The sequence below is a fragment of the Lacerta agilis genome, chromosome 2 (genome assembly GCF_009819535.1).
Source record: "Lacerta agilis isolate rLacAgi1 chromosome 2, rLacAgi1.pri, whole genome shotgun sequence".
NCBI lineage: Eukaryota > Metazoa > Chordata > Lepidosauria > Squamata > Lacertidae > Lacerta > Lacerta agilis.
Window position 1 is genome coordinate 30,003,744 of NC_046313.1, and position 279,103 is coordinate 30,282,846.

The 279,103-nt window shown below is 46.4% G+C and overlaps 12 protein-coding genes, 1 long non-coding RNA gene and 1 pseudogene across 26 annotated transcripts; 5 read left to right on the plus strand and 9 right to left on the minus strand.

Moving 5' to 3' along the window:
• Positions 1-3,168: 3,168 nt before the first annotated feature.
• On the minus strand, positions 3,169-44,809 carry SPATA20 (spermatogenesis associated 20). 3 transcript variants are annotated; one of them, XM_033139212.1, is made up of 16 exons: positions 44,634-44,808; positions 40,934-41,071; positions 39,144-39,208; positions 36,966-37,120; positions 36,730-36,873; positions 35,168-35,369; positions 34,786-34,916; positions 33,715-33,819; positions 29,619-29,693; positions 28,657-28,869; positions 27,025-27,217; positions 25,574-25,742; positions 21,988-22,190; positions 20,371-20,570; positions 19,341-19,421; positions 3,169-3,449 (listed from the first exon to the last, which is right to left on the minus strand). In XM_033139212.1, exons 1-16 carry the CDS (start codon positions 44,723-44,725, stop codon positions 3,279-3,281), a joined length of 2,337 nt encoding a protein of 778 aa, XP_032995103.1. In that variant the 5' UTR covers positions 44,726-44,808; the 3' UTR covers positions 3,169-3,278. The 3 variants fall into 3 exon arrangements, with proteins under 3 accessions (XP_032995103.1, XP_032995105.1, XP_032995104.1); XM_033139214.1 differs by lacking the exon at positions 44,634-44,808 and adding an exon at positions 44,495-44,576; XM_033139213.1 differs by lacking the exon at positions 33,715-33,819 and having other exon boundaries at positions 44,634-44,809.
• Positions 44,810-47,630: 2,821 nt separating this feature from the next.
• LOC117042901 (ubiquitin-60S ribosomal protein L40-like) lies at positions 47,631-48,045 on the plus strand. Its single transcript, XM_033142538.1, is given in 2 exon segments — positions 47,631-47,897; positions 47,899-48,045. Coding segments are annotated over 2 exon segments (384 nt in total). The 5' UTR covers positions 47,631-47,652; the 3' UTR covers positions 48,038-48,045.
• Positions 48,046-51,370: 3,325 nt separating this feature from the next.
• EPN3 (epsin 3) lies at positions 51,371-83,612 on the minus strand. 7 transcript variants are annotated; one of them, XM_033139218.1, is made up of 10 exons: positions 83,590-83,612; positions 72,532-73,228; positions 69,205-69,323; positions 60,374-60,454; positions 59,456-59,557; positions 58,189-58,366; positions 57,118-57,432; positions 56,424-56,513; positions 54,378-54,608; positions 51,371-53,621 (listed from the first exon to the last, which is right to left on the minus strand). In XM_033139218.1, the coding sequence occupies exons 2-10, from the start codon at positions 73,109-73,111 to the stop codon at positions 53,296-53,298; spliced, it is 2,022 nt and encodes a 673-aa protein (XP_032995109.1). In that variant the 5' UTR covers positions 73,112-73,228; positions 83,590-83,612; the 3' UTR covers positions 51,371-53,295. The 7 variants fall into 7 exon arrangements, with proteins under 7 accessions (XP_032995109.1, XP_032995113.1, XP_032995110.1 ...); XM_033139222.1 differs by having other exon boundaries at positions 58,282-58,366; positions 60,374-60,457; XM_033139219.1 differs by having other exon boundaries at positions 54,378-54,530; positions 60,374-60,457.
• Positions 83,613-86,586: 2,974 nt separating this feature from the next.
• Positions 86,587-108,032, minus strand: MYCBPAP (MYCBP associated protein). The gene is made up of 19 exons (XM_033139223.1): positions 107,913-108,032; positions 106,001-106,128; positions 105,157-105,319; positions 104,902-105,008; positions 103,034-103,214; positions 102,424-102,539; positions 101,354-101,504; positions 100,883-100,998; positions 100,573-100,694; positions 99,945-100,050; positions 98,516-98,705; positions 97,241-97,428; positions 95,446-95,592; positions 94,030-94,350; positions 92,553-92,674; positions 91,254-91,369; positions 89,403-89,515; positions 88,975-89,157; positions 86,587-86,746 (listed from the first exon to the last, which is right to left on the minus strand). The coding sequence occupies exons 1-19, from the start codon at positions 107,959-107,961 to the stop codon at positions 86,645-86,647; spliced, it is 2,721 nt and encodes a 906-aa protein (XP_032995114.1). The 5' UTR covers positions 107,962-108,032; the 3' UTR covers positions 86,587-86,644.
• LOC117043038 lies at positions 90,231-90,434 on the minus strand (annotated as a pseudogene).
• A 4,065-nt stretch (positions 108,033-112,097) lies between the features above and the next one.
• Positions 112,098-122,334, minus strand: RSAD1 (radical S-adenosyl methionine domain containing 1). The gene is made up of 9 exons (XM_033139224.1): positions 122,171-122,334; positions 120,258-120,391; positions 119,635-119,839; positions 118,598-118,963; positions 117,179-117,242; positions 116,808-116,955; positions 115,712-115,766; positions 113,100-113,203; positions 112,098-112,988 (listed from the first exon to the last, which is right to left on the minus strand). The coding sequence occupies exons 1-9, from the start codon at positions 122,321-122,323 to the stop codon at positions 112,874-112,876; spliced, it is 1,344 nt and encodes a 447-aa protein (XP_032995115.1). The 5' UTR covers positions 122,324-122,334; the 3' UTR covers positions 112,098-112,873.
• Positions 122,335-125,791: 3,457 nt separating this feature from the next.
• On the plus strand, positions 125,792-129,280 carry LOC117042902. The gene is made up of 3 exons (XR_004426105.1): positions 125,792-125,926; positions 127,775-127,845; positions 128,554-129,280. It is a non-coding gene; the product is annotated as an uncharacterized LOC117042902 (long non-coding RNA).
• Positions 129,281-130,590: 1,310 nt separating this feature from the next.
• Positions 130,591-183,163, minus strand: ACSF2 (acyl-CoA synthetase family member 2). Of its 2 annotated transcripts, none has more exons than XM_033139225.1 (16): positions 182,969-183,163; positions 175,345-175,540; positions 172,302-172,430; positions 170,799-170,852; positions 169,097-169,215; positions 165,396-165,558; positions 162,799-162,894; positions 162,082-162,230; positions 160,704-160,795; positions 159,447-159,523; positions 135,364-135,471; positions 134,405-134,556; positions 132,923-133,064; positions 132,539-132,649; positions 131,615-131,683; positions 130,591-130,855 (listed from the first exon to the last, which is right to left on the minus strand). In XM_033139225.1, exons 1-16 carry the CDS (start codon positions 183,061-183,063, stop codon positions 130,805-130,807), a joined length of 1,803 nt encoding a protein of 600 aa, XP_032995116.1. In that variant the 5' UTR covers positions 183,064-183,163; the 3' UTR covers positions 130,591-130,804. The 2 variants fall into 2 exon arrangements, with proteins under 2 accessions (XP_032995116.1, XP_032995118.1); XM_033139227.1 differs by lacking the exon at positions 182,969-183,163 and adding an exon at positions 173,758-173,836 and having other exon boundaries at positions 175,345-175,481.
• CHAD (chondroadherin) lies at positions 145,839-157,925 on the plus strand. Of its 2 annotated transcripts, none has more exons than XM_033139228.1 (4): positions 145,839-146,860; positions 153,798-153,961; positions 154,345-154,499; positions 155,634-157,925. In XM_033139228.1, the coding sequence occupies exons 1-3, from the start codon at positions 146,081-146,083 to the stop codon at positions 154,484-154,486; spliced, it is 1,086 nt and encodes a 361-aa protein (XP_032995119.1). In that variant the 5' UTR covers positions 145,839-146,080; the 3' UTR covers positions 154,487-154,499; positions 155,634-157,925. The 2 variants fall into 2 exon arrangements, with proteins under 2 accessions (XP_032995119.1, XP_032995120.1); XM_033139229.1 differs by having other exon boundaries at positions 154,345-154,490.
• Positions 183,164-189,149: 5,986 nt separating the features above from the next.
• LRRC59 (leucine rich repeat containing 59) lies at positions 189,150-199,365 on the plus strand. The gene is made up of 8 exons (XM_033139230.1): positions 189,150-189,258; positions 191,285-191,440; positions 192,203-192,262; positions 192,975-193,133; positions 193,758-193,862; positions 194,897-194,969; positions 196,969-197,142; positions 198,383-199,365. The coding sequence occupies exons 2-8, from the start codon at positions 191,336-191,338 to the stop codon at positions 198,625-198,627; spliced, it is 921 nt and encodes a 306-aa protein (XP_032995121.1). The 5' UTR covers positions 189,150-189,258; positions 191,285-191,335; the 3' UTR covers positions 198,628-199,365.
• A 2,015-nt stretch (positions 199,366-201,380) lies between these two features.
• EME1 (essential meiotic structure-specific endonuclease 1) lies at positions 201,381-207,803 on the minus strand. Of its 2 annotated transcripts, none has more exons than XM_033139232.1 (8): positions 206,947-207,803; positions 206,589-206,716; positions 205,904-205,993; positions 204,656-204,768; positions 203,772-203,910; positions 203,422-203,537; positions 202,027-202,178; positions 201,381-201,653 (listed from the first exon to the last, which is right to left on the minus strand). In XM_033139232.1, exons 1-8 carry the CDS (start codon positions 207,755-207,757, stop codon positions 201,508-201,510), a joined length of 1,695 nt encoding a protein of 564 aa, XP_032995123.1. In that variant the 5' UTR covers positions 207,758-207,803; the 3' UTR covers positions 201,381-201,507. The 2 variants fall into 2 exon arrangements, with proteins under 2 accessions (XP_032995123.1, XP_032995122.1); XM_033139231.1 differs by having other exon boundaries at positions 202,027-202,216.
• Positions 207,804-209,275: 1,472 nt separating this feature from the next.
• On the plus strand, positions 209,276-214,633 carry MRPL27 (mitochondrial ribosomal protein L27). The gene is made up of 4 exons (XM_033139233.1): positions 209,276-209,367; positions 211,498-211,620; positions 212,503-212,570; positions 214,209-214,633. The coding sequence occupies exons 1-4, from the start codon at positions 209,313-209,315 to the stop codon at positions 214,413-214,415; spliced, it is 453 nt and encodes a 150-aa protein (XP_032995124.1). The 5' UTR covers positions 209,276-209,312; the 3' UTR covers positions 214,416-214,633.
• Positions 214,634-217,728: 3,095 nt separating this feature from the next.
• Positions 217,729-233,921, minus strand: LOC117039020 (the record flags this gene model as incomplete). Its single annotated transcript, XM_033136056.1, has 5 exons — positions 217,729-217,935; positions 223,027-223,191; positions 223,797-223,895; positions 228,094-228,215; positions 233,558-233,921. Coding segments are annotated over 5 exons (897 nt in total), but the record flags the coding sequence as incomplete, so codon positions are not given.
• Positions 233,922-239,489: 5,568 nt separating this feature from the next.
• Positions 239,490-273,990, minus strand: XYLT2 (xylosyltransferase 2). 3 transcript variants are annotated; one of them, XM_033139237.1, is made up of 11 exons: positions 273,770-273,990; positions 257,203-257,677; positions 256,282-256,457; positions 255,100-255,302; positions 253,446-253,526; positions 251,220-251,436; positions 250,914-251,090; positions 248,059-248,321; positions 246,669-246,864; positions 245,446-245,677; positions 239,490-242,184 (listed from the first exon to the last, which is right to left on the minus strand). In XM_033139237.1, the coding sequence occupies exons 1-11, from the start codon at positions 273,908-273,910 to the stop codon at positions 241,862-241,864; spliced, it is 2,484 nt and encodes an 827-aa protein (XP_032995128.1). In that variant the 5' UTR covers positions 273,911-273,990; the 3' UTR covers positions 239,490-241,861. The 3 variants fall into 3 exon arrangements, with proteins under 3 accessions (XP_032995128.1, XP_032995126.1, XP_032995127.1); XM_033139235.1 differs by having other exon boundaries at positions 245,344-245,677; positions 273,770-273,989; XM_033139236.1 differs by having other exon boundaries at positions 241,862-242,184; positions 245,344-245,677; positions 257,203-257,674; positions 273,770-273,910.
• Between the last annotated feature and the right edge of the window lie 5,113 nt (positions 273,991-279,103).

The window sequence follows — 279,103 nt, forward strand, 5'->3', positions numbered from 1 at the left end:
TTCTAGAAAAATAGCACTTGGGGGGACCATACATTTTCTCTTCCTGCCACTCATCACTCTTCCTGCTACCCTTTCCCCGCTACTTCCCCCTCATTGCCACCTACACGAAATTAAATCAAGGGTTATGAGGAATTAGGACCTAGGGCTGCAGGTGGCATACCCCTGCTGCAGCTGCTGTCAACTATCTCTAAGACAAAGAATCCTGAATTAGGTGCTCAGTCCCAGAGGGGATTTAACCATTCTGCCCTTGCTTCAAGACTAATTACTGTACCTGAGAGGACGTAACCACCTAGAACCAACCAATTACACTGGGGCCACTAAGTCCGGACATTACCATGATTTCAAAGGTGGAATTGATGTCTTGGGGAATTTCCAAAAGGTGGCGCTTTGTCCTGGATCTTAGGCTCAACCTAAGATTTTTTCCTTTAAAAAGCTCAACAATTAAAGAATGAAGTGGCAACATCAGGAAGCAATTGGACATACGTTTGTAACAGGAGCAGGAAACCTAATTATTTAAAAAAAACAAAAAAAAACAACCTGTATTAAATTTACCGTAGATAATTTGGATCAATTTGTTAAAATTTGGAAAACTAATAAACATTAATAATAATAAAAAAGCTCAACAATTTTCGAGGCGTCCTTGTTTTTACTTTTTGAAATATGGCAACCCTAAATTATACAGGAGGGTGGTAGAGCCAGGCCAAATATCATAACCAAATAGGGGTCCTTCCATATGTAAATTGGTCTAATTTAGCTAATGCTCTGCTGAATTAGGGGGCTTATGTGTCTTGGGAAGTCCCTTCCCTCAAATGTGGGACGATGTGGAGGTAGCCCTACTACAGGGAAAAGGGAATCTTTGGCCCTTCAGATTTATTTTACTCCAACTCCCATCAGCCCTAGCCAGCATCGCAATGGCTAAGGATGATGGGAGCTGTATTCCAACAACATGTGGACGGCCACAAGGTCCCTACTCCTGCAGGACTGCTCTCTAACTGAGCAGCTATTGCACATTTAACAGAGATGAAAATGTTCAGACTGTCAGAAATCAACTCAGATGAACTCCACGTTTCCAACAAGGTCTTTAACATGGAGCAGTTCTGCATTGGGCTGAAAGCATCCCAAAATAGCCTGTTTCACTCCATAAAGTGACGCTCAGTGCCCCCCCCCCACAGCACACCTCATTCATGTGACACAGGCAGACTGACTCTTGGTGACTCCTGCATACCCGATATAAGATTCAAGGGTGGGGGGGGGGAGAGAGCACTGTGGTTTGAAGGGCACATCCAGCTTCACAACAGAAGGAGAGCATGTTGAATAATTCAGCCTGTGCTGCCCTGGTGCGGCCATAGGGAGCAGCCAGAGCAGCAGCAAATGCCACTCTGCCCAAGAGCAGAGCTTCTTGGCTTCAGGTGTCAGTCTGTTCTGGCTCTATTTCTAGGGTTTCTGGTTGAAATGTCTCCTTCGTCACCAGTGGGGAGCTGGCAACTTGCGAGGGCCTCCGAGGCACTTGGGAGAATTGCCCGTCCAAAGGCATAGCAATGTGGCTTTTCATTAGGAGCCAATTATCTTGTTACACTGAAAAACACTATCAGCAGCGCTCCCCACCTTCCCTGACAGCACAATTCGCTGGTGTTGAGAGGTGCCTTCTTGAATCATATGCGTGACCCCATGTTGAGCCACTGGAGACCAGAAGGTTCGCGGCTTAAGCACAGGAAAGGAAGTGCAGGAAGCAGAAGGTTTAAGAGAGGCTTGTCAGCGATGCCATTTGTAGGCAGCCTCTTCCTTGCATGTCCCAATCACGGGTGCCAATGCTCGCCAGCTATGTGAGATTGTTCTCTTCATGCTATACTCCACAGAGTACAGGGAAGCAAACCCACAAGTCCTTAATTTCAGAGTGTGCAAACGAAGAGAGAGAGGCATGGTTGATAAACTTAACAGCCCCGAATTCTGCAAATGAAGCTAACCAATATACATGTGTTTTCTCCCAACTGATTAGAGCTGTGAAGCGTATTTACAATGAATTTCGGAAATCTGCTGGCAGCTCATGGACTGGTGTAGGGTGAAGTAAGTATAGGCAAGCTGGGAAAGGAATGCCGTACATGCAAGTGCATGGGGAAGGGAACAGCGCCCTTGTTGCCCAATGGAACATTTGAGTATATAAACAAGAAAACACTGTCCATTTTTGTTTTCCCCTTCAAATATATGAGAGCTAGAAACTTGCTTTATTAAAAATGAAGGCCAAGCTCTGGATTCTATCTTATGGGACTAAACTTGGGGCTATGCAGCCATGTAAAGGTAAAGGTAAAGGGACCCCTGACCATTAGGTCCAGTCGCGGACGACTCTGGGTTGCGGCACTCATCTCGCTTTATTGGCTGAGGGAGCCGGTGTACAGCTTCCGGGTCATGTGGCCAGCATGACTAAGCTGCTTCTGACAAACCAGAGCAGCGCACGGAAACACTGTTTACCTTCCCGCCAGAGAGGTACCTATTTATCTACTTGCACTTTGACGTGCTTTCGAACTGCTAGGTTGGCAGGAGCTGGGACCAAGCAACGGGAGCTCACCCTGTCGCGGGGATTCGAACCGCTGACCTTCTGATCGGCAAGCCCTAGGCTCAGTGGTTTAGACCACAGCGCCACCTGCGTCCCTGATGCAGCCATGTAGTCTCCTCTAATTATGTACCATGTACACAATTTGGAATCTTGGTCCATGTGCTTTACTTCACCCATTCACACTAACATGTTGCAAGGTCAGGCCTCCATCTTCAAAGTAGCTTAACAAAATATACAGTGAGTGTCACTCCACAACAGTGCCGAAAACAGCCTTGGGGTATCTCACTGGCAAGATGGCCCTTTAACCTTGAAACCTTAATAACCTGAGCTGTGAGGAAAGTTAGGGCCTTGATGAACTTCCTCTGCAAGGCTAAAAGTAAACCCTGCAGATGAGAAGGAGAGGCTGTGGGCCTCTAGATGCTGCTGGATCCAGGTCCCATCATCCCTAACCCACTGGCCATGCTGGCTGGGGCTGATGCGAGTTGGAATCCAACAACTGCTGGACGACCTACAAGGTTCCCCAGCCCTGCAGACTGGTTGCCCCTAACGGCAAACAAACTTGACCAATACTGAACATGGGGGCGGGGGGAGATGCTATTCAAATGGAAACAGGTGGGTTGAAGTGGGCCCAACCTGGCTTTATTCAAAGGAGACTTTATTGCGAGGTCCAAGCAGGGCTCTCTCTCCTCATGTCCATTGAAGCACAAAAGCTACCAGGGGAGGCAGCTCAGGGCAGCAGCAGGCGGCGTAGCTCCTGGCTGGAGGTGACGGGCAAGGAGCAGGCAAAGTTCTCACAAAGGTAAGCTGTGGCTTTTCCATCTTTCTTCTCCAGAGAGGAAAGGAAGCCAAGGTGACGGTACAGGAACCCCTTGGTGTCCCCATCTGCGAGAATCAGCACCTGAAATGGGAGAGACAATGAGGAAGACCCACAGGCTAAGGTGAGTGTTAAAGACGACGCAATCTGCTCCCTTTCCTAGGCACCGGGGCCTTGCTCAAATATCCAGCAAAGTTTCGGAGACCCAGGGTTAAACTGGTGGCTTATTCCATCTGTCCTCCCGTTCCCCCTGCCCTGCCTGCAGTTTTCTGACATGTGCAGCACATGTGGCTTCTGGGAGCCATCTGGGTCAGCTGAGTTAAATATTATTGGATGTCTGGGTTTGTTTTCGACATTGCAAATCTGTTTTATTCTAAGTTTTAGCAATATTGGTTGTTTTTTTTAAAAAAAAATACTTGTAGTTTTAATTGCTTGTAAGTTGCTTTGCTTGGGCTTTGCCAAGAAAAGCACCATATAGATATATTTTTTTTAATATATGTTTAGAAATTAACTCTCCAGGGCTTTTTTTTTCTTTGCTCCATTTGTATCTCTGGAATGGCGCACCTTGGCCTCTCCTGCTTGTGACACATTATAATCTTGATTATATGGATTAGTCTGGGTTGCTGGCAAACTAGGGCTCAAAATCAGCTGGAAGCACAATTAAGGTGGCCATTCCACAAGACGCTTAATGTAGCGCTGTATTACCCAAAATGCCCATTTCCATTGCTAAGCTCTGTCTATAAAGTTTACTCAGAAGTTGTCCCCATTCAGCAAAAGTCCCCTTCAATTCCAAGCTCCCTGCTTGCAACATCAGTCAGTCTATTTTTTGGGGTGGGGTGGGGGGTGTTTTAGACTTCAATGACAGGTTTCCTTTCATTATTTTCCTTTATTTTTCGGAATTGCAAAATTACGCCCTTTTACGGTTAAAAAAGTGACCGAAAAAAATAAAAGGTCATTAATTAAAGCCTGCTTCCTCCCCACCCCTGAAGGGAACAAGAAATGATTATGGGGCAAAGGACATGCTGAACAGAAAGCAATTGGAAGCAGAAGCCACTAGGAGGAAACTTCTACTTAAATACTGAGCAGCCCTAAAAGGTCTCAGTTCTGATTTGGCTACACACATCCAACAGGCTGGTGCTGCAAGTGAAAACGGTAGCCTCAAATCATATATGCAGAGAGCAGGAACACAGAAAACACTGGAATGCATATGGATTCTGCATAAAATCTAAGTGAACCAAGGGTGGTAACTCCAGACTGAACAGCTTGTGTGTAAGCAACTCCGATAAGAATATTTGGGGTGGTGGGTCCTGCCTCCGTGCAGGCATTTCGATCAGATTCCTTCTAGATCCTTTCCAGTCATTCTGGGGAAATTCTGACATTGCATGAAAAGAAAACATGGAAGAATCAGCAGCTTCTCCCTCTTTCCTGTTGACAACTCCGGGGAATACGCAGCGTAAGCAATACCACAGTCTCTCCACCAAGCCTGCTGCGAAGAAATGTGGAGGAGCAGAATATCCTTTTTGTAATACAGACTATCCAAGGTGTGTCACACCTGTCTCTTGCCTAAGGTACCAAGGACAGGAACCCACCCTGAGTTTGTCACACCCAGATCCGTGGTGACAAACCGAGATTCGTGAAATGAAGCCAGAGGAGAAACTGTTACCCTGAATAGCAAACCAGAAATGACACCTTCCGTTAACAACCCAGCAGCCCGGCTGCGTAAACAAACACAAGGCATCCCGACTGGCTCGTGTGTGTTCTGGACATGAGGAGCTGTGCAGGTGTGACTTATTTAAGTGAGTCTCTCCTTGTCCAACTCCTTGTCGCTCGGGACTTGGGGCTGTGCACTGCGCTGTGAAGCCGTTTGCAGGGAAGAGAGCCTGTGTTTCCCCCCTCCCCTCCTCTCCTCCTGCCACCCTCTGCCCGTTCAGCCCCATCTGTGCCACAACTAAGCTGTGATCAACAGAATCATGCTGCTGCCACCCCCGCTTGCCCAGCAGGCTTCAAACACGCCGCTCTAATTGAACTCAAACTGCATTAATCACTTTTGCAGCATGCCAGCTTCCTGCACGTTGGATCTGGAGCTCAAGCCCAGGCCTATCCCAAATTCTAGCCAGCTCTCTGCTCCCCTGGTGCCAGATTGCAGCAAGATCATGCGAGGAGCTGAATGTCACGCTGGCACAAGCAGCTAAATTGCAGGCCCTTCTCTCTCTCTCTCTCTCTCTCTCTCTCTCTCTCTCTCTCTCTCTCTTTCTCTCTCTCTCTACACCCAAAGAATGAGTCTGACACAAACTAGTTTCACGGGATAATGTCCGGATGAACCCTGCTGTGCATTCAATGCCATGTGATGAGCTACAAGTGTGGCCAGTGGGTCTCTCCCACACCAATGCAAGTGTGGGTCATGCTCCCCGCACAGCTGCACATTTAGCATTAGGGAAAGGGGCTGTGTGCACCAAGCAGGGTTCCCGATTGGGTAGAGGAGCTAAGCATACATGTAGGGGACCTTTCCTCATGCATGCTGAATGTGTAGCTCCCAGAGGGTCAGAATTCATGTGAATGGAGAACAGGGAGATACCACGATGAAATGGAGGCTGGCACCAGCCAAAGGACACACGAGAGCCAAACTGGAATAAAAAGCTCCTACGAACTTGGTCCACCCGAAGCATCCTCTGGGGGAACAGGGAGGGAATGACGAGGCCTTGTACAGTCATACCTCTGGTTGCGTTCGCTGTGGGTTGCGTTCGCCATGGGATACGAACACACCAAACCGGAAATACCGGAACAGGTTACTTCCTGGTTCGGCGCTTCACACATGCGCAGAAGCACCAAATTGCGCCGTGCACATGCGCAGATTCAGCACTTCAGGTTGCGCTCTTTTCATGTTACAAACGGGCCTCCGGAACGGATCCCGTTCGCAACCAGGGGTACCACTGCATTGGCTTTTTCTCATCCATGCCTTGAATGTGTCGGCTTTGAATCACTAGGCTTTTTCTCATTCGCTCAAAATGCCCGTGCCACATCTCATGCTGCCTTTAGCACAGAAGCCCATCACAGCAGGCCAAAAGTATCGATGAAGTTGGTCAGGAGTGAAACAGACTCTCGCTTGCAGAGGCATTATGACTGTTGAACCCTGGAAGTGATTGACAGGGACTTTTGAGCAACTCTGGGCCTGCCTCCCCCCCCCACCTCCCCCCCCATCACCACCACTTAAAAGCACCCAGAACAGATTGAGGAGAAATGGCTGACACTTTAGAAGAGGGGACATCAACCTTTTGGGGCCAGTGGGCACTCGTGGCAATTTGAGGAATGTCTGCCATGGGGGTGTGGCATAACACGACATCACTGTTATAGGGGAATGGCATAACACACAACGTCTGCCACATCGAAAAGAGCCAAAAAAAACCGACCACAAAATAGCTCAGGCATCCCCTCCTCACACATCAACCGTGGGTGGGGTGGGGTGGAAAGGCACCAGTCAATGCCGTGCTCACTCACAGAGAGAATAGAAGATCAGAATGGAAGGAAGCACGGTTGCCCGTTCCTGGCATCAAATGAAATGTGGGCATGTTTAAGGTGTTGTCTTGCATGTAAATATAAAAAATGGAAAATAAAATATATATTTTTTTAAAAAGGAAAAGCCAAACCTGTCCAAACAGAAACTGAGCAGGAAGGAACAGTGAACAGGGGATTGCAGGGTTCCCTCCCCCCAAGGGGGTGTTTGTGCAGACCTTTCATGGGTGGCACAGAAAGTACTAGTGGGCCCATTGGTGCTTGTGGGCATCACACTGGTGGCTCCAGAATAGGAAGCACCCTGCTGGATCAGACTGAGGATGCATCAAGAGCATCCGGCCAGAAGCCTCCGGGAAACCCACAAGCAAGAATCCCCTCCTCCCATCTGTATACCCCCAGCAACTTACTCTGAACATGGAGGTTCTATTAAACTATTATAGCTTGACAGATTAGGTTTTCCTTGGAATGTGTTCAAAACAGATTGTCTCGCTTCTCCCAACCTCTTAAAAATTGCTCTTGGTACAGGGATGCTCAGGGTGACCAGGAGCAGAAGGAAAAACCTTTCATTTTGATACCCAGGGCCTTATTGCCCATAGTCAGGTGGGGAGACAGGAGAAGTGCTAGTTGCTTCCTAGTTGGGCCTGCTGTAACATAAGCCCATAGTGGTCCAAAGGGAAGATGCTCCTTCTCAGTCTGCATCAGCAGAGGGTGTCAAGCATGCCAGTGCAGAGTGGGAAGTGGGCAGACAAGCTGCCCCACCAGGTGGGGTAGCCCCTTCCCTCTTTCTCACCACACAAAGAGGTCCCCCCCCCTTACCTTTTAAATGCCTAGGCATTTTCCTCCCCCATCTTTCCCCTTGTAATTATACGTGCACTGTAACTTGGCTACACCTGACTGCCTACCTAAATGCCCTTTCCTTAGTGCAAGGCTCTCCTCTGCTTGCCAGTCTTCATTCTGCTTAGGGCCTCCTTTTCATTATATTCGTTTCGCTCCTGGAAAATGCCCCAGCGTCCTTCTCCCTGTTCTGATTTTTCTCTCCACAAACATTTCAAAGTGGGCTCTTGGGGTGTTTTCTAGGCCAGATCAAAGCTGCAGCAGCCTCCTGTCGCATTGGGTCACCCCTGTTAGGAACGCTCTAATCGTGCCTGAGAAATGAATGGCTGCAGCACTAATTAATTTTTACAATACAGAAATTATTATTAGCTCCCCTGGGTCCTGGGCGTTAATGGAAAGTGCATGGGGGATGAAGCTTGTCAAGAGCAAGGATCATCTACCTTTGTTCAAGGTGTAAAACAGGGCAGGGTGTGCTGGAATGAAACAAGGTAGAAGATACACTAAATACTTCTGTCATTACAGGACAATGGACCCTTCTCTCTCTCTCTCTCTCTCTCTCTCTCTCTCTCTCTCTCTCTCTCTCTCACACACACACACACACACACACACAGAGTGATTGATTTATAAGGGAAGAAGGAAATGAACAGGAAAGGGTGAAATCATCAGTGTGGTGAAATTACTGTATCACACTATCGGTGACATAGAAAGAGAAAAAAGGGTTCTCTGGACTGTGTGAAAGCCAGACAATTTGCACACACTCTCATACACATGGAGGGTATTAAATAGAGGGTGACTGACCAAGCCTCCTAGAAACAGTATTCCCCACATCAACACCCTGGGGGAAAGGCAAATATGCCATTTCTGTGACGCACTGCTGAGCTCAAACTGGGATCTTATGGAAGAGACACCAACTTCCTGAGCCACTGGGAATGCTAGTCAGAGGTGATTATGGACTGTTTCAGCTGGCACGTTCACACCAGGGCCCATAATCCTCCTAGCCTGGGAAATCAGTTGCCATCAGAGGGGCCAATCCAGTGCACCCGGTATCTGACATGGAGCTGTTCACTTTCCCCTGTCTGGGAAAGCCATTCAGGGAAGCCACCAAACAGGTCTCGTTCAAAGATGGCCACGCTTGCATGTGCCAAGGCACGCTTAACACCAATTCATTTCACACGTGGTTACAGCAAGTGCCTTAAAACATCCAACATATGTTTACAGGTAAGACTGCAACCCTTTGCTACCCAGGTCGGCAATTGCATATGTTGCCTCAACATATATCTATATCTATGTCAAAATGCCTTTCATTTTCAGACAGTGTCTACCATGCATAAAACCTGATGCAGCTTCTGAGTAAGGCAGCATTCCTAACCAAAACTGTCTGGTCAACTGCATGCCAGAAAATGTTACTTCATACACATAAACATTCCCCAGCATCCCAAAGATTCCCTGGATAAGCACCAATGCCTTCAGTGGCTCCCCCTGCCACTCACTCTTTGCTTTCCCACTATATCCCCCCCCCCTCCATATGTTGGCAAATTCCTGGCTCAGTTACATCTACTCCTTGGGAAGTGGCAGAGTCCCCTTCATCCCACCCCCAAAAGATTCTCCTACTTACAACACAAACCATCTATTTTATTGTACTTGGATCCACCTAAACCAGGAAGAGGAACCTTCGTAAAGATTCCTCCTGTTTCGCCCACATGACCTCCCTGGTGCATTCAGAGCATCTTCAAGAGTGACAACAGACACACACCCTGCACAAACTGGCCATATTTGTCTTTCTTTTCTTTTTTTATAAACTGTCACTCTCCCTCATTTGCTTTATCTTGAATTCCAGGGGTGATTAATTACCAATTCATGTCCAATCAGAAATTCATTAATTCATTTTTTAAAATATTTTTTTTTTGCAGTCTCCCTGAGGTCCTCTTGTTCAGGCAGGATAAAGGAAAGCCAGAGCATTAGCACTTGGTGGACAAAGGAGATAATGAAATCCTCCATAATTACCCATAGGCCATTAGCAGGGCAGGGAATAATAAACCAGAAAGCAAACTCCAGCCTAAAGCTGCCCACTGCCTGCCTTTTTCATTTTTGTGTCGGAATGGGGTGTGACACTGCCTTCCCTTTCCAACAGTGGGACCCCCCTAAAATCTGTCATTTGGAGGGACACATCACATCTGGAATAGAGAGGCACTGAACTCCCCCTGGTTTCAATACGCACTTCTGAAGTAGCAAAGCCATGCAGCAAAGCAAATTATTGTGTGCAGAGGGGAAAGAAATCCTCTGACAGATTATTCATGTTGTTTCAATGTTGTTCAGCACTTTTTTTATTCCCTTGGAGGGCTGCTTCTCCTCGGCGCCATTTTCGTTCTTCTTCGCCCTCGCTGACCTCAGCTTCGTTTGCTGTCACGCCGACCTTTAATCTGATTGGTTGTGGTGATGGGTGACCCAAGTGGTTTTGTTCACCGGTGTCCATGAGATCATCATGGGCTTGGGTCACCGTGACCATTAGGATGATGGCAAGCGAGGCCGTGGGGCTGTGGGGGAAAAGGAGGGAGGGGAGAATGGCACCGAGGAGAGCAGCACTGCCAGGCAACACGCATCTGTCTTACAAATGATGTCAAAAATCACCCCAAACATGAGGCACTTTTCAAGGAAAACAAAACATGCCGTTTTCTGCCAAGGCTCAGGAGTAGGCAGCTGTCAGAGATGAGCCAGGCATCAAGGGCTGAGCCCAGAAATCAGAGCAGAGGGGCCCAAGCCAGGAGAAAGAGATAGGAATGGAACTGCCTAAAAATCTCGGTTAAGCTTATCTGCATGGATTCCCCCCCCCCAAATTCCCATCTAACTCCTGAATCTAAATGGGAAGCAAGTACCCACCACTGGGAAGCAAGCATTCCACTAAAAATACAAATCATTCTCATATGCAGTATGCATTATGATTCAGATAATATACACGTGTACGCTACAGGTTTCCTAAAGTAACCTGCCACATAAACAAATACATGCAACAGTGCATATGAGTGTGTAAAAATATGTTTATCTTAAATATATTTTAAAAGCCATACTGCAAAAATATAGTACAGTATGGGGCTTGACTCCTCTATATGTATAATACTTCTTTCTTTTGACATGTCAGGCTTCTTTTTATTTTGTCAGCAACTGGGCTACTGAGTTCTGCACCAGCTGAGGTTTCAGCCCCATGTACAATGCACTGCAGTAATCCAACCTACAGACTACCAGGGAATAGACAACAGAAGTTAGGCTATCTCTGGCCAGACAGGGGCATAGCTGGGCCACCAGCTGAAGCCAATGGAAGGCACTTCATGCTGCTGAGGCCACTTGAGCCTCCATTTTAATTGTTTTCATTGCTTTTGTATTTTTCTCAAGCTGGAGAAGTCGTGAAGTCCCCTACCATCAACACTTCTGTCCCAAATATTTTTTGGCATGACATCTAGAAACCCTGGGCTTGACCATCCGCACCCAGCACGTCAAAAGGATAGAGAGCTGCACCCCTGGCTAGGAAGACCTCTGGCAGTCCCAACTTGGGAGTGGAATTACATACTGTGTGTTTCACTTCAAAGCCCGGGCATGCCTCCCCATCTGCCAATTGGGGCCTGATGAGTGCAATTTTAATGAAGAATGCAGGTGGGGGGAGAAAAGCACCATCCCAGGTGACAAAAAGGCTCAGTGCTCCCTTTGCATCTGCCACTTCACTGGCGGACGCCATCCCTTCTTGTTCCCAATCTGCAGAGGAGATGCAGCAGCTGGGCTTTGAGGACACAAGGCTGAGGTGTGACACGCAGTTCCACCCTCCCATGCTGTCCCAGCGTTGGGGGAAAAAACCCCAGTCATCTTTCCAACACAGGCTGTCTGAAGCAAAGTTGACTTCTCCTTTGCACCTTAGAATTGACTGTTTTCTTTCCACTCCAAGCAAGATGCTGCTACATTGTTTTGTTAGGCATTAATTACTATAATGACCAAATCAGTTACATTCACCCAGGCAGGCTTAGCCACCAGCACCTTGCTCCTACAGTGCAAGTAAGGATGTCAAGTAACATGCTGATATATATATATATATATATGTTTGATTTGCCTACACAAGCAAGCCCATCTCTGGGGGGGGGGGAAGATCAATGGAGTTGCAAAAAGAAAACGAAGACATCTTCCTTAAATTTGCACCGCAGCCTTTGCACAAAAGGAGGATCGGTTCTTCCTAGACTGGGCAACAACAGCTGCTACTGCTCTCCTTTTCATGCCGTTCCCTTGCCTCAGGTTACACTTTCACCCACTTTCGTTCACAGGCTTTGCTGGAAAGTGCTCAGTCACCTATCCCAGAGAGGGTAACGCCTAATGACACTGGAATAGCGGGACAGCTCAGTTTGTTTATTTATATATTTAAAGGCATTTCTCAGCCGCTTGACCTTTAAAATCTCTAAGTTAGTGTAACCATAAATGCAACCATAAAAACAGTATCATAAGAAGAGAGATTTTAAAAACATCAGAGATCTAGTAATAAGAGGGTCCAATTCTATGGGTCAGGGAAAGCCTGGGCAATAAGACAAGTCTTTACAAGATGTCTGAAGCAACTTCTGGATGGTGTTTCGCATAAGGCAAGAGGGAAGGGCATTCCAGAGTGCAGGGGGCAATGGCAGAAAGTGCCTGTTTTGGGGTCACCGCCCTGTGATATTCTGTAATGCTAAGCTGGCCAAAGTTCTCAGCATGCCTCGAATACTTTCAAACTGCCCCACTCTGCAGTTCCAGTTGCTCACTTCGATTGCTCATGTGCCCTAGCATCACTCCTGGATGCCATCACATCCACAGTATTTTTCTTTACACTCTTCCTACTTGAACATTAAAATTCAGGCCAACGTGGCTACCTGGTGGCATGTGGGCAGTTAGCAACATAGACTGTGACATGGTACCCAACTGTTGTTGTTGTGTCCTTTTGGCTGCTGAATTCCCACAAAATGAAATCAGCAGTGAAGAGACCAGACACGGAGCTGAGTTTGTGATGTTCGTGAAAATCCTGGGGGATTCCATTCTGAGCCAAGCCTTTACCCAGATCAGTTAGAACTAGTTTGCTCTTCGCCTGAAGGAATCTGTGCCCTGGTTCTATCTTTTCTTATGCTATTACTGAGGATGGTACCAATGCTGGTATTCTTGGCCGCTACACCAAATTACTACAAAAACTGGGAAACGAAGAGTTCATGGCATCTGTATTTTTTCTCTGTTGGCAATGATTGAACTATGCACTTCTGAGGAATTGATGAGGGGGTTGTGGGAGGGGAGAGAAGAATGTGGAGATGACTTGTCTGCGTTTTGCTCTGCTTGCAGGCTTCTTGGGCTCATCTGGTTGGCCACATCAGGAGACAACATACAGTCCTGGATTAGAGGGACCATTGGTCTGATCCAACTGTATTCATATGATACATAGCATTCATGCTATGTTGATTGGACAATATGGTGAAAACATTGACCATGCAAATGGAGAGCCAGATGATGCCCTCTGAGAATCTCCCAGTTGCTGAAGTCAAATTCGGTAGCGGGGGTGGGTGGGAGCCTATGATGTGGAGGTACTCAGAAGGATGGAGAGCACGTTATCAAGAAAAAAAGCCAGGCATCGTCACAGAAAAGATGGCTGCCACACTCCTTCCACCCGTAGTCTCCCCCAAAAGTAGGACTATAGTGGAGGGAATCTCAGAAGCCCCACAGAGGAGGCAGATATGCCAAGAGAAGCTGTTGGAGAAAGAGAGGGTCTTATTTAAACCAGACAGTGGTGGAAGAAAGAGGGGTGATCTGCAGAGAGAGAGAGCCATTGGCTGATTCCAAGGTCAGTCTTGAATGACAAAGGCAAGCCCAGTGGTGATCGCATGTAGCACCACTGGAGATCCCAATTTGTCCATTTAGTGGCACAAAAACTTAGGAAGCGCTTCATCTCTGCACATGCAGTTGTTTAGAGTGACGTGCCTTGGCCCAAGTCTCACTGTGATCACACCCCATCCTTAATCTTCTGATTCATTGCAGGCATGTTTGAATCCTGCACGCGATTCAGCCGCATGCTGTGGAGTCCGCTGCCAGTGCAACCCACCATCTGAAGCTTCCACGTTATGTTTCGTGGGTGGGTGGGCTGACTGCACCTTGTTTATGACTTTTGAGTAAGCAATTTGGCCTGGTCTTCCTTTCACAGCAAAGTCACTGCTGCTCCTCCGGACGGCCAGCAGGTGGTGGCAGCATGTCACTGAAGCAGTCAGGGGAGGAAATGAGAGTCAGTGACCACAGAGTGAAGAGGGGGTCCGCGACCCCCCTAAGGTCCAGCCATCCAGGGAAAATACTCAAGGGGGGAGAGCAACATCCCTTTCCCTCCCCCTATTCATTTCATGGAAGACAAATAGAGAAAGAGCTGCTGACAATCACAGCTTTTCCTTCCAAAGCTCTTTGCTGCAGTTAAGAGTAAATTGAATTAAACGGTGAGAATGGAATTTAATTTCCATGCTGTTTGATTCGATCATGCTCCCCTTCCACAGGCCTCCTCCGCTGGTTCATCATCTATCTTGGGGCCCCTCCCAGAACACGTATAGGTTGCAGGGAACAAAAAGCTGATACAGCTGTTGGGAAAGGGAGTAATTTATTAGCACTGGCAACGGCGGGCTCGGCTCCCTGCTGCCGACACGGCGCTTTCAAAGCTCCAAAGTGGGTCAGTGCTTTTAATCCTTCTCCGCGAAGGCGAAGGAGAGGTGGAGCAGCAGCAGCAGAGGCGGGAACAGGGCAGCAGCAAACAGCTCCAGGTACAGGGCAGGGCAGGATTTGCTCCTCAACCCCAGTGGTGCCCGAGAGAGCCCAGCGTTCAGCGCAAGAGCAGCTACTTCAGACCACATTTCCCTTACAGTCAGTTGTGCTGGACAGCTCCTGGAAGCCTATCTTAGAATATAGCACACTGTTCTTTCTCTTTATCTCCCTTGCAGAGGATAAGGTCTTTTGATGGCTGCTAGTCACGATGGCCATGTTCTACCTCCAATGCTGGGGACAGTATGCCTCTGGGTGCCAGTTTCAGGGAATCACGAGCGGGGAGAACGCTCCTGTGTTCGAATCCTGCTCTCTCGGGCCTCCTATGGGCATCGGCTTGGCCACTGTGAGAACAGGATGCCAGACTAGGTGGGCCTTGGGCCTGACTCAGCAGGGCTCTTCTTGCGGCCTCACACACATTTGTATTCTGTTCTTTTTGTATAGTACTGTGGTACCTTGGTTCTCAAACGCCTTGGTACTCAAACAACTTGGAACCCAAACACTGCAAACCCGGAAGTATGTGTTCCAGTTTGTGAACTTTTTTCGGAAGCCAAACGTGCTCTATTTTGAGTGTTGCGCTTCCAATTTGAGTGCCACACTTCCGTTTTGAGGTCTGTCTGTTTTTGCTATTTACTTTGCGTTTTTGTTTCTTCGGCTCTTTTTTTGTTTTTGTTTTTGTGACTGTGTGGAACCCAGTTCAGCTACTGATTGATTGATTGATTGTGTGACTGCACTGCAGAATATTGTTTATTGCTTCCTTTTATGGTCTCGTTAGATAGTAAAATTCATGTTAAATTGCTGTTTTAGGGGTTGTTTTTAAAAGCCTGGAACGGATTAATCCAGTTTGCATTACTTTCTATGGGAAGGCATGCTTTGGTTTTGGAACGGACTTCAGGAACAGATTAAGTTTGAGAACCAGGCCAAAGGTCCATCTAATGCAGCATCCTGTTCTCACGGTCGTCAACCTGATGCCTAAGGCAAGACAAAAGGCAGGACCTGAGCACAACAGCATCCTGGGAAGCCCATAAGCAGGGACCCGAGATGCCTCCTTATAGGCCACACACTAAAATACAGGAGGCATCGAGATACTAAAGCTCTGCTGATACATCTCCCCACTGCCACCCTCATGGTTTACTCAGGCAAAAATAAATCACCCAGGAAGAAGAGGGGACTTCTGGGGGTTTATCACTCATGTTAAGGCTTCATAGCGTTAAAAGCTGGCCAAGGAATGTGCCTATGCGTTCACATAAAAATAATCCTTGTGCTGCATTCCTAAAAGCTCTGGGGAGGACCTCAAAGTAAGAGCAGTGCTGGAGGCTGCCTGTGGAGATTCTCGGAGCCACATTACAGATACAGGAAGCCCCGTCTCAGGCGCTTACCAGCTTTACCAGGCTGCCCACGTTTTGAGGTCCTCCCAAGGGCTTTTGGGAAGTGTGGGCAGCCCAGGAGGCTATAGGATGGATGGGTTGGTTTTAGCAAAACACACAAACACCTCGGCACCCTATCGCATCAAGAAGACTTAAGGCAGAGGTGGGAAACCCCTGGCCCACGGGCCTAATGTAGTCCACCAGGCCTGGCCATTTGGCCTGCGCCAACTATCAGCTGGGCTTTCATAGCCTCACCTTCCTGTCAAACGTGGCCTGTGGGAGGTGGTGGAGATAAGGATCTATCCCATTGGTCGGATCCAGTTCCCCACCATAGACTTGAATAAGTGACAAGCCTCTGCTGCGTGAAAGCTTCCCTGAAGTTCCTCCCTGCAACCGCGAAGGGGCAGAAAATTTGACTTTTTTCGGCGCAGAGTAAAGCATTTGGCAAAAGGAGAGAGCTGGGTTGTGCCTACAAATCTGGTGCAAAGCATGGCTTTCTGAGATGTCCGGCTGCTCAGTCCCCTTATCTCGTTTCAGGGATCCCGGTATCTCCCCTGCCCTCCATCTGTCCCCAGCAATTCCACTGCCCCAAACAGCTGACACCCTTGCCACCTCTTTCCCTCCCCCTGCTGAACATCACTGGCAGGCAAAATAAAATGGAATGGCGAGATGTTCCAAATAATGCATCCAAAGCAACTGACAGCAACATGCAGGATTTATCCCAAGCTGCTGGAGCAGAGCTTTCTTCAAGCAGAAACCGGCCCACAGAAGAAACCAAGACACTGGCAAACCTGAAGCATAAAGAAACAGACTGACATATCCTGGGACACCCTAACTGGTATTAGAACAAAGAGCCTCTGCCATCAAAGGCCCAAGCCTAATGCACTTAACCACCGCTCTCGTGCATCCTCTCACCAGAGGAGGGAAATAAACTCTGCAGTCAACAGTCTGCCGGTTGTCATCCAAACCGTCCAATTTGCTAAGGAAAAGAGGGCATTTTTCTGCATTGGAATCTGTGTCAGCTTTATGACTCCAGATGCGTGGGCAATCCAAGGATGACAGCTGGGCGAGACGCAGGCCACAGCAATGTGTGCTCAGCCCCCCAGAGAGGAAGTGCTGAGAACCCCGTGCTAAAGCATATGTGGCAGCCGTCGGAACAACCTGCTGCCCAGGAAGGGGCCAAAAGACAAAGCTGCTGATGTTGCCACTGTTAGATGAAAGCAGCGCCCACAGTATGAGACGCCGCAGGCTTTACCTTGGAGAAAGAAGGGGAAGCGAGCTGGAAGGGAGTGTCTGGGAAGTAGAATTTATCCAACAAAGGCGAGAGGGCAAGGAGAAGAAGAACAGAGAGAAACAGAGAGACATAAACAACCCAAGGCCTTCTTCATACTGCAAGGATTTTAGTCAAGGGAAGCAGCTTCGCTTGTAGCCTACAGATCAAGCAGGGTGCTACACCCCAATCCGAAGGCAGGCGAATTTTGACTTGTGTGTGTCTCCCCCTCGCTTGCCTAGCAAATAGCTTCATGGAGTGCACAAAATCAGCTTCAGAAATGTTCGCTGCATTTGCAGACATTTCAGCGTTTGCCAATTTTCACACAGTCCTAAAAGGATTCTGCCAGGAGGCACAGCTTGTCGAGCACAACAGGACACAGCAAAACAGCCATGTGGTGGAGACAGAGCTTCTGCAGTCCCCACTTCCAGAAACCCAATCCGGGGGGGGGGGGCATCTAAAATCTGTAACTAACAGTGCAACCCTTTGCCTTCATTTCTGCAACATCTACTGGTCACAGAATTTGGCCCTCCTTATTAAGCTGATGGCAGCTTCAATGTTCGAAACGCCCATTGTTCTAGGTGCATTTTGCGACGGGGAATTTCATTAGCGCGAACAGTTTCTGAGCTCTGGGCGCAGTACTGCATCTAAGATATCAGATTAAAACTGCAGAGTGGAAGGAAAGGAGGACCTTTTCCTGCCTCCCCACTTCTAGCTACTCTCCGAAGACTAGGGAAGAGACCCTCTTAAGAATATGAGTGGGGTGGGCAGGGGAAGGAGTAGACCATGTGAAAAATGAACGTAATATTTTAGCTGCAGTTCATTCATTTTCAGCTTTGTATTCTTGTTATTATAAAGCATGCCTAGACATTCCGTTGTTGTGCCCATAACCTAGGTTTGCGGTGCCATTTAGCTCCTAGCTTTCCTTTCTCAGTTTCTAACACTGGGCAGTTTCACAAGGGTTGTCTGGGGATGCGAGGAATTAAAGGCAGTTACTCCAAGCAGGCTGCTTTGGTAAGCAGGCCAAATAGCACTGAAGAGAGCCACTCTGGGGTGGGGATTTTCAACTCATACATGGGTCTGCAGGCTAGCACATTGGCTAAGAAATAAATCACATTGTCTTGAGTGCTCATTCTTCTTATAGTCTTCAATCTAGGGGGCTGGAGCTCTTGTGGGCAGGCCAGCGACAACATCCCCTGCCATTGTAACCCCACCATTTCTGTCAACCAAACACAGCACTTCCTTGGGTTGTCGGCACTGATATGCCCTGCCCTGCCATCTTGATCCCTATGGTCAGCCAGCCTGTATCCAGCCTATCCCCCCCCCCCCGAATCTTCTTTTTACAAACATTAATTTTTTTACAGGTAACAAAAGAATCCAACACAGACATACAAACACAGGTTGTAGGCTAGACAGCCATAATAGCTACGTTTGCCACACATTTGAAGAGATAATACTAGGGCACTGACTGATCTTGTACAAAGAAATGGACATCGCTGTACGGATTCCAAATACCACCCCTCAACATACTGTGTTCACCTTGATTGCATCAAGCCAAATAACCTCTCCAAAAAGACATTTGAAAACCAGAAAGCCTGGGCCCCTCTGGGTTTGAACTGATGTATGGAATAAAAGGTCTACATCAAACGTGTCTTGTGTGACTTCCACCAAGGCTAAGTACAAGTCCCTATCATGCCACCTACATATTGTACTTTTCTTGGTGCCCTTCCAATGATGTGAAATTTCCATGAGTGGCAATGTGGATGAGTTCTCTGCACCATAGTGTTATTCTGCCCCCCAGATCCCGGGTCTTCTAATATATTTATTCTACTTCAGGTGCAGGAAACCTCAGGCCCTCCGTATGTTGCTGTACAACAACTCCCATAATCTCTGGCCATTGGTCATGCTCGCTGGGGTTGATTGAGAGCTGCGGTCCAGCAACATATGTAGGGCCGCTGACCCTGCATTGCCTCTCTCTAACCATCCATCCGTTTGCCCATCAGACCTGACCTAGTGAAGAATCTTGTGGCTCTTTGTTGCTCTAAGGACCTGCTCCTTCGGGGACCTCACCTTAACTGACCTTGACTTTGTGAAGGTCGCCTTCACCCCGGTCACCGACATCCTGCATCCTGAAAGTGAAAACACCTGGGCCAGAAGACCCAGAAGAAGCACAAAAGAGGGAGGAGCCAGCTGTCCACTGGTGGGCCTTACCCTGTTTGGAGTGTATGTGGAATAATAGCACTGCAGCAGCTCCTTGGTGTCTTCTCCTGCTGGGTCACCACAGATAACCACCTGCCCAGAGAATAAAGCAGAATTAAGGATTTGCTCCAAATACTTCTCTAAAGAGCAAAAAGGGGAAAAAACCAGGTGGGAAAACACCTCTGCAGAAAACGATGAACAAAATACTATTATACTCTGCTCACAAGCAATGGTGAAACATGTTGCCATGGGTCCCCCTGGGTCCATCGCAGGGGACTCTCGCAGTGTGCATGCGCAAGGGGCCTGTTGTATTTCTGGGCCGGATGCCTTGAACCTTTCAACTGATAAAAGACTCAGGAGGGATCCAACCAACTCCCAGCAGGAGAAAAGCCAAAACAAAGGCCAAGGGACCCTCCCTCTCCATCCCTTCCCCTCGTACACGCTTTATTTCAAAGTTACGTTTATATTATTGGATCAGATTGTTCTAAGGTATGTGACCTTTGTTGTACATTTGGTAGTTCCTTCAGCTTGTAAACTGCCTTGTGTGCAGTGATATAGAAAGACGGCATACAAACTGGGCTGGCTGAATCCAGCCCAGAATATATATACTGAAGTTCTTCTGCTCTTGAAGGGCAAAAGCCCAGATAGCTCAGTTGGTTACAGCGTGGTACTGATAATGCTAAGGTTGCAGGTTCAATCTCTGTATGGATAGCTGCATATCCCTGCATTGCAGGGGGCTGGACTAGTTGGGTCCCTTCCAACTCTCTGATCCTATAAACTAAAAAAATATGAGAACATCCCTGCTGGCTCAGGCCAAAGGAGGGAGAAATGGGGTGGGGGTGGGGTTGAATGGTGGGAACCGGGGGGGGGGGGAGTAGGGGGAATGGTCTCCCCTTTCCACCCTGACTTCAGCCACTTTGGAAGGGGGAGCAGGGATGCTGGCTATCTCCTCTGGCTATCTTCCTGTAGAGTGGAGGCTGGAGAGTGCCAGAGGTTCCCACCCCCCCTTCTCTTAATATTAAGGAGGAGCCCAAAAGGTTACCTGCTTCAGGGTCCGGTGGAAGGCCGCAGCAGATCGGGCCATCTCTGGGAGGACCACGGGGATTTTCAGCAGCCTCTCCGAGAAGGCAGCCAGGATCTGCCCCGCTTTCTTCACCCATTCCTTGTGGCTGGTGTAGCTGGCTGCCCGCAGGAGGTTAGCGACAGCAATAGAGTTGGGGCAGGGCTCTGCACCGTCTTGATCTGAAAGTGTGGGGCGGGAGAAACAGTAGTCAAATCAAGTCGCCCAGAGCGCATGTGCTTTCTGCTTGCAAATTCACAGATCATAAGGAGCAGGGGTCACCAGCCTGTCTGTGGCCAAGGGCGTTTGAACTTGAGGCTCTGAAACCCCAGAGCTGATTTGCAACCCTGCTAAGTGGCATTCCAGAAGCCCTGGGACAACATGAAATCTGTGACCCTCTGCACAGGTAAAAGGTAAAGGTAAAGGGACCCCTGACTCTGGGGTTGCGGCGCTCATCTCGCTTTATTGGCCGAGGGAGCCGGCGTACAGCTTCCAGGTCATGTGGCCAGCATGACTAAGCCGCTTCTGGCAAACCAGAGCAACGCACAGAAACGCCGTTTACCTTCCTGCTAGAGTGGTACCTATTTATCTTCTTGCACTTTGACATGCTTTTGAACTGCTAGGTGGGCAGGAGCTGGGACAGATCAATGGGAGCTCACCCCGTCGCAGGGATTTGAACCGCCAACCTTCTGATCGGCAAGCCCTAAGCTCTGTGTTGTAATCCACAGCGCCACCCGCGTCCCTACTTAGAAGTAAATACCTCTGAATTCAGTGTGACTTATTGACAAGCAAACAGGCACAGGACAGGGCTATTACATCCTAGCCTAACTTTAAAGCTGTTGCTTTCCGACCTTAGCGGGCAAGTGGTCCTGTCTCCCATGTCCCTCTTAGCTGTTGGGCAATCGCTCCCAGACTGCCTACCCAATCTGTGACATCAGAGAAGCTAAGCCAACAGCCAGCCTCTGAACCTCACCCACTGTGTACATATATGCTGCAAATCAGGTCGCCCCACTCAGCGCTGAACACTGACAGCCTGTAGGTTGTGAGCATGCCAAGGTAACATAGAGAGGCCGCAGTGTGATAAATGCACCAGGCAAGCAGGCTGAACCACCAGGCCTGTGGTTCCTCCTCTGAGTGTGTGTCTACCGCAGGCAGAGAGATGCTCGGCTGATGCACATCTCTGCACCAACCCACGTACCAGGCTTGAAACTCCAGTGCTTGTATCTTTGAAAGCTGGAAAGTGGGGCAAGAGGTGGGGTTGTGGATTGAGGAGACATTTCCCTTAGGCAAGGCTTCACATTAGCCTCAGGAGATGGATGTGGGCTTATACCAAGCACAGAAACTTGTTTTATGGTTTGTTTGTTTGTTTGTTTGTTTGTGTTTTAAGCACAGGCACTGGAAACACCAGGAAAGGACCTGTCAGCATTTCCATATGACCCTACTCAACCGTTTTAAAGTTAGATGAAATGGTCTTTTCCACTGTATTGCTGTTGAACCTATTTCCATAAGGGAGAGCGTCAGCTGTTTTATGGTATGTTTGTAAATTGTCAGAAATAGAATCATAAATTTAAAAAGTAAAAAAAAAAAAAAACCATGTACCATCCTTCATGCGCAGGAGCAAGGAAGGGTCGCCAGCCTCCGTGGAGAAGTAGGCAAAACCCTTTGGATCCCAGAAGAGCTCGTCTTGCTTGTGCTGCAGCTGCACAGCCCACTCCAACCAGCTCGGGTTCAGCGAGGCCTCGTAAAGGTCAAAGAGCGCTTGGATGACAAAGACGTAGTCCTCCAGGAAGCCATGGATGGAGCTGCAGAGGGCCACAAGAATGCAATGGAGCCGTGTCATCTTAAAATAAGTTTGCTGTTTAACTAACATAATGGGCACGGCAGGTGGAGGGCATCGACTCTCATGCTATCCCAATGTATAGTCATACCTCGGGTTACGGCCGCTTCGGGTTGCGCGATTTTGGGTTGCGCACCGCGCCGAACCCGGAAGTACCGGAACAGGTTACTTCTAGGTTTGGCGCTTCGTGCATGCGCAGTAGCACCGAATCGTGACCCGCATGTGCGCAGAAGGTTGCAAACGCTGCGGGTTGCGAATGTGCCTCCCACACGGAGCACATTCGCAACCCAAGCGTCCACTGTATTATCTTAGCTAAGAGCTGCTAAGAGCTGCCATCCTCACCCCCCAGCCAGCATGGCTAATAATACTTTAAAAATACATGGTTGGTTGGTTTGTAATGCCTGCAATGTTTGGGAAAGACAGCATAGCCAGTTAAAGAACACTGGAGGGGAATCTATTGGACTGCCCTGGCCAGTAGTGAGGGGTTATGGGAGTCGTAGTCCAACAACCTACAGAGGGTCACGAGTTCCCCATCCTTTGCGTAGAGGCTTCTGCCTTCCAGGCAGAAGCAGTGGGATAGCAAAGCCCTTTCAGAGGCAGAGTCCTCCATAAAGCTGGTGCGTCAGCTGAGATTCCTGCCCTGCAGCGGGCTAGACTAGACGACCCTTGGGGTCCCTTCCAACTCTAAAGCTCTACGATTCTATGTTTCCTTTACTCAGGACATGTGAGCACCCAATATGTTACACAGAAACCTAGGAAGGAAGCCTTCTACCGAGTTAGACCAGGTTGGGTCCACCTACGTCAGTATTGCCTGCACGGGCTGGCAAACACCTTTCTGGGCTCTCAGGCTGGGAGTCTTTCCCAGCCCCTCCTGGGGATACGAGGTCTTGAACCTGGGAACCTTGCTGCTTTCAATGCAGCTTCTCTAGCACTGAGCTGCAGCCTGAGGGGCAAAGAGGAAGAACCGTACTTCAACCCCCGCCACCTCAATTTGCCAACCAGTTAAGCAAAGATCAGCTCGACATGCAGCGGAAAGGCAGTTGCCCGAGAGCCCGGCTATTAGCATTAAGTAGCCATGCAAATCACACACTCTCGCACATACTTTCCCCGACTGTCTTAATCTCTATTGACACGAGCTTCGTTTGTGTTTGCTCAAGAGGAGAGCGGGCTCCTGGAATAAGTCAGGGATGAGGGTTTTGCTTGGAAGCGGGAGGCGGGGGACCTTCCGAAGCTTCTGTTGCCACAGGCTTGACATCCGTTTGCCACCTGGCAGAAGGCACCGGCGCCAGGAATGCCAAGGGGGGTTGCAGGAACCGCCCCCTCCAGTGACTTGGCTTCGTTTCTCAGGGACGGCAGGGAAGGGGGTTCCCTTGGTGGCAGCTCAAGCTGTGACACATATGCCTGCGTTCTGGGCCCGCTAGTGTACATGTACCTGTCCCAAATCTTTCCTTTTTTTCATAATTTTTAAATTAGTTTTCAAACCATTTAACAAATTCAATTCAATTTAAACACGATATTCCCTTAATACTGCCCAGCCTTACTTCCATGCTGTTTCCGGTGCACTTCTGGCGCAGCGCGGCACCGGAAATAGCGTGTGTGCACGGGCCTCCACAGACCCGGAAGTGCACCGGAAATGACGCTTTGCGCATGCGCAGAAGCTATTTCCAGTGCTGCGCCGTGCCAGAAGTGCGCCGGAAATTACGCTTGCACATGCGCACAAGCTATTTCTGGTGCCACGCCAACCTGGAGATGGGCAGCCGCGCTGCGCTGGTAAGAGTGGGCAGTGGGGGTTATCAGGGGCTGGATAACTGGCTAGCGCGGGCCGTATCTGGCCCACGGGCCTTAGTTTGGGGACCCCTGGTTTAGCACATTGCCTAAACCCAAGCTCATGGTTTGCCTCTTCTAGACAAACTAGGAACTGTAAAACAAAAACAAACTTTGGATACAGCTCATAGTTTGGATGGAGCGAGGTAAACCACAAGCCCAGGTTCAGACGACAGCCCAAGGCCAAACCATGGCTTAGCTCAAACCATGGCTTAGCCATTTGAATAAAGCCATGGATTGCCTTAGTGTTATGTGCAAACAAGGTCACTGCATAAACATTGAGTTCTTTTATTTAGCATTAGCACTAAATGCCTATTTGTTAGTAAACATATGTAGACACTTTTTAACAGGCCACCCAGCGACTCGGAAAGGAGCCAAAGCACAGGCGGCTGTGAAGACAGAAGCTCTGCTTATTGCTATGAAGATCACGTCCTCCCCTGCTCATTCCGGTTGCAATCCGGAGCCATTAATTAATAGCGGTGGGAGTTTTGCCACTTTGCTCAACGGAACGAAGAGATTGCACCTGCAGCTTTAAGGTCAGAGCCAAAGGTCTGGATTCATGTGATAAAGGTCCTTCCAGAGTGAAAACTCCCAATTTCATGTTCAGCATTGCGAGAACTAACTAAATTTCTGCACGCAATATTTGCATTGCCAGCATACCTGATTTTGAACATTACTTATTTATTAAGGAGGTGGCATAATTTGGGGGGGGGGGGTTATTTTTATTTATTTTGCAGAAGCCTTTATTTTTTAAGAAATTACAGCCTGCTTTTCACCATGTAGGTCTCAAGCAGCTTACAACAATAAAATATACACAATTTAAAACATGAATGAAACCTCAAAAAAACTAAACTTCAAGAATTTAAAATCTAAAAATAAAAAAAGACCTGTAAAACATCTGAGAAGCCTTCCGGGTGCAAAGGGCTCCTGAAATAAAATGGTTTTGAGCAGGCGCCTGAAACTCAGTAGGGGCAGTGCCTGTCTAACTTCTTGTGGGAGGGAGTTCCACAGAACTGGGCCCATAACATGAAGGCACAACTCTGTATCTCCGGCCCATAGGCAACCAGGAACAGTGCTCCCCCTGATAATCTTGGTGACTGACTTGGGCTGTACAGGGTATGGCAGGCCTTAAGTAATCCTGAGCCTAAATTATTCAGTTTTCCCACACTAGTACAAGAACATTAAACCCAGTGCTTGGGCCAAGGTGGAGGAAAAAGCTGAGGAAATAGGCAAGGGCAGCAGCGAAGGGCCAGGGGAAATAAAGCAAAGAGCTGTGGGGAACACTGAAGTCTCTCTCCATTTTGACACGGAAACTCTGCCGGTTGCAGAACATGACATCATAATTTCACAGCTTTTCTCCCCTCAGGAGAAACAGAGGCTCAGCAATGGGGTTGTGGAGAGCCAGCAGTGGAACCAATCCCAGTGCCCTGCTTGTGGTGATGCTGGTTTCGGCATGGGGGTTGAGCTACGTGGGCTCCTCCTGCCCCCTCTTTAAAGGGTTGCCTGTCATCGCTTGACGCATACCTCTTCTCCACCGTGTTTCCTTGGCCCCGGTAGCAGCTTCTGAGCAGCTTCCCGGTGGCGGCGCTGAACATGTGGTGCTGCAGGAAGGAAGCCGCACGGACGGCCCTGTCAGTGTATTCCTGCTTGCCCAAGATGGCCCCGCTCTGAGCAAAGCCGGAAATCATCAGCCCTGGGAGAAGGAGGGAGGCAGAGTCAGTGTGTCGCAGCGGCACCAACGTGGCCTCAGGCTCGACTGACACCCCTCAATGTGTTTGGCGAGGAGAATGTGTTTCCCTGATATTCAGCAGATGCAGAAGGCTGCTGAGGTGTGACATGCTGCTAACAGGCCCAAGTCACTTTCTCACCAAAATGGCGGCTCCCAAGATTCACTGAAGGCAGGGCAATCCTTCTCCAGGGCCTGACTTACCACCGAGTGCACAGTCATGGTACCCCGGGGTGAAAAAATGCACCATCCTTCCACCCCATCCAAGATACTGTAGTAGTAGTAGTAATAATAATAATAATAATAATAATAATAATAATAATAATAATAATAATATTGGATTTGGAAGGAGAGGCCAAACATTTCCCTCATACTGCCTGCGTGGAAGATGTCAGCTGGCAAAATGTATGCCCTCAGCCGCAGATAATCAGCCAGCCAGTCTCCACAGCTCTGAAAGCAATTCCCCCCCCAATGTGTTTTTTTAAATAAAAAATAAATAAATAAGCACACTCTTCCGAGCCAAAAAGCACAAGACAATTTCTGAAATGAGAATTCCGTGAATTCTGGAACCACTTTCTGAGCACACACACATTATCTCCCAAGAGACTGGCATTTCTCTCTACTTCTTTTCACCGCTATATGTCTGTCTGTTTTTTATTTCATAGTGGACGGGGGCGCCCCCTTTTATAGAATGTGAAAAGACAAGAGTAATGCCGCAGCTGCACGGGTTAAAGGAAGATTATTTCAAAGCGCCTGTGAGGGGAAACAGGAGAAAGGTTCTGCCTCCCCCTGCTGGAAAATGGGGAGAAGGGTTTCAGAAAAATAGTGGTCCTTTCCTCAGTCTAGACCAGGCATAGGCAAACTTGGCCCTCCAGATGTTTTGGGACTACAACTCCCATCATCCCTAGCTAACAGGACCAGTGGTCAGGGATGACGGGAGTTGTAGTCCCAAAACATCTGGAGGGCCGAGTTTGCCTATGCCTGGTCTAGAGCTACCTTCTTGGGTGGAGAGTATACATCAAGGGCAGAAGAATAAGGAAGAAACAGAAGACAGTTTTGGTCCTATCAGCAACCGTCCCTCCAGCATCAGGGCATATGTGCTCAGCAGCTTGCATCATGGAAGAACTTATTTCAGCTAAAATACTGCCTGTGTGTTCCCACCCATTCACCCAACCTCTGTGCAGCCAATTGCATGTGAATGGGTGCACATGGATGCATGGCAGCAAGCTCAGCGCAAGAGCAACCTCACCGTTCCAGGACGCCAGCATCTTGGTGTCCAGGTGGGGACGTGGTCGCAGGCCACGAGCCTTGTAGAGCTTCTCCTTGCCTTTAGCAAGCAGTGTCTTCAGCTGCTCCAGCTGCAGTCCAAAGCGGGCTGCTGTGAGCTCCAGGGAATACTGCACAATCAGGACGTTTTTCCCTTTCAGCTCATTGTGAGGGTCCTGAAAGGGGGGGAAAAAAAAACCAACACTGAAGAACAGGAAGGGACGGCATACTCTCCAAGTGAGACTTTGGTTAGCATCCCTGGCAGCCCCTGCCATTGGGATTACTCTAACTCCCTGGCGAGTTGAGGCCAGTAACTGGGGCAATGTAGAATGAGTTGCACCTCTAATGCCCAACCGATTGAATTGTCCCTTTTTCCACCCTTGGTAACTTGGCAGGAAGGGGGGGGGGGAAGGAAGAAACTAGACACAAAAGGAAAGCAAAAAGAAGGGGCACATACAGGAGAAATTAAAAGAGAATCCCATGTTGAAAGTTTAGGTTAAAAAGATGGATAAATTTAACGATATTTGGAATTCGTTTTTATAAATACCGTAACAGATTAAGGTCTGGTTAACTACAATAACAATTTCCCCTTTTTTTTGTAGTGTACACGGTATCTTTTTTTGTCGTTTTACACGGGTACTATTTCTTTTTTCTTCTTTTTGTGTCTTATCTTACTCGGTATAAAAGAAAAGAAAATAGTTGAAGAATATTGATCTAACTCAGTGACAAGGAGGCAAGATGTGTCCCACCATGCCTTTGAATCAAGGCCACCGTGCCCCCTCCTCTTATGGCTTAGCAGGGAATGGGGAGCTTCCAATGGGACCACGGGGACTTTTTCAAGGATAATTGGGGGTGGGGGGGTGAGGATCAGGCAGAATTGCAAGGCAAAGAAGTCAAGCAAGCAAAAGAATGAAAACGCAGATTGTAGACCTAGCCAAAGAGCCCTAACCGGACCCTGTTGGCCAGGCTGCCTGCAGCCTCTTCCTACTTCCTTTTCTAAGGGGCAGCTGGGAGGCTGGAGCCAAAGGGAACAGAGCAGTCCAAGTGACCTGGAATGAGCTAGTGTTCCAGGGGAAGAAAAGCCAGGGGAGGATCAATTCCTGGCAGCCGTGAGTAGTTATTGATAACTGTAACTCACTTATCTGAAATGTAAGTAGTGTTTCATATGCAATGCCAGGATGCATAATCAAATGTTACTAGACAGATTACCATCTTTAGGGGTTAGCATGTGAAAGAGAAAAAGAGGGGAAGAAGGATGTGAACAGGACATGCAATATCAGATCTTCCAGGGAGCGAAATCCTCTGCGGTCCCACATCATTAATGAAGCCCCTGCATCATGCCAGCTCTTCAGGTTGTTGCCTGATGTAAGAGGGATTCGGGTCTAGAGACTGCTGGTAAGCATTTGTGAATTCCAAGATCTATAGGCTGCCTGAAGTTGGAAAGCCTCAATAGCTCCTCATCTATGAGTCAGGCAGAGTGCTCATCCTACCACCAGCAGAGAAAAATTGGAGTTTCCCAAGCATCACAGGCACGTATTGGGCAGTGCCTGTGACATTGGGACTGATGGGAAGCACAACAATTCCCACCCAGGTTGTGCCTTCTCTCCCACTGCACCTTCATTGGATTCACATTGCCGTCCTCTTTAACTCCATAGTGAAGCATGAAGACATCTGCCATGGTCTTTTTCTCTGGAATCCCTTCAATGGGGTCTGGCAGGTTCCAGTGGATCTCCTCAGCTGTCCACACACAGAATGCACCCTCTTGCTTCTCTGTTGACTGGACTGTGGGGTAGGAATCTGCATCCTCTGCACTGTAGAACCCCCCAGACTGAAAAACAAAGCACCACTATTAGCAGACACACATGTGGACTACACCAATGATGGCATCATCAACCTAGTGAAAGCCTATCTGGGAATGGTCCAATTAAGAAAGTCTAGTTACTTGCACTGTCATGATCCTGTCCCACAGCATGGAATTAAGGTGCTAGGGGACTCTGTGCTGCCTTTGCTACAGGAGATTAAAACAGCTGCTCTCCTGGAAATCCCCTTTGAGAATACTTTTTTTAGCAACGAACGACACCTTACACACACACCTGTATAGTAAAATTCCAGCAGCTGCTTTTTCTAGGCAAAGCAGCTTGGGGGAGGAGTAATTTGAATCAGAGAAGCGACAGAGGTGAGGAAACTTCACCCTTCTCCTGTCCATCACACCCTCACCCAAAGCAGCTGTCAGAATTTGCACGTGACATGTGGTTTGACCCTTGTTTTAAGAGTATTTGAAGTCTCCTTGTTTGAAGTCCTTTTATAATCCATCATGGACATTTTCAACAATGAAAGAAATTATCCTCTGTTTAAGCGTAGATCCCAAACAGGCCCAGCTTAGCCCCAGGAAAAAATGAACAGGAACAATGGGGAAAGGCTCTGGTTTGGCTTGGTTGGAGGATGTGCTAAAGCTACGATATTTACACTCAAGGACTGAACCTGCTGCTGTTGCAACAGTTCCACATGGGTGTCGGTGACTCAAAGTCCAACCCACATTTAACAGCAGCAAGACAAGACCCTGAGATGATATCTTACCCCGTCACTCAGATCCCGGGAAACGTAGAGCAGAATGTCTGCAACTATGTCTGCAAAGAATTCATCCCCAGAGATCTGTTTTAAGACACAAGGAAGACTGCATTCAAAGATAACGTAATTGTGCGGTGGGGAAAAGGGAAAGGGAGGTAGATTATTTTGGAGCTTATGATTTAAAGATCAAATGTGGTAGGTGGGGCGAGAAGGATGGCACAACATCTTAACCCACACAATGGGATTAGCTTGAGGCCCATCTCTGGACCAGAATACACATACACACATCACTGCTAGAATCAATAGATACAGTTTAGATTGGCATCGCAACACTACTCAATGCAGTCTCAACAATCTTTGTGCAGTAGAAATGTTGAATACTGAGGAGGATCACGCTCAGGTCATTCAGTCCCCAGTGCATTGGGGCAGCTGTTGCCTAGTAAATAAATGAAAGACACTAGTAGCAAGGGACACATGCCCTCTTCTTGGCTCTGCTAAGATGTACGTTGCATGCAACCACGTCCCTGCTACATAAGCTCAGAAACAAACGACAACAAAATAGGTGCAGCTGATGGACCTGCAACTGATACCTGTCCATATGGATTTCCAGTCCAATTTGTACACATCCTGGCCCCAAATGCCTCATTGATCCCTTTCCCCCACCTCCAACTCCAGCCTATGCCAAAAAAATAAATAAATACCCCAGCAACAACCCAATAATGATCTGCAAGAACTTGAATTTCACAGCAGGACTAACCTGGGAACTTTACACCTGCCTGTTCCTATTTGTTTGATCTGTACGATTTATTCTTATGGGATTTCGGCTTTCCGGTTGCAGAATTTGGGACAGATGGACACAACTCCCACCTTTATGTAAATTTCTCTCAAAGCTGCTTTCTTAAAAAGGTGAATAAGCTGAATGTTGCTATCCCGGTGCCAGAAGCAGATGATCAGATGTGAAATGGGGCTACCCAAGATTATCTCAGGATACAGGGAAGCCAATCATCGGAAGGGAGAAGCAGCAGATGGGTAGTTTGCTGGCTTCAAAGCCCTTGTGGATTCCACAGCTGCAAATCCTGTTCAAACTGCATCTCAGGAGCCCGGTAATGAGCAATTTAAATTAGTGTGGAGGGGGAGACTGGCTCAGCATGAAAGCTCTCACCTCCAGCCATGACCACATCAGTAGAGTGCCCAGCGTGCTCTCAGAGGTGTCTACATGAGAATTTACCCCCTGGAGGTGGCTCTGGACAGTATGCCTCAAGAGCCCTCCAAGTCTCTCGCAAATAAAATCAACAGTACACAGTATTGCATCTGTAGACTATAAATAGATTTAAACAACTTAGAAACTCACAAAACATGTTACGGCACAGCTAAAATATATGCGCCAGAATCAATGAGACATTCCTTCTCCCTACAAAAGTCTGGAAGAATGAACAATATTGTTATAAGATGGGGGGCTGGTTTTGACTATGCCTTTGTGCCCAACCAAGCCTGTGGCTTTGTATCTGTAAGATGGGAATTTGCAGTAGACGGGACTGACCAAACCAGTCTCTTTGTTAAGGTAATGGGCCTGGCAAAGTCTGTTAGGCATCCATTTACATGTCTTAAAAGTTGGTGAAGTACGGATATGTTGCCACAGAGACAACTGACTGGTGATGCTCTTTCGGGAGAGGTTAATCTCTCCCACCAACACCTGTCTGGGAGCCACATCCTTTAGCAGGTAGGAAAACAATAATCCAATAGTTTTTGTGCTCTGGAACTGGGAGCTGAAAAGACACAGAGGCTATCTGTGCTGAAAGCTAAGCTATGGCTTTGGAGTGGAGGGCAGAAATCTATTGAGGAAGCAATATCTGTTTGAAGAGTTAGTGCTGTGAGCCCTACCATCTTATGATCAGGTTGTATATCTGTGCATATAAAGCCATACATCCTAAAGACACCAGTGTCTCTAGCGACCTTCATTCCAAGGCAAGCAAACTCCCTGGAGTCTCTCATTGCTCAGAGATTAGGGTGCACACAACAATATTTTTACAACTCTCTACAGAGCTCCGACAGAACAAACCTGGCAGAACTCTCCCGGGAGGCTATTCTGCAGGGAAGGTGCCACCAGAGAGAAGGCCCCGCCTTCAACATAAATAGAGAGGAATTAGCTGTAGGCATGATGCAGGAGGGAAAACAGGGGTGGGGAGTTGCAGACAGTGCAGGAATGAAATGGCACCGCTACTTCCATTTAAAAGAGGGATGGCCAGCCTTCAATACTGGAGCACTGTATCTTTAACAGGTATGCAGAAGAGAACATTTCAGTTGGCCCAGCTTGTAACATCACAGTCCCACAGGAGCCCAAAACACTGCGCCTGCCAAAATTCAGCTTGGCTATTAAATGTCCAGGAACTCTAATGCTGCAAGACTAGACCTCCCCTCGAAATTGCTCCTTAAAATTTATTCACTACTATAAACCCAAAAAAAAGTCATAATGGAATTTAAAACCCCAAAACACGCATAGTTGTTTATGCTTCTGCTTAAATTATAAACACAAAGAGACCGAAAGTGTATTAAATGTGCCAAGTCAGACACAGTAAAACCAGAAGGCACATCATTAGGCTTATATGGTGAGACCCTTAACTTCTAATCCTCAGAAACCATACCAAGATTATTATTTTTAAGGATCCAACTACAGTAGTTCATTTCCTTATACACTCAACATTCCCAAAACTAGTGGGGGAAATCCTCTGCCTCAACTAAGCCACACATTCACTGAGAGATATAGGTTTTTGTTGACTGCCACTCTTGGCACAGTTTGAAACCTTAGTGACTCCCAACAGCTGACTCCCTCAAGACCATCCTAGGCAATGTATTACACACATGGTCGTATTGATTTGTTTCAGAAAGAAAGAAAGAAAGAAAGAAAGAAAGAAAGAAAGAAAGAAAGAAGCAGACATGGGCCCTCTCAGTCTGGATCAGGCCCAGAGAGCAAATTGATTTAATGCACCCCACTCCTGCAAACACATCATCACTCTGCTTTCCCAACAAATATCCTCCTTGTCCCCTTGCAAGCTGCTACTTGCTCCAGAAGAGAAACTGCTATTTGGGCCCACAGGCATTCTGCAGCCTGAGGCAAGGGGCAAGATGGCACCTCCCCACAATTTCACATACAGAAGCTGGCTGGACTGGCAACTGAAGCTTCTACACTGGCAACATGGCAAGGTCCTTCATTGCACTCGAGGGCAGGCTAGCTTAGGGTGTGCATGGCAAGTTGTGTGTGGCTTGCCATGCACCAAGGCTCAAATTGGATAAAACAAAATGAAACCTTCTCTCCATTGTCAAGTGCTCTCCGTCCCAATTTCTAAGGGAGAGGAGCACAGTGGTGGTTGGACTTGCTTGTGGAACTGTTATGTGAAAAGCAGCACTGAGAGAGGCAGGTGCCCGAGATTCCCTGGGAGTGGCAGCAAATCATTTTCATCTCAGAGCACCCTTGCCACAGTGCGAACATTAGCAGCCTTTGCCCATGTGAACCGTTTCTCGCTTCTCTCTTCCCCGCTCCCCCCCAAACAGCCCTCTGTAAGCTCCGCCTGTTCCACAAAGCCCAAGTGCCGCTCTCAGTTTTCGTTAACACTCCTGAGGTGCCATGTAACTGCCAAGAACAACTGCAGGAAGAAAGGAAGGGGTGGACCCTCACCCCCCGCCCGCCCTCGACCCAAGTGTCATCCTCTCCCTCTGTTCCCATAGATGGCCTACGAAGAAAAACAACAAACGTCTCCCTTTCCTCTCCTCTGCGTGCAGGCATGAGTCCCTGGATGTGGGAATCAGACTCAAGAAGCCAAATGTTTCTCATCTTCCCACCTAACCTCCTGCTTTTCGGCCGACAAATCACATTTACCTCCATGTCATCTCAACAAGAGGCCAAAAATGTGAGGAGGTTAAGGAGTGAGGGTCGTATTCAACTAAATCGCTGTGCTGGCAGAAGCGGCTTCTCCTCTGCCTTCTTGCCTTTGCCACTGGCTTCCACGCTCAGAGAGGGCAAGTGAATTACAGCAAAGAAGAGGGTCGGCCTTACTAAGGAGGGGAATGCGGGGTATCGTTGAGGCAAGAATCTGAGCTGGGGAAATACCTGAAATGCCTTGGCGTAGGCTGCTGCCAGCTGCCCCTGATCGTACAGCATCTTTTCAAAGTGAGGCACGTGCCAGCGCTGGTCAGTGGAGTAGCGATGGAACCCCTGAGGCAGAGAGAGGGGAAGAAACGTCTCGTCACTTCTGCCCAGTTGTAACTGCGGTCAGATATCCCATGCCTGGGAGAGGGGAAGGCGTGTGGCAGAGAACACTCAATTCAACAGACTGGGGCATCCAGCAAAGGGGTAAAAGGACCTGGTGGTGATTTGAAGCCACTGAGACCAACCAAGCCTGAAGTGGTGTGATGCTCATCCACAGGAGAAATGCCACAATGTCCATAATCCATGAGGGAGGAGGGGATCACGTGGAACCTTGTGCACCGCTGATTGCTAGATACAAGCGAAAGCTGGAGCACAACATGCTGCAGATACACCTCTGTCCCTTGGAGAGATTTCCAGAAGATTATCCTTTCTGTATCTTCCTAGAATCTGACCCAACATGATTTAGTTTGGGTGTTATCTGTGGAATTCGGCTTTAAAATAAACCACACACACACACACACACACACACAAAATGGGATCTAAAAAATGTTAGATAATGGTGTTTATAACCAAGTTGACCCTACACAAATGAATGGGATGAAATATATAAAATGACTTTGAATTGGACTAGTTTCTTCAGTAAAATATTGCCTGCTGCTAAACCCAAGAAAAGTCGGGGTCACGAAGAGTCGGACATGACTGAACGACTGAACAACAACAAACCCAATAATCTCTTAGGTACACCTCTGGAACTCGGAAAGATGCAACACTTTATATCCATTTCCAGCAGCACTTTCCAGCCATTTCCGGGCATTTTTAGTTTTCTACATTAACACTGCATCTATTATTACCTTTTCTCAGATCTTTTTTCTCTGAAAGTGGGTAGTTGAAAAAGAATATGGAGTAACGAGCAAAATCAGGCCAGTGGATGAACACAGAACTTGTATGTCAAGGAATGGAGAATGGCACACGGATGCCAGTCCCCTAGTGAAAATCATGAAACCACTCAACTCTGCCCCCACCCCTTCATACCTGGGCAATGTGATCATGAACCCCACCATAGGCCATCATCTTGAGGGTGTGCAGGGCCATCTGCAGTGCCCGAGCCCCTTCATTAGTTGACCGATGAAGAGCCCAGTAAGAGAAGAGGAAATTCAAGTTGACTAGAATACAAATAAGAAGGAAAGTAATGAGCCTTGGTCGGTTGTTTATGCAGCGCTGCCTGCTCTTATGGCTACGATGGAGAATCGCTTTGCAGGTGTTCCTGGACTCCAACTCCCATCCTTCCTGTTGCCATGGGCAATTGCTGGCTTGGGACTGATGGGAGTTGGAGTCCAGGAACATCTGGAGAGCCACACAGGTTCCCCCATCCCTGTGCTACTCAGATAGCTTGACAGGAAGATCTCAGACTAACCTGGAGTAGGGAATTTGGGAGACTCTGAGAATCCACCATATTCTTCATCATAGGACTCCGACAGTTGCTGGAAGCACCTGCTCATCACCTCCTTTGAAGATGGGGGTGCTTCCTCCCCTCGAGCACCGACGTCGGTCCTGGCTAACAGCGCAGACAGGATTTTCTGGCTGTTTTCCATAAGGCTAGTTTTGTTCCGCTTCCACTGGCAAAGAGACCGGGGGGGGGGGCAAGAGGAAGAAGTCTAGGTCATCATATTGCTAGTATTCACTCACACCTTTTGCCTCGGACAACCACCTATCTCCTCCCCCCCAAAAAAGTGCCAATCATTTCCCACCCACCATTTTAAAGGAGTTTTCACATATCAAAAGCAAAGTGTGGCCTGGTATAGCTCAGCACAGCAGCAGCAGAAGGGCCATTCCTCTTCTCTAGGAGTCTACCTTTTCCGACTCGCGTGAACTAGGCTCCTGAATGGTTCTGGGGTATTACAGATGCCACTGCCACACGACGGAAGCATCACAGAACAGGCCCCAAAATGTCTGCTCATACACTTTTAGCCGCAAAAATGTTTGCCAACGTATCTTTAATTAAAACTAGGTCCCCAGATGCTTCCATCGGGTACACACTAGACTGTAAAGCAGAAAAACATTGTTAATGCCCAGTTGACATCTTGCCCTGAACACTCGCCCCCAAATGACAAAATCAGTTCTCATCCCCTGCTCTGAAAAGCCTTTAGATGAAAAGTTCAGTCCCAGCCAGAAGCGACTGGTGTATTTGGGGCACAGACACTCTCCTGACACCACTGCAGCTAACCTGAGCAGGACTGGGGCAAGGCAGGGGCAAGGACAGGGTTGCACAGATGCACGGGGGGGGGGGCAGTTTGGGCTCTGCTGGTGTCACTCTGCACAGATGAAGCACCATGGTACAAGCATCAGGAGGACAGCCCTGGAGCTTTGCCCCAGCACACAAGCCACTATGTGTCAGGGACTGGACAAAGGAGGAGTGGTGGAGACCACCTCCCCAGCCTGAACCTTCCAAAGAAGAGGAAGACAGTATAAATTTACAACAGTGGTTTTTGGGAGGTCATAGCTCAGAGGCAGATGAAGAGCAAAGTTGGGAAATAATGGGAGAGGAGGAGGCAGAGCCGGAGCAGCAGGCTGACACGTTATCACTAGAAAGCATTCCAGACCCCACTTCTCCCAGAACCCAGTGGACACTGAAAGTAGGAGAGCAAAGGGCTTGGAGACAAATGACCCTAAGCGGCCATCGTAAGGTCGGTTGTGCTGTTGACGATTGAGGAAGTGGAGAGAAGGGGGAGGTGGAGATCTACTCAGAGTAACCCCCATTACTCCAAGAGGCTGCATTTCTAAGCCTCTCTCTGTGAATATTGAATAAAAGACATTGGTAAGAACTTTCCCTGTCTTATCTATTCTCGGCAGCCTACCACAGGGGGATCGGATTCCCTGACGCCTGACACTATGGGAACGAGTACAGTGTGGTGCCCGGTGTACTGCTTCAGTGAGGACTTCAACCTATCCCATGACCTTGGATGCCGGACTCCATACCTGCTCTAGGATGCGAAGCAGAACGGTCCGAAAGCCAACCTGGTAAATTCCATCCTCGGGAGGGAAATAAGTCCCGCCTACAAATGGTTTGAGATCAGGTGTTAGCCACACACTCATGGGCCAACCTCCGCCACTGCTGGTTGCCTGCAGGGGGGAAAGATATGGCTCCCTTCAACATCTGCCTCTAGGAGCAACAAATTCATCTTCCGTTTGCTATGCTCGTTCCTGCTCCCCACCTGCACAAAGGCCATGTAGACTTTATCAACATCTGGCCGCTCCTCCCGATCCACCTTGATGCACACAAAGTTGTCGTTCAGTATTTGGCCAATTTCTTCATTCTGGAAGGATTCCTGCTCCATCACGTGGCACCAATGGCAGGTCGAGTAGCCAACTGAAAACAAATGCTGGCGATTAAAGAAAGGCTCACTGAAGGAGAAGGCCCTGCTGTAGCCAGGGAGAGGTGGGGAGCAAGAAAAGTCAAAACAGAAAAGTATATAATTCAAGCAACTGAGCAGGCTAGGACAAGGAGTTGGCTTTAAGAAAGGGCTAGACAACCTTGGTGTACTACAACTCCCATCATCCCCGATCACTAGACTTGCTGGCTGGGGCAGAAGAGAGTTGTAGTATGACCTCGTCTGAAGGGCACCACACTGGTCGTGCCTGCTTTAGCCGAAAGCACACAGGTTTTCCCATCCAAACACAATGCATTCTCAGGAAATTGATAGTTAGGTGAGCATCCGTCTAACGAATGGACGATTTCCATTTATTCCTAAGGGGAAATTTCTAATGCATTGTGAGCCACAGAATTTTGACCCCAAAATGAGGAGAAAACCCTCTGAAACCTTGTAAAAGGCAAACATGGAAGGGGGAAATGCTCTCTTATTTTGTCTGATGTCTCCCCCTTCCTTCCCAACCATGGTTTCTGGCAAAACAGCTGTCATGCACCAGCAAAACACAAAAGGTAATGCTTTTTTAAGAGCGCTTAATTGTTTGCAGTACTACACGCAAGTCCAGCTGTTTGGATATCTGAATCTGCAGTGTGCGTAGCAAAGTTTGAGTACTAATTCCTCATGTTTGGATAAGTGAATTTTCCTATAACAAGCATTTTGCTAGTGGGACCTGCATGTACAAACGGAGAGCTGCCCTTTCATGGCTCAATGTTGGCTATAAACGATGCAAGGCTTCTAAACCCCAGCAAAGTGACCTTTTGGAAGAACGTAACTAGAACACTTCTAGCCTGGGAAATAGAAGAACAAGCAACTGAGAATGTCTAAGCAGATGTTTCTATAGGAGACGTAGCCAATGTGGTGACCACCAGATGTTGTTGGACTACAATTCCCATGATTCCCAGCCAGCAGAGCCAATGGCAAGGGATCATGGGAGTTATAGTCATATAATACTTGGAGGGTTATCCCCATACTATAGCAAACTTCTACAAGTTTAGTTGCTTATAATGTAAATTCAAAAAGCAGGAGGAGGTCAGGGGAGGGGAAGAAATATTTTTAGATTCCACTCCTCTGCACACTTATTTTTGAGTAAACATGCATAGCCCTGTGCTGTTAGAATTGCTAAAAAGAAGAAATCCAAGACTTCCAGTATTACTCTAACGCGTATCTTCACCCAAGCTCCAAATCCCCATCTGCTTGAAACAGCGAATTGGAGCAATTCCCAGATACCGGATCTGCTCCTCCACTAGTAAATTTATGAGCTTCGCAAGGTAGGTAGGCTGAGCAGCTTATCCTCACAAGTATTTCCTGTGCTCTTCTTTGCAGATGCAAACTACAAGCCCAGGAAAAATATTGCCCCGCCTTCTCCCAGAAAGCAGCTCACTGAAAGCAAGGGAGCGACCAGCAGATGAGGACCCCATTTGGACGACATTTATTCCTCCAAGCGCAAACATTTGTTTCATGTTTCAAGCAGTTTTCAAGTAAGTAAGCATTGTCACATCGCAGCAGCCGTTCCATCAGGCTGCAGCAGATGGAGGGATGGGAAGCAAGGCTATTTCATGGGCCCTGCTGAGAGACCAGCTGCCTTTGGCTGTTCCTCAACTGAAACCTAGCAATAGCCATTCTGCCAGGCTACCTTGCCAGCTGGTTGCTACAAGAACTGTAACTATCAGAGCTGGTGCCGGAGTCTGCTTGTTTTCCCCTTCTCCCTCCCCATCCCTTTTTCTTTTCATGTCATGTCTTTTAAGCTTGAAGGCAGGGGTTGTTTCCTCGCTGTTGCTTTTTCATTTATATGTAAGTCACTTGGGATAATTTTCAGCTGAAGAGTGGAGTAAAATTAAAATGAGGAGAAGGAGAAGGGGACATTCTTCTCCATGCTTTTAAGAACTCACAGATACGTGCATGTGCTTTGTAAAGTTGCAAATGTGCATGTAGGGGTAGCATAAAACGAAGAAGTTAATCTGTTACCAGATAGAAATATCAGCTTATCTTCTCTCTTTGCTTTATCAAAGGCTTCCTGACCCCAAGGATACCTGAGGGGAAGAGAATGAGGAGAAATATGCCAGGATTTATGTCTATAATCACTCAAAACAATATGCCTATATGTAATGCAAGCAGTTGATTTTAAGCAGTTCATTGGTTAAACCCTGATCCTTCCCATTACACACAAGGTCTTTTCAGTTGCCACTATGTCTGTAGATGATGTGTATGCTACACTGCTATAACCACAAACAAAAAGGGATGCGGGTAGTGCTGTGGTCTAAACCACTGAGCATCTTGGGCTTGCTGATCGGAAGGTTGGCGGTTCAAATCCCTGCGACGGAGTGAGCTCCCATTGCTCTGTCCTAGCTTCTGCCAACCTAGCAGTTCAAAAGCACACCAGTGCAAGTAGATAAATAGGTACCACTGCAGCGGAAGGGTATATGGTGTTTCCATGCACTCTGGTTTCCGTCACAGTGTCCCGCTGTGCCAGAAGCAGTTTAGTCATGCTGGCCACATGACCTGGAAAGCTTTCTGCAGACCAACGCCAGTTCCCTCGGCCAGTAACGCGAGATGAGCACCACAACCCCATAGTCACCTTTGACTGGACTTAACCGTCCAGGGGTCTTTTACCTTTACCTTTTACCTATAACCACACCCAGCTGTGGAGGCCGAAACACCTGGCTGATCTCCTAGCCTAAGCATGTTAGGGTTTTTGCATGTGTGTAGCTGTTGAGGATCATTTGGCACAAGACTAGCTGTACTTAATTAGGATTGTTGGTTTTAAATCACCATGGACCGCTAGTAATTAGATGTGGTAGCTCTCTGGGTGTTGAACAACTATAGGAAGCATCTCACTTCTATTCTGCGGGCACTTTGGGAGGATCATGTTGCACAACAGCAGATTTAGAGGCTCTACTTCCATAGTCAAAACTGCAGAAGTATTGCAGAACATGGGGCAGGGTGGATGCTCACATCTCAACTGAGTTGGAACAAGCCTTCTGCCCACAAGTCCCTTCTCACAAGGGCAGGAGCCATGAGGTTTTGTGAGCAGGCAAAAAGGCTTACTAAGCCATGATATAACAGTTTCAGTGCTTAAGCCTTGAAAAATAAAGCACAAACATGTTTCTGATCTTCAGTAGCATTGTAAGTTTGTGTACTCAGCTCAGGGTATGAAGTCAGCTTCCCGAAGCCAAACAAACGTCACATAACTCACTTATTAGTTGTGTGTTCATTAGTTTCAGTTATGCCCTACATTTCTATAAGAAGATGTACTCAATGTAGTGTACGGTAAGATAGATCATCATATACAGTACATTTTTTAAAAAAGGACAATGTTAACCGGAACTCAAAATAGCAGCAGCAAGGACTGAGTAGCATAAAAGATCATTCAAACAATGGGAAAATTACACCTTAAACATCTGTCTGAATAATAATAATAATAATAATAATAATAATAATGTTTTCAAAAAATCTGTTTAGTTATGCAAAAAAATATAGCTCTACATTCCTAAGTTTTGTTTCAGTAGAGGATGAGACTTCAGAAAGTGTTAAGGAAGAAGGGAGAAGAAGGGGGAGACTGAAAGAGGTCAGAGAGCACCATGTAGAAGCAAAGGCGAAATGAGGTGGAGAATAGGAGGCTTGGGAGCAGTTGAGAGTGGGAGAGGAAGGCTCTATTTCCTGCAGAAAAGTATCCATGAAATTCCGAGTTTGTTTCCACTAAAGCCCACCCAACATGCCTCCCTCCTCTCAGCCCATGAAAAGAAAGCATCTCTTACCAGTCAACAGGGTTATGGGCATGCTGAAGGAGGTAAGGAGACTTCTCATGGATCAGACGGTTTGTGGGACGAGCAATGCTAGACTGGCTGCCCTTCCCTCCTGTGGCCATGGCCAAGGCTGCTCTCAGTTGTATAGATCTGCAACACCAAACACAGACAGAAGGCTATTAGCTAGGCTAATCCCCATAGCGCTAAGATCTGGATTAGCTCCAGTGCCAGGCCTCTCTGTGAGGCCGACACACCTCTCGATGAGACCAGCATCTGCACAGACTCGGATCTGCATTATATTAGTAAACAATGTAGGCTTCTCTGTCTGAAGAAGCAAGCCTAGGACTGCGAGCAATGAAACTGAAGCCTGGGGCTATCCTCAGGGGCCTGCTGCCAACCCCGAGGTATACCATGCCTGTTGACTTCAGGCACAGAAATCTCCCTTTGGGGTGGAGCTCCCTCTTGGAGGAGACCTATGTCAGCAAGTGTTGTTGTGGTTGTGAGGGAGCTGTGCCACAGCTGAAAGAAAAGCGTCTCTCCTTGTCCAGTGATTCAGCTGCTGCATGACAGGGGATTTTTCATGTTATAGGTTCACAATACCAGCTTTGGTAAAAGGGACGCATGTGGTGCTGTGGTCTAAATCACTGAGCCTCTTGGGCTTGCCGATTGGAAGGTCGGCGGTTCAAATCCCTGCGATGGAGTGAGCTCCCGTTGCTCTGTCCCAGCTTCTGCCAACCTAGCAGTTCGAAAGCATGCCAGTGCAAGTAGATGAATAGGTGGCAGGAAGGTAAACGGTGTTTCCGTGCGCTCTGGTTTCCATCACAGTGTTCCGTTGGACCAGAAGCAGTTTAGTCATGCTGGCCACATGACCCGGAAAGCTATCTGTGGACAAACGCTGGCTCCCTCGGCCTGAAAGCGAGATGAGAGCCGCAACCTCATAGTCACCTTTGACTGGAGTTAACCGTCCAGGGGTCCTTTACCTTTTTTTTTTTTTACCAGCTTTGGTTGATTGCAGCAAACTTTGACTATAGCTCAAGACATGCAGGAGTCCCGGCACCTGCAGGTAGAGATGGGAGTATCTCTTTCCTGAAGCCCTACAGAGCCACTGCCATATGCCATATACCTCACCCTCCCACACCTCAATTTACAAGAGCATCCACAAACACATCTCCTCTTTATCGCTCCCGAGCTTTCCACCAATGCATACATTTTGCCCAAATAGTTATCTCTGTTGTATGTTACTATAATGCACTCGCAATAGGCCACATGCTCATAATTCCTCGGCCTAAGAATGTCTTGATTCTAAAGTATTCGTTATCAATTACACTGTGTTTAAAAGCGTAGTGCATAGATTAAAAGGTAAGGCCATTCCTGTCCACAGGCTCACAGTCTAATAGGCACAATACAAAAGGAAAATGGTATGGAGAGGGATGAAGAAAGCAAAGCAAATTCAGGTACCAGTTCCTGAAGTTACAGTTGAGATCTAAAGGAGAGTTCTAAGAGCAAACAGCCCCACAGGAAATTGAAGGTACGCAACCAAACTGGACTACGACATCAAGCTGTCTCCTCTTTAAAGCTGCCACACGTCCCTTATATTCAGATATCCGTTATAGTATTTCTAAAGCAGCACAGCTTCACTTAATGTAAACAGGCCTCACATTTCAGAACAATCATAGTTCTGTTAAACACGGCTAAATAGAAAACGCCTTGCAGACTCCCTGCCGATGCTTCTATTTAAAATTTGACAAGGAAGCCTGTCTCATCTCTTCCTTAAAGTCACTTGATTACCCTTGCCATCACAAGGAAACCACACCTGAGATGCGGATTTTCAAAATAGTGTTGACTCCACCCACATTCCGGAAACGTGATTTGTGTCTAACCAATCAGAATTCACTTTTCCTGCAGAGGGTGGAGTAAGCGCAGTCTTGGAAAAGCTTCAGTTCAGCTCCTTTGAAAGGAATGAAGCAAATATGGAGACCGTTTTAAAGTATTTTGGGAGACTCAACGCTATAGTATATATCTCATAGGATGTATCTTTAGGCTATATGTGTCATGTTTTAGGTCTAAACCTCAGGTGTTTTACATGTATACACCTTTTTTAAAAGGACCTTGTGCACTTAACAAACAGGTGTCTTCATCTGAATATATGATTAGGGATACACCTGCATCACTTAATATACTGTATTAAGTTACATATTATTTTGCAAAATGGGTCTGGAACATATTCATGCATACTGTTAATTCTTTATAGTATTACCGTCTTTAATGTAATCAGTAAAATTTGTACAAATGAGAGAAGAACGGGTGAATCTTGGGAAAGGTAGCTCTGCAAGATTGCCAAAGTCAGGAAAAGCAAGTTCCAGTGACTAATGGCTATAAAACAGGACTTTGTTTTAGGCAAAGCATCAGATTAAAATTGGGAGATGAAACTGCATCTTCCTGCACAGCTGTGTCCATTTGCATAGATTTTAAAGGCCCCATGGAGGGCAGAGACCATGATCTTTGAGTTACATAACCCAAAAATGCCTTGCAATTCTGAGGTCAAGATGCTTGGGGGGGGTGAAAGATGATACAAGGATCTTGGAATTCTGAAAACTTTCCAAGTCAGCTTTGCAGTCCAGAAAATATCTCCAATCAAGACTGTGCCACATAAAGAAAAGATTGAGCTGAAGGTAGTACTCCACTCTCTCTCCAAGCGATTAAGGGGGCCACTTAGGGAGAGCAACAGTCTCCAGTAACTATATTCCTTCAGAGCATGTGTGAATGTGTAATATGATGGAGTGCAGTGGATGTACAGAGCAAGATCCAAGTGTCATATTACAGGCACTCTGAGCAAGCGATAGGTAGGTAGGTGGGGCTAGAGATCTGGGAGCAGCAGTAACTGTAAACACAACACCAACAATATGAAGCGCGACGGCGGAAAGAGAAACTGAAATGTTCTCTGCGCTCTAATAGTTAGACCGGCGGATAAATCTGCAGTAGAGCACGGCAGAGCAAACGAAAACTGCAACATAAAGCAGAACCAGACAGGAAACCAGCCATGGAGCCCCTCAGAAAAAACATACTGAAGGGTCGGGCAGAAATTCAAAAGCGCCGTTTAGCTCAAACCTCCTCTATTTGCAGGACTGGGAACCTGGTGCCTTCCGGACGCTGCCTGACTCCAACTCCCATCAGCCCCATGGCACTGGTGTGAGAATGGGATGATGGGAGCTGTAGTCCAAACAACACTCATAGAGGGCCACTGGCTCCCGTCCCTTTCCTACTTATAGGGATCAGTACAAGGGGGCAAAGGGGGTCTGAGTGGGAGTGAGCAAAGCTCGCCGTCTGTGTCTGCACGGGGGCGGAACGAGGGCTCTGCACATGCCATGCTCTTCTATAGGGGTGGCGCCCCAAAGCGAAACCACGTCGCCACCGCTTCCCCCTAGGCAAGGACTTTATAAAGCGCAGGGCAAGCGACGCCAACGTGCAGTGTAATCCGCAGCAGCCAAGCCTGTTCAGTCCCCCCCCCCATGCAAAGGCTATTTGGGGGGCTATTTGGGGGACTGACAAGGCACGGAGGGAGCCAAAAGAGACCCGGAGACGCCAGCCAGCCAGCTGGGCTGCTGTTATCTGCATGTAAACAAACACCAGCACGTCGCCAATCCGGATCTAGAAGTCCCCCGGGGCCGAGAGGGTGGGAAAGCGGCGTCGTTCGCCTGCACTGCCCCGGTACCTGCGAGCCCAGGAGGTTCGGCTGAGCCCAGCCCGGCGGAGCAGCAGGCGACCCCCAGCGCGGCGCAAGAGCGCGACCGGGGCGGAGATCATAGCCCCGCTGCTGGGCAACGAAGGGCGGCGCTGAAAGGGATCCCCCGGAGCGGGTTTGGCGGCCAGAGACAGGCAGCGCCGCTTGCCCAGGGAGGAGGAGCCTGGCTCTCTCGGTAGCCGGGCTTGGGGGGGGGGGAGTTGGGAGGGACGGCCGAGTTTCTCCCGATCCTCGGGTAGCGGTGCAAGAAGCGCCAGTCAGAGCAAGGGTCAGGGAACGGGTGTGACTCTGGTTTGAACCGGGAGAGGAAGGAAGTTCACCCAAGGCCCGGGAAACGTATTAAGCATATTAACCTCCTCGGATGCCTTGTTGACTTTTGATCATTGACTTAATATTTTTGCATATGGTGACGCTGGCAGAGTTGCCAATGAGAGTAAAAAGTTCATTTTTTCAAGAACTTTTTAATAAGATGGTAGGAGACAAAGTACTTTGTCGCAGAGGCAGCTGCTGGAGGAGGGTTGCCAGGGGAGGATAGAGACGGGCTTGTTTTCCTTTTCCTTATATATAGATTTTTGGGGTTGGGAGTAGTAGTAGTCTGACATGAGGCTAGACTTAATTATGGCTCTCTGTCGTCTATAGAAGAGCAGCAACAAAAGCCTGATTTCTACCCTGCAAAAAGAATAAAATGCAAATTTAAATTAGCATATTTCAAGGAGAGGCATAAACCGGATTGCTGAGGCAACAGCTGGCCCAGATAGGAAATAGAAGTCACTGGAAGAATTTTAAAAACAGCAACAAACGGAAATAATCCGTGTCTGAGCAAACTTAGAACAATATGAAAGCCACAACCAATATAATATCACACAAATTAACTGCAATCTCATACTTGTCTATTCAGAAGTAAGCATTGAATTCTGTGGGACTTTGATTGTGTACACACTCTGGTTAATTCTGCATCCAGTACACACTCTGCTAGTTTGGGAAGTGGTTTACACATGATTTTAGCTACAATCCATATCTATCCTGCTGTTTCTTATGCAATAATGCATTTTGAGACATTCCCCCCCCCAAAAAAAAAACTAGTTTCAGCTTCAATTGAGCTGTTCAAATCTGTGATCAACCTCTACTACAAATTCAGATTTCAGGAGCTTAGGTAAACCATGGGCTTTCACTGCTTAGGGTGAGGATATTCTACTGACCTACCATACAAGGCTGTTTTAAAGATTATTGAGATGATAAACATTAAACACTTTGAAAACCTGAAGTTAGGCACACAATTCCCACCTATCAATGTCTACTTAGAAGTAAATCCTACTGCATTCCATATACTGTAGCTTATTTTGCAAATGGTAAAGAGTGCACAGGACTGCAGTCTTTTTTCAAGCTTCTGTCTGCTTCACTGTCCATGTTACCACGGATTGAGGCAATTGGCTTCTATATATGTTATTTTTATTTAGGTAAACCTTTGGTGGCTTTTTCACACTGTTTTCCTCTTGTTCTTTTTCTTCTTACAAATGTATTTTTGAATTCATTTGGGGGTGTATTTGTTTCCCTTTGTAAGCCACTTAGAATTTTTATAAATAGAACAGTTATAGCATGTTTAAATAAATACTTTTTTGTAATGTGATGTGTGGGAGAAGAAAGCAGATGGCTCTTAACACTTCCAGTAGGCAAAATTGTACCTGACAAACTTCCTTTGCCACCAAACTCTTAGCAGAACAAACGCCCCCCTGCTGGTTAGATGGTAGCAACTTTATTCTTATTGCCTTCAGCAGAGGCCACCCAACTTTTATTCGACCCGGTGGCATATTTGGAATGTTGAGAGAATGTCATGCGCACTGGTCACAAAATGGCTGCCACAAGGTGTGTGGCTTGACACAAAATGGCTGCCATGAGGGTGTTGCTCAAAACAAAATTGGGAGTACAGTACTGGTTTTCCTATAGAACAAAGCAATTTATGAGAGATGGGAAGTTATTAAAGTAAAATAGAATTGAAAGCAAAGGAGAGAAAACGGGGGAAGCCCCCCAAGAAGATTTGAAATAAGATTTTTTTTTAAAGTGAAGGGATGTTGGTATTCCAATTTAGTTGTATTTTTGTGTATGTTTGTTTTTATTGTTGTATTTGTGTTGTTGTATTGTTTTTTTGTTTGTGTGGAAAACCAATAAAATCTTTTTTAAAAAAACAACAACAAAGCAATTTATTGGTTGGATATGGTCGACTTTGGGCCACTCACCGTCTTTCAGCCTAACCTGGTTCAAAGTATTGTTGCCAGGATAATATACTGGAGAGGGGGAGAACCATATAGGCCACCTTGAGCTGCCTGGAGGCTATTATTATTATTATTATTATTATTATTATTATTAACCCGTTAGGACAAGAAGGCAAGGCAACCTACAAGGCAAGTGTTGCAGGCATCCCTTTTGCTGTTCCCTACCCTCTATTACCGTATGGACTGAATATAAGCTGCACTTGTTTTCCAAATTCCGACCGTGAAAAGTTAAAAGTGCGGCTTAAATTCGCAACCTTACAAAAATTGGCTTTTAAAGGACTTCCAGTGAGGCAAGATGGCAGGCGCCACAGCAGCACGTAGCTCCTAGGACCACCAGCATAAGACGCAATTTTAATGGCGCGGCTTATATTTGGGTATTGTCTTTTTTTCCCCTTGAGTTTTAAAGATGCAGCTTATTTGCGGGTGTGGTTTATATTTGGGCCAATAGGGTATAAATCAAAATGCAAGAAACAGCCTATGAAGCAAGTAGGGACCACATCCACATCACTGCTTCTAACCCCCTGCCTTAAAATGCCCTTGGAGGCCAGAAAAGGGAGGAAGACAGCACCCTCTCCACTTCTACCTGTCCAAATAAAAATGATGCTTGGTGCTAGAAAAAGCAGGGAGGCAACCCACTTCAGAAAAGCCTGCTGGAGCTCTTTCCGTTCAGTGAAGCAGAAGGTGCAGCAGGGCGTGGAGGGTGACGCTCAATTGCCAGGATGCAGATTTTTGTGAAGACCCTGCTGGGCAAGACCATCACCCTTGAGGTGGAGCCCAACGACACTATTGAGAATGTCAAGGCGAAAATCCAAGATAAGGAAGGTATCCCTCCCGATCAGCAGTATCTGATATTCACGGGAAAGCAGCTGGAAGACGGCTGCACAATCTCCGACTACAACATCCAGAAAGAGTCCACTCTTCACCTCGTCCTTCGTCTCCGGAGGGGGATCATTGAGCCCTCTCTGCCAGCTCGCCCAGAAATACAACTGCGACAAGATGATTTGCCGCAAGTGTTGCACCCGCCTATACCCCCGTGCCATCAACTGCCGCAAGAAAAAGTGCGGCCACACAAACAACCTGTGCCCAAAGAAGAAGGTAAAGTAGACAGAGAGAGAGAGAGCACACGTGACGGGAGCTCTCTTCTCCCCCCAGTCCCTCCCAAAATCTGGGTAACCTGCTACTTTGCTGAAACGTGCTACCACCTGTTCAGTCTGGGCATTTCTGTTTCTTGCTCATTAGAATAAAACTTCCATTGCACCAAAATAAAAAGAAAGAAAGAAAGAAAGAAAGAAAGAAAGAAAGAAAGAAAGAAAGAAAGAAAGAAAGAAAGAAAGAAAGAAAGAAAAGCCTGCTGGATCAGACCATCTAGCTGAGCTTCTTGTTTCCCACAGTGGCCAACCAGGACGATACACCTGGAAAGCCCAAAAAGAGGATATAGGGGGGCTTGTCCCACAACTGTTCCCCAGGGACTGGTATTCAGAGGCATGTTGACTCTGGTCTTGACTGGAGGTAGCATGTACCTATCTACATCATGGCTAGTGGCCATTGATAGCCTAAATGTTTATTAAATTGCCTATTTCCTTTCTAAATTGGTGGTCATCACTACTTCTTGGGGCAGCAAATTCCTTAACGCCCTATGCATTTTTCAGTTAGATACATTAATGAAAACAGCAGCTCTGATGGAGCCAATCTCTGCCTTTTCTGAAGTTTCAGGGTGGTGGCACAGGATATGAGCTTTATATACTGTCAGCATATAAAAGACATGGAGCATATTAGCTGGGGAACTGCCAAGTCAGTGATTATACTTACCCACAAACTTGTGTGTCAGCATATTAATGATCAGATTTAAATCCCACCCATGCCCATTTGAAACTGGGAATTTAGTCTGTTTTTTTCTGTGCCTGGGCAGAAACAAATCTAACTGAAATAGTCTAATCTCATCCACCTAAAGGTTTGTTTGTTTGTTTGTTTGAATTTTAAATGGCACTTTCCAAGCTACTATATTGATTCAAATTGTGGAGGGCCATGGTGCTTGTCAGATATCATCTATGATAAAAGCTCTCACAAAATCAGAATAGCAACCAGTCACAAAACGCCGTTGATAAGAGACAGCCTAAAACAGATCCTTCTCCGTCCCCCATCACTATTGTGGACCATCTGTGGCCCTCCAAATGTTGTTAAACTGCAACCCCTGTCATCCCTGACAACTGAGCATGCTGGCTGGAGATGAAGGCAGCTAGAGTCAAGAAGATAATAGGGAAACCTATATTCCCCATTCCTTTCTCAACCTTCATTTCTAAGCCTCTTGCAGCAGTGATTTGTGATATCCTTATGAACCTTCCAACAACTCTGCATTTTAACTAGGTTTATCTTGCCCTTAGAGCAGGGGGTGGGGGGAACCTGTGGCCCACGAGATGATGTTGGACTACAATGTCTATTGTCCCTGACCATTGGCCATGCTGGCTGGTGTTGATGGGAACTGTAGTCCAACAACATTTGAAGTGCCACAGGCTCCCCATCCCTGTTTTGTCCCTGGTTATCACTCTGTTTACTTTACAGCAAACATTTCCAATGCAAATCTAGACTACAGTACATTGCTATAATAATGCCCTTAGAAAAGATGAGATACCTTTCTACTAGCATAGCATACATACCTCGTGGCATACAGTGACACATGTAGACGTTTCAATGCTGTGTAATGGGTTCATCAAAACCTATTATTTAAACCAAGTTCCTTAGGAAACATTACAAAGTTCAATAGCTGGAGTCAAACAGAAAGGACTTCTCTTGTGACTGAGCTAAGAGATTATTTTATTTTAATCGCTGCATTTGTGCCCTTCCAAAATAAGTTAAGAGAAAGATCAGAGCAGCACTCCACACTTGTGAGTTGCAGCAACTGGTATCCAGAGGCATACTTGATCTGATTAAGGGTGATTGGGGTGAGGGGCATTTTGCATCAAAATGCCATTGTAGTGCAAACCTGTCCAGTGTGGACAGCCAAAGTTGTAGTGAAACTTTTTTGGGCTCCTGTGCTTGTAATTAAAAGCTTGCTTGAAACTTATGCCTGTGTTGTTGCATCTTGTTAAGCACAGCAGCAGGATTGCTGATACCCCTTAATTACCATTAATGCCAATCTGTGTTTTATTTTATTTTGCGTTTCATCACTAATGTTCTCCTACAACAATCTGAACAAACAATAAAATGACTAGAAGCTACAAGTAGGTAACTTTTAATTAACATTGCAGTGTTCTTTTGCTAACCAGGACATCCTAATGAAGCAATATAGAAGGCCATGCTAATGGGCCCTAGCATGGAAGCAACCTGTGTCTTCCTGACCCAATGTAAATGAAATAACTGTAGCAGGCATTAAAGAGAATCCTGTTTTTGAGATTGCTTTTAAACCAAAGAGTGTTAGAGCATGTTAATTGTTGCCCAGGGGAAGATCTAGGTGGTGCCCTCTCATTACCTGTGCTGGCAAGTAATAAACAAATGCCTTGGGAATGCAGCCATGCAAGACTGTAAATGGTTTTAATTTGCCAGCAAGAACATCGGTGAATTTTCCATTACATTCATCTCAAGGGGAACTACAGACCAGTGCTGAATATTACTCTTTTTAGCATGGGCTGCAGAAACCCAGGCCACTCAAAAGCAATTCAAAACAAATCAGCACACGTCTAGCTTGTTGCCTTAACATGGCAAACAAGAGGTATGCTGATTTGTTTTGAACTTGTGTTAGCAGCTTTCATTCATTTCAACTTGGAAAGGACTCAACTTCCTGCACTTAGCAAAAGACAAAGGCTCCACTTGACTACAAGCTTGTTTGTCAACACAGGTTGCTGAAGAAGACTGCTCAAGGAGCTCAAAAATCTTCCTGTTTTTGATAACATGGTGCATCATGGATTCAAGTTATTAATTAGCATAAGGACATTTGCACCATCAAGGCATTTCAAAACAGCTTGGAGGTCCAGCTACTGCATCATCATGCTCTCTCCAACAGTGAATAGTCAGCAAAGCTCACAAGGTGTTGCATGCAGGTGGGAAAATGTTTGCCTGTTGAGAGTGAGAGCAAGGAACATTGCTGACACTCTGAATTGTCTTTGTACTGTTGTCACATAACCATATTTGAATGGTGATGTCATGTCATGGCAATTGTCCATTTATACTGAGACCAAAGAGCTTTCGCTCTGAATTGAGTGGGCTGTATAGCTGGAAAGAAGAAACCCTAGTTTTAAAACAAAGATGTAACTGAAGCAGCTGCCAATAGAGGCAGTGTGCAGGCATAAAAGAAGTAAATAGTTGGGCTATTAAAAGACAGCAGGACACCTCCTCCCCACAAGCCACTCTTTTCCTTCAGAAGTGTGCAACCTTAGTTGAGACCCCTTTGATCAAACCCAAAGAGAAGGAAGGCGATTTAACACAGAAAAGAAATCCATTATGAAGTGTGAAACCTCAAGCATATTTGAACTTTTTATTGACTTCTTATTTCCCTCCTCCCTCTTTATGTTCCATTATAGCCAGAAAAGTTGTATTGGTATGGTGATTGCTGTGGCGGTACTTAAGCATAGGCAACAAAACTTCAATGATTGTACCACAATGCTCTCCATGCCTGGCCCCTATTCACATCCCACCTCAAGCTTATTCTAGCTGGATCAGTGCTCCACAAACATCTTGTCCTGCAGATGAATCTTGTATTGGCATGCTGAAATCCTAGATTAAGACACAGTTGGTAACTGGGATTTAACTTCATGCTTACATACACTCTGTCTCTGCCATTCCAGCTTGGAAGGAGAGGTTGGCTGAATTGAAGATAACGCACCTATTGATACATTTTCTCTCTCTCTCTCAAGTTTTTAAAGCAAGTTTAAGCCCCAAAATGAAATGTTCCAAGGCCATCAAGCACAATAATAAAGTTTTATCATCACGGAGTCAGGATTCCCGACATCATATTCAAACAATGACCTCCATCATTTGCCTCCATTAGAGCAGTCCAGAACTTCCTCGCGAGTTTCGCAAAGTTCATTCAAGCACCCTTTTCCACTGCGGAATCTGCACTTTGTGGAGTGCCCCTCAGCCACAGGTATGCCATGTTTTTGAGTTTGGGGCTTGAGAGGTAGGCGCTGGGGACAACAACAAAAGTCTGTGATCAAGCATGTAACTAAGGGGTTGTCCATGATGATAACAAAGGAGAAACTCGATTCCTCAAATGATTAGTGAGAGGTCAAAGGAAAAAGTCATTTGGACCAAAGGAGGCAGAAACGCAAGTGGCAGAGACATCAGATTCGGAATGGGGAAACATCTGGGCAGAAACAAGAGTGAGACTGAGAATTGTGCTCTTCTAGTGCAAAGTGTAATGCTGCTTCAGAATCCTGAGCATCCGAGTTCAGGGGCATTTTTTTTTTTACTAGGCAAGTTTCTAGCCTGGCTAGTTATTTGGGCAAATTTGCTACTCAAGAATTAGAAGCCAGAAGAGGTTGGCCAGACTTCCAGACTTCAAGGCTGTTGTTCTTGATGCTGTTATACCTCCTTCCCATAACCAGTCTCGAAACGTAGCAACTTTGCTCCAAAAATTGTAAGCAGAATGAAGAATGCGTATGCAGTTGGTCTTGCTGCTGCTGCTGCTGCTGTTTATTTTTACAGTCTGGAAGGTTTTCTAGTTGCAGACTTCTGAATATATGTATTTTTTTCGCCATTGTGTAACTGGAGGACAAGAGCAACTGAGAAAGAGACTGCCCTTCATTAAGGGACCCAGTGAAAGTGACTCTGGAAAAAGAAATTGGATTTCCTCCTCTAATGTATAACAGTGCTATACTTGCTGACCTATCCTGATTTCCAGAAGTGAGACTGTCATGCACGCAGTGCCACTGCAAGCCTTGGCAAAACATTTTTGTGTTTTCCATGCAGGTTACGAAACAATTTGATTCCCTTCCCTCTGAAGGGACAATCTTCCATGAGTTAATTTTTATTTTATCCTAGCCTCTGTGTGTACCAACATAAAAGCACTAGAGAATGAAGACCCTTGAAAACTCAAGCCCTTCTTAAAAGACCTCCCATCTCCTGGGTACCCATCAAAACAAGGCCAGCTAGTGGCAGGGATGTCCCAGTTCTCCATCAGAGGCAGCAGACTCCAGGCAATGTTCAACGTGATGGAGCGGTTGGTTCTTCTATAGGCCACCAGCAAGGAGATTCTTGCTTATGAATCTCTTTGGCTTAGGCAGAAACTAGAGAAGAGTTTCCAGGGAGACGTTTCCCCCCACACCCCATCAAAACTAATGTGCCCACAAAGCCATTTTGCATGGGAGGTTTTCCATAGCAGCTGGGGAAGGAGCAAGAGAACAGTTTGCATGACACCAACAAGAGTCTTCTCAGAGGAAAGGGTTCATACCGCCTTGAGAAGGTAGTGGCGGGGGACCTGAGCCAGACAGTGGTAGGAGAGGTTGAGGCAAGTTGCCAGGTAGCTCTGGGAAAGGCCCTGCTCCAGTCTGAGGGAAGGCACTCATGGAGGCCGGGAGGGCCATCGCTGGTGGGATGCTGCTGAGTGGGAGAGGGAGTGAAGCACTGTAGGTCATGGAGTTCATGGTCATCCCCATAGCTATGGTGGGCACTGGGGAGCTGGTCCGCATCTGGTTGAGAGTTGGTTTGGGCTGGTCCATGACGTTGAATGGGTTGGTGGGAGAAGGTGTGCTGAGACCTGGAAGAAGGAGAGGGAGGGAGAGAAGCCATCAGCACAACATTCCAAAGGTCAGAGGCCAAGGAAGTGAAGCTCCCCTCCCTGTTTAAAAAAAAAATGCACACAAATATGGCAGTATCTACAACCATGTAACCCAAACACACTAATGTTAAATAAGGAAAGTGTGGAAATGTGTTGTTGAGGGTTCCCATTTTGCCACATATTTTGAGTTCCAAGTTTTGGAGTCAAAAGCAGAGAAGGCCTGAGCACCAATCATGGCAACTGGCAAATATCAACATTCCTAGTTTAGAACAAGTCTGAAATTTCTGAGAAGGACTGGTTTCAGTGAAGAAATGGGCCCAGTAGAAAGAGAAAGTGAGGAAGAAAGTGAGCAGCTCTGTGTGGCAGGCGTTAGAGAGCAGAATGTACAATAGGGAACTAATGTGCTAGGCTGAGTGCAATCAAATGTGGGCACAAAATAGGACTGAGCCAAGCCCCCCCCCCCCGTTCCACATATAGACACTGACCAAACTGATTAAACTGGCAATAAGAAAGCATCTTCCACTGCACCTGAGGTCAGTGGGCTAGCTCCAGGAGTGTGGTGCAGCCCATGTGACACACACGGTTCTGTCCATCACATGAACACCACCTCCCATTTGCTGACTGAGGCAGCTGCCACCCCAGTTGGCCTAATGGTAGGGCCAGCCGCATTACAAAACTCTGGGCAAAACTGTGGGACAGAATTGCCGATGGATCTATTCTGCCTATAAGGCCTACCTGCCAGAAATGGATTACGAGACATCAGGTTCTGAGGGGCTGTGACCAAGGAGTCCAGATTAACCAGAGAAGAGGCATTTGGGCCAAGAAAGGCCTCTGGCGTTTTGCTGTCTTTCTTCTCCCTCTTTGATTCAGGAAGAGAGTCTCCTAAACCTGCAATATCAAAAACGTCCTTATTCTTGACTCCATTCTCTTTCGTGCTTGGAATAAGGTCACCAAACAGGTCCACATCTACCAACAATAACAGAGAGAGGGAGAATGTGTTATTTCTGTTCCTTATCACTGAGATACTCCATGGTTTGCTCCACATTTCCTGCTGGGTTCTCATTTAATTTATTAATTATTCAGTCCTTTCTTAGATGTACTGTATTGGCTCATCTTCAGATGAAGTTCTCAGAGTGGCTAATGATAAACAGATGAAATGAATGAAAACAACAGCTTGATAGATATAATAAAAAATCACTACAGTGGAAGCACAAAAACAGAAAGCAAATGGAGTAACTCAATGGTGTGCTTCTGATCATTCTGTCAATGCAAACATTTCTGTTTCCCAAACAGAATGACCCCTCTCCTCCTCCTGCACAGGTTCTCCTTAACCTCCTGAATGGATTTGGGGGAGTTGTGAGGAGAGGAGATGGGGAAGCCCTATTGCCCTAGTGGGAGCCCTTGCATTAGCTTCCGCTAGCATGCCTGCTTAGTTGAATCTGGGCCAGAGCAACAATAGAACTCCATCTCAGAAATTCATATGCATTCTAATAGAACTACAAGGACTGGGCAAATACAAAGGTGTTAACTTGACATCAAAAAGAGGAGGAGGATGGCACCAGGCAAATCTCTCGAGAAGGTATCCCAAAGGTGAGGCACCAGATGATGATGACAACATTTGGAGAAGGGCCTGAGAAGGGCCAAGCAGGCTCCTGCGGGAGGAGGAATCCCCTAAGTCAGCCTTCCCCAAGTCGGTGGTCTTGAGATCTTTTGGACTACCACTCTCATCAGCTCCAGCCAACCACCATAGCCAATGGTCAGGAATAACAGGAGTTGTAGCCCAACAACATCTGGGGGAGGCACCAGATTCATGAAACCATTTAGGGCTTGAAAAAGGCTAAAACTAGCACATTGGACATGGAATCTATTTCACGCTGCATTTCTGCCACAATCCTTTATACTTAGGATTCCACCATTTTCAAAGATGCACTCCTGTACATCTTTAGGAGAGGGGTGTGTGTGACTTACATCGGCAGGTGTACAACCTACTAGTTCAATCTCCAGTTAAAAGGAACTTAATTTCCAGAATAGGTAAAGATAGGTGCCTAAATGCCCCTGGAGAGCTGCTTCCCATAACAACAAGCATTGCTGCTGTGGATGTGTCATTGTTCAAAGTATAAAGCATTGCTTACATAATTGTCCTAATGCTCAGCGGTGCCTTCCTTTAACACACATTTGTTGCTGTCTCATCGTTCAAGTCCCACTTTAAAGCTTCTTCACTAAGGCGTTTCCCCCCCCCCAAACTTTATTGCAAATTGGGATTACTGCTAGAAACCTTTTGTGGGTAATGCATTCTAATATAACCTTTGCACATGGACATTTTTTTAAAAATCCATTTTAGGAGCTCCCGATGTTACATTGGCATCAGCCCCCATCAAAAGCGTAGAGCTGGAAGGCACCATCTGAAAGGCCATCTCTAGTCCTACTCACTGCCAATGAGCAGCTTTCCCCAACCTTGTGCCATCCAGATTTTCGGGCTACAATTCCAATCAATCCCAGGCCCTGTGGCCAATAATCAGGGATTATGGGAATGGTAGTCCAACACATCTGGAGGGCACCAGGTTGGGGGAAGCTGCTCTGGAGTTCTAAGGCTAGAACTAATCGTCAATACATGATAGGTGTAAGCAAGGGCAAAGCCATGGACTTATTTTCCAGCAAGATGCATACCATGAAAACAAAAGCAGTGGGAGAAGATGAGTAGTACGTGTGAAATTTACCTCCATGGCAGCCATCAAAATTATGCCTGAAAATGCATATGGAGGACCTGTCCCTTTCACTTACCTACAGGGCTGTTGGATTTCCCAGAACTGTCGTGTTCTGGCTGATCCATATGTTCAGGTAGTTTTGCAAACAAGTCAAAAGCAGCACTGCCTATGGAGGAGTTGAAAACAGAAAGAAAGCTTAGGGGAGGGGGAGCTAAATGAGTTGGGCCCACCCCCCCTTTTGAAGGAGTAGGACTGGCTCTGTCCACCCCATCTCAGCACCACTGCTGATTTAGGAGTTTGGGGAAAGCAGGGGTAACAATAAATCCCCAACGTTGTCCTTCCCAACGGAAACCAAGAACAGGGAAAAGAGTTCCCACAGGCATTCCCTTTGGGAGCTCTAGAAAAGTGGTGGCCGGGGATGTGCTTATCCTCTCCCTCCATCACCAGTTTGTTGCTTGGAATTGGGAGCCAAGCAGCAGCAGCAGCAGTGGGGAAGAGGTGGTCCTGCTGCTGATGCTACGTGAAGCTGCACATGGAACTCTCTCATGTCAATAGATGAAAGAGATACATGCACAACCTGGCATGTACTCGCCTGGAGAGAACTGCTTCTCACCCTAGCTGAGCAGATAAAACAGCACATGATATGGCTCACATAAAGCAAGGGAGTAGGTAAATTGCGGCTGGCAGTTTTGAAGGAAGGAATGGGAAACCAGACAATTCTACAGATTAGGTGGCATTGAGGACTACAAGTGAAAATGAGCTTCTCTTACCAGACGTGGAAGACTTCTCCACAGTGCCCCCCCAAGGGTCAGCAGCAGAAGTAGTGCCTGCAGAAACTAGTGCAGGGGGTGAGGACTTTCCCCAGGGGTCCGAAGAAGAGACACTCGAAGGCAGGGATTTGACCCCCCATGGATCAGAAGAGGAAGCAGAGGAGGAAGAGGCATGAGGAAGGTTCCAAGGCCCTGGAGAGCCTTGATTGGTAGAACATGCTGTCTTACTTAGAGGATCCCCTGAAGATAAGGGCACCCAAGGGTCTGTCGTGGGACCCCAGGATGTTCCTGTCGATTCCACGGTGGACTTGGTATCTGGAGGGGGGGGGGAGGAGTGTCACAAGGAAACAAAATGTAGTCAGGATGTGGACGGGGAAAATGAATAAGGAATAAATAAATTAAAGAGCTAGTATTGATGAAGCTAGAAGCAGATGAATGGGTGCAGCATTAGAGATGTTACTTGATTAAAGAAATCTTAGTTGATCAATTGCATGAGAATTAATGCATTAAGCTTGCACAAGTTTGCACATCAACGTGTTTTGAAGAGTGGGGAACATTTTTAGATGATGCACATATATGACCCAAAAGGAACTACTGTAGAAAAAACATCTCGAGCGTGAGAAACAAGGTGGAGGCAGGAGAGGAAGTCCCTTCTTCCAAGATGGCACCTGCTTGTAGGTACTTTTGTAATAATAAACATGTTTAAAGAGAAAAATCTGCTTCCCCCTCCAGTAACCAGGGCACCTTCTTCATCCATAATAATAATAATACACTGAAGCCAACAATGGGGAATCTGTTGCCCAACGAATGATGTTGTTGGACTCCAGCTCCCATTCGCCATGCTGGCTGGGGCTAATGGGAGTTAAGAGTCCAACAGCATCATTTGGAAGGCAACAGGTTCCCTATCCCTGATTTAAGCAAATGGATTAGTCAACTAAACGCTGCAGCCCAAAGCAGAACCATAGCAAACAATGGGTTAACATTTGCCCAAGCTGGCTGAAAGAATGGATGGAATGGGAGAGGTGTGTGAGTGGGATGGAGAAAGAAGAAAGAGCCTGCAAAGATCCTTACTGTTATGCTCCCAAGAAGTAGACAAGGACAGAGCTGGAGGAGAGAAGGCTGCATCATGATTCCAAACCTCAACAGATCGATTGTTGCCCCCACCTGGAATATCCCATGGGTCAGCTGAAGTGTGGGTAGAAGTGATCGGTGCCGGTCCAAAAATGTCTGCCAGCTCCAGCACGGAAGACTGGAAAGATACAAAGGGTTAAAATGTATTAGGACCTAGTGATCCCAAGAACGCGTGTGCTTCAAACTGCACCAAGACTGTACAGGTTTGGAAGCAATCAAAAACCAGAGGGCTTCCCTCCACTCTCCCGAGGCATGGTGTTGCAATTTCTCCCTTCCTTAAGAGCTTCAGAAAGTAAATTTCTACACAAGATCCCAGGCTATGCTATGAGTGTGTGAATGGTCCCTTAATTGCTTGATGCTGTTGGACTGTTAGAGCTAACACCAATGCATGGAAGCAGCATTGGTACCTCATGTAAGCTCTTCTGAGTGTAGCAGGATCTATGTGCAATTGTCAGGAGTGTGTGCAGGAGCCAGGCCCTGTGACCAGCAGGGCTTCGCAGAACTGGGGCCTCCCTAAGTTTGTTCTGTTCACATAGGTGAGGCTGCTTGGTAACTCACTGCACCTGGTGGCAAGAGCCGGGAAGGGATATAAGGTCAGCATTTCCCTTCGGCTTTTTGCCACAGCAACACGCTTCCTGCCTTGCTGCGTCTGGTGTCCTGATTCCTGATCCCCGGACCTTGGCTTCTGGACTCCTTGCTTCTCAACCCTCGGCTTTGTGACTCCTTGCTTCTCAACCCCCAGACCTTTGACGTCGTGCCTTCTGCTTCCTGACCCTCGGACCCCTGGTTTCTGGACTTGCATTCCTGCTCCCACCTCGCCATCTTGCCCCCGGTCCCGACGTCCTCTGCTGGGACTTTGTTCACCCGTAGACCGGACCATGACAGCAATAAATAGATGAATGAAAACCACCCAGTGGACTTGGCTCCAGAGCAAATGGGAGTATGAGCAACTGACCAGTTTTCTTCAGTTTCACTGTTAATCGTAAGGGCAACTCTCAGGATAAATTCTCACTCTGTAACCAGCAGTGAGTTGGAAGAACTTCAGCCCCAGGATTACCAATCTGCAATTCCATCTGAAGCAGAAGCCACCATAGATACTTCAGGGAGATCAGTGGGGCTAGCACAGGTGGAGTACAAATTGGCACACGCCAAAGCAAGTATTTATGTATGTCCACCACAATAGAACCAAGCAGCTGATGTCTCCTACCTGACTTTTCTTGGTCTTTTCTTCGTCTTCTTCCACATCCTGGTGACTCTCTTCCAATGCCCTCTGCAGTAGTGAGTTTTCTCCTTGCCATGCCCTCACTTCCTGTAATCAAAATGAACAGCCAACGGGGTATGAGCTGAATACAAGAAAAATGAAAGATTATTTCATACTGGTCATGGCCATCATTTAGTTAAGCCTGACAACTGCACTTTCCATTTCCATACTTCTATACCCCACGTTAAACTGTTCTCTGTTAGGAACAGTTAGTTTTTAGAAACTTTGTAAGTTACATTTAAAAAAAAAATACCAGCCAGAAAAGACCCAGAAGGCAGAAAGAAGCGGACATAGCTGGGGGTGAGGTAGGAATTGGAGGGGGGGTCTAGAATTCTCATCTCAAAAAGAAAAATGAGCAGGTTTTGTGTCCAAGGGCCAGTTGCAATTTTACATATACTTACTTGGAAACAAGTTCCATTGGGCTTATTTTCAAGTAGATATGCTTTGGATTCTGTTTGGTGTTTCATTATCAATGTGAAAAGAGGCAATTTCACCATCCTTGGACTGGTTTTCAAACGTTGGGTTTTGACAAATTTCCACAACTGATCAGAGTTATCCAGAGATACCCAGTCTTGAGTTCCCAAGTCTCTGAAACTATCTCCTATGCGAGTCAAGATTTCTTTCAGATCCATGAGGACCTGAAACCTCATTGTTTTACGCATGGACATTTTCTGGAAATACCAACTCTGAGGCCTGTGGCAAAAGGAACAAGATGTACAGAATTTCTAGACTCTTCTGGAGATAGCAGCATTGTCTCAGGAAGGAGCCACCAAGCTTAGGCCAAAAGCTTTCCCACTTAAAAGAGGCATGAATTCAAGAAGAGGAAAGTTAAAAGTGCCCTTTCACCACCTGGGTTTGGGATACCTTCTCATGCTCCTGTTTGCTCAGGGTAAGCGCTATCTGTAATTGCAAGTCTTCATCTGTGCTGGAGACTGGAGGAAGTGGCTGCTGACAATGAAGGAGAATGGGGTAAAAGTTTGTTCCTGAACCAGGGCTTTGTATTCAGTCATTCATTTCTGGGTCACAACCTTCTAAACCCGCCCCCCGTTCCCCTTTATAATCAAAGAGCAAGATGGCTTTGAATCCAGCCATGCAACTGTTCAACTAGTTTTGCCCATTTAGCTACTCATCCCACAAATCTTTAATGCCTATTCTTTCACAAAGTGTGCAGTCCCTCCCCTCCAACCCTTGCTTCTATTTCTTTCCACCCACACCCATATATTTTACACATGGCTTGCTTACAATACTGCTAGACCACCTCTCAGCAAAAAAAGCAGCTGCTGCCCAAACATTAAAAATGCAAGCATCCAAATAAATCCATAAAACAGTAACTAAATAAACGCAACCGTCACCAGGACATGAATGATAGTAGCTAGGTTTCTATATTTCAGTCATAGGAGGTGCAGCTGGTAAACTAACTAGAGCTGGCACTCTGATTCATGGCCACCACCTGAGAATCTGAGAGCATCCTCAAACTATGAACCTTATGAATGTGTGTGATCCTAATCAAGGACTGGCATTTCCTCAGCCAACAGGCATTTCAACCAAGTTCTCCAGATACCAATCTCTCAAATCCTTGCCCAGAAATGGCAGGAGTTCCTTTTAATTTGTAAAATATTTCTACACTACCCTTTGATTAAAATTGTCCAGAGTACTTTACAATAGGTAAAGGTTAAAGACTGGCCTACAGTTACCCAAGGTCAGCCAGGTCTATTGGGGGGTTTTCCCTCTGCTTCCCAGCAGAAGATGAATCATTTCCTCATTTGAGCCAGCAACCCTAAAAGCAGTATCCACTCTTCTGTCATTCAGACTGGCCGGCCTTCCATAGCTGGTCACCTTCTGCCAGGAAGGTCAATAACTGAAGAGACATAGGGTTGTATTCAGTGCTCAGCCTGCTGTGCCTTGCTCATGAAACAGAACTTCTTCCTCATCTCCTCCTCCTCTGTATGCCCCAGAATTCTGCTCCAGAGGGTCCCCTAACTCTCTGGAGCACATCTTGACTGTGCCTGGGTCAGGGATGCAGGGGGAAGAAAAGGAAAGGGAAATCCTGTTGTATGAGCAGAACAGCCGCGTTGGCTACAACCCATGTTCTGCTTCTGTCCCAGAAATGTCTCAGTACCTCATCTGCCTCTTCAAGTGAAATCAACTGAAGCTCATCCGATCAACCTTGAGTAGGAGTGGCAGAACTGGCAACCAATACAGACACTGAGCTCAATGTGACATCCAAGTCATGGCAGATGTGACTCAAGTTTATCTGCAAAATGTTTCGCAAAGAAGTCGCAGTGGGCTACTGATGGTTCTGTGGCCGGGATGCGGAACAAGTGGTCCTCTAGGTTTTGCTAGGCTACAACTCCCATCATCCCTGACCATAGGCAGTGCTGGCTGAGGTTGATGGAAGCTGGAGTCCAACAACAACATCTCTTAAGTCCACAGGTTCACCATTCCCACATTACATGTGTTCATCAATGGATGGTTGTTTCTGAAGGAGCACTGCCATGGCAGCAGCGAAGTTTCTGTGCATTTCCCACAAAGCCAGAAAGCTTTCCTTTGCCCTACTAGACCACTCAAGTGCAAACACCTACATATAAGAAAACCATCCCAGTATCCTTGCACAAACCTGTAACACCAAGATCTCAATCTCTAATTAACAATAATGCACCAACAGCTTGTCATGTTGCACCCAATGACTTTCTACAGATTTCTTCTTTTTTTAACCCTGGTGCCTGCCTACAGCTTTGGTTTTTGTTTGGACTTTTAGCAAGCTGGCTGGCTTCCGAAGGTAATGTAACCTGAGAGCTTGCCTTGCTGGCTGCTATGACCCTTCTGTCCTTTCTTTGGGCTGAAGCTTATCAAGTGTCGTTCCAAAACCCAGTTCCCTACAAGGAGGCTGATCAGCAAGCAAACAGACGGTGGCACCAGCAGGGAGGGCTGCTTTTTTACCCTAATAATGGGGGGAAAGCACAATCACACTTTTGTGGCAATACAAACAACAGTCATGACCATTGCTTGCAGAGACATAGCCCTTTCAGGCACCATCGTTAACGCTGCCTCAAGAAAGACTGTTACAAGCAGCAATCATTGATCTCATGCTTTTAATTTGCCAAATGCTTCACAGAACTTATTGCCTTTGGCTCCACTCTGGTTCTAGCTGAGTGTGGGAAAAGGTGGTTCCAGGTAAGGATACAGGTCTCCACAGAAAGGCATATCCCGCCAATTCAGCCAACCAGCATTATGGTGCAAGCAAGGATGTCTACTGAGCTGCATATGTCAGCCATTGTGTTCCAAACCTTGCTGAAGAAACTGTCTGATATCTGCCCCTGGCAACTCCTACGCAAACACAAATAGTAGCTAAAAAGGGAAAAAAACAAGATCCCAGCGCTAGCTGACCTAGATGTTCCTTCACCGAACAAAACCATCAGTCATTTCCTTTCTTTTGACTTGGGCTGTGACCATACCAGAATCACTGCCATTGGGGAAGAGACTGTCCTTGGTCATGTGTTCCTTAATGTATTGTTTCATTGTTGGCCCAGCACAGAATGTTTCAAGGAACTCGGTGAGCTTTTCACGTTGCAACCCTGCATACTGTACATAACTGGGGTTCCTCGTTCCTGATGAATGTTGCTCTTTTTCCTATTTAGCAAGGTGTTGCAGGGGAAGATTTGGTGACTTTTTAAAATGACTCCAGAGTTGCGCAGAGATTTAAACAGGCCTTCTTTAAACATTGCTAAATACATAGAGAACTCAGAATGTGGATATTTCTGCATTCCAAAATTACTACTTTTGCATATGTAATTGTTTCCCATTCTGATTTAAATAATGATAATTGTGATGGACAAAGCAAGAATAAGGGACCCGGGGAAAACTGAGGCACTGCATAATATGTCACTTGCTATATTCAAGTGATGTACTGCTAAGCCTGCTGTTTATTTTAAGATACTAATTCTCCTATTTAAAAAAAACACCCAGAAGTAGAATGCACAAATCAAGATGGGACATGAATATACTGTGGTATTGGATGCAAGTTTTGAATGGGAAGCGGAATTTTCCTGCCACTCTCCAAAACCTGAGCATTTGAGGGGGGGGGGGGCGGAGAGTTGAAAGGCCATCAAGTATGGGCTGGGTCTTTTTGACCCTGGTAAAGCTGTCAGAGAACATGGAGCATTTAATTGTAGATTAGGGAGACCCAAATTTGAATGAATGAAAGATCATACAAAAACTGCTCAGTACTTTTAGACATTTTCTGCATCTGCCAGATATTGAATTACCTCTTCTAGATCTTCAATGCACTGTTTCCCATAGTGGACCTAACACCCCTAAGCCAGGCAACAGCTGCTTCCTCCACGATACATATGGAAATGCCTTCACACAGGAATTTTACTCAGGAACATAGGAAGCTGTTTTATATTGTGTCAGAAAATCTGCCCATCTAGCTCATTAGTGTCTACACTGGCCGGCAGTGGCCCTCCAGGATTTCAGGTGGGGAATCTCTCTCGGCCCCATCTGGAGATGCCGGGGATTGAACCAGGGATTTTCTGCATGCAAAACAGAACTCTTGTCACTGAGCTATTGCCCTTCGCAGAAAACTCTTATATAGCCAAGCTGCTACGTAATCGGTCGTCGCAAGGTGAATGTTGCAAAGATAAGCAATGCTCTTATTTCAGAAATGTTTAAAATAAAGGATTTAGTTATGCTGGCATATTTACAAGAAACAATCCTCCAGATGAATATGCCAGGGAGTTCTTTTAGTAGCACCTTCAAATAAGGGGATGCTTATGTTGCAATAAAGAAACATGATCACAAAGCTAATAATGCAGTAAAGTACAGGAACTGGACAATGCAGGAGGTGAATGTGCTATCCCACCTTGCGGTTTTTCTTTACTGTCTAGAATCCTGCACTCCCAACCACCCCACCCTATTTTGTTTCCATGAAAACTCCTTCATCACACACAGCTGAGCTGTTTCAGCCTTTAACTACTGAGAAATGCCTACCCAATACAGGTGATACAAAAGCGACAAGTCCAAACTAGTTACTTGTGGAGAAGCACAATGCAGTCATGTGCTAACTTTAAGCTCTCTGAATGCCCGTGCCTAACATGATCGCCCCTAGGCAGTCATTCTAGCATACCGCCAACTGATAGACAGCTCGTAGCTAACTTGCCAGCTGGCAGCTAACTTGGGCTCATTATTGAATGGTAAGCACAGGTAGTGAAGGCAGGGATACTAAAAATGATGTGTTTGCTTGTCTGTTTTGTTGGGGTGGGGGTGGGGGTGGAACCCTTTAAATCCTTCACCAACTATGAAACAGTCTAGCTTTACAGGAGGGACATTAGCTGGCAGGAACAGAACCTTGGCTTAACTCCAGGTGAAGCACACAATAATAATGCAATTTAGTACAGGACTTCTCAAGGGTGTTCGCACACAGCGTTCAACAAGTGTACCACCTGTGTACACAAGCAGTTGAGCTTTGCACTTGTGCAATAACCTGCATGTAACATTCAACCTATGTGTGAGCTGTACAGATCAACAAGCGCACACACTTTCACACAAACACATGTGCATGTGTAGAGGCACCTTGTAGCTGTGTTCAGTGGGATGTGTGAACAAGCCTTCAGTCCACTCTTCATCAGTCCAGTGATCCAACCCACAATGCTACAGAGCCCTGACACTGATGCGAACACCATCGCAGGGTGCCTGGTAAGTTGTGGTGGGAACAGGTGATATGAAAAATTATGAGATCAGTATGAGGATGGCCTGAGCCCTAGCCCTGGCACAGGGGCTGCAGAATGCTGGGGAGCCACAACAGAGTCAGCACCTATTCAAAATGCAGCTCTGCCAGTATAATGTACAAAACAGGGAGTGAACCAATCCCTAGATACAAGGCATAAGAGGTTAGCTGAGCTTTTACGTAAAGAAAACACCTTACAGCGAACAGAATTCATCAGTATGTGTGTCGGCACAATTGTGTTTCCCAACAAATGTAAATCAGTCCCCAAACTAAGTATTGGGGAAACAAAAGGAGGGCTTCTGGATGTAAGAAAAGAGCAAAGGTGAGTCTACTCTAAGGAGGAAAAGGGAAAGGTGAGTTACTTTGGAGGGGGCAGGATAATAATAGAATGCATCGTGCTAAATGTGCATGTTTGAGTTTCATTTGTCATCCACAGTATGAAAACAGAAATTGCTGTGTAGGAGAGAACAAAGGGTTATAGCTGCCATTAGGTATCACTGGCCTGTTTTCCAACTCTGCACCTAACAATTAAAACAATTAGAAGGATATGACTGCATCCTCATGATTATACAGTGGGGCGGCCTAGTCATTTTGCTGCATCACTGAATGGAAGGGTTAGCCATCCTTTTCCAGGTTAAAGGGATTAAGCCCTGATAGTTACTACAGCTCTTCCGGTACTTTAGCCACACCCTCACACTGACCCACCACCCATTCTGTTTTTCCCTCCTCCTGGATCCCTACTGGGGCAGGGACTGACTGACTGGCCTGGAAGAAGGACAGCACTGTTACCCCAAGGTGGACTCTTGTTTTAGAGGAATTAATCTTTGAGATATTATTATTTGTATTTGTGTTGTTGTTGTGTCAGAATGGACTGGGATGTGGCCTATCAATTAAGTCCCCCTCTAGTAAGTTTAGAGTTGTTATCACAAAGACCAACACAAGTGTCTCCCCCACTGGAGGTTAATAAGAAGGGGAATTGCAAAAGACAATACATTGCTATCTTTGAATTTCATCTCCATAACTCATCAAGGAACACACAGTAGCAAGCCCCAAGGCCTCCTTAGTTAGAAAGGTAGGAGACTGTTTAGTTGGCACTTCTGTGAAATGCACAAATGGAATCTGGTGTATCCAAGCATAAAAGGAGATCCTTACTTTCAGGAGCAGAGGAAGAACATTACTCTGCATGACAGAGGATGGCTCAGGTAGGTGGGAATGCTGTCACTTCCACTTGGCTGTGCAAGTTTGTTAAGGACACAAATATAGCCTTCCTTTCCTCCCCTGCCTGGCTTCTTCGCAGTGGTGGAAATTCTGAGAGCTGAGATTCCGAGAGTTCTCTTGCTCCAGACCAGACACCCTTCGCCCTCGGAAATCTCACACCTTTAAGGGCTGCTTCCCATTTTGCATTCCCCCTCCAATTCTTTAATTTCTGAATCTCATCTCTGAGATGGTCTCCTGCTCAGCTAATGCCTTGATCTAAGGCTTGGGTTCCATTTTCCTCAATGAAGCTCATGGATAATTGGGCAAATCACTCACCAAATTAGATCAGTTCCGAAAGACCTGTGGAACTCTTCTATGGGAACAGAAGGACTATATTGGGGTGGGGGGGGGTTGCCTTTGAAAGTTATCTCTCAGAAATTCTAGGAATCCTGTTCCCAGAATGCCATGTTGACACAGGAGCTGTTCCCCAGCCTTTCAACTAGCTACACTGACAGAAGTGATGTTGACATTGACCGATTTCTCCTAGAGCTTCTCTTAGCTATCAAGCTATTCCTCTAAGTAAGCAAACAATGGCCATATATCCATCAAGCCCAGGGAGCAATATATTATTATTATTAAAATGAAATGCAGTAGATGGTGGTCTGTTCTCGATTACTCTGTGAGATGGCATCATTTAAAATAATGTAGACTCGGATTAAAGGCTTGAGCCAAGTTTCCCATGAAGATACTTCTCAGGGCCGACATCCAATATCCATGATGAGTTATTGTTACATCTTAGCATGGCTAAGATGAAGATTATTGTTACAAGAAGAATATCTAAAGCTGGCCATGGACATTTTTGCACATGAAGCAAAATAATCAAAGTGTGCCCAATGGAGAAGTGATAATTAGGCTCCCCAAGAGACTAGGATGTGAGCTGGATTTAGCAACGTGTGTGGTAAAGACAGGAGCGCTACTGTATATAGCTTATGTATTCGTTCAAGGAAACAGGTCTTCACAAGAATATGCTGGTGAGATACTTTCAGTCAAAGCTTGAGAGGAGCATGTAAGCTGTTAAAGTGGGGGATCTCAGCCCCTTCAGTCAACATTTCAAGACTAAGGCAGTCTTTCCCTTGCCACCTTCATGCTTCTCCAATGTCACTACTCGTGTCACTTGACATAAGAAAGGCTCTCAGAGCTAATCTTGTGTTTGGTGCATGTAAACAAATGCTTGGGCTACCTCGAAAGGGAGAAGCAGATCAGCTGATATGAAGGCTGTTCATGGAAAGCATACAAAGGGACTAGGTCGCTGGACTGCAATGGTGAAAGTCATTTTAAATTAAGCAAAACCAAAAGAGCGGATTCAGAGCTTAAGAAGCGCCACCAGTCAAAATGGCAGATCGCTTCTCTGTCAGAAGAAGAGTTTGGATTTGATATCCCGCTTTATCACTACCCGAAGGAGTCTCAAAGCAGCTAACATTCTCCTTTCCCTTCCTCCCCCACAACAAACACTCTGTGAGGTGAGTGGGGCTGAGAGACTTCAGAGAAGTGTGACTAGCCCAAGGTCACCCAGCAGCTGCATGTGGAGGAGCGGAGACGCGAACCCGGTTCCCCAGATTACGAGTCTACCGCTCTCAACCACTACACCACACTGGCTCTCTGTGCTTCTTTCTAACGTCCAAAGGAGAACTTGCACAGATGGATTGCAGAGGCAAGAGGAGTTGGCACCAGGAGAAGCTCTGGAAACCGAATGTGAAAGTGCAACATTTGATTTAGCTGCATGGTGGTGAGTGAAGTCCTTTGTTGAACCTCCATATTGCAGAGCACAAAACACAATGAAAAGGAAGTGTGCATTCCCTTCCCGTGTGAAGTATGCAGAAGTGCCACGTGGGAGGCACTCCTGCAGCAGCTAAATGATACATTGAGCCTCAACTAGCACCCAAAAGACCTACATAGTTCACACTGGGCTATGTTCTGTCTCTGCCACTTACAATGCCTAAGAGAAATAGCTGGCTGTTGATAGCTGCCATGAAAAAAACAGCAGGCACAGTTAAAAACATAAAAAGCCTAAGTGAGAGAATCCTACATATAAGATCACTGCTGCAATCCATGAAGCACTGACCCATTGTAATAGCCATTCCTTTCCGTGTCAGGTGCGTTGCTCCCAGACCACACAAACAAAGCTCCAAAATGCAGTGCAAGCTACACAAAACAACTCAAAAGGAAGTCCAGCTGAGATCAACGGGACTGACTCTCAAAACAAGTGCACATAGGATTGGAGTCCTAGTCCTTTTATTTTCATTAAATATGAACCTTAAAGGACCTTCATCATGAAGAAGGGAAGATGGAAGGTACAGGCTGCCGCTTCGTCTGTAATATCTTTATCTTCCTGATTTAATGCACACTCGAGTCTACCGTTGAAAGGTGAATATGTGTCCGCAGTATAAGAATGCTAAATCAACAAAGCAATAAATCCCCATCATGATGTCATGAGCTGATGAGGCTTACATGGAGCAGCCAATAAGAGATGAGATCCACACTTGCAGCAGTGGGAAGCATCCACAAATCTCTAACATGCCTTTCTTACTGATAGTTTTTCACTGATTTAGAGGCTGGGGGAATGTGGCCCTGGAGATGTTGCTGAGCTCTAACTGCCATCAGCCCCAGCCAACTGGTCAGTGATGATGCATGTTGGGAGTCCAGACCCAGCTACTTCACCCCTTAATTAAACCACTGGTTTAAAACAACACCTAGAAGGAAGCCAAAACATTACCTTCTCTGCTTCTTCTCGACTCATGGCCAGGGCAAGCTGGAGCTGGAGCTCCTCCTCTCCAGTCGTCTGTGGCCTTGCCTGCTCCAGGTCAGAATTGAACCGAGGTGATGAGGAAGAGGCTGAGGGACAAGAACGAGATGAATTAATGCTGCAAATGGGATGGAGCCCAGCTGGGGGCTGCTGAATATGGTCCATAGCTGTTCCAGAATCTGACATTTGCCTGGGTTTTGCAACAAATGACCTTTCCCATTCTACCACCCTCCCCTCCTTTTGCAGATTAAGTTCGTGATTTTAGACTGCAGGTCCAAGTTATTAGACTGCTGGTTCAGGGGAAAGGTTATACCTCAGTAATGGAGCATCTGTATTGCACACAGAAGGGTCCAGGTTCAGTCCCTGGCATATCCAGGTAGGGCTGGAAGACACATCCTGTCTGAAACCCTGGTGACTGGATAGCTCAGTGGGTTAGAGCATGGTGCCAATAATGCCAAGGTTGCAGGTTCAATCCCCGTATGGGACGACTGCATATTCTTGTATTACAAGGGGTTGGACAAGATGTTCCTGAGGGCCCCTTCCAACTCTACACTTCTACAATTCTATGAGTCGGTGCCAGTCAGTGTGGACCAATGGATTGACTGAGCACAAGGCAGCTTTTCATACTCATGTTCGTATGAGGGGCAATGGGAAGAGCCCGAGGAAGAGGAGCCCTTTTGTGCGCAATTGCATTCTGCTTTAGGAACTTGAAGGTACCTTTTGTGTTTCCACAGCATCATCCTTCTTGAGGATGACAAGAAGAGCAAAAGTATGTTGCTGGCTGCCCATACTAAGGATCCCTGATGTACCATGACAGCGACCAGGTTCCAGTAGGAGGAATTCAACATTGCAACTAAGGAGATACAAGAATTTCTGCTTGTCTGGTGGAACAATCTCCCCTCTTCTCCCTCTATGCACTTCCTGCAGGTTCTCTTGACCGCCCCCTGCCCCCCGGAGCTAATTTGTGGGGGAGAAGAAGAGAGAGGGCTTGTGGAAGTCCTTGTGCGGGCTCCACCAATGGGAATATGACACTACGTTCCTGAGTCAGGCTCACTGCCAGGCAGCAGCTCTCCAGAGTTTCAGGCAGGTGTCTCTCCCAGCCGTGTGTGTGTGTGTGTGTGTGTGTGTCACTTTCTCTCATGCACAGTGAAGTCAAAAGATTAATTTATATCAGGGCTGTCCAACTCCCAAGAGACTGCGATCTACTCACAGTATGAAAAAAACTGGCAGTGATTTACCCATTGTCATTGGAGCCAAAGTTGTTGAGCTTTTTTTAGGAAGCCAAAGTTGTTGAGCTATTATTATTATTATTATTATCATCATCATCATCTATATAGATAATAATATTATAGACATAGCAGAATCCTACCTTGTAAATCCCACTATGTTGAATGGGGCTTATTCCCAGATAAACAGGAATAAAATCACACCCTTAGATGGCAATCCAATGGCAATTGAACTGACAGGAAGCTCCACTGAACGAGGGGTTCTTGCTTTGCATCGTAGAAGTCAAAAATTAAAGAATCCAAGAACTCTAGCCAGGCGGGAGATCAATTTTAAAGTCTTCAAAGAATACAGAGAATTGGTACACCTTGACCTTGAAAATCTAGCTGAGGAAGAATTAGCGAAACAGGGCCTTGTCCTGGGATTTATTTCGACTGGAATTTGCTTCTATATTAATAAAACTGTTTGAAGACTTTAAAATTGATCTCCCGCCTGGCCAGAGTTCTTGGATTCTTTAATTTTTGACTTCTGCTTTGCAACGTAGACATATCCTTTGAAAACTAAAGTTTTGACTCTAAAGTTGAAGTTGTAACAGCAACGAGCTAGCAAAAATTCCAAGAACTGGAATCCTCCAAGATAAACATATCCTCCTGTATTTTTTTTAAAAAAAATCACATTAGCACCTGCTTTAATTCCAATTCACCTGTCTGAATAGCTTGTTTGCATATCAGTTAACTGTGCTGGGCTGAAAAATAATGTGGGCAGAAATGTGGAGGCCAAAAGGTTGGTGGCCTCCAAGGATTGGGTACCTGTTCCCCTTCAGGTGTGTTTGGACTCCAGTTCCCATCAACCTCAGCCAGCACAGCCAATGGTTGGGAGTGATGGGACTTGTAATCCATCAACATCTGGAGAGCTTCAGGTTCTACATACAGAACAGAGGACCCTAGAAACAGCTTCATATAGCTGGTTCTTCATGCCCAGGGCTTAATACACAGAGGCAACAATCACCCCAATCTTATTCTTATACTTTGCCCTACCTGCATCAAGAGACTGGTCACCCTGTTGCTGCAGTGATATGAATTTCAATCTCAGTCCACTGAGGCATAGGTAATGCCAAGGTGGAAATCTATTGTGTAGATTGGTCCCCAAAGACCCCTTCACAAAATTCTTAAATCAAAGGTACTTCTTTGTAGGAGTTAACACGAAACCCATTTGTAGATTGTAATGTGTGGTGATAGCATATGTGTAAGGTGCACGCTTTTAAAATCTGAGGCCAATTACCATTTAGCACTACCGTGCGACTTGATTATCTGCCTGTGCATTGCATGTCATTTCCATAGGAGAATTTCCTTTTTCAGAACCTTTGTGGGGAATCTGCCCTTTGGGTGTTGTTGGGCTCTGACTCCCATCAGCCCCAGACAACACAGCCGATAGTCAGGGATGAAGGGAGCTGTAATAGAACTAAAGCCACAGGTTGCCAATCCCTGTTGTAGTGTAAATGTCCCTGCACTGCCTACAGCAGGCATCGTAACACAGGACTTACAATCTTCCACCTAAACCTATTTCTCCCTGCAACTTCTCCCAAGTTCTATCTTCACAGCTAGAGGGGGAGAATCTGAAAAATATGCATAAAGGTTCTGCTTCGAACTTTGAAAGCGCCGGGGGGGGGGCGGAGCTTCCAGAGATTCTGAAGGCAGAAATGTTAAGAAGGATTTCTGCACTCTGCACAGCTCATGGTATCTCTCCATGGTCCCTTAGCCATTCCACCCAGCTGCCCTTTACTTCCCAACCGCAATACTAAGGAATGGCAGGAATGGTCCTGCCAACTTTCCTTATTTGATCATAGGGGGAAATGTAGAATACCTTCCCCAGAATGTGTAGCACACATTCTGCTCCACCCACGTAGCCAGGTGCCCCAACAACTCTACACCTGGGAAACCAAGATGATTCACAAAAGATAAAAGTCATTCATCCAGACTGCTCCACTGGCAAAGGTGGTGGTCAGAAATGCAGCAACAAATCTTGATGCACCAGAGACAAGGCAGCTCACCCATGTCACACTGTCCTACTCACAGTTAAAGGAGGACGGAGACTCTCTTGACCTGCCGTAGTCTTCTCCGTACTGTGATGCCCGCCGCCCATAGGCAAGCTGCTGGCTGTTGCTGCTGCTAATCCCCATGCCTTCGAGGGACATCCGCTCTTTGGTTTTCAGGGCATAGGCTCTCTCCTGTTTCAGTCTCTCCTCATCCTTCAGCAAGCCCATCACTTGCTTTACCTTTTCCCGGACATTGATGCCCTGGTCCTTGCCATCGCGGTCTATGTACTGGAACTCCTTTAAGGTCTGGATGGTGTACAGGTTCTCCCGGCACTGGTGAGCCACCTTCTCTGAGCCAGTTTTGATGAGGTAGTCCAGAAGAGTCAGCGCCTTGTAGACATGGCGCCAGTTCTTGCCACTGTCGTTCAGCCGCCTCCAGATCATGCCCATGACCTCGGCAAATGCCACGGTGTTGAAGGTCAGGTCTGCAATCTCGGACATCAAGGAGCTCGGGGGGCCCCAGGGGTCATTGGAGGTGGCCTCACGCACCTTGATCTCTGCCTCAGAGTAATTGTGCACAATGTTTTTCACCTGGCGGCGCAAGGCAGAAGTAGTCATGGTTGAGCCCTGGAGGAAGATCTCAGCTTGCAGAAAGGAATGGCTGGATTGGAACCCAGAAAGAGAATCAAAACCTTGGTGCAATCAGTTAAAAAGATGCTGATTCTTCAGGTTGATCTGGAAAAAAAGGCAATGAGATATGCATTAGGGCTGTTGACCAGTTCATTTTAGCCAATAGGTTTGTTGGCATCCGTCTGTCTCGGGAGATTATGGAAGAGTGCACCTTCAGGGGTAAAGTCAAACCTGCAAACGGGACAGACATGTTTTATTGCAGGTGGGGCAGATAAAGGCTTTGACCAGTAAATCAATACATGCAAATCAGAATATTCATTTACCTACAGAGACAGACTTTCTTCCTCTCATATAAATCCAATGTATGAAGGGGGGAAGGGCCACTGAGAAGTGTGGCCTAGAGGAGTTTTGAGAGGCAGACAGAAAAGTCTGGAGGCCTACATTTGGCCCCTGGGTCTGATGCCCTACAGGGAACAACTCCCAGCCAGTAATAAATTATAGTGGCTGAGCAACCAGAATACCAGTAGCTGGTTGCATCTTTTAAAGCTGCAGAGTTAGATAGCTGCAAACCAAGTGGCTGCCTCAACCTCTCCGAGTTGCAAACTACAACCAGGTTCAGTAAAATGGGCAGCCCTACCTTATCCTGCCATTCTGTAACAACTGACGCATCTGTTGACCTGGTGGGCCATTTGCAACAGAAGTTTTGTGTTGCAATTAAAGCCATCTCTTTGGAAAAAGAGATAGGGAGAGTGAGACCCATTTGGAATCATGAACTACAGTATTCCAAACTTTGGAGGTTCGGGATTGTTTGTGCTTCACAGTAAAAACAAATACAGCGACAGGGAAATAATCCTCCTGATCAAGCAAAATGTATCCATCTGTGTGTAAAATACAAAATACAAATGATGCAGGTGTGGGTGAACAAAACCATCTGCATTGCAATGTTCATCCAGGTCCCACAGAATTGACTGGATTCTACCTTTTGATACACATAGGGCTGCTAATTCACATGTGAAGCATCTTGCTGCAACCCCAGAGCTGGATCAGAACCAATATGATTTTCAGAAAGAGTTGGGTTGGGGTAGACATCCAAAATATCCATTAACCAAGCTGGACTCCATCCATTGCAACCAACAGTTCAGCATCTAATATGCCACTGAGCATAGGAGTGTGCATTATGGAGCATGCATCACATGACTTTTTGCTTTCCAAATCTATCTCAGATTATTCAGAGCAAAACGCCTTGTGGCTGAATTTCCCCAAGGAAATTCAGCTTCAAAATTAAATATAAAATCTGATTTATTTTTTTAAAGGCTAAAGAACTAGTATTTAGAGTGAGTTAATTACCAAGGTTTCTCTCTCGCGGGGGCTCATGATGGGTTACAAAATCTCTTTTTTTAAAACTACCACAAAAAATGCAAGAATGTTATGTAAAATCTTAAGAGAAAGCCCTGCAAAATACAGAACTGCAATGAAAAAAATTAATGTCATCACATTTTATTTATAAAAAGCCTAAAATGACTAGGTGCTGTACAATACTTTAAAAGGAGAAGGAGAAGGAGAAAATTCCTTGCCAGTAGGCTAATAATCTATAATAACAATAAGAAGAGTGAGGGAATGGATGGAGAAGAGAGGAGAGAGAGATGCACAAAACCCTTCATTTGCTTGGGATGCTCTCATCTGGGACTTGTCCTACTTGAGTCCACGAGAGATTCATTCAAATTTCACAAACAAATCTCCCCCTTTACCTCTAACTTCACTTGCCCTGCTTTTTCCTCTTTCTTTCTCTGTGTTACTGATTTATCAACAGGCCACAAAGAAGGCAGGGATGAACAGGGGAAATGTTTAGTTGCCTTTTCCAATCCCCCCCCCCCCCGGCCATGCCAACAAATACACCCACACCTATTTTCGCATACTTCCACACTTGAATTCCCATTGAAACCAGCTGGGGTGAGCATGGTCAGGAATCAACACTCTTGCAAGTGCCTGGCTGACCATAGCTCCCTGGTCATCCACCTGTTCGCCATTGCAACCTGCTTACTCACCTGCCTCTCACTCTGCCGACCCCCCCCCCCCCAAGTTAGGAGATATCACTGCCTGCATGCTCGTAAGCAGGTGGTGGCAGCAATGATGAGGAACAAATGGAGACCTGGGAGCAGCTTATGGGAACCTTGGGGAGGAGGGAGTGTGCCTTGCACAAGTGCCCTTCAAAACCTGGAAATCGGTACTGGGATTCTAACGAAATCAATAGAAAATCCATGCCATCGTTATCATGGACCAAGTGACAAGGAATTGCTGCCTGTGAGTCAGAATCACCAAGCAGCCTTGGCTGCTTCCAGATGGGTGGCTCCTAGTGATAGCCAATCGTCCTTTTCCATTTTAAGCTATGAGTGGGATTGCACATGATGCACCAAACTACCAGGAGCATTGTGCTCATGTTCCAACTCCACCAGCAGATGTGATGATGTAGCTGTTGTAGATGGGGCCATGTGTCGCTCAACACACATTTGTGATAACTATTGTGGTGGGTTCCATTTTAAGACTCTGCCTTCGTTTTATTTTTAATCATCGTTTTAATTGTTGCTAAAATTCTTCACCGGCTATTTGTTATGAAAGGGTGGTGTGGCAGGGGACAGTCATGGAGGTGGGGAGGACAGTTGCTGGCAGTTTTTAATGGCTAGGAGTGGACGGGAGCGAAGACTACTACTATGCCGGAGTCTGCTCCCAGGCCCCGCTACCCAGTGCCTGGCCATATTGGCCAGAATTCAAATTGCTGGCCAGCAGGAACTCCCAATGCGCCATGTGGCCAGTCTGGGGATTACCCAAATGCCGGCCACTTGGATGAACATTGCTCCCAGGGGTCTTGGAGCCTGACGCAATGGGCCACAACTGCAACCCACCCCCAACTGGGTAAGTGGCCATTATGTTGCATCAAGTATTTTCCAGTGCATTTTCCCATCACTAACTCTCATCCTTATTGCACCAAGCCCAATATTTGCAGGGGTGGGGGGAGTGGGTTTGTTTCCCCAATCAGCTTTTGTTGCCTGAAAGTATTGACAGTTGGGAAACGCAAGCACTTTTCATGGAGCCCAGCAGGGCAAGCCAGAGGTTTGTGTGAATGTGGTTGAGCACCCTAGAACGTGTCCCACACTCCTACAAAATGCAAGGATTCCTCAGCAGACACATGGATGTGGGACATAGGACATGGCCCCTTGAAAAGTCTGAAAAAATGCTAGAGTAGTTCACATTGAGCCACAGAGCAAGAGACAATCCCAAGTCACATTCACAACATCATCTATTTAAAACACATGGCTCTCCCCCAAGAATCCTGGGAGTTTTTTTATGGGTGGTGGGAATTGTAGCTCCCAGGTCCCAGGATTATTTGAGGGAAGCAATGGCTGTTAAGAGTGGTCATGAGAGTGTTTTAAATGGATGGTGTGGGTGTAGCCCTAATTTGGATGGCTCAGACAGGAAAAGCATGTGACATGCCACAACGAAGGAAGGCAGAATCTTCAATATGACATCAGGAAACTTTCCTCCCTGTTTATAGCTTGTCAATCAACCAGAACCTCAGTAACGAAGCAAAACCCATCGGCTGATTCATGGCTCCATCATCTCTCCCATGAACACACTTCAGGGTGAATCATTTTCACAACATGAAATCACGACATTTAAGAAATGCTGCAGCAGTTTTGCAAAACCCAAAACTCCAGCCACCAGAAACAGAGTGACATCATCTGCCCTTCAGTTTCAAATCTTTGCCCTTTGCCACATATCTTAAATTCTTGCCATCATCCTAAAATGAAATGCTGGGGAACACTCAAAAGAGTCTTAAGAAATCTGCATTTCTTTTTCTTTCTTTTTTTGGTTGTTGTTCCCAAATGTAGGAAACTGACCAGCCTAGCAACGTTTTTCTTCAGGGTTCCTGTAAATAGATCCAAAGCAAGCCACCAAGGGCTGGACTGGCTTGGGACAGATCATCCCAACCTTGTTTACTTCCTAAATTGAAGCCCCCTGGAGAGAAGTCTCTCTGAAATGCAGTTGCTTTATCATCTTGATTTCAGCTTTTGCCTTCTCTAACGAGTCAAAATTCAACCTTCCCTTACAAACTCCGTTTTCCCCTCTGACTGGAAATGCATGCCCATAAAACACACGCCCGGGAAGTTTGTGCATGGCTCCTCAAACCAACAGAATGACTCATATATCCTACTCCTCTCTAGGGGAACAGCTCCACCCTTTGCAATAGGCATGATCTGACTGTGTCCACTTTTCTAGGTGAGGAACAAGCCATCATCCTTCTCCACCCTGGTGACGGTAAGCATCCCTGACAAGTGAGTCAGGAAGAGAGAATCTAGAGACTGCCTGCGTACGGCTTGCAGAGTTTCTTTCAAGACATTTCCCTGTATTGATTGCTCTGCACAATCCAACCCACTTACTGTTTTTAGATCTTGAGTGGAGCTTGCGCGCCAGGAAAATGACTGCAGCCAAGCACAGCAACTCACAGAGGGGGTTAAAGGAACGCGCCATTGCATTGTAACTTAAAAGGGAGGCTATGGGAAAGGACACTGCAGCCACCCGGACCAAGCTGACCTGCACTGAAGCCAAATAGGTGGACCACTGCCTGGACTGGCATACCAGTGGCCAAGACCAGACAGAGCAACAGCTCACAGCAGATGATGGCTAATTGAGCAGTCAGCATGTTAGGTTGTAAAGTCTGGGTTTCTGAGGTGCTTTGTGACTATATACAGTGTGTGTGTGTGTGTGTGTGTGTGTGTATACTTAAAGAAGAACTATGTCTATATATATACAAAGAAGAGCATTCTTTAGACATCCATCGTTCAGCCCAGGCACTGAGGTCCAGCTCCAATGGCCTACTGGCGGTTCCTTCACAGCTAGAAGCGAAGTTACAGGGAACGAGGCAGAGGGCCTTCTTGGTAGTGGCGCCCACCCTGTGGAACGTCCTCCCTTCAGATGTCAAAGAGATCAAGAACTACACAACTTTTAGAAGAAACCTAGAGGCAGCCCTGTATAGGGAAGCTTTCTCAATATTTAATGTTTTATTGTATTTTTTATATACAATAAAATATACAAACCCAGTCAGATGGGAGAGGTTACAAATTAAATAATAAGAATTAGTAGTGGTAGTACTACCCTGAGGAGTGTAATACCACTCTTCTGTGTCTGGACTGAGAAACATAGAGCAAACCTGATTTTAAAGCTGAGGTGGTGTGGCAGTGGGTCATGTCGGTGGCGTCGTGTGGTGGCCAACCCCAAAAAAAATCAGGGAAAGGGGAATCCAGGGGCCCCATTGGTTGTGGCAGGGCATAGGTATGTGACTGAAGAAGGGAACTGGAGAAGGAGGTGTTGTAGGCAACAATATCATGAGGCCTCACAGCAGGTCAAACAATGTGTCCGTCTGGCCTAGCATTGTCTATGCTGACTGGCCTAGCAGGGTCCATTTCAGGGCAGATAAGGGTCTTGCACATTATCTGCTACCTGAGGGGTGGGGACCCTTATTCAGCCTGAGGGCTGCACTCCAGTCTGACAGCCAGCAGGGACACAGGGCTAGAGGTAGGGCAGAGCAACAACTCTTAAGTTTTACCTTTGTACAGTAGGCTGGTTTCTACACCCCCACACTCTGGCTCCTATTCAGACAAGGAAGAGATGTTTTCAGAGTTCAAGCCAGGCAAAACAACAACAACAACAACAACAACAACATCACAAGCAAGATGTGGCTTGGGAGAGTCTGGAGGGCCACATAGAGAGGCATGGAGGGCCAGCTTCCCTCTTCTGCCGTTTGATCCTTAAAAAAACAAAAACCTAGAGATGCCAGTGCTTGAACCTGGGACCATTTGTACAAAAAAATGTTTGCTCTACCCATGAGCTCCCTTCCCCATCTGCAAGGAGATGTTGCTGACATGGGGCAGAAGAACAAGTGACACTGAGAACTGGAGGCAGGGTGAGGTCTTCAGCAGAATTCAGAAGGCTGGGGTAGCCAGGAGTGTGTGTGTGTGTGTGTGTGAGAGAGAGAGAGAGAGAGAGAGAGAGAGAGAGAGAGAGTGGAGCACAGGGAGTCTCATGGAGGGATAAGGGTATTTTGCCTTGATAGCTTAGTTGGTTAGAGTGCAGTGCTGATAACGCCACGGTTGCAGGTTCGATCCCCATATTGGGGCAGCTGCTTATTCTTTCCTGCATTGCAGGCGGTTGGACTAGATGATCCTCAGGGTCGCTTCCAAGTCTGCAATTCTATGAGTCTATGATGAGCGGCTACAAGCCAAAATGGTCATGCTCTACTACCTCCACTGTCAAGAGACCTCTGAATACCAGTTGCTGGGAATCCCAAATGGGGAGAACAACTTAAATCCCACTTACGGCCTTCCTGCAGGCCACTGCATGAAGAAAGTGTTGGACTAGATGGGCCTTTGGTCTGACTCAGTGGGGATTTCTTAGGTTCTTATGGTTCTTATGATGTGGTGATGCCTGAGCCATAGTGGGCAGCCACAAAGGGAAAGCAAATAAGCTGGAGAGGCCCTTGAAAGCCGTAGGAGCCAACTTGGCTGCAAGCTGATTGCAGTTCAGGGATGTTTGTGGCCTACAAAGGCTGCATAGATTGAAGGGAACACGGTGGCATGTGGGGGCAGCGGCCTTGGGTGGGCCAATGCAGCAGATCATGTGCGAACTCCAGATACCAACATTCTCCTTCTGGCTTTGACAAGGTTACAGATAAGGTTCCGCCTTATGAAAACTCCTGCTGCTGCTGCTGCTGCTGTTGCTCCTTCTCTTCCTCCTCCTCCTCTAGCAAACACTAAGTTTGTGCTGATGAAAGCGTCCCTCCGAACATAAGTCTTGGGTCAGGAGGACATTCCTTTCTAGCAAACACCTGGCTCCAACCTCCAGAGGAGCTCACAGGGTCAGACTCAGGCAACTGAGTTAATTAAGGCTGTGAAAGACACCTATTAAAGAAACGTCCCGGGCATTTTTCAATCACAACGTGTAGAAAGCAAAATCTCTTGATAGCTCAGAGGCAGGGCCTAATTCAGCCCTGCTCACCTGGCCTAGTTGCACAGCCTGCTTTTGACTGCATAGGTCAGGGCATGGCCCCAGAACACGGGCAATTGTCCTCTCTTCCTGTGTCCTTGAGCATGTGCAAAGTGCCTCATCCTCAGCACATCTGAGGCTGGGGGGAGGAGAAGGGTGGGTGGGTGGGTGGGAAGTGTTTGTGTGGAAAAGCCCATGACCCTCAGGGTTCAGCATGAGCCCTCAGGCGTCTCTGTTTCAGCCCCGGTGGGAGGAGAGGGAAAAGAGAGGAGAGAGTGTTTGTGTTTGGAGAGCTGCCAAGGGTGTTAAGAGCAGTAAGTTTTATCGAACACAATATCCCCAGGAACACAAAGAGAGGGAAACAGAAACCATGCGATAGATAAGACAGCAGCACCAGGCAGCTACATATGAAATTACTGCAGTGACCTTGACTGAAAGAATGGTCAGGTGGGGAGGGCATGCGAAGGAGGGCTGGCACTCACTGCCCAGGGAATGCCCAAAGTCCTAACTTAGGTTAGGTGACACATTCCAGAAGAATAACCACCTGAGCCTACACCTGCAGCAAGACAACCCTGGCTGTATGGTGAGCCAAGGGTTCCCAGGTTGCTGCTGCTTGCAACAAACCAGACACGGCACAGCTCCCAGGCAACAGGGCTTGGTCAGGAGAACTTCCGGATAGACTGGGCCCATCATCATCCCTGCTGGGTTTCCACAACACCCTCTTAACTGCATACAAGTATTATTACTAGTAGCAGGATGCATTCTGTGTTTCATTTCCAGGGACAATAAGAAATACTCCAACTCCAGAAATAGCAAGGAAAAAAATCTGAATGGAGGAAAGTTGGTAAGATAGGGGGAAAGGTAACATTTGCACAGGTCCACCCCTTGTTTGCCTCTCCCTTTCCTACCTCCCCCTTAGTTGTCCTTCCCAATAAGCTGGAAAAGTATAAAACTGTAAGCTCACATCAGGGCAGAAACCAGCCCTCTTGTTCTGTTTTTGTTTTTCCTTTTGTTTGTGCCACTCTGTAAAGTGAGGCAAGCACTGATTCAACTATGCAATTACAATAGAGCAGGGGTCAGCAAACTTTTTCAGCAGGGGGCCGGTCCACTGTCCCTCAGACCTTGTGGGGGGGCTGGACTATATTTTTTTGGGGGGGATGAACTAATTCCTGTTGTTGTTGTTTAGTTGTTTAGTCGTGTGTGACTCTTCATGACCCCATGGTCCAGAGCATGCCAGGCACTCCTGTCTTCGACTAATTCCTATGCCCCACAAATAAACCCAGAGATGCATTTTAAATAAAAGCACATATTCTACTCATGTAAAAACACCAGGCAGGCCCTACAAATGACCCAGAGATGCATTTTAAATAAAATGACATATTGTGCTCATGTAAAAACACGCTGATTCCCGGAACGTACGCAGGCTGGATTTAGAAGGCGATTGGGCCGGATCCGGCCCCAGGGCCTTAGTTTGCCTAACCATGCAATAGAGGAAGGAAAGAAGCAAAACTCTGTTGGGGAAGGAAAGAGATGGGGCAACAAATGGCTATGCGAGGGGGTGGAGGAAGCAAGTTCTCCAAAATCAAGACCCTGAAGGATGGACTGCACTGTAGGAGGCTGCAGGGAAAGAGGGTCACAGGCCATCCATTCCAAACATCCTGCTCTACAGCTGACCCTCTTTTTCCTCTCTGATGCAGTTTATTTCATTTATTTATTTCACAAGATTTATATGCCGCTTGATTGCAAAAACAAAACAACAACAATAACAACAATGCACCCCTCTTAATTTTTCTAATATTTGGGAACTTAAGAAGCTGTCATCGAGCTTAGTGTTGTCTGCACTGACTGGCAATGGCTCTCCACTGAATTTGAGGGGTTCTGCATACAAAGCAGCGCACGGCTCTGACACTGAGCTCTGGCCCAATAACTGTGCCCAGGGAGTGAGTCTCCGTCTGGTGCGGAGTTGCCAGAGATGCTCCCACAGAAAAGTAACAGGGAGCCTTCTTAGTAGTCCACCCTTCACCGGCTTGGTGCCCTCTGGGTGGTTTGGACCACAGCTATGGAGCTGGGAAAAGTTGTGCTGCAGTCAGAATCATCTGGAGGATACCAGGTTGGCGAATAGTGAAGGCAGCAAGTAGCCAGTGAAACAGTCCCACTCCCCTCTTTAATATGTACAACAAAATCTGAACCTTAACCTTAACCTGACCTGGGAAAGAAAAGGACCAATCAGAGTGGGATAGAAGGGACTTGAGCTATAATAAAGTGGGGGGTCGGGTGGGCAAAAGATTGAAATGGGGCGCCGGGTTGGCGACAGGACCTGAGAGGAAACTTTCAGAGCCTGATTTGATTCATCAGCCGGCTGGGAGGCGGGCGAATCTCCCCAGTAGAAGACTCCTTGGTGCTCTGTCTGTCTCTGTATGTGTCCTGCCCTTCCACCCAAGTGCTTCGGGACCCCAAAGCCTGGCACTGACTTACCCCCTTTCTTGCTCGCGCGACCAGGCGGCAGGCAGCCCTTTTCAGCCCTGCTAGCTAGCCAAAGCAGCCGGCATTACATAATCCTGCTGAATCTTCCTACGATCCCGACCTAGTCCCTGTGCGAGCGAGCAAGCGCCAGAGAGGGGGAGGGGGGAAGGGGGGAAGAGAGAGAGAAGGAAAGGTGCGCGCGGGGGTGTCCGTGTGCGCGAACACACGCACGCGCGCCTACACACACCTGGAAGAGATCCTGGGGAGTTCGGAGGCGGCAGCTGCTCTCTGGCAGAGGACCGATCCCACCCATCCAAAGGCGCGCGACCTGCCGTGCTTTGGCAGGGCGCTGGAGCATGCAGGTGTCGCGAGAGGGGAGGTGGAGGGGGGAAGAGACAGAGCGAGGCGAAACGTGTGTGTGTGTGTGTGTGTGTGTGTGTGTGTGTGTGTGTGTGTGGAGCACAGACTGCCCACCTAGCTGGGTAACCAACTCCTCCTGCACCTGGGTAAGGAAAAGGGGATCTCTCCCTCGCGCACACAGGCACACACAAGCACCAAAGGCACCCCCATTTTAAGCCAGGTCTCCCTGCTCGCCACCCCACCCCTCTGCGGACCAGGAAACTTCAGCAGTCGGCGGCGGCGGCGCAGTGCGAGGAGCCCAGCGGGGGCAGCAGCAGCTCGGCTTTGCCAAACTCGCGATGACAATCAAAGCGGGCTTCACTGCAGTCAGGAAAGCGCGCTCGGCGTCCAGAACTTTCCTTCCCCCCCCCCCACACTTCCTCCTCCTCCGGGCTACCTTTTCGAGGCTGAGCCTCCTCTCTCTGCCGCCCCCCCACCCAGCGCCATCCTCCTCACTCCAGAGGGGTCCGCACAGCCGCCCGTCGAGGAAAAGCGCAGGGCGGCAGGGGGACCATTCACCCGGGTCGTCCTTTCCCGCTGGGTAGTCCTGAGGCGAGCGTCCTTACCTCAGGCGCCGCCGCCGCCGCTGTGTCCGTGTCCTTCTCCTCCTCCTCCTCCTCCTCCTCCTCCTCCTCCTGCCGCCGCCAAGCTCTCGCTCAGCAGCGGTGTCCGCAGTCGGCTGGTGCTGCGGCGGCTGCCATCCTCAACCCCCTTCAGGTGCCTTTCCCTTCAGACGACCGGATCAGGCAGGCGCACTGCTCGGTGTTGCCTTCCAGCCTCCTCTCCCCGCCACCCTGTCCCTAAATCCATCGAGCGGGAAAGCGAAGCCGTCCCTCCATCCTCCAGCTGTTCCTGCTCCACTTCTCCTCCTCTCACCTTTGCGAGTCCACCCAGCCCAGGAGGGGAACAGGAGCTCTGCCTCGCAGGGGCGCACGACGCGACGACGGCGCAACCAGCGTCGGTGTTTATGTGTGTTTGCGCCTAGTCTTCCCTCAGCTGCAGAGGGAGTCTCTCGTCGTCCTCGCAAGCCCGGCGTTTAAAAGAGATCAAGGCGGGGAGCCCGTGTGGGGTGGGGGGAGCAAAAAGTTGCTCGGCTTGCTGGGCAGGTCTACTTCAGTTTCCACAGGACAGCAGGCGCGCGCGGCGCGCAAAACAGGAGGGACTGAGCAAGGGAGCGAGGAGGCAGGCTCGCTGCTGCTGCTGCTGCCGCCCGCCACGGCTCTGGTTAACCGCTTCAGGCCCGCGACGTCCACCACAGGGACTCTCCGAAGTCTTCTCGGCGCCCCCGCTCCGGGGGAGACTCAGAAGGCAGCCCAGGAGAGAAAGAGAGGGAGAGAGGCAGGGATTATGAAAGCAGAAAGGCAGTGACTCACGGGCTTAACTCCTTCGGTTGGCGGGCACCGCCAGGCAGGCGTGCCAAGGCGGCGACGGGCGATGTGGGAGAGAAGGGCCGAGGGAGGCAGAAGCGTTAACATGCCCTGGACGAGGCTCGGTCGCTGCTGTCCCAGAGCTGGAGCGCTGCCACAGCCGGGGCCGCCGGGGCTTTGTTATATTTGCCTAGGCAGCAAAACGGCGGCGTGACCCAAGGGCTGCCACCACCAGGCCTGTCCTTTCGCCCGCTCCCCCCACCAAGACTTTGACAGCACCGACGACGTGTTTGTTCGTGGGGTGGGGGACCACTGACAAGTAGCGAGCAGGAGGCGGGGATGACGGCTGTCATCCTCTTCCTCCTCATCGAGCTGCCGCCTCCACTCCACGGGCCTCTCTTTGTACTATGTGTTTGAATCAGCAACAGATTTGTTTGCCTCTTCTCTGACTGTCCTGGTGTTCTCCTGAATAATAATAAATAAAACTGATAAATAATAAATAAACCCTGCATTGGAGGGGGTTGGGCTAGATGATCCTTGGGGTCCCTTCCAACTCTACAATTAAAATGATTCTATGATTCTCCTTCTGGGATGGAATAGGGAGTTGAGAACAAGCCACCCACCCACCTGCTGTGGAGAACCGGGAGGGAGGAGGGTCCTGGGTGCGCTGTGGGGGGTGGGGGTTCGTGTTAACCTTCTCATCAAAGCAAATAGGATTGATAATGATAATGATCACCTGCCCTTCACCAGCAGGTCCCAGAAGTGGCCCTGCAGCCCTTCAGGTGTTCCTTGGACTCCACCTCATATCACATCCACATAGAAAGGCCAACAAGGAGGGATGAAGGGGGACTGGAGTCCGACAAACTTCCAGAGGGCCACAAATTCCCCTTCACTGACTCAGCAGGAGGGAAGGACCATGCTTCCAACTTTTGCACCCGAGCCCAGGCTCAATCCCTGGCACCTCACATTAAAAGGACCAGGGGAAAGGATGTCAGACTCAGCAAGACCAATAATGTGAATTGGTGTGTGCAAGGAAGGTGAGGCAGTCATCTCAGGGAATGGATTTGGGACACTGGTAAAGGTGCCAGAGTTTCCTTAACAGCCTACAAAGGCAAAAGCTACATGGATATTGTCCTGCACAATCCAGGTTGGGACCTCCCAACTGCCTTGATCCAAGCAGAAGAACTGCTGGGAGTTTTAGTTTGGGCTTTCACCCAGATACTGCCTGAAGTGCTGCAAAGTCGGCAATTTAGCAGGTGGCTAGAGATATGGGATGCACGCTTGGCACAGCAGTTACAAGTGCAATAAGGTACCGGGCTCTCCCTTGCAGATAGTGCCAGTCCCAGGCTTTAGATGAAACAGGGAATGGGGGCCTTTGCTATAGGAGAGGTATTTCTTCTCTATAAATGGCCCATTCACCCATGAATGTTTTCAGTACAGCAAAATCCAATGCACAGCATCTCCTGCAAGTGTTCAAAAGGTGGCATTTATTCATTGCATTTATATTCCACATTTCTGCTGTGCATCATGTTGATGTAGTCCAAAGTTGGCAGTAACCAACTAAGTTTCTAGATTTCCCAGAGGCCTGCTCATCGCTAGTGGTCCCATGGGGACGACCAAAGACATGGCCTCAGCAGATCCTTGCACACCTATCACAGGAGGGCCGGCCATGCTGCTAGGTGGGTATGATTTTAGGGGTTGAAGAACTACAAAACCAGCTTGATTTAGCATTTCATCGGCGGGGTGGGGGGGAGCACCATAGCTGAACAATTCCACTTCTAAGCTTCTGAAAGCCCTTGTCTGTAAACAGGCTACTATAGCATTGATGGAGCTCTGCAGGCCCCAACAATCATAATCCAGGGCTCTGCAATGCATATAGAAGTAGCTGCCTGAAATCTGTTTTTATGAGGAAGAGGTATGACAACAACAACAACAGCAACAAGTATGATCTACCCCTGGGTTCAACCATGTCGTTGTTATTGTATGAAGCCAGTCATAGCATCGGTCTGAAAACCTTGCCATACTGTGGATTGCCCTTAATTACACCACCGAAATTTTCGACAGGGTTATACACAGCAGAGTACAGAGAAACGAGTAGTACCAGCCAACTGTGGCAGAGTTAATTGTGCAGATTAGCCCTCATGTCTAGTTAACGAATTGGCAGCTTTATAAACGAAAGGAAACTGCTCTGGCACAGCATATATAAACAGGGTTTATTATTATTATTATTATTTCATTACGAAATCAGTAGAATTTAGACAAAAGGTGGTTTGTTCTTCTTTTCTGAGGGATCCTTCTTCAGCACCTCAAAGAGGGAAAGCATTTTGCTTACCATTGAATCCAGCAGTCCATAAACCTAAGAACAGGAGTCAAAAAAGCTTTCAGGACAAAAATGTGGACAGCAGTGTCCCAGTAGAAAGGTACACGTGAGCAGTCAGTCAAATATGTTTTTTCTCATGTGTTTGTGTGTGTGTGTGTGTGTGTGCAGGCATCCCATAACAAACATTCTCTGTGTGTGAAAGAGGCATTTTTCAGCCTTTAACAGAGCAACCCTGTACGGTACATGTCTGTTCAGAAGTATGCCCCACTGAATGCTCTGTGGGGCTTGCTCTCAGATACATGGGTGTAGGATTGCAGCCTTAATGACCAACTGCAACCGAGGACAACCCTCTATATTACTGCTGCAGAATTCCATCATCAGTGACAAATTGGAGCAATCCCAACAGCTCCTAAAGCCTCTTTGTTCCATTAGTATAATAGCTGAGGAAGCTACAAACATATCCAGGGGTCAGTAAACTTTTTCAGCAGGGGGCTGGTCCACCGTCCCTCAGACCTTGAGGGGGGCCGAACTATATTTTTTTTGGGGGGTGAACGAATTCCTATGCCCCAGAGATGCATTTTAAATAAAAGCATACATTCTACTCATGTAAAAACACCAGGCAGGGCCCCAAAAATAACCCAGAGATGCACTTTAAATAAAAGAACACATTCTACTCATGTAAAAACACACGGATTCCTGGACCGTCTGCGGGCCGGATTTAGAAGGTGATTGGGTCGGATCCAGCCCCCGGGCTTTAGTTTGCCTATCCATGATATAAACATATACTATTTGGGGTGCATGTAAAGCTGTAGTCCTAGCCTCACCAAACTTGGAAATAAGGCCCACTGAATTCAACAGGACTTCGGAGTAGACATTAGGACTGTGCTGTAACCTGCTGCCCATCTTTCTTTTCAGTGGGCTGAGGAAAGGCTGAAACCTTGCCTCAAACAGATGCAAAAGAGGACTGTGCATTTAGAGGCAGGGTGGAATTGTCATTTCAAGAGGTTAAGTGCTTCATAAAATTTTGGGAAGCACTCTGCCTATCTAGCTCATGTTTGACCTGCTCAGCTGAAGAAGATGCAACCCCGTATATCCTTTTGGCTAGTGGAGGTTGAAGGCAGGTTATCGTGCCTGCTGGCTGTCCTGGGAGAGCCTGGAATAGCCCTCAGGTGCTGGTCTAGCCTGCCCTTCTAAGCTAAGATCAGGGGTGAGAAGTGGCAGGAATTAGATGGCCATGAAATGCACACTTGCCCACTGCATACTCAAGTGTGGTTCAGTAGACATGGATAGGATTTTAGGAATCATATCATATCATATCATATCACTAGCCTATCTAGCTCAGTTCTGTCTAAGCCAACCGGCGGCAGCTCTCCAGGATGTCAGGCAGGAGTCTCTTAAGCTCCTGCAGCCAATGAGAACCCGTGGATGTTCGGGTTCCAAAGAATGTTTGCAAACTGGAACACTCACTTCCGGGTTTGCAGCGTTCGGGAGCCAAAACAACCGAGTTCCAGAGTGTTCGGGATCCAAAGTATGACTGTATTTTTATTATTAAATTTCTATACCACCCTTCATTTAGAATATAAAAACAAACAAAAACAATTGCCCCCCCCCCCCCCGTTTAAAAGGCCATAGATTGTATTAAAATGTTATGGTTCTGGCTGAGTTTATTCCGGAATAGCAGCCCTACCCAAATTTCTTTGCTGCCTAGCCATATGCTGTTAGGAGACAAAAAGTGTAATTATTCCATTGGTCTATTAAGTCTCAAGTCTGCCTGAGTACCGAGAAGAAGTCAGTGAGGAGAACAGTTTCGTATTTCAGGACTGCGGGAGACTCTATTTCCCCCTAATTCCTGGCCTCTTGTGTTATCACAGAAGATAAGTCTGCTATTATCAGCTTGAGGAAGCAAACGAAAAAAGTCACTCTGAACTTGCGGAGAAGGCACCCGTTTCAAAAGCAATGCATGCATGAAGGACTCATTACAGAGAAGTTTTAACTTTCATCTCAGGAGCCCGGATTAAACAGTTGTCCGTCTCTCACAACTGCACAGCAAGTTCTAAGCCTGACATCAATTGTCGTATGTTGAAAAGATGGCACAAAACGAAAAAGACGATGACAAGCAGCCTCATCCTAGGCACATTTGCTCAAAAGCAAGGCCCACTACTGTAGTTTGAACAGTACATACCTACAAATAACAGGGTTCAGAACTTCAGATAAAGTGGTAAGGAAATGGAGAAAAGGTGACAGCACTGGGCACACCGACTTACTTCGACATAAAGTTTCTCGTGGTACTTTTCCTGCACGATTGGATCCACTTGTTCTTGGTGAGCATCTTGGCCCTCTGCCCCTGCAGCTTCCTGTAATGCAGCGACAGCCTCCTTTGTCTCCTTTGTGGAACCTCTTGCTTTTCTCTCTTCTTTCAATTTGGCTTTCGTGCTTTTTGGACGTTCCTGTTTAGAAAAAAACACAGGTATGATATAGACAGTAGAGAGAAACTTGGAGCAAGCCGAGGACGTACGTCACATGCACGTCTTCTCGTGTGTATTTCCCAGCAAGTTGCCCGTCCGAAGGAAACCGCCCTTTCACAGAAAAGAGGCAGCTCGGTTCAGAAGCTCCAAAATCCTTTTCAAACACTTCCTCTGAACCAAGTCCTTCGTTTCCAGCATCCGTATCTTAGAAGAGTCCAGCTATGTACCTCTTTGGCTGCTTTCGCTTTTTCTTTTTCTTTTTCCTTTGCAGCCTTCTTGTCTTCTTTCTGAAGTTTCCGGTCCTCTTTCCCCGTCTTCGCGGCAACTGGCTTCACCTCAACTGCGCAGAAAACAGAGCAGTTTTGCTAAACCGAACCCTCTTTAGATTAGAATTGACAACTTTCCATTATTTCACCGGTCTCCGTCATCTACTTTTTTGCCAGGTAACTAGTACCGAGCTCTGAAAAGTCAGGAACATTTGAGATCCTGTTCAACAAACATCATTCGCACATCACCCTAAACCAAACCATGGCTTAGCATGAACACACAAACATGCAGGCTTCCAGAGCGGAGACTGCAAAGGCTTTGCTCCTCCCTGGTCATTTCACTGCTGAGCTGAGCTGGCCTACTTGTGATTTGTTTGGAGAAAGCTACAGGTGAAACTCGAAAAATTGGAATATCGTGGAAAGGTTCATTTCTTTCAGTAATTCAACTTAAAAGGTGAAACTAATATATGAGATAGACTCATGACATGCAAAGCGAGATATATCAAGCCTTTATTTGTTATAATTGTGATGATTATGGTGTACAGCTGATGAGAACCCCAAATTAACAATTTCAACTTTGGGGTTTTCATCAGCTGTACGCCATAATCGTCACAATTATAACAAGCAAAGGCTTGACATATCTCGCTTTGAATGTCATGAGTCTATCTCATATATTAAACTCCAGTAGCTAATGAAAACAATTGCTTACATAAATGGACTTTTCCACGATATTCTATTTTTTCGAGTTTTACCTGTAAACCCAAGTTCAGATGATGCACTACAACAAACCATGGCTTAGTTTAGCTCAGCTCAGCAGCAAAACGACTGGGGAAGAACAAAGCAGCTGCAATCTCCTCTCCGAGAGCCCACTTGGTTGCTCATTCATGCTAAACTTTTAGTTTCCTGTTAATTATGTTGCTTTGAATATATACTTAATTAAACTGCAAAGAACAGATACTACACTTGATCTTAGTCAAAAGACTGGGAAATATTATTATTATTATTATTATTATTATTATTATTATTATTATTATAAGAAATATTATAGTATGATGAATTTGCAAGCAGGATTTGAAGCATGAGTAACAGGGGAAAAAATAGGACTTACTATAATATTGTTTTGATATAAGAGATAGAAGATAGGGTGCAGTAAAAGGGGAGAAAATAAAATCACCATGGAAAACGGGATGGAAAGTCGATAAAGCAAAACAATGTATTGAAGTGTATATGTGAAAATTCTTCCTTTTCTCTTGAAATTATATATATATATATGAGAGGGAGGGAGGGAGGGAGGGAGGGAGAGAGAGAGCGAGAGAGAGAGAGAGAAAATACTTTATATTTTACTTTCTTCAGCAATGTTTTATTCTTGTTTCATTTGATGTAGCTTATAAACCGCTCTGAGATGTTTTTGTTTAAAATATAAAGCGTCATAGAAATGAAATTAATGATAACAACAACACTGGCATGACAATCTAGCATGGTAAAAGGTAAAGGACCCCTGGATTGTTAAAGCCAGAGTGCATGGAAACACCATTTACCTTACCGTCGCAGTGTTTATCTACTTGCACTGCCATGCTTTTGAACTGCTAGGTTGACAGGAGCTGGGACAGAGCACCGGTTGTGGGGATTCAAACCACCAACCTTCTGATCAGCAAGTCCAAGAGACTCAGTGGTTTAGACCACAGTGCCACTCGCATTCCATCCTAGCATGACAAGGTACATACATAGCCGGATTGGCAGGCTGCAATCTTGGCCTCTCCAGATTCTGCCAAGCTCCACAGAAAGATCTCCTCCGTTGACACAATAGCTCACCTACTTCCTCTGGAACAACTTCTACGTAAGTATCCTTCTCAGGCATACCAAGCAGCGACCTGAGCACCAGTGAACGGCTCACCAGACCATCAATCACTTCACGCAACAACTGGAAACTGCAATGAAAAAGGAACTAATTTAAGTTGGAGGAGGAGGAGGGGCCTGAGAAAGCAAGATAACGTTGCTACCTGTTTTTCAGTGGTTTTTCTCCACCCTCAGAACCAAAAGCAGCCTGAAACTAGCAGGAGATGCCCCATGTTAAGGCGACAAGGCAGGATAGGGAAGCTCCAAGTGTTGTCACATTCCAACTACCATCAGCTTGGTCCAACTAACTACCCAGCTCAAGTCAATGACCTGGGGCCAGTCACCATCTGTCAGGCCAATCAAGAAGGTTGTTGCAAGGGGCGGGAAATGGAGGAAGGAGAAGAGTAATACATGCTTCCCTGAACTCCTTGGAAGAAGGGACTGTGGAATAAATAAACAAACCCAACTACATCTAAATTCGGCTTAAGAACAAAGACAACTGTGAGCCACCCAGCACCCCAAAATACCTTTCCTCCTCTTAACATGGATCAACCCACCTGTTGGGAGCCCCAGCCTCTTCCCTGCTCTACATAGCATTTGGGTTTGCTTCTGGGGGGGGGGGGATAACAAAATCATAAAATTGGGGGATCCCAAGGGTCATCTAGTCCAACCCCCTGCAATGCAGGAATCTCAGCTAAAGCGTCCATGGCAGATGGCCATACCACCTCTACTTAAAAACATCCAATGAAGGAGAGTCCACAGCCTCCCAACGGAGAACCTTCCATTGTAGAACAGCTCTTACTGTCAGAAAGTTCTTCTTATGTTTAGTTGGAATCTCCTTTCTTGGAACTTGAAGCCATTGCTTCATGTCTTACCCTCCCGAGCAGGAGAAAACAAGCTTGTTCCCTCTTCTGTGTGACAGTCCTTGAGATATCTGAAGATGGCTATTGTATTTCCTCTCAGTCTCCTCTTTTCCTGGCTAAACATACCCAGCTCCTTCAACCGTTCCTCATATGGCTTGGTTTCCAGACCCCTGATCATCTCTAATTTGGCTGACAATGTTACCAGTTAGCTAGCGTAAGGTGTATGGTGGACAAAATCAATCCTTTACAGCAGTTGTGGGGAGTCTTTGACCTTCCAGATGTTGCTGAACTCCAGCTCCCATTCTCCCTTGCCAATGGCCATGCTAGTTGGGGTTGATGGGAGTTGGATTTGAGCAACATCTCAAGGGCCACAGGGTCCCCCATCCCTGCTTTACAAGCATCCACAACATACCATATTTGGTAAAGGAGGTCTGTCTGAGGCATCACTGGTGGATAACAAAGTTCCAAGGCCGCTTTATTGAGCTGGGCCAGGGCAGCTTCTCGTTCCTCTTCCTCGGGGATTGTCAGCAAAGTCTAACGAGAGAGAAATCACAGCCAACATTTCTCAGTTTAGTAACAGCAAATGTTCCTGGCTATCCATGGCCAGACCAAGAGCACCATGCCTGGTAGAATGAAAAATTTGGGCAAAAGAGCTGTCAGCGAACCGTCAGAGCCCAGCGGGGTGGTGGAAGGGCTCTGCAAGGCTGAAGGTTCCCAACACCACTGGAGCAGCAGGAAGACATCCTGCGGGAGCGACAGGCAGGAAGAGAGCTCTGTGGGGAAGGGGCTGTGGGATGCTCCAGGTTCCCAACACCAACCAAGCGGCTCAGTGGAGGCGGGGGAAATGGCAGTTCCGTCGCCCCAATTGTGTAGAGGGGTGAAACGCAGGGATGAGAGGAGGAGACTTGGGGTGACTAAGACGGTCATGGACTTTTGAGCTCTGCAATGTATATAGTTATACAATAAATCCTGTAAATAAGAGAATCCGGAGTCAGGACTCTTTACTCGTGAGAAGCCACTACAGAAACCTTGCAAGAGCTGCCCCACATCTAGCAGCCTCTGTGAAAGTTAATAGCTGGTCTCAGCCTTGTAATGCTTCCACACCTCCAACACGCCCCTGTCTATGGGAAATAAAGGTAAAAGGTAAAGGACCCCTGGATGACTAAGTCCAGTTAAAAGTGACTATGGGGTTGCAGCGCTCATCTCGCTTTCAGACCAAGGGGGCTGGTGTTTGTCCACAGACAGCTTTCCAGGTCATGTGGCCAGCATGACAAATCCACTTCTGGCGCAGCAGAACGTGACGGAAATCAGAGCGCACAGAAAGGCCATTTACCTTCCCACGGCAGCGGTATCTATTTATCTACTAGCACTATCGTGCTTTCAAACTGCTGATTTGAACCGCCGACCTTCTGATCAGCAAGCCCAAGAGGCTCAGTGGTTTAGACCACAGTGCTACCTGCATTCCTTTACTGAATGCTTGAACCACAAGATCCGCATTTACTGGATACAGGGATTCTCCCCTTTGGCATCCACCTTAAAAAACGACATGGGACTAAACATATGAAAAGCCATATTTGCATTTGAGTTTCTAATGAAGGTAGCAGCATTGGGGGTGGGCTGGATCTCTGGAAGCTGGCTTGGAAAAGAAAGTCACTGGGAAATAGAACTAATGGTGTGTTGCTCTTCCGAGGTTACTCGTGCAAGCGTCTTAAGACGGCATGTTTGTACACACCACATTCCAGTGTCTCAGTCCTAGACACAACTCCCGATTCTTCTTTCAATCTAGCTGCCTTCAATAAATGAAAAGTTTAGATATGTTGATAAAGAGGACGAGGCTTTCTAGGAACAGGGCAGAGCCAGGAGAAGTAAGGAACACTCGAATCAAGCACCTGTTTAAAGTCAAAGATGGACAGATTCCACTCCACTCGGTTGATGTCCTCCATTCGGTTGATGTCCTCCACATCAGACCTACTCAGCTCGCCGGCCAGCTCCTCTGCCATGGACTTCCTCACCGACGGATCATCTGGGGACACGCTCTTACGGAGCAGTTCATCGGGGCTCTTCTGCCGAGACTCCCCACCGCTCTTGGGCAGAGAGGCTTCTTCTTGGGTAGCGGTGCTTTTCCTCATCTCCTCCTCGTCTGGAAGAGGATTCATGAGTTTATTCCACAGATCATACAGCTCCTTTACCACTTGGTGCTGGTAGTACAACTGAAAGCGATAGGGAGATAAAAGAAGGACATATGAAAAGCCCCTCTGGTTCATCGCTCTGTTCTCACCATAGCCAACCAGGTGCTCGTGGGAACCCCAACAAGCAGGACCCCAAAATAAGAGCACTCTCCCTACTTGCAAGGCCCAACAACTGGTATTCAGAAGATAAGGACAGCAAGGAAGGATTAGATACGCTATGATATTAACATACTTAAACAGATTCTGATGGATTCCGTGATGTAGAAATCCCCTTTTAGGATATAACTTGATATGCCAGCTATAAATAAATAAATAAATAGATAATGGCTCCCAGATCTGCCATGGGAGCTGTGATGTAAACGTTTGCTACTTCAACTATAGGTGGCTCTGTGTCCAGCTGTGGCAGTAAATCAAGCTGTTCTCTTACAATAAAGCTGTTCCTTTGTTAAACAACATCTTGGCCTAGCTTCTTCCCTGAAATCACCTGACAGGAGGAGTATAGAATCACAGAATTGTAGAGCTGGAAGGGACCACGGGGGTCATCAACCCCCTTGCGATGCAGGAATCTTTTGCCCAACGTGGGACTCGAACGCACAACCCCGAGATTTAAGAGTCTCATGCTTTACGGACTGAGCGTATGCCGGGTAAGTTCCGGAAACAGAGGCCGCAGCCCCTCTTGGGGGAGGGGGACTGTGTCACTAAAATCCACAATCCCTTCAAAGTTCAAAACTCTTCGTTCTAGCCGTTAGGCAACAGAAATACAAATGTTCCTCAATGAGGAATGTTGTTAAAAGTCTGTCCCTATCTTGCCAAAGAGTTATTCGTTTCCTGCTCCATTTACCTCTAGTAATGAAGAAAATGCTCACTTTCAAAGGTAACTTCCCATCGACCAGTCTTGGTTTTTAAAGTGACATTGAGCCCCGTCCTCCAGGCCTCGGTGACTAAGCCAACAGTCCTGTACGCACTTAGATAGGAGTACGTACCATGTAACTCTGTGACACGCACTTCTAAATAGAGACAGTTCAGGAGTGCAGTGCATGAACCCTGAAGCTGATTCCTGACATCCTGACCCATAAAAGACCAACAGCACCTTCTCACTCCAAAGCAGAAAGATACCTCTGGGTTCATTCTGTGGAACAGCTCTTCCTCTGTGACATATGCATCGTGAGGAGACCGTGCTCGCTCTGGTACGCGGATTTGATCAAGCAGGTCCTTCAGATTCTCCTCCACTATGACAGCAACTTCCCGGGCTTCTAGCTCTTCCTGCGATTTCCAAGAAAAGCACATGAAAGTTTGGGTATGCACATTCCTCTTGCTGCTTTCATCCGCTGAGGCACACGGAGAGAAAAATACATAAACATGCAATGTCGCCTCAGGGCGGCAGAAGCAAAGAGGAAGGAAAATCTGCCCTCTGCCACTGCCCAGGTGAACAAGGGCTATGGGGAGACTGTTTCTCTCCCTCCCTTCTATTTGAGTATCTCTGCCCAGCCAGCCTCACAAGGTCACTGTAAAAGTGTGAGTGGCCCAAGGTCACCTAATGGGCTTCATGAATGAGTGGAGAGTTAAACTCTGGTCTCCCTGGTCCTGGCTGGAAGTTCTGCTTTGGCCTGGAGAGGCAAGAAGGGAACGGTCCATTACAGTGGTACCTCTGGTTACATACTTAATTCGTTCCAGAGGTCCGTTCTTAACCTGAAACTGTTCTTAACCTGAAGCACCACTTTAGCTAATGGGACCTCCTGCTGCCACCGCGCCGCCAGAGCACGATTTCTGTTCTTATCCTGAAGCAAAGTTCTTAACCTGAAGCGTATGTAACCAGAGGTTACCACTGTATAGTCAGCCAGGGAACACCAGCAAGCTGAGTTGCAACTGCTCATGCTGAGCCCTTTGATCACTGTCTCCTTCACTGCAGGTCTTTGCCACCTTCTCTTATCACTTGTAAATGTAATCTTCTCCTGGGAGTGTTAAGCCAAGATAAGATCACCCAAAATGTCACTCCCTCCTTGCTGCTGCTACCTCCACACATTAACTAATCAAGAAGTTTCAGTGGTCTGGGGTTCCCTCCAGCAAAACCCCAAAGATAGCTTGATCTATTTCTCCCCGACCAAACTGGAGGGCAGGATGAAGATGTATTTTTAGAAACCATTTCTCAAACCTTTCCTGGCAGGATTGGAAGTCTTTGTTCTTGTTTTTCACTTTTAAGCCCAAGTTGGGCAAAAGTTGATGCTTTTCACCTCAGCAACCAGGAAGCTTTTGGATACTGAAGAGACAAGAGCTAAAGACCCCTTCCTGTCTGGCAAGCCCAACCCTTCACTCTCCCCCAATACAATAAAGTGCGCTTTTTGTTAACTCTGGGGGGTGCCAGAATCTGGAGCGCAATCAGGTCTTAATGTCAAAAGATCCAGGGTAACACGTGGGAACTGCAGGCTTGCATGCAAACTGTACACTACGTAAGAGAGGCATAGTCCTGAATCTTTCAGTGATAGTGATGGACTTGGTGGTGATGGACTCAACTTCCCTCAGGATCAGCCAATATGGCCAAGGGTCAGGAATGATGGGAGTCGTAGTTTCCAGCAACATCTGGAGGGTCACAGGCTAACCCAGGGGTCAGCAACCTTCGGCTCTCCAGATGTTTCGGACTACAATTCCCATCATCCCTGACCACTGGTCCTGTTAGCTAGGGATCATGGGAGTTGTAGGCCAAAACATCTGGAGAGCCGAAGGTTGCCTATGCCTGGGCTAACCAACCCTGCTCTACAAAAATCCCCGATGGCATTCTTTCATCTGTATGACCATGACAAGGACAAACCCCGTGGACAAACAGAATGTGTGCTCAAGCCTACTCATCTCACAAAATACATTTAATCTTAGAGCACCCGATAACCCACAATGTCCGCAGCACCTGTTTGATTACCTCTATCTCGTTCCTGAGATCAGCTGATATATCTTCATACACAGCAATTCCCCACAGGGTCACTTGCAACATAGCACCTCCTAACAACACAGGACGAGTGCCAAACTCCCAGGACTCTGTGAAGATGCCTGCATTTATCGCCTTGAAGATGAAAGAAAACTTCCTGGTTTCTCTAGGTAGGATAACGCCTAACAGGAACAGAAGGGAACAGGGGATGCATTGCAGTTTCCAATGGCAAGGCAACTCCTCTGACAGCCACTTCACATTGCTTTAGTTTTCATTCACATATTTTCAGACTCATATCCCTATCTATCAAGAAGCAAGAGTCCTCAAGGCTTTTGTAAGGATGCAACACGGGCTTGCAAAAAACATGTGTTTGCCGCAGTGTGGATTATACAAGCACACGTAGGATGGCCACAGCCCCCTATTTCATGTAGAGGCGCCACTAAGCATGCCTTTGTCGTTGTGTAGCGTGCAAAATGGCCCAAGGCGGAACAGAAGGAAGGCACTGATTTCAGTTTATTAGGTGGCCTTTTGCCAGGATACTCCATATAATCTTCACCCTCTGGTGTTAGCCTCCCTGTTGATTTTGTCTCTCCTTGAACTGGGAGATATTGGGGACAGTTCAGCAGACTCTCTTTAGTCACATGTGTAATGACCTGGCCTTGGACAAAACACATCCAACCAACTGCAAGCTTTTGACACTAGGCTCTAGGCACAAATGGTCAGTATCATAACCATCTGGTTGAAAGCCCACCCATGTGACTCTACAACCTCCAACAGCTTTTCTTCATTTGGCACCCAGGAGGATCCCCTTTGCCTCAACGCCTGGCCACAGAAGTACCACACGCAAATAGAAAGGGTGGAGGGCAGGAGTCACCTAACAAGCATGGTCAGAAGCCCCGTGCAAGGACTTCCATTTGCACAATGGGGCTTTCCCCTGCCCTTCTTGCACCCCCAGAAATTAGCTCTGGGTGGGTTGGGAGAAACCCTAGAATAGTGCCCAGGGGAGAGGGGGAGTAGGGGAGTCATGCTTGCACAGATGGAATGCCTATAAGATCACAACATTGAATTCTACCCTCTTCTTCTTTAAGCAGCTAAGATTACTACCTGCTAGCTACCACCAGGGCACAAAGATGATCATACTTATACTTGAGATGAGAACCGTTATGCTCAATTCAACCTCCTAAGGAGGTTGTCCTGCCTGCCGGCCTCATTTGGCATTTTTATCGATGCTGCAAACATCGACCGGGGATGGGAGGAGGAGTCACCCACCTGATCTGGTGTTGAAGTAAAAATTCTGCATGTCTTTCCTTTTTTTCTCTTGAAAGCTAAAGGGTTGAGGTAGCCTTCGCCAATCATACCAGATGGCAGCCGTGCCGTCATTGCTCACAGTGAGCAGAGATTCAGCTTTCTCACCTACTAGAATTTCAAAGGTGACCCGGGCAGCGATGCCAACTTCACCCTATTGGGCCAAAAGGAAACAAAACACAAGGATGCCAGAAATGGTCAAGTTTCGCCCGGGATGACCACACTGCCCCCCCCAAAAAAACCTTACCAGCTCAGGGCCAAAGCCAGTGCCGCTTCCTGATTCTGTTACATCTTTTTCGGCAAAGGAAGACCCAGAAAATGTGACACCCATGAACATTTTGAACATTTTTCAAAGCACATGGAAACGATTTGCCTTGGTAGTTGTTTTTCTTTTTGTGGTTATTGTTATTTTTTTTTTGATTTTTGTATTTATTTTTGTTAATTTTTGTTATAGTGTGTAGTGTTTGTTTTTATGTATGTGTTATATTGTTGAAAATTTAATAAAATTCTATTTTTTTAAAAAAGGAAACAATTTGCCTTGGAAGGCAGCTTTTGTTGCACCATTAGGTACCACTACATGATTACAAACTGAATGCAAGACACAAGGCTACAGCAGAAGCAGCTAACCAGGTGCCCTTTAAACATTGTGCACTACGGCTCCCATCATCCCTCACCCTTAGCCATGTGGGCTGTGATTGGTGGGAGTTGGAGTCCACTAATATCTGGAGGGCAGCATGGATTTGGGGACGATTTTAAAAACCTGGCCTACCTCTTTCCTGCCCTCGTACCTGCGGCTCCTAGAAGCTGTCAGCATGCAACAAGTGACCACACCCCAGAAAACAGCTTAAACTGGTCAGCTAAAGCAGGTGAGGGTAGCCGATGGGTCTTAAACCCTTGGTGAGTTAGGGACTTCTTGTATCTCCTGCGTGCGAAAACAGGTGGATTGAGCAAATGGGACCAACAGCAGGTCCAACGGTCAAGAAGGCAGTTTCTGCATGTCCTGTAGAGGGAAGTGAGGGGCAGGTGGGGTTCATCAACCTGGGAAGTAGAAAAGGCTAAGGAGTCCTTAAGGCAGCTGGGTGGCATCTTTCATGCCTCCTCTGGCAACTCCTGCAGCCAAGCCGGCATCAAATGTATTGCTTTTCTTTGCTTTGGACCACATCAGCGAGGCTGACGGAGGGGTCTTGCCGTCTGGGCAGCCCACAATCTCCCATCCACACTGCCCAGGGTTTGAGCCCCATAAAAGTCACTTTGTTACTGCAAACGCAGCAAGAACAACACAGGAGGCAGCAGTTGCAGCCCCAGCAGGTGCCGTAACCTTCCAACGGTTTGACTTCACCCCCCAAAGGCGCACTCCCGAGACAGGACGAATGCCAACCACAAGCCCCTGTACCTCTTCAGAAGTGGTGCTGATCCAGCGAGCTGGTTGTTCACAGAACTTCAGAGACGGGCCCAACACTGGTGCTGAAACCACATCTGGGTACTTTGCTAATGGGTCCCTAATAAAGACAGCAAAATAAATAAATAAATAAATAAATAATGAAAATCATTCAAGGTCAATTATGTAGCTCGGCAAGATTTAGTCAATATTTTTGTCTCTGATTGGTAATTTCTTCTCTTAGTAACCAAAGTGACCAAAAACTCGCTAACTTAAGAGTTTTCTCAAATGAAGAATTGTTGCATGCAGGCCACTGCTGGAGGGGTACACACTTTAAATCAAATATGGAGATATATATAAGGCACGTCATCAAAAGAGGAAGAAGAGAGCCAAGCCCCCAACTCACTTTGGGTTCCAGAGCCTGAATGGGTAAAGTAAAATAAAATGGGGAGGGTGTTGCATAGAAGAACTGGAGGGTGGGGAAAAGGTTAAGCGGTCACTTGCACTCACTAATTCCCCCGCCCTGCAAATACCTGCTGCCCAAGAATGAATGTTTTATGGGGAATAAGGGTTTGGAGAAACCATGCTGCCCTCACAAAGCCAGGCTTTGTTCCAGGCCTGTCATCAGCCAAAAGTTACTAACCAGTGTTTTTCTTCAGGAAATTCTCTACTTTCTTCTTCTTCTTCTGCTAAGGATGACAGACTCTCTGCCGTTACACTGGTGTATGGGTGATTTCTGCTTACAACTTCAAGGCCATCCAGGTCCTTAACTCGAGGGAAAGGGGGCGGGGGGAGAACGTACTGTGATTTGTGTTGGCTTTGTTTCTATTCTTCAAAAGGAAAACCAGAATATCCAAACACAATTTACATTATAGACAAAGGGAAAGCTACCGAGAAGTTATACTTTGGCCTCGTATGAATAGCCTTGTGCATTGAAATCATTGCCGCCATACCGGGTTGTAAAAATCCAACTTTTCTAAGATATCCTTTAACTCGTTTCGCCGCTGCTTCAGAAAGAGACTCTTCTCCCAGGTGCGATGGAAACTGAGGTATTTCGGAGGTCTGGTACCTGTGGGGAATGCCCAAATGTGACCCACAGATATATACACCAACAGGTCTAGTAACTGAGCTTTTATGTTTCTCAATAGAAAGTGTCCTCATGAATGCCAAGCTGCGAGCTTAGCTATAGCAGTTTCTGACTGATTCAAGCTGATCTGAATTATTATTTTTTTCGTATTTACCATCTCAGTAGCCCTTGTTAGGGCCCGACGGCAAACAGTGCCGCAGGGTGGATGCCGTGCGACTGCCCAAATGTACTGCAAGATCACATTTGCAGCGAAGCAACAGGAAATGACTCTATTCCTTCTAAGTCATCCTTGGCATACCGCCCCCCCCCCCCAGATAGCCTGATAGTGGTGCCTCACCCATCTCCTTCCAGATGATGCGAGGTTTCCCAATGTGAGTGACTTCTTCTGGGAAGCCAAGCTCACTTTGGCCCATTGACACCGCCAGTCCGTTGACCTCATCTCCAATGAGCACAGGCTGGTTCCAGAATTCAGTCCCTACATTGAAGCCCTAGGAAAGAAAGCAGAAGGTCGCATAGCTTTGGTTTGGTTTTGCGACACAGGATAAAATGTGGGGACAACGCGGGGGAAATAAGAACACAAGGTAAGGATATGACTCAGGATTTTGAAGAGCTGCTTGGTTTAAGGATGACCAAAGTGACCTGCTGATCTCTTCTTGTTATCTGTAATTACTCTCCATCCAACCCTGCTTTGATACTATCTCTGTATTTATGACCCTGCATTTCTATTTTACTTTTTTTTTAAAATCACACACAGAAACACTCCAAGCAACATAGCCAATGAAAGTTCAAAATCAGCAACATGAAAAGGCACCAAGGCATATTACAAATCTAATGAAGTAGATATTAAAAACAGCTAAATGGTGACTTAATGTTTGCATGTTGAAACAGAAATAAAATGTTGACTGAATGTCAATTGTTTTTGTTTATGTTGCATAAAATACTGCAGAGTTCTTGTGCCTTTACAACAAGGTTTTCATGCAATGCTGAGCCAAACCATGACTTTGCATGAATGTACAAGCATGCAAGTTCCTGGAGAGGAGGCTGTAACTGTATTGCTTCTCCTCCCTCCTTGCTGCACTGCCGTGAACTAAGTCACGGTTTGCCTTCGTCTGGCTATTTGACCCAAGGCTCATAGTTTGCCTTGCTCCAGACAAATCACACGTGCTGCTACAAAGGTTTGCTACAGCTAAACATTTGCCTTCAACATCCGAATTCAACACCTTAATGTTACCATTTGTGGGGATGCATTTGGAGCAATGGTTCAAGCCCAGCTGACTAACTTGCATTCCACCCCCCACCCCGAATGCTTCGAGGGTGTGAGTGCAAAACACGCTTAACTACGCAGACGTGGAATTTGTCACAAGTCTCCTCAAACGTCACCCAAAGCAAGCTATCAAGAACAGTCACCTTTCCGAGGTACAGAAAAGGGAGGCTGCGGTCAATTAGAGTACGCTCTTCCTGGATTTTTCTGTAACTCTCCGCAAAGTTCATCAGCAGCTTGCTTTCTGATTTGTGGAGACATTCTAAAAACAAAACAAACAGGCAGTCAGTTGTTCTCGTGCTGTAGGCCAGTCCCGAGGCCTAGGAAATCCACATGGCACATGTCATATGCTATGGGTTATAGCTCCTCACTTATTATTAATTACGGCATATACACCCCACCTTTTCTCCAAGGAGCTCAGAAGGTGGCGTGCACATCTCTTCTCCCCCTCCCCCCACAACTCTCAATTTTATCCTCACAATAAGTCCGTGAGGTAAAGTTAGGGTGACAGAAAGTGTCTGGCCCCAAAAGTCACACCAAGTGAGATTGATGGCCGAGTGGGAATTTGGTCCTAGCCCAATCCTCTACCCACTACACCACACAGTCTCCCTTACTTAAAACCTTCCCTCCAGTCAAAGATAGAAAAGGCACTAGTCGGCATTGGAGTGAGTGACATCAGCCACCATCACTAACATGGGTGCATCCAGGTTTATTTGGGAAAGCCTGAGAGTCGCTTGGCTGCAATGTTTTATTTACCACACAGCCTTTTCTGCTGCGCCCTCCTGAGCTTCATGTTGCGGTTCCAGTTCTGAAGGGCCATGTGCTGCCGCGAAGGCGGCGGGGCGCTTCTCTTTTCTTCCTTGCGCTTCTCTCTGAACCTCCCCAAAAATGGGACTGACACTCCATGAAGTAATTCACCAGGAACTAGTCTCGCTACCTGTGGGGAAAAAACAGAAAACAGTGGTGCAGGCTTTAATTCCTATATAGGGAACAACAGCCAAAAAACAACAACCCTCAAATAGGCAAGATACTGACCTCATGCAATGCACCCACTATTTATTTATCACATTAAAAGTTTGCGTGACTAACTTTTAATGTGATAAATAACTTTATCACTAATTAACACATAACTCCAGGCAATTCCAGACAGAAGCTTTATATTGCAAACAGGTTGGCCGCATCCAGATTTTCCTGGATGTTTATTGGGCATGTTACAGCCCAGATTTTTCAGTCACAATCATAGAATTGTAGTGTTGGCCTTCACCCAGGTACAGTTCCCCTTTATCATGTACATAGCCCAGGAAGACAACAACAAGAATCCACCGACAGCATACAAGTCAATATGGCTAACCTGACCTAAAAACCCACCCCCTCACACAAATAAACAAATCTCACTACAGCCAACCAAAGGCAACCAACCGCACCCTAGGCCGCTCCCAACCTCTCTCGCCACCAAGGAAATATAACAAGCGAATAGAAAGAGAACCCACACAAGTGACGCTGACACGAAACCCCACACATACACTGAGCAGAGGAATAGAAGCATTGCCACCCCACCCACCATTCCCCCTCCCCCTCTTTCCCCCTCTTTCCTTCCTCACCTAATACTGCATGCAGCACTAATGTCTCACAACAAATGTAACTGATCTGTAGAAAACACAACTTGAAAAAAGAGACAATGCCCTCCCATCAGATGTCAAAGAGATAAACAACTACCTGACATTTAGAAGACATCTGAAGGCAGCCCTCTTTAGGGAAGTTTTTAATGTGTGACATTTTAATGTATTTTTAATCTTTGTTGGAAGCCGCCCAGAATGGCTGGGGAAACCCAGCCAGATGGGCGGGGTACACATAATAGATTATTATTATTATTATTAATTATTATTATTATTATTATTATTATTATTATTATTGTAAACTAATAAATTTTTAATTATTTTTTAAAAAAAAGAATTGTAGAATTGGAAGGAACTGCAAGGAGGATCCAGTCTAACCCCCCAATGCAGGAATCTTTTGCCCACTGTGGGGCACAAACCCACGACCCTGAGATTAAGAGTCCCATTCTCCACCATCATTGCCATTCTGCCACGCATCATCTACACCAGTGAGCAGAGCCTGATAGAATGTATCTGGAGCAGCAATGGGTGCGTGATGTCCCTCACCTCAATGAGTCCTCCCCCTGCCTTTTTCTGTTCTGGGCATGCACAAAGGTATTCATGACTTGTATCCAGTCTAAAAGTGTCCCATCAGTGCTAGGTTTTAAGCTTGTGTAACAGGTCTCCCCACCCTCCTAAGCAACCTCTAAATCTGTTCCGGGGTGTTTTCACCCCCCAACCCTCCAGAGCAGATTTGAGGAAGGTGCGAGGCACATGGGACAGAATGAGAACATCCTGTTCCAAAAGCATAAATCTTTGCTCTGATGGGATGCTCACTTAGTGCTGCATTGGATAAAAGTGTCTATATTTTATTTTATTTGAATGCAGGGAGTCAGACAAAATCACCAGTAAATGACAGGCTTAGAAAGTTTAAACAGCTACATGGGCCTGCTGGCATAAAAAGGTCCTCGAGGGATGCCTTCTCAATTTACCCGCAAAATAATACTACATACAGCAGCTGAAACCAACCTGATCCTGCCCTCTTTTTGTAGCTTCTTGCTTGAATTCCTGGAGACTTCCTAATATGCTATGGGGGAGGATATATCCAAAGTTATCAAAAACCGGTTCTTCTAGACCTACAACAAAGACAGCAGAACAATAAATCACAGATCAGACCCATTGTATAGGTCAAACATCAGAGATTATTTTTTTTAAACTTCCAACAACTATTCAGGAATTTCCAATAACTAGCACAGCTCACTCTGGAATAAAAACTGACTATACCAGAATAATGCAGTGATTTCTTGGTTTCATCTGAAACAGTTGGATAAGCAACCAGGAAATATGCCTTCTTCCCAACTTCTTGGGGCTTAGATTTGCGAATGAGGTACTTCTTGGTCACAGGAATTTTCTCTTTCTCTTCTGGAGGCAGTTGTGCAGTACGGAGCTACCGAAACAAAACACAGCCCCAATGAAATGATCACTAGAGTGAAACATGAAACTAGGATCCATGGCAACGTTTTTACACGTTCAGGTGGTAAAATAAATTCTTAGGAGAGAAAAACAGAAAAAAACCAAAAAGGAATCGTAGAGTTGGAAAGGACCTTAGGATCACGTAGTCCAACACCGTGCAATGCAGGAATCTCAACACACATTTCTCCATCCAATTTGAAACCACACCAGACCCTGCTTGGCTTCACTAATATGCTAGCAGTTTGATTGCTGCACCACTAGGAAGCTACCCTAAAGGTAAAAGTCTAGTCGTGGACGACTCTGGGGTTGCGGCGCTCATCTCGCTTTACTGGCCAAGGGAGCTGACGTACAGCTTCTGGGTCATGTGTCCAGCATGACTAAGCCGCTTCTGGCGAACCAGAGCAGAGCACGGAAACGCCGTTTACCTTCCTGCCGGAGTGGTACCTATTTATATACTTGCACTTGACGTGCTTTCAAACTGCTATTTTGGCATGAGCAGGGACCAAGCAACGGGAGCTCACCACATCGTGGGGATTCGAACCACCGACCTTCTGATCGGCAAGCCCTAGGCTTTGTGGTTTAGACCACAGCGCCACCCGCGTCCCCAGGAAGCTACCCTAGCCTTCCACAAAGACTGCTGACATCCTATACCCACCTTTTCCAAGTCTTCCAACTTGATGGCTAGAGCCTGGATTTCATCTCCTTGCAATACACAGCTCACAGGTTCCGGCTCTTCTTGAACCGGCGAGGAAGGCTGCTCAAATGTTTTTACCCTCTTCTTTTCTGAAACACAATTTCTTCGTTTTCTACAGAAATTCCATTTCACTCATCAATTTAAATTTCGGAAGAATCGCAGGGCAAAGAAAAGCATTGCTCCATTCCCAGTGTATATCGGAGTTATACAACATTGTGGCTTCAATCCAGATACAGGTCACACTCCTACCCAACAAGCCAAGAATATGCATGAGCTGTATGTGGGATGCTGGAAGACTCTTCCTGGCCACTTCAATTCCCCCTTTGCATGAGCAGCTGAACCAGGCAAAGGCAAACTCCAGCCCTCCAGATGTTTGGGACTACAATTCCCATCATCCCTAGCTAACAGGGCCAGTGGTCAGGGATGATGGGAATTGTAGTCCCAAACATCTGGAGGGCCAGAATTTGCCTATGCTTGGAACAAACCAGGACCCAGCACTTAACCAGCAGCTTCCTGCTATGGACAAACCCAGAAACTATGGCTTATAGCTTCAAAACAAGGCAGGTTATTTAAGCCACCCTTAAGCCATGGATTCATACCCTGCCGCATTTCCTAGGGCAAAGCATTCCAACATCTCAGGACAATCACAGAAAAGGAGGGGTTCCTTGTGTCAACCCGCCATACGCCCCAGCTTTTCGCAGCTCTCCTGTACAAAAACATGGTGAAGTTGATCTCCATATGACACATTTAAGCGCTGCATTTCTGTGCTTCCTTACAGGAAGGTTTATGCCTTATTAAAGAAGTACATCTCTTTCTACACACGAGACCTGATGGAAGCCACACACTTCTGCCACAGACCTATCCTCTGTATGTTGGTTTACTCCCCTTCTAAAGCCAACCAAGCCAGTGATCATTGCCACTTCTCGTGGCGGCGAATTCTGTAAATTAATTCCACACAATGTGCAGAAGGACTTTCTTTCTACTGTCAGGAATTAACCGTCAACTGAAAGGCCACTGAAAGACGCTCCCCGCACTTACTATGCACACAGGCACACCCCGGTTAAGGTCTCTCACAGGAGAATGAGCACCCTGTTCTCTTACTGTGCTTGACTCGTCTCTACCACCCTTTTGTTGCCACTTTCTGCCTCTGTGAAGATGGTGATTCCGGGACTGAGATCTCTCAAGCTTTTGCCAGGATATGCCCCAGCTGCAAGGGGCTTAGTTTGAGCAAACACTTAACCCTGGAACCTGTAGAAAAGTGCAGCAATAATGAAGCTTATAGTGCATAAGGTCCCAGGTACAATCCCTGGCAACTCCAAGTTCAGCTGTTTGCACCCCTGCCAGTCATTACGGTTGTACAGCGGGAAGGCTTCTTATGTTCTTATGTTGCTTGAATATACAACTTCTAAGGTCAGAGACAGCAGTTCCTAAATGTTCAATACCAGTCTCTTATAAGCCCCCACGTCCCGTCCCCTCCGTCCCACAGAATCCCACTTCGAGGCCCCCAATAAAATATTTGAAGGCGCCGAGCCCCCCCCCCCCCTGCAAAGTTGATGGGCACTGCCATTCAAATGGTGTGTGTGCACCATGTTATGTGATCGATTATGCAGGGTGGGGCTTACCTGCCCCCCACCCCCCTATTCTATTCAAAGTTTCGCACTCCTGCCTCCATCCTTTGCTGTGGTATGAAAAATGGCGCTAGAGCACCTTGCAAGCTCCTCCTGTGGGCATCTTCTGTTTTGTTTTTTAAAAAAATTAAGTGCTCTCTCCATGCCGAGCTTAATCTAAGGAGGCTTCCTTCCCAAGGCGGCTGGGAAACGCAGCCAGATGGGCTGAGGATTATTATTATTATTATTATTATTCCATTTCCTACCGGGGGGCGTTTTACTGGTGCGCGAGTCCTTCTTTCCCGGCTTGTTCATTTTGCTCAGGCTCCCTCCAGCTCTCGCCACCCGCGGGAACTGCTACTTTCCCTCAAAAGCAAGCGCGCGTGCAGCCAGCAGCGTTCCCGTCTCCACAGCAACGACTTTTCTTCTAACAGCCGGCGGCGGTGGCGGCGGCTCCTCCCCCACGCGGGGCTCGCGGGGCCAATTAGGCAGCGGAGACTAGCCACGCCCACACACGCCGATGGAAGGGTGCAGGAGAGGGAGGAAAGCCCGGGTCCCCGGCCGGACGCACGCGCAAGGCTCGGCGCACAGGCGCCGTGTTCCGTGCGCGCCGCCGGCGCAGCCGTGCAAAACCCCAGGGCAATTGCTGGGGCGCGCGTGGCGAGAGCGAGCAGGTTTTGCAGATCAGCTGTGGAAGCGCGTGGGGCTGCTGTTAGCCGCGCTTTGCTGCATAAGCTCGGGTTGGCTCCAAGGAAGGAGTGCAGCCGGAAAAGCACCCGCTATGTTGCGCGGCAATTCCTGCTAGGTAGTGGCTCCCTGTTTGCCTTCCTGGTTCATTTGTGAATCATAGCGTTGGAAGGGACCCCAAGTCTCATCTAGTCTAACCCCTGTAGCGCAGGAATCCTGCCCACAGTCATCCCGGAGCGAGTTCAAACCTTGTGCAGCACAAGTTGTGCTTAACACCAGACGCCACCTTCTCTTCTGCTGCTGCTGATTTTGATGCCCAACCTTCGCCAGTGGCGAGTTCACACACCAAGGCTCCAGTTGCAAGAGGAGCGGTAGAATAGGATTCCCTTTCTGAACTCCAGAAGCACCCAACCGGCTGCCTCCAACTCTGAGCAAATCCCCCTTCTAAAAATGGGAAGTAAGCAGAGAGTGCGCCGCCCCCCGCACGGATGCAAATACGCGAGCAAGTGGTGTCGCCCCCGCAGTTCGGGGGTTTCGGTACTTGGTCCATTGTTTTCCCGGATGTGACGGTGACAGGAAAAGTCCCATTAGTTTACATGTTTATCAAGTGATGTAGAAACGTAAGTGTTGCAGGAGACGCCCAGTGAGCTCCTGACAGTTCCAAAATAAAATCCTAGCGTGGGAAATGCTACAAGGAAGAACGGGAGTGGGAGGGCACCCCCCCATCTGCTCCCCCCTCCCGTATTTGAGAATAAACATTTGCTTTAGGAGAAGAGTTCTGCTACCTTCTAGCAAATATCATATGCAAAAAAAATTAATGGCCAAAGCAGGTGATGATACTCCATTTAAACAATTAACAATGGTGTGGATGGCTTTAAAAATACAGGTGTGTATTGAACACTTTGCTGCCTACTGTCATTTGGATTTGGTAAATTATGCTGTTTTGGGGTGGGGGGGACCAAAGCATGTATGTCAAAATGCCTATACTGTATTTTTTTTAAGGGGGGGGCAGGGAGAGAGAAACTAAAATGGCAAAAGAAAAAATAGTCATAAACTGATAAACACTTTGTTAGGAGCAAATCATTGTATGTTGGCCATTTCCTTTTCTTCTTCTTATTCTTTTAAACCAGACCACACAGGTTCCCTGCATCAAATTCCATATGGGACAAATTATTTTGTATTTTATAACTAGAATATTCAAGCATTTAAATGATGGAATGCTCCTTTGGCTCATCCGGTTTTAACTATACACACATTTCCTTGCTCATATAATAGAAAGTTGTTTTCAGAGGATTATCTGAAAACATGTTCCCTTCTTTCCTTCCTTTCTTTCAGTTAAATCTTGACTATGTTTAGCCAGAAGCAAGTCTCGGTGATTTCAGTTTGAATCTCAGCCAAGCAAATATGTTCAGGATTCCAGCCTAAATTTCGAAATCATTTCGGCGGATCTAATTTACCAGTGAGGTCTCTAAATACACTTTGCGGCTCAAATAACAGAGGCACGAGATCATAAGGAACTCTGCTGTTGCAAAGGTATTGCTGCCTCAACAGGTTCCAAACTTGCTTTGGGAAGGATGTGAGTAATAGATGTGTTCCTAGGCTGCAACTGCAACTTCGTGCTGTATGTCTTTGTCACACAACCATGTTGCTGAATAGGAAACACCATATTTTCCATTTAGCCAGCTGAAGGAGTCTAGCACAAGCTAAAGGCAACCCTCAACTATCTGCTATGCAGATATATCCTATGGCTCTTGGGCTTGTTCTTTCTTCCCATGGTTTTGATCACATCGTTCCTTTTTTCCCATCTTCAGCTGGCTACCTTGTTCGTATAAACTTCTCTTATACAGCCATTTCTCCCTTTAATTTGTCAACCCTTTTACCTACTCTTTTCTTCTTCTTCCCACATTACTTCTGCTGGTTCTGTTCTCCTGTTCAATCTTGGCTTCTATGTGCTTTGCCATATCTGCCCGTTCTCTCCCCCCCCCCCAATTGTTATTAATTGAATTCCCTTCCCACCAAAATCCACACGATGCCATCTTCCAGCCCCTCTAAATGTACTTTTTTTCTATTAGAACTCCCTCCCTTCTCTTCTGCACCCCCCTCCAACTCAGCCCGTATCTCCTATATTTTATGTCCTTATCTCTCCTTTTTCCTCACATGTCTATTTTAAATTATAAGCTGGCAGGCAGGGAATGTGTCTGCTTGTCCTATTTACATTGCAGATTCTATAGCCTAGCTACTGCAAGGAGGAGAATGGCAAATATTAAAGACTATTAGTCATAGTAAATCTGTTAAAAAGTTATGCGCACTAGTGAAGAGTAGATGGAAATCCAGCGTAAAAAGAAGCTGCAATTAAAGGAGCTGTAATTATTCCACTTTAAATTTAATTCCTGCCCTAGCAGTTTACTCTTGCCTCCCAGAGTGATTGTAATAAGCTTTAATTGCTTTACTGATTTTAATCAGCCCTTAGATGTGAGTGTGTTTGTCTCTCTCCCTGCATTTGGAAAGAAGAGGCAGTTTTTCATGAGAGAGATTACACACACACACACACACACACACACACAAACCCCTGATGGGTAAGTTAGAAATGACATAGCAGCCCATTTACCTCCATGCAATTGTACCAAGGTGCAAAACTCACAAACTTTTTGCATGTTTAGTGAAGCTGTGTTTGGTGTAGTTATCGGTATCCCACTTACAAGTCTGTTTTATTTAGGCATCTAAACCTCACCCTGCAACAAATTTCCTGTGTGGCTTAGAAGAAATTATTTTTAAAGTCTATCCTGCGGCAAGAAAACCAACAGCACAGGAGATTGCTAGGCTTGTTCCCTAAAAAAGCAGCATAAAAGTAGTTTCACCTCAGAAATCTTATTCAATTTTGGCAAAAAAAACATACTAAGTAAGAACTTTTTACCAGGTTGGCGAGATGAACTTTAAGCTGCATGGTGTTGCTTTGAATCCAGGTCTTTCCATCTATAAGCTTCTGCCATACTATTTAAAAAGAGCCTGTTAGTCTCTGGAACTGAATTTTATTTTTGTTTCAAAAGTTATGTTGTTTGTGTGCTTTTAAGAATAAAATTAAACAGTCTAAGAGAGCTTGATTTGGTCTTCGGTTGTGGAGTGAGCCCAAAACAACTTACGTGCATATCAGCAAATCAGATACTGGCTCAGCAATTAGTCTTGTACTTCCAGCATGCTTCAGGCCAGCTGTCCTTTTTAATTTATTTTTCCAAACTATCCTGTTCATAATGTTCATCCTTTCCTTCATTGCCTTCAAAAAAACAGTGCAGCATTGCTCCAGGGAATGAGCACAAGGAAGTTTCCTGGTGACATCATAGGAGGCCTGACTTTGTAAATTATAAAGTAGCACTCTATGCGTTGGCAGCTAAGAAGATCAGGAGGAAAGAACTAGATAAAATAGCGGTCAACTGCAAAGGGGATTCGGATATTTAATTTGGCACATTTTAATAGAGAATCTTCTGCTATTCTATTTTAAGGAACAAACAATCTTGGTAGTTGTGACCGTGGTTTATATTGTATGTGTGGTGCCTGATGATTTTTGTGGTTATTGCTATTTTTCCTTTTGTTATTTTACTGAATGATGCCATGGCCTATGGCTAGCGCAATAAAAGTCTATGATGATGAAAGTATTATCATAGGAGGCCAGCCAATCAGCACAGTGTGCATCAAATTAGGTGACACACCTTTGCACACCCCACCCTCCCAGTGGATGAACCTGAGCAGAAAAGACATGTGACGTTTCTCTTTACTTTTTTATTATCATCACTGGTCTCTGTGTTACTGTGTTAGCCAGTAAATGCAAAATGGAGCACATTTCCTGCTGTCCAGAGTCCACGCATGGGAGCTTGTATATAATGTGTGTAAAACCTAACTGAACTCTTTATTTCATTTGTCAAATAAATTAGCTGGAGTCATTTGAATTCCACCACGGTTCTCAAAATGTGCGACTATAATCTCCGCACACAACCAAAATTATATCTAGTAGGAAACTTGAAGCTCATCTAGCGAAGCTCCTGCAGCAACATACTTCCTCAATTTAAATAACCCCTGAAATATAGTCATCCTACCTCTGAAGTATAAGTTTGCACTGTGCTTTTAGCCGTAGGTTTAATGGACAATGGCTGAAATTTCATCCTATGTAGAAAGTTACTCGCTCAGCCTGTTGGACCTGTGGTTAGTGACGCCATCAGGACATGCCACCTAAGGATGTGGGCCCTACCCTTGTACGGATCAATGCACTGCATTCCATTTTGTTGCCTTGTTTTACCCTCCTTGCTACTAACATCATGAGAATGCTGTGGTCCCATAACGTGTATCTCATCTGCAAGGCTCACGGTCATTATCCCAGCTTTAGTAGGTGGAGAAAAGGAGATCAAGATGGCTAAATTACTAGCCCCAGATGATAGTGTGAGTCAGTGCACAAGACTGGAACATTCCTAATCCCTAGTGTCCTGCCCTACCCAGTATAAGGCTGCTTTCCTGCGATCCTTTACTTCTTAAGGAACCTAAGTAGGGACCTTCAGGTTTGATTGAACGTTTTTTCTCTTTCCACCCAGGCTTTCTGGAACTGGTTAAGAAGTGTCAGCAGCAGAGAATCCAACACAGCCAGGCCTCTCCAAGAACACCTAAGTCCCCTGCAAAAAAAAACCCAAACCCCACCAACAAGGACATGGATTAGTCTTCCACAGCAGACAACAGCATCTTTCTTCACAGGGAAACATGATGAACCCATAGGGGCCCCTTACTTGTCGTCTAGAAGTAGCAAACCACACTCCTCCAGCTCTTTCACTTCCTCCGATTCTCCAAATGCATCCCACAGGCTGAGGTCAGGGGCATATTGCAGCCAGTGCTGTAGAAAAGAAATGATGCTAGGAAAAACTGGGTGTTGCTTGATAGTTTTGAGAATTAGCTTTGCAGCTGATGTCCTATCAGAACACTAATGAGTGGGGGCGGGGGGCGGAGATGTGACTTCCAAATGTCAATTGTAAAGCCCTCGCAATGAATTTATCAGCCTCTCATATACTTTTAAGACCAGATAATGGGGCCCTGCTCTGGCTGCTCCCCTCTACCAGGGTTTAAACTGATGTCCTCAAGAAGTCGGACCTATTCTCTTGCGGCACGTCCCCCAGGATGCTCATGAGCAAGGCTAGTTCCGTGGAAATTTTCAGGAAGGGCAGTAACTACCCCCACAGCCTCCCATTCTGCTATCAAGTCTGCATATAACACTATACCAAAACAAACCATGGCTTAGTGTGAGTGTTCCTGGAGAACGCTCCTCCCCCTGCTGCACTGCTAAGCCTTGCCTTGGCTAAGCATGTTGTTTTAACCTAGGCTTTGGGTTTGCCTGCTCCAGACAAGTTACAAGCTGTAAACCCAGAAAGCCCGTAGTTACAGCTCATGGTTTGACTGGAGCGACACAAACCTCAAGCCTGGGTTCAGATGACACCCTAAGCCAAGGCATGGCTTGGCTCACAGCAGTGCGACTGCAGCAGCAAGATGGAAGCAGCAGCAAAATGACTGCAATTTCTCCATTTGCACTAGGCCATAGTTAGTATTATGTGCAACCCAGCTCTACATATTGCTTGAAGTATATCATTTACTGATTTTATTAGTTGTTGATTTATGAGTTGTTGTGAATTGGTTTTTTATGGTCTTTATTTATTTTCTAGCTACCTTTGGATACTCCTAACACCAAAAGGCAAGAAGAAATGCACATACGTAAAAATAAATAAATTCATTTTTGCTTTTTTCCTTCTGTCCCAGACCTGGCAACCAGCATTCAAGCCAGCATATCTTTCTGAAATCCTAGGTTGATTGCATTTTTGTAATGAAGGTCAGTAACTGAGTGGCAATGCCAGTTGCTAAAATAGAATCTAGATGCTAGTTTGGTGGCAAACCCATATTTGAATGCCAACACCCCTTTTATATTGTTGTCAACCAACCATCGTTGTGAATAAGCCTGGCAAGTTAAGTTGCAGCAAGGGTGGGAGTATATCATTGTTTTTATCTCAGCCTGCACTGGGACCGTGCAAAATTGTCTAGCGGTTTCTAGATTTCTACCATAACCAAAATATGCTAAGCAATTTGGCAAGCTTGAATCGGTTTGATTTTCAAAGCTTGACTTCACCATTTTTGTCTTTGTTGGAGGGGTGAAGATTTTGGGCAGGAATGGGAAACATGACCCTCCCAATGTTGAACTTGGCTCCCATCATCTCAGACCACCAGCCTTGTTTGCTGAGATTGATGGGAGTTTGAGTCCCAAGAACATCTGGAGAGCCCCATGGTCCCAGTTCCTGGTGTAGCTTATGGTACTACTCGACAAGATGCTTGACGCAGCACTGCTGCCAAATTAAGAAGCTGGGTGTTTTTCCCCACCCTAGTAATGCTTTCGGTCAGATGTAACCATGTTATTTTCCTTTTCTTCCCTGCTCCCAGTGTGCATAACTGGATTCTGCTGATAGACGCAAGGAAACAAATGTAACTCTGAATAAAAGTTGGAGAGAGAGAAAGGTGCACGGGGTTGCTTTAAAGGTAAAGGTAAAGGACCCCTGACAGTTAAGTGCAGGCGTGAACGACTCTGGGGTTGCGGTGCTCATCTTGCTTTACAGGCCGAAGGAGCCGGCATTTGTCTACAGAGAGTTTTTCCGGGTCATGTGGCCAGCATGACTAAACCGTTTCTGGCGAAACCAGAGCAGCGCACGGAAACGCTGTTTACCTTCCCGCTGGAGCGGTACCTATTTATCTACTTACACTTTGACATGCTTTTGAACTGCTAGGTTGGCAGGAGCAGGGACCGAGCAGCAGGAGCTCACCCCATTGCAGGGATTTGAACCGCCAACCTTCCGATAGGCAAGCCCTAGGCTGTGGTTTAGACCACAGCACCACCCGTGTCCCTGGGGGTTGCTTTAGGCAACAGCTAATTCTCTCCTTGTTGGATCACTAAAAGCAACAATGTGTTTTAAGGAAAATAAATCGAGGGCGGGGAAAATCGGCAGTTCCTAAAATTGAGAGCCTCATGGCCAGTGGAAATCCCACAAAGGTTATTTCCAGCTTTCATTCATTTAGCAGCCACAACCAGCAGGTTTTTCAAAGCTTTCTCCAAAAGGGATAAAAATCCAATCTTTTAAAAGCAAATTCAAACCACTGGTGTTGGTCACGTATTTTGCTTCTTGGCCGCTCATTTCTCTTCAATTCTTTTGATTCTACCTGCTGAGTAGCTTGTGGAAAAGACAGGAAGAGTTCAGAAAAAGAGGAAGTAATAGGCCATTTCTGCCAAAAGCTCTGGAGTTAGGGCAATGAAAATTTCAGTCCCACCCAATTGGCTGCAAGTGCAGTTGCTGGCACAATCACACCTCACCTTGTGTGTAATTCCTATATCCATACGAAGCCCCAACATCAGAATCTCTTCCAGTCTATAAAGGAGACAGTCACAGGGTAACATAACACAAGGACATAGAACTCTCTAGCAACCTAGGAATAGTCACCAGAAACCTCTACTGCTTTTTCTGCACACACCATTCCTAGTGACTGTAGCAGATTAGCCTAGCCCTAGACCAAACATGGCCAAACTTGGCCCTCCAGGTGTTTTGGGACTACAATTCCCATAATCTCTGACCACTGGTCCTGTTAGCTAGGGATGATGGGAGTTGTAGTCCCAAAATAGCTGGATGGCCGAGTTTGGCCATGCCTGGCCTAGACACAGGACACATGCACTGAACCAACTTCACCTGTTATTTCAAGCATTATAAATATTTTTTAAACACATTTGGCGTTTATGTAGAGCTAAGGAACACAGATGGGGAAACTGGCCAGCCTTTGGGACTCCCCACAGGCCACACCCACTCCTGGGCTCTGTTCCTGAACTGTAAGAATGCCTCCTGTTTGCCTAGATCAGTTTCCCAAATTTAGGTCGCCAGCTGTTCTTGGACTACAACTTTCATAATCCCTAGCTAGCAGGACAAGTGGTCGGGGATGATGTGAACTGTGGTCCAAAAAGCAGCTGGAGACCCAAGTTTGGGAAACCCTGGCCCAATTGAAGGGTGGTGAGATGAGTATGCATAGAAGCCTTTGAATTCTCCATAGCTGAAATGTAGCCACCATATCAAAGATAAGAGTCACTGTGGCTCCATCCATCCCTTGCCTCTGGCCCCACCCACCCCTGCCACCCTAAAAAACTGACTTGAGGGAATGAGGCCCATGAGCTGAAAATCCCCCCTCCCACTTCTTAGAGTGTTCAAAGCATTTCACATGGATTTTCTCAGAAATCCTAACAGCAATGTAATGTAGGTCTTAGTATTCCCCTATTGCAGATGGGGGCCTAAGCAGTCGTGGCATGCCTCTGAGCAACTACTGAGTTTGTGGTCAAGTCAAAACCTGAACCCAAGGTGTTCCCAAAGGATTCTACTCAAAGTACAAGGGGATAAAACTGCCTCCTCGCCTCCCCTTCTGCTTACATATCCAGTTTGCTGAGTTCAGTCCGCTTCCGGGTCCCGTGCCCAATGGCCAACACCTCCTTCATCCATACATCTGGCTCCAAAGTCTGTATCCTGGCCTCCCGATGGACCTTGCCATCTCCCCATGGCACAAATCTCCCATGGGCTCCTAGGAAAGAGGCAGCCAGGGCAGTGACTTAATTCTTCGTCTCTAGAGGGTATGGGAAGCAAATGTGCATAACTGCCCAGCCATCAGATGGCTGAGGCCATCCTTCCCCAACAAACTCATGTCTGACATGAAGCACAGCTAAAATGGTGCCATCTGAAAAGCACTTTGGCAAGCCCAGATTGGGAAGCGGCTGGCTCCTCTCATCTCCCCAAGCAATGCTCACCTGGTCCAATCCCGATATATTGACTCCCTTGCCAATAGGACAGGTTGTGGGTACTATGTGCCCCCTGCAGGGGGAAAAAACAACAGAACAGCATAATTACTAAGGAATGGGTAGTCCAGTGTCACACCATGCTGGGCACCCTTTAGCGACTGACTCCTGAGGATGCTCAGCAACTCAGTGGATCCAGTATTCAAGTTTTGTGAGAAAGCGGAAAGCTCAGATTTAAAGCTCTCTCTTGGGATGGGAACTAAGCCTTCTGACTATCGGTCTCAGCCTGTGCCTACTGCCTTCCATAACATGCTCTGTCTGTTCTTTGCTAAGAAGGCATCACACACACACACACACACACACACCAAGCAAGCTAGCTGATTTCATTATCTGAAATTCTTTTGTCTACTCCCTTCTGATTAGGCCAGAGGAACCCCACCACCAATCCATCTGAAGACTGGATGAGGCCCATGACTGCTTCTCTGCATGTCCCCCCCCCCCCGAGGGGGGTTGGAGTGGTTGCAACTGAAGAAGAAATGGTTAACCATATCCTGCAACCTCCACACTGGAAAAAGCTCCTCTTGCTTGGCAGGCTTGAAAACCAGGTGTGGGTGTGGGTGTCACAGCACACATGGGAGAGAAGGTTAACCTTTCCCTTAGCAGCTATGACCCTCATCCCCAGTTACCCTCCACCTTTGAAAAAAACACCTTTGAAAAAGTGTTGAAAAAAAGTCTCCCAATGACTCCAATGGGAAGCTGTTTTCAAGGTTAGATGTTGTTTATGTGTGAGAGAGAGAGTCTTGAGAGTCCCATGGACTGCAAGAAGATCAAACCTATCCATTCTCAACGAAATCAGCCCTGAGTGCTCAAGGACAGATCCTGAAGTTGATGCTCCAGTACTTTGGCCACCTCATGAGAAGAGAAGACTCCCTAGAAAAGACCCTGATGTTGGGAAAGATGGAGGGCACAAGGAGAAGGGGACGACAGAGGATGAGATGGTTGGACAGTGTTCTCGAAGCTACTAACATGAGTTTGGCCAAACTGCGAGAGGCAGTGAAGGATAGGCGTGCCTGGCGTGCTCTGGTCCATGGGGTCACGAAGAGTCGGGAACGACTCCACAGATCTTTGTGGAGATTGCAACTCCAGTGCTTTTTCAAGCCTAATTATTTGGAGGTGCGGTCAGAGAGAGAGAGAGAGAGTGTGTGTGTGTGTGAGAGAGAGAGTGCATTAGTGGTGGGGAGAAAACAAACCTGAATGGGTATTGGTATGGCCTGTATTATACGTGAGAATGGACAGAAGCGTGTGACGTATGTATGAACTGGTGTGTGGGGATGATTAACAAAATTTGGATGCTGCCTTTGGACTGAGTAAGGTCCCCCATTCCTAAATTAGGCTATATAACAGAGGTTCTAGGCAAAGAAACAGACTTACATTCCTAGCGAAATTGGAGACCTCGTACTGATGGAAACCTGAATCTTGCAGAACATGCCGGCAGCTCTCGTACATCTCTGATACTACATCGGGATCAGGCATGGGCAGGGAGCCCTGGTGGACTTGCTTGAAAAGCGAAGTACCCCTCTCCAGTGTCAGCTGGTAGAGAGAGATGTGGTCATCACACACGGTGAGCAGTTCCTCCAAACCCTGGATCCACGATGCATTGGTCTGACCCGGGAGTCCAAATATGAGGTCAATGGAAGTACGGCCTGCAAAGAGTTTCTTGGCTTCTTCTAAAGTTCGTAGAGCGTCACAAGATGTGTGGTTCCTTCCAAGGAGTTTCAGTTCCGTATTATTAAGTGACTATTGATGAGGAGGGGAAAACATGAGTATATTTGCCTCATTTATCAGGGGAAGAAGAAGTGCAAGTGTTGGGAAAGAGATATGAGTAAGGCAAGAGTGAAAACACAATTAGAGCATGAAAATTTTTGAATGTCAGGGGCAAGCAAGAACCAATGGGAGCAAAAAGTGAAGAGTCTGGTGGCCAAAAAACAGTTTGTGTGAGTGATTTCCCATTTCCTCCCTCTCCCCTTTGAAATACATTGGGGGGCGGGGTTTGATCAGAGCAACAGAGGAGGTGTGTGTTTTAACTCCTTCCCCGACTGAAATCTCACACTGACCCCCAGGTTGTTGTTTGCTTTCTCCCTTGCCAAATTTTAAAAAAGAAAATTTAGAAAAAAGGAATTTCTCACAGGTCAGATTGGTGGTTATCCTGGACTATTCTGAGACATTTATTCCATAAGTAACTTTTTGCTGTTTCTGCCACACTATGGGCAGGAAAGGGGAGGAAGAGAGGTGCTGATGAATGGAGCGGGACAGACCAGGTAAACTTTGGGCTAGCTCAACCATTTTTGACAAATGCAAGTTGCCAAACCTTTCCATAAATGCTTTTTAGAAACTTCCCCCAAAGGAATATTGTAACTGGATCAGCACAGATTAATACAGCCCTGAAAGCAACACACCCGTCACCTTACCTGGACGCCAATGGAGAGGCGATTGACACCAGCTTTCTGGAATTCAGCCAGGCATGAGGCATCTGCTGAAGTGGGATTGGCTTCCAGTGTAACCTCGGTACCTTCTGCTAAATGGGCACACTGGGAGACAGTGTCCAGGACAGCAGCAATAGTGAGCGGGTTGGCCAGGCTTGGCGTCCCTCCACCAAAGAACACTGATGTGATTCTGCAAAACCGAGGAGAGGTTGAGAGGGACATATCTGAGGAACCCACAGTGTTGAGCCATATACGTCTCAGCCATACGTCTCATTGCCTTTTTTTTTTTTTTTGCCTACTGCTTTTCAATAAAATAAATAAATCTTCCTATGGCAGTTTACAAACCACTTAACAAATATACAACATAATGCTCCCACTGATCAGAAAGACTTCAAACCTCTGTAGGATTTCACAAAAGCCACTGTCCTCTAATGGTGACGAGCATCAGTAATGAATATATTGGGTTTATTCCAAAACACTAAAATTCCCAACGCAAGAGCAGCTGCTGGCTTTGTTGTAAAACTCATCTCTTTCCCATTCCTTCCAAAGTTCCCTGACTGTAACTCCTGACTGTTCAAAACCTCCCCCTCATTTTCCACTTTACTAACCTCTTGACTTGGCTGAGTTGGATCAGGGTCTGGGCCTCCTGAACAAGACAGTTCCTCATTTTCTGCTCATCAAGATTTCGGGGAATGTACTTGTTGAAGTTGCAGTAGCTGCAGCGTTTCTCACAGTAGGGCCACTAAGAGACCAAGGAAACAATAGAATTCTTATTTGTTAAGACATAACACACTTTCTGGTACCTTCACCCTGCTGTGTCCTGCTATCCTCAACATCTTGCCAGGCCAAAGACTGTAACACTTCTACCTACTAAGAGGGGCAATCAATAAAATGGCTTGGAATGCAAAATTTAACTCTGCACTCACTCTACCCCAAAGGCACATAGTGACCACCAGCATGTTTTAAAAACATGGTAGATTCAAAATACAAATATACTTATTGCACTATAAACTTAGTTCTACTCAACAATCTCAGCCAATAAATGTCAGCCCAAGTAAAAAAAAAAAAAAAACACACCCACACCCACAAACCCATTTTATTTCATAAAGATGCTCCATCTTGTAATAAGAATTTTAAAGTCTTATATATATAATGGATCCAGTTACAGGTAGGTATCCGTGTTGGTCTGCCATAGTCAAAAAATAAAATAAAAAAATAAAAATAAATTCTTCCAGTAGCACCTTAGAGACCAACTAAGTTTGTTCTTGGTATGAGCTTTCATGTGCATGCCCACTTCTTCAGATTCACTGAAATAGAAGTCACCAGACCCTTATATATAGTGAGAGAGTGAGGAGGGGTATTACTCAGAAGGGTGATCGCTGATGAGTGTGGAAAACCTGTTGATGACTGTTAACAACTGTAATTAGTCCTAAAGAAAAAAGCAAGGGGTGAGATGGCTAAAGATAGCTTTGTCATGTATAATGAGATAAGAATCCAATGTCTTTGTTCAGACCAGGTCTCTCTGTGGTTATGAGTTTGGTAATGAGTTGCAATTCAGCAACTTCTCTTTCCAGTCTATTTCTGAAATTCCTTTGTATTAAGACAGCTACTTTGAGATCTTGTATAGAATGTCCTGGGAGTGAGTGCAAAGTTAAATTTTGCATTCCAAGCCATTTTATTGATTGCCCCTCTTGGTAGGTAGAACACTTCAATCTCCCAGGACAATCATACTGCTCAAGAACCAACAGCCTGTCATGTTAAAGATGTGTAGTTTGTCTCTTAAGTAGACAGAAAAAGGACAAAGGCAGACATGGAAGAGTGAAGGCAAGGAAAGACTGTGAGAGAGGTGTGCTTAGTTTGGGATAAAATGCCACGTATTTCTGTTTCAGAGGAAGTCTATTAGGCTTTTGGCTGAGCAGAATCCATTAAAGTAAACACTTCTTAGAAACTATATCAGGTACAGGTAGATAAATCTCTATGGATCTGAACACACACACTGATCTGTCCGTAGTATTTTCCCTCCTCAGTTATGGTGCAACTCTCGTTGAGTCATAACCATCTGGGTTGTGATGGTAAAACACATGCAAGTCTTCAGTAAGAGCTAAGAGGGGGTTCTTTTTGGAGGTGAGAGTGGAAGAAACATTATTATCATCATCATACGCATGCTCCGTCGAGGAAGCGTCCTTGCACACGTTCAGACCCCACGCAAGCGCAATGGGGGTGAGGGAAAGAGGCCTGCAAAGGAAACAGGGCAAACCCTCCTTCCGGACTTAGAGAACACCTAAGGAAACGCGCGTGCGCACTTTACTAAAAAGGGTGTGTGTGGAAGGTATCCCCAGCAATCGATATGCCGGGAGTTACTCAGCGCCTCAGGAGAAGGAGGAGGAGCTTTACTTCGTGGTACGCATGCGCAAGAGTCTGTTATACAACGCTCTCGGGGAAGCTGGCGTGCGCAAGCGCATAAAAAAAATTTTCCCCACGCGCGCGCGGTAGGTTGCGTTCGGCTTCCCGTCGGACTCACGTGGACGTAGAGCGCGGCGGCCGCCGCCGCTTCCGTAGCGGGAGGCCGAGGGCGGAGCTGCGCGGCGGAGGCGTCGCCGAAGAGCCTCTCTGGCGGCCGAGCTGCCCGCAGGCCAGCCGGGAGCGCCGCCCTGAGCCTGCCAAGGGCGCCCATGCCGCTCCGCGTTGCTCTCGGGTCCCGGCGATCTCTTCCGGCGCCTGACGGGCGGAGGCGACGAGGAATCCGCCCCTAGCGACGGGGAAGGCAGGGGGCGGGAGAGGCTGGGCTCGAGCTTCTCTGGCCCACGTTGCTTTGCACAGTGAAAATAAATAAATAATGCGCTTTTTATAATTAAAAAAAACTCGGGCCCTTTTCTTCTCTGCAAGGATCTAGCATGAGAACTCGCAGGATGGCGGTTAACGGAAGTGCAGCTCACTAAGCATGTGCAGAGTGCTCTTTATAGTTTTCAGCACTTGTCCAGCGGTATCTCTCACAGAGTTTCAGCACCCTTAACAAACTAGTCCGCAGGGTTCTTTGGGGGATGTTAACGTGCTTTCAATGTATGTTGTATACACATGCATGGACAATCTCCATTGCCTTGGCACTTAACCGCGCCCCCCCTTTCCCCTCATGAACCTGTGAAACAGGACACACCTAGGAAAAACAAAACAAAAAACCTAATAACGAGACCTTTGAAAAGCCCTACAGCATGGAGTTATTTACTCCGGGCACTTTTTTATTTTAGTTGAGTCAATATGGTTATGTTAATATAAAGCACATGAAGTACAGTACCTTGAATTGGTGGGTCAACGTCTGTGGTATCTGCAAGCCTTTGAAATGACTACAGTTCCAGCAGCTAGACAGCAGATGGCACACCTATGCTTTCTGGAGGCAGTGTGGTCACTCAGTAGCTATTACACTCCTTAAGAGCACAACCCAATGATATCAGATTCCTCTTAGTACAGTATTTCAGAAGACTCCCAACCATGGCAACAAAAGATCGAGCAAATCAGAGGCTAGTTAGTGTCACACACAAATACACAATCCGCCTGGCTTCTGGAATTATCTTTTTATACAGGTACTGTTCTTTAAAGTCCCAGTTAGCCACCCCTCAGGGGAGAATGCTATGCTACAGCTGGAAGAATGCATTCATATTCTCTCCCATGAATTCCCTCCTGCAAATAGCTGTCATTTCAGGGACGATTCATCCATGTAAAAATGTGGAAGTAGTTTCTGGATTTGTAGAGTGTATCCAGAGCAATAGCTATGTTAGTCTTTTGCTGGTTGTTACTACCATTGTCTTTTTTTACTGATATCCCTGACTTTCCCATAATTGTCTGAAATCTGAACCTCTTTATTGCCGTTGTAAACCAAGTGCTAACAAGTTTTTTTTCTCGTTAAGGGAATTTGTTGATTCTTAATTGTTATAAATTCCCATAAAATCTTCATTCTTTGGTAATCACTCGTAGCCTAGTAAGATTGTCTTCCATGAACACGGTCTTAACAGTGAGTCTGTAAGTGACTGTGGAGGCCAATTCTGGATCCACATGTCCTTCCACAGTGGGGACATAGGCTTCCGGACGCGAGTTGATCATGGTGAGGGTTTGCCAAGCGTGCCTTCCTCTTAGCACCTTTCTCCCTTTCGTCCTGAGTTTGAGCGTCTTCAAAATCCATGACACCTTTGGTAAAGGCTGTTCTCCAATTGGAGCGCTCACAGACTGGTGTTTCTCAGTTGTTAGTGTTTATACTACATTTTGGAGAGAAAACTGGAATAGATTCTCTCATTGCTTTGTTCTCAAGTGACAGCTGTAACCAAGAATCGAATCTGGGAGCAACTCCCATTGGACTCGATGGATTGGACACATGGGATTGCATTGAGTAGACACACATGGGATTGGCATCTCTATTTCATGCTTTAGGATTGCAGCTGGAGATGCTGTGCATTGTCCATCTCCCCCACCCCCACCCCACCCTGCAGCAGCAGCACTGCCTGCCTGCTAAATGACTGACCAGAGTGGTCAGCCCTGTGTATCAGTCAGACAGGGGCAGGGGCCTGTCTGAAGTTTCTCCCACCACTCAGGAACCACAATCAGTATCCCATTTTAATTGAGGAAGAGCATTCAGGTTTCTGTATCTTACAGAGAGAGAGAGAGAGAGAGAGAGAGAGAGAGAGAGAGAGAGAGAGATGTGCATGTTGTCTCTAATACCTTTGCTTCACTTTGGGTGCTGAAGGCATCATGCTTTTCCTGGGAGAAAGGTGGAGGGGGCTGTGGCGCCTGATCCAAGGAAAAAAGGAAACAGAGCAGAAGAGGGAAAGGACAAGTGAGGTTGGATAATTTGAGATGGGAGAAGCGGTGTAGGTAGCCGCTTGGGTGCTGGGTGCGGTGCATGCGTCCTGCAACTGGGGGTGGGGCGTGCTGCATGGAGCCTCTCCGCTGCCTCCCCCTCAGCTGTAGGGTGGCTGAGGGAGAGGTGGTCAGCAAACACAAGTCCCACGCTGCCGTTTTAGGCAGCACGAAGCCTGTAGGCGTCCAACCCACCATGTCACTCCCAGGAGAGACGCGTGACTTGGGCACGCTGCAGGCCCCACGGTAAGTGCCGGCCCCTGCGGTGTGGCACCCAGTGCCAGCCATGTTTCATTACATTTGTTGACTGAACTAAAAAGTTTTGTGAGCCCAATTTTTAAAAATTGTTTTTTAAAACTCATCTTTTTGTCATTTTGTCACCCCCCCTCAGTGATGACACCCGGGGCAACACACATGCCCCTGCACCCTCATCCTCCGCCACTGGATTGGAGAAAAGGACAGGAGAAGGCTATGGCTAGAAGAGGATGTTTGGACAAGTTAGGCAGAGTTGTGTGTGTGCATGAGACTTGAGGGGAGACCAGGGTTAATAAGCGAAGGAAGCCTGAAGGAAATTCAGCACCATAAAAGAGGGAAAGCCTTTGTGTACAAGCCCACGACCACCACCAACAGCTCCTTGCCCTGCACTAATCTCTGTTGGGAAATCACACAAACGTAGCATCCATGCAGGCAACAGTTTCTATGGAACTGAAACTAGATGTTAGTGCTGCAGTTAGAGCATTGGGGAATCTCCACTGAAGCACTATTCAGCTGTTCTCGGGGTTAACCATCCATCTTGCTCTCTAAGCTTTGTGTAAATGTCTATACATAATGCAATGGTCAATACACTTCCAAGAAGCCTAGCTTGTTTTGGGCTGGAGCAGCTGTGTTTGCATGTGTGGCATGGAGGCGTTTCGCAGACAATATTTTTAAAAAAGAGGAAGAGATTTATGGCTAATAAGTTTTATTTCCTAATTATTGTATCCGTCAGAGCCTGCAGGGGTTCAGCGAATCCCACAAACTCTGACAGGCCTGCTACCTTCCTACCACATCCGGGGGAGGGGGAGGGGGGGTCACACTAGCACAGTGAATGGGAAGGAAACCAGTTCCCTTATAGGAGAAGTTTTTGCTTCCTTCAGGATGTGGTCTCAATGTCACCCGATTCAAAAGACACATCAAAAGAAAGTGCGTCTGCTGCAGAAATAAAAGGGAAATTCTTAGGTGACAGGACCCGGGGGTTCCCCAAACACAGAGTGATGACACATATTGAAATCACTGTGGTCTGGCGATGAGCATTTCCCCCTTGTCTGGCAACCTTTATAAAGAGAGAGGGAGGGAGGAAGAGACAAACAGAGGGAAACCAGGATGAAAGATGCTATTTTGCATGATGTCTCTCCTGATACTGAATGTGATGTCCGTGAGGCTGTGGTGGAAGGTTTGTATCTTTGCATACGCTGAGGGGGTAGAGGTCATTGCGGCAACAGGGGATTAAGGCTGTGCGGATGGTAGCTAATGCTAGTCCTACTCGCCATTGCAGTTAATTAATATACTGTACACGACCTACATAGGTTTATTTGTTTCACTGGGTCTAGTCTTAAAGGAACTTCACTGGTGGCAATTTGATGCATGCAATTTTTGTTCATTGCAAACACCCTGGTATGTGCAAGTGGGGAAGCTGTACAAAGAAAGAGCTAATTGGAGGGAAAGGGGATTATTGAGAAATCATAGGAGAGTTTCACTCTGGCAATGTGGCCCGATAACAGGGTCACAACATGTCTCATATAGTAACTTTTCACTTGGCAAGGTAAGTATGAAAGACAAGGTCTACTGCAGTGGTTTACAACCAATGTGCTGTCGCACCCTGGGGTGCCTTGAATGATGGTCAGGGGTGCCGCGGGCAACACTGGCCTCTGTCCCTCTTTCCTTCCTTCCCTCCTCTGGTGCCCTCTTGCACCTCTGCCTCCCAAAGGCTTGCACAGCTGTTTATTGCAGCAGCCCTGGCTACAAACTCCCCAGGTGAATGGTGCCTCTGGGAGGCACCTCTCTTTGGGGTGGGGTGGGGGCAGCTCAGAGACCAGCTGCCTGGAGGACTCCCAAGGAGAGGGGAGAAGAGGCTGAGGGAACACTCCACAAGGGAGGGTGTTTGAAAAGGGGCGAGGGGCTGCCGGCTCTGCACAGGGGAGCCACAGAAAGAATGTACTGGTGGTTGGTCAAGGGAGCCGTGGATTCAAAAACGTTGAAAACCCCTGTTCTACTGGATCAGACTATAGGGGTATCTAATTAGGCACCCTGTTTTTTACAGCATGTAGTCAAAACCTGCTGGGATGCTCACAAGAGGACATGAGCGCAATAGCTTTCTCCTGTTGTTCCCCAACAAATGATATCCAAAATCATATTGCTTCTGAAGCTGGGGGCAGTTCAGGCATTGCTGATTGGTTCAGGCATATGCCCACTCAACCACTTTGATCTGCAGATTTGGCACTGTAACAGATGCCACATAATGCTTGATTCCCATTTGTAAGAAATGGATCTTTTAATGTTTCAGCACCTAAACTTGGGAACTCCCTGCATATTGACATGAGGCAGGTGCTGTCACTGTACTCTTTTTGCTACCTCCTTAAAACATTTCTTGTAGAACACTGGCATGTGTTTTGAACTCTTTCTGCTTCCAATTGATTTAAATTTTATTTTGAATGTTTTTAAATGCAGTTTTAACTGTATTTTATTGATAATTTTAATGGTTATATATATATATTTTAAAATCACTTATGAGGTTTCATTGCAATAAAGTTGTGAAATAAATAAACGTAGCCATTAGGCCTGTTGATAGCCTTATCCACCATGATAATCCCCTTCTAAACCCATCTAAGCTGGTGGCCAGCACCACATTGGTGTTACAGCATTATGAGGGAGAAAAACTGACTATTCCCTTTCTCCATATCCATGGATACATTCAGATACCTCTAGCATATCCTCTTACTTGCCTTTTATCTAAACTAAAAGCACCTCAAACATTGCAACCTTTCCTCAAAGGGAAGTTACTCCATCCGCCACCATTAATTAATAATGTTGGTTGTACTTTTCTGCATCCTTTTCCCACGTCTACTTTTTAAAAAGAAAGTGTTAATAATGTGAGGTCTGTCATAATCATCTCACAGCATAATTTCTCTGGCCATCTCGTGGCTGTTCCCGCTGCCAAATTCCTTCCAAACAGATTAAGACTAGAGAAGCAGCATACATTACCCAGCGCTTATTTCAATCGAGTTTTTGGGATTTCTTCCAGGGTTCCACCCCAACTCCTAACTTTCTTTCCCATCAAAGAAGCTGGACATGTTGCGGAATCCAACAGAGCATGTAAGTATATTTTGTGCAGCTGTGGCACATGGCTGCTAAGCTTAAAATGGCAACTAATGACATCTTGTGAGATAATTTCATTTTGCGCTTAAAGGACAATGAAACGTGCATATTTTATATGCGGGCTGGAAAAATATATGGTGTATTTTTAATTTTTAAATAGTTAGCACATGTTTCTTGCGCATTTTATGGGCCTTAACTGGGCTCTTAATCACTCCAGGTAAATAGGTACTTTTGCGACAGGTAAATGGCATTTCCGTGCACTCTGGTTTCTGTCACGGTGTCCCATTGTGCCAGAAGTGGTATAGTCATGCTGGCCACATGACCCAGAAAGCTGTCTGTGGACGAACGTCAGTTCCCTCAGCCTGAAAGCGAGATGAGCGCTGCAACCCTATAGTCGCCTTTGACTGGACTTAACCACCCAGGGGCCCTTTACCTTACCTTTATCTTTCATCTATAGTGGAGACATAACAGAGAAGAAACAGCTAGCAATGTTGAGGTCCAGTGTGTGCCACTGGAGAGTGTAGTAGCACACTTTGTGTGCTAAAGGTGATAGTTGTTGTCAAGAGGCTAAAAGCCCATCCATTTGACATCTGTGGGAGGGATCCTATTTCCCTTCTCATCCCCTAGTCTCAAACTAATTATGACATCAAACATTCACATAATGAAGCCCTTTCTTGACCTGACCTGGATTCTGTTTTCTTTCAGCAACAAAGCAACATGTGGAGGCCCCTCATGGTCTGCTTCCATGGGTAGAAACCACGCTTCAGCTGGGAGAGCCTGAAAAGTTACGGAGGAGAACACCCTGACCACCTTCCTTTCTTCCTGAGAAAACTGGCTGTTTCTTTAAGAGATGAAGAACAACCTCACATACACTCCCATACACTTCCAACCCGAGAGAAATTCCACATTTCATTTTGCTTCTGAAATCGCTGTGTGTTGAGGAGTCACATCATCATTGCTAATGACTGATCTAGAACTTCTAGTCTTGTTCTACTAGATAAAGGGAGAGAGGGAATTCCACTGCATACTTTGTTTGGAAACCAGCTACATACTGCAATACTCACCAGTGGGTATAATGCAGTGTGTAAGGCCATTCAGAAAGCATAGCGAAATCACAGCGTTACGTGCAGCCACAGAGTAACAGAAGGAAAAGTTCAGGGTAGGTGACCGAAGGTGAGGAGGAAGAGTAGTAGCTTTATAACAAAACAGAACCAAGATCAACTTCTGCTGGCGTGGGGAGCTGCAGCCGGAAAAGAAAAGTGTTACACACCAACTTCTGCGGTTCAGTATCATGGTTGGGAGGTGCCCTAATAAAGCTCCCGTAAAAGCAAACTCATCCTAGGCACATTCCAACTTGTAGGATTTGAAGTTTTTAATTTATGTGGCATCAATACCTGTTTTGAATCGGAAATAAAGCAGATGAGAAATCTAATGTGTGGGAATATTCAACTTCATGGCTTGCACTCAAAAGAACTGGAAAGAGGAACTACTCCACTCCATAGCAGGGAGTTGGTTGCTGTAGAAGTGATGAAAGAGCTCAGCTCCCAAGTCCTTTTCTAATGTTCTCACGCCTCCTGATCCAGGTATTTCCTCCATGGGCAGAAGGCTCTGGATTGATTCATACCTCTAAAGCCACAGAAATCTGCTCTTTCCTTCCCTTTTGGTCACAACGGTGTTGTCTCAAATTAAATCTGTGGTCATTGTTATTATTATCGCTGCTTTTTCCCCAGGGGTTCTCAAGGGTGCGCAGTACCAGCACCTCTTTTTGTTGTTGTTAGAAAGTGTGGCACTTACTGCAACAACGTCATGACGAGTACTGGCACCTTTTTTTTTTAAGCACTGAAGATTATTATGAATTAAACTTATTAGTCACTTTTTTAACAAAATGCAGCTCACAGCGGCTTACAGCAATAAACAAATAGCACATATGTAAGATGTGACATGGGAAATCAGGATCGGTCCTCTCCCAGAACTACAGTCCCAGTCTAGCTCTCAATAAAGATGCCCCACTGTTGGCTACTCTAAAATGAAAACACAAACCTGAGAGAGTCTGATCATGGATCCACCGTGTCACATCTGCCTAATCCCTGGAAGTCCATAAATGGTGTTCCATTTCAGTTACCGAAAAAGGTAGGTAAGTGATTAAGCAAATCTCACCCCCTGCTCCTTGCTACATCAGGTTCACCACCCTTCTCAGGCAAGTTGCTCCAGACACTTTTTGTGTGTGTGGATGACCTGACTAATGAGAAGACGAGAGGTTCTATCACCATAGCCTATTAGCGTTCGGCATCCAAAAGAGAATCACAATGCAAAAATGCAAAAATTAACAGATTTGCTCCTACAAATCCAATATGAACATGTTTCAGGTGACTATGCTCTTCTTCCCATGTAGCCTTTCTGATTGCTAGAAAGTACTTTTCCCTTCTTTTGGCTTGTAATTTGCAATGTGATAGCTCTTAATGGGACTTAATTTTCAGCACCCTGGCATTCTTTTCTATCCCTTTGCATGCACCACTATTCCCCCAAAATACAATTTCTAATAAAAGAACTGCACAGGATGCAGCAGAGGGAAAGGCAGGACTATGTCTCTTCCATGATGTGCTCTGATCACAAGGAGCAATGGGAATTCCCTTACGGTCCTCCTTATTGGGAGGAAATCGTATTTCTGGATACCATTCCCAGAGATACAAACATGTTTTGTATTTTTAACAAAGTGAGGTGGAATTTCTTAACACAAAGAGGTTGTCTCTGCCAAAGAAACAGATTTTTTATTTATTAGAAAAAAACACCGTGTTATTTTAAGTAGGCCTGACTAAAGCATCTTAAGGCAGGCTGGTGATTGCTATCTTAAGGCAGGCTGGGGGTTGCCAGCTCTCTTAACGGCTTAGAAAGCTGAAGTACTGTATAAAAGTTGGCAGAAGAAATGTTAATTTTGGGTTGTGTTGGGTTGTTGGGTTCAAAGCTGAAGATGCTTCTCCATTCGCTCCCTCAGTTTGTATTTCTGAATCTAAGATTGGAATAGGGAGGAAAGAAGAAAGGGGTTGGTTACAGCATTGCAAACACACTGGTCGTCCTTCTGCAAATATTTTGGTCCATGCCTATGGCCATCTCTCATTTAGGCTACCATAAAGCGCTCTCTCTCTCTATGTTGCCTCACTTTGGACCCCTCACCTCTACCCAAAACTCTGCTGCCACAGCCATTCACTTGTCTCTCATTGCTCTGATGATGCGATGACACTCCTTAAAACCCTACCCTGACTTCCCATCTTCTCCGGGATTCATTCTTGTCCTTTCCTTCAAAACTCTCCAAGACTTTCTCCCCTTCATCTTATCTTCCTGATATGTCTCCCCTTATGATCTTCACTCCCTGGACTCAAACATTCTCCATCACCTAAAAGTCTCAACTTCCCTCAAAAATCCCACCTTCCATTACCTGCTGTCCTTCATATGCTGGTCACTGTCTCCTAGAGCACCTGCACGATGCCACCTCTCCTACGTCTTCAAATTCCTCTTCAAAACCCACTTGTGGACCACCCATCTACTAGTTTCATACCCAGTAATCTGTAACTAGGCCTGAGCACATGTAACTGAAGCAACCGCACACACGCCTTCCCTGTTTATGCTACCTCCTCTTCCCCTCCCCTGTGATTCCACTGTAACCGGTCTAGTTTACAAGTTCCTTGAGGCAGGGATTTTCCTGAACTCCGCAAAGCACCATGCAACCTAATGGGGCTAAGCAAGCAGGAACCCTTGCACTGTCACTCACCTTGCCCGAGACGGTGAGCGGGAAATTCTTCACAAACACTACGTACCGAGGGATCTTGAAGTGAGCGATCTGCAAAAGAAAAGCCAATGGCTGTGGACTGACCAAATCTTTATATGGCTGGCTTGCTGTTCCCTGCTTGAGCAGGACTCAGAGCAAGTGCCTCTCCAACACGGAATACAAAACTGCATTTTATCTAAAGCCATATCCCCAACTGATATTAAGACAGTGGGAGCTTCCACACTAGGCATTTAGTATGGAACTGCTGTGCTTATTCAGTCACTTTTTATGAGGCATCCTCATGATGCTGTCATCCTATCATACGGTCCTTCCGTCTTTCCTCAGACTACAGAAAGCCCAGTTTTTCCCCAGAAGAATAGAAGGGCAGCCCAAATGCGACAAGCGTACAGTCGTTCCTTGCAAATCAAATGGAATCCATTCTGGAATTCCATTTGACTTCCAAATCGGAAGCCGCAGAAGCTCCATCGAACATTCAGCTTCCAAAAGAACGTTTGAAAACTGGAACAGTCACTTCCGGGTTTCAATTGTTCAGGAGCCAAAACATTCGAGAACTAGGGTGTTCAAAAACCAAGGTACGACTGTAGAAACTTTTAGCACCACTTATAGTGGACATGTGATGAGGTGCAAATGGCCCTACCCACAGCAGCTGTGCCATGCCCCCATGGCATGTATACAGAACATAGTGGAATGCACACCAAGAAAAAGCACAATCCTCCTGATAGTGTGGGACATTGATTGCAATTCCATGTATAGCTTACAACGGAAGAGCAATGATTGGGTTGAGCTAGGAACCACCCATCTGGAAGCAGCCCTTTACAGAACCTCAACTCTCACCATTGGAGAGCTTGCTCTTTTATTTTTATTGGGGGGGAAGCAGGGCACACCCACCCATCTCAAAGCTCCTACCTTCCCTTTGCAAAACGCCTTGACTTCTTCTACTGTGCACTCTTCTCCAGCTTTTACTCTGATGGTGGCACAGATCTCCTCTCCCATTCGCTCGTCTTTCACACCAACTACCTGAGTGGAAGTTAAGGGGAAAGTTGATCATCGGGCCCACACCACTTCTTAGGGTTCCTGACCCTGCTGGATCCGGCCAACAACCCATCTAGTTCAGCGTCCTGTTCTCAACAGTGGCCAACCAGGCGCCTATGGGAAACCCACAAGTGAGCTCATTTCCCTAAATGGCGCTGGAGCCACATGGCATCTTGTCGCACATTCAGCCTTAAGTATTTAGCCAAACGAGAGGATTGGAGGGCATGTTCCCATGTCCCACCTCACCATTTTTCTCACCTGCACCTCTTGAATCTTAGGATGGGTATGTAGGAATTGCTCGAGCTCTGCTGGGTATATGTTCTCTCCTCCTCGGATGATCATGTCTTTGCAGCGGCCTACTATCTTGCAGTAGCCGTACTCATCAAGAATAGCGATGTCCCTGGAAGGATATCACAGTCATTCTACCCTGACCTTGCCATGTTGCCGGGTGCTCCACTGGAGAACAGAAGAAGAGCCTGCTGGAGCAGGCCAGGGACATACCTAGTCCAACACCAGGTTCGCGTGTCCTATGTAATTTTACACACTTTGATCATATCTCCTCTTGCTCGCTTTTTCTCTGAACTAAAAGGCCCTAAATGCTGTAACCTTTCCTCATAGGGGAGTTGTTCCATCCCTTTGATCATGTTTATTTTGTTTTGATTCCCTCTTCTGAACCTTTTCCAACACTAAAGTATCATTTTCCAGGTGAGGAGACCAGAACTGTACACAACTGTTCCAAAAGCTGTTGTTGCACCATAGATATGATAAATGTTTAGATGCCCAAGACCAGATTCCATTAAACAATTGGGCAAGCAGGAACCAGCACAAAATCCCAATAGTACAATGGGACTTTCTGCCCATCTCCTCCCCACACAACTCCTCCAAAACAGTTTTGGCAGGTCAGGAGTACCCCCGAAACAGGGTACTTGGAGAAGAGAAGATAGATTGTTCCATGTGACAAACACAAATGCTTGCGCTGATGGAACAGTCAGCTTAGAGCAATGTTGAGTTTCAGCCCAAATGTTCCTTTTTCAGCTTGCTTTTTAGCAGCTAGTCCTCTGTACTTGCATAAGCAAGAAATCACAAGTAGGACTCTGTGAATTCTGCATAACCAAATACTAGATTCTGCAATGTGGCAAGGCATGACGTAGTGAGATATCATATGCCAGGGAACAAAGGCTCCCTTCATGCACACCTGGAAGTTTGAGGCAGCCCCCTCTCCATGGAGCTCTCTATTCCACATGGGAGCAGCGGCAGCAACAGCAGCAGATTAATGGATAATGCAACTATGTGTCATTGATTGCATGGGTTTTCCCCCAACAGATCACCATCCCACCAATGAGGAGGGCGGTGATCTGGTGGGAAAGAGTCACAAGGGGATGGCACCATGGGAGAGTGGCTCCCATACAACTCCATGCCTGTGCATGAAACAAGTTTGCTATTGAGTGAGTATTGGGTAAGACTTAGGCCTAGGGGTGGACATGTTGCTGGTCTGCCATTCCCCATCAGGTGAAGCTGCCCAACCCCATTATCTCAAATTCAGCCCTGTACAAATTTTATGCAATAGGTCATTTTTGTCCTCATTTGCCCAGTTAGGGTGACTGACATGAAGAGATACTGACTTGCTAAAGGGCAACTTATGGCCCTGAATGGAATTCTCCATCCAGCCTTCCACCTACTAGATCCTATTGGCTTCCCAAGGATTATCCTAATGAACAAATGGCTTCTTCCCCAACGTACCCGGTCTTGTACCATTTCTCATCATCCATCACTTCTTTGGTTTTGTTGGGGTCTGCCCAGTACCCTAGCATGACGCAGTAACCACGGACCTGAAGTTCTCCTGGGCTGTTGAGTGGGATAATTTCCCCTGTCTCAGGATTCTCAATTTTTGCCTGTCAATACAGAGGAAACAGAAACATTAATGGTGGCATGGAGTGGCATAATAAAAGAGATCAGTTGGACAGAAGCATGTTCGGGTTAGAGACTGTGAGGGTGTGACAACAGAAGATACAGCAAATGTGTTGTGGTTAGCAGAGTCTTTCAACAGAACGTCAGAGTCTTCCTTCTTTCCAGTAGTCATTCTTTTCCAGAGTTCCCAGTTAAGAAAACTCCTTTCCCACTTGGTTCAGTTTAGAGTGCTTGTTGCCTCATGAGACAAGACAAGCATAAACACACTAGCTACATAAACTTTAAGAGGTGCTGGTACATCATAAACTAATCTATCATAATACAGTTCATCTGGTCTTAGAAGTAAGCCTTGTAAACATACGAATACACAGAGAGAGCCACTAGCACTTTACCTTGCTAGATCTCCATGCTATATTGAACATGTAACCTTCAGCTTCTCCACTATTACCTTGCACTGAGGAAAACCTCTTCTCAGTGAATATCTCACACTCCTGCCAATGCTGCTGAATGCCTCTGCACTTACACATATTCCTTAAAGAAAGGGAGGATGAGTCATGCTCCAGTGGTGTCCAAACGTTTTTCAAAGAGGGCCAGATTTGATGAAGTGAAGGGCAGTGAGGGCCGACCAAAGTTATTGAGGGTTTTTTTATTTTTAGGATTTTACCCCAGGAAATAAACTGCAAATAAACTGAATTCAGGTGTGGGGGATGGACTGTTCAAGGCACAGGCCAAGCACTTAGCGCAATTTCACCCATTTTTCCCAGTTTACGGCAACAAAGGGTATCAGTCACCTCTGTATGTGGGAGAATACATCCCACAGTCTCTGTTTTCTGGGCAGTGTTGTCTTGAGGGAACCCCATGAAGGTGACAGGGCTATTCTCTGTAGTTCCATATGCAACCTGCAAAACACAAAGGAAACAAAAAGCTGAGAGAGAAACTAAACCAATGCAGAAGTGCTAAAGTGTTATGGGCAAAAGCTCCCACCTGCAGCAGAAGGGAAGTTATGAAGTGACCATCTTTCAGGGAACTGCATTTTATTTTGCCCCACTATAGTCCACGCTATTCGAGCAAAACAAATCATCAATGTAAGTTTGCATGCGCGCCAGCTTAATCTGCACATTTCACCCACCTCTCGGTATATTTGGATCGTTGCAGAATTTGTTTCCCTGCAAAGAGTGGAAAGGAGGTATCTCATGGGAAGGAAGGATCAAGTACAGGCAACTCCCAATTTGCATGGGGGTTGTGTTGTGGGCATTTGTGCACCAGCAGGCCATGCATAAGCCCACCCTGCCCCATTATGCCTCATTCCACCCTCTTCCGGGCCCAAAACAAACCATCCGTCAGCAGCTGTGCATCAATTGAATGGGCGCAAAATGGTTGCCACCTGTAACATTAAGCGGACTCCTGCCCTCGTGTCCTGATTGTGAGTCTCCACATTCACACAAAACCTAAAGCCACAAACTATGGATTAGTAAGGTGTCCCATACTTGTACTTGAGTGCTCCCACTTCACTCCTTCATAGATGGCTGCAACCATGGAGAAGCTGCTGCCAGTCAGAGTAAATACTGAACTAGATGGACCACTGGTCATGTGTCATTAGAGGGCATACAGAGCAGACAGATACCTGACTAGCCATGATTAAAAAGCAGGACGCTGGACTCGATAGGCCTTTGTTCTCATCCAGATACAGGGCACAGAAGGGCAACTGAGAGGGAAATCTGCTGAAAGCGAATGGGATCGAGCAGCTGCTTGAGGCAATGTCATATAACCTCCCTGCAAGCATATCGGAATGAGTGCTGAATAAATGGCCAACATCCTAATACCTCTTGGCTAACTTTGTGAAAACAAATCAGGATGAACGCTCAGTAAACAGGTCATCAAGAAGCAGTATCAATATTTCTAGAGAGACTTCCTTCGACCATGCTTCATCTTGCAAAGACCCGATCTCAGATTCACTTGACGTGTTTTTAAAAAGTTGTACAGTCCTGAGCTATAGGTGCAGCATTCTTCTGGTGGCTAAAATTAAGCTCATGTATCATTTGTGCACTAGGGTAACATTTGGAGAAATCCTTGGAACCCCTTTAGTTCAAGAGAGGTCATAGAGAAGATAATCACATAGTTGGCTGAAAATAATTTCAAACCGCAACTATTTGGCAAATGGATCATCTCATTTAGTGGATTTACCAAGAATCGTTCTGATTATTGCAGGCATGCAATTTATTTTTGGTGACAAGTGCCTCTTTCTTAGGGAATGCAGAGCCCCGGGCTAAACTGGGAATAAGAAACATATTAGCAGAACTATTTGAATCTAAACACTGCTATAAAACCTCGGCTGCTAATGTTGTTTAAACACTAGCCAGTGTAAGCCAGTCTTCAAAATAGAATGAAATAAACATTTCTGGAGTCTCAGAAAGGGGCAATTTGGAGGAACCTTGATTTACTGGGCAGGGCTGTTCATCAGGGGTGCCTGGGTTTTATTCTTGGCTCTCTCACTCTGTGTTTGCACTGGCAGAAAACTCCTCCAGGTATATCTAAGGGGTAATTTACTACTGATGGTACTGGAAGTGTAGCCTGTTTTTACACTATCCCCAGGGAAGGGCTACTCTACCAATCTGCATGTGACAGAGGCTCTGAATTCAGAAGAAGCAAAGATACTCCCCAAGCTACTCCTTGGTGCAAGAAGTAGACACATTACTCACAGGCTTGGGATACTGTTGGTCACAGGTAGCAAGCTGCATGGTTACAGTTCAGTCAAGATGTCCTATGAGTTAGCTAGTAGAAGCAAATGGCCAAAGGGTAAAGCAAAGATTAAAATCTGCTTTTGAATTTCAAGTTTGCTGCCTCACCAATGTCCAGGTTCAGGGAATCCTATCCCTCCCCCGGCGGCAGTCAAAGAAGCAGATAAACACAAAGAGTCCTTACCACGTAATTTATTCAGTATTCACACACACAGAGAGAGAAAGGTAGTCCTTATTCAATAATGGCATTGCTCCAAGTAAAGCCCAGCCCCCTCCGTCTCTCTTATCCTACGTCATTCCTGTGCCAGCTGATCTGGGATTTCTGTCTCTGAGCTTTCTGTACTACTACTCTTAATGCATGCCTAGTCTTGGGAGAGGGGGGCTCAGGAATGCTCTCCGAAGACACTGAGTCTGTCAGCTGTCTCTCCTCCAGTGTTTCTTCTTCCTGCTGTTCCTCTTCCAATATTTCCCAGCTTTTCCCCTCTGCAGTTTCTGCAAACCACCGTTCTAAATCTATACTGTTCACGGGAAGATTCAGGAGAAGGGGGCGGGGAGGCCTCCACTGTTCCTTCTCAGTCCAGCCCCTGACAGCCAAGCATGAGAAAGAGTGTGCTGTGAAATATCCAAAGACACACACATACACACACACTTAAACGTGTTACTTGCGGAAGGTATTTAAAACTAATAGCAAAGAGGACGGGGTACAGGGAGAGATTTAACTGTGAGCAACTGCAACACATCCACAAATGCACAGCGGCACTCCTGAGCTGCCACTGCCACTGATAATTGAAATGGGCAGAGTGCAGACACCACCTTGCTCTAACAGCAGGCACAAATGTAAAGCAATGGTATTTTTCAGCAGGAACAGGCTGCCAGGTGTGTCTCCCCAATTGTGCCATGTGGGACTGGGTGCCTCTCTGCTTACAGCACAGCAATGAAAAAAAGACCCATCCCTGCTAGCCATTCTTTAGCAGAACAGGAATCGTTGCGGGTGCAAATCAAAACTGGAAAAAGTAGTAGCCAGAATGATGACTTCCGTTGCAGAGAAAAGTATCTGGAAGCTCAGAAGTGCTTAAAATGCTACAAAAACCCTGTTTGATCTGAGACCTGAGTGGGGCAAAAAGAAGTGAATGTGTGTGCCCAAAGATGATGACAGTTCTCTATCATGATGGCTTCCTTTGTCACTCAACCAACTATCACAGATAGTACATGAATGTGTTGCCACAATTTCCTAACATTTGTATTGCAAAGTGTTGCCCTCCTCCTGCTGGCTGTAGAGGAGATGTCAACCTTTATTACCAGGCCTGCATTATGCCAGCCTGACACAAGCAACATTTCTATTAAGAGCCATGTTTCAAGTCTTTTCAAAATACCAGGGTGAAAATAAAGTGGTATTGGCTTAAGAGAAAAGGGCAGACCTGGCTAGGAAACAAGAGTAATTTTTGAACTTCAAAGACAATGTGGCAGACGGGGGAATAAAATAATAAACCAACGGAAGTACTTGGAGTGAAAGAGCCGTCTACCGGTCCTGTCCCCTCTTGCCCTATGGGATGGATTTAATTATCCCTCTAATAACACTTGGGTCTTCTGTCTAGACTTGAAATCAACACCAATGTTCTTTCCGGATCCTCCCTTGGCATCTTGCTCCCCATTTCCCCCAACATTTTTTGTCCTTGTCTACTTGGAAGAAACTGGCAGATAGCTCTGCCCCGTTCGGGGCCTGGGTACGTGCAAAGGCCCAGGACAAAGTCCTATATATCTTCAATCCTGTATTTGGAAGGGCTGATTTGGATTGCTGTGGATAATGTTATGCAGACCCTGCAGAGAAAAGATTGCCAGGGCTCAAACCTACACCATCTGACCTAGAAGCCCTTCCTCCTAATATCAGAAGGAAAACCATCAGGGGCATTTTCTGTTTGTATTACTATTTCTTCATATGTCCTACAGCTGAGCACCAGTGAAAACAGGTTCTGGGGCTAAACCTGGTGGGTCATTAAGTCCCAGAAACAAATAATGTCAGTTGTAATGTAAAGTAGCAACAGGGTTTGCTTACTTTGCATCCTGGCCTATTTCACTGAATGCACCCAAGAAATTTTGTCTATGTTTCCTTTTATGCAGTTGTAAAAACCGCTGGAGCCATGAACGCCTGTGCAGTTAAGAACATTCAGTGCAGCCCTGCAGAATGAGACCACATTGTCCAGCACTGCATTTCCCACATGAGATGCCACAAGCAGGTCATGGGGACCAAACTCTGAATCTTGTGTACATCCCCCAAGACTGGGTATCTGGTGGCAGACTGTCTCTGAATCAGGAGACTCCATGGAAGAGCCTTATCTATGCTCTCCACCTTTCTTGGGGAGAAAGGCCCACTCTGTGTGCTGGCTCTGGGATGCTCTCACAAGATCTTAAAATCAATAAAGATTACTAAAAAAAAAAAAAAAAAAAAAATCTCATGGGGCCATCAAAGTTCCCACAGTATCTCTCAGGAGCACCCCTAGGCTCTGAGAGCTGGCACATTGAGTGGACCTTATCCCCCAAACAAGCCAGGGAGCTGAAAGCTCATTCCATACCAGGTGTGCTTAGATTATCCAGCATGAGAAGTGCTTTTAAACTCTCCACCTTGCTTGCTGGGCAACACCCGCTCAGCGTGTGGGCTCTAGGGATTTTCTCTCTCTCCCTATTTCAGCTTGGGTTTAGGCTCGGTTTGGCACAGAAACTGCTTTGGTCACCTTGCCTGATGACCTCTGTTGGGTGAGAGACAAAGGGAACGTGTACTTGTTAATTCTCGACCTCTCAGCGGCTTTTGGTACCATCGACTTTGGTATCCTTCTGGAGTGACAGTCTGATTTAGGAGTCGGTGGCACCGCTTCACAATGGTTCTAATCCTACTTGGGTGGTCATTTCCATAGGGTGTTGCTTGGGGAATGTTCTTCAGCCCCATGGAGCCTTCAATGTGGGATTCCTCATGGTTCACTTTTAACCCCCAAGCTGTTTAACAACTTCATGAAACTGCTGAGTGGGGTAATCTAGAGCTTTGGAGTACATTGTCAGCAATATGCTGATGACACACAGCTCTAGTCTCCTTTACATCTGCATACCTGAGCCGGATTAAAGCCATTAGAGGCCCAAAGCACATAATTTTTTTGGGTGCCTCCTTATAGATCTAATTCAGAAGATAAACATCAATAAAGCATTTTTTTAAAATGTTGTTTTTTTGAAATGAATCAAAACCTACAGTAAGATGGAAAATGTTTATTTTTGTATACTGTACTTCCACTTTGTTTACATTTTAAAAAATTCTCCTACATTTTCTAATTGCAAAGTCTTTGATCAGAACTAATCTTACACAACACATCTGCTTCTATACTTAGTAGAGATAAGGCCTCCAGTCTACCTTGCTGCATAGTTGCTCTGTTGGGATTTTTAATATACTTCAACTGAGAAAATGAACGCTCAAGCTGAGCAATATTTGACTATTAATGTTGAAAATCCGGCAATGGAAAATTTCTGTGGTGCTCCCCTTCCCTTGATGCCCTAAGCACGTGCCTATTTTGCTTAATGGCTAATCCAGCCCTGCTGCATATAGAGTTTAGCCTGAAAAGAACCTGCATCACCAGAAGGGTTTCTTTTTTCAGCAAATGGCCCTGTCTTCATACACATCATGTGAAAGATATCAACCCACTGGACCTGGCCAGACCACTGAAGATCTTGGGCTGTTTTTCTACCACGCTGAAAACCAACCTCCTGTTATTTTTCTGCATTGGTGGCTTGGAGCTAAATCTACTTTCCAGAATGATTAGCATTCTTGTGGTTCATAAGTATTTCTCCAGCTCCTACATGAGCTTCAGAAGTGCCGCTTGGCAACCGTCGCAGAAAAGTATGTGACATTAACTTGCTATTTTATCCATGCCTTCATAGATGTCCTCGCTAAGTAACTAATCCATTTGTCTGAGACTGGGAGGATTATCTCAGTGTTCAGAAAAACAGTAAGTGCACAGTAAGGACAGGTAGACCAGTTTTCTCTCTCCTCGCCCACTTTTGCTATGGCACTCATTTATCCTAGTAGCAGGCATTGGTCTTGAAATCATTTCTTCTATTATCCCCATTAGAACTTATGGGTAAAACAATGTGTTGGGGGTGGTTATTAGTTTGCTTTTGTTCTTATTTTTATTATGTATTTTGTGCTTCTTATGGACGCGGGTGGCACTGTGGTCTAAACCACAGAGCCTAGGGCTTGCCGATCAGAAGGTCGGCGGTTCGAATCCCCGCGATGGGGTGAGCTCCCGTTGCTCGGTCCCCGCTCCTGCCAACCTAGCAGTTCGAAAGCACGAAGTGCAAGTAGATAAATAGGTACCACTCCGACAGGAAGGTAAATGGGGTTTCCATGTGCTGCTCTGGTTCACCAGAAGTGGCTTAGTCACTTAGAGTCATCTGCGACTGGACCTAACAGTCAGGGGTCCCTTTACCTTTACCTATAGTGCCATTTTATGTTGCGAACCGCCCTGAGATCTACGGATGAAGGGTGGTATGCAGATTTAACAAATCATAACCTAGTGGCTTCAGTCATGAATTTTGATTTGTGCCATGTGCTGAATTCAGACTTTTGCTATTTGCAAACCATGTTACAATGTATCACTGGGGGTGGGGAGGTGGGATCACACAGATGGTACACGTGTTACCGGTAATTTGAATGAAACGTAAGGGTGTGCTAAAAAGGTGGGGGGGGGGGGGGAAAGTGGACCATCAACATAAAAAACTAGGAGGACCAAAACAGCCCTGAGCTATGATGCCACTGAAATCTATATTTATGCTGATTTGAAAATGGTCCATTTATTTGCTTACCCCACAAGAGCCTCTGCGGAGAGGCAGCGGGGAGTCTGACCTTTGTAAATTATTAGCCACTTGATTCACCGCACTTCTATGGCAGGGAATGTTTGCAGAACTGTTAATCAATTAAGAAGGAGGGGATTGCAGGGTAATCCTGCCTCTTCTGAGACCATCCTGCTGGTCCAGGCCCCATGGGAGCCTCCAAGCAAGAGGACTGAATAGAGGTCCAGTGAAAGTGATGTGTTTGTTGCCCTGGTGCAGAGGGAGAATTGACACAGGAGCCATTGTCACTTCCTGACCGCATGCCACCCAGGAGACGCTGCCATGAACTAGGTAAACTGTGGACCTTGTGAGAAGAATCACTGCCTGCTTTTTACCCAGCTCTTACTCATCCCTGGTAAAGAACTGTGAAAGTTTGCAGGCAAACACTAAATCCCGCTGGAGTGAGTGCCACCAAGAAGTTTAGGCTTCAGACAACAGAGAGTCCAGAGGTGATTCCATTTAAGGCCATCCCATAATGGGCTCTTACTGATTTTCCCCTTCCACCAAACCTCCCACAGAAGCCTACCCACATCAAAGCAGCAGGAGAGCCCAAAAAACACCCAGGAGAAAAGAATTTCCATTTTGCTAAATTTTAAAGAAAGTGGGGTTGCAATGGGACTGAAAAAAACCTGTTGGAGTTTACTGCCATCACAGCCTTTGTGCCTTGCTTGTTATGTTCTGAATATCTGCAGTGCCACAAAGTGAGCCATGCAGAGCACGGTCATATGCCTATGCTAATAGGGTTGCCATACATCCGGAATTTCTCAGACATATCCAGAATACTGCAGTCGGAAGCAGGGTCTGGGCAGAAATTGCAAATCTGTCCAGGAAAAACTGGACATATGGCAATCCATGCTGGCAGTGTCGTTTTTTCAGGGGTGCCCTCCAGAATTTGTCGGCTACAACTGTAGACTAGGGCTAGGCAATACGGTATACCATTTACGGCTGGGCGCTATATCATCTAAAACCGGTTTGAAGTCCATATTGCAATATCAGTTTCATAATTTTTGACCTGGCAATATATTGTGAATCATGATGTTTTTGTGTGTTAAGCAAAAATAACAATGTGGGAAAACTGTGAAGCCAGACAATGCCCCAACAAAGCTCCATCCTTATTTCGGACATTGTGATATATCAATATATTGTGATGTCTAGCTGGTGATATATAATGATGTTGAAAACCAGGTATCGCCCAGTCTTACTGTTCACTTCTACCTAGTTCCATCCTTATTTCAGACACTGTGATATAGCAATATGTTGTGATGTTGAAAACCAGAAACTGCCCAACCGTGTGGTAGACTACATTGAAGGGAACAATGGGGGGCCAGAAGCGCACTAGAGAGAGGAGTGAAGTTCACAGCATGTCCAGAATGCAAAGGTAGTGGAAGCAAACAGAGCTGGACATTTGCAGTGGAAGAAGAGGAGGAAGCACAGAATATACCGGGAAGTCAGAGCTCCAGGCAGGTAAAAGAACAAAGCTGAGAACTCTGGTGAGGACTGGGCTATGTATTATGGACAGCACAGGACACTGGGCATTACAGTGGTGAATTCTCCACCTTCCCAGTTCTTCACTTCTGAAAAAATAATGTCACACAGTTCATTTGGCAGTAGTAAAAGTTGCCCGGAATTATGACCCAAAATCAACACACACACAGCAAAAAAGTCCTCCAACTTCAGTCAAAAAGTCCCTTTGTAAAGTACCTCTGCAAAACAAGAGGCCTGGCCAGTGTGCATAACAACCCTGCGCTGCATGCGCCACGATACCTCCTTTCAACAATGGAAAAAGCCAGGCATCCTTCTGAATAATCCCTCCTCTGTGTCCTAAGCCAGTCCTTGGATTTCCTCCCTTTCTTGAGACTGTCTCGCCTCCATAAACACCCCAGCCAGCTAGGCTTTTGTAGCCAGCTCCAGCGGTGGAAGCCTCAACAAGCTCACAGTTATATGCCCAGGTCTTAGTTGTTTGCTACAGCCAACGGCACCTGGCAAGAAACCAGCTCAAAATGTTCCATTTCCAGCCTCTGCCCTCAACTCCTCTGTAGTCTCTCTCTCCCCCACCCCATCCCCTGCCCTGTCCCCACTTGGCAAAGGACCAAGGCCTGGGGTTCTTGGGTACTTCTTCACATCGTGCTGTGTCTCTGGGCTGGCCTTTCAAGTGCACGGATACTATGTGCTCTATTCTCTGCCTCCACTGTTGCTAAACAAGTGGAAGGAAGGGAACTCCACATCTCTCCACTCCCCTCTCACTAGCCTAATGTGCCAGGATCTCTACTACAGGTGGTTTGTGAGTAGATGGGATGGCACTCCCAGGTTTGCAGCTTAGAGGTACTACTGAACCCAACCTAGATGACCAAGCTGTGGCTAGGGGTGCCTTTTACCAGCTCTGTCTTAAACACCAGCCACACCTTCTCTTTGGAAAGTCAGACCTAGCCATTATTTATGCCTCAATCAGCTCCAGGTTAGCCTACCGTAGTACGATCCATATGGTGATGCCTTTGAAGACAGCTTGGAAGCTTCTGCCAGACAAGAATACAGCTGCCAGAACATGAACTACAAGTGACAGATTGGAGCGTGCAACTGTGATATAATTCCATCTAAACTGTTTGTCAATTTGCTTTAAAGCAAAGTGCTATTTTTGACTTTTAAAGCCTGAAATGATATGGGACCAGCATATCGTAAGCACTGTCTCCAGTGATATGAAGTTGAATATCATCCAATGAGACTTTGTTCTGTGTCCCTCCATCATTTGAAGTCTGGAGACTGGACACAAGGAGCAGAGGCTTTCCTGCAGTGGCACCAACACCTTGCTCCAGGGAGGTTGCCTAGTCCAATCTCTGCTCTCTTCCAGAGGGCATTTTGAAGTACTGCCACTTGAACTTAGTTTTACTGATGGTGCTTTTACTGTTTTTTAATTGATTTTTATTAAGTTTTCCAGAGGTTATCAGACTCTAGATCCCATCAACCCTGATCACTGACCATGCTGGCTGGGGCTGATGGGAGTTTGAGTCCAACACTCTTTGGAGGCCACCAGGTTGGTTACATTTTGACTAAGGACACTTAAAGATTCAGAATGTATTTGGAATAGTTTGAGCCCAAGTTAGCAACATAGCCAATAAATCCATACAAAGCAGCAATGCAGTGTTACTTAACTGCCAAGTTCAGCCAACAATTTAGCTACAAGGCTATTTGTTACTTGCATTATTATTATTATTATTATTATTATTATTATTATTATTATTATGAATAGTGAAAAACAACAAATAAAGGATGTAGACCACTGAGCTCTAGGTAAGCCAGATGGAGGGGAGGCAGGAGGAAAGATGGATTGCATCCACAGTAGCCAATCAGTATACTCAATGGAACAGCCCAAAAGATGCCCTGTGAACTGGGCAGGGAAGGAATTCAGATTGCTTCCATGTTAGTTACCCTGGCATGCCTTTCCTATCAGCTACTGATTAGAAGGCAACAAGGAGAATGTCCCCCTCAGCACATCTGAAGATCCCCTTAGATACAGTTGTATTTTCCTGCACGCATGGTTCAGGGAAGGACGAGAAGTTTCATCAACAGACATACAAACACTGTTCCCCATGGTGATTTGTTAGCATGGGAAGCACTCCCTGCATCATCAAAGTAAAGAAGAAGAGAGGGAAGGAGGATCCCTCTGTGCTTGGTGCCAAGGGGTTAAAGTCACACCAAGTTCCTGAAGCCAGTTGCTTCCAAGTCAGAGTCTGGCTGCTGGCTGCGGTTAGTGGGAAGGGATTTTGTTTTTTAATAACATTATAAATAGGGCTGTGTTCAGCTTGCTGCATGCTCACTCTCCCTTCCACCTTCTCCCGCCTCCTCCTCCTCTTTCTCCTCTTGCTGCCGCTGCTCCTCCCTGCACATCCATCGCAGCTCTGTGGACATGGACCGGTCGGGCTTCGTACTCAAGCTCTTCAGCTTGCTGCTATGCCTACTGCCCATTCTCCAGGCATGTCCTCAGAACTGCCACTGCCACGGGGGAGACCTCCAGCATGTCATCTGCGACAATGTTGGGCTGAGAAGGATCCCCAAGGTAGCTGAGCAGACGCGGCTCCTCAACCTGCAGAGGAACAACTTCCCTGTCCTGCCGACCAACGGTTTCAGGGAGATGAAGAACCTTGTCTCTCTCCACCTCCAGCACTCTCACATCAAAGAGATCTCCAGCGGAGCCTTCCGGGGCCTGAAGCAGCTGGTCTACCTTTACTTGTCCAACAATGACATCAGCGTCATAAAGATGGGGGCCTTTGATGACCTGACGGAGCTCACCTACCTCTACCTAGACCACAACAAGATCCCGGACCTGCCCAAGGGGCTCCTCTCCCCAATGATCAACCTTTTCATCCTGCAGCTGGGCAGCAACAAGCTCCGAGAGTTGAGAGCAGGAGCCTTCCATGGGACCAAGGACCTCCGCTGGCTCTATCTCTCAAACAACTCTATCAACTCCATCCAGCCTGCGGCCCTGGACGATGTGGAGAACTTAGCCATATTCCATCTGGATAAGAACCATCTGACCAGCTACCCCGGGGCTGCCATGAGCAAGCTGAGAGTGGTGGAGGACCTGAAGCTCTCAAACAACCCCATGAAGATCATCCCGGATTTAGCCTTCCAGTCCTTTGGGCGCTACATGGAGACGCTCAGCCTGGACAACATGGGCCTGGAAAAGGTAAGTGGTCCACAGCACTTTCCCTCTCCCTCCCTAGATCTTACCTGTTCAAAATATTCCATCCTGCTCTCACCCAAATTCCACCCCATTCTAGCAAAAGCAGTGGGACATTAATGTAGCTCCCCACAGAGTTTCCTGCCCACTCCCTGCACCCGCTCCCCATTTTGCCAGCACCAAAAAGGAAACAAAAATTAAAGTAAGTCACTATACTGGGTTGGACAGAGAGGATTTAACTTCTGCACCTAGCCCAGCACCTAATAGTGATGCAAATGTCTCCTCCTTGGTCATCAGATCAATCATTTGATGAGCAGGGAGAGGGTGACGACCCCACCACCCTCAGCTGATCTGCATGGATCAGCTGAGGAGGGGGCTGTCTGTGTGTGCAAAGTGAGGGTGCAGGGTGGCCACACCCACTGTTGGCATGCAGGTGCTGAAGGGCTGGCCAAGGGCAAGGTTGACAAACAAGGTTAGCCACCCCAGGTGAGCCATCAAGCCATGAGTTTATTCTCAGTGGCTGAGAACACCAGGTGCATCACTTCTTTACATATGAATGAATCGTTCCCCTTCACTTCTGCAGGAAAAGCAACCTTTGCCCTTGGGAGACACTGTTGCCTTCCCTCCATGTATACCTCCAGCCACCATGATGATTGCAAATGCTTCTAATGCAGACTTTTCAAAAGCAGTCTCTTTCTATTTTGTCACGCTCCAGCCTATAGCACGGTTAAGAAACAGGACTCAGGGCTGGCTGGGTTCTCATCCGCTCCCATCCCAGTTATATTGGGCAAAAAAAAGGGGGTGACGGACACGGTTTGGCATGCACATCCTGCTTTCACTCCACATGCAGGGGAAATGAGCAGCAGGGAGTAGGTTTCAATCCGCCTGCTTCCAGTGGCGTGTTTGCAGTGCACCTTTAACATATACAGTAATTCATTCCGATAGAACCAAGACAAATGCTACATTTGGGAACAACACTGATGGGAGAAGTAAAGCCACACAGCCTGAAAGTAAATCCAGTGGTTTGCCACAGCCTCCAGGGTAATCTGGAGAAGAGGCAGCATGTTTTGAAGCATAAGCTAGATTCAGAAGTGGGGGGGACTGTCGGTCTTCCCTCCCTAAGCATAGTTTCTTGGTAGGGAAGGTGAAAGCATTTGCTACCTTCTTCTCGGGAGCCTGCAAGGCATGTTTAGTTGGGGAAGAAGAAGAGTGACTGGCTGCTATGGATGGGGGTAGGGGAGAAATTTTCATGGGAATCCACCTAATTCCCACTTCTTGAGCCAATCAAAATGCAGCTACCTTTCAAGATGCGCACGTCACCGAATTCAGTGATGCAGTTCTCCATCCAAATAACAATAATACATATATTTACAGGAAAGGGTGCACAAATAAGTGTGCATTAGTGAAAATAATGTACAAAAGTGTATTATATTAGGGGAAACTGCTTGCAAAAAATGTGTAGTTTATGAGGAATGTGCAGGCTTTAAAAAATAATCCCAAACTGATGTGGACATAGGGTAAATGGAACTCAAGATCAGAAAAAATGAAAATTTGAGAGAAAATGAAGTGGGCAGATTTGCCCATCCCTACAGGTCATGCCCCTTTGAAGCAAATACCTCAATGATGGTGGGAAATGGGAAAGTGGGGTGTGAAAGGGACAGGACTCCCTACACACACTCTCTCCCCTATTTGTCAAACCTGAAGAGCTTTGACTGTTTACATATCATAGCTAGGGTCACATCCATGCCATATATTAAAAATACTCTCTTAACAGTCATGGCTCCCCCCCCTCCCATGGAATCATGGGAACCATAGTTTGTTAAGGGTGCTCAGAACTGTAGCTCTGGGAGAGGCTTCCTAACTCACAGCACCCAACTACAGAAGCAAATAGCAAAAAAAAAAAAAGCACTTTAGATGCTAGTAAAAATGCAAAATAATGATAAAAGGTGATAGATTTACATTTCACGCTCCTAGATCTGAAATAAGTTGTTCTGGAATAATTTCCTAACAGCCAGTTCTCTCTCCATCAAGCCATGGGGCCCTTTCCCCCTTCAGGTTGCTCTTGAACGGAAACGAATGTTTTTCTGCATCACTGTTCACATTTCCACTACCTACCTCCCTGTCCACTATCTGTTATAGTTACCCTTTTGAAATTTCTTCCTCTCTTGCTTTCATCTGTTTATATACCCTGTAACCTGGAGGCTTCATGGTTCTACATGGAGCCTGCGATGCTTTCAAACTAAATAATATTGATATTTATTAACAGCCATGGTCATGCTGCCTGTCCTCCAAAATAAATGATGCAAAGGCTGTGTCAGTTTGTATAGTGAGAGTGACTGACAGGCAGAGACTAGGTCCCCAACCTTCCCCAACCTGGTGCCCTCCAGATTATATTGGATTACAACTACCAGCAGCCTTATGGACTACCAACTTCCACTGTCCAACCATGTACGGAGGGCACCATCTTGGGGAAGGCTGGACTAGGAAATCAATGGGACAGAGTACTGGAGGCAAAAGGCTGGCACCCCTATGCCTGCCATTTGCAAAAGGCAGACTGAAGCTCTGTTCCTAGACACCAGACTGATGGCCTGTTATTGGAATGAGTAAGTGAATGCAGTGACCACCACAGAAGTGGAGGCTAACGTCAGCGACTGGTGAGTGCTCTGCAGTCAGGTAGACTGAGCACACATGAGGACTTTTGCATCTTTGCCTCTCTCCAACCTTACACTTCATAAAGAAGGGTTTGTTTATTGACTATCTCTCAAGAGAAACCCTCACAGCACTCCACAAAGGCACTCTGTTCCTATCAAGAGAGCTAGAGGGACATTCGGGTAATGCAGCAAAATACTCCTCTTCTTCTTGGCAAATGAGTCATGTCCCAGAGGCTGAAGCATCATGCTTGAGGTGCTTTTCGTAAACAGGAGGCAGCAGTGACATCACACCAGATGGAGCATGTCCCAGATGGGCGGTGGGGGGAAGTGACCACATCAAACAGAAGCAGAAGGATCATGGAAGGCTTCCAGGTGAACAAGGAGGGAAGTTTCCAGCCATGCTATGTACCCATGCTGAGGTTATCCAGGTGAATCAGCACCAAAACAGTGACCCTCAAAGAGATGCTAAGGGATGCAGCAACATGAACCCCCGCAATAAAGCTCTGTGAATGACAGAGTGTTGGCAAACAAAATTAAATACACATTTTACATGGAAAAGAAAATCACCCAGAGCACAGAGCTAATACAGGGTCTCTACAGATTGTCAATATTTCGCAGGGGGAGGGAGAGATTCAATTACTTACTAGAACTTCAGGTTTGTGCAACTAAAATAGAGTAAAGCACTCTGTTGTGCAACAAATCCCCCTTTTTAAAATGAACTTTTTGTAGTTTGGAAAAGAACAGTCTGAAGGCATCATAAATTATGCATTGAGAAAGTGAGGTGAAAAAAGATTAACAGGAAGTCATGTAAACACCCAAGAAACAAATCAGGAGAAATGCTCATTGTCATATGAGCCTTGTACACAAATCCGAATGAATACTCAATAAATACCAGACACAGTCTAAGCTCCACGTAAGCTTTGTGCAGACGTATCAGGATGAACGGTGAACAAACAGATTCACCCGAAGGTGCCTATAAACACAGGATGCAAAGTTATCAAGCAGGTGATGGTGGCAGAGAAGAAGGAGGGAGTTTTCAAGGATAGGGATTGGCAACTGGCAAATTATTCAGGACTGGAGCAATGTGAAGTCCTCTTGATGAAAGAGCTTTTCAATTTCCAAATTACAACAGTATTCAAGAGCCTCAGAACTGCATACATGTTACCATAAAGGTGTTATCTTGTGACACACTTTTAAAAAACAAAGCAACAAAAAACAACCACTTGAAGTAGTCGTGGAACACTGTTAGGCTTTACCTGAGCAGAATACAGTATACAGTACCTAAAAGAACAATGGGGTTTGGAGTGTTGGATGAATTGTATAAACTCAGAGAGACACAAAGGTGGTTTTCACCAGTCTAGAATCCTGGCTCACAGTTTGAAGTTCAGTTATACCAGCAACTGGATTACTAGTTGACAGTTATATGTATTTCCTATCAGAAAAGGATGGTATCTAATCCAGAAAGAAGTCCACAAGGGAGCTGTCCACAGCACCATAAACCAGCTACGTCTTTTGCCATCTGGCTCATGAAAGGATGATACTCACTGATCAAGGCTGGAACTTCAGCAAAGCTCCACAGGGAAGGAGGGCCTCAGGCGGAGTTTTGTACACATGCTGGAGCCTAATCAAAATCTCCCTTCCATCTGTGTGGACCCTCAGTTCTTCTTGCTTCTTCAATCTACTACCTGTATAAATCTAGTCTAATCCCATCTATGCAGTTTCACATACTCCTCTTTATGGGTTCTGTTGGCTGACATGGGAAGAACCAAGCCAGATGAAAGACGTTGATGCTGTGGATCCTTCCCCCATGCCAGCATTACTGCTGATATAACCTGAGAAGGGGATCCATGCACACTTCCCTTTCTCCAGCTCCCTTAACTCTCTTCTCCTCACGCAGCTTAATTACTGTGCTGTGGCCTTTGGTTCTCCTTTCGTTTAGCAATCCCATATGGTTTGCTTACTGGCATACACTGGTACCCTTAACATGAATTCTAAAAAAAGTTTCTACAAGCTGAGAATTTGCTATTTCGGTAGTCAATGTAATGAACACAACTCTTTTACCGTACATGTAGTTTCAACGTTATAGGTTTCTGCAAGCAGATAGCAGACCTAAGCATTTAGTAATGGTTAGGTTTCCAGGCCAGAGTACCAACCAGCCAAAGGCTCAGCTGGAAAATGACAGAGATGACAGTGCAACCTCTTGGAATGGGTCAACAGACTTCTCAATGAGGAACCAAACAGAGCTACACCTTCCCTGGGAAGATCACAAATTCAATAGATGATTTAATCCCTGCCACAACTAAAGGGAAAAAAAGGAATGAACAGGAAGTACCCTATATAAACACTCAGTCTCATCTCATCCTTTCAGACAATAGCTACACTAGACAAGTCCAGCACAAACTCAGCACCAGCAGGTGCAATATCTAAGAGCGGGTGCATAACACCACTACACAAAGGAGCAAGAATTACAACATCTGGCGGTGAACCACAAAGCCCTCTAGAATGCAGCACATCTCCTTCAAATATATACAGCTCTTTGAGATGAGATGCTTGCCTTCACATCTCGTGTGAAAAAGAGCCCTGCCAACAACTCAAGGAGAATCTTCTGGGATTCATTCAGTGATGGTCTGTAGAGGAATTTATTCAGCAATTAGCTGATTCTTGTGACGTGTTGTGGAAACACTGCAATGGCTTAGTATATATTCTTTTCATTTCCCTGAAAAGCAGTAAGGGGAGTGGTAGTGGGAAAAACATTGTTGTAACCACTGGTAGATGTTTTGAACCTAAATTAGTAGCCTCCAAGGAAGTTTATGTTGTTGGGTTTGTGTGCATGGGAATTTTTCCAAGCCAAGCAAGGAGCAACAACAACAACTAGGCCAAAAAATAACTGCTTTAGCTCTTTACCGTCTCATGATTCTGTGAAAGAGCTGTAATCTCCAAGCAAACCTATATATGGCATAAATGTACACATTATGCAGCATCCCAGTCAGGAAAAAGAGAAAGGGGAGAGGAATCTTGAGTTGCTGGAAATTTGCCTTGCTATTTCTACTGTGCTTGAATGCCAAGTGTAACTTTCCATTTAGAGTCCACCGGGTTCTGCCAAAGTCTACAGGTCCTTGAGTCTCCACAAATACTCCTCTCCATGAATGTGGCAACCGAGTGCCAGAAAGGATTTCAACTATGAAAAGCCAAATAATCTCTTTGCTCATTTAGAAATAAAGAGATGTCTAGAAAGAAGCTGGAGGCAGGGAGAGTGATGGAGGTTGTCGGAAGACACATATCTTTTAAATAATATGGGGCACATAACCCCTCCCCCCAAAAAGGTCATCAATGTCTCTTTTAATCGGAGAACAGCCTTGTACTCTACACATGCCTGTAGAGTCATGGTTTCAGATTCCAAGAGCTTAAATTCAGCGACCCTAAAGTATGAAGACAAATACTAGGGTGGTCCTCCTCCGTGTTGGTCTGCCATAGTCAAAACAAAATAAAAAATAAGAAATTCCTTCCAGTAGCACCTTAGAGACCAACTAAGTTTGTTCTTGGTATGTGCATTTGTGTGCATGCACACTTCTTCAGATATCTGCTCATACCAAGAACAAACTTAGTTGGTGTCTAAGGTGCTACTGGAAGGATTTTATTTTATTTTTTATTTTGTTTTGACTAAAGAAGAAGAAGAAGAAGAAGAAGAAGAAGAAGAAGAAGAAGAAGAAGAAGGGGGGGAGGAGGAGGAGTTGGAGGAGGAGGGATACTTATGGCTAAATTCATAGTTTAGGTGTGCATGTAAAAATCTAATGGGCATTCCGCACTATATATCCCACCCTGATATTGATCCCTGAAACATTGATCACTGCTGGAGGGAAATACAGAAAGAGGAATGGGAGGCACTTAAGAGTGACTGCTGGACTTTGGGTTGGAGTCATAGGAACAGAAGAAGAGCCTTGCTGGATCTGACCCAAAGGTACATCCATTCCAGCATCCTGTTCTTACAGTGTCCAACCAGATGCTGATGGAAAGCCCAAAAGTATCTACACCAGGCATAGGCAACCTTCGGCTCTCCAGATGTTTTGGACTACATTTCCCATCATCCATGACCACTGGTCCTGTTAGCTAGGGATCATGGGAGTTGTAGGCCAAAACATCTGGAGAGCCGAAGGTTGCCTATGCCTGATCTACACCAACTCAAAATGCACTGCCAGCAAAAAAAACCTGATTTGTCAACTAGGCCCAAAGGATAAGCCTCTCCTTTCCCTGCTAGTTGCATGATGATTGACACGTGTGTGCCTGTGCTTCAGTTTTCAGATAAAGCATTTGCTGGCGTAACCACACTGAAGACTGTACACATTGAGAACAACAAACTGTCCAGTCTTCCTGGGAACTTCCCTTTCAGCCGTCTTGAGACTCTCACCCTGTCAAACAACCCTTGGCACTGCTCCTGTCAGCTAGCACCTCTGCGCAGGTAAACGAACACTTCATTCTATATCTCATGGGTGCAGTGACTCCACTAGTCCAGTCTTGTGTACAGGTATGTGTGTTTGTGTATCTGAAGAAGTGTGCATGCACACGAAAGCTCATACCAAGAACAAATTTATTTGGTCTCTAAGGTGCTACTGGAAGGATTTTTATTTTGTTTTGTGTATAGATATATATAGATAGATGATAGACAGATAGATGAGAGAGAGAGAGAGAGAGAGAGAGAGAGAGAGAGAGAGAGAGAGAGAAGATGCACTGGTTAGCTAATAAATCCTTGCCAGTACAAGGCATGAGTTTGGTAAATCTCACTCAGGAGATCTACCCTGACAACCACACTGTTGTGACCGTGAGAATTTGCTTCTTCTGTAGGTGGCTGGAATCCACTCGATCACGCCCTGATGCAACCTGCACATCGCCCTCTCCAGCTCGAGGACAGCAGATCCGAGATACCTCTGCACTCCGCGGTTGCAAGGTCCCCACGAAGAGGTCCAAGAAGGGAAGTCGCCATTAAGCAGGCAATTGAGGTTTTCTCCCCTTTTCTATTTAAGATAGCTTTCAGAGAACCCTTCCCACACAGGCTTTGCCTGATCACACCCAAAATTATCCCATAAAATACTATGAGATCACACCCATAGTATCAAACAGGTGACATGTTTTCTAGAGCCAGTGTCTGCCCACGTATATTTGCAGCTGGAGAAAACGAGGCAAGTGAGGTCCTGATTCACATTGTTGTGTCGTTTTTCAGCATGGGAAGGCCTGCCATGTTGCTCTAGCCTAGACAGAACTAATGCCTAGCTCTCTGTTACTGATAGTGTCAGCAGCAAAGCTGTTCCATGGGCTTCTTTGAATGGAAGCCTCTTCTACTCATCCCTGAGGCCCACTGGCAGGGCATAATTACGTAAGCTGGCAGCATAGGCACCCGGTCTGTTCCTGTTCTGTGTCTCAACAGAAGGCTTCATTTTGTATAGTTGTCAAAAGTCCAATACCTTACAAAACACATACATTTGCATTACATACAAGGACCCCGTGTCCCAGAACATGGCATCCCAGTAGTCAGAGATGGACTCAGTTCAGAGAAGGGAGGTTGGAAACAACATAGTTTCTTGTTGCCAAAGGTTTGGGCAGGGAAAAGGAGTGCAGAGGAACGGGTGAGAAACAGAAAGCGACAGATGAAAGAATCTTGTTCCAAAGCTAAGCTGCTGGCTATGTCTGTCTATACCCTGACGCTATGTCAACTTATCTATTGACTAAACCCAGCTGAGCTCCTGCCTCCTGAGCACTGTGAATGTACCAGAGCATGTTTTATTGCCTGACCAGAGGTGCATGTTTTTCCATGGAAACTTTTGAAACTTGCTGGAGGTACCGATCAGGGTGTTCTGCCAGAACTCGCTAAATCGTCCTGGGCAAGACACTCATGTCCAGCCTCAGTCCCTCCATCTGCAATACGGGGTGGTGGTAAAACTAATTTGCCTTGCAGAGTTGTTGTGAGAATTAAGCAGGTGAGGTGCTCTGAAAATGTGAAAGCGCCATACAAATGTTAAGTAGTATTATTATTATTATTATTATTATTATTATTATTATTATTATGCTTGATCTGCTCAGAATACTTTTTAGGTTTATGGAGGTATTTCTTTCTTTCTTCTTTCCTGCCCTCCCAGGACCCAGGAAAGCTAGTCCAGGTGACTGGCTGCTTCAACCAATCAGAAAACTACTGACTCCATCCAAGCCCTTCATCCCCAAGCAGCTCCACCCCTTCAAGAAACATATATCTGGTAGCAACCACCTCTTGCTATATGAAGATCGCAGAGTGGAATCCACCATTTCATTTCCCCCCCTCTGTTATTATATCTATTATTTTAAAAGATTTAGTTGTTAACAAAATACAAAACCTAAACATATGCATGGCAGTGCTAAGACACAGCTAAAGTAGATCCTGCTGGTAAAGTACACAGTCCTCTTTCTTGATGCCATTCAGCTACTCAGTTTGTCTCTGGGATTTGCCTTCTAACAGGATGGGAGTTAACAGAGAACATTAAAAGTTTCTCCACATCCCCAACGCAATGAATCCCTGATTTTGCATTGGAAACTTTGTACTTGAGCAGAACCTTAAAGTCTACCAGCATGAGAACATGAATTCGGTGTGCGGCCTATACTGTGAGGAAAGTTTTTTTGGGGATATTCTGAATGCAAAGGTTGCATTGCCTTCTTTTAATATTTGGCATGGGTGCCACCTGGGTGGTGGTTGTCAATAGGGGAGAAGCAATGGGACAAATGCTGGAAGATTACTGGAAACAAGGCATGGGGTGGAAAAGGGATTGAGCACCAGTGACATGTGAGATGAGCGATTCTCAGCTCCATCTATATTGCCCATCTGAACTGGTTTAAGAATCGGCTTTCCCAATGCAGGAAAACTTAAGACACTGGTGAGGAGTTCTGGGGATCTCCAATGAGGAATTCTCAGCACCCACACATGCCAATATTCCTTAGGGTGAGCAGTTAAAATATTGATTTCATAAGTGCAAACATGGCCACAGACTGCTGTTTCCCTCGCAACCAGTTCAATGTAAGAAAGAGACTGAATCACCAACTAGAGGGCTGCAATGGTTGTTCTGCCCTTTGCAATGCCCAGTCATTCAAGAATTTGCCAACTGATGTTTGATATCCCATTTGAACTGCCAAATGCAGAACCAATGGACCCTTATATCCAATTCCATCTAGATACTCTGTGTAGAAAAACAGACCGAAGAACAACATTGCCCTATGCTTTGCGGAAACATGAGTGCAATCCTGGGACTATATAAAACAGGGACAGTGATTTGGGTCTTTATTCTTGGTATAGATAGATTCTCTCGCCCCCATGCAAATAGGGCAAGAAGGCCATCAGGCTCTGGTAACAAAGTTATCTTGGGATTTTTGTGGTAAGGATTTCACAACTTGCCCTTCAACCATACATGAGCGGCAACAATGGATTTATTGGACATCTTTGAGCTGGGATCTCCAGAATCTACCTATATGACATATGAGGTTCAGCTCATAGAGATGGAGCATCTCTCCTGTTTGAGCCACTACCACAGTGAATCTGTACTGAGGACTGCAGTTGTAGCAGTATGGGTGAGCTAGCTGGTCACAATGAAAATAACAGATTTTCCTCTCTAGGCTGATCAGACTGAACAGAAATCTAGGGTTCATTGGAAGCGAAGCCCTTTTTTTACTTGGGGGAGGCAGGGACTGGTTCCTCAATTACTGATTTTCTAATCACACACACACACACAACCATTCCCCGAAAGGCAACTTGACTATTGCCCACCATTACTGATCCTCCTAGTCAATATGCAGATCCAAAAGGGGGTTGGGTGGCTTCTAGGCTGCACTCTTGGTTCATGTTGAGCAATGACAAAGCCTAATGGATTTGGACGGCATGCCTTGCAAATGGAGATTGCGCCCCAGAATCCTTTCTGCATGCAAGGCTCTTGAGCCGATTCACAAGGGTTCATTGCCAGATAATGAAACAGAGGTGGTTTCTCTTAAGGAAGATTGAAACCCGCTGTCCTAGAAGAACAAGATATCATAAGGTGTGCGTATATAAAATGGGTGGGGGTGGGAGGGGGAAGAGGACACAAAGGGATTCTCATCTGCCATCCTGAAAAAAAGATTCTTCCATCCACCCTATGACATAAACATATAGCTGTTTGCAGCAAGATGACTGTGGCTTATCACCATGGATTTTACAGTACCACGATTTCAATTTAACTGCTTTTATTTTTTTTAATCCTGAAGGTTTATATAAATATATAATATTTATTCCTCTGTTACTGAGTGTAAATGACTCCGAGAAGGATTTTTTTTAAAGAAGAAGAAAAAACACACCAAGATCCTCTTACTCTCATGTAGAAAGCAAATCATATATTTTCTTATGTACAACTTCTGTATAAAGCTATTGCTGCAAAGATGAAGTGACCAAGTTTTCATGCATTTTTATGTGTCTTCCATGAGTCAGAAACTGAGGTCTGTCAATAACGGCTCAATAGACACTACTGAATGATATGCATTGCGACCCTGCTATTGCTACAAGAGCAATCCCATAGGCTGAAAACACTTGACAAACACCTTGCACCTGGGGACACTCAAAATATGGTCTCTGGTACCAGTACAGCAGGAGTACCCCCCCGGTTCATGTCACTGGACTATAGCTTCCATTATCCTTGAACCCTGGTCATGCAGAGTGGGGCTGATGGGAGTTGGAGACCAAAATGTCTGGAGGGTCTGAAATAGTCTGCACAGTATCTTTTCTGAGACCCTTCTTTTCATCCAGGCTCATTAACTGCAGCCTTCCAGAGCTCTACTTTTGGTGCTGCTGCAGAACATAAGCACAGGCCACAATCATAGATGCAACAGTCCTTAACTTCACTGTTTTCAAATACAGAACTGGCTCTTTCCAGAACTGAAAAGCTGGCACAGTGGAGACTGTGCAGTCACAAAAATGACATAGGAGCACAGCCTTTTGCCCAGCCATGCTACCTGAAATGTGTGCGAGTATTACAAATATGTCCCAAGGGGCCCAAACAATACGGCACCACAGTCATATTACCTAACACCAGCAATGCACAGAGCTGTATGTGAGATCTTCTTAGAAGGCTTTGTAAGAAGCTGCCTGGCAGAGCAGAAAAAGTCATCTGCCACACCATATATTGCTCCGCTTGTTTAACCCCATCGCCAAAGCTCCTTCACATAGCTCTGCCGACACAAGGGGAGAGAGCGTGCACATTATCCATGTTACAATATGAGTGGCAACAAATTGACCAGATATGCATCAGAACGAACATCAAAGGAACAAACTTACGAGCAAGGCCCTTCCCTTTAAGAGCAACATGCGATGTAGCCATGCAAAACGATAAACACGCACAACAGGGCTTGACTTGGGCTACAGGTTTGTCCAACACCAAGACACGCCATTGCCCATATTATTCCAGTGATCTAGAACAGCAGATTTTTTCCCCCTTCCATCTCATGCATCCCTTTAAAGGCCAGCTACACCTTTAGTTCCCAATTCAGACATGTCAATTTCCACATTCAATGGGAATTTTGTGGACAGCCTTCCAAGGGTGGCATTCCATGCCAAGGGTGAGCAGTGCAAGAGGCCAAAAAAGTGGGTGGGATCAGAAACAAAAGTGGGTGAAATAACATCTATAACTCTAACCTTTGCACAGCAGGATACATCCCACCCATGCAACAAAACAGAGGCTTCTGCACCAACCATCTCTCCATGCAGGCAGTCAAGAGGTATTATCAAGGTCCCAGAAGGCATCCCAGTTAGGCAAAAGCATTCCAGGAGGATGTAGAGCGAGGGTGACAGCGATAGGTGTGGCCAGGAGATGGGATGGCTGGGGCAGAGTCTCCAAAGGTCAGACACAGAGGCTGCCCACTCCTGCAACAGAGGAAAGTTCACAACCCAAAGATTAAGAGTGACTCACCACTATCTCCCGCATGTTCATGTTGTTGATGATCTTCTTCATGACCTCAGGAGGAACTGTCGAACCTGCAATGACTCCTGAAAGACAAAAATGCATACCTTGAGAAGTTGCCTAAAGGACACTGCAAATTTACAAAGCAAGTCATGACAACGACTGCATACATTATTATTATTATTATTATTATTATTATTATTATTATTATTATTATTATTCCCTTATTAACCCTGACGCTTCGCAAATCAGCCAAGATTTTGATAGGGCAGACAGCAGCAAAGCATGTGAGTATAGTTCGTGTGAATCCAAACAGTGTAATTCCATACTTGTATTTTTATTTGCAGATACTTGGTTTGGGATTCCTTCCATTCAATATTTGCAGTCTGCCTGGCCTCTGCTGCCACACACTGGTAGATGCAGAATTTTTTAAAAAAATCGAAAACGAATGTATTGTCTACCTTGTGCTATTTCTGTAACAGAAATAGCAAAAAACCAACACAAACTTTCAGATTATTATGCAATAAGAAGGAAGGTGTGCTGGATGGATTGCTCATGCATGAGAATAAACATAACATGATTTAGTGGTTCACTAATATACTCCAATAATTTTTATTCACATTTTGCTGCTCTTGAAAGTGTCACCAAGTTGAAGGGAGGAATGGTCCCTAGGTGTATGTCTGTGCTGCAGGACCAAACCCATGAGATTACTTACCTCAAAATATTTTAGTTTGGTGAAGGAATGGGCAAGATCAACCAGCAACAGCAGTAGCGCCTCCCCCCCCCCCAATTCACCTAGAAATGAGCCAATTCCTCTTTAAAAATGGAGACAAGCTGGCTCATTTTTTGAGGAAATTGGTTTAAACAAGAGCTGCAAGCTTTGGTCAAATAATTAAGAACTTATGCTGACTGGGGTTAATTTTAACAGATGAGGGCAAACCTGAAATGATTAAATGGTGAATTAAAGGCATGCTTTTTAAAAAGCATGTTACTGTATGTTACTGTAAAATAACATACAGTAAAAATAAAATATTAAAGACAACATTTTGTTGTAACCAATATAACAGCATATTTTGAAAGTAGATTGCAAGCTATCTAACACTTATTTCAGTACCTTTAAAAGGTTGTGTGGTATATGCAAATTGATGCAAATACATTTGATTCTGTTTAAAGTTTGTATTTAAAAGACATCCATTAGCATTTAAAAAAAATGTGGGGCTGATAAGCCTAATTTAAACATGCTTACATTTGGGTTCTTATACTTACCGCCCCGAAGAGCTGAAAGGTTGTAGCTGGCAAAGTCAGGCTGAGCTAGCATATCTATGAACATGGTTGGAGTGCCGAGAACATGGGTACATCTTCAAATAAAGACAAAGAATTGCAGGTTGCTAAAACGAAGGCAGGAACATGGCCTCCTCCACCTGATTCGGACAGCAGGTATGAAAGCTCAAGTTCGTCTTTATCTCTAAGCTTAAGCATCCTTTCCTTGTAACCATGGGAAATTCTTTTCCCAATGCAAAGAAAACAAAATGTGCACAAACGCTGTATGCATGCATATCCCCCATTGCCTAACTCCACATGAAAGATGGCTCCCCAGCTTCACAGGGTACCAGAAGCGCCTGAAAAATCCTCAACCACCTGGCATTGGGGTTTCCAACATTATGAAACCAACACCAAGCTGTGAAGTGTTTAGTCATCGCAAAGCAAAAAAGCAGATTTTTGTGAAATATGAAAGTGCCCCCCCCAAAAAAAATCAGGGGGGGCACTCGCTCTAATAACTCTCACCCACCTACCCAATTGGGGTAAAAAAACTCAAAATGATGCTGGAAGTGGAGGAATTCTGTTGTGAAATACAAACATGCCCAGTCTGTTTCTGCATATACAGTGGTACCTCTGGTTACGTACTTAATTCGTTCCGGAGGCCCGTTCTTAACCTGAAACTGTCCTTAACCTGAAGCACCACTTTAACTAATGGGGCCTCCCGCTGTTGCTGTGCTGCCAGAGCACGATTTCTGTTCTTATCCTGAAGCAAAGTTCTTAACCTGAAGCGTTATTTCTGGGTTAGCGCGTATGTAACCTGAAGTGTATGTAACCCGAGGTACCACTGTACTTTCTTCAGAGGCAAAAATATATCCGTTTCAATTATAGTGATTCCTTCAGAGCAACATAAATGAATTGCCACAATCTCTTCGCTCCTGAAGAAGGCAGCGTATTGTAATGTTTAGTGCGCATTGTGTTCTCCCAATAACGTTCCCTCGCTTCCCTCTACACCATGTGCAGAAACGGTCTTCTTGAATGTTGGAGCCACTATTGGTCAGTCCACCGGATCTCATCTTTCAATGCAAGAGAAGTCCCTAACTCATCAAGAGTTTGAGACTCATTGGCTACCCTCACCTGGCTTAGCCAGCCAGTCGAAGCCATTTCCCAGGGTGTGGCTGCTGTCCCATGCTGACAGCTTCTAGGAGTCACAGGTGCAAGCTATGTGCAGGGTGGGGACCAAAGATGGACAAACCTCCCCTGAAGGAGCACAACACGACCCCCGCCAGACGTGCTACTCTTCCCCTAACATCCCATACACCCCAGTATGGCCTGTATTAATAGACAGCTAACTCTTCCTAGAACTAAGCTTAAGCCAGACTCTTACTTTTCATGGTCCAGGGCCTTCAGTGCTGCTTTTGCATCAAAGCTTAGAGACGGGAAGACAAGACAGACGCCATGAATAGCCATCACCACGCAGCCTGCCACAGACCCCAGGCAGTGGTAGAGAGGGACAGGGAGGCAGCAGCGGGCATTCTAGGGTCAAGGCAAACAAAGACAGCGGTAGACTTGCCTTCCAGTGCTGGCTCTAACTTTGCTTACAGTTCATTGTCACAGAGACCAGAGGAATGCCAGCAGGAAGCCTGGGGTTGGAGATTTGCATGGGTGGGACAATGTGTGACTGTGAGAACAGTGTATGTAGCTTTAAAATTTCTAACCATCAAGTAATATCCACTCTTAGACTAGAACATTCACATAGAATTAGATAATCTCTAACTAATACAGGATATGAATGTGCCACATTCAGGTTAAGTACGGTATATAAACAGGGAGCCTAGAAATTGAGAATCTGGTGGCAAATGCACAGTATTGATCCTTGCACCTTTTTTTAAAAATGAAGTTACTAGTCATTAAATTTCTAGCAAAGACCTTGAAAAGTGTATCTGAAAAGCTGAGAAACTAAGAGGCACAATGACATATAATTCTACATTACCTCCATCACCCCCCCCCAAATAGCCCTCACTCATTACTTAGGGACACAATTTTGCTCCATACAGTTAGTGTTTGCATGCTCAACATTAACCAATAGACTGAGATGACTCACCCCATCTTGAACTCCCAGTCTTAATCCAATGAGGAATGCATTGTTCACAATGTTGTGGTGAGAAAGGGTAGCTCCTTTGGGGCTTCCTGTTGTTCCCTGGAGGAAAGAGATGTTTTACTAGCTTGTTTACACCTCACCCTATCCCACAGTCATGGGTTAATTACAACACTTCAGACGCAATACATAAATTGCTGAAATGGATGGGCAGCCTGTGGTCCCCCAGATGTTGCTGAACAACAACTCCCTTCAACTCTGGCCAGCATGGAGAATGGTGATGGATGATGGGAGTTGTAGTCCAACATTATCTGGAGAAGCCACATGTTAGCCACCGCTGTACTATAATAAAACCCCAGCTATGAGTAATCCAGGACTCACCCGGATTTCAGATAGACAGGAAACCTGCCCTGGATAGAAATACACAGAATAAGGGGGAGGGGGGAATAGCTGGTTGAAAAAGAGTGAGAGGCAGTATAATTCTCAGAGAAGAAATGGGTATGGTGGAATTGTAGAAGGGAAAGGGTAGGGGACATGAGATACATGTCCCAGGAAGGAGAGGAAATAAAGGAGCAGAAGAGAGGAAATAAACAAGCAGAAGAGGGGCACAGGCAAACAAAATTCAGTGTGGGCCCACCAGTCCTTGTTATGTACTGAGTTGAATAGGATCCAAAATGCAGCAGTCTGGTCCTAGAACAATAGGATTCAGAATGCAGCAGTCTGATTGGTCCTAGAACAATAGGATCCAGAATGCAGCAGTCTGATTGGTCCGCCGGAGCCACCCAATCCAGCTCCAGGTGGAAGTGAATCCGCAACCTGATTGGTATACAGGAGTATCCTGGAAATAGCCAATCACGTGGGGTCCATTGTGTAAATAATGTATATAAAGCAGATGTTTTGGGGAAACTGCCATTCCTCGCTACTATGAGCTGAATAAAGAGCATGAAATCCATGCTGAACTCCAAGTATATTTCAATCCTGTTTTCACAAAGCCACCTCAGGAAGACTTTGTGAAACTTCTGGAAGTTCCTCAGGGTTGGGATCTGGTGGGTCTCCAACCTTAATTTCTGGGGCTTCAGAGGCACAGGAAACCCAATGTAGCTGGAATGAATGATAAGCTGCAATACAGTTTTTTGCCTATATTTTACTTTTCGACTCTAAAGAAAGATACTTGGGAAATTTCTGCCAGCTAGAAGTCTCTAGACCAGACTTTCTCAACCTTAAGTCACCTGAATTTCTTGAACTACAACTCCCATCATCCACTAGCCATGCTGAGTAGAAACTTCCAACTCCCACCAGCCCCAGCCAGCATGAGCAATGGCCAGAGATGATGGATGTTGTAGTCCAACAACATCTTGAACACACTAGCTTCCCCATTTGTGGCCTAGAACAGCCTTCCTCGATCTTGGGTCCCTAGATGTTGTTGGACTACAACACCCATCATCCCTGGCCATTGCGCATGGTGGCTGGGGCTGGTGGGAGTTGGGAGTCCAACAATATCTGGAGGGCTGTTTGTTCCCCATCTCTGCTCTAAAGTGTGATGGTAAGTAAAATATACTTTGCCTATCTACCTGCCGGCTGGCCAGCCGTCATATGCTTCATCCGTGAGAAAACAGGATGCTAGACTAGATGGTCTCATCAAGCAGGTTTCTTATGTTATTCTAACCCATGCAAATTTAGAAAGGAAATGGAAATTTGGACAGGCACTGGATGTGGTCAGGAAGCTAGAACTTCTATGTCATTTCTTCCTTCTCATAGTTACTAATCCTTTTGATCTTAATACAGTACTACCATACACACTAGCTTTTCCTTGTTTTCTATCAGGTATTATCAAAATACTTTGGATTCCCCCCAAAAAAACATTATTTTTCACAATCCCCAGAAAATAAATTCCTGCAAGTGTAGGCAGACATTTCTGTACAAGTGATTCTAAGCTTCAGATCTTGGCTTATTTGGTACAGAATATTCCTGTTTTCTGACCATTGCGGGCTGCATTATTTGAACACCAGAAAATGCACATTTGGTACCAGTGGCGTCGCTAGCCTCTGCGCTGCTGGGGGCGGCGGCAGCGCAGAGGCACCCCCTGGGGGAGGGGCACGACGCGCGCGCCGTGACGTCATCATGACGTCACGACGCACGTGTATACAGAAAGGGGGGATTTCCCCCTTTCCGAGGCTTTTTTTCGGCGGGGGGGTGACAAGCGTGACCCCCACCTCGCTGGTCGCCCCCCCCCCCCCGCCGAAAAAAAGCGGCGGAAAGCGGAAAAAGAAGCAGAGCGGCGCTTAAACGCGCCTGCTCTGCTTCCTTTCCAGGCTTTCCCCGCCCCCCCCCCCGCGGTTTTTTTCGGCGGGGGGGTGACCAGCGAGGAGGGGGTGACAAGCGTGACCCCCACCTCGCTGGTCGGCCCCCCCCCCGCCGAAAAAAAGCGGCAGAAGCACCCCATCCGTGTGCTGCTGCTCCCGGGGTGACGGAGGGAGCGGCGGCGCGTGGGAGTGGCGGGAGGGGCCGCCGCTTGTCACCCCCACCCGCCGCTGCTCACCCTGTCACTGGGGGCGTACCGCCCCCACCGCCCCTCCCCAGCGACGCCCCTGTTTGGTACCCACTGAAGTGAACTGGATGTTGACAGGTTCTTTGCAGTCCAGCGTCTTCTGTATTTCCTCTAGTTGCTTCTTGTGGCTGCTGTCTCCAGCCTGCATCACATCGTTCATTAAGAATGCACCAGGCAACTTGGAGTCCAAGGTGATTACAACAGAAAGCTCTGGTAAACTGATACAGAAAAAGGAAAGTGTGCTCATTAACAGGGGAAAACGGAGTATAGTTTGCCATGGTACAAGCACAAGTTCAGGGAATGAGCTCCAAATACAGTATATGGACCAATTTTTTTCCCTACCCCCAGAAGCTGAGAAGGAAGATTGGAATAGGAATTCATGAATGGACTCTTGATGTTTAATGAATGAATAATCTGAACAGTTTTATACAATCCCTCTAAATTTAACTGGGTTTCAATTCCACCCATGGCTGCTGTGCTGACCAAAAAAAACCCAACAACAACAAATTGATGGTTTAGTAATTTCATAATATTTTCATTATTGAGGTTCCACAATTGACTCATGGAGTTTTCTTGGCAGGGATACTGGAGCGGCTTGCCAGTTCCTTCTCCAGGTGGATCACGTTTGGTCCAAACTCTCCACTATGACCTGTCCATCTTGACCTGTCCATAGCTTCCCTGAGTAATTCAAGCCCCTTCGCCACAACAAGGCAGTGATCCATGAAGGAGTACGACAAGGCTGTATATTGTCTCCCTGCTTATTTAACTTATATGCAGAATTCATCATGCGAAAGGCTGGACTTGATGAATCCCCAACCGGAATTAAGATTGCCAGAAAAAATATCAACAACCTCAGATATGCTGATGATACTACCTTGATGGCAGAAAGTGAGGAAGAATTAAAGAACCTTTTAATGAGGGTGAAAGAAGAGAGCGAAAAATATGGTCTGAAGCTCAACATCAAAAAAACTAAGATCATGGCCACTGGTCCCATCACCTCCTGGCAAATAGAAGGGGAAGAAATGGAGGCAGTGAGAGATTTCACTTTCTTGGGTTCCATGATCACTGCAGATGGTGACAGCAGTCACGAAATTAGAAGACGCCTGCTTCTTGGGAGAAAAGCAATGACAAACCTAGACAGCATCTTAAAAAGCAAAGACATCACCTTGCCGACAAAGGTCCGTATAGTTAAAGCTATGGTTTTCCCAGTAGTAATGTACGGAAGTGAGAGCTGGACCATAAAGAAGGCTGATCGCCGTAGAATTGATGCTTTTGAATTATGGTGCTGGAGGAGACTCTTGAGAGTCCCATGGACTGCAAAAAGATCAAACCTATCCATTCTCAAAGAAATCAGCCCTGAGTACTCACTAGAAGGACAGATCCTGAAGTTGAGGCTCCAGTACTTTGGCCACCTCATGAGAAGAGAAGACTCCCTAGAAAAGACCCTGATGTTGGGAAAGATGGAGGGCACAAGGAGAAGGGGACGACAGAGGATGAGATGGTTGGACAGTGTTCTCGAAGCTACTAACATGAGTTTGGCCAAACTGCGAGAGGCAGTGAAGGATAGGTGTGCCTGGCGTGCTCTGGTCCATGGGGTCACGAAGAGTCGGACACGACTGAACGACTGAACAACAACAACAAAATTGACTCATATGGTATAAACACAGTGCCACGGTGGTTTTGTGCTGAAGAGACCTTGCTAAAGAATTTTAGGATATTCTAAATGTGGAGTTGGCAGCAGTTTGGATCCACAGATAAGAGACCGGAACGGACTATGTGGGGTTGGCGGGTCTCTTATCTTTCCATGAATGTTTGGAGACTGAGAAATAGTTTTTAACACACTGGCTGTGGTTCCAAAGGTCACCCATGCCAAATGCCTATGCATCAGGCACACGCAGATTGTCCCCTCAACCTTCCTTGGCAGGAGCTGCCCATTTCACAGCAAATCACATTTTCTGTTCCAGCAATAAAGGTTACACAAAAAGCGGCTTGGCCTGGATTCTGTTATGAAGATCATGTTCCACTAAGTCTGCCAGTAATTCCACTTGGCTTTATGACACCATATATGCATAAAAGCCACAGGACTCCGGCAGATACGGATCCTGCTGGCAGAATACTTGGGAGGTGGGGTGGAGAAAAGGGCACAGGAAACTGCCTGATATTGAGCCAGGCCACTGGTCCATCTAGCTCAGTCTTGTCTACACTGACTGGCAGCAGCTCTCCAGGGTTTCAGGTAGGGAGCTTTTCTGAGCCCTACCTGGAGATGCCGTTGAACTTGGAACCTTCTGCATGCAAAGCAGGTGCTTTAAGTGCTGAACTATGTCCCTTTTCCCAAAGGAACAGAGGAGAGGCTTTTCAAGGTCTGGCACTGGCAAACCATTGCAATAAATGAACTAATCTATTAATTATACATATGTATGAGAAGGTATAACTACACTGCATGGTCAATGGTGGTCCTTTGACCCTTGTATTCTTCAATGTTACTGCACGAACAAAAAGTATTGTTGCAGAAAATGAACTTATTACTGTTCATTAAGTTTTGTCAGGCATTTTTTTGCAAATCAGGTATATATTTTAAGTGGTTTCGAAACATCTAAAAAATCAAAGGGGGTCAATAGAAAATTGGGAATGTGCGTAAATACAGCTTGTGAGTATTCAGGCTGCTCTCAAGGAGGGCCCATAATAACTGTTTGGTACATCTTTCCTGCTACTTGAAATCCTTTTACTGGATGTCAGCCTGAGAACTTGGAGTGCCAGTCACAAAATCATGGTGAGTAAAGTGGGACAATGGCTTGACTTTAGTGTAGAGAGCTTCACATAGTCCTGGTTCTCATTGACTCAGGCAGCTACAAAGGGACAGAAGAGAGGGGTTCATCCACATGTTGTTGGACCGCAGTCCTCACCATCCCTGAACTTTAGCTTTGCTGGCTGGGACTGATGGGAGTTGGGAGTCCAACAACATCTGGAAAGCCACAGCTTCCCTATCCTAAGGAATGTGGCAAAGTGTCAGGTTTCAGGGAATCCAATCCCCCCCATGGTAACAGCCAAGAAGCAGAGAAACAATTAAAAGTTCTTACCATGTAATTTATTAATATTCACAAAAAGAGATGAAGGAATGCAGTCTTTCCCCCCGAAAAATGGTGTTGCTTCAAGTAAAGTCCCACCCCATTACATCTCTCCTATACTACGTCACCCCTGTGTTGGCTCATCTGAGCTTTCTGCCTCTGAGCTCTCTGTTCTACTACCCTCAATGCACACCTGGTCCTGGTGGGAGGGGGTCAGGAATGCTTTCCAAAGACACTGAGTCTGTCAGCTGTCTCTCCCCTGGTGCCTCTTCTTCCTGCTGTTCCTCTTCCAAAATTTTCCAGCTTCTCCCCTCTGCAGCCTCTGAACTATGCCCTTCTGCAACCCACTGTTCTAAATCTATACTGTCCTCCTGTTCTCAGGAAGGTTCAGGAGAAGGCGGGGGGGGGGCGGTCCCCACCATTCCTCCTCAGTCCAGTCCCTGACACAAGGAGTGAAAAAGTGAAAGAGCTGAAACGGTCCTTAAACTCATCATCGTGTTTCCCTTATGGTGTGCTCCAATGTAATAGAAAATCTGAAAGCCCCTCCTGCTCTTGATCTTGTGGCTCCTTTGATTGATTGATTGATTGATTGATTGTGTGGGTACTTACCTGGGCACTTTATCAATATGAAAACAGTGTTTAAGATCAGGCTTGGGGGAGACTAATGAGCAAATGCTCAGTGAACACTTACTTTTTGCTCTGTAATGCTCCCGGATTAGATTGTTCCAGCTCAGGGCACACTTGCTTCAAGATCTCATAGTACTTCTGTGATTTGAACTGTGTAGGGAACACCAGTGCTTTGCAGCCAACCTAGAGAGACACACGTAAGGATGAAGCAAATGGGACACAAGGCAGCCTGTGCAAAAGAGCAGCCATTCCAGGTGTTCTGAACCACAGCAGTCTTTTCAGCATCAGCCAGCGCGCTTTTGTTCTGTCTTTTACTGCTCTAGGTGAACTTTTGCATACCCCTGCCCCTTCCTATCTACTTATTAAAAATGATACACCACTTGATTGTAAAAAACAACAACCCAAAAACCCTCACAACGGCTAACACAAAGAATAAAATGCCTTGCTGTATGTTCCAGCAGCATTGCAACAATAAATTAAATTATTAAGACCTCACTGGGATACTCTTTTCTAATTTTAATAATACAGTGGCATCTTTATACCCTCGACTTTACAACTGCACCTATGCCATGGGTGACCTGTGGACACCAAGATCCTCTCAATCATGTCTTCTGGAATGAAGGAAATCCAGCATGTGTGCCCAAAATGCAGGCAGATGGTCATTTCCATATGCCTGTTTGAAGCAGGTATACGCAGAGTTTTGCCACCACAGGGCCAGTCCTTTATGAGACTCATTTCCAAGTTAGCAGCCTCAAAGCTTGATCCTTTGAGAGAGCACTGAAAATACATCCCCCTGAATTCAGTGGAAGTTACTCATAAGAACATTAAGAAGATGTTCTCATAGTGGCAGCCAACAAGGAAGGAAACAAACAAACACATAGGAAAAATAGGAGCAGTAGGAACTGCAAACGAACAAGCGAAAAACATTTGCAAGCTGAAACAGCATTGTGCAAGGCCACTAGTGCCAGATAAGCTTGTCTTACTGCTTCCAAACTTTTTCCCACAGCAAGAGAAAGCAAGAAGTAGAATCACCTACTGCAGCTTTTGTATTTCACCTCTCATGGTATTTTAACGATTTAGCTCCAAAGCTAAACCAGAAAGGTAAGTACAAGAGGCCTCTTAATCTGGGCAAGGATTAATTTTTTTCACAAGACACTTAATAGCTTTAATCCCTCATTATTAGGGATAAGAAAGTTTAATGGCTTAAGTCAGCGATAATTGCCATAGAGGGAGACTATGTTGATTAGCAAATGTTGAGAGAAGCAAAAACAAAACAAGGAAAAACCATGTATGCCACAGTGAGCTCCTCGGAGGAACCATGGGATATAAAGATGCTATAAGAAAATACAGTCCATGAACATAAATGCTCAATTTTAGCATCTGGGTATTTGTCTTATACTTTTTTTAAAAAGTCATCTCAGCTAGTAGTAAGAAAATCCATCAGTTCATTCTGATTTGTTGGGGGGAACTTTTCATTTGTGCCTGCCCTCAATCAACTGACAATTAACTTGATTCGACAACCACATGTGTCAGTATTATGATAAAAAAATGTACAACTCCCATTCCCTTCTGTCAACTTTCCCTCCAAAACCAAAAAGCTCTAAACCCATTAGCCATTTCCAAATCATTGTTTGGGCTGCCTTTTTCTGTACTTTCCTCCAAATCAAACTGCTAACTTAATCAATGCATTCCCAGAGCTTCAAGCGTTTTCAGAAAGCGCTGGGGATGTAAACAAGCAGTGCTGACCACAACAGGCCTTGTCGTACCTTTCTCACCACAAACTCCAGCTCTTGGGATTGATATGCTGGGTTCACAGACACCTGGAAATGATAAGAGATGAGAATTAAATTAATCAGAGATACAGCTTCTTAACCATGTACTGCTAAATAGTGATCGCATGTGTTGAGAGGTCAGAGGTCTCCTAGTATCGGTTTCAGAGAACGAAGAATACAAACCGGGCCTAAACCACCCTTGCGTTTTAATTAATTGTTACTTAGTGGAAACACGAGAGTATTTCCTAAAACAAGGTGCCACTGTTTCCCAATGTAATATTTATTTATTTATTTATCATATTTATATACCACCTGCCAGGCAAGCATCTCCTGGCTTGTACTCCACTAATACCAAAACAGAAAACAAATACAAAATATGCAGTGCGATATCACCACAATCCAGCTAGTGCAGGAGAAAGAACTCTCCATTCTGCCGGCACGATGCAAATAGACTCATCTTGTTTATTTCACTTCCACAAGCCTTGTCAGCATCTTTTCAGATTTATTTTTTTTAAATGGAATGGAAGTGCTGATGACATAGGAGCCAACTCCTAGAGGCCAGGGGCCCCCCAAGTTGATGGGCATTGCCATTCAAATGCTGTGTGTGCTGTGTCTTGTGACTGATTATGCAGGGCGGGTCTTACCTCAGCCTCCCCCCCCCCCGACAATATTATATTCAAGTTGGCACCCCTGGCTGATGACATGATAAAAATGAATAGACTAGATTTTAAATTGTGCAATATATGTTGCAAACGTCCATCTCTACATTTCCAGTTATGTAATCATGGCCATATCAAAAAAGGAGGACCCCCATTTGCTTTTATCTCATATATCGTTATTTTGAGGTGGCAGCATGTATTGCAGTGGAATCCATGGGGGCGGTTTAAAAGCATGGCAGCACAGTTACCTAACTGTGAAAATATGATACCTGTTAACAGCAACTAAAAAGACAGGTCCTGTTTAACATGTAAAACAAGCCATTCCAAAATGTGTAAACTTATAGAAAACAAATGGGGAGGAGAGGAGAGAACTAAAAATGTTCTTCTGGAAGAACACTTGGGTTCAGAAGTAACACAAAACCTGCAGGAAGTATGAAATGCAAATGTATATCCGTGAAATTGGTCTTAGATAAAATACAACTTTCATTAAACCAAAGGATATTTGGTTTTTAAAAAAAGCTTTTGAATTCTAAAAAATTCTTCAGCCAAACAAGATAGATGATTCCCAATCATACAGTAAGAGTAGCTACTTTCTGCCAAAATACAAATCCAAACATTTTTATACACTAACCTTAAAGGTGTGTATAGTTGTGTCAATACCGAATGGTATTGTGAATGTTCTTTAAATATACAAGCTCGTGTTCTTTAAATATACAAGCTCGTGTTCTTTAAATATACAAGCTCTCTTCCCTACAATGACTTCCATCTAGGGACTTCTTGGATTTTTCCTTAACCAGCCACCAAGCCTCTCAGCTGTTCATAAGCAGGAGGAACTTACCAGGATGATTCCTGCTTGCGCCGTGGCAAATTGCATTAGGACCCATTCGTACTTGTTGGGACCCCACATTCCCAGCCGGTCACCCTTTTTCAAACCAAGGGCCAGAAGTCCTTGTGCTGCCTGTTCAACCTAGAGAATAGGAGAGAGAGAAAACCCCAGTCTCAGCAGATTGAGCTAGACAGGTAGGAAACGATGGAGTGTGTAAAATGAACGTTCCACTCTGTGCACTGACGACACAGAAGAATCTAAAAAGCTAAAGGGAAGGAATACGGTGGCAGCCGGTATGTTCATCTCCCAAGGCAAGATGGTTAAAGAGCATCAAACAAGTTTCCTCATAATCAGAAGATGGTGTGTTGGTTGCATTCAGACCAAACACCTATGTTCTGAAGGAAATTCACCTTTCTGGAGGGCCACCAATTGATTTAAAAGCTCATTGAATTCTACCATTTAATTCACTGTGTCTCTTAAGAATGGACTTTATTTTAAGAGGTAATGGCTATGAATACTGGATTTTGTTTTTTGTTTGTTTGTTTGTCTGTTTGTTTGGTATTACTTTTATTATTATTTATTGAATTTATATACTGCCCTATACCCGGAGGTCTCAGGACGGTTCACAGAATAAAACCAAAATATAAAACCACAAAATACGGTACATAATCAAAATAAAAACAGCAACCCAATAACGCCCCCCCCCAAAAAAACCTACCACATTTTAAAAGGGCATCAGATGTCATTCAAATAAACAGCTTCCCCCTCCTTTTGGTTTATTTTATTTCATATTTCGTACTGGATTGTTATTTTAACTTCATGATAAAGCTCCCTGTGTCTTTTTTTGTTTACTAGAAACAGCCCCGTTGGTACCTGACCAGGACTATGTATGATACAGCATACAAAGGTCACTCAAAGCTACTATAAGCCACAGAGACCAGAACATATGGGCACTGGGTTTGTGCCTGCATCCTTCCCCCTCCTAATAGTAAGAGAGCAGGGAAGGATTCGGATGAGGGCTGTGGAGTGGTGAAAATTAGCTTGACACTATCATGGCTCTGGTCCCATGTAGGGGAAAATGAAAGAGGGAAGGAAGGCATCCACACCCTTCTACATCACAGTTCGATTGGCCCTCAGCAGAATGAGTGAAAACAACCTGAGATTAACTGATGTGTGATGAAAAGCTCTACAAGCAGCATTAAAACATTAATGTCCTAACTTCAGGTGTTGCTGGCCCATAATTCCCAGCCCCTCTAACAATTGGCCACAGTTGCTAGGCCTGATGGGGAATGGAGTTCCACGACATCAGGAGGGCCACAGCTTCCCAGCCCCAGTTCTAAATACTGGTAGCTTATAAAGCTTTAGCTAGTTTGAGCCTTGCACCCAAAAATCCCATGCATTTAACAGGGAGTTAAGTCCCACTAAAGTACAGTGGGACTAATTTCTGAGTAAACATGCATGAGATCACCTTCAAAGCGTTGCAGACAGATGCTTTCAGTAGTTGCTCAGTCCCACTCTGGAAAACTTATCCAAGCTTTGATCATCATCTGGAACAATTAAGTCCATCTTACTTTTAGGATACTTGTTATTTATTTATTTCCAGGCAGCTTTAGACACTTGCTTTTCAGCAACTGCTCTCAAATCAGCTTACGGCTTAAGAAAAAATAAAGTACCCATAAAATCACGACAACAATAAAAGGTTAGGAGAAATTAAAACAGGGTCAGGTGAACCTGGCATTACAACATTTAAAAAAAATGGGAGAAAAGGTATTGACAGCATGTTTCAACGGACCGTTTTCCAGAATTTGTTGCATCAACTTTCGTAAATGATTACAGAGAAATAAGGTTTTGCAGGAACTACCATGAGATTTTCACCCTCAGAACTCAAAGAATGGAATGGAACACACAAAATGTTGCTTGCTCAAGGATCTGTGTGGCCCAGAAGGGCTTTAGAGGTGAGGGGCAACGTCTTGAATTTAACTCTGCAACAAACTAGCAACTAGTAGAACTCATAAAAAGCAAATGTTACCTAAGAAGGCTAGCACATTCTGGACAGCTGAAGATTCCAAACTGCTCTCAAGGGCAGGCAGACCCAGTGCCCCAGACATTGTAACTGTCAATTATATGGGTTATGAGGTTTCCGGTTATTGCTTAGGGTTAAAATGGATCAACTTGAGATTTTCTGTGCTCTCCATGAACAAAAAGCTTTACCTTGAACAAAAAGCCATATTCAGTTCTAAAATTCAGTTCTAAGAACCGTGAAAAATGAAGGTTATTATCTTTGACCATGTGCAGAATGGTCTTCTCACCACCGTCAACAAACCCTCAAAACATCTGGAATTTTGGAAAGGTCTTTTTGGACAGCAGAGGCAGCTTCCAGATATGCTAGAGTCTTTAGAAATGCAGCTGTTGGTATTGTAGACAGCTTTTATTCTGACAGGTATTTTTTTATTATTTACAGCTACATGTATTCAGTTTTTTCCTTTTTGGGGAGGAGGGTCAGGAGAACCCCTAAAAAGGGGGAGATTGTTCAGTTGGGCCAACAGAAATGCTTGCACTGACAGGATGATCTCCTTACACTATGTTGAATTATGCCCACAAAGTCATATAAGCTGTTTTTTTGTTAAATCTTTGCATTTTTGAAAGAAGGAGGGGGGGAAATAAGGATAAAATGCTAAAATATGTTACATTTTTTGAAATATAACTTGGAAATGTATGCAATATTGAGCAGTAAATAAGGGTGGGTAGTGAAATATCAAGGCAGTGGGGCCTTTTAAATTTGTATTAAACTTGAATTAATTTGAGGGCAATTTGTTTAAAAAACTGAAAAGCAATAACAATTAATTGGCAAAAAAAATATCTTTCCATTTTGGGTCATCTGGAAGCTACTGCTTCAAACACCTTTTAAAGTATAGGCTATCTTATCAATATGTCTTAGTGCTGATTTTTTTAAGCCACTCTGGAAACCGTTTTTAGCTGAGGAGCAGGGTTAAATGCTTTAAATACATTGTGTGCATCCCTAGATTCAGTAGCAAAGGAATCGTGAGCCACCTACATCTTGTCTGAACTGCGCAAACGTCTTCCGAATCCCTTCTAGAGGGAACACCAAGGCTTCTCGCTCAGGACACCGGTGAGTTGTCTCCTCCAGGCACTGATCCAGAGTTTTCGAAAGAAGTGGAATTTCTGTCACCCCATGGAGATAGCTTTTGCTTGCTATAGGTGTGGCAGGGGGTGCATCGGTTTGTAGAGAGCTGTCAAGAGAACAGATGAGATGCAGAAATTGCAAGGGGCAATGTCGTTCACAGCCGGAAGAAGAAAGTGTTAGGGTGCATGGTCTTCTTTGATATAGCCAAAGGGAGGAAAAAACAAACCATAAGAAATATCATCAACCTATGTGTGCTAATCACAGCACATGGAGAACTTTCAGTGGTGCACAGAAATATTTACTGCTGCAAACTTTATCACGGTTTCACATTGAAAATGTCTGCAGGGGAGAAAAATGTTTTTTGAATGTGGAACTAAAAATTATAACCTAAACCCTACATATATTAAGTGAAGTAGAAACATCGCCACCCCACCCATCTCCCCATCCTGCCCACCCCTCTCCCCCTTTTCTTCCTAATGTCTCAACAAACGAAACTGATGTGTAAAAATGTTACATGGAAAAAATACGAGAGAGACATTGCATATACCTTTGTAAATCAAGAAAACCCTTAATAAAAAATACTTTAAAAAAAATTATAACCTAAAATGGCAGGTGTTCTGGGTTTCTATTCCCTGCTTGGTGTTCCTCAGAACTATTTCCCTGTTCCTTAAGTATAACCAGGGATGGAATAATTTGATTCCTAGTTCAACAGAGAATCCTACTGGCCTTCAGCTGGTAGGTCAGGCAGGACCTCCTACCAGGTCTCAGCCTGATCCAAGATGGGGCGCAGCTGTAGCACTGCCACCTAGGTAAAAAAGAAAGAAAGAAAGAAAGAAATGGGCCCCACATGCATGTTTAAGTTAAAGGTAGATACTAGGTCTGTAAACAGTGGAAACTATTTATGTATCTAGTTTTATGCTCGGGGAGGAGATCTAGCAGCATAGTAGCAGCATAACAGCTGTAAGTATCTCATGCAAGCTCAACCTAGGAGAGGGGGAAAATCACAACACAGAACATTGAAAAGCGTAAGGAAAACACTAGCCATTTCCTCAGTGACCCTACCATAGCCTCAGGGACTGTGCTAGTAACAACACCCACATGCTACCAACACACAGAGGGGCTCACAGAACTCAAAAGCACGTGCTCCTATCCTATAGCTTTGCATCACAATGTAAGAGTACCCCCATTGCTGGTACTGTAGATCTGCAGTTTAGGATTCTGTCCTTAGGCCTTTGGGTTTATTGGGGATTCCTCTACAGAACTGTGGTTTTTAACTGCTACTCCTTTTCTCTGCCAAACGATGCTTTTCTCTGCTGCTCTGTTTATTTTTATACTATATGCATATACTTCTAAATTTTGATGGTTATTAGCCACAGAGATCATCTCAGAAACTCAGGAGAGGTGGTAAATAAATGTTTAAGATGAATGAATGTCTGAATAAATAAATGGCAACTCTTCCCCTTGCCGGTTCAAGTCTACCCGCCTCCAGTGTGAGTTCAGCTTCCTTCTAGCATTGTAATTTGTGTGACAAACCACATTTCACTGCATGAGATGCTGGGTCAGCCATCAACCCTTCCCTTCTCCATATGACTGAAGAGCAGTTTTGAACAAAATAAATAAATGCAAGTAATACATTTGTTCATTTCTATGTTTGACCTTATTTAACTATAGATATAGATGGGTGGGTGGGTGTTAAAAGAGTTAGGAAACACTTCTGGCCATTGAAGGAAGTGTCTTAATGACATCATAGCCATTCACCAATTGGCACATCCAACCATGGGCTTTTTTTCTGAAAACTTGCAGAAAAGTAACTGAAAACCTGGGCGGGAAAAGGTGTGTTCGTTTTGAAAGAGCAGAATGCACATCCAAAATGTCCCACTACTCTAAAAAATGTCATGTCTGTCTTAAATGCAGAAAAGAGGGGAATCATTCCTGTTACAATGGAACTCATTGTGGGGAAAGGTTAGGGCAGTAAAGAAGGGCAAAACCTCATATTCCTAATCTTCCATTTCGTGCAGTTGCACAGGTTATCCACTTTTATTACATTTCAAGCCAAGGCCATAATATTGGTGCTATGGCAGAATGGAGGTGATCAAGAAAAGAGAGGACAAACAGAGAAAGGTATAAACCAGCAGGCAAATGTTCAATAGGATTATCCTTTTTTATTGGGAAATTGCTGGGCAGGTTATGTAAATAGAGCTGGTAAGATTTTGTAGGAAAACAGACCTATAATTTAGGAGTTTTCAGTTCCCAGGAAACACACTGGGAGAAGCTGAAGGTAAGAAGCTGTTTTTTGCTAGTACAATAGCACACCCATCCGCACAAACAAAACCACCAAATTTCGAAGCTACCAACCTCATATCTCACCAGTCACTACATGCCCTCGAAGAGGGGGTAGCTAGCATATGGCCTTCCAAATGCTGTTGAAAGTGCCAGCCTGCCCATGAGGCAGAGTGAGGCAGCCACCTCAGGTGGCAGAAAACTGAGAGGTGGTACCCTCAAGGGCACCCTGCCCACCCTGCTACCCCTTCTGCTAGCTTCTGGCAAGATATCATGAGATGCTGCTGAAATTTCACAAATGTTGCTGGAACCCACCAGGTAAAGGAAGTATTGGCAGTGGGGTGGCACGTTCTCACTTTGCCCCAACCACTATGACCAATGGTCAAGAATGATGGAGTTAGCAGAAGAAGACGCTGCTTTCTACTGAGACAGACAATTGGGTCCATCCAGCTCAATGATGGCAGTAGCTCTCCAGGGTTTCAGGCAGGGAGTCTCTCCCAGCCCCACCTAGAGATGTTGGGGATTGAACCTGGGACCTTCTGCATTCAAAACAGATGAGCTATGGCCCTTCCTGTTGTAGCCTAATGACATCTGGAGGACCAGAGGCTGCCTAGAAATACTGCTGCCTAGAAATATAGTAAATACTGTACTCTAAAATTGGCAAATCAATTCGTCAAACTCCTTGGGGAGGAAAAGCAGGATGTAAAATTAATAAAATTAATAAATAAAAATAGAAAGGACCTACACACACACACACATACACACACACAATTATTGCTCCTTGACTTAAATTAAAGGAACTGATATGTTGCCATTTGCCCAACAGATAAAATGCCACATCCAGCAACATTCCCAGGCTACAAATACCTCTTCCAGCAACGCAACCCACCCCCCAAATAAATATTTCTTTAAAAATTACTGCATAATTTTTACTTCGTATGTTTCATGGGTGTTTGTTGCACCAATCTGAAAGCTGGCCCAGGAACTGACAACTTTAATGAAGGTTTTCCACACTTATCAGCCTATCACCCATTCCCACCACCCTTCTGAGTAATACCCCTCCCCACTCCCCCACTATATTTAAGGATCTGGTGACTTCTGTTTCAGTGTATCTGAAGAAGTGTGCATGCACACGAAAGCTCATACCAGGAATAAACTCAGTTGGTCTCTAAGGTGCTACTAGAAAGAATTTTCGATTTTGTTTTAACTTTAATGAAAGCAGGCCAATTCAATGTCACATGGCTGCCTTCTTTAGGAACAGCTGTTGACTGTTGCAAACCATGACCATCTGCACATACTGGTATATGTAACATTAAGATTAGATTCTTTCAAAGTGAAACTCAGATCTGCAGAAATCCTCCTCCCATCCTCAAGGGAGAAAGTGAGGTAAGTGGGAGGAGCCTGCAAGCCCAACACTTCACTCCCAAAGGCCCGCCACATAGCACTGACCTAGTGCAACACTGCATGCAAATACAGCCTATGAATCTGATCAGGATCTTCTGTGGAAACAAAATTTTCACTTCTGCTATAAGATTAATGTGTGTTTTGACTCAATTGCCCTAGTAGCTTCATTTCTTCCAAGGCCAAAAATCCTGTTCTTGGCCAGGAACTTCCAAGACTCCCAGGTTCTTTTTAAAGCATGAAATTAGCTGTCAGAGATGCAGATGAAAGGGGGATAATTGAACTGTCACTATAAAAAATGTAAGCTGCTTTGCACCCCAGTATGGAGCACCCAAAGCAGTAAACTACTTCTATCAAATAAGGAAAAGAGGCTTTCAGGGGCTCTGCAAAACTCACAGGGTTTGCTGATTCTTTGTGCAAGAGATGCAGCATCTTCTGAAGGCTGGGCACTAAGCAAATATGAGAAGACTGACATTCCCCTTCTTCTGAAGTTTCCATGGAGATTTAAATCCCAAGGAGCAGCTAGTAACTGGCAATGTTTAGACCTGGCACAGTGGCAAAACTCTTACAGTAGGGAAAGTGCAAATAAAGCGGGATTTAGAAGGAGCTGGTGAAAACAGACGAAGAAAGTTGTTCTTCCTGATTATTTGTGTATTTTACATTCTGTTATTCTGAGTTACAACTCCCGATATCCCTGGCCATCAGCCATGCTTTCTGGGAACCTGGAGTCTCCAATATCTAGAGAGCATTACATTGGTTCCCCTGGCCTTTAGGACAAGACAATGTGAAACAGAGCAGGGTTCCTGTCACTTTAACAGTAGGATTAACAAGGAAATTTAAATAGGTAATAAAAGTTGTATTTCAAGGGTTACTAACCCCAAGGATGTGAGTCTGAAACTAAAAGCTACCTAGATCCTACCCAACCAAGCAAGAACTGATGTCTAATATGTATACATCTCAATTTGCAACATGGGGGGCAGGGTAATCAAGATTTGTGGGTAATGATACACTCAGATTTTTGAGTGTATGATTTTATAATTTAACTATGATATTTTATTAGCAAGCCCTTGGAAGCATAATGCTGGGCTGCAGAGTTTGCTAGTTTAGACCCTGTACTTCACATTTGCATTATCAGCTCAGCTCAAAAGCTTGGGAGAACAACAATGCAAATGTCTTTAAAAGGTGTGCTGAATCAGTTACTTTGTAGGTTGACAGTCAGAGATACCCTCTGAGCAGATAAACTTACTAGTAAAGACAGCAGAGTTCACTTTCTAGTGAAACTGCTGACCCCAAAGCACATGTGAGGTATCCTATTCCCCCCCCCCAATACTTCCACAACAGAGACACTCCCTGGGTTTCACTGACAAGGAGGATGAATCCTTCAGTGTTCATACGGGAGTTGTCTCTGGGGTACCTCAGGGCTCTACATTTGAAAACCTCTTGCCACCTATGGGATTTCCCTACCAGGGTTCCCAACTACCACAGTTTGCCTTCCATTTAGGCAAATAAGTGGCTCACTTGGCTTCACTGTCCAGCCCTCTGTATGACAGGAGAATAAGCAAACAGTTTCCTCTTCCACAGGAAAGCTTTGTTCTCTCCTCTTAGTCACACCTCTTAAGGTACTGATACACTGCCAGAGTCAACGAATGTTTAAGCACATTTAACTTTATTAGGTAACTAGAAAACATGGATGTCTCGGGTTATTACTGGTACAAATCTTCTTCTCATGTAATTCAGCCTCGTTATAATATTTCCTGCATCCCTTTAGTAATGGTGATTACCTTTCCTCACATCCTCCAAAGCCTAACCTCTCCTTTTCTCTCTCTAACCCTCCACACCCAACTGCCAACCCCCAACTGCCTTTCAACGGTTGTTCCCCCTCCTTTTTGAATGCCAACTAGCTCCGCCTCCCAGGGAACACCTACCTAACATGGGAGTGATAGGTTAACCCATGATGAACCTGAATCATCAGCAGGCATTATTCCGCCACATTCGTCCCACCCCCAAAGTCATTGCATAGGCATAGTTGTACATTTTAAATCTCTGGCTGCAAAAGCAAGATGTGATGAGAAACTCAGACCTCGTTACAATAAGAAGATGGCAGCTGAGCCCGGGAATACAAGAGTCTCCCATGAAAACTAGCTTTGATGATTGCAAGAAAAGTGGTTCAGGATTTATTTGAGGCATCATTTTTTTAAAAGTAATTAAATCCAGATGAAATCATGGCATTGAAATATAACCCAGGGACATCACAAACATAGCTTGAGTGTTCTAACCATCCTTTATACCAGTTGATCCAAGGTGAGTGTTTCAGCTCTATATTCCAACACCATCCCCATGGAAATCAGATGGGGAAGGAAGAAAATCCACAGTTGTGCAGATGGCCCTCTGGGAACGGAGATGTATTACGCAAGGGTCACATTACTCAAATTCACTCAACTTGTGTTCTCTTTTGTGCACCAGTTGAAATCATGCTGCCCTTTTGTGCTCTGACTGCTCCTTTCCCACCAAGACTATGGTAGTTTGAATCACAAGGCAAAAAGGTGTCCACAGGGATTTTTGTAGAGGGTGGGGAGAGTAAAACACTGAAAGAGGGGGAGCAGGACAGTTCCCCCCTCTCAAACACACACACACACACACACACACACAAGGATGGTACCTAAACAGTTTGCCTTATAACATAGAATCATAAAATTGTGTAGTTGGAAGGGACCCTGAGGGTCATCTAGTCCAACCCCCTGCAATGCAGGAATCTCAACTAAATCATGCATGACAGGTGGCCATCCAACCTCTGCTTTAAAACTTCCAAGTAAGGAGAGTCCACCACCTCCTGTTGGGAGTCTGTTTCATTGTTGAACAGCTATTACTGTCAAAAAGGTCTTCCTGATGTCTAGTCAGAATCTCCTTTCTTGTCACTTGAGGCCACTGGCCTCCAGAGCAGGAGAAATCAAGCTTGCTCCATCTTCCATATGACAGCCCTTTAAGATATTTGAAGATGGCTATCACCTCTCAGTCTCCTCTTTACTAAACGAAACATACCCAACTCCTTCAACTGTTCCTCATAAGGCTTGATTTCCAGACCCTTCATTATCTTGGTCACCCTCCTCTGAAATCCTGTAACTTTTGAAACCACAAATGTTCTGGCTTACTAATTTTATTTTGTCCCCCTTTTGTTGTGCTGTAGTGCATAAGTGCCCTTCTGGACAGTAACTTGGGGAAGCATCCCAGAACAACCATATATATAAAATGTGTGTGTGTGTGTGTCGATGTGGTATAAATCCACTACAAAAGCACTACTATTGCACCAGGGACGTGTTGCATAAGACCACACCAAAAAAATCCCCAAAAGTTTGGACCGGCTGCCCAAAGTATCTTTTTTGAAAATGCGGATTCCGCTGAACTCTTTTCACTTCACCTGCTTTGCTTCCACTCAAGACTCTGCTGCACTAACCTACGCCTGAATCAATGGCCTCTTGGCATAACGCCCCCAAATTTATGTCTACATATCTCGCCACTTCCTCCCCTCCCCGCAGCGCACCACTCCCGCCCACCCCGTGTCCTCAAAATACCTTCATCCCAACTTTTCTCTGGCAAGCGCAAATCGACCCTTCCCTGGCGGACCTGGCAGACCCTTTGCATTCCTGTCACCCTCTTCTCTGCAACTCACGCGGGAGGAGGGAGAGCGCAAGAACTCTAAATATACCACCCCGTTATTTGACCCTTAAAAAGAAAGAAAGTGAAACTCTATCGGCTCCCCGACCTCCACCCCGCGCCGGCCTCCAGCCCCCCCCCCATTTCTTTGGGTGCCCCGTTCACCCCCGAGCATCTGTTCCTTTGCCCCCCCCCCCTGTACCTGACACGATGAATGCCCCGGAGGCCAGTTCGAGCCACCAGCACTGCCCAACCCTCCCTGGCGACTCTCTTCAGCAGGCCGGTGGTAGAAGCCATGGGCCCCCTCTCCCAGCAAAGGCGTCGCCCCCGCCTCAGCCCCGCCGCTTGCAGTTGCCTCTCCCTCGGGCAGGGGAAGAGCCACCGGCCGGCCGGGAGCAGCGAGGAGGAGTGTGGAAGCTGGGGTGGGGGAATGGGAGGCACACGGGGCGGCGCTGCCGGCGCTCAGCCCGCCCGGCTGCTGCACCTCCTGCAGCCTCGTTAGCGGGAAGGAAGTGGAGGCGGGCGAGAAAGAAAGAAAGAAAGGGGTTCCTTCGAAGAAGCCCCTTAGGCGCCACTGAAGAAGAACTCGGTCGCCCAGCGCGGAGGACGGCGAGGCGGCGATGCTGGGAAGGCGAGCGAGCGGTTCTTTCGCCCGCCGCTCTCTCTCTCCGCGCAGCCTTCGCTTGAAAGCAGAAGGAGCCTCTCGCGTTTCGGGAGAGGAGAAAGCTACAATCTGACTGACTCCTCCGCTCCGCCCCCCATATATTATTCAAGTTGGCACTTCTGCCTAGGTTTTTGTGGGGTGGTGTTTTGGACAGGCCGCCATAAGGGTTCAAAAGTACCTAGCATGCCCTATGCTGTAATTTCTATTAATTTTTGAGAAGTCCTATAGTTACCTCAACAAGATGTGGGGCGCTCCTACTCAGGGTTCTAGCAACCATATACTGCATCCCAGAACACCCTATAGGGCTGCATGCCCCCCCCCCCGCCTGTAAAGCGCATTCTTCTTTCCCCTCTGACAACACTCAAGCTGCATTAAGCAGGGTCCACGGACTGTTACAACAACCATGATCTGTTTGTTTTTAATTTGAATCAGAAATTCCATTATTTGATTTCATAGATATGAAGAACAGTTCTATATAGTTTCCATAGTGAAGTGTTAGAAAATGAAACATGCTAAACTTAAAGTGCACCGACCTGATATTTCATGGGAGGGTGGTATACAAATATGTCCATGAATTAATAGCTAAATAATTAAAGCACCTGTCCTTTTTTTCAGCTTAAGAGCTCTTAGAAGAGTGTACAGTATTCCACGTTCAGCAAAAGCACCCTGCACAAACTGAAGCCAAGCAGCTTTTCCAGGGTTGCATGTTGAGCAGGATTGGCCCGCCCAGCTCCGTTCCGCTTAAGATAAAACATGTTTGTTTACGCATTGTGTCTCTGCCTAAAGGTGGAAGCCTTTATTAAAATACTGGAAAGCTCATTATATCATGAGGCACACATGAAAAGAGAAGTTCAAAATAACAAAGGGGAAGAGGCAAGACACAACCTAATAGCTGTATCTCCTGGGACACATTCAGCCTGCAATCTCCATTTTGGGACATAGTCTACAAGCTGACCTCAAGGCTACAACTTCTAGCCTAATTTTTGTACTTATTTATTTTTGTTTTATTAATTTCTCCTCATTTCCCTTCCCTCTTGCTTTGTGTAAAATTGTTACTTTTTTGGGGGGGGGTTAGTCTGCATAAGGCTTTGAGGCCCTTCTACTTCTTGGAGTCCTGAATCCAGCAAGGGTTAAATCTACTCTAGTTAAGCACCATAATCAGCACCCCCCCAAAAAAATGAGCTGGGTTGCAAGGAGGAGCCCAGCTCCTGGCAGGTAGCTGGAAGGAACATAGCCAACAGTGTGAGAGAGTTCAGCTAGAAGCAGGCAGAAGCTAGAGAGACAGAGGGATGATTGGTTTTATGCTGGAATCCAAAGCTGTGACTATAGGATAAGCAAGATATTTTGGGGTGTTAATACTGTGAGTCCTTCCACCTTAAGCTCATGTTGTATATATGTGTAAATAAACCATATATCCTAAAAACACCACAGTCTCTGCTGTCCCTCATACCAAGGAAACCAGACCTTAGGTAAGTGCCTGGAATCTCGCACTGCTCAGAGATTCGGGTGGCATGTAATAATATATTACATGAAGAATTCTGGAGAACCTAAAAGTTTGGCACAATTTTGGGATTAAGACAGCTGACAACTATTGCTTAGTGCTCTAACCTAAAGAGACATAGAAAGCATCAAGCCTTATGGGACAAAGGGTGTGTAGATAAATGTCCAAATTATAAAAGTGATAATTGCCTCAGTATATTGTCACAACAATACAGACCAAAGTACAGAACGCATTAAACTGTGGGTGGGAAGTAAACTTTAGGAACATGGTGTCTTCATGAGTAGCACATGCAACTTTCTTATTAGATGTCTGGATGTGCAATTCATATGATCCTTACCCTCCAATGGCCCTTCAGATGTTGCTAGACTCCAAATCCCATCAGCCCCATTCAGCCTAGCTAATAGTCAAGAATGATGGGAATTGTGGCCCTCCATAACTTGCTGGCAGTGTTAGAAACTAAGATATGAAAGCTAGGAGCTAAATGGCACCATAAACCTAGGTTATGGGTGCAACAACGGAATGGCTAGGCGTGCTTTTTTATAACAAGAATACAAAGCTGAAAATGAATGAACTGCAGCTAAAATGTTATACTGTATGTTCATTTTTCACATGGTCTACTCCTTCCCCTGCCCACCCCCCTAATATTCATAAGAGGGTCTCTTCTCCAGTCTTCAGAGAGTAGCTGGAAATAGGGAGGCAGAAAAAGGTCCTCCTTTCCTTACACTCTGCAGTTTTATTCTGAAATCTTCGGTGCAGTACTGCGCCCAGAGCTCAGAAACTGCTTGCACTAATGAAATTCCCTGTCACAGAATACACCTAGAACAATGGGAGTTTCAAACACTGGCTGAACTACAAGTTCCCTAGTCCTGTTTTATTGAATGGTCACCAGAAGTGCTTTTCTTCTAGAAAAAAGGTGCTGGCATCAACCATCAAGATGTTACAGTAAGTGCCACACTTTTAACCAGTACTTTTCTTTAAAAAAAAAAAAGTGCTGATACTGTGTACCCTTGAGTACCCCCAGAAAAAAAGCACTGGTCACCAACATGAATGAACCTCTCAGCAGATAAACCTTTCGGTACCTGTTCATTTGGCACATGTGCCAGTGCAAAGGTACTGTTAGATGAAGGTGGGAAGGTGATTCTTGCCAATCTTCACTGGAGTCCCCAGCATCACATCCCATGCTGTTAAAGAGGGACTGAACCTCTGAACCAGCTATTCAGAGAACATGAGCAGGTGGGGAAGGGGGAAAAAACCACTTCCCACTTTTTCCTCCAGCAGAGGACCTTGTGGTTCGAGTTCCATCCACAAGTAGCCTGGACTGGAGCCAAACCCGTTTGTATATTTTACAGCTTTCAATGCTCCAACAGCTTAAGTCCAGGGTAGATAATGCAATGTGTTCCAGGTGTTGTGGGAATTCAACTTCCATCAAGCCCCAGCCAGCATGGCCAATAGGCATGGAGTTGTAGTCCAATAATGTCTGGAGGGCATGCCCTTGGCTAGCCATGACTTAAGCTGTCTCAGGCAGTTGAAAGCGGAAATAATAAATACACACTAACCAAATTGTAAACACCATTGCACACAATGGGATTTGCTTCTGCATAAGCATAGGACTGTGCTGTATAATATAATAATTAGTAATAATGGCCACAAAGATCAAGGATCAAATGGCCCATTCACACTCAGAAAGCATTCTATGAGTTACACATTAACAGCCATTCAAAGTAGGGGAATTTCCTGAGTGACTCTCACAAACTGAAGGACAGGCAGCCAAGTGTGTCAAAGGAGCACCAGTAGAATTGACAAAGCGGCATTTTAAATGTTTGCATGGATTCATAAAACATAAGGGCCATGCTGGGTGAGGCCAAGAGGTGACTGGGGTAGTGTGGCATGTGATCATGCCTCTAGCCTAGGACCTCTGCCATACACACTGCCCAGGTTTGCACACCAGAGAGGTCACTTTGGCGCTGCTAATGCAGCAAAAATGACGCGGGTGGCGCTGTGGTCTAAAAACCACTGAGCCTAGGGCTTGCTGATCAGAAGGTTGGAGGTTCGAATCCCCACGACGGGGTGAGTTCCCGTTGTTCGGTCCCAGCTCCTGCCCACCTAGCAGTTTGAAAGCACGTCAAAATGCAAGTAGATAAATAGGTACTGCTCTGGCAGGAAGGTAAATGGCATTTCTGTGCGCTGCTCTGGTTCGCCAGAAGAGGCTTAGTCATGTTGGCCACATGTGTGTTCTGCATCTCTAAAGCCCTTGATTTTTTAAAAATGCCAGCTATTCTGAACATCTATGACTTAGTGCATGAAGAATTTTGTGTCCTCTATTAGCCATTCCTGCAGAAAGAATCCGGCTGTTCAGTGAAACTTCTCATGAACTGTGAAATACAGTGGACATATTAAAGGGCTTGGTGGTGCTGCCATGCTCAGGGTCTGGCAAATTACAGCTGTCTGTGAAAGTACTGGGCCCCAGAGCAGATTGGTATGGCTGTCCATGACTGGCTTCTGAATCAATTGTGTTATTATTTTTCTAGTACTTGTATCCCCTCCTGATTTCTTCTGGCTGGTATGCTAATTCAGAGGATATGTCAAGTTTGGATAGTGAAAGCCCTTCAGTGAAAAGGGGACAAATTAGGTGATCTCTAGCCTTACAAATCCCTTATTCTTACCTAAACCAATTTACAGTGATCTCACAGCCTTTGCTTTGTACACAGCAAGGAGCTTAACACTTCTGTCTCAATAAGCATCCTCATGTTTTAGGTAGTATTACATAACTCAGAAAGGTCTGGAAGCAGATTTTTCATGGTAGGGAATGAGCCACACGATGAACCAGAAAAGCCACCCAAAGCCACATAAAAACTGGAAACTACTGTGTAGACTGCTTTGTGTCATCAATGAAAAGGAATTCACCATGAACGCAGTAGGCTCCTCTTTCTTTCAACTCTCCCTTGTGCGAATCCATATTACAAGTTAGAGATTTGTGAGAGGAAGAGTGATTGGTGAATAAGCAGCCTGATCTTGGGTTTGCTTGCCAGTAGCGACCCATTCTGTTTTGCCACCTGATGTGAAACAGGAAGGTGTCGCCCCAAAAGCCACACTTATTGGGGTTACACGGCGGCAGTGGCTTCCGGTGAGATCTCGCCAGAAGCTACAGCTGTGCAACCCCAGTGGCAGCAGGAGCAGGTGGGGCACCTAAGGGAGCACTGCCCCATGGGATTCCGCCACTTTAGGCAGCTGCTTCATCCCACCCCACGGGCAGGCCAGCCCTGATGCTTGCTGGGAATAAGTCCCACTGAATTCCATGGGGCTGATTCTGAACAAAGCATGCACCCTTTCAAAGAGATGTGTTTTGCTCCCTGTCCCACCCACTTGGTGCCAATGGTTTGCCTGGTGCCTTCATTATACACCTTTAGGTGCCAGGCAAAAACGTTGCCCTTTAACCAGGCTTTTGGCTGATTGACATCCAATGTCCTATTACAAAATGTGTTGGGGAGGAGGACATTTATTGGGTCGATTTTGTGTTTTTTATAATGTGATTTTATGTTGTAAACACCCCGAGACCTGCAGGTATAAGGGCGGTATACAAATTTAATAAATAATAATAATAATAATCAGTTCTTTCCCCAAGGGGTACTCAATGGTATGCAGTACCGGTACCTCTTTTGTGGTTAAAAAGTGTGGCACTTACTGTAACAACTTCATGGTGAGTAAAGGCACCTCTTCTTTTTCTTTCTCTTGGCTAAAAAGTTTGACATTCACTGTAACATCTTCCTGGTGAGTAACGGCACCTATTTTTCTAGGGGGGAAAGCACTAATAATAATAATAATAATAATAATAGACGAAAAGACAGAAGACTGTGGTAAATGACAAGTTTCTGCCTTTCTTTCAATACAGCAGTTGGCTTTGCATCCTGCACAACATATCTGGGCCAGCGTACTGTATTTGCTCTTAAGTTGAAAAGGGGCACTCAAGTAGCCAAAGAAGGTGCTTCTGGTTTTTCTTTTTTATTTAATTAAGCTGTGGTGGCAAAGGCGTGTACGGGTGGGTGTGCAAGTATCACAATTAGGCAACAACCTACCACAACTCTTCCCCTCACCCCGACAACTCCCATCCTTACCTTTTTTTGCCTGTCTAGCGAGACCTCCTAAGCTGTGACCTCTGTCAGCCTCCAGAGGCCGCTATCGCGCCTTAAACCCACCCGACTTCCGCGAGGCGCTCTTGCCGGCTTCTCTCGCTGGTTCCCGGGGAAAGCGCTCCGAGAGGAGGCGGTTGCGGAAGTGGCTGGCACGGGCAGGAGAGCGTCAGCAGTTCCGCTGGAGGGGCGGGGGCGAGGTGAGTGAGATGAAGGGATAGCGGGAGGGAGGGGGGATTCCTAGACGGGACACCCCCCCGGCCGCCCGCTGCGTTTTGGGGACTGTTCCCTTCGCTCCCTTTTATTTTTATTTTTGCTGTTTTCAGTGCAGCAGCCACGTAATGCTGCGCGTTTGAGCCCCACGCCCACCAACATTGCTTGCTTGCCGTCCTGGACGGCATAGAGGGAGGCGGAGGCAGAGCGAGGCGAGGTTGCCGACTGTGGGAGCCACGCGGGCGTATCCCGCCCCGGCGCCGGAGTTGGCGGGGAGGGAAACGTGGCTGCCGCGTGTGCAGGGGGAGCCTCTTGCGAGAGGTCCAAAGGGCAAACATGGTGGGGTGCGGGGGGTGGGGGAATAGGATTGCCACCTGTCCTGTTATAATACAGGATTGTCCCGTATTTAAATGTAAAAATGCTGTGTCCTGTATTGATAAAGAGTTTTGTCCAGTATATCAGGTCTTCTCTCCAAATGCACGTGTTTGAAAGGGTGTGTGAAAGGTCTAGGGGGAGCCAAGCACAGATTCGTGTGTACGTGTGTGTGCACGTGTGACAGATTCCAGAGGGGCCGTCCTGTTAGGCTGCAACAGATTGTAATGGATTGCTTTGAAGTCACTTCAGCACCAGATTAAAAAAAAAAAAAAAGTTGCCCTGTCCTGTCCTGTATTTTGCCAGAACGAAGGTGGCAACCCTAGGTGGGGAGATTGGAGATGTGACTTCTTTGCCCCAGTTTTGCCCCTGGTGCATTGAGTTGGTGCAGGAGGAGTTGTTAGCCTAGGCATGGGGCCCCTGCCCCACTGCTTTTTATTTCTTGCTGACATTGGCTCTCTGCATTTAAACATTTCGTTGTCTGGTAGAGATGGAAACAGGTGTGATTTTCCCCACTGTGGAGATGCAGATGTGTGTGTGGGGGGGGAGCCACCTGCCAGATTTGAGTACATGTCAATGATATTAGGAAAGGCACAGAGAGCCTCTTATCAGGGAGGTCAGAGAAAAGGTGCTGATGCTGCATCTCTATAAAGGGATTATAAATTGATCTTTCTGTGAGCACCGCATCCTAATATTTTGCTGTGCCCTCCCAAAAAAGGAAACCTCAGGCAGGGCTTGGGAGCTGGCGGGGTTGATTCTGTGTGGCTGCGGAGTTAACAGTGCCTCCATTTTCAGTGATGTTCCCAAGTGCACCCATTTGTACTTCACCATCCAAGTGAAGTACAAATTCATTCATAATGCATAGCTGTCAACTTTTCCCCTTTTTTAAGGGAAATTCCCTTATTCCGAATAGGATTCCTCACAAGAAAAGGGAAAAGTTGACAGCTATGCATAATGGGAAAATGTGGTGGGGGAGAAAACTGCCCACTGGTTTGACATTGGGTGCTGTGGCCCTCACTAAAGGGTCCGCCCCCCCCCCCCAAGTGTGGTATAATGATGCATGATACACAACTATGAGGGAATCTTGCAGTATGTGTATATAATTTATGCAGTGGTCAGGGTTCACCTTCCACATGTTGGTTGGTGTCTGTTGCGGTTACGGTAATGATAAGGAGGTCCTTGATCCCGCACAAGTTTTCTTCTACTATGGTCAAGCGGATCTCTTTACAGTCTCCAACATCAAGTGCAAGGTCTCCAAACTGTGCACCACAGACTACAGTATGCTGCAAATCCTTCCTCTGCTGCTAAGTGTAGATTTCAGCAGTCTTGGCAATGGTCCAAAGGCAACTGAGCGCCATTGTGACCTCTCTCCTTTTGACCTGTCCTTCCAGTATGGAGCTGAGCAGGAATGAATAGTCCAAAGATAGCCACGCCACCTCAACCACTTCCCACTGGGAATTAAAATAGTAGTAGTAGTAGTAATAATAATAATAATAATTCTGACCTGTTTCTTTATTATTGAGAATTGTGTGCACTGCTTCAGACTGTCCCAATCTTCATATAGTGTGAAGCTAACCATTGTAAGTACTGCGGGGCTTGCTTACCAGTGAGTATGTAGCCTTAACCTTTTTATCTCTCTAGGAACACAAGGGTATTCACCGGGCTTGTTGGGAGACTGCTCTATTGAAGATTATGGCAAAATCTGGAGGAAAAGGAGTGAATCTAAAAGACAAACTGGAGGGCAATGAGTTGGACTTGAGCTTGTGTGACCTGAATGAGGTGCCAGTGAAAGAACTGGTTGGTATCTCTGTAGAATAAGCCAAATAATTCTGTAATACTTTGTAGCCTGCATAAACGTACAGGTTCTTGTAAAATGGTAAACTGGTTAGTCTGTTGCTCCGCCAGAATTTTAATATGTACTTTTAAAATTTGCTTTCAACTAGTAGGGTCTCTGTGACCAACCAAAAATGGGTGGTCATTGGGATCGATCATACTGATTCGCCAAAGTGCAGCTAGTTTCGGTCCTCACCAGAAATAAAGGGATGTTTGCCATGGTGAGTGGATTGTAAGAAGATAGCAATTTTTGATTCCGCCCTGCCCCGCTCAGAAAATAGGAAACAAATTGATAATGACCATGTAAGCAGAAAGCTTTACCTAGCAGGACAGCCAGTCTACTTAAAAGACAAAAATAATTTGTTCATAATTCATTTGACAAATCTTGCAATGAAATATATAAATCAGTGTCAACATCGAAGTGTATGTATGATAAAGAAGCATTTAGGAAACATAGCTAGTTTAGTTGATTGAAGTTGTGGGAGTTTGATCCATATTGTGGCAGCTGTAGAATTCTGAAAACTCCCATTTCTAGAATAAAGGTCCATGATGCAATACTAATATTTCATATGCCAATAGTCACTGTTAAAATGTGCATTGTAGACAAATGATAGATCTATGCTACAATCCAAACTACACATGCTAGGAAGTTAAGCATGCTAGGTCCTTCTGAGGAAACAAGTCTAGGATTGCACTGCTAATTTGGTTCTTTGGTTCTTTTTTCAGGCAGGGCTTTCAAAGGCTACCATTTTAGATTTGTCCTGCAACAACCTTACTACTTTGCCAGTAAGTTTCAACTGTGTCCCATCTACAAACTTTTTATATAGAAGCATATATAATAATGCAATCTAATCCTACTCTTGAATGCAGAAGGTGGACTGTACTTAAGTGTAGGATGAGGTTGCATTATTATTTATTAACGTTTGTACTACTTAGAGGGTGAGACTGTATACATTTTTAATATATACCACGGGATGTAGTAATAGCTGCAGTTCTCATATCCCCTGGTAAGAGTGAATGTTGATGCCACAGTCACTAGAAGGGCAATTTCGACCAATGACTTATTGTAAAAGATAGATGCAAGGACAGCTACTTACTTTCCGAGAGCACAGATACAAGTTTTGATGGCAGATACTTTCCTCTCAGAGTGGATAAATAGCAAGAGTAATGATGCATATCTTTGAGTTACACGTCTCTCTGCCAGGGTGTTGGGGAGAGATTGATACTAAGGGGCTTTGCGGTTAAAGGGTAGAACTGAAGGATCAATGGTTTGTTGTCTCTTTTCCTTTAGAAGATGCTTTGTGTGTATCTTCCTCCACTTGCAGGCCTAGCATTAGAGAGAATGGCTCCTTCACGTGAATAGCTTGGGTGAGAGATTGGGCTGCCGTAGGTCTTTGGAAATCCTTAACCGTATCTGTAACTGCTCAGCTTGCTAAATGCCTCAGCTTTGGGTTAAGAAGGTGGTTGGACTCTATTTCACTTGTGTTTTTGGTTGCAGTCAGAATTCTGCAGCTTGACCCACCTGGTGAAATTGGACCTTAGTAAAAACCAGCTTCAGCAACTGCCTTCGGACTTTGGTCGCTTGGTCAACTTGCAACACCTGGACCTCCTGAACAATCGATTAGTTACCTTGCCAGTCAGTTTTGCACAACTCAAGGTAATGTTTTCACTCTCCAACTCGTGCATTAAGAAAGACATTGAGCTTCAGCTCAGAACATTTTTGAGATTTATCTGAGGCTTACTTCCCTGGTGGAAATCAAATGTTCCTGGTGGCAGAGAGGTGAAAGTTCAGATCTTTATTGCCATTAATCTGAGGCTCTGGAGAAACCTTGGTAGTTTGAGCAAGCTCTTGGCAAAAATTATCTACCTCTCCATGCGTGATAGTATTGGGTGGCTGTCTACTTATGGTTTGACCTGTTAGAACAGCATTTCTCAAGCTGTGTTCCATGGTGTTCCCCATGAATGAAAAAAATAATGTACAATAATGGCAAACGAGCATGCACTGTGTATTTCACTCAATGAATCGTCCTGGGAATCCTTATCCCTTCTTTCATTTTCTTGCCATGCTTTCCAGGGGTTAAACCAATAGTAGTTGGTGGGGTTGCCTACCTGGCTTCCCAATATACCTGGACATAATTTTCCATTCCGTCTTTTTGTTTTGCTGGTTTTTGTTAAACTTGGGGGGGGGGAGTTAATAAATAAACTTGGTTCCCCCCCCCAAAAAAAGAGAAAATCATAACAAATGATTTGCTCTCCTTTTCTCTGCGTTTCCCTTTTTCAGAACCTGAAGTGGCTGGATCTGAAGGACAACCCTCTGGAGGCTGCCCTGGCGAAGGTAGCTGGAGATTGCTTGGATGAAAAGCAATGTAAACAGGCTGCCACCCGGGTAAAGCAATTTATTCTCAGTTACTTTCCTTCTCTAGTCGGCTGACTGCTTGTATTTATCCTCTCATGAATTTTTATGCATCCCAGTCCTAGGCTCAGTTTGTGTCATAAACCAAAGATTAAAACTAAACCTAAAAAGAAATGCACAAATGCTTTACTGTTATGGATGTTAACCTTACCATACTGCTACCGGTATATACATTTGGACTAGAAATACAAAATTGGCTCAGAGCTTGTAGTGGGCAACATGGGAGGAATTTGGAACACATATTTTTACATGCAAGCATTAGGGTAATCAGAGTAGTACACTGTTGCACTGGTATTTTGGATATGGGAAGAGATGTACGTATGTGTTAGATTGCTAATCTGACTGCCAAATCTGCCTTTTTTACTCAATGGTATTCAAGAGCAAACAGGGAGGAAACTTCCTTTTTTTTTGAAAGGCCATGTATTAGCAATTAACTTGTTGCTAATTTCTAGGGGTTGGTGGGTCTACACCCCTCCCCCCATGCCATGTGTGACCATGCTTGCTTGCTTCATTCTTCTGGAATTAGCTCTGCAGGCATCTCTTGTTTTTGATAGGGTTGGTCCTGTCTTCGGGGAATGAGGGCGCTGAACCACACAGCACTTGAATTTTCTAATTCTATATAAGTGGTCAGAAAGACAGCTCTCCTCAAAGGCAGGTTGGCCAAATCAACTGAACTTTCATAAACTGTCTTTCCTTAGTTTGCCTTGGTTGCATATTAAACGAGATGCTGTTACAGTGGTACCTTGGTTCTTGAACGGCTTAGCTGCTGAACAAATCAGCTCCCGAATGTTTTTTGGAAGCCGAACGTCCGACGCGGCTTCCGCTTGAGTGCAGGAAGCTCCTGCAGCCAATCGGAAGCCATGCCTTGGTTTTCGAATAGTTTTGGGAGCTGAGATTAAGTTCGAGAACCAAGGTACCACTGTACATCCCTTATGCTGGTTGTGGCAATACATTCTCTCTGCTTCTTGTAATTGTGAAAGCTAATCGCACTTCTTGAATCTCAAAAGGTACTCCAGCATATGAGTGCCATACAATCTGAGCTGGATCGTGAGAAGCAACGAAAACTACAGGCAGAGCGAGGTAGGCTTAGTAACCCTAGTTCTTTCCATGCCCCCTAAATCTGCTCTGGGGGAACCCCCAGAACACGTTTGGGTGGCATGCATGGGGAGGAGGGGGAAGTCTCGTTGCAATGAGTGGACCACATTCCCTACAGCAGAGGTCGGCAACCTGCGGCCCACAAAGACTGTTTTACCGGCCCACAAGCCACCCGCATGGCACGGAGACTAGCCAAGTGGTGCCGGAAATGGCATCTGCACATATACCAGAAACCGCGTCTGCGCATGTCTAGATGCCGGAAATTGCTTCTGCACAGGCGCGGGGACTCGCCGAGTGGTGTCAGAAATGGCACCTGCGCATATACCAGAAACCGCGTCTGCGCATGTCCAGATGCCGAAAATCGCTTCTGCGCAGGTGCGTTTTTCAGCATCTGGGCATGCGCAGAAGCGATTTCGAGAATCACGCTGCACCAGTCCAGCCCACAGACGATCTCCATGGGATTGATCTGACCCATGGCCAGTAAACCTTGCTGACCCCTGCCCTACACACAAGCCTCACTTAGTGCTACACTGAATTCCACCCTCAGTCTCTCCCCTCACCCAACTGCCGGGAGCCCATTTCACAACTCTTATCATGTGACCGTTGGGGAGGGGAAATGATTAACCTGTGATGACCCTTCACCTTAGAAATGATCACATGAATCAGTTCTCTGCCACTAAGTTTATACTTAGTCTTGCATTAAAAAAATTAATGTAACTGAAATGGAGACTTGTACATATTACGAGCATTATCCTGGAATCATTTCTACTTTTATGAGTTGTGGTTCTTCCAGCTTTCCATTTGCTGTACTTTTGTAGGCATGTTATTATCCAATCTATTTGAAGCCATGGCGCCATTGCCCAGAAATTGGATTAGATTATCTTCAAGGTCATTCTATCTCTCTACGCCTAGCCTATCCCTTTTAAGCAGAATAAACAGTTACAGAGGCAGATGTTGGTTTAAACCCAGGTCAGACCCAGTCGTATGCAAAGTGGATGGTGGCAGGGAGAGGTCTGAGCTTTGGAGCAAAAGGGTGTCTGGATTTAGGGGAGGTGAACTCCTGTCCTTGCTCACTGCCTGCCACCCAGCAGCTTCTTCATAGCCAAACTCCGATACCGCAAGAGAAAAGAATGGAAAATGGAGGGGGAGTTTGGCACTCCTTGGCCACGGGTCACATGATCTTGTGATTAGGACCCCCTTTTCACATGTGATTGGGGAGAACTATGCATTTCATCCCCCTTGCTTGTCCCGCATTTTGGGTGTAACCCTCCACAACACTAATGAACTCAACCAACATTTCCCAGGCGCCACTTCCGTCATTCAGGTGGAAGATGGTTCATAATCCCAATCAGTAATCTGATGTTAAATAACCTTTTAACACGTTTTAAACAATGTGCAGTACCTTTGGTCACAGTCCCTAAAGGATTCTTTGGTATTACTTCTTATCACACTGAACCGGGTGATGCATTTAATATTTTCCTGTTGTGATCCGTGAAGAGAAACTACTGCCTGTACTGGATGCACTTATTCCCTATACAGTTGTATCTTGGGAGCTGAACGGAATCCGTTCCAGAAGTCCATTTGACTTCCAAGGTGCGGCTTCCGATTGGCTGCAGGAGCTTCCTGCAGCCAATCGGAACCCCCGCCGGACATTCGGCTTCCAAAAGAATGTTCGCAAACCAGAACACTCACTTCCGGGTTTGCGGCATTTGGGAGTCAAAATGTTTGACTGCTAAGGCGTTCGTCAACCAAGGTACGACTGTATTACGATACAGTATTAAGTTCACCCGTTCAGCATGACAGTAGGGCTTACAGGGTGCAAAACACAGGAGATTCTTAAAGCACCTTGCAGCTGCATCTCTCCTCCTTTGGGGGGGGGGTCAGGGTAGCAACCACTGCCACATTATTGTACCAGATGCAGAAGTAAACGATGGAAGTGTTTTCTGGAGCATATGGACATTTTCTGTTTGTACGGTATACTCAGAGCTGGAGAAGAAGCGTGAAGCGCAGCAGCGAGTGAGGGAAGCCCAAGAGAGGGAACTCCGGAAGCGGGAAAAGGCTGAAGAGAAAGAACGGCGAAGGCGGGAGTATGATGCTATGAGAGCGGTAAAGCAGGAAATGGCAACACAATCAAGGAAAGAAAAAGACGAGAATCCAAGTAAGTTTTTATTATTATATTAAAATGTATGTGTGAGAGGGAGAAATAATGGAAACCAAGAGTAGATAGGTTTGTTTAAAAAAAAAATGAAAACCTTACAAAACTTACCTTAAGTACACTTCATAAATTGGCAAAGGAGCAGGTCTGTAGCTTGGGGGTACTCCTGGATCCAACTTTGCTACCGGAGGCTAGTTTTGAGCCCAGGCTAGTTTGCCAGCTAGGGTCCCTTTTGGACAGACATGGTTTGCCCACCACACCCCATGCTCTGTTAACTTCCAGATTGGATTATTGCAATGCCCTTTACATGGGGCTGCTCTTGAAGATGACTCACAAGCTTCAAACGGTTCCAAATGCAGCCGCTAGAGTTCCTTTTAGAGTTGACATGATATCCTCTGTTCTGAAAGCATTGCTTTGGCTGCTTGTTCATTTTGGGGCCCAATTCAAAGTGCTTGCATTGGTGTTTAAAGCCCTAAATGACCCAGGTTCCAATATCTGAAAGGACGCCTCCTTCCTTACAGAACTCCCGCTGGGTGTTAAAATAAACAGAAGGGGTTCTCTTGGTCATTCTGACACGCTCAGTTGGTTTTTGTGGGGCAGGGTGGCTGCCTAGGAGAGGGCATTCTCTACGGCAGCCCTTATGCTTTAGAACTCCCTTCCCGCAGAGGTGTGCCTGGCACCTTCATTGTATAGCTTTTGTCGTACGTCGAAGCCACACCTCTGTACCTTGGCGGCCTTTGACACCTGGGATTTATTTTTAGGATGCAACCCCCCCCCATTCTTCCGATTGTAAATTGTTTAACTGATTTTAAAGTGTTTTTATATTGTTGTAAACCTGCCCTGGGACCTTATGGGGAAGAGTGGGTAAGAAATAGAATTATTGTTGTTGTTGTTAGATCTTACAAACTTTGCGTTGTCACCTGGTTAATAGTTAGGGCAAACCCAAACCATGTTTGGGCATCATTTAGATCAGTGTTTCCCAACCTTGGGCCTCCAGCTGTTTTTGGACTACAACTCCCATCATCACTAGTTAGTAAGACCAGTGGTCAGGGATGATGGGAATTGTAGTCTGAAAACAGCTGGAGGCCCAAGGTTGGGAAACACTGATTTAGATGCCAATAGTAGCCTCTGCTACTATTAAGAATGTTGCCTGCATTTACAGAGCTTGTGGAGTTGGGGTTAGTCAGCCTGTTAAAGCGTAATAAATAAATTATCATTCTTTGCCCGTTCTTTGTTCCTGCAGAGGCCTCGCTTTCCTATCCATCCCACCCACCCCAACACAAACGTTCCTGGTCCAGAGTTCTATTGAAGATGCTGCTGTTCCTGCTGCTTGGTGCCCTCAGTACTCTGGCTGTCTGTAAGGTTACAGAGCTGCAGCACCAGCCCATATGCGTCCGTGTGAACATGCTCTATGAGGAGGCACTGTCCCTTTTGCAAAGCCGTGAAATCCTTCGGAACGTACTGCAGCCGAACACGCAGCAGTCCTGAAGGACTCTTTCCCCTTGCCCGTACCACCACCTGCTTTTTTTTTTTGGTTTTGTTTTGTTTTTGCATCAGCGCAGCCAGAATTCCTATGGAATTAAGCTCTGGTGGAAATTGCCTTCAGCCATTCAACGCTGGGTTTAGGTGGCCAAAGTTCAAACAGCGCCAAACCACTTGCCCGGGTCGCTTCGCTTCGACTGCAGTTCCTGCGGTAAATCAGAATTTATTGCCATTCCCTTCCTCCCTAGTGGATCCTTTCCTGGGCTGCAAAATACAGACTTGCTGGTCTGTATGCAAGCAAGGAGAGACAGTACCCTTAGTAGCAGCCTTGCTATGAGAAGTGATACCTATTTTTGTCATCTTAAGAAGTTTTTGTATATGTTGTCTCTTGAGTGTTACTGCTATAGCAAATACATGCTCACTTTGGAAACAACTACTGTACCCAGGAGGACTGAATGTATTCATCCACGGGAGAGTGGAGTCATGGTTAAGGTTAGCTTTCGTATATGCATATGTAATTTTTCTAAGCAGCTTGATGTTGGATTTGTAGGTGGAAACTGGTGGTTGTGGAATGTAAAGACAACCTACCTAAGGGGTGCTGTTTTTCGAAAACGCCTATCTACATCCACATCTGCCAATACCTAATTCTTTTCTTCCCAGATATTTCTATACCAACCAATGGAAGTATTATCAAAGTATTGTGAAATCTGCACCCAAAGTTTAGCAAGTAACACGTCATTTCATTATACAGCGGTACCTCGGGTTAAGTACTTAATTCGTTCCGGAGGTCCGTTCTTAGCCTGAAACTGTTCTTAACCCGAAGCACTACTTTAGCTAATGGGACCTGCCGCTGCCGTTGCGCCGCCAGAGCACCATTTCTGGTCTTAAGCGGAGTTCTTAACCTGAAGCGTACTTAACCCGAGGTACCGCTGTATATATTTTTTGCTTTTTACATTTTTGAATTGGTTAAAAAAACCAAACCAGGTGCAGTTTCTGTGCCCTTGTGCCTAAGTGCTTTTTCCTGTTGTATCTTAGCTTGACGGTCTGTACTCCTGAACATACGACGTTATTCCTTAGTGCGAGTTATCTGAGAAAGTTATCTACTCAACTGTACATTCCCCGTTTGCTTGTTTGAGCAGGTAGCGAATAAGCAACACATTTGCCTTCTCCTCTGCCGTTGTGCAAAGGATCTAGTGTGGCGCACAGATCCTGCCTGATACCTTTCAGTGTCCTGGTGGGTCAGCTTAGAGCATGAGTACCTCTCTTGCTCAGGCTGCTTCCACTACTGTAACTAACAGCTTTACCAGCTGTTGAAATGACTTCCTAGATTATATCTGGCAAACCCAGCAGCCTCCCTAGGGTAAAACCCCACCGAATCCAGTGAAACCTCCCGAGTAAACACACATAAGATCAGAATGGAAGCAATTTGTGTAGAGTCTAAAAAAAACCAAAACGAGAAGCAGAGCTCTGGCATGTGCTAGTTGTGTCACTAGCACATATCAATGGCACTATAGCACTATCATATAGCACTATCAATGGGCATGTGCTTTACAGAGCGCAAGTCCCTCCTGGGCCGAGAGCTTGCAAGTTAAAATTAGTCACAGGAGAAACAGCAGATGAAAGTGGAGGTGGGGTAAGCAGAGAGGAAGAAGGGTGAGATTCTGCTACTTAAAATGAGAGACTTGGTTCAGGTGGGGCATATGGACAAGAGGATTGTGCAAAAAAGGCTTCATGGAAAAAGTGGGCCTTGAAGCAGGATTTGAAGTCACTGACGTCAACCCAGGGCAGCAAGGACAGATGCTTTAGAGGGATTAGAAGACTTTTAGGTAGCTGAGAGTGGTGGAGATGCAACTTGAGATTCCTTTCCTGTAGCAAACGCCCCTAAAGTATTTAATATGTAAAGTTGCATAACCCACGTGCGCAGCTCTAGTCAAATAGACATCCGTTACATAGTTTGTGCTTTGAAGGAGATTTAGGTTCTTACCAAGGGACGCGGGTGGCGCTGTGGGTTAAACCACAGAGCCTAGGGCTTGCCAATCAGAAGGTCGGTGGTTCGAATCCCCGCAACGGGGTGAGCTCCCGTTGCTCAGTCCCTGCTCCTGCCAACCTAGCAGTTCGAAAGCACGTCAAAGTGCAAGTAGATAAATAGGTACCGCTCCGGCGGGAAGGTAAACGGTGTTTCCGTGTGCTGCTCTGGTTCACCAGAAGCGGCTTAGTCATGCTGGCCACATGACCCGGAAGCTGTACGCCGGCTCCCTCGGCCAATAAACCGAGATGAACGCTGCAACCCCAGAGTCATCCGTGACTGGACCTAATGGTCAGGGGTCCCTTTACCTTTAGGTTCTTACCCCCCCCCCCAAAAAAAAGAACACTGAACGAATAGGACTTAGGAGCTATAAATAAATAAATATTCTGTTTCTATTTTGGCACATGGGCACCTCTTATGTTCAAGAGTTGTTGAAGCCCAGCCTCTTATAGCAACGTTTAAAATTAATTGGACAAATTTCTGAATAACATTGGTGTAGAACAAGCACTGCACATCTTTTCTTTAGCATCCTTGTCTATCCTGAGTAGTAAGGGGGTAGATGTAGAGTGGCAGGGGTTGTGCCTGGGTTTTCTTTCCAAGATTGATAAAAGAATTACAACTCAATCAGTCCTGGTTAGCCAAGAAATACTTGATTGCGTAATAAGGAGTGTTGCAGGAATAAAGGGGGGGGAAGCAGGAGTCCTTTCTGGGTGCCAAGCAGCGACACATTTGATATTTTCAGAAAACGTTTAGTTTTAACATTTCTTCCCGCTATTAAAAAAAAAAAAAGATTTGAACAAAGTTTTTATTTAAAATACATAGTTCAACATCACCCAGTAGCATCCAGGGAAAGGTCAGGGTTATGTGAAGTCATCTGCAGATAAATCCGTTTGGATAGCTCTGGGCCAACCCGCCTTGTAGTAGCCGTCACCCCATCGCCACGGCGGACAGGTATCTCTGCAAGGAGGTTGTGCCGCTCCTGTAGAGAAGAGCGGGTGTCGTAGGCCTAAATGTAACACAGAAATAATGTTACATAATCAAAAAATGCGATATATGAATAAACTTAACTACTAAATTGCCAAATCGGTCTAAGATTGGTTTACTAAAGAAGCCAAGTATGTGCCATAGAGCAGCTGGCCCATATAGACAGCCTGAAGTTACATTTACTTTTTTTCAGAGATGATTTATCCACCTACAATCCCACTGCTGGGGCATTGGATAATTGCACTTCCCATAGTAAGTTTGTACAGTAGTCTAGATAAGAGAGCAGTCGGCCGATTGATCCTTTAGCTAGTTACTCCTAGCCAGAGCCTCCCATTGCCTGCTCTCCTCCCCACCACCACGGTTACAGCCTAGAATACAGTATTCCTTTGGCGTACCTGTTTCAGAAGTAGAGGAGATGGATATTTGGCCGCGATGGCATTGGCTGTCTCTAGGCTGACCCGGTTGAACTGCTGTATCTGCCTCTTCCAAACTTGTAGCAGCCCCTTTCCAAAGCGGTCCACCTTCATACCCCCGATCCAGTCTCCCTCTAGGCAGAAGGAGAAGCTGGTTTTATCTCGTTCCCTTCTGCAAATGATGCGAACAAGAAACACAACAAAGTTATGTGCGTATTGCATCTAGCGCTTGTGCTCATCTCTAAGGAGATTATCTGTCCACAGCAGAAAGCAAGGAAAGGAAATTCTCATACAGATACCAAGAGTAGGTCTTTCCATGTGTCAAGCACACATTAGAAGGTGTCTGTTTTCACATTTCCATCTGAACATTGAGATGAGCTCCTCTTCTTTCAAAATCTCAGCACCTTGTGCAAACGTTGTCAGGTCTTTCCAAATATCAAGAGTATTAAAAAGCATTGAAATCAAGAGCTTTAAAGTACACAAACTGAGTGTCTCAGTCACTTCAAGGAATTGAGCCTGCTTCACATGTTACAGCAGGAGAAAAATTGTCAAGTGGGTCTGACAACTCTCTTTCCTATAACATATCCAGAGAGAATTTATAGCTGCCAGGTATGCTCACTATGTGTTTCAAATACAAAGTGCACTTCAAATACTGCAGGAGAGACACTGTCAGGCTGCAGTGGAAATTCCTGGCCCTGACTTTCCTCCAACATGAAGGCCAAAGATGGTGGTGTTTCAGGCAGGAATTTGGAGAATGGGAGTCAACTGCAGACATAGAGGATTGGAGACCACTACTGGCAGCGGAATGGAACAAATCCTTGCAGGAGAAACCCCAATCCTGGCAGGAATCCACAAACGCATCTCAAGTGATATCTGAAACTAAGGCAGCAGGTGCTAAATGGGAGATTGAGCCAAGTGTGAATTCCTGCATCCCATACTGACCCTTAGGGTGCCAGTTAGACCCAATCATGCCAGGAAGTGGGCCTCATGGCAAAAGTCAGTATTTGAGATTCCACCAGAAGGCACAGCACTCGGAAGAAGAAGGAGGAGGAGGAGTTTGGATTTGATATCCTGCTTTTCACTCCTCTTAAGGGGTCTCAAAGCGGCTAACATTCTCCTTTCCCTTCCTCCCCCACAACAAACACTCTGTGAGGTGAGTGGGGCTGAGAGACTTCAAAGAAGTGTGACTAGCCCAAGGTCACCCAGCAGCTGCATGTGGAGGAGTGGAGACATGAACCCGGTTCCCCAGATTACGAGTCTACCGCTCTTAACCACTACACCACACACTGGGAGAGAGCCCGGTGCCCACATAACTCAGCGGCACGCCAGAAAACGAAGCTACTGAGATGTGCTCAGGGAAGTGTTTGCTTCACTCACTTGAATGGAGCTTCTGCCACAGCCTTGGTGAATGTACTGGCAAAGTCGGCAAACTCCTTCCAGCTCTCGAGGAGTCGAACTTGGACACCCGTCTGAAGCTGCAGAGCCACCAAGCCCTGCAAAGGCAAAGATTGATGGTGAGCAAGGCAGCTTAGCTTTGGGATAAGAGTCTGGCGTCTCCTGCACCCTCCTGGTGATTAATAATAGTCTTCATAATCATAGACATCACAGCATTATAGTATTTACTCATCAGCCAAGTGCCTGGGCAGGGTATTCCCAAAGAAGTTACCCTGGAGGAAGAAGCGGAACAAAAAAGCAACACGTGGGACACTGACTCCATGCTCACTCACTTCTTCCACGTCCAGTCTGGATAGGTTTGGGACAGAATTTGCCTTTCCTCTCCAATTCCTCTGTTTGCTCTGCTCCTGGGCCTCACTGCCACTCTGCAACGCTTGCTGCAGTTTCTTCCGAGACTTAAGCTTGTGAGAACTGAGAAGACAAAGAACGAATGAACAGCCCACATTGGCGGTAACAACTATTTGCATTGCTAAAAATCGGCATGGTAAAATATATATGCCCTGCCACACAGTTTCTTGGAATACCGTTCTAGTACAAGATTAGAAAGCTGTGTTTGATTCTGTCATGTTGAAGAAATAGAAGGGCACAACAGAAAGAGTATGCCTCACCATATTGTGAAGGGGTTTTGCAGCCTTTGGTATACTTGTGGTATTCCTTGTTACAATCTCCTGGTGGTCTCAAGCTGCTGAAGAAGCCGAAAGGCGAAACAGGTTGGTTTTATTCCGGAAAACCTTGTTCTGCTTACAGCACCTTATGGACTTCTTATTTCATTTTATGGGATCCACACACATTGGGTTCCTTTTTGTATATTTGTTATAATCTTTATATGTATTCATGTGACAGAGTTGTTGAGTATCAACTGTATTTTACTATATTGTTCGCCCCGGTGTGGAGATAAAATTAGGTATTATATGCAATATTTCCAGCAGGTTACATTTGTTGTGGTTTATGCTGCAACCACAGACAGCACCACTGAGAAAGGTCCAGTAGGCACTGCATGTATATGCGTATGCTGCTCTGCTCAGGTGATGCAAACCGGTGTTTGCTGCACCAGTTTACATGGCTTGTGACTTAGACTGGGGGATGCTGAGGAGCCTATTGCCATGACTGTTTACAGTGGGGAGGCAGCGTTTGGAAATTTCAGCAACATTCTAACCTGAAATATTTTTCTAGTTCTACTACAGCCAGGGCCAGAGTTTTCCCAGGGGTTTTCTTCATGACTTTTGCCGCAAAGCTCTGCAGAGTCTCAGTGGGCCCTTCCATGCTAACCTGGGGGCAAGAAACATACAAGAAAACAGAGACTATATATTCCTGGACCAAAGTTAAAACAACAACAACAACAACCACCTCCAATTGACGGTATAAGGCTCACATTCTATCTCCGGACAAAACCATACGTAGTGCTGAAGTTTCAGGTTCATGCACTTGCCAGTTTTTGAGAATGAAACAATACCTGGGCCACCTCCTATATACCAAGGGTGTTGAACCTTCTCCAGCTCAAGGACTGTAATATCTTGTTGGGAACCATACCAGTGGTAGGCAGGGAAAGAGGCAGAAGTGGGCGAGTGTGACTCTTACCTCTGTATAGTAATAATATGTCAGGGAAACCCCCCTCCCCGCGGCTGGTAGGGTCACGGGAACGTTTACAGTATAGAGAACCTTCTAAGCTGATTACCAGTTCGTCCTCTCCCGAAAGCACCGGAAGCGACCACTCCTCCAGCGGGGAGGGGGAGTCAGAGGCAGGAAGGCAGTGCAGGGGCTCTGAAAGGATGGCAGAGCCTGAATGCCAGAGGGATAGCGGGGAACGGGGTCAGGTTCCCACGCTCCGAGGGCGCAGACGGGAAGGACGTGGCAGGGGGAGGCGTGGGTTTAGAATCCCGCGCCTTTTTTGCTGGACAAAGAACCGGAAGGATTCATTCCTGGACTCTGCGGAGGGATGAGATGGACGTTTGATCTTTTGCTCCACTGTACATAGCTGTGCACAATAAAGAACTTAGTTTTTAGAAGTTCTGCGTCTGGCGCTTTACTCATGAGCAACCACTGAACGTCCTTACATAATAATAATAATTTTATTAGTGATACCCTGCCCATCTGGCTGGGTTGCCCCAGCCACCCAGGAGGCTACATTCCAGCCCTCCTGAAACCAGAGGTTCCTGCACACAAACACGCACATCCACCCATCCAGGAAGCAAGTAGTATTATCAGAGCTCAAGTACACATCACAACCAAGCAAAGGCATTTGATCACACGGAGCAGGACTGGTAAGCGGATGTAGTCTATAGATAGGGCTTGGCAGAGAGGCCTGGAGGACTCACTAGGCCTCAAGCCTGAACACTGATAGATTGTTTTTAAATAGATGGTTACTTGGGTAGCAGTTAAGACACTACATCTTGAGTGACCTCACCTGTTTATAGTTATGGATCATAGCAACAAATTCTTCTAGCAGCACTAGGACCAGAAGGTTGGGTTCTTCTGTCCAGTTGTCTTCTTCAGCCTAGAGGAACAAACGAACATTTAAGGCCGGACAGTATAAAGGAGAGGGCTATTGCTATTAAAAAGAAACAAGGGATGTATAAACTGCTATGTATGCTCCAGAATAAGGAAGCCAAATTCCTGAAGGAGAGAAATAACCAACAAATGGGAGTGAAGAATATTTGTTGAACTGACCTAATTATGGCTAGAGTGTGGGCAAGTTTGTGGGCAATGAAGAGAGGTATGTTGGGAGACCAAAAATGGGGAGGTCCTGGAGATCTTTTTCTCCCTACCAAATCAGAAAGCTGAAAGGTTTCTAGAGGAATACTCTGCCGCACTGCCCATATAATGCAACAGACCTCCTTTGATTGCAAAAATGTACATTCCACAAGGCTCTAGCAAACAGACGGATAACTCTTGGCATATTTGCTCAGGTAACGTGGAGGATATTGCCGGATGTGTCGTTAAATGCACGCGACAAGCATCAGAAAGGTGGGTGGGAAAGGATGTGCTATCAGGGAGATCACCACAGGGATAGCTCAGCATCAGTTCAACCGCCTCCCACTATGACTTCAGCGCTAGAGGCGGGGGGAGCCTTTGAAGAAATGTAATCCTACCTGACCTAGTCCAGTTTTCCTTCTCCAGGTGATACTGTAAGGAACAGCTTGACTCTCAATCACACAGCTGCACTCCATTGCCTGCAGAGCAGTAAGCACCAGCCCGCCACCTTCAATCTGTAATAGACCTAAGGAGAGGACAGAGATCAGCTGCAGGGCCAGTCCGATACATTTCTCTTGCTGAAACTCCTCAGGTGACTCCGAGCAAACCGTGGGGCTTGCAACAGCTCTGTTTCCCAACACACCCCTTGCATGAGCTGCCACGCTCTGCCAAATGGTAGGGCCGGCTCCAGGACAGGGGTCCATTGGGAGGGCAGGCAGTTAACACCCAGCAGAGCTAAAAATGAAGGGGCAGTACCTGGATCTAGGACTGCTTGAATGTGTTTCAGACACTCTTCTGGCCTCTGGGCCTTCCACCGGTTAGCAAGGGCCTTCCTCCTCTCTCTTTCCTGCTGCTGCTGCAGCATCTTCTGGGGTTCCTGCTCATTTCTCCTCTGCCGGGCTTTGCCCAGTTCCACTTGGCTGCGCTTTGTTTTCGTCTGAAGAGGCAAAGGTTTCAGGTTTTCCTCTGCCGCCTGACAGCCGCCGTTTTGCACCAAGCGGTCGGAGACACAAACGGTCGGCCGAAGCACAGTCTGTTTCTTGGGATCCAATGAACCCAGTTCCTGGTCGCTATCTGACAGTTCCCATGTGCTGGGTACAGCCCTTCCCTGGGTTCCTTGGCCTCTGGGTAGCTGTGACAGCTGCCTGCAATCTGTGACCGCTTTCTCATCAACGGAGCAGAGTCCGTTTCCTCCAGCGGAGTCTTGCTTGCTCAGTTCCCGGATCCTAGTATACGAAGGACAAGCGGAGGAAGGCTCAGACGTCAAAAGCTTCCTCTTGAGCCTTTCAGCCAAGGGAATAACTTCCTCCTCCTCCTCACTCTCGCTGCTGAGCTGCACAATCGCTTTCAGACAAGCGGGAGCCCTGGCCGAATCCTGGCTGCCACGTGGCTTTTTCCATGCAGGAGAGGCCACAGACGAATCTTCTGAGTCTGAGCTGCAGAGCACAACCACATTCTCTTCTAGAGGAGGAGTTTGGACAATGCTTTTGATGCTTGGAGGCTGCTTCTTCAGGAAATCAAAGGTTGGCAGCTCCTCGCCATCACTGTCCCCCAACTCTGGGGACATGGTGTTCAGCCTCACGTGATGAGCGGAGTGCCAGGGGAAATGGGGCCCGCCTGAGGAAAATAAGCACCAAGTTTTAGCCCAAACGACAACAGCTGCAACCTCTTAGGCACGAGAAGCAGACATTGGGCATCATCATTCCCCCACAGCAGCCTTCGCCAGCCTGGGGTAATCCAGACATCTTGGACTACAATTCCCATCATCTGGCTGAGGCTGATGGGCATTGTAGTCCAAAAGATCTGGAGGGTCCCGGGTTGGCAATGGCTGCCCCGGGAGCTTGATGAGGTTCCCCTTCCAGCAGGAAGAATCAAGAGCTGTAGACTGTCCAGGTGCTTGGGAGAGAAGAGAGAAAAACATCCAGAGACCCAAACATCTGGGGCTACCTGGCCCCAGCAGCTAGGTAGCACATGGAGGGGGTGAGTACTGACCGCTACTCCATATGGTTGTCGCAGAATCTGAAAGAGCAAATAGTATCAACAATAGTAATATCGTAAGCCACGGGTCTGGACATTACACTCCCCCCGCCTCCCTTCGTGATGTACTACTAAATTTTTAAAAAACCAAACCCTTTATGTTTTTTTTTTTGTTTGTTTACATGACTTATAAGCCCACTTTCGGGGCCAGCCTGCTCAAACAGGTGTACAATAGCATGTTTTAAACAATACAACAAAACCACACCATAAATTACTAAAAACACCAACAAACTAAAACAGATAATGAAAGCTGCAGTACTTTGTGAATCCTATGGCTTTCATTGCAACTGTGCTGCTTAGCCTATTTTTTCCAGTTGTTTTGTTAATGGTGCTTTATAGAGCGCTAATTATTATTATTATTAATGCCTCGCTGATCCAGCTGGGTTTCCCCAGCCACTCTGGGTGGCTTACAACATATCTAAAAACATAAATGAAACCACCAAGCGTTAAAAACCTCCCGATGCAGCGCTGCCTTTAGATGTCTCCTAAAAATTGTGTAATTCTTTATCTCCTTGGCATCTGAATGGTTTTGTTGATTATTTTGTTCATTATTCTATCTACCGGTATGTTGTGTCTGTGATGTTCTGCTATCGCTCTTTCTTTGTGATTCACGGGGAACGAAAAGCGGCATAAAAGTATAATCAAGCAAGCAATCAAGGAACCCCCCCCCGTGTGTCCTAGGGGCGGGGGGGGCGCCTTCAGAGGACCCACCTTGTCAGCCCACCTTGGGGTAGGTCTGAATTTCATCCCCGGAGACTCGTTTTTCAACAGTTGAGTCCCTGGAATGATGAGCGATAAAGCTAGGAGGAAGGTGCTTCTAAGCACGTGCAGAGCGCCCCCCCCACCCCTCTTTGAAAAGGAAGGAAGGGGTACAAAGAGCTTTCTCGGCGGTACCTCTCTCCCTCTCTGCTCAGAAACAGAAGCAGCCGCTCTCCTCTTCCTTATTCCTGGTCCGCAGCAGTTGGGATGGAGCCCGGGAATCGGAGCCTCATTCAAACGCGGCGCTTCTCCCCGCAAGCCCCGGATCCGGAAGCCGTGCAAGGCGGAGCCGGCCGGATTGACGACCAGGAGGCGGCGAAGGTCAAATGGCGGCGCTGCTCGGCAGGCTCTCGCCTTGGGCTCTCGGCTCCGGAGGGCAACGTGAGTGGCGGGCGGAGGGAGCCTGGGAAGGGTTCAAGTCCCGGGGAAACGGGGTGGGGAGAGATCCGAGACGCGTGCAATAGACGGGCAGGCGGGATGCATGAGGCGGGAGTGCAAAACATGCCCCATCGCCGGAATGGCTGCAAACGCTCGTAGCCTGGGAAGGGAGTTCATTTTTATTTATTTTTGCAGAGTTTCCTGTTCAGAATCGGGTTTTACTCTCTCTCCCCCCCCCCCAACCGTTTTAATATCCTTCCTTCCTTTTCTCCCTCCCACCCTTTGGTGAAATTTTGCCTGTTAAGGGTTTGGGCATTTTTGTCTGTTCGCGTCGTCGTGGGAGGTGGTTGGGATATTTTTTTTATCATCTCATTACTCCGCCCAGTGCCGGATTTACGTAGAATAAGCTAAACAAGCTATAGTTTAGGACCCGATTCTCTTGGGAGCCCCCCCCCAAAAAAAATTAAAGGGGGGGGGAACTGGGTGGACATTCCCAAAATATAAGATAAAAAACAAATAAAATAAAATCTACATACAGCAACAGTGTTTTGTGTTGTGTAGGCGCCTATGATACCTATTAGGTCCATAAATTACCATATAGCATATATTCAACACAAAGAACAGCAACAATTTGTTGTTGACAAAGGGCAGATGGACATGTAAAGGGCCCCGTTACCTTTAGTAGCTTAGGGCCTCATCAAACCTAAATCCGGCCCTGGCTCCTCCCCTGAGCTAATGGAGTAATTCATTCATAAAAGAATGGGCAACCCCTTTTCAATACAGCCCAATTAATAGGCATGGCAGTATGGCTAAAATGCATCCGTATATATGTGTGTGTGTGTGTGTGTGTGTGTGTGTGTGTGTGTGTGTGTGTGTGTGTGTGTGTGTATATATATATATATGTATGTATATATATATATATCTATCTATCTATCTATCTATCTATCTATCTATCTATCTATCAGTGGTTCCCTACCTTTTTTTGACCATGCCCCACCTAAGCATCTCTAAAATCCTGATGCACCCCCCCCCCCCCGTGACATATAATTCTTATTATTTAAAAGGTGAACTATTTACATGGAGGAAGCGTAAAAGGCCATTCACTGTTAATAACTCATTCTTGAATTGCCCCCCTTAAAAATCAAATGGCCCCCCTGTGGGGCATGTGCCCTATAATTGGGAACCATGGACCTGTATGTATGTATGTATGTATGTATGTATGCATGCATGCATAGATGGAATGGGTTTGCATTAAGAGATCTTCAGGCCAGGCCTGTTTTATTTTCCCATGCATTACGCCCGGGAAAATAAAATAGGCCTGGCCTGACCAGGCAGAGGGCCTTCTTGGTAGTGGCGCCCTCCCTGTGGAACACCCTCCTTTCAGATGTCGAGATAAAGAACTACAGTATGTACAGAACTTTTAGAAGACATCCGAAGACAGTCCCGTATCTGGAAGTTTGCTTGCTATTTTTTGACATTTTAGTTGACCATTTTAAAGAGACTTCAGATTTTTAAAAATAAAAATAAAAGTGGCAGTGTAACCTGTAGCTGTGAATGCTAATGTAACCTACTTCTTCCTCTGTTCAGTTTATTTGGTGGGTTTCTCTCTGAAATAAAGATTTAGCATGCAGAATTGGCAAATAGCAACCCAGCAGATGAAATCACCATCCCTGCTGTGAAATAATCTTAGTGGTATTTCATCTCTGCTTCACTAACACCACTGGTTCAAACATCCTTGTCTACAATATGTGACAGTCTTTAAAAAGTGAATTAATAACCCCCCCTTTTTTTACAAGCTAATATATAGCCTGGAAAAAAACAGCTTTTCTTCCTTTGATAGTATAAAAGCCAGCAATTATTTGGCTCTGCATCTAAAAAAAAATGGTCACCCAGATACTCATGATTGAGTTGCAGTTTGAACTGGGGACTGCTGGCTCACAGCTCATGGTCATCACTGCAACACTGACCAGTTCTCCCCAACCCACCCTCTCAAACTTTCAAAGAACGTAAAACACTTTAGTATTCAGTGGCTGGTGTGAGGTTTCTTTCTCAGTTTAAATATTTGTCAGTTTATATCCCCCCCCACCAGTTTCGATGAGTTTTTCATTTCTCTTTCTTTCTCTCTCTCCACAGTTTTGCCTATTTCCCCCCTGGGTGCAGTTGCAGTGAGGTTTGCATCTAAGAAGAGTGGAGGCAGTTCCAAAAATCTCGGGGGGAAAAGTCCTGGGAAAAGTTATGGAGCAAAAAAATTGGACGGTAAGTCCCTTGGCTCTTTTTGCAGCTGCCTTTCAGTTTATTTTTCTTGCTGCCAGCTGTCTGGCTGCGCAGGGATGTTTTCAAGAAGGCATATACCTGTATTATGAATGTGTGTTGGCAAGACAGGCCAGTAGGTGGCAGAATTGCCCTGAACAACAACAGGATTCTGCTTACTTGGAAGCACACAGTACTGCTAATTGAAATTTGTGCACGGATATTAATTCTCTTTGGGATGCAAATTCAGGAGTTGTGCAGCAAGGGAGAGCCTCAGTAAGCGAAGTGGAATGCACCATCCAGTTTACATTGCATGTGTTACTCTTGTCTGTACTGCATGTGCACCAGGTGTGGAGAGCTCATTCGGTAAAGCACGGGACTCTCGATCTCAGGGTCGCGGTTTGAGCCCCGCGTTGGGCAAAAGATTCCTGCATTGCAGGGGGTTGGGCTGGATGACCCTCAGAGTTCCCTTCCAACTCTACAATTCCATGGGTCTAAAACCTGTGGCCCTCCAGGTGTTGCTGAATTACAGCTCTTGTCGTCTCCGACCATTGGCCATGTTTGCTGAAGCTAATGGGAGTTGCAGTTCAGCAACACGTAGCAGGTGTCGCCATTACTCCCAGGTATTGACATCCTTAGTATAAGCCCAAGGTTTGCAGATGTATTAAAAGTTGTTTGGAGAGAATGCTAAAGGAAGGCTATGTGTGGCTGAGAGAGACCAAGACAGGTTTTCTAATTTATGTGATCTTGCATCATCCGAAATGGGTATTCCTTTGTAAGAAATGAGACTAGTTTTTGTTCCGTGGAGCGATTCCTATTCAGCTTGCCTGCTTTCATCATGGAAGCCGATTTCTTCACTTCATTGCTTCATCTTAACACCTTTTGCAGGAAACTTTGTCCACGCTGGCAACATACTGGCAACACAGCGGGTGATTCGCTGGCACCCCGGGGCTCACGTAAGTTATTCTTTTTGGTATTCCCAAGGGTGTTTATAATTGAGACTTTGCTTGTTCTGCTCCACCTTCAGCAAACTTCCTGCTTCCTTTTCATTCTGTATTATCCTGAAATGAGCCAAGTTTCTTTTTACTAACCTTCTCTTGAAGGCTTCCAGGGCAGTTGCTTATTCTAACAAGATATTGGAGCCTTCTCAGCCCTCGCCTCTGAAAGTAAAGCTTTTGCAATCCTGTTTTAAGTGACATTTGGATTCAGTGAACAATATAAAATAGAAAATTCTTTCCAGTAGCACCTTAGAGACCAACTGAGTTTGTTCTTGGTATGAGCTTTCGTGTGCATGCACACTTCTTCAGAATATAGTTCAGCTTCGCGCACCTGAATGTCTCAGGTACATTGGAAAAACATTGCTCAGTCATGGATCTAAAAATAAATGGGCAAATTACACTGTAGTCATGCGACAGGAAAGCGGGAGAACACTTCACAGCTCACAGTGTGATAAGACAGGGGAGTTCTGCTTGCTGCTCACCACAACTTGCAATATTTCAAACATATTTTTTCCCCTTTTTAAAAGAAAGGTCTTTCTGCAGAGCTCCCAAACCATGCCAGGAAATACCTGGGCAGAATAGTGTAACATAATCCCAAATCCCAACGAAGCCAAACCCATTTGAGATAAGTCTTAGATGACCCGGACTTACTGTAGGTGTGTTGAAATCCCTTATGAGCAGGTGAGGTTTGGCCAAGCCCCGTATCTAGTGCTTTACAGCAGGTGCATGGGCAGATGTCAGAGATGGGGAACCTGTGGCCCATCAACTCCCATTATCCCTCATAACTGGCAATGCAGGCTGATGGGTGTCCCAACAACATCTGGAGGGATACAGGTTCCCCCATCCTTGACTACTGTATCTGTTCCCATTTCTACCGGGCACCCTGACACCCACCAATCATAGCCAGGTGCAAAATCATGGCTGAAAGTTGAGGGAGGGGGTCAGGTGTAAAATGGTGGTTTTGCAGCAGAGCTAATAACCTGCTGCCTCCCGGGAGGCACAAACACTGCGATGACCTGCATATAAAAATACAAATCTGAATAAGAGAACTTCTGGCCAAATTTAATAGCCCAGCTATTAAATAGTTTTAATCAGTTTTTGATGCGGTCTTTTAAATTGTTGTGACCTGCCCTGGGATCTTAGGGCGAAGGGCAGGCAATAAATCAAATAATTAGAAGCATTTCTAATAGGAAGTGGATTAAGCCTTTTGGTTTTGCTGCTGTTCAGCAATTGAGATCCGTAAATGCTTACTGCAGATCATCCAGCGATCTACTTTTTGCCCATCCGTATTTTCATAGGAGTAAGCCAAGTGGGGTGAAAGATCCAATGGGGAAAGTGAATGGGAATAGGGAACCAGCAGTTTAATAATAGTCTTATATGGTGATGAAGCATTATTGTCCTATGCCATGGCTTCCGTCTTCATGGCAGCTCTGTGATCAGACATCCAGTGGCTATGCAAACGGCCTTTCTCACATGAGCAGAGCCGTGAGTTTAGTTGCCTGTGTACCAAAACACACCAAGGTGCTGACATATACCACTGGGCATCACTACTCTGCTCCAGAGTCTTAAATTTTCCTCCTGTTCACCTGTTAATAGGTGGGAATAGGCCGCAACAAGTGGCTCTACGCGCTCGAAGACGGGATTGTGCGATACACGAAGGAAGTCTACGTGCCGCGTCCCCGCAGCAAGGAAAGCACAGAGGTGATCTGCCAGTTGCCCAGAGGAGCTGTGCTGTACAAAACTTTCATCAACGTCGTTCCCACTAAAGAGGTGGGGTGTTTCAAGTTGGTCGAGATGCTCTGAGACTTTTGAGGTCCCCTGGACGACAGCATGGAACTGGCCAGCTTTATCTGAGCCCAGATATAAACAGGTCTGAAAATGCTGCTGTAGTTCTGAATGGACTTCTCCTGCTGGGTCACCTGCGGTTGGCGGTTCGATACATTCTAGGGCACCTGGAATGTATTCTCAACAAAGGAGATGATGTTCAAATTTCTTTTCCAAAATAAAAGGGCAGTTCTGTCTTATCCTCTCTTACCATCTTACCAGGAGAGCTAATTCAAGTTGATGTTTTCATCCGATTAGCTCTAATGTAATGGGAGACTTTTGATGGGCTGGTTTGGAGTTGGGTTCTGAACACAAAAGTGTTACGCAGGCATTCTCAGAAGATTTCACACAGCAGCCTGAACGTCTGTAAATGCACATGCAATCATTTCTCCACTAATATTTCAACACAGGAGTGGTTTGATGGAGGCCACGGTCAACGTGCCCTCTGCTGCAACCTCCCCCAATGCCCCCCACCCCCACGGCTGTTCTCCCCCATAGCAAACTTATTGGGAGGGTGGGTGCAGATAGGCAGCAGTGGAGCATGTGCAGACCCACTGGGCAAAGTAGCTGCAGCATCTCCCCAAAATACCCCTGGTCCCTGATGCAGTAGCATACATTGGGGCCCAGAAGCACCGAGGGTTGTGCTGCAGCTCAGCTTACACAAAGCAATCGGACATTGAATGTTTTTTGTAGTGTCTGTTGCTGATTCAGAGTCGATTTCTGTTTCCGGGGTTCATTACTTTGAAATGCTTCTGCAGTGGTGCTAGCTGGCTTTGACACATGTCAAGCCCTGCATCTGTAGCCTTGTCCTTCCAGCGTTGGCTACCATAAATGTAGCGGGAGCGGGTGGCGCTGGGGTCTAAACCGCAGAGCCTGGGGCTTGCCGATCAGGAGGTTGGCAGTTCGAATCCACATGATGGGGTGAGCTCCCATTGCTCTGTCCCAGCTTCTGCCAACCTAGCAGTTTGAAAGCACGCCAGTGCAAGTAGATAAATAGGTACCGCTGCGGCAGGAAGGTAAACGGCATTGCCGTGTGCTCTGGTTTCCATCACAGTGTTCCGTTGTGCCAGAAGGGGTTTAGTCATCCTGGCCACACGACCCAGAAAGCTGTCTGTGGACAAACGCCGGTTCCCTTGGCCTGAAAGGGAGATGAGCGTCACAGCCCCATAGTCTGCTTTGACTGGACTTAACCATCTAGGGGTCCTTTACTTTTACTATAAATATGCAGGAACTGTGGCCTTGCTGTGGTTTGGTGTTTTTTTTTTTTAAGCTGTCCTACTGAGCTGGGAAGCAGCTGTTAGCACAGTCAAGAGGGCATACCTGATGCAGTGCTTTAGGGAGACCCCTGGGCCATTCCGCTCCTAGCCAGGAGTGCCACAGGCTGCCCTTTCATGCTCTAGTCTGCCCTGTGTGTTTGATTGTGTCCCTCAGTTTGCTTTTGCCTCCTGTGCATTTCTTTTTTTTTGGGGGGGGGGGAATTAATCCATTCTTTTTTTTAAAAAAAATCTGGGTTGTAGCACCTCCCTCCATTTTTTTATTTCCAGGCGGGAGGGGAATGCTACCATCTCAAACTATGTAGCCATATACACAGGAAACACCAGCATTTGGAAGAAAGAAAAGCCTAGTAAGGAAAGGGAAAATAGATGATGCAATGCATGCATGAATGCAGTAGACACAAGGTTGAATCCACCAAAGTCGCTGCTCGCATGGGATGTCTTTGGCAACACAACAGAACTTCCCCTGCCTCTGTGCACCTCCTCCTGCATTGCCCGATATCTGCAGCAGAGGCTTGCCCAAGGAGATTTGGGGTGTGTGGAAAGGGAGTCAAGTTCCCTTGTGCCGACATCTGTTTTCTAATGGTAATAATGCAGAATTGATCTGCAGTGAGCTTTTATTTCTGGAATTTAAACTAGTTTGTCAAGTAGCACTTTTCAGGCGCAGAAATATGCAACGTAGCTAGCTAGCTAGTGTGGGGAGTTTGTAGAGGAGGAAAAAGAACTCAGTCTCCATGGATTCTAGAATATAATAATGTGTATTCAGCCTTAGTGTTGTGTGTCTGCACTCGCCATAATTATAGCTTGGAACCTGTATGAAACAAGAGTCACTGCTGACCTTCTCAATTCCACACAAAGGAATTTGGCTAATCACCCCCCCCCCCCAAGCATTTGAATACACTCACAAAGTTGGAATGTGAAAGGAGGCCCCCAAAACATATTTTTTTTTCTGATCGGATTGTTTCAGTTTTAACAATGGCATTGGGAACATTTTAAAAGCGTCTTGTGTCAAATACAAAAAAAACAACCACCCAAATAACAGAAAATCAAAGAGCAATCAAGTAGAGTAAACAATGACAGGAGTGATAGCTATCAGTTATCACCACCTTCCTCCCCTCCTGGGGGAGATCCCTCTTGTCTCTGCACGTAACCCTTTCTTGGTTATATGGCTTGGCCCCTAAAACCTCGGGCTGCTTCAGACTCCCGAGAGGGGAGGGAATTCCCTGCAGAAGCTCCAGATCCTGCCTTCTGCTGTCCTATTTGAACTTGCAAAACTGCCCTGCAGCATTTGAAAGAAAAGGGGAGAGGAGAGAGAGAAAAATCCCAGTTGGAATTTGTCCGAGAATCAGTAGAAACAGCTGGAGGCAAAATACATTCATTCTGTCACTTGAAGCTGCAATCCCTGATAAGCGAAACTCCTTAAGTCAGACGACCAGAGACAACGTTCTCCTGTTCAGGCTTAATACTTTGCAAGTTTGGCAGCTCCCACTGATGTGTTGTTTTTTTTTTAATGTAATGGCTACTGGTGCTTCCCTCCAAGGATGCCCTTTGAGTAGGAAGTGTTGGTCTGCCTCTTGAAAAATGACAAGGGGAGCCCCTTGCTGGCTTGGTCCAATGTTTGACCCTGCAAGACTGAAATCTCCATAGGGTTTTCTACGTGGCTTTTTCAATTCCTAGGGCAAGAAGGCAGCCCTGAGGGTAACAGATTCTGGCCCTCTGCCCTGCGTGAGAGGAGTCCCTAAGGTCGAGACTCTTTGAAGCTCCTCCGGCCTTGGAGAGAGAGACCACAGCTTCCCCCAAGTGGTGTACACAGAACTGCCCAGCTGTCCTCAGGCTCAGTTCCAGAAAGAGATGGCGATCTCCCAGCATTCACTCTCAATACTGTAATACGAGTAAGAAAGGGAAGGGGGAACAAAACAAAACAAAACTTGGCTGGCTTTGTGTCGGCTCTGAAGAGTTCCAACCCAGTTCCTTTTGCACCTGGAAAGGATTGGCAGGCTGCAAGTGAGACCCACACCCCAAACTCTGGCATTGTCCCGGACACAGGGTGGGCTGGGGGGCGGGACCCAACCTGCAGCCTACACCGAAGTGTTCCTCTGAGCATGGTAAGTTGGAGAAGCTTGCAGCATGTCCGGCAAGCTCTGTCCGGCTGATAACTCCGAACCTGCTCCGGTTCCTGGTAAGGTTGCAGGGTACCTCAGGGCTTGCTCGTAGGGTGGCGGTAACTGTAAAAAAATAAGAAGCAGCTTGTTATACTGCCTCCTGAGAGAACCACGGACGGCTCTGCCCGCCTTGGCCTATGCAAATGTTTTTTCCCCTGAATGTGTGCCAAGGCTCAGTTATTGTGCCAGCTTCACCCACCAGCCTCCACCACACCTACCCTGCCCAATGTCCACGCACCTGTGAGCTTGGGTCTCATGAGCCTCACCCCTTATGCAACTGCATCGCACAATTCACGGCCCATAGGTGTGCTCCCGTGGCGGAAGCTGAGCTGATTCGCTCCCACGGTGTCTCCCAAGGCAATGCTGACAAACAGCTGTACTGTTTGTTCATACTATTAGATTCTATGTCCTGCTTTTCCTCCAAGGTGTTCAGACGCATGCTGCCATTTTATCCTCCTAACCAATTGTGTGAGGTAAATTAGGCTGAGAGGCAACAACTGGTCCCAGCTCCCCCAGTGAGCTTCATGGCCGAGTGGTGACTTGAATTAGGGTCTCCCAGATCCCAGGCCAAGTTAAAAGCAAGGCTGTGGTGATATCGGCTCTGGTTTATGGGAACGGGTTAGAACCTCAGAAATAATGAGCTGACATACAGCTGTCTCCCGTTAAGGCTTCAAGGCCAGTGTCACAAGGTAACTGGACCCATGGTCTAGGTTCCCATAAAACCTGGGTTGGTGGGAGCTCTGGGCAGCCAGCCAAGCCGAGGTCGGCATCTATTTGGGCTTTTGAAAGCATCTTGTTCTGTTGCTCAGCCTATTGAGATTTAGGTGCAAATGTTTATTTTAATTACCAGGATAAGTTAGTGTTTCTTACCTTCTGAGCTATGTTAATCTGTGTAATTATTTGGAGTTCCCCGCCCCTCTTGTGGAGTTTTGTTTTAGTAAAGTTTGTGTGTATGATTTTATGAAATCTAGTCTGAGTTCCTGAACCCCTTTCATTTCGACCGCGCACAAAGGGCTATAGCAACCTTCATATCCGACGCTCCGTCGACCCAGCAGTTCTGCCACCAAAACACTTGTTAGAAACAAGCATTTCTGGTCTCGTCGCATCCTTTCCAGTCCCTCTGGCACACTGCCGAAAGCTACTCTTCTTTCGGTTACCCTCCCACTCTCCAAACATCCTAGAGAACCGGGATGCAGAAGACTGGCAGCAACCCTCATTATCAGATGGGCAGTTTCCCCCACCCCACCCCCACCACTTTAAGTTCTCTGGTTTTCTGCTGAGATCACTTCAATCCAGATCAGTCCCTGGTTTGCTTCACTGAAGTACAGCAACTGTCACTGGGGCCTCTGCCCAGGTTCACCAGCTTGCTCTTGCTCAGGGGCAGGTGAATAAATGAAAATATTCACGGTGATTAGAAGTTGCTTCCATCCAGGTTTTAACAGTAAGAGAGTAAAAGAGTAGCCTTCCTAGAAAAGGATATTCTGGCACAAGAACACCAGCTCACTTCCCTGCCGTGAGCCTGTTCACACACCGGACCTTTAAGCTATTCCTTACATTCATTATTTCTTTTAAAGGCCTTTGTGGGGTGGGTGGTGGGTGGGAGAGAGATAAAACAGATTCAAAATTTAAGTATGTTTTACTATTACAGCCGGCTTCCGAAACGTTCAGAAACCCAAGGCGTGGCTTCCAATTGGTTTCCAATTGCGCAGGCGAGCCGGAAACAATAGCGGAAGCTGCACTGGGTGTTCGGCTTCCAAAAAAAGTTCGAAAACCAGAACACTCGCTGCTTCCGGTTTTCCATCGTCCGTGAGCTGGAACGTTCGACTCCCAAGGCCAGGGGTCAACAACCTTTTTCAGACATGAGCCAGTCCACCCATCCCTCAGACCATGTGGTGGGCCGGACTATTTTTTGAAAAAATAATAATGAACGAATTCCTATGCCCCACAAATAACCCAGAGATGCATTTTAAAATAAAAGCACACATTCTACTCATGTAAAAACACCAGGCAGGCCCCACAAATAACCCAGAGATGCATTTTTAAATATAAGGACACATTCTACTCATGTAAAAACACGCTGATTCCCGGACCGTCCGTGGGCCGGATTGAGAAGGTGACTGGGCCACATCCGGCCCACAGGCCTTAGGTTGTCTACCCCTGCCCGAGGTGTTCAGGAGCTGAGGTACGACTGCATTGTTACTTGGTTATTTCATTAATGGGTTATTTAATGGTATGTATTTAAGGCTGCAGCTCTTCTGAGCAGGTATATATATATATAGTTACACTGTTGTTTATTAAATTTACTAAATTTCTATAGCGCCCTTCGCCCAAGAATCACACAGCTGTTGACAATATAAAAAGCACAAAAATGCGTAATGTAGTAACAAATGAAAACAATAACGTGTGCGCTCCCCACACTGCCCCCCAGTTTGGAAGGCCACAGATTAACCGGTTAATGGTGCAATCCTAGACAGGTCTACCCAGGAGTAAGTCCTAGTGAGGCTTACTCAGAGGTAAGTGGACAAAGGGTTGCAGCCTGAATAAGTAAAAAATAGGTGGGGGGGGGGACGAGAAATCATGAATACTGTCCCGAGGGCAGATGTGCGATGCAAGTACAAAGATCCAAAGACAGAAAAGTTCAGCTTGTAACATTCATTGCATCACGTGCTCCTGCTTATCCGCTCTGGGCCTCTCCTTATCTAGACTGTGGGTTGTTATGAAGGCTCACCTATCTGCTGAAAGCACTTTAAGTATGCAATATAAATGGTAAGTGGTTGCGAGAGTGCTGACTACCATTATTGCTCCTTTGATAGAGTACTTGTAAGGCTCAAGTCCATTAGAAGAATCAAGAGCAATGCCTGAGTCTTCTACACGGTTACTCAGAAAATAAATAAATCACTCAGAAATAAACCCCCCACCCCACCCAGTTCAATGACATTTACAACCCAGCTGAGTTTGTAAACTGCCACGGCCCTGTATACCTGAAGGAGCATCTCCACCTCCCCCGTCGTTCAGCCTGGACCCTGAGGTCCGGCACCGAGGGCCTTCTGCCGGTCCCCTCAGCGGGAAAAGTGAGGTTACAGGGAACCAGGAAGAGGGCCTTCTCAGCAGTGGCACCCTCCCTGTGGAACGCCTTCCCCTCAGATGTCCAGGAGCTAAAGAACTACACAACTTTTAGGAGACACCCGAAGGCAGCCCTGTATCAGGAAGTTTTTAACATTTTGACGTTTTATTAAGTTTTTATGTGTGTTGGAAGCTGCCCAGAGTAGCTGGGGCAACCCAGCCAGATGGGCAGGGTATAAATAATAAAGCTTTTGTTTTATTTTATTTTTATTTATTTTTACTACTACTATTATTGCTGTTATTCATCCTTAGAGGAGCCAATGCTAATTCACACACACCAAATATAGCTGCCATTTGTGTGGAACACCAGCATCCAACAAGCAAAATTATTTTGCCTTTTCAAACTACTCTATTCTCTTCACTGTAAATTTTAAACCTGGGCTTCAGACTGTTTTAAGATGTGGATGTAGGCTTTTTAAAAGAAAAAGAAAGAACTGGCCTCGTTTTTCATAGAGGTTTCCTGTGGTGTAAGCATTGGTTTCATTTGTCCCATCTGGAGAACCAGTGTGGTATACTGGTCAGGGTGCTGGCCTAGGACCTGGGAAACCCAGGTTCAAATCCCCGCTCAGCCGTGAAACTCACAGGGTGACCCTGGGCCAGTGACAGTGTCTCAGCCTATCCTACCTTGGACGGACAGAAATGGAGAGGGGGAGAGGCATATATATATACACTATAAAAATCTTTGGTCAAATAAGTTTTGCAGACTTTTGAAGCACTACACACACAAAACGTGAGAGCGGAGAGAACAACAGGATGCGTCTATAAGCACTGATAAAGGTAAAGGGACCCCTGACCATTAGGTCCAGTCGCAGACGACTCTGGGGTTGCGGCACTCATCTCGTGTTACTGGCCGAGGGAGCCGGCGTACAGCTTCCGGGTCATGTGGCCAGCATGACAAAGCCGCTTCTGGCGAACCAGAGCAGCGCATGGAAATGCTGTTTACCTTCCCGCCGGAGCAGTACCTATTTATCTACTTGCACTTTGACATGCTTTCGAACTGCTAGGTGGGCAGGAGCTGGGACCGAGCAACGGGAGCTCACCCCGTCGCAGGGATTCGAACCACCGACCTTCTGATTGGCGAGCCCTAGGCTCTGTGGTTTAACCCACAGCGCCACCCGCGTCCCTTACAGGCACTGATGCTTCCTCCATTATGCCAGCTTCAAGTCTCGGGGTGGGGGTGGGGTGGGGGGACACTGCTTGGCTACAGCAGACACAAGGAACCTTTTTACATACAAAGGTATCATTTACTTCTGGGCATTTACAAGGGTGACATGGCAGCGGCGGATGGAGCCAGAAGCAAAAAGGGGGCAGGGCAGTAGGTGTAAATCTTGTTCTTGTGCAGTAGGCAAGTTTCTGCGCACCTGTCTATCCTCCATCCAGGCAAGGATGAGGCATTATCAGAGTTGAAGGGCACATTCCAGCCAGGCAAAAACACTCAAAAAAGGTGCAAAGCAAGGACCTGCGTGACCTGGGCAAAGTCCTGGAGGCCAGACAGAGAGGTCTGGAAGGCCACATTGGGGTCTCCGGGCCTGAGGTTTCCTATATCCCTAGCTCCGGGTAAAAGGGGATCCTGGGCAGAGGGCCCTCTGGTGTGAGAACCCTCCTGTGACCCTGGCAGGCAGCAACAGAACAGCTCCTACAGTGCCAGGGGCATGGCAAGGCACTTTGCACCATCTCAGAGGCTTTATCCCTGGCTGTCACCGTGTCTGTTTAGGCTCCTTGTGGAAGACAGAAGCACTTCTTTCCAAAAGATACAGGATGAATCATTAGCCAGAAGGAATGTAAACAAGTGTCTTAGCGCTGGAGCCTCCTGGAACACTGTGTTCCTTCCAAGATAAAAAAGCCATTGGAAAGATAGAGCCGGGTCCCAAGGTATCACAAGGAGGAGGAGGAGGAGGAAGAGGAGGAGGAACCTCCGGGCCAAGTTCTATAATTAAGAGACCTGCCAGCGGGATAATTCTATACCCTAAGATAGTGGTAGGGTGGAGGGTTGTCGGGTGTTGTTTTTTGTTTTTGCTGAAGATAGCTTACCTCTGGGGAGATCTCTGCCCACAAGCCGAACCTTTCGGCAATCATCTGGTGGATCTCCCGCTGGCGATCCTTTTTCCGCACGCTCTCGTAGCTCGGCAGCCGCGGCTGCTCCCACGGTGGGAGCTGGTAGCTGCTGGGGGGTCCGACACAGAACAGCTCATCTCCCTAGACGCACAGAGGGACACCATTAGCAAATGCACCCGGATGATACACCCAGCTCGGGGGCTCGCCCGTTGTCGCCTTCCCACTTTACGTTTTAGGAACTGGCTTGACGACAAAACCCGCCGCTCGCCTATAACGGGAGAATTGGCCGTCGGAAGAAAGCAAACCGATGCCAGTTCTTGCATACGGCACGGTACTCTCCATGCTTCCCTCTTCGGGTGTCGAAATATTATTATTTGCATGTGTGCAAAGCCATAAAAGCCACACTGTGAAAATGCTGGGTCTGTGGAAGCATTTCCTTGGAACGGAGAGTATGCCAGCAATGCTTTGTTCAGCAATAGCCAGGTACTTGCTGAGCCTCGTGCCCCTTGCCCAGGGGTTTCTGCAACCACCAGGCCCATGGACTTGGGTAGTTTTTCTCCCTCTTCATTGACCCAACCTCTTGCCTAGAGGGAACAGCCCCTGGGGATCCATCACCAGCGTTTCCAACTCCCTCCCTGGTGTTTGGGCTGGCCTCCTGAAGCAAGCCCCCTTCTCCCGCGCAGGTCAAGCTCCTTTTACAGGTGATTTGCCCAGACTTCAGGAAGGAAAGTCTCCCCCTCCCTCACCTGGACGCCAGGGTTTTCAGCTGCGCTTTCCAGACGCGGCGTCCCCGACGGTGGTCCCACCAGACGCTGGTTGCTGCTGAAGTAGGGAGGGGGGCAATCCTACGTGGAGTGAAAGGAAGGAAGGGAAATTAAAATACAAGCTGAGCTTTCCTCTCGGGCAACTCCAGGGTGCGTGTTCAGCAAGCTTGGCAATGTGTTCTATTGCACAGATCAAAAGTAACAACACCTGGAGGGCCACAGGCTCCTCAAGGTAAATCACTGGCTGGGGGGGGGCATAAACAAGATGGCCGTGCGTCCTTCTAGGAGTCAGGGCAGCAGAAGGGCCTTTACATCAAACCACGCTGCCCAGAGTCCGGTGTTTATTTAATTTTTTGTTTTAAAAATATTTCTAAGCTGCCTTTCTGGACCTTGCGTGTTTCCTAGAAGCGGAATGCCTGCAAATCTCAACGAGCCGAAGCCTCTTCGTGTCCATGTGACAAGAGCGCTGACTGAAAAGTTTCATCTCTGAAAACAAACACTCACAAGCTGTTTTTTCTCCGACAGCTGCTGTCGTTGAATCACTCTTCAGGGTGCACTTTTCCAGAGCCAAGAGCTTCCCGGCAAGCTACACTTTCCTAGCTAAACCCACTTTTGGTATATGGCAAAATTATATCAACCCTGGGTCCGTGAAGAGGCCTCGGAGAACAACAGCAAGTTATGACTGGGCAACCAGCCAGAGGACACCAGGGATGGCTTCCATCCTCTCAGGAAGGAATGAGGGAGGAGCTCCTGGCTCGAGGTATCTACCATCTTCTTTACTAGAAACCTGAGAAACCACCCAAGGGCAAAGTTTTGGCTGATGGGGAAAGAAACTTAAAAGAACACCGTGCACCCGAGGCACAGCCAACTTGTTTTCAGGGCAGGAACTGAACTTGCTGTCCCCTTCACAAACACAAAATCCCTTCATTTCCTCCCAAGCTTTTCCTTTGTGTCCTCAGCCTAATTTTAAAGGGAAAGCGGGTGGCTGTGGGTAAGCCGTTTTTCGTTGCTGCCGCCTGTAAATATTTGAGCGTGGGAAACCATTGTCAACAGACTGCAAACTACCCCCGGCAGATCAACCAGCAGATCCCAATCTACCTCCTGTCTGCTGCTAGCCTCAGATATGTAATCCAGCACCTAACAGCACCATGTCTGTTTGTTTGTTTTGATGTGTGAGCCACCTTGGCTATTTGGGATATTTAACTCTGGCAGCTGAAACATCCTTCCCACTCGCATAGGATGTTGTCTGTGTGCATAATGATTCACCTAGGTGGCAGCAGTAAAGCATCCCAACTGGTTGCATATGGGATTCTGACATTAGGCCTGAAGCAGTGATAAAAGCCACTTGGTTGTAGATAAGAGTGAATCATCTACAGAAATCCCTAGCGCTGGTCTTTCCCAGACCTCCCACTCTATGCCTGAGCTTCTCCTAGAGAGGAGTGTTTTGAGAAGAACAGGAAGTTGTCGTCGGTGCCAGCCCACCTCCCAAAGGAAGAGGATACAGCAGCGTTCTTCAAAGGTGTTCTTAAGACTACCGTTCCCATCAGCCCCAGCCAGGTTAGCCAACGGCTGGGGGGCCATGGGAGTTGTATGGTCCAGCAACATCTGGGGCGCGCAGCTGAAGGACTTTGCAGTACAGGGTACAATCTCAGCTTTTGCTCCCTCTACCTTTGGACTCAAGAGAGTTGCTACTAAGCAAACACCTGCAAAAGGCCACAGAAGGCAGAGCCATGAAGAGACCCACCACAAGTAACAGCAAGAAGGGAGCAGAGAAACCCAAAGAGAGAAGGAACAGGTTGAATGGAATCATGGTGGGGATGGGGGCCATGGGCTCGCTTCAAAGGAGCGATTATACTACAGAAATATTGGCCTTACTGAGAACCATGGGGAAATCCAATGATTTGCAAATGTTTGGCGCAGCACTTAAATGAGCTCAGACCTGCCTCCAGATATAATCCCTTTCGTTTGGGAAAAATTAACATCTTTGGGCAAGGAAAGCGGGATGCGACGAGTCAGCAAAACTGCAATTTATGCGTGTCGGCCAGTGCGACGTATCATATTCTTGCGGAAAGCGGGATGCGAGTTTCCAAGGGTCAAAGCCTCCGTTTTGCATTTCACCTTCTTCTCCCTTCCCTTCTGGTTTCCTGCAACGGAGCCTCTGAGAAACTACGCCCATTGTTCAAGCTAAGCCTCCGCAGGTGGAGCAAGCAAAACGTAGCGCCAGCTCTGAAATCCGAACGTGGGATCCGAAAGGTGAGCCGCAAGCAAGCAAGGCTCAGGTGTTGCCTCGGTAGGGCCTGCCAATCTGGCACATGGCCCTGAGCTCTCCCCAGCAGATCCAAGTGTGCTGCTGCATAGCACATAGGCAAGCGCTTCGCTGCCCCCCACAGACCCAAGGGTTCCACTGCGTTGCTTGCATGGGACCACCGACACACTTGCAGGAACCTTTGCGGTAGTGCGATGAACTGGGCAGGGCAGTGTTTTGAGAGCAGGCTGCCCCCCTATGATAACCTGCATGCACGCACGCTACACACAGTAATCTGGGATAGTGGAGGCCGCATGGCTGGAGCCCAGAAATGATCACTTCCCCATGTAAGCACCGTGCAGCAAACTTTTAAGAGGCTCTTGCACCTGGGCCCCATCAACTCAAACGGTGTCCTCCTGTGCCACAAAAGCCCACAAGGGTAGTGGCATGGCAGTCTCGGGGGGGGGGGGGGGGAAACAAAAGGAAAGTTCCCAACAGGAGGGGATTCCGCAACTTGAAAGCTGCAATTCCACCAGCAAAACTTCAGGAGCGGCCGCACCCACCAAACATGTCGCCTTGACGTGACTTGAACTGAGCATTCCTAAATTATACAAAACCAGCTACGTAAATTCTGGCCTGGTTTCATGATGCGACAACCCTCTTTCACCTGGACCCCCCCGAAACATGAGCTTTTATAAGGCAAGCATTTCAACTGGTCCTGAAGATGTACGTGATACACAAAACTTATTGGGCTGCTATCTGCCAGGAATTACCTGAAAGTCACACCCCTGATGGTTCCTTTCCAAGAGAATTAAGTGAGCCATCTTCACCGCTTCTGGTGGCCAAACTGCACTTTTTACCATGAGCCATTTCAGATGTGAATATGCGGAAGTACAAATGTAAACGAATAAAGGGATTTGTTCCTCCTTGCTGAAGGGAACCTCTGAATACCAGTTGCTAAGGAACACATTTGGGGGGAGAGAGGGCTGTTGCTCTCATGCTCTGCTTGTGGGCTTCCCAAGAAGCCTCTCTCTGGCTGGTCATAGTGAGAAACAGAGTGCTGGACTAGATAGGCCTTTGGTGTGAACCTGCAAGGGGGGGGGGAAGTATACACAGGCTGCCCAAGTTTTGGCCTTTCAAATGTCTTAATGCAAGGTGGGGTGGGGAGAGGAATGCCACAAAGTTGCTCAGGTGCTCCTCAAACAGCAGTCATCAAAAAAGCTTGTGTTTGTGTGTGCATAAGAAAGAGAAGAAGTGTGTGTGTGTGTGTGTGAGAGAGAGAGAGAGAGAGAGAGAGAGAGAGAGAGAAGAAAAATAGGGGAGAATGTTCTCTCTCTGGCTGTCTCCAATCGTGAGCTGTGCAAAGTATAATGCTGGTTGCCAGGATACCAGCAACCAAGAGTGGCATTGTCTGTATTTTACCCGTGCCTTACAGTAGCATTCCCTGCTGTGCTCCATCGTTGCCAAGAAAGAAAGAAAGAAAGAAAGAAAGAAAGTGTGCCAGAGATTTAAGGAGGAGTGCAGTTCTCTTAGGCGCAGGGGGAGATCACCATTGCCCTGGCGACCTGCGTCACTCCTGGCGCTGCCTTCTCGTGCTCTCAAAATTCAATAACGTGCCCCCTGACAGCACAAGCCGTGCTCAAAAGCCGCCAATTGGCGGACACGCTCAGGTGAAAGGGCTTTGTTGGTGGACGAGAGTGGGAAGGAAGCGGGGAGCCAGGGAGTGTCTTGGTGAGCAAACACTATAAAACCCAGCAGGAGAGAACTGCAAATAGGCCTTGAGCTGCTCTCCAGCCAGGAGTAAGCAACAAATTATAATAATCATAATAATGCCTAAACCCCGAGGCCATTCTGTACAAGCATGGAAAGGGACCCTACGGAAGGCTGAGCTGGGCGGGTGCCTTGGTTGGTTGGTTGGTTCCTTCCATCCCAGCCAGAGCAGAAAGAAATGTGGTGGGTGGGCAGGTGGGTGCATTCGGTTGTTCAGAGAGGCCTATTGAAACAGCAGGGAAGAGGGGAGGTGGAGATACTCACATACTGACTGGGGCTCTGGAAGAAACGGCAAGAGCACAGGAACTGGCAGCACAGAGGGTCCCGGTGGTACAGAAGCAGCAGCAGCACCAAAATGGCCACGATGAAGATGGAGGAAGAAACTGCTGTCGAGGAAGAGAAAAGGGGAAACACAGGTGAGGGTGTTCGCACACAGCCCGGGACTAGGTCTCAGGCTTCACATCCTGCCTGAAGTCTCCTGGAAATGTACACTCTGCTAGGCTAAAGGCAACTGGGGCAGGAGAGAGCCACCAAATAAGCGCCGCGTGGCATCCTAACCGGGTTCATCCCTACCTAGGATCAGTGACTCTGGGAACCTACATGGGCACAATGCAATTATGAATGACAGAGACAGGTACCCAAATGCTCCTGGAGAAGTCTAGCAACAGGAGCTGCCAAAAGCACACTTTTCAAGCCTTCCTAATTGTCTCAACCTTTCTCTCGTAACTGAGATTCCAGCCCTTGGCAGAGAGAAACGGGTGCCCAGTTCTTTAAAAACTAGCAAAACGCACCAATGAATCTGGCTGTGATCTGCCTTGCAGCAGACACAACAATGAGGTTTATGGTCTAAGATTTGGTGGCATTCCAGCACTACTAAGAAATGCAATGGTGGTCAATGAATTATTGACACCTATGGCAAGTAAACAGGCACCTATGGCAAGTAAAAATGGTCTCCATTCTGACTAGGTAAAGAAGCTTCTGTGAACTCAAAAGAGAAACTGCTATTTTTAATCAAATAAAGCCATCAATATGCCACAAGTAACTGCGGGAAAGGTAAGACTGTGCTTGTGGACTAGTAACTTGTCACATTTACATGGCTGGAATCAATCTATGTTGGTGGGCGAGTTGTTGTTGGGTTTTGCTTTTTTTTAAGAGCATCACAGAGCTCCAGTAGTTTGATAGTGATACCCTAGTTCAGCCAAATCTCTGCACATTTAGGAACGTGAAAGCTTTCTATTCAGGAAGAATAGAAATATAGCTAATTTTAAGAGGCTGGCAGTTGTCTATATGTCTCTTAAGCAGGGTATCTATCACATGAAACATGACCAAGGTTTCTCCTCATAGGTCATGACAATCTAGCCTTAGCTCGTAAACCCCATCAGGGACGGGCCTGTCAAACTTCTTCTCTGTAAACGGCCATGCACAGATTTGGTACTAAGCAAGTAGAAAAATTAAGAAATTCAGCACCCCGTTATCACAACAGACAACCCAGCTGCCCATGGGAAGCCCGCAAGCAGAACCTGAGATTCCACTCCCCTGGTCCAAATTGCCCCTTAAGGTAAAGGTATAGGACCCCTGGATGATAGTTAAGTCCAGTCCAAGACGACTATGGGGTGCAGCGCTCATCTCGCTTTCAGGCCGAGGGAGCCAGCGTTTGTCCACAGGCAACTTTCCAGGTCATGGAGCCAGCATGACTAAACCACTTCTGGCGCAACGGAACACGGTGATGGAAACCAGTGGGCATGGAAACGCCATTTACATTCCCGCCGCAGCAGTACCTATTTATCTACTTGCACTGGCATGCTTTCGAACTGTTGGGTTGGCAGGAGCTGGGACACAGCAACAGGAGCTCACCCTGTAGCCCTTACCAGGCACCCAGCAATAGCAGATACGGTGCTCCCTTGGGTGTGCGGCTCACTTGTATAAACTTTCCAGGCACTTCCTCCTTATTGTACGCTGCCTCTGCTATAGTGGCACCACGGCCCTACCGCTTGTAGCACAATCTAATCTGGGTGATTTGAGGTGAACTGTGAAATGTGGTTGGCTTTCCCGGGAGTACTATACAGCTGGCCTGTTGCTAGTTCCTCAAGCACTAAACCTGTCTCACTGCCCCATTTTCAACACCCACCACTAAAAAAATAAAATAAAATACAGGTGCAGACCTTCAACACAGTCCTTCTGGGATACTGTGTCACCTACATAGTATTAAGCACCGTTCCCAAATTCCAGCCACTTCTCACTTCCAGTCCCACCCAGCCCTGGCACAGTTCCCCACCCCCAGCCACCTGGGACAAAAGAAAATCACAAACATTTCAAATGAATTGCTATTATTTGGGTATTCTTTTACTGCAGCCAATGTCACATGCTACGGTAAAGATGCTGCAATAAAACTGATCCAGGAGAGAAGTTTTAAGTGCTGAAAACCAAAAATAACTTTTTTTGGGTGGTGGTGGTGGGGGGTGAGAATTCCAAAGGATTCCTTATGGATTCTGGTATTTGGGGCACATTTTTAGTCCAGCCAACAGAAAATATTGAGGCACAAAATGCAAAACTGACTCAGAGAAGCAGAGTTGGTATCTTCTGAGCTGACACACATGGTTTGGATGTGTCCAATTTCCAAGGTGTGTTGGAATTTGGCTTAGGATAATAAAATGCCCCCAACCCCACAAAATCTCTCTCTCTGTAGATACATTTTCCATTTCTCTTGAATAAGTTTTTTTTTTTTAAAAAAAGTCCTTATTCCCTCTGGGATTTTCTTTAGTGCTTTCCTCTCTCCCCATTAATCCCTGCCTTTCCTTCTTCCTTTGTAACACATATTCTTAGAACATAAACCTGTGGGCAGGACCTGCCTTTATTCTACTCTGGAGGCGCTTAGCAAGAGGTAAGCACTCAACAAATAGCTGAATGACACCAGGGAAATTCGGCAACTAGCAAAAAAATCCAACGAAAACAGCAGCAATTAAACCACCGGAGGACCGGCCCCACCAGGACTCTGCTTTGCGTCCCAGGAGCCTGCAATTCCACCACATACTGACTTCAGATTAGCCCTATTGGCTTTAATAGGATTGGAGCAAAAACAGGTTGGGATTGCGACCTTAATCTCTTAATTTTCACATTCCTCATATTTCTGCTTTCCAATGGCAGCCAGATGGTAATATTTCCTTATTTCACTTAAGATGGCAATCCACTCGTTTTTGCAACACCCTGAAAAGTCCAAGCATTTCCAGTTTGCAGCCCTCAAACTAACAATTTACTTCCAAGTAGCTCTGCTGAACGTAGGTGATTATGCAAGAGAAATCAAGTTTAAATATCATTCTGTTGTGTTTCCACCTGCTTTATCAGAACAAGGCTGTTCAGAAGCTAATGCAGAAGAATTTGATCTGCAAATCTGAGGGCCATTGTTCAAAAAGCGCTGGCACCTCCAACATATACTGATTTTTGGGGGGCTTTTTAACATATTCTGGTTTATGCATGCTGGATCAGGGAACATGCACGCAGCAGACAGATTTATAACTAGATTAGATCTTGATAGAACAATCTTGTCTTTATTCTACCATGTGGAGTCAGCAGAACTGAGGAGGGAGCTTCTCATCTGTGCTGAATTTGCTGGACTTACGTTTATTTAAGTCAGTGGAACTTGTCATCCAACAACAACTGGAAGCCCATTAGATTCCCATCCCTGGTTTCAAAAAGCCTTTTCTTATTTTCATTTGGAACACCAGATTTTTTTTTTCCAAACATGGAAAAGTAACAGGGATGCAATGAACGGCGCTTCCACTGACAAATGAACAAATCTTGCTCTCTCCTGCTGATATATATACAAATATATATATATATATATGTATGTATATACAAATCTTGCTCTCTCCTGCTGATATACAGACAACACAGCCAATTTAATTCATCACTCTGACACCCAACATTTTCATAAAGGGAATTGCTGGTCTAATTGTTGTTTTGGATGAGAAAGGCTCTCTTTTTTAATTCTATACTTCAAGTTCTGTGTATCTCACCTGTACCTGAGGCATGTTGGACAGGAATACAGGAGTTTTCGCTCGGGCTGCACAACTCTCTGCCCTGGGAGAGCAGCCTGGCCCTTGGAGCCATTTTTAATTATCATTTGCTACCTTTTGAAAACATGCCTGTTCTGGTAGTCATTTTTATAGCCGAACTGGCTAATTGTATATGTCATTTTTGTTTGCTTCATCATTTATTTAACTGATGCTCTGTTTTCAATACTTGATTTTGTATTTTGATTTTACTGTTGCTAACTGGGTGCCTTTGGGTGGAAAATGGGAGAATGTGTATTGACGAATATTTTTTGTAATGCTTCCAGATAGGCTGCTGTACTTTTTCACTGAATAACATGAAGGATATCCTCCTCTGCAGGCGTCTTTGGAGAGCCCCTTGATAATCATCTACAATGGGCGGTTTACTATGTGGATGGAAGACACAAGCCTTCAGGTCTCAGAGTAGGGCACAGGTCACACACTATGAAACTCCAAAGCCTGTTCAACAAAATATGTATCACTCTCACATCCCAAAAAACGGGCACAACAATATCGAAATGGGGAGCAGGTGATTGACAATCATCAATCATGTCTCTCTAGCGGGTGATCCCAGGTGTCTCTTCAAATTCCAACCAGTATTTTGCTCACAAGAGAGCTTGGAGCTGTAATTCTTGTAGGAAACATCTTACAAGATTATTATCCAACCAAAAGCCAAAACAGGAAAAAGTGACACCTTTCACTAGATCAGCTGCTTAGTTATAGATAGAAGTACTGTATGCAAGTTTTTTTACTTCACAGAAACCTTTGTTAGGCAGAAGCAGTCCTGTGACTCTCCAAAGCTTCTATATTTCTGTACCAGTTTTAAGTTCCTCTGATAAGCTGTACCATTCTGCTCGCATCGTTTTCTGCTGAACTTCTACTCAAACATACCGAAGAAAAAGAAACACAGGAAATTCAAATACATAAACAGGATTCCACCGTCCTGATTTTAACATTATCCCTACATGCTCCTTACAGCTCTGTGGGAGTGTCAAAAGGGCTCCTGGTGCACTGAACCAGCCCTTCCAATCCCTGCTGGGGCCATGCCAACACTAACAGAGCTCCCCAATAGTTCCTCTCCTCCAGTCACCTGCAAGAAGGGCAGGAGGTCAACATGGGTGATGAATCCACAATGCAGAGCCAAAAGCCAAGTTAGCATCCCTAAGAACCATGACCTAAGTTAGCATTCATAGCAGGAAATCACTAAGCTCACTACAAAAGCTGTGACTTGCAGAAACCTGCAGCTGCCTCTGTCATCAATGGTAGCCAAGGCTAAGACTTTGTCCAGTACCTGTCTGTAATATAAACAACCAGGTCCCAACAAAATAATAATAATAATAAAAATCCTTCCAGTATCACCTTAGAGACCAACTAAGTTTGTTCTTGGTATGAGCTTTCCTGTGCATGGACGCTTTGACTATGGCAGACCAACAGGGCTACCTACCTGTAACTGGAACCAGGTCCCAAACACTTTAATCTTACCAGTTTCCGTGGAGGGGCCATAAACAGTGTCTAGGTGCCAATCCAAAACCACATTATGTGTGTGCATACAGCGAAGTATAACGCCAGGGACAATAACCAAGCAGGGGGAGGCAGTCTTATTTGGGGGGGGGAGGACCCCCACCACCACCCACATCCATCCCGGTTTAAGAGCGAGAGAGAGCCATGCAAGTACTCACTGGTGGCTATGATAATCGCCACGACGCTGCTATCCATGGGAACAGGGGCGGTGGGCGGGTGTGGCAGCGCCTCGCTCGGCTGGCTCAACTCCGGTCGACTGCGAGGTCCCTTCCAGCTTGGTGGCTCCACATGGAGGAAAAGAATCCGCCCGAATCCAGTCCCGGCAGGCGAATTCACTAGCCCTCCAGTTCCGTTAGCTTTGGATCCCCCCCCGCCCCCGCCACGACAGAGCCCGTGCAGCCCAGTCCGGTTCCTTCTGGCTTCTCCTCGGGTTCGATCCCGGGATAGGTCCGGCCAATGACTGGCTTCGTGCGCTCCTAACTTATCGCTTCCCTCCTGCTCTTCTTTGCATCGCTCCCGGGGTTAGCATCGCACTCTCGGGGCAGCAAGATCTTCGGCACCCGGAGGGAGGCGGCTCCGAGCTCTCTCCTCTTCCTTCCAGCGCTGGGCTGGTGGTTGGTTCTGGAGTAATTTTTTTTTCTACTTTCCGTCCTTGGTCTCCCTTAGGGCAGATAAGCTGTTCCAAAGGTGAGCGCGCCAGGGGGAGAGCTTGGCTCGGCTCCTTCTTCGGCAGATGCCTGTCTTCGGAGATGCTCCCCCCGCCGAACGAGAGCCGCCGTCGGCTCTGCTCGGGTTGCAGCAGCAGCAGCGCGGTCTGCACTCTCCATAGGCTCCACCTCGAGATAATTCAAAAGCCCCGGGTTAAAAATCCAGTTGCTTCCCCTCGATTGGAGCCTCCAGAAAGGTTGCGGAGCTTTTCTTGGGCCTGGCCGCTTCCTCCCTCCGGCATCCCGGGCCCAGCCGAGTTGCACGTGCGCCTAAAAAGCCCCATCCGAGGTGGGGCCTGGAAGTGCAATGGGCTTTCCTCCTATAAAATCAAACCGAAGCAACAAAAGCAGCAGTAGCAGCAGCAGCAACCCCCCTCGCTCGGGTTCTGCGATCCACACGGCTCCCCTCCAGCCTCGCGGGGAGATCTTTGCACTCTCTACCGCCTTCCTGCGCCTATCTCCCGGGTTCCGCTTCTGATTGGTCACGGAGGCAACGCTCTGGGCTCCGATTGGTGGAAAGTGAAAAGAGCTACCTTCTCCGGATGCAACATTGTGTCGGCGGTCGTCATGGTAACTGTGCACGTGGGGAGGAACGGGAGGTGGGGGGGGGAGAAGCGAAAGGAACGCTCTTCCTCGCTTCCTCCGGCGTTCCATTGTCAATGGGTTTTTATTGCGCATCGTTAAGAGTTTCCCATTGATTTCCCCCCCCTACCCGCGAGCTATTGGCTTTAGGCGTCCCGAGAAACAAAGCTACGCAGGCAAGAGGAATTTTATTTAAATCGACGATTAAGAAGAGAGTCTGCGTTAAAGTGTTTTCCAAAGATCTCATAGTTATGGTTGCTCACTTGTGAAAAAGCGCCTGGAATTTTCTAAGCGCTCGACCGGCCGATGGATGGATGGCGTCAGATTGGTCTCCCCCTTGTTATAACGCTCTTGGGGGAGGCAGCTTCCAACTTGACCCGAAAGCGCACCTGAGTGGGGGCAGAGGCCGGAGTACACCTCTTATTGAGCTCTGAAGACCCAGGTAACGAAGCAGCAGCAGAGGTTTCGTTCCTGCATGACTGCCTGACCAACACAATAGCGTTTTTTTAAAAAAAAAGTCTTGACGTTTTCCATATTCTTTCCGTGCATGTTTATGGGTGACGGGAACATTCCTAAATCAGCACCACCAGAGTGTGGATGAGAGTGAATTCTGCAATGTTAGTTATATTTCATCCATTATATACATTAACTGCATTATTAAACTACAAATTCTCATCTGTTCAGATCCTGCAAATGTTTTAACATATCCAAAACACCGTGAAAGGGGTGGATGGGAAGTCTGTTAACAGATATGAGAGTTTGTTCGGTTGTATTTTAAAAGAATTGTATTTTAAAAGTATTTGTAAAAATGGAAAATTTAATAAATATGATTTTTTTATTAAATTCCCCATCCCTTCTTTAGTTAAATCCCTCCTCTCTTTACATTGCTTGTATTAATAAACTTCTTTACAGGGTTGATACAAAGGAATCAATTCAAAACACTCCATAGCATATTCTTAGTATCATTCAGTGTCTGAAGTTAGGGAGCAGCACTGACAGTAGGAACAAACAGTCTGTACTAGTTAACTAACTCTAGTTAATAAGTCATTTGCAGCTTTGGCGGCATCAGAATTCCTCTTCTGCAATGTGGGGGACCAAGTTACAATTGAAGACCTCCCACTAGCTGAGAGTCTGGCAGGTGAGTTCGCAGTGAGTCTTAACACTTCATAGCTTCTGGAAATGCAGAAGGCTCATTCATCATGCTAAGTGCCTACCCTTGTGTTCAAGTATCGCACTATAATAACCTTTCACTTGACATCTCCCTCACAATGCTGCTTTGCAGAATGTAAAAAGGCTCTACAGGAAGCTCCCTCTGCTGGTTCTACTGTTTATCGAGTGACGGGATCCTTCCCCCTCCCCCTTTTGCTTTACAGAAGATTCCTTCCAAGGACCTTCTACAGCAGTGTTTCCCAACTTGGGTCTTCTCCAGCTGCTTTTGGACTACAATTCCCATCATCCCTGACCACTGGGGTCCTGCTAGCTAAGGATGATGGGAGTTCTAGTCCAAAAAAACGAGCTAGAGACACCAATTTCAGAAACACTGTTCTACAGTGCAAGAAACTTCAACTTGCTTGTCCAGATGAGAAAAGGGCAGTCCAGCCCAGCATACTGGGGAAATCCTTTAGACCTAGCCATTATAGGACAAGGTAGAATGACCGTTTTTATACAACCTAGCCTTCAAAAAGCAACTCTTGCTTACATACTGAGGGCATGGTGCAGAGATCACAGCACAGCTGGTACATTTTCAGCTACGGCAATCATTTGTAATTGTTCTATTTGTGCCCCTCCCAAAACTGAAATAAATACCAACAACAAAAGTTACTTGAATCAGAAGTAGACTACACCTTTTATGAAGTTCAATGAATCCTATTGCTGATAATCATCCACGATACCATCAACTCTCCTGTGATACAAAGCAGGGACAACCATTATCTTCTACAGATTTTAGAGTGCTCATCCTCAAATCGTGAAGGATGCTAGCATTTGCAAAGAAGAAATCTTAGATTCTTACTTCCTGGCACTTGGCAGATATCAGAGGTCGCAGCTTGTGTGTGTATGTAAGGGGTTCAGGGCCAGCAGTAGATGCTGGATGACGGAACTGCCTTGTGCCACTTAATCTAGCCCAGACATATGCAAACTCGGCCCTCCAGATGTTTTGGGACTACAACTCCCATCATCCCTAGCTAACAGGACCAGTGGTCAGGGATGATGGGAATTGTAGTCTCAAAACATCTGGAGGGCAAAGTTTGCCTATGCCTGATCTAGCTTGCTGCCCTCAGATAGAGTAGAGGATGCTGTCCCCTCACTCAGGTTGAACTAAGATTCAGATGCCAATCTCGTCAGCTTCCATTTGAAGGATAACAAGGCATTTGTCTTTCATTGCAGTGAGTCTTGCAGAGTACTGCAAGAACCAGGGCCGTCTTAAGGAGATCGGCCGCCCTGGTGCGGCTATCTCTCCGGCGCCCCCGCCATGCCGCCTCTCCGCCGCCTCCCTCCCGCGCTTGCCGCCCCTTGGGAGGGGGGGTGGGCGAGCGGGGGATGAGGGGCGTGGCGCTGGAGCGGCGCAGGGCTCTGCGCGCCCTTCCAGCGCTTCCGGGACGGGAGGCGAGGGCGGCCGGCTCGCACTCCCACGCTCCACCGGTCAGCCGGAGGGTGCGGCGCGGCTGGCCAGCTCGTGCTCCCGCACTCTGCCGGGCAGCCGGATGGCGCGGCGCAGCCGGGCAGCTCGCGCTCCACGAGCAGCCGGAGGGTGCGGTGCGGCCGGCCGGCTTGCGCTCCTGTGCTCTTCCGGGCAGCCAGAGGGCGCTGCCGGCAGGGCTGGAGGGCGGAGGCACCCTCCAGGCCATTGCGCCCTGGTGCGCCGCGCCACCAGCCGCAATGGATGAGATGGCCCTGGCAAGAACCAAAATGGCATCAAGTGGCGATAGCCTATTGAAAATCAAGCTGTGGGTCTTTTGCTCACCGCAAACACCAGCTGACCAACCCTGGTTGAGAGGACTGTTGCTACATTAGCCCCAAAGAATGAAACAAATGTGGTTATATAGCCAGACCTAGTGCAGCAGCTACTACGTTAAAGAACCCAACAGCTGTGTACTTTTGCATGCACAGCAGCTAGAAAAATATGGCCCCCAAGCAGAAGCTGGTTTTGTTCAACACTCGCCAACCCCCCTCTATTTACCAATAAATAGAAGTAGTCTCCTTGGTGCCATTACAAAATCTCTTTGCTGAATGGCTTGGAAAAGTGCCACATTTACTCGATCAGCTCTCATTAGACTCATTAAAAGATGATTATAATATCAGAGCGTAGGCAGCCTCACTTCGCACCCCAGAGTGCAGCAGTGCACAGGTTGGTAATAAAGGGAAATATGGCAAGGTTAATCACGCCTGACAGTGCTACACCAATTCTTGTGCAAAGGGGGCCTCTGAACTCTTTGCAAAGATTAATTCATTCAGCTCTTTTGCAAGGCAGGGATAAAGACTTCGTACAGTACCTGGCAATGCCGTGATGATGTAGAGCACCAAAGACCCCGCAGAATTAGTGATGTGGTTATAAATAAAATTTGCAAATCTCTTGCATGCACTTTCTCCCCTCATATAAATGTTTGTTTATTTATGGTTGTCAACATGATATTGGGCATATAAAGCCCTGAAGAATTCCAGATCAGGTTACCCCACGCTTCATAAATCCCTGCCTGGACACCTAGATACTTGGGGACCTTCTTAGTAGTGCTGCATGCTCCCAAGGTCTCCCTAATATCCACAAAGACCAGGGCATTTAGTGTTGGCAACCCACACCCTTTGCAAAACACTCCCCCCAAGAACACCAGGCAGCCACCTATAGTTTAGGCATTTAGGCACCTGCTTAAAAGTAATCTGTTCACCCAGCTTTAGCCATGTTGGTGTTTTAAAGTTTATCACCTGAATATGATGTATTATTGTATACTTGTTTCATTAACGTAATGTTGTTGATTCTATGCTGTTAACACTCCCATCTTATAAGACTGTGCTCTTGGCTAGCGAGTTTCACTACAAGGCTTAAAACATATGGCAGAGTTTCCAAAACTTGGGTCTCCAGCTGTTTTTGGACTACAATTCCCATCAAGCCCGACCACTGGTCCTGCTAGCTAGGGATGATGGGAGTTGTAGTCCAAAAACAGCTGGGAAACCCTGGTCTAGGGGATTCCACACACACACACACCCCTTTCAAAACTGCAAATCTCAGGAATCCAAATTGTGCATACAGAATATAGAATGCAAATTGGAATTGAATCATCTTGGTTGGCATGCTATTTGCTAAAGGAGTTACACACTCCCAGATGTGGAACCTGAATAAATGGTGTGTGTGAAGAATTGGCAACAAGAGCAGTCAAATACTCCAGCTAGGGAGAGGTCACAGGCAGCGGGAGAAAGGGGAGGAAATCTTGCACAGACTGCATCCCCCAAACTCAATTCTCAGCCACAGTGTTTGCCTGGAGTTCAAAGGGATCAAGCTGGAGGCAGCCACTGGGTTTCCTGCGCCACCAGCTGATGCAAGATGCTCGAGCACTATGGCAGCTGACTGGCCACTGGCCTCTCTTGCCTCTCTTCTCCAAACATCTCAGTCTGGTGCCGGCAGACTCTTTTGGTACAGATCAGGCTACCCAAGGAACCAATGTTACGTTTCTCAAATGCACCTGGAGAAGTGACTGGCTCCAAGATCACTTGTGATGAGTGATGGGGTATAAATTCTATTAATCAATCCGTCCAATCTGAAACAAAACGAAAGGCAGCCAGCTGCAAGAATTCACACACTTTCACACCGTAGAGATATAGATATATTTGTGTTGCATATTTAAGACAACTTTTAACATAATGCTTCCAACACAAAGCTTTCAGAACTCATTCTTTGGAACAGGTTTCAATTCAAGCCCTGCCTAGTTCACCCCCTTGGCTCAGAACGCACAACACGCTTTATGAGTCCCTTTTCCAGACAAAGGTACGACCTCCCCTGCATCACACTGGTATCGCTGAAAACGGAGGGGGTTGTGCCCTGGGGGCAGGGGTGGGCAACGAGCCCTACTAGGAGCTCAGGCCAAAGAAGAATCAGTGCGCTATGGGTCTGGCTAAACCCCACTCACAAAAAAATCTTCCATTTTCAAAGATTCTTTTTAGCACCAGCACAGCTCTTGAAATCAAAGAACTTTTTTTAAAAAAACAAACAAACCAACAACAGAGGTCATTTGTGATCTGCACTTCCAATCCAAGAAAAAAAATAAAGAAGCAGAACGTTTTGAAGAAATGCAGGGAAGTAACTGCCTTGAAAGGCTCAGACCAAGTAACTCCTGAGATCAGAACATTCCAAACATCTTACTGAGACTATATCAAAACTCTGAACCTCAAGTCTGTTTCGACCACCTCCTAAAGAGGTTTTCCAGAGGCAGCATCAACAGCTCCTCTTCATGTCAAGTCGTCTGTGTGTTCTTTCTGATATGGCACACTTAAAACAAAACAAAAGAGAGAGACGGTGTGTGTGTGTGTGAGAGAGAGAGATACTCTCCAAAGCAGACTATTTTGTCTTAACACTTCTATTTCAACAGCAACCATTAAGGGGTCCCAGACATTGGTGTCCCCAGTTCAACTGGGGGTGGTTTACTCAGGAACTGGGATACGGCTGAAAGATCAGATCAGGATAAGAAATAAGATTGGACATCGGACAACATTCAGTACAGAATTAAGATCACTCCCTGTGCATGGGAACACTGTTTTTGGCTGGGAAGTATACAGCTTCAGAGGGCTAAATTATCCATTCAAAATAGGTGTAGGCTGTGTGTGTGGTCACAAATGAAGCTGCCTGATTTGACATTGTTAAAAAAAAGGAAAGGGGGGGGAATCCACATTAAACAGTTGACATACTGGGGGGAGGAAGTAGGTCAGAGTTGACTATCCATTCTGACAGTGGTACCAGGGGTAACAAATATTCAGAGACAATAAAATTCATTCGGAAAACAAATGAAGGGATTTCCTGCCTTGCATCAGACGTCAAGACAACCTGGCTTAATAAGGTCCTTTGGATGGGACAGGTAGGGCCATTTAGCTAGCTCTGCAATGTGCCAAGACACAAAACACAGCCAGATTTCAAGCCAAAGGTAGAAGGGGAATACGCAAGGTAGATGGCGAGGCTTGAGAATGAGGCACTGTACAAGGGGTATTGGCAGGTGGTGGAGGTTTGGCACAGTGGGCAGCTCCATTAAGGGGGAGCCTTGGCACAGCTGCCAGAGGGGCCAAATCCCTTCCTTGCTTCCAACCAGGAGGGTAGGCAGCTTTGAGCTGCAAAAAATAAAATAAAATAAAATAAGAGAGAAGCTCTCTTCAATGTCAGCAGCAAGATCTAAGCTCCCAGCACTGCTAGGAGAGAAACAAGTGTTCCACCCTCTCCCCGCCCCTACCGGCATCAGCAAGGAGGACAAAATCATGTTACAGTGTAAGAAGAAGACAATGAGAACACTGAAATGCTCCCCACCCCACCTCTAGAGGCAGAGGGGCAGGATGACCGTCGTTGCTATTGCACTTTCGTCTCATATATACATAACACATTTGTAAAAAAATAAGAACTAAAAGGATGGGTTTGGGAGATGAGAAACAGGTCTGCCAAGCCAGGCACAGCTGCTCAGAGGACACAGACCCAGTTAAAGTGACGGCCTGGTTCCCTGCATTCCCCCATCTACCCCCATCTGGCCATTTCCCAGAATCCTCTGCCAGCAACCATTTGGGAACAACGAGTCCTGATCTTGCAGAGCATCACCCATAGATGAGGAGGGCACGCCAGCTCAGGTGCGCTGCAGCCAGGAAGCTGAGAGCTCACCTGCCAGACTAGAGAGAGCTTCCAATGCTCAGGGCTCTCGTGTAAATACATGTAGCCCCTCCCCTATCTGCTTCATCATCTCTCCAGCCAATCCTGAGAACGGGTGGGCGGGGCCTCTGCCTTCACACCACCTTTTGTGCTGCCGACAGCCAATAAGAGTTTCCTGCTCTGCTGGAGAAGATCCCGTTCACGTGAGGATGGTACATTTTCACAGGATGATGAAGTCTCAAGCGTTTGCCCTGCGGAGAGGAGGGGGCCTGTCTGCCCAACCCCACACCCTGCCACGAGGGGATGCTTCCTTGATCCCAACAATGTGCTGCCGGCGGCCCCTGCTACCTCAGCCGCCCATCGGGCTTGATGGCCCCCAGTTCTGACTTGGGGTCTGGGGAGAGCGAGCTCCAGGAGGTTTTGCTACAGAGCTCCAGGGTGGAGCAGCTGGAGGGGCTTGCCACGCAGAGGGCAGCCACCGACCAGAAGCTGCCAATGCTGCTGTCCGTCCAGTTCTCGAGAGCCTTGCCAATGAGCTGCGTGTGCCGGTGGGAGGCTCTTCCTGTTTCGTCCAAGCGGGGGAGGCTCAAGATCCCAGCCAGGCCCTGGAAATTCTGCTCCATGTATTCATTTCGGGGAGGACCAGCGTGAAGCCACTTGCCATCATCTGGGACGAAACACAAGAGGGAAAGGCAGTTAGCTGGGGGCACACACAGGCCCAAGTGCGCTGCAAACCCCTCCTACGAAGCAGGCTCTGGCTAACCTTTTTTCTAGGCCAGGTGTGGGGAACCAGGTGTTACTCCAGCATGACCAACGGCCAACGATGATGGGACTTTTAGTCAAGCAACATCTGGAGGGTCAAAAGTTCCCCATACCTGCTCTAGGCTCATAAAACATTAATTTTTTATCATTGTTTTTTATTTTAGGGAATCCAGTGCTGGAGTAGATGCACACTGAAACCAATGCACCAAGTTAGTCACATCCATTAACTCCAGTTGATTCCCCCCCCCAAACTAGGAATAGCCCTGGATACCACCTGGTCTTATCAATTACTATTACTGCATTGATTTACATACAGCGTTAACGCCCAAACAGGTTTCTGAGCAGTTTCCTAGTTTAAAAACAATTGCATGGTTATTAAAGTACAAACACCCAAAATTAAAACACGACAATAGGACGATCCCGTTGAAACAGCACAGTGCTTAAAAACAGGAGTCTTGGGTCAAGAGATCAAGGGAATGCTAAAATGGAGCCTTTTCAGAAGCCAGCAGAAAGCCAATAAAAAAGGGAGCCTGCCATACTTCAGATCCATTCCACATCCTCAACACTGGTAGGCGGTGAGGCAGGTAGCTAGGCAGTGCTGCAGGTGCTCACAGCATGACTTTAGGCGGGAGCAGCCAGAGGGAGGTGGTCATTGCTCACAGGTGCAGAACGGATGCTTGTCCCTCATGCCATCGGCAACTAGGAGGGCCACCCATTTAGCAGCTAGGTACCTGCATGGCATAGGGACGCGGGTGGCGCTGTGGGTTAAACCACAGAGCCTAGGGCTTGCTGATCAGAAGGTTGGCGGTTCGAATCACCGCGATGGGGTGAGCTCCCGTTGCTCAGTCCCAGCTCCTGCCCACCTAGCAGTTTGAAAGCATGTCAAAAGTGCAAGTAGATAAATAAGTACTGCTCCAGCGGGAAGGTAAACGGTGTGCGCTAGCTCCCTCGGCCAGTAATGCAAGATGAGCGCCGCAACCCCAGTCGGACACGACTGGACCTAATGGTCAGGGGTCCCTTCACCTTTACTTGCATGGTGATCTCTGTGGGGAGCCTGCTGCCTCTGGCTACCTCCTGGAAACAAAAGTTAAAGTCGGGGAGGCCTCTCCCCACAATTTGGCAGCCACCCAGTGAACCACAGCACAGGCAATCACTGATGTTCAGTTACTGCTCTTGCCGGCTCCTTAATGAGGAAAAGAAAGCTGTGCCGCTTGCCTTAGCTGGCAGACTGTTGACTGCTTTCTCCTTAACCGAACTGGATTATGGCACTGAGGGGGCTTGTTTTCTGACCCCTGGGCAAGATATAGCCTGTCTCTGGGTGGGGCAGGCTACCAAGGCCAGGAAAAGCAAAGAAAGAAAATCAGCATTAAGTTGCATTGCCCCTCCCTCCCACATTTGCCTCCACTTAACTGCTTCACCTTCTTTCTGTCTTCTAATTGGCCAGGAAGGAGTCAGGAAGAACGGTGAAGCAGCGGGGCTGGTAGCAAAGCTGATGACAAGGCAGAAGGAACCCAAGCTGCCTTGAAGCCAAGCACAGAAGCAGTGCAACGCCATCACTTCTTACAGGAAGCTGGCCTGCCTTAGTTGTTACAGTTGCAACAGAAACAGCAGGTCGGTCTCTCTACCGCCACGGGCAGGGGCTGCACTGTGTCTTGGGTGGGCCAGTAGCAGTGGCAGCTGCCCTACACTTTGCCTGGTACCTTGGACCAGCAGTCAGGTGGTGGGAGAACCGGCTTGCCTGTCTACTCCTCCTCTGCTGGTGGAGAGGGAAGGAATGGCTCAGCTCACCTCTAGCTGAGCCAAGTTTTGTGTGCATGTTTCCATGCTTAAGAAAGCTCCTGTGCCGCTAGAGTCACAGTCTAACTGCTCACACTCCCGACTCAAGTGGCTTCCTTTCCCCGCTCTTGACAAGGAGCACAATGGGATCCATGGGTTCTCCCCCCTTCTTTTGCCTCAATAATTCCCTTCCTCCAGTGCCTGCTGCTCTACCCTTCCACCAGCCTCCCACGTTTTCGCTACTCGCCTCAGCATGTTGCGCTGAGAGAGAACGTTCCCTGACGGCCTCTTCCTTTTCCCCAAATTGTTTACTCCCTCCCCCACTCCCTAGCCAGCAATTGTGGTGGGGAATAACAGGGAGTAGATTTCCTGAAATCCCGGGGCACCGAGTTGCTTGCCTAAAATACAAAAGAAGGCCCTGACTTCCTTCTCCCTTTGTTCCACATACACACTTTTCAATAAAACCCTGTGCAAGCTCACTCAAAAAACAGCATGCAGCATGGCTAGGCTCAGGCTGTGAAAGTAATTCCACCGAGGCGCATGCAGCAAAAATAAAGGGATGAGAGAGGGGCCAGAGTGTGCATAAGCTGTTAAGATACGCTGTATACCTCATGTCTGGGCCACCACCTCAGTTCATTGGCTTTTAGGGGGCCAAGCTGTCCACCCTATAGGAAATGGAGGCAGCCAGCACAGGCTCTACTAACGTTCCCCTAAAACCAAACTCTGTGCATGTTCAGGGGTACCACGTGCCATGACTTTTGGGTGGTGGCAGGTAACCCTGGCTGTTCTTGCCACTGCCACGAGTCACCCATTCACTGAAATTCTAGGGCTGCAATCCTATGCACGCTTGTTTGGGAGTAAGTTTCCTCAAAGGAATTTCAAATAAATGTGCTGTAGGACTGCACTGCAGAACTCTTTGACCAGGTTCAGGTTTCTGCAGTGCACATTACCCCGTGCTGCAGAGATTTAAAAACGCAAGCATAAATGTGAGAAGTCTGCTTGAGAACCATCTCAACAGGACACGGAGAGCACAACTGCAGGCGGGCTCAAAGAAAAGGACCGTGAAGTCAAAACCGACTTCTGACGGCCTACTCGCACATTATGTTTTTTGTGCACCGCTACAAATGCAATGCGTGAATGAGACAGGCGTGGATTTAGAAACAGGAGTATCACACAGGGACACTCAGCACAAAGCTAGCACAAGCTGGAGCTCCCTGTTGAGTGTATGCTTCATTTGGGAACTGCAAAGCAGCAGTTCCATCCCACCCCCTTAGCTCCCCCCCCTCACCTTTCCTGAGAGGCTGCTTGCGGTTGAAGGTCTGTGGGACAACCAGGAACTGGCTCTCACCCAGGGGCTCCCAGAACTGGAGGAGTCTGACGGTCCACACACCTGGGCGAAGAGGCCGGTTGAGGGGCGGCTTGTACTGCGTGAATTCTGCCTCCGCGTCCACCGCAATGTCGTAGGAGGTGGCAATGACATAGGTGGGGTCAATCCAAACGACGGTGGCTGTGAGGTTGGGGCCTCGGGCCCATTTCTGCATGGCCACAGGCTCATCAAAAGGTCCAATCAAGCCGCCAAAATTGCGGAAGATCCTCTCTTTTGGGTCCCACTCGGTACCTACCTGCAGGAGGGAAGGAGGGGAACACTCAGAATGCGAAAGAACACACACACAAACACAAACACACACACACACACACACACTATGGGATAATTAATAAACTTGTTTTTCATCATGCTATGGTGGACTCTCCAACAGCCAGATATAACACTTAGAACCTGCCCCAAAGCGAGGGCTTGGGTCAACAATGGTTGTGCTAAGAAGTTTACTAGAAGTTTACAACAGATCAAAAGACACTGGAATATTTTCCAAAAATGGGCAACCAAAATGATCAAAGGGGTGCAAGAACTTCCCTTTGAGGAAAGCTTACAATATTTGTGTCTGTTGTTGTTGTTTTGAGAAAAGGTGTGGGTGGGTGTGTAGAACATTTATTTTTCAAAGCATTTTCTGTGTGCCGCTTTTATCCATCGGCACAACTGCAGCAGAAAGACACTCACAGAAGAAATTAGAGTGACTGACTGTTGATTCCTGTGAGGAAGGAAGATGAGGGAGGGACCCGGAGGATGGGAGGGGCAACCCATCTTATTATCACCTCTTGTGTTGATTAGATTAAGCTGCCTTTCCTATCTATGTCTTTTTAGAAGTCTGACTGCTGCAGATGAACCTCTGTATATATTAAAGGTGTATAAAATTATACGGGGTGTAGAGAAAGCAGACAGAGTAAAGTTTTTCCTTCCTCTCATAATACTAGAACTCGGGGGCATCCAATGGAAGTTGACTGTTGGGAAATTACTGGACAAGGCTGCTATGTTTTGAAGAAAGGACTTCCCCTGTAATGAACAACCTGAAGCTCTTGCAAACCCTGAAGCTACAGTGCACTCTGGCGCTTACTCAGCAGAATCAACCCACCCATGGTCTCGGCCTACCCTTCTTTTTTAAGACTGGAATGTTCCTGAGACAGAAACTAACTTCTTTTTTGTACCTCCCCATCTTCAAGTTGACAGTTTTGAGCCAGGAAGGACCACCAACAGGAAGCATGAAGCATGAATCCTACCTCAAGGTTCTGCAGACGGTTGGCCTGCCTGCTGCGGCCTGCTAGCTTGAGAGTCCCTCGGGGCATCACCCACATTTCCAGAGACTCCACCTGCTGCGTCGCAGGGTTTTGTACTTCCTGAGTCACCAAGTAGCCCTGGAAATGGTCATCGTAGAAGTACAGGTGCACACTGGATGGGAAGCCCTGTGGCTCAAACCTAGAGAGAGGAAGCAAAGAAGAGAAAGTTAACATTTGCATTTCGAGGTAAAGTGGCAAACCTCCAAGTCCGCAGGCCTAATTTGGACCACACTGCTTCCCCATTTGATACACACTTCCTGATCTGTAGTTCTGTTTCTTAACCATGTAACGGCCATAGTAACTTCTCATGAGTTGGAAGACACAGGCTCTAGTCCTACACCTTTTAATCCAGGAGAACTATCAGACTGATCCCATTTTCCTGCAGGCCATCAGATGATGAGACCTTACCTGTCCCCTTGTGCCTCTTGTTTTCCTGGACACCCACTGCCATAGTAGATTCCAATATATAGTTAGCAGAGTAAAACTTAAAACACGTTGCAGGATTCCCCAAAAAATAGACCAGAGGCAATTATATTTCATCCAGCAGAGCTTTACTGCTGCTGAAGGCAAATGAGCTTAATAGTCATAAATCCATACGTTCAGGATTGGCACTGTCCATAAGAAATCCAGTTGCAGCAGACTTAAATTAAACTTACAGTAACTTATAACAAGTCTAAACCTTAACACTAAGCATACAGAACACCACACCAGAAGGAAAAGAGATAGAAAGAGAAGAAGGGTGGAACTCAGGCTCCTTCTGGCCTCCTATTATAGTCAGCATGACCTTGGCAGAAGAGATAACAGAACCAGTTTAAGCCAGCTGTACTCAGCTTCTCTGAAGGTATAACCCAAACACCAGGAACCTTCTGCTTGCTTCTTTCACATAGAGAAGCTTCCAGAACCCTATTGAATTAAGTAGAATAGGAAATATCTCTGCACATCAGATCAATACTTTCTGTACTAAGACATGCAAACTGACAATACTACCCTGAGGACCTTTTGAAAGGAGATACCAGGGCTTGAACCTTTGGGTTTCCTGCTTGCTCCTGCTATCTGGTCCAGGAACCTGTTCTCACAGTGGCTCCAGCCCAAGCAGGCACGCTCCCCACTTGCAATTCCCAACAACTGGCCTTCAGAGGCATACTGCCGTTGACATTTGGCCCATCTCCAAAGGTGCAGTGTGCCACACGCTGCTGTGGGAGCAGAGTGAAGCCAAGAAGAAGGAGGCCCAGGAACCTGCAGACAAAAGCTCTTCTAACTAGCCAAATAATGTAACATTATTATTATTATTATTATTATTATTATTATTATTAGGTCAATCAACCTGAATTACCTGCAAAGCTTCTCCTCTTTCTGTTCCTGTGCAGATGTCACTTTCCGCAGCCCCAGCCTGGAGAAGGATGTGTACACAGTCAGGGTGACGTCGCTGAGCCCACTCAGCCCATCCACGCGGTCATAGACACTCTCCCAATAGGCCTTGAGGGCTGGTGTGTTAGGTGGGTAGTTACCGTAGAGATGAGAGTCCAGGATCTCCAGCACTTCCTGGTTGATAGTGGATTCAAACTTCCTGGCAAAGAAGGTGGGTCTGGAGATTTGCTGAAAAGACACACAGACGTTGGGAGGAGGAGGGTGTGTGTTTTACAACATGATTCAGGCTCAGATCTGCAACATGCAGAAAAGAAACATGCTAGAAATGAGACTACCAGGAGAGGACATGGGGACATGGGGGGGGGGAGAGGTAGAGAAGCGGAGGAAATCTAACTGAATAAATCTCCTTTACTTGACCCACACACAAAAAAGATTCCATGTGAAAGGTGGCGGTGAATACAAAATGCATGTATCTGTAGCCCATCACTGTTACAATTTGGGTTTCTAGGAACCCTGCCTGGTTGCAGAATCCAGTTTTTTTTTAAGAGGGGGTGATTGGGCAAAACATTTAAGAGTGGAAGAAGTCCTTTTAAAGAGGGGGTGGAGATTCAGTTCTCAACGTGCCACTGTTGCTGCACAACCCAAGAGTGCATCTGGATCTCAGCCTTCAGAGATTTAGGTCAGTAGGTATAGGCCCGCCTTAAGCATATCCAGCACCATTGTGCGAAGATCCCTCCGCCCCGCCCCCCCATTCTCTTGGGACGGGACGGCACTGCTGGTGACATGCCCAGCTTTGCAAGGCTGGAGGAGGTGGGCAGCGGCTGGAGGGCGGCTCCTCTGGCGGGGAAGAGGCAGAGGCTGGACACGGCACCTCCCAGCTCAGCTGGCAGCTTCATGCCGCAGTGGCCATGGCAGGCGGAGGCTCCGGGCCCAGCGCTCCTTCGGCGTTGCATGGCGGAGGTGGGCGAGGGCAGCGAGCGGGCTGGGGGAGCTGGTCCCGTGGAGATCTGCAGCACCTGGTGTCCGGCTTGAAGACAAAGACGGCTAGCAGGAGGGGCACCGCACGCCTCAACCCGTTGGGCGAGCAAGCACACCGCTCCCATCGAGCGTCGACTCGGTTCCCCCCCCCTTTTAGCCTTCTGTGCCCCCACAGAATTTGGCGTCTGCAGGCTAAAAGGGAAAAACCGAGCCAACACTCGGCGGGAGCGGCGCACACACCCTCGCTCACTCAGTGCACTTGTTCGGTGTTCCCTGACTCTCACATGGCACCCTCCAGAACTTGGCGCCCCGGCGCCCTGCACCACTAGCGTCTATGGGTAAGACAGCCCTGAGTAGGTACACCCACAAGGTCCTAACTCCCACTTGAACCCGTTAACCACAAAGACCACAAGTGCCAGGGAAAGCAGTCCTTGTAAAACAGCTATAGAAACTGACTTCAAACAACATTTTCAGCCAGGAGGCACAACTCTGAAGCCATTGTTAACCCCAAAACCTCACCTTTCACTTCGCTTATTCAGGTTGCTGCTGCCCCAGTTTGGCTCGTAGGCTCTGAACAGACCCATTAGAAAGGAGCCAAACCTGCGGGGTCAGTTTTTGAGACACTCAACAGGAGCATCATGTTATGGTAAGGTCATCAGAGATTAATTCTGCCTCTGATGTTGGATGCTGGTCAAGGCCTCTGAACTTGTGTAATCCACTCTCACATTTAAATTCTGTGCCACCCTTCTCCTTGTGCCCCTGCACTACCTTCCTCTCATACTTCATGCCAATTACAAGGTTCAAGTCCTCAGCATGAAAGCTCTCCACCTGCCCGCACATGCCCTTCATTCCCCTCAAGCTCACTTTCTGTCACTCCCAATGTTTCCTTCCCCACCCCCACCTGTCTCTCTAAATAACCATCTGCCATGCCACTCCCTGTGCTTGCAGCAACCCTCCACAATTTAGCCCCTCTCCTTTTCACTTCTAAATAACCAATCAACCCAAAGTTTCACCTACCTATCACAATTAGATGCTCTGTTCACCACTCACTGTCAGTCTTGGCTCCAGAGATTGCATTCCAATGGTAGGCAGGGCCTCAGGCAAAAAGGGGTGGAGTAGAGACTTTGCTAGAAAGGGGCTCGCATGCAGCATTCGAAATTAGCCAGGCGCATTTTGCACCTGGCTATTGGTCACTTCTGACCAAGTGAAGATGCCCGGGTGCCAGGATAGCACCTGAGGTCTCCATCATCTGGAGGTGAATACCTTAGGTTCCTTGGTTCTTGGATTGTTTTCAATCACACTAGCAACAGATCCTGTAGAATTTTATCCATTATATTTTATCTGCACAGTCAGAACGAATTTTAGGAACCAAAAAGTCATATTGAAAAATATGACTTTCCAGCCGCCTGGCCTCCCAAAATGGCAACTAAGCATTCTGTTTTGGCGACTGTAACCTTGGTTAAAGGAGCCATTTGGCACCTAGCTTATATATCTGAGTTTCTAACACCATTCACAGGCCAACTGGAGGGGTGTAGTCTGCCAAATTAGGACTGCAGGCTGGTGGTCTCTCCCCATTGCTGCTACAAGCGTTCTAGATAAGAGCTGTGTTCTCTACAGCACCTGATATAACAGTGGCAGTAAGTAGCACCACTTTAGAAGCACTAATTCAGAGCAACCAGTACAATGAAACCCATGGATGGGAGAGAAGCTGAGTTGCTTTGATTACTGCAGAAGAGGAATAGGGGAGACAAAGCAACTCTTGAGAGCAGGATTGAAACCCAATTGCGGGAGAGAGAAAGAGAGAGAGGGAAGGAGGGAGAAAAGGGGGAACGCTCGGGGCACCTGCAGCCGCAGGAAGTCCTGTGGCTTGAAGTCATTCGGGGAGCAGCCGCACCAGTCCACTATGTGCTTATACTGGCATTTGCAGCCCAGCTTGCGGTTCCAGTTTGTCACCCGGAGGTTGTTGTCTACAAGGGTCTCACAGGCGTGGCTGTTCTCCAGGACAGTGTGGAAGAAGGACTGTAAACAGAGAGAGAGAGAGGAGGGAAGGAAGGAGGAAGAAGAAGAACCACAGTGAGCAACATGGCAACCCCCCTCAACACCAAACTAACTGGGGAGGAACACGATCGGAGAGGCCAGCCAACCCACCTCTGCTGGGAGAAGCGTGTAGGTGTAGAACTGCCGTAGCTGGGAAACCAGCCGGTCACTGGTATAGATCACGTATTCCACAAAGCTTCGAGTGAGGGCGAACCAATCCGAGCCGCCGTCCACCACAATCCCCTCCGGGATCTGCCGTTCGCCCAGCCGCCACATGTGAGAGTCACATTCGTGGAAAAGTCTGTCTAGGCCCTGCTTCTTGATGAACCTGTGCAGGGATGAATGCCTCAGATTCACTAGAAAGCAACGTGGAGTTTTCTGCATTAAGATCAGAGCAAGAAGGGTTCTATAGAATACTACACTCTTAACTCTGGGTTCCACAGCCATAAAACTCCAAACATTCTGCATAATTACATTTGCTTTGCTTAATTCATCACTAGCAGTGCTTTTCATCAAGTAACAGCCTCTTTGATTTTCTGGAGAGACATCAGCCTGGCTCTGGTCATCTACTATATCAGAGGTTTTCAACCTTTTGGGATCTATGGCTCCCTTGACCAACTACATACTTTCTGTGGCACCCCTGTGGGGCTCAGGAGCCCAGTTACGTAACCCCTTGCCTGCAGAACCAGCAGCCCTTCACCCTTTTTCGAACACCCTCCCTTGTAGAGTGTTCTTCTCTTCTCCCCTCTCCTTGGGAGTCCTCTGAGCAGCCGCCCCTGGTCTCTGAGCTGCCCCCCCACCCCAAAGAGAGGTGCCTCCTCACACTGCCCCACAGGGGTCTAGGAAGCACCACATGGCCAGCCCCAGAGGCACCATTCGCTTGGAGAGCTTGTAGCCAGGGCTGCTGCAACAAACAGCTATGCAAGCCTTTGGGAGGCAGAGACATGAGAGGGCATCAGAGAAGGGTAGGGAATGAAAGAGGGACAGAGGCCGGTGTTGCTTGCAGCACCCCTGACCACCACTCAAGGCACCCCAGGGTGCTACGGCACATTGGTTGAAAACCGCTGTACTGTATCATTGGTGGGGAACCTGGTTACTGGGACTACAACTCCAGCCTCCCTTGACCCTTGCTCAAGCTCTGGGCTACCTCTTAGTGCAAATGGAAGCCATCGAGTCTGAGCTTCCACAGCTGCCATCCACCATGAACCATCATTGGCAGGATTGGCAGCAAGTGCAGCAGATACGCCCTGTGCTTATATTTTATTCCATTCTCAATTATGCTGTTTTAAATGCACATTTTATTATTTGACTTCTTTTAGTAAAGTTTTCTTTTGAAATTTTTAAGATAATATTTTTTGGTTACTTCGCTGCATTAAATGTGCATTCTGTAGTTGACCTTCTTTGCAATGTTTTATCCTGAAATCTTTTACGACAGTAATTTAGTTTCCTGTTAATGCACATTGCTTGGAATGTATACTTTATACAGTCGTACCTTGGTTTTCGAATTGCTTAGTTCTTGAACGTTTTGGCTCCCAAATGCCGCAAACCCGAAAGTGAGTGTTCTGGTTTGCAAACTATTTTTGGAAGCCAAACGTCTGACGGGGCTTCCACGGCTTTCAATTGGCTGCAGGAGCTTCATGCAGCCAATCCGAAAACGCGCTTTGGTTTCCAAACATTTTGGAAGTTGAATGGACTTCCGGGATGGATTCTGTTTGACTTCCAAGGAATGACTGTACAGTATCTGACTTTCTTCAGCAATGTTTTCTGTTGGATTGTTTTACAGTGGTACCTCTGCTTACAGACGCTTCAGGTTACAGACTCCGCTAACCCAGAAATAGTACCTTGGGTTAAGAACTTTGCTTCAGGATGAGAACAGAAATCGTGCGGCGGCAGCAGAGCAGCAGGCGCCATTAGCTAAAATGGTACCTCAGGTTAAGAACAGTTTCAGGTTAAGAACGGACCTCCAGAACGAATTAAGTTCTTAACCCGAGGTACCACTGTATTTGCCAAAAGAAAACACACAAAGATAAACTGAGTAGAAGACTACGAGGAGTTTTCAGATTATTCACTTACAGCAGAAACATCTTATCTACAACCTTTGCACTGCAATGGATTTCCGTTGTTTTGGGTTGCGACTAGTTGCGATAGCAGCAGTGGGAGGACAGTGATCGGGAACATGGCGAACACACAGTTTTTGTTCCAGCAGAAGGCCCAATAAAGATTCCTTTAACTTTTTCAAACCTTTGGCCAAACCCTCATTCTCACCACCACCTCTACCCTGCTCATGGTTAATTTTTTAACCTCCTCCCCATGCTATCTCTCAATCAAGGGAATTACCTGGCATTATCTCGGCCATGAGACTTCAGGAAATTCTTGTCTCGGTGTTTCGACAGGAACGTCACCAGCTCCTCGTTGGTCCTGCAGGTGGCAGCAATTCAAAGGAGGAATTAAAACAACCCAAGCAGGGGTTCAGTGGCAAGACTAGAAGGCTTTTCAGATAAGTCAATTTTGGTAAGATGAAGTGGGGAGGGGAAATGATGGAGGCAAGTGCTGCCCCAACCTATCTGCATCCATCTGAATGTCTGAAGAGAGCCTGCACACAACAATATATGTCCGGCTTCTTCCCACTTTATCGAAATCCCTGTTTTTCCAAGAAAGCCCTGCACTCATCCCACCCGCCCTTGGGATCCCTTTCAACTCTATAATTCTATGATGTACATGAATTTTCAAAAAGAGAACAGCAGGACAGGAAATACGACACAGCTTCCGCAGGAACAGAGAATGCAATGCTTATGTTTTAGTGATGAAGCCATCCAGTGTGTTCTGGAAAGCCTTTGTCTAGTAATATGAATCTGCCTGTGCAAAAGAGGAAAGAACTAACTGGTGAATCCCACACACTTCAGTGGTGCAATGATTAAGAGTAAAGGATCAAGGCAATTTGAGTCTTGTCAGGCTCTTTGAAAGTGGCAGCTTTTAAGCTCTCAAGGTATTCCTTGAAGAGCAGAAACTCCAACGTGGCCCAATGCAGAAGTAAAAAACCGAGTTATTATTTGTAGTCAGCCACTGTCTAAACCAAGTATAGGGGAAATAACATTCAGAATTGTTAAAAGAACTAACAGACACTCTCTCCTCCATCATAAAAAGAGTTGCAAACGGGACAAGTTTGCAAGGGCTGCTGCCTCGAACCCAAGAGACCCAGATGTGCCAAGTAACAAACGCTTGGTATAAAAATGACTGCAGGGGGTGCTACACCAATTTTTATTTTTTCGCTCCACGTATATCCCCTCTTAAAACATCCGGTACAAACTGTCCAGACAGGCTAGTCCTGCAGTTGATGGACACTGGACCAGAAGGTCTCAGGTTCAATCCCTGGAATCTCCAGGTAAGGCAGGTAGAGATCCCATCTGAAATCCTGGAGAGCCATTGCCAGTAGACGCAGATAATTCTTGAACTGAATGGACCAATAGTCAGTACAAGGCAGCTCCCTATATTCCTGGTCCTGCATAGTATGGCAGTTCCACTGTTCTCAGTGTCTCATTTAAAGTCAACAGTTGTTCTGCACAAACACAACAATTCACGCCTCCAGCACTCAGAGAAGCGACTCTGTTTCAGAAACCTTCAGAAGCAGCCAAGATCTGAAAATCTGGGTTAATTGCCCTGCATCCTAGCCAAACCCTACTCTATTCCCATTATTGGGTCTCAGCTCAGTCTCCCTGATTTATTAAATGGGTGTTTGTCTTGCACTTGCCTCCTGTAAGGTGGGACATCCTGCTTGCCTTCTCTCCCATTTTCCAACCTGCAAACTCGCTCCCACCAGATGGAGTGGAGGAGGAAAGAGGACCTCCAGCTCCCTACTGCTCAGGTGAGGCTATAGAAGGCTCCTCCTGTGCAAGAAGCCTCCAACTCTAAGCCACGGTGTGTGAGTAGTCAAAGCCTCAGCTGACCTTGCAGGTAATTCCCTGCTCTGCTTCCCGTTCTCCCCACAACTAACCTGGTAGGGTAGTCCGTGGCACTCAAGTTGATGAAGTAGTCCCAGGCCCAGTCTGCCATCTCCAGCAAATCCTTCATGCTGCGCAGGTACATCTTCAGCAAGCTGGCGCCACCCCAGATAGTGACCATGCGCCAAGGGGTGACCCGGATGTTGGGATAGTGCTGGGCCAACTCCACCACTTCACGGTGCAGGTAGGTGGAGCGCTGAAGGGGAACAGAAGAAAGTTTGAGTCCCAGGGGGAGGAGCACTGCTTCATTTGGTCCGTTCCTTCCTTCCTAGAAGGAGCTCTTTGAAAAATGCATAGTAGTGCAAAACCTTGCTATTCTGGGAGGACTTTGGAAGAAACGTCTGCTTTCATTTGCAAGATTTCTGCCCCTTCGTGATTACACACACCTCTAACATTTCCCTTTGTTTGTGCCAGGGGACCTAAGGGAAGGGATCTTGCAATGGGCTTTATGTATATATTAGCAAATTTTCTGTTTTACAATTTAGAATACTCATTTAAACATCCTTAAATTATCAATGACTTGCCTTCTTCTCTTTCCATGGTTCATTTTGCATATCATAAATCCCTGCATATTTTACATAACTAAACCATTCAGTATTCCATCATTACATCCGTCAAAACTTATTTACACTGTTGAATTTATCTTAACGCTGCCCACATTTTCAAGTGTACACAATCTCCCCCCATGAACATTTTCCAATCTTCTATAAACGTATCTTCTTCTTGTTCTCTTATTCTATATGTTAAGTCTGCAAGCTGCGCATATTCTGTCAGCTTAGTTGCCATTCTTCTTTAGTTGGGACCACACTTGTTTTCCATTTTTGGGCTAACAAAACACAGGCCGCAGTAGTGGCATACATAAATAACCCCCCCCCCCTTTTTTTGCAACAGGCTTCAATGAAGGCAGGAGTGACACGTCTCCCTATCAGTAAAGCCAGACATAAGACGGGGAGAGAGGACAGAGTCTTTCACAGTGCCCACAGAGAACTCAGGGAAAGGGGTGGCGGTCTCTGGGCTGTACAGCAGGGGGTGTTGTGCAGAGGGAAAGATACAATTGCTCAAGGGAACCTAGCAAGGAGACTTGTGGACTCTTGGTTTGTCCCATTCCTCCCATCTCCCTCTCTACAATTAGTGCCAAGCTGTATTAGCACAGGCCAGGAGGTCACCTGCTTTACCTTATCCACATGGATGTAAAAGAAATGTTGCTTGTGATACACAGCCTTGATGAAGCGCTTCAGCTGACGGATGGCTCGCCCGTGAACGACCAGCATGTAGGCAATCCGAACTGGCCTGCTCACAGAGGCGTGGAACATTCGGCTTTCATCCCACTGGATAATGGGGCTGACTTTCCCTGCAGAGATCAGAAGGGGTTGCAGATGGACTCAAGGTTATCTGAGCAGGAAGGGGGAGAGAAGAGGAGCTAGTGCACAAGCTCCTGAGGCCAAATGACCTTGAGGTCAGAAGAAAAGCTGCATTCCTACCCTGATCTCAGAAATACAGGGTGGAAGAATAACCTAAAGTAGCACATTTATACTGTCGTCCAACTAGCAGCTGCAACATATCAGAAATAAATATGCAATCCAGCACAGAGGAAGGCAAAAAGGGGGGGGGGGCACAACCATCTTTTTCTGTGTGCAAATCAGACCTAATCTGGGTAAAAACCAGCCAGGGATTGAACCTGGGACCTTCTGCATGCAAAGCAGATGCTCCACTCCTGAGCTAGTACAGCCCTTCCCAAATTAGATGGCCCATGCCCCATTTAATTAAGGGGATTGTCAACTTCTCTCTTTGGCCATAGTGCAGTGGCAAGACAACTGATTTGCACACAGGAGGCCTCAAGTTGTCTCCAGCTAAAAAGGATCCCAAGCACCTATGTTGGGAAAGATCTGTGGTTTGTTCCGCTGCTAGTCAGAGTGTACAGACTCAGTGGGAGGCTGCTTCCAAGGTATGCATGGGGCAATGGTCTGCTCAGCGACTGCGTTTGTGCCTGCAGAGGGTAAATGTCTCTATCCCGAGACAATAGAACCACATAGCACCGAAGAAGCATCCTCTCTGCAAACCAGACACTGCACTGCAAAGGTGAATTCAGGTCTCACCTGAAAGCTGGCACTGCCGGGGTACAGAGCGCGGCATGAGGTTCCCGGCTTGGTGCAGGCACACCACGTTGGCTATCTCCTGCTGGCACTGTTTGCTGCTGGCTCTGGCTAACGCAGACAAGGCATCCTTGCCGGCAATCTCACACTTGGGAGTGAAGTTGTTCTCTGTGGGCTGGGGCGCCCCTTCCACGCTGCCCGTGTCCCCGTGCTGGAAGACGGCTAGCTGGGAATCCCCCCTGAGCTCCGTCAGGTTCCTTTGGCTCGAGGAGTCCAAGTAGACGGGGAACCGGCGCCCGGGTTTGTGCTTCCCCGTAACCGCTCTCACCACTTTGGCCACCAGGACTCCAGGGTTGTCCGGGCGGCTCTTCCATCGCCCGTGCTTCCGGCTCAAGCTGCCCCTGCGGCCTGCCGAGCTGTCCAAATCCTTGGACCCTTCACCGTTCTGAAGCAGCTGGGCCTTCTTCTGCCGCCCCTTCTCCAGTTTCAATCACACACACACGGAAAATAAAAATAAAAGAGGAAAAGAAGAATTAACTTCAGGGTTCATCTCCAAGCTACTTTGCAGCATTAAAAATGACAGTTATCAGCACCCTTTCCATTTTCTAAAGGAGACGAGCTTTTTAATTAATGTACAAGAGTACACACATGCATCAATTCATCTTCCCAGGGAACTCTGGGAATTGTAGCTGTGTAAGGCGAATTCCCAGTTCCTGGGATTCTTTGGGAGAAGCCATGACTGTTCAAAGCGGTATAATACTGCTTAAAATGCACAGTGCAGATGGAGGTGATAGTTACACAGATAGTAACAAAGAAAGTAGAGCTAGGGAAACCTGGATTCAGATCACCACTCAGCTATGAAGCTAGATGGATTTGCCCATTACTCTTTCCCTCAGCTGAACCTACTTCACAGGGTTGCTGCAAGGATAAAAAGCCCAGGGATTGGGGGGGGGGGGAGAGAACCATATACACCACCTTCGTGTCCATGAAAGAAAGGTGAGCAAAAATAAAATAAAAATACATATTTCTCTATTAATGGCACGTTCATCTATATTTAATGTAAATCAGATCTGTGCCAGAGAAATATTAGATTCACACAATCTTGTAAGATAATAGTAATACCTTTATTGTCATTGTACAACCTGTGTACAATGAAATTAAAAGAGGCATGCATTTACAATTCCAAAGAAAAATCTGCCTCCTCTGCCATCCTACACGTTTTACTCCAAAGGAAGACCCACTAGTTTAATATGACTTAAACCCATGTAAATGGACATAGGAGTGCATAGGAACCTGTGACCCTCCACATGCTGTTGGGACTACTACTCCCATTGGTCTGACCAATGGTTTCTGACCATTGATTGTGCTAGTTGAGTTGACAGGAATTGGGAGTCCAACTGGGGGGCCACAAGTCTGCGATCCCTGCTCTACAGCTTTTCACTGATTGGGATTCTTCACTCCATTCCATTCTGCCTCCCCCAGTTTTCCTCCCCTTCCCAAAAAGCACTCAGCATTCTGTGGCCACTGAGCGTGCTCAGTCCACACTGCCCCCATTTTTTGACCCCATGAGCTCTCTCTCTCTGTCTGTCTCTTCCTAAACATTTTTCTACTTCTGCAAACCTTGGGAGTGCCCCAGAGCATACCAATACTCCCCCCCTTGTTTCTTCTTGGCTCCATAATTCTGGCTACAGTCCTATTGGCACTCAGCAGCTGAGTTCAGACAGAATGATTAAGCTTAGCTGATTTTAGATAACTATTAGCTGGCAAAAACACCCCACCTCACCCCAGTCCTCCTTCCATAAGGTTGTTGTTTTTTTAAACTGCTTTTGTTGTGGGTTAAAATACGGGTGCTTATCCACAAAACCACGTTAGTCCTTTAAAAAAAAGAATCTCTATCTATCTCTCTATCCATCTGCTTGGTCCCCCACAGTAACAATCATCCATTTCAATAACATTTCTATTGTTCCTCAATCCATTTTCTCTGGCTGGTGTGCATTTCTCCCTTTCCGTTATGAGAGCAAACTTCTTTTTTCTTTAGTTGTGCTTCTTTTCTCTGTCCCCCCCCCCCCAAAACAAGGCCAAACTGCATTCTCTTCCACAACAAGGCAAACTTCTCAGAAGTGAAATGGACTGGACCCAGCAAAACTTGTGGGTGGATCTGCAGAAAGGCACCCTGCTCCATTCAGTGTATGAGACATGGAGAAGCAAATGCACTCAAGGCAGAGGGACAAAGGTGACTTACTTGCCCTCCCCACAAGGTTCCTCCCCCCCCCCTTTCTGCATTATGTTCGCAGAGCTAGCAAAGCACCCAAGTTGGATGGGGCTAATCATGGCCACTTCTTTTGCTTTAAAGAAAGAATGCTCAGTATGCCGCCTTCATCATGTCTGAACTCAACGGTTTAATTGGCTCACCCACATCCAGCTTCCAGACACAGTGAGGCACTGAGAAGCTGTGCTGTTCTCCCCCCCCCCCCCGCCACTGCCCATGTTAGTTCGCAGGAGCAGGCTTGTAAAAGTAATTTAAGAGACAGCAGAGCTGTCTGACTGGTTTAGCAATACCTTGGTAGATTCTAACATGCCAAGCTGAGGTATCTCTGACAAAAACAAAACAAAACCCCTCCTCGCCTGAAAGAGTATGAGCATCCTCTTTCGCACAGGGACCTTTGACTGAAATTTCCTCCTGCAGGCATTAGTTGTTAGGTGTTTCTCCCAAAAGGATGAGAGAACTTCCATCGGAAAAATCACTAAGGGGAAAGGACCCTGAGTGAAAAGTCTATTATGACCATACTACGTTCAACCAGAACCCTCTTCTTTTCAAGCTGAGTAGCTAGACAGAATAACAGAACTGCTGAGTTGGAAGGATTATCTAGTCCAGAAGTTTTCAACCTTTTTGAGTCCATGGCTGCCTTGACCAACTACATTATTTCTGCAGCACCCCTATGGGGCTCAGGAGCCCAGTTGCATCACCCCTTGCTTGCAGAGCTGGCAGCCTCTCACCCCTTTTCAAACACCCTCCCTTGTGGAGTGTTTCCTCAGCCTCCTCTCCCCTCTCCTTGGGAGTCCTCTGGGCAGGCGCTGCCGCCACCCCTGGTCTCTGAGCTGTCCCCCTACGCCTAAAAGAGGTGCCTACTCACACTGCCCCACAGTGGCCTGGGACTTGTTTGTCCATTCCCAACAGCAAGGGCTGGTGGACTTGCTGACTGGGCTCCCTCACCCACTTACTTGCTTACTCCAAGGCCGCCTCAGCTCCTGGCAACCAGCTGCCCTTGACCAGAGGCACCATTCGCCTGTGGACCTTGTAGCCAGGGCTGCTGCAACTAACAGCTGTGCAAGCCTCTGGGAGGCAGAGACGTGAGAGGGCATCAGAAGGGGGAGGGAAGGAAAGAGGGACAGAGGCCAGTATTGCCCGCAACACCCCTGGCCATCATTCAAGGCACCCCAGGGTGCCAAAGCACATTGGTTGAAAACCACTAATTTAGTCCAAACTCCTGCAATTCAGGAATATATAGTTGTCCCATAAGGGGACTGAACCTGAGACCCTGGTGTTATCACCACCAAGCTCAAACCAATTGAGCTATCCCAGTGCACATAGGGGGCACACTTGAGCTTGCCACTCCAAATCCATTAACCGCCTCTTGAAGTGTTTTAATTGGTGAAGCACTAAGAGAGGGAACATCATCAGTATAGCACCAAGAAAAACAAGAGGATTGTAAATTCTGAACTTCCCAATTCTGGCTCTAGACTCAAGAGTAGTTTATAGAGCTGGCCCTAAAGTAGGGGTGACGAACTTGTGGTCCTCCAGGTGTTGACGTAGTCTAGGGGAAGTAGTATATATAGTACTCTTCAATTGCTGTTGGACTATTACTCTCTCAGCTAGCATGGCTGATGGTTAGAGAGGATGGGCAACTTATGGAGGACACCACAATAGCTACTATGCCCAACACTATCTAGAGCAGGAGTGAGGACCTTTGACACATCAGATGTTGCAGAACTACGACTCTCATCAGCCCCAGCAAGCACAGCCAATGGCCTGGGATGGTGGGAGTTGTAATTCAGCAGCACCCAGAGAGCCACAGGTTCCTCACCCCTGATCTAGAGGACCACAGTTTCCCCACACCTGCCCTAAATAATTAACAACCAGACCAGAGTCATAGCAGACAAGATTTACCCAAGATGGGCCATCCTTTCTGATGCCCACCTTCTCCAGGAAATGTTCCTCACTTTCTAGATAAAGCAGGGATGGTCATGCTAGCTCCTAAGAAAGAACTCCCAATGTTCGTTTTGGGGCAGTGCCTTTGTGAGGACCGACCAAAATGTCACAAAGTAGTGGCAAAGTCTTCCGTCAGGCAAGATGTTATACAAAGCAGGTGGTCAGGGGATAACAAGAGAGTAGGGAAGGGGGGTGAGAGCCTTGAATCTCTGCTTTCCAGGTGGCATTTAACTGCTAATGACACACAGAAGTATGAAAGGGGACCTACCAGCCATGAAGATGGTGAATGTTCTTAAAACTGTCACTTTTCCACACACTTACCCATCTGGAAGGAAGTGCATTGTGATTGCAGGGACAATGAGTGTGGCTCTCTCTCTCCCTCTCTCACACAATTTGCTATCTCCTAAGAGATTATTAATTTAGCATGCCTTTGAAGTGACCTTGTGATCAGTTCTGAATTTATAACTTGGGTTGCAGAATTATCCCCCAAAAGTGGGGGGGAGATTTCCTCATCACAATAAGTCAGTTGAACCTGATTGAAACTAAATCGCTTCTATTAAGTAATCATCCTTGCAGAAACAAAGTATGGGGGAAGGAAAGAGACTATTTTTGGATGCAGGTGAAGCCTGGCTGTGTGAGCTAAGGAGAGTCCCAGGGAAATTACCACGGTAGCCAGAGAAACAAGAAGAAGAAGAAAAAGAGGAGGAGGAGGAGGAGTTTGGATTTGATATCCCGCTTTATCACTACCCAAAGGAGTCTCAAAGCGGCTAACATTCTCCTTTCCCTTCCTCCCCCACAACAACTCTGTGAGGTGAGTGGGTCTGAGAGACTTCAAAGTGTGACTAGCCCAAGGTCACTCAACAGCTGCATGTGGAGGAGCGAAGACGCTAACCCAGTTCACCAGATTACGAGTCTACCGCTCTTAACCACTACACCACACTGGCTCACAAGTCAGATGCTTTCCATTACTGGTCCCCCTCTATTCGTCAATTTTCATGTATATGGCAAAGCAGCATGGCTGCACATGATCCTTTAGGTTAGACTAAGAATGAGGAACCTGTTGCTTGTCAGATGTTGTTGGATGGACTCCCAACTCCCAGCCAGGTGGCCAATCATCAGGATGATGGGAGTTGCAGCCCAGAAACATCTGGAGGGTCATAGGTCCCCATCCCTGCATTAGAAAGTAAAAATTTCTCTGCCATTTGGGCCAACTTCCTGTCTCTCTGCATTGCCCAGGGCTGGCTGTTTCAATACAGTGGTACTTCAGGTTACAAACACTTCGGGTTACAAACACTTTGAGTTACAAACACTTTGAGTTACAGACTCCGGAAGCAGTACCTCAGGTTGAGAACTTTACCTCAGGATGAGAACAGAAATTGCACAGTGGCAGCGGGAGGCCCATATGGTAAAGTGGTCCCTCAGGTTAAGAACGGACCTCCGGAACAAATTAAATTCGTAACCAGAGGTACCACTGTAGTGAGAAAACCACAGATTAGAACAAGCAAGGAGTGATCAAATACCTCTTCCTTTCCCAAACCACTAGGTCTAGTGTGGCACTGCATCTCTTTACAATTATCAACTAATTGCCATGTATGGATCTCACACACCCCCATGCATTGTCTATGTCTGCTTTGATTTCAATTGACAATGGATTTCTGACTCATCTCATACCTGTTTTTTTTTTAACTCTCCCAAATGCATATCTAAAGAGGTTGCTCCTTTTATGCATGTTGATTTCCTTCACCGAATTTCTTCTGCCTGTCCACCACCCCAATGCTCCAGTTTAGCTCAAGTGCCCCATGTGTTATTTCCCCATGGTTTCTTACTGCAGTGACCCACACGTTGTGCTCTGCTTGGAGGTGTTCCACGACCATACAAAGACAAAATGCTTAAAGTGAATCTGGGGGTGGCAATTCTCTATGACTATCATCAAAGGGTCAACTCGGAAGTACTTCAAGAGCTACGTACACGACATTCATGTGTAAAAATCAGAGCGCATTACTTGAAAGTGTCAAGTCTCTTTAAAACCAAACATGACTTCTCCAGCAACTGCTTTCGCATGAAATACACCCTCCCCGCTCTGAACCAATGCAAACACTTGCAAAAGCAAGGATGCTAAACTGGAATAAACCCTCAGGCAAGTCAGTTCACATGAACGCAGCTTCAGAAGCAGTGTCATTTTAGATGTGAATCATCAGCAGGACCAGGGAATGAATAAAATTATTTCCCATAACCCTAGTTAATGTTACACTGAATAACTGGTTAGGAGGGCAGACAATGCTCTTAAAGACTGCACTTTGGATGTGTGTGGGATGACTGAATTCAACCCGCTTACCTCTAAATTACTACTTGAAGTCAAAGGTGGTAAGATATTGAGCTGGTTACACTTCCCTGTTTGTGTAGCACACACTGTAATCCTGTAGCCAAGGGAGGCACAGTGGACCAAGGGTCAGGACTCTGTATTTTGCTATACAACCCTCAATTTCTCTATAACTGCTAACAGGGAGAGCTTTATAAGGGAGGGAGTCCTACTGGTAAGGGCCAGCTGGTGTATTTGGTTCTGCAGGTGGCCAATCTATATTGTAGGGCAAGGAAATGGGACCCCTAAGGAAATAGGGGTGGTCTTAAAACTCACAGATCCTGGAATACACCCCCCAATGGAGACCAGGGAATGAAAGGCTGTTTTTTCCGATTTTTTGCGGGCCTTCACATCTCTAGCCATGACTGATGACCATCCAACCTCTGCTTAAAAACCTCCCAGGAAGGAGTCCGCCACCTCTTGTAGGAGTCTGTTCCACTGCCAAATAGCTCTTACTCTCAGAAAGTTTTTTCGAATGATTAGTCAGAATCTCCTTTCTTCTAACTTGAAGCCATTGCCTCAAGTCCTACCCTCAAGAGCAGCAGAAAACAAGCATGTGACAAGCTCATCTCTCTTCCATGTGACAATTGTGACAGGCCTTAAAATATTGGAAGATGGCTATCATATCTCTTCTCAGTCTCCTCTTCTCCAGGCTAAACATATCCAGCTCCTTCAAGCAATCCTCGTAAGGCTTAGTTTCCAGACCCTTGATCATCTTTGTTGGCTTCCTCTGCACACGTTCCAACTTGTCAACATCCTTCTTAAATTGTAGTGCCCAGAATTGGACACAGTATTCCAAGTGTGGTCTGACCAAGGCAAAATTGAGTGGTACTATTACTTCCCTGAGGGACGTGGGTGGCGCTGTGGTCTAAACCACTGAGCCTCTTGGGCTTGCCGATCAGAAAGTCAGCGGTTCGAATCCCTGCAACGGGGTGAGCACCCATTGCTCAGTCCCAGCTCCTGCCAACCTAGCAGTTCAAAAAGCACGCCCAAAAGTGCAAGTAGATAAATAGGTACCTCTCCAGCGGGAAGGTAAACGGTGTTTCCGTGTGCTGCTCTGGTTTCAACGTTCCGTTGCGCCAGAAGTGGCTTAGTCATGCTGGCCACATGACCCGGAAAAACTTTCTGCGGAAGCAGACAAACGCCGGCTCCTTCGGCCTGTAAAGTGAGATGAGCGCCGCAACCCCAGAGTTGTCTACAACTGGACTTAACTGTCAGGGGTCCTTTACCTTTCATCTTTTCATTGCTTGCCTTGATCTGGACACCATACTTCTGTTGATGCAGTCTAGAATAGCATTAGCTTTTCTTTCCTTTTTTGCTGCAGCATCACACTGTTGACTCATGTTAAGCTTGTGGTCCACCAAGACCCCTAGGTCCTTTTCGCATGTACTGCTAGTAAGCCTGGTGTCCCCCATCCTATATTTGTGCAGTTGATTCTTCCTTCCTAAGTGCAGAACATTACATCTGTCCCTATTGAAATTCATTTTCATTTTGACATTGTGTCAAAGAAAGCAATACCCCACACTCTCCAGTGGATTTCCATCCTTACTTATTACAGAAACTCTGACCTTCTCGGGGACCTCCAAAGCAACTGTAATTCTGGAATCACCCCTGGATGAATGTACTGCGGAAGCAGTAATGTTGGGTCTATTATAATAATGGCATGGTGACCGACCTGGACCCTGGCTTTCACACCAACTAGCTTTTCTGATTTTCACATATGCCTTGCTGGTTAGCAATCAACCCAATCAGCCAACTTCTGCCATGCTTTTTTACCAGCAGTTCTGGCTTTTTTTTGTTTGGAACAGACTAAACACAAGCAAAGTCCTTTTAGAAAAAGAAAAAAAACCCCACAACTTCCCCTGGTTTCCTCTTCAAGCATGCATCCTAGAGAGAGAGAGAGGGAGGCCAGAACAGGCAGAGATAACAGCTCATTAGTCACCAGGCAAAGCCATCTGTTCAGGGACTTATAAATCTGTTTTCTCCACTATGAAGGTGAGAGCCGAGGAGGGAGGCTGGCAAACAACTGAAGTTTTGCTCTCTACTCTAATACAAACATCCTGCCAGGGGCAGCCAGGCACCTCCATGAGAAAGGAAATGCTTGCATCCTTTTGGAAAGGATGGCGCTCACCTTCAGTCTTCGGCTGAGGAAGCAAGGAGGAACACATGCTTCAGGAGCCTGCAGCACAGGATATTTTCTCCCTGCCTGCCTGTCCTCTCTGGAGCAAAGGGGTTTTGTTTACTCAGAGAGCTGAACTCCCGGCAGCACTGAGGCAAGTGTCTCTGCTCCTTTCCAGCACATTGCCCTCTCACAGTCAAGCCCACTGCATCATACTACCAAATGAAGACACCCCTAGAGACAAATATGTTCTCCCCACCTTGCACATCCTGGGAGAGAGAGAGAGTGACGAGACAAGGAAGGTGAGACAGGCTGCCAGAACACCTGTCCACTGCTCGCCCCCCCCCCTTCTGCAATGTGCACGGCTGAGCATTAAGAACGGGCCTCCTAACTGGTGGCTGTTTCTGGCAGATCCATCTCCCCCAGAAGGAGCTCTTAATCTAGCCTGTGACAGGTGAGAAGGCATCCCTCCTCTCCCTCTCCTTCATTCAGCTGCCAGTTAATGAACTCAGTGGCTCCTAATTGCTGCACGGTGCCAGAGCAATCCCTTCTGTTCGACCCACAGAGGAAGGAAAATAAATTACTCCCAACTTCTGTTTAACATTTCAGCAGAACTTTTTGGCAAAGTCTCTGCTTGCATGGATTCCCCGCTGCTCGTCGGGACAGGCGCTCTTATATTTCCAGACTCTCGTCACCATGTTGCTTCATCTCCGCCATTTGCACTTGCTGGTAAAATCAACAGTTTCTCACGGGAGCTCTCAAGACATCCTGTACTTCCAGGACATACACAAAACAGGGTATCTTCTGCATCCGGGTTGCACTCTGCCACATTGCCTGCGTTGCTGCACGTCACAGGCCAAATTTTCACAGGTCTTTGGAATTAATTTATTGTTGATTTGACCACTCAACATCAAAATAGGTTTGTTACAGAGCACCAAACATGCATGTAGAGCTTAATCAGTCAGCTACCTTCTAACAAAGCGGTAACCAATATGGCGCACTTTGGATGTTTGACTACAGCTCCTATCCAGAGACAGTGGAGAAATCCAGATACTCTTCATGAGTTTTGGGGAGAAAGTGTAACATACCCAAATACAACCAAAACAGCAGGAGATTAAGATCCACTATGATTTTTTTAAAATAAAAACTGGGATTTTTTTTTTTAATGATGCAACCTGTGGAAGGAAGTAAGAGATGCAAGTGGTACCCAGAACAGAAATACATTAGTAGAGACTGGGGATAGGCAAAGGGGGGTGAAAATAAGCCAAGCTGGTTCTGGAACAGGGCCCAAGGTCCCCAACAGGGGACATGGGCTAGGGGCTGGGATGGTGAAACTACGGCACAGACCACGCAAGGGACACGGTTGGCGCTGTGGTCTAAACCACTGAGCCTTTGGGGCTTTCCAATCGGAAGGCCGACGGTTCGAATCCACATGATGGGGTGAGCTCCCGTTGCTCGGTCCCAGCTCCTGCCAACCTAGCAGTTCGAAAGCACACCAGTGAAAGTAGATAAATAGGTACTGCTGCGGCGGAAAGGTAAACGGTGTTTCCGTGGGCTCTCGCTTCCATCACTTTGTTCCGTTGTACCAGAAGTGGTTTAGTCATGCTGGCCATATGACCCAGAAAGCTGTCAGTGGACAAACGCCAGCTCCCTTGGCATGAAGCAAGATGAGCGGAGCAACCCCATAGTCGCCTTTGACGGGACTTAACTGTCGAAGGGTCCTTTACCTTTTTACCTTAAAGACCAGGTCCATCAAGCTGCTTGAAGTGGCCTGCAAGCCCCATGGCAAAATCGGAAGCACTTCTTCCTCTTATAAAGGGGCCTATCTTGCCCCTTGTGCGCAACGGCTCCTAGGAAGGTTTTAGCACTCAGGAAATAGGAATAAGCACCCTGACCTAGCAATGGGAGTACACAAGAAGGAGGAGAGACAAGGTAAGCAGAGGGTTTTCCTTCCTATTGCAGGGCTGGGGAAAATCATAGGTAGCTAGCTGCTCAAAATTGATGCTGGCCACTAGGAACTGGAAATGTTGTACCACTGTGCTACTGGCGTCTAAAACCCTGCCACACAGCTCCTACAAATTGAAGCTTGGGATCAGAATTTTGCCTCCTAGCACTGCTGCATGCAACCAAAGAGTTTGATTCCATAATTTCAGCATGACCGTGGTTTCTGGACTTCCTTATTTTGTGACTAACAGACACCAGCACAGTGATTATTCCAGGTCTAATTACAGTACATCGATTTTTACCAGCACTGCTATTTTTTTGGCACCGTATCACACACAAGAGCCACATCACACCATGTACAAAATGTATAGCCCACTACTTATGACAATCACACGTGCATGTAACAGGCTACAGCTTCTCAATGCACATATGCTGTAATCACATATGAATGTGGCTTTGCACACATAGAAATTGTGAAATGTGTGAAGTGGCCTCTGAGTTTCACAGGCTAACCATGTTCTTCTGTGTTTAAAAGTACTTTCTTTTGCCTGTCAACTGCTGATTTGTGAATATAGGAAGCTGACATATACCAGCCCAGACCATTTGTCCATTAAGCCCAGCATTGCCTACTCTGCCCGGCAGCAGCTCCCTAGGGGACTCAGGCAGAGAAAGGTCTTCCCCGTCACCTGCTATCTATTCTTCTTAGTTGGAAATACTGAACCTGTGACTTTCAAAGCATATACTCTCCACAACAGAACTGCAGCCCCCTCCTTCCTCCCGATGAGATGCCTCAATTATTGTGCCGGGGGCACACATTACGTAAGAACAAGGGCTTGCCCAATCTAGCTACCAGAATAAAGAATTAAATAAAATACACATTATTTTCCTTCTTCCTTGTTCTTGTGCTGTAGCTGTGGCCTCCCCAGGCTTACAGACAAATATACCTCCCACAACTGTAAAGAGAATTGATGTTCAAACCATCTGCCTTTACAGCATTGGTGTACTTGAAGTTGCATTTTTTTCTTCTGTAGCCAACAAATACTAGATTTGTTCTCTGGGTCTTATGTACGTGTAGGGAAGGGGCTAGAACTCAAAGGGGCCAACAGCTAGTTCAACCACCAGATCAATCGTTTCGGAGTATAGCAATGTGAACTGATGTACATGATAGGCTCAGCATTAAGCTACCGGTAAATGCTTACAGCCAATATAGATGCTTTGAGATACTTTCAAAATAAGAGTCCAAGAATCTTGATAGATAGAAAAAGCATTTCAAATCATTCTTTTTGTTTCAGAATGTTTTCTTTTCCTCGCCCAAGTATGTGCCAGGATGCAATATTGATAGGGAATTCTACCCGTTTCCTTTGAGAATGCCCTCTGATATAAATAAGATCAGCATAAAGTATTCATGGAGATGCTTCTTATTTCTCTAAATTTGAACACTGGGCAGATGTTTTAGATGAGACTAACAACATGATATGGGCATGCTTCAAGTACCTGATGCTCCCACAGCCACATCACAACCATGTTTACTGAAGAGTGTTGCACAGATAGGGCTTACCGTACTTTCAAGCTTTGTTTTATGCTTAGGAGGAGCGGAGCCTGATCCAATATACGGGGTCCCCCCGAAATACATTCCTTTTATTTCAACAATGGGACTTCTGTGTGCACAGGATTGCAGTCTTGGGTCATTTGGACATTTTTGCTTAGCTTTCATCCAAACAATAGACAGGTTTCTATTTATCCCCCAAAGCGTGCACAAAAAAACATGCCCAGGCAACAAGAACAACATATTCAGTCCTGACAATAAATAGCTGCATCTACCTGTACTTTGCTTATGCTTTGGAGAGAGCAATTTTTATTGTTATGAACAGCTAAGATGAAAGTAAGAAAATGTCACCCTTTTAACACTGACAAAAGATGCTTCCTTTTCAATTCAGCTCATCGTGCTGAAGCCTGGATTTTTATATAATATAGAGAGAAACCTCCTTTAAAGAATTGTTCCATTGCTGCAACATCTAGATCTCTTTCAGTGAAAAACATGGCCCACAGCAAGACCAGTTGACCCTACTCAGATTTTGAATCGATTCTTTAGTAGGAATCTTTTGGGTCTCCCTGCTGCCCAGCTTCCACTATATACTTAGCAGCAACCTATCATCTTGTGATAATGCTTGCTCTGAAATAACCTGAACCTCAAAAAGTTAGGAAGGCAGGCAAAAAGGAAGCAGCGATCAAAGGGGAGCTTTCCAAAAACAGAACCAGAGCCAGAAGCAGCTGCTTTAAGCAGAAGCTAGACAGTCCAATAGGTAAATTTAACCATCTCTTCTGGGAAGACAAAATAGAGCTGCAGGCTGCAACAGTGCTTCTGCACACCATGAAAAGAAACCCCAGATCAAAGGTCTCAGGAGAGGGACTGATTTTGCGGCATTTAAAATCAGAGCACATCATTGCTACAACTTCATAATAAAGTCAGCAGTACTTTGGAGAAAAAAAGGCCAGTGAATTATAAACTCAAACCAGGTGTCATAATTGGGCTTTAAGTGCACGTCTGCTCATGAAAAATTGTTGTTTTTAGAGTTAATTCAGGCTGTGATCCTATACTCATTTACCAGGGTGGATGCGCAGGCTTGTATAAAAGACTGCACTGCCTATTATGGGGCAATTGGACAGTTAATTTTGCAGAAGCTGTCAATAAGCTGTTCAAATATTTTGCTTGTAATTGATTAAAGTTACATGTCAGGGTAGAATTCATTTTATGAATTCATTTTATGGCTATTTTACACAAACAGCAGTAAATGAATGCTGGCAAGTTGTCATTTGATAAAATCTTCTTGCAAATTTATCACTGGGTTTGTACCACTTCAGAATGCAACTGGCAGCCGGGGGGTGGAGGTGGGTATCATGATGTGACTGAAAGTTCCTCTATGTCAAGAACTCCCCAACCACGAAAAATGTGGCATGGCCGCATGGAGAAAACTTCTTGGCTACCCTTCTGAAGCGGCAGCTCCAATACAGCTCTACTATGCAATTCTTCTTGAACACGTTAACTGGTCCCAAAGCCACACTGCTGCCTAGAGGGTCAAGCAAAAGCGATCCCCATCTCCTCAGTGTAACACTTCAGTGGCCATATAGTGTGAGTCTACCTTATTCAACATCTGATCTCTCACTGTAGAAGACCAAGGCTCTACTGCACTTGCAGAATCAGGCAGACATCGTAACGGGAAAGATTCTTGTAGAAAGGCTTCCGACATTTATTTACGGTATGTCTCGACATTATGGCTTGTCCAGTTGCGATCAGCCAGGAAGCAGCATGCACATATATGAAAAGATGCTGCACTCAGCTTCGCTAAACTTGTTAATGGGCTCGTGTTCTCACACAATGCACTGGGCGGATGCCCTGTCCTCTGTACAAAAATGCCAATTATATTTTTTTTTCCCTTTTTCGCAGAATTGGAGGCAAACAGCAGGAGATCAGGCAGCCAACTACAGACTATATATGGACAAGGGTGGCGAGTTTCAAAAGATCTTTCCCTTTCTGTTTTTAGAGAACATATTATTAAGATGCCCATAACATCCGATTTCCCAAACCCTGGAGTGAAAATAGATCTCCCATTGCATGCACCATGCCAGATGTGTGTGGTAGAGACAGGAGGGATCTAGTCTATCTAATCCAGACAGACCGCGTCTGCCACAGTAAGCTGTTTCTTACATAAAAGCAGCAAATCTAGCTCAAGATACAAAGCAGATGTTCTGCGCCAGCAGACTTAGGGAGCTGAAAATTCCAGTGGGACTTTGAAAAGCCTCCCTAAAGATGATCAAGAACATCAGAAAAAGCACTTCAAACAATGCAAATTTGTATGAGTAACTAAAAGGTTCACTATCTTAGCCTGAAGCAATCCAACTTCTTTAGGTGTTCAAAAGTATTTACAAGCATTAGACCAGGGGTGGGGAAGCTGTGACCCTTCTAATTCCCATCATCCCTGACCACTGGCTCTGCTGGTTGGGGCTGATGAAAACTGGAATCCTACAACAAATACAAGACCACTGATTGCCTAGCCCTGCAATAAATGAAAACGCATCATGCTCCTCCACCCTGATTTTATGCTAAGTCAGACACCACAGGAACAGCAGAATGGTTTAGCTTTGCGGTGTTTCAGTTCCCTCATACGTAACCAAGTGGTCACTTCTATAACATTCAAATTTACTTCTTCAGTAAACTTGAGGTGGAAATGCAGACCTACTCTGGAAACAGTTCAATGTGTGTCCAGATCAGAGGGTAAAAAAATAAAACCAAGCAGAGAAGTAAGTGGATGGGTACATTTCTCACCTGATTTGACAGAGAAGGGAAAAACCCAAACCGACTCAAGCTTTGAAAGCATGGTCACGTGCACAAATAGGTGTGTCACACTCTTTTTGCTTTGCTATCGGCCAAAGCCTGGCATCTCCCCATTCCTCCAGGTTTGTACAGACAAGAGAGAACTGATTTCTGCCTCTCCCATTTCCAAAGTTATTATTGGCGCGAGCTAAGTTGTCCATCCCCACTTCTAAAAGTCAGGATCCTACAGCTGCTATGCAGGGGCTGATCTTAAGTAGCTCCATGCAGTGCCTGTTACCATGGGCTGAGCCGCTTTGCATGCAGCAGTTCAGCCCATTCAAACAGCGAAGACTGAAAGTTGCAACTGCTTTTATCATCCCATGGTGAAAACAATCAGATTCACATGGTGATTCTCTACTATACACAAACTGCTCACTGAGTGGTAGCATCTGCTTCAATGAGCGATTCAAAGCTACGTAAGTTACAGCAGTCTGCAAACTTCCCCAGGTATTTCTCATTCCACCATCTCCATATTCCGCTGTGTTACACCTCCCAAATACAGCAGAGTGGGCACTGCTTAATGGCAAAGAATGGGATGCTCAGCTGGCATAAAGTCTCGCCTGAAAACAGATGCATGGCCTCTGATAGGAAGCGCTGGACTTGACGGACACTTGGTCTGATCCAGCAGGGCCCTTCCTACGTTCTCCCCCCTCCCCCAGCATAATGTGTCAACTGCCCAGTAGGTGCCATACTCCGTCAAGTCTAAATTGCAATACCAAGTAATACCAAGCAATGAGCACACTAAAGGCATACAGAATATGGTATGTTTCCATAGCAAACACCCCTTATACATGCAGGTCCCCAGCCACCCCTCATGCCCAGTATCAGCTTCGAGCAACTTCGCAACATGCCTTCCAGAGGAAACCGCAACTAACTTGGGGAAGTGAGCGCCGCTGAACCCAGTCACTAAACTTCGGAGCAAACGTTCACACAAACTGGGCTGACCCCAAAACCCTGATGCATCACCCCACTACCTCCTGAGGCACCCTCTCTGCCTAAGAGAGGTTTCAAATCTAAACATTACCTGTACGCAGCCGCTGCCGTCGCACCCCACCCGAGTTACCCACCGCCATAAACGCGCGCAGCCGTCCCGACCTTGCCGCCACTTTGTAGTAGTTTCACGTAGCCCCCCATAGCACAGCCCGTCCGTGGCGAGGTACGGACCTCGGGCCCGGGGCTACTCGCCTTGCTCCCGAAACCAACATTTTATATATGTATATACAGTATATACGTACGTAATTTTTTTTACGTATATATATCTCGGCATAAATCTCTCTCTGTCTCTCTGTGCATGCCTTCCGTGTCACCCTGATGTTCCAAAAAGCACCATCACCGCCACCCTTAAATCCCTCGCGCGCCCTCGGGCGGCTGACTGACCCGACCCGCCATCCCCGGAGCAGAAGCCACCCTGGACGGGCTCTGGGCGCCGCTCCGCCCTCGGCGCCCCCTGGCCGCCCGACAACCGGCTTCTCCGTGGCCCCGGGGGCTCTGCCCAGACCCTTTGGCTCGCCCTCCGTCGCCGTCGCGGGAGGCAGGCGCCGGCCCCTTGCCCTGCCCTGCCTTTACCTCTCCCTGGTCCTCTTCCTCCAGGTTGCTGAAGCTCCACACCACCAGGCCCTGGATAAGCAGGATGGCCAGCGCCGTGGCGATCGCCAGCTTGTAGCGGCGGACCAGCTTCTGCACCCGGACGCTGGCCACCATCTTCATTCCAAGGCGGCCAAGGGAGAGGGAGAGGAAGGGAGGAGGGGGGAAAGGAAAGAGACAGAGAGAAGGGAGGAAGGAAGGAGGGAGGAGGGAGGGAAAGAAAGAAAGAGGGCGGCGGAGTCGAGAGAGCCCTGCAGACCGCGGGAGCGAGCACGCACGGCGTGGTAGGCGCCGAGCACCCGCACCGGCGGGGAGAGGGAGAGAAGCGAGAAGCCTGCAAAAGCGCCCTGGAGCTTTTTAAGGCGTCGCTGCAGAACTCTGGGGCGGGAAAGAGGGGTGGTTGCTGCGGGGCGCCTGGGGGAGATCGCCTGTCTTGTAGTAGAGGACGCTGCAAGTGCAGCAGCTTAAGAAAAGATCCTCTCTCTCTCCTCCCACAGTTCCTGCGTGTGTGTGTTTAATTTTTTTTATTAAAGATTTTCTTGGTTTGCAAAAAAGTACAAGCCTTGTCTCTTTTCAGGTTGTAGAATCTTTCTTTTTTGCCTTTGAAGTGAGAGCCTGTTTTCAACGCTCCTCTTCGCCTCCGTGCACTGCATTTATCCCTTTGCACTTTCGCTTAAAACACACACGCAACATTGAAGAATGCCCACATTCTGGCTGTGCTAAGAGGATGGGGAGGGGGGTCGCGTCGCGCTGCAGTTCAAACCACATTCAGCGACACCGACGACCCGGATGAGAAATGTGTGGCCCTTTATTTATTAATTTTTATTTATACACTGCTTGGTTGTTATAAAAAAACCAAAACAAAGCAAAACACCTCAAAGGGGTTTCCGAAAGATAAAAGGCAGAATCAAGGGAGGGGGGGATCACATACAAAAGATATAATTGCAGATTAAAATTACCTCAGCTTCCTAGAGGTTGCTGGGACTCCCAACTCCCATCAGCTCAGGAAGCAAGGCCCATTGGGAAAACAAAGGCATGTCACAGAATTCTCCATTCCTGGGATAGAAGTTTGTTGGAAAGTAGTGGAAACAGGCAACTGAATATGGGTAGTAATTTTCCAGGGAAATACCAGGAAATGAGACACTGATTCAGTGTTTTGGTCACTCACAGGTTTTCAGTTTCATCCAAAGGTTGGGGTTGGTTGGGCCTACTACTGGATGGGCTTCCTGATACATGTACAGGGGTGACTGTCTGGTGCAGCCATTTCCATGTGGTATGAAAATGGTGCGCTGCTTATGGAAAGGGCCAGTGGAAAGTTGTTATGTTTCTCCAGCCCAGAGATATATTGCGGGTGGGAGTGGGGTGCCTCTCCAGTTGCCCACTTCCATGTTGCAAAGTTGTGAGGTGTGTTTATCAACCCTCTTCCAGCAATTTTATTCCCTGTTGGTTAGATTGATACACACACAATTTAATAATTTCCAGTCTCAAATGGTGTTTGTTGGAAAGTTACCTCCACATCCTTCCTTTCTGCTCATTTCCTCCCTATGCATTTTATTCAGGTTATAGTTTGGGGCCACAATCCAACAGTTAGGTGCACTTCACTTCATTAAGATCTATGGGTTGGTGAAGTCAGAATAGACCCATTAAAATCACTTAATAGAAGTAAGTGTTTCTACGTCTGCTTCAAATTGCGGCCTTCATGTAAACAATTACCATTCTTCTGTCATCTTGATTCTTTGCTGCCTTGGGGGGGGGGGCGGCAAGTCCTGATGCTACTGGGTCAAGTTCAAGGTTTTTCCTTTGTTATATAAAGACTTTTAGGCCTTGGGACCAGTTAACTTAACACCAGTACTTCAGTTGTGACTGAAAACCAGGTTCTGATAAAGCAGAGACCGCCAATATGTGATGTTGTTGACTTCCCTTCAGCCCCCTCCAGCATTTCCAAATGGTCAGGGGTGATGGAAATGGTTGTCCAACAATTTCTGGAGGACACCACTTTGGCTGCTCCTGTGATAAAGCTACCAAGTAAAGGCATGATAGGAAAGAAGGGATTTCTAGGTCTTAAGACTGACCATGGACTGTACTGGCTGGAGCTGAAATGATGGGAGATGTTTCCCCACAACACCTGGAGGGCACCATGTTGACTATCCCTGGGCTACAGAGTCTCTAAAGCTCTCTTGTTTTATGTCCCTGGGACCTCCTCTTCTCTTGTGAACAATTTTACTGTGTTTATCCTTGAGCTTATTTAAATAATCCTTGCTGAGGCAGAATTGCCCCATCCTTGATCAAGGAAAGTTATATCTGGAAGCCTCTCTGAACCTTTTTATCCCTTACCCACTTTTCCTGAGGATAAATCCAAAAGTATACCTGTACCTGAAGCAGGCTGAACTGGATTCCTTCTTGGTTTCTAAGCGGTTGTGATAGCACAATAGTTGCTGAACAGGCCTCATAAGTTACCTTATGTTTAAGTTGCAGTAAGCAATCCTGATATATGTTGGGCAACAGAAGTTGAGCGAATTCTCAGTGAGGCTGTAAAATTATATCTGGACCGTTAGGCTTCAGCCAAGGGCTCACATGATTTAAGACTCACCATACAAAATAATGATAATAAAGATACCCTGCCACATCTCTCTGCTTATCAGTGGATTTGGTTGATTCAATAATGCATATTATCCCCCTTTAAGATTCATCCCACACATGACAGTAATGGGTTTTATTTTATTTTCTGTTTAAAAGTATTCTCAGTCTTCTATTTTTATTGTACCAGTCTGGTGTGTATTTTTGTTGAGGATGATGTTAGCCCAATGACGCATTTTCTTTAAGTCACTTTCCTTTCAATAATAATAATAACAACAACAATAATAATAAACACACACACAGAGATATATATATATACTGCATAAAGAAAGCCAGGGAAAAGACTAAGCTAGAAACGTTTTCCCCAACATAGTTTTCTGTAAGAAGATTTGTGGGTTATTTTGTCTGGAGGAATATTCTGTCACGTGAAGCCTTGCTTTGCAGTCTGTACAGACACAGGGTTACAACCTCACCGAAAAATGAAGCCAAGAATCTCAGACATATTTTGATCGTGCTGCAGGTATGGCACAGCCTGGATCATAAAGTGGGAGGCCAGCTCTGAGGAGTTGGTGTTGCTCCCCCCCTTTTTTGTAGACTGAAGACCAAGAACCACATCTTGAACTGTACTCGTTTGCTCAAACAGTGGATACTGGGAGAGCTCCCTACAAATGACACATTATGAATTGAGAAGTCAAAAATTAATTGATTACACATTATGAATTAATGAACTGTGAATTATGAATTAAGTAAATTATTCAGTGTCAGTCACAGTTCATTGAAGTTTTCAGAGGCCATGATTTGGAGCCTTCCAAAGAGCTCTCAAAGGAAATGAATGCTCAGATCTGACCGACAGATTAGAAATGCTGTGTTGGCTTCAGTGTTTTTATGGCAATTCAGGCTATGAGCCTGGGTTTGCTATTGTGTTGGTTCTGTTTGCCAAGGCTCTACAGCTTAACCAAAATCTTCAAATCATAGGCTAGTGTACAGAAGATACCCAGGTATGGTAAGACAGTGAGGCATCTACAGCAATGAGCTCCAAATGAACTAAACCAGGGTACAGTGGTACCTCGGTTTATGAATTTAATCTGTCCCGGAAGTCCGTTCTTAAACCAAAACCATTCTTAAACCATGGCGTGCTTTCCCATATGAGGCCTTCTGCCGCTGGTGTCCTTCCACCGTTCGGATTCTGTTCTTAGACTGAGGTAAAGTTCGCAAACCAGGACACTACTTCCAGTTTTGCGGAGTTCGTAAACCAAATTGTTCGTAAACAGGACTGTTCTTAAACCGAGGTTACCTACCACTGTTCAGAGAGCTGGTGTGGCATTGGGGCTACGGCTGCAGCCCTATATCCATACTTGGGACTAAACACCATTAAGCAGGACTTACTTCTGAGTAGATGCAGTGAGGATTGTAGTCTAAGACACTGGCTGACTTAGATATCAGAGATCTACTCTGCATGGAAATCAGTGCAATCCTATGCATTTCTACTCAGATGTAAGTTGCACTGAGTTCAGCAAGGATTCCTCTCGGGTATATTATGATTGCAGCATAAACTGCTTTAATGCACGGTGCCTCAGTCTCCCATCTGCAATATGGGAATAAAAACACAGAATCTACAAGGTTGCAAGATAATATATGTGAAGTGTTTGAGCACTCTCCAAAGCACGATACAAATGCAAAATGTCATTATCACTATTATTTATATGTTATTTTAGCCTGCAAGGAAAAGACAGGCTGAACTCTTTGAGCAAAGCATCCTTTGCCTGTTATCTTTAGAAGCCAACTTTTCCGCATTCCTTACAGAGACAGACTTCTGACCATTATTCCTTTGTCAAGTGCTGACCTAGCACCCTGCCCCAGCGTCAGATGCACATGAACAATGGGTGGCAAGGCTATTATTAGATGTAATGTACTAAGAGGGTCAGCAGTCAGGCTGGAGGAGATGGACAGATATGGGGGGGGGGGTATTGCCAGAGAGTTGAAGGGGTCATGAAAGAGGAATTGCAGCTGGAGGTGTAAGAAATATTTATGTATACTCCTTAGGAAGCAAATCTTCTTTCATACCACTCTCTTGCAATCTACTGTCTGTCTTCAGACTAAGTGCTTTATATAATGATGAATCACTGGTTTGCAAGTACTTGTGTGAGTACATTGTTTGCCTGAAGCTTTGTGTTAAACAGCCTTTCATCATCACTGGTTTTGAACAGTGCTGTTTTCATTTTAATCTCTTCTCCTTGAGTTGGAAGAGGTCTTGTAGGTCATCTGTTCCAAGCCCCCTGCTGGAAACCCAGGTCTGGAGCATCCCTATGAGATAGTATGGCCCTGTCTATGCAAAAGGCCTCCTGCAAGGAAGAGCACACAACCACCCATCTCGGTAATTGGTTCCATTGTCAAATTGCCCTTTGCATTATGAGGTTTCTCTTAATGCCCAACCAAAATCTATCCCCCTCTAACTTAAACCCATTAGACCTAGGGCCCCTCTAGACAGCCTATGTATTGCACATTCCTGATTATTTGCGCCTATCTGTGCTATCAAGGCGATTCTATTTCCAGTGCTATTTGCACCTTCAGAAGCTTTGAGCCTGTCATACTGATTCGTTTCCAATCGATGCATATCCCCTAACTTCCTGCTGAAAACCCACAACTTTTTTTTATACCACAAATGTTCTGGCTTTGTTTTTGTTAAATAAGAGCAAGGGGAAGCATTGCGGAACAAACAAGAGCAGCAAAAAATCCACT

What these genes read in the sequence shown, in the direction of transcription:
- SPATA20 (XM_033139212.1), bottom strand. Translation starts at nt 44,725, where the DNA reads ATGATCTCCGCCCCGGTCGCGCTCTTGCGCCGCGCTGGGGGTCGCCTG. An exon ending in TGCTTCGCATCCTAGAGCAG is followed by an intron (nt 35,370 to 36,729) that starts GTATGGAGTCCG and finishes TCTCTTTGCCAG; the next exon opens with TGGAAGCGGAACAAAACTAG. An exon ending in CCCGGGATCTGAGTGACGGG is followed by an intron (nt 28,870 to 29,618) that starts GTAAGATATCAT and finishes TTTGTTTTTCAG; the next exon opens with TCTGGGGGGTTCTACAGTGC.
- EPN3 (XM_033139215.1), bottom strand. Translation starts at nt 73,111, where the DNA reads ATGACTACTTCTGCCTTGCGCCGCCAGGTGAAAAACATTGTGCACAAT. An exon ending in GGAGAAGTCTTCCACGTCTG is followed by an intron (nt 56,514 to 57,117) that starts GTAAGAGAAGCT and finishes ACTCCTCCATAG; the next exon opens with GCAGTGCTGCTTTTGACTTG. An exon ending in TCGTAATCCATTTCTGGCAG is followed by an intron (nt 53,622 to 54,377) that starts GTAGGCCTTATA and finishes TCCTTCTTCCAG; the next exon opens with GTCTCAGCACACCTTCTCCC.
- MYCBPAP (XM_033139223.1), bottom strand. Translation starts at nt 107,961, where the DNA reads ATGAACAAGCCGGGAAAGAAGGACTCGCGCACCAGTAAAACGCCCCCC. An exon ending in TTTCCTGAAGAAAAACACTG is followed by an intron (nt 100,051 to 100,572) that starts GTTAGTAACTTT and finishes TGTCTTTATTAG; the next exon opens with GGACCCATTAGCAAAGTACC. An exon ending in AAGCGAAAGCAGCCAAAGAG is followed by an intron (nt 89,158 to 89,402) that starts GTACATAGCTGG and finishes TTTTCTAAACAG; the next exon opens with GAACGTCCAAAAAGCACGAA.
- RSAD1 (XM_033139224.1), bottom strand. Translation starts at nt 122,323, where the DNA reads ATGGGCGCCCTTGGCAGGCTCAGGGCGGCGCTCCCGGCTGGCCTGCGG. An exon ending in TCTCCAATTTCGCTAGGAAT is followed by an intron (nt 117,243 to 118,597) that starts GTAAGTCTGTTT and finishes TTCCCCCTGCAG; the next exon opens with GGGGCACATAGTACCCACAA. An exon ending in GAACTCAGCAAACTGGATAT is followed by an intron (nt 115,767 to 116,807) that starts GTAAGCAGAAGG and finishes TCTCCTTTATAG; the next exon opens with ACTGGAAGAGATTCTGATGT.
- CHAD (XM_033139228.1), top strand. Translation starts at nt 146,081, where the DNA reads ATGGACCGGTCGGGCTTCGTACTCAAGCTCTTCAGCTTGCTGCTATGC. An exon ending in ACAACATGGGCCTGGAAAAG is followed by an intron (nt 146,861 to 153,797) that starts GTAAGTGGTCCA and finishes CCTGTGCTTCAG; the next exon opens with TTTTCAGATAAAGCATTTGC. An exon ending in CAGCTAGCACCTCTGCGCAG is followed by an intron (nt 153,962 to 154,344) that starts GTAAACGAACAC and finishes CTTCTTCTGTAG; the next exon opens with GTGGCTGGAATCCACTCGAT.
- ACSF2 (XM_033139225.1), bottom strand. Translation starts at nt 183,063, where the DNA reads ATGGCTTCTACCACCGGCCTGCTGAAGAGAGTCGCCAGGGAGGGTTGG. An exon ending in TTGCGCAGTTCAGACAAGAT is followed by an intron (nt 172,431 to 175,344) that starts GTAGGTGGCTCA and finishes CCTATTCTCTAG; the next exon opens with GTTGAACAGGCAGCACAAGG. An exon ending in CTAAGATTCAAGAGGTGCAG is followed by an intron (nt 132,650 to 132,922) that starts GTGAGAAAAATG and finishes ACTTCCACTCAG; the next exon opens with GTAGTTGGTGTGAAAGACGA.
- LRRC59 (XM_033139230.1), top strand. Translation starts at nt 191,336, where the DNA reads ATGGCAAAATCTGGAGGAAAAGGAGTGAATCTAAAAGACAAACTGGAG. An exon ending in ACAACCTTACTACTTTGCCA is followed by an intron (nt 192,263 to 192,974) that starts GTAAGTTTCAAC and finishes TTTTGGTTGCAG; the next exon opens with TCAGAATTCTGCAGCTTGAC. An exon ending in TCAGTTTTGCACAACTCAAG is followed by an intron (nt 193,134 to 193,757) that starts GTAATGTTTTCA and finishes TCCCTTTTTCAG; the next exon opens with AACCTGAAGTGGCTGGATCT.
- EME1 (XM_033139231.1), bottom strand. Translation starts at nt 207,757, where the DNA reads ATGTCCCCAGAGTTGGGGGACAGTGATGGCGAGGAGCTGCCAACCTTT. An exon ending in TCAAGCAGTCCTAGATCCAG is followed by an intron (nt 206,717 to 206,946) that starts GTACTGCCCCTT and finishes TCCTCTCCTTAG; the next exon opens with GTCTATTACAGATTGAAGGT. An exon ending in GTGGCAGAAGCTCCATTCAA is followed by an intron (nt 202,217 to 203,421) that starts GTGAGTGAAGCA and finishes CATCATTTGCAG; the next exon opens with AAGGGAACGAGATAAAACCA.
- MRPL27 (XM_033139233.1), top strand. Translation starts at nt 209,313, where the DNA reads ATGGCGGCGCTGCTCGGCAGGCTCTCGCCTTGGGCTCTCGGCTCCGGA. An exon ending in TGGAGCAAAAAAATTGGACG is followed by an intron (nt 211,621 to 212,502) that starts GTAAGTCCCTTG and finishes CACCTTTTGCAG; the next exon opens with GAAACTTTGTCCACGCTGGC. An exon ending in GCTGGCACCCCGGGGCTCAC is followed by an intron (nt 212,571 to 214,208) that starts GTAAGTTATTCT and finishes ACCTGTTAATAG; the next exon opens with GTGGGAATAGGCCGCAACAA.
- XYLT2 (XM_033139235.1), bottom strand. Translation starts at nt 273,910, where the DNA reads ATGAAGATGGTGGCCAGCGTCCGGGTGCAGAAGCTGGTCCGCCGCTAC. An exon ending in TTTACATCCATGTGGATAAG is followed by an intron (nt 255,303 to 256,281) that starts GTAAAGCAGGTG and finishes GTTCCCCTTCAG; the next exon opens with CGCTCCACCTACCTGCACCG. An exon ending in AAAGAGGAGAAGCTTTGCAG is followed by an intron (nt 246,865 to 248,058) that starts GTAATTCAGGTT and finishes TCCTCTCTCTAG; the next exon opens with GTTTGAGCCACAGGGCTTCC.